The 279420-nt window shown below is 58.5% G+C and overlaps 2 protein-coding genes, 2 long non-coding RNA genes and 1 pseudogene across 10 annotated transcripts; 3 read left to right on the top strand and 2 right to left on the bottom strand.

The window, feature by feature from the left end:
* Positions 1–8699: 8699 nt before the first annotated feature.
* On the bottom strand, positions 8700–9216 carry LOC118668671 (annotated as a pseudogene).
* A 7922-nt stretch (positions 9217–17138) lies between these two features.
* Positions 17139–188395, top strand: ITPR1 (inositol 1,4,5-trisphosphate receptor type 1). Of its 7 annotated transcripts, none has more exons than XM_036333366.1 (62): positions 17139–17344; positions 18125–18199; positions 33115–33222; positions 37419–37489; positions 81398–81513; positions 86761–86847; positions 87434–87592; positions 89151–89249; positions 90216–90299; positions 90527–90673; positions 91914–92009; positions 93416–93460; positions 96378–96532; positions 97320–97419; positions 98351–98511; positions 99217–99358; positions 99948–100106; positions 101817–101989; positions 103221–103340; positions 104571–104765; positions 106351–106602; positions 107255–107396; positions 108240–108393; positions 109217–109404; positions 109882–110020; positions 110837–110891; positions 111671–111836; positions 112079–112249; positions 112640–112702; positions 113351–113488; positions 113870–113995; positions 116458–116658; positions 117139–117390; positions 118163–118288; positions 118957–119085; positions 120279–120399; positions 121293–121477; positions 123639–123787; positions 125061–125172; positions 128152–128184; positions 134941–134976; positions 135984–136034; positions 139929–140061; positions 141844–142034; positions 153013–153193; positions 154333–154586; positions 158249–158449; positions 159090–159200; positions 159809–159904; positions 161589–161726; positions 162484–162588; positions 164195–164387; positions 165059–165181; positions 166521–166696; positions 168456–168620; positions 170201–170396; positions 171805–171897; positions 172952–173091; positions 174030–174195; positions 176613–176773; positions 183770–183931; positions 187163–188395. In XM_036333366.1, the coding sequence occupies exons 3-62, from the start codon at positions 33131–33133 to the stop codon at positions 187247–187249; spliced, it is 8262 nt and encodes a 2753-aa protein (XP_036189259.1). In that variant the 5' UTR covers positions 17139–17344; positions 18125–18199; positions 33115–33130; the 3' UTR covers positions 187250–188395. The 7 variants fall into 7 exon arrangements, with proteins under 7 accessions (XP_036189259.1, XP_036189260.1, XP_036189262.1 ...); XM_036333367.1 differs by having other exon boundaries at positions 135987–136034; XM_036333369.1 differs by lacking the exon at positions 93416–93460.
* Positions 188396–241697: 53302 nt separating this feature from the next.
* Positions 241698–247199, top strand: BHLHE40 (basic helix-loop-helix family member e40). Its single transcript, XM_036333374.1, has 5 exons — positions 241698–242076; positions 242240–242309; positions 242577–242684; positions 243539–243662; positions 244918–247199. Exons 1-5 carry the CDS (start codon positions 241997–241999, stop codon positions 245772–245774), a joined length of 1239 nt encoding a protein of 412 aa, XP_036189267.1. The 5' UTR covers positions 241698–241996; the 3' UTR covers positions 245775–247199.
* A 22108-nt stretch (positions 247200–269307) lies between these two features.
* Positions 269308–270255, bottom strand: LOC118668413. Its single transcript, XR_004971660.1, has 2 exons — positions 269854–270255; positions 269308–269586 (listed from the first exon to the last, which is right to left on the bottom strand). It is a non-coding gene; the product is annotated as an uncharacterized LOC118668413 (long non-coding RNA).
* A 3-nt stretch (positions 270256–270258) lies between these two features.
* On the top strand, positions 270259–275788 carry LOC118668412. The gene is made up of 3 exons (XR_004971659.1): positions 270259–271998; positions 272724–274210; positions 275556–275788. It is a non-coding gene; the product is annotated as an uncharacterized LOC118668412 (long non-coding RNA).
* Positions 275789–279420: the final 3632 nt, after the last annotated feature.

A 279420-nucleotide genomic window follows, 5' to 3' on the forward strand; every position in this document is an offset into this window, starting at 1 on the left:
AATTAAGTGACTTGCCCAAGGTCAAAAATGAGATTTAAACCCGCCGCACTGGGTCTCATAGCTCTCTATGGGGCAGGTACAGCATTTTAGCATTCGATGCTATATCCTCTGTTTCTAGAACAAGGCGAGGTATGTATAAGTGCTCTGTAAATACAGCGGGGCCTAGACTTACGAGTTTAATTCGTTCCGTGACGGAGCCCGTAACTCAAATTACTCTTATGTCAAGTCTTAAAGTGAACGAGTGAGACACGTGATGCCGGGCTGATGTTGTGGCGTTCACTGTGATGTTCGCTGCACCAACTAGCGGTGGGGTATCTGAAGCTGGCTCGTAACCCGAATTTTAGCTCGCAACTCAAAGCAAAAAATCGGCCGAGAGACGGCTCGTATCTTGAAAAACTCGTTAGTTGGGACACTCCTAAGTCAAGGCCCCACTGTATTTGTTGAATGAATGAATGAATGAATGAATGAATGACCGAAAGAATAAAAACCTTCAGACCGTGAAAAGACAATATCTGAACATCAACATTCCTCAGATAACAGTGCTCAGAACATTTATAAGACCCACCCTGAAGGTCAGGGCCTTTGTCCCAGCAGAAGCTTGCTGCCTGGCAGTATGAAGCTCATGCAGACATTTAGGGTGTGACTCCCCCTCCTCATGCCAGGAGGGACTGATCCGTGCAGGGAACAGCATCTCCACCCAAGGGTTTGCGAAGATCCATTTGAATTCAGTCAACAAGTGTTTACTGAGTAGAGTGTTGCGGAGCACGATTCCAGGCACTGAGGGAACAGCAGGGAACAAAACAGATGGAAATTCTAGTCCTTGTGGAAATGACATTTAAAATCTTTTTTAAAATGTGAACTACTTTGAACATTGCTTGGTATCTAGGAATAGCTCAAAATTATTAGTTAGCCTATATAATAAAAGGCTAATATGCAAATGACTGAGTGGTGGAATGACCGGTCACTATGATGCGCACTGACCACCAGGGGGCAGACACTCAATGCAGGAGCTGCCCCCTGGTGGTCAGTGTGCTCCTGCCGCTCAGCCAAAAGCTGGGCTCAGGCTAGAGAGCACAGTGGCATTGGTGGAAGCCTCTCCCGACTCTGTGGCAATGCTAAGGATGTCTGACTGAAGGCTTAGAGCGCCTAAGCCTTCAGCTGGACATCCTCCCCAGGGCTCCTGGACTGTGAGAAGGCAGTTTGCCCCCCCCCCAGTGCACAAATTTCATGCACTGGGCCTCTACTGACTATTATAATTATCAACCTATTTAATATATAAAACGAGCATTCCCATGTATTTTTTTAATAATTGGAAACTTTCCCTTGTGTATTTAGACAGCAAAAGTGGTAAGTCCCGAGCAGCAGCAACCTTTTGCCACGTGCTTCTCTCATGAGGCGTTGGTCAGAGTCCTTGAAGTCACCTGATTGAAAGCCTACTCATTTAGGCTTCTTCGTTTCGCTAGTTTGTGCTGCAGCCAATGAGGGAAACTTATAGGGAGAACTTTTCATTTCACTTTCGTTTGCTTTTTTTCTACTTTTCTTGCTCGGATGGTTTGGTCTTCTCTCCCTCCTTGAAAGTGCCAAGAAAAGGGGCTGGAGGATCCGTGAAGAAAATGCAAGCAAGAAACACGTGCTAAGGACACGCAGAACAGGAGCTGCAGAACACGGAATAGTCCTATTTCCGAAGCGGCGGGGGCGCAGCCAGGAACAGAACCAGAACCCGAGCGTCCGCAGCAGGTGCTCTGGGTCTGCCGCGAGCGCCCTGTGCACTGCCACCTCCCAGGGCCTGTCGTCCCGCACTCGTGGTCCTTCCCCGCCCCTTGTTCGCCTTCCTCGCTGTCTCCTCCATGACTTGTTTTTAGTTCTGCTTCACAGCTTCTGCTCAGTCACAGTCAGTTCCTGTTTCCAGGTCGCTCGTGACCCTGTGGCTCGCACACTCGGGCCCCTCCTCACTCCGCGTTCACGTGCAGTGAACACCCCAGACCCCACTGTTTCCCTTGAGGGTGTCACTACGGGGAAGCCCCGCCCACCCGGCTCTTCTTCTCACGCCCCGCCCCCCACGGGCAGCCTATGGCGTGGCTGCACTTGAGTCCTCTCTGTTCCAATCCGCTGTGATTAGACGTTCAGGCAAAAGAAAAACAAAACAAAACTGGATGCACGTCCACAATGATTGGTGGACCTGCCTGCCAGTCAGCGGGTCAGGGGCGGGGCCCGAAATTGGCATTTCTAACAAGTTCCCAGCTGGCCGCGGACGGCTCCTCTGGACGGGGCACAGGACTGGTAGACGCTCCGCTATTGCCGCCCCTCCGCACCCGTGCTGGGCGGGGCCTGGGTCTCTGAGCAACGCGGGGGGCAGGACCGGCGGCGTGACTGACGTCCCCAGTACAACCTGTACTCTCCCTTCTCCAAACTTTCCAGCCAGTTCTCTTCCTGATGTTCCTGAACCGTGGCGATTGGAGAGAAAGATGAGAAGAAGCCAGAAAGGCACCGAAAGAGATTTAGAGCAAGAAAAAGGTGCTTCCCGCGCCTCTGGAGAGAGAGAGGGGAGAATATCGTAAGAAATCACAGTACTGGTCCTGGCTTCGCGGAGCGTGAGGTCGCAGAAAACGAGGGAGAAGGACGACTCCCCACTTGTTCAGGAACAAGGGGGAGCGTAGCGTACGTCTGTCACACTAGTATATGTGTTTACAGCTCAGGCACGCATGCAAGAGCAGCTTTACTTTTAGGATCCATTCACTTTGGTGAAAGTGAAACGTCAAGATGTTGCCATGAAGGCAGTGCATTAGCAAAGGAGGCTGCCTATGAGACACATCAGCGTCTGCTGATGTTTGGAAGGTACAGGTGTCAGTTACACTTTCAGGCTTCAAACAGCGCTTACCCTATAAAGGAACGCCCAGTCCCTGTAGCCACCCTGGTTCCCCTGGAGTCTGTGGCTTGGCGATCAGGGAGGAAGTAACCCTTTGCTGGGAAGATTAAAGCCTTGCCTGATATGACAGAGTCTGGCGTTAGAGTGAAAGGCCGGGCTTTGGGTCCCAGTGTCTATGGGGGAGACTGTAGGTCTAGTCACTGCGCTTCTCGGAGCCGAGTTTCCTATCTCGCCTACGTAGTAACAGCATTTTACGGAGCTCAGTGAGGTAACTGTAAGAAGGGGAAGAAACGCTGGTTGGTATGATTATGTATCATTTTGACTCTGAGGCGCATGTCCATCCCATTGTATTGTTTCTGAAATCCAGAAGGGGGGCTGTTCCAGGAGTTCAGAGGAATGCCTACTGCCCAGCCCCTGGAGGTCTCGAGGGCCCCTGGGACCCCGGGAATTCGCAGCCCTCCTGAGAGACAGGAAGCACGGTCCCTGCCAGGTAGCCGGAGTTGTGTCCCAGCTAGACCCCGGTTCCCCAACCACAGCCGCAGTGCCTTTGGGCCTACAGAGCTTCTCTAACTCCAGCACCCCTCGGAACGCCCCCGAGGGCGGGTTAAAACACGGCATGCTGGGCCCTGTTCCCTGAATGTCTGGTTCAGTAGACCTGGGGGGCAGCTCAAGAATCGGCCTCTCTAATCTCTCCCAATGATGTCGACGGGGCTGGTCTGCGGCCCTCGGTCCGAGAGCGCGGCACAGTGAGCGAGGGCTGGGGACTCAGGCAGTCTTTGCTGCTCACAAGTGGAAGGATCTCAGGCAACTTCCTTACATTTTAGAATTCTTTGCTTTCTTCATCAATCAAGTATGGTTCCTAAGGCCCTCTCTTAGGGCTGTGACGAGGTTACATAGGATGATCTGTGTATGGCACATAGCACATAATAAAGCCTCCATACCCGGTTTCTAGTATGATGTGTTGTGTTTACCATGACTGCTGATGACTTAGGGCAGGTTACTAAGTGTGACATGTAAGGCCCCGGAGGCGCCTCAGAAACCATCTCCCACACCTGCCCAAACCCCTCCAGGTCTCCCACCCACGGAATAGCATTCCACTTGGCAACTGCAGAGGTCTCCCGGAGGCAGGAGTCTGAACAACACGCTTCCCGCACAAAACAGGGTAAAAAGGAAGCAGAAAGTTTTAAAATCTTTTGAGAAAATGTGGCTCACAATAGAAAGAGGAAACTCATTTGGGTGTGATGCAGTGGCTCTAGAAATGAATAAAAGCAAACTGGGCCAGGAGCAGATTAATTGGAAAATAATTGCAGAAAAGGAAAAGGAACTGTGCCGCTGGGCCCTCTGGGAAATCTGACAAAAGTACTGGTTGGGAGGCTTTCTCCCTCCCGGGTCTGGGATAATTGGTGTTGCAAGAATGTGAAACAATGTAAGTCACCCTGGCGTGCCTCCACTGTCCTGGACCAGGAGTCCTTTCTTTCTCCAGGTCACAGCAACCTCAGGGCGGGCGGCCACTGGGAAGCCAGGACGTTCTGATGATTCCCCATGAGAAAGCCTCTCTGGTGAACTTGGCCATGTGGATGTGACGGGGGTAGAAATAGAATGCTGGGGCCCAGCTAGAATTGCAAGATATATTAATCCTGCTCTGTTAACCATGACTGGTTTGTTCTGATTACAGAAGGCACATTCTAACAGGGCTGGGAGGTGCAGGTGGGACCTGGGAGCTCACCTGGAAATGCAGCCCACCCTCCCCCTCAGGGAGCTGCCTATGGCCATGGAAAGATTAACAACCTGTTGCAGAAACCAGAGCTGCCAGCCCTTTGAAGACCCCCCAGCCTTTGTGTACCCACAGGCCTGTGCAAATCTCCAGCCCCCATTCCCTGTAAACTGCCCATTTGGCCTACCCTTTGCCTCCTTCCCCATGGAACCTCTGTCCTTCTACCCAACATGAGCAGCCGGCGTACGGTGGGGGGCAGAGCAGATGTTTGTGGGTGACCCGCTGCCCTCCCACGCTGCCGGCAGGATGGGAATAAACACTCGTATATGATTCAACCCTGTCTCCGCTGAATTGGCTCAGTAGAGACAGGCAGCCCGGCCCCATTGATTGTCCAGTTACAGATGGGCTAGGCCAGGGGTGGGCAAACTTTTTGACTCGAGGGCCACAATGGGTTCTTAAACTGGACCGGAGGCCGGAACAAAAGCATGGATGGAGTGTTTGTGTGAACTCATATAAATTCAAAGTAAACATCATTACATAAAAGGGTCCGGTCTTTTTTTTTTTTTTAGTTTTATTCATTTCAAATGGGCCGGATCCGGCCCGCGGGCTGTAGTTTGCCCACGGCTGGGCTAGTCAGTAACTCAGTGGACTAACCCACTGTAGTCAGTGGTGGATTTAATATCATTTATTTAGAAATAAGTATGTAATAAAAATATGTAATAAAGGACTTTACCTGTGCCTTCTGTTTCCTTAAAAAAAATCACAGTAACAAAGGGCTGGGTAAGAGAACAGGGAGAGGCTGCTGGGTTAGTTTAGTGGCGGCGGCAGCGTGGGCGACCGGAGGTCCCGGACGATCTCCGGCCTGGGGCAGGCAGGCTGGCCCCACCCCGCAGAGCCTTGGTCGGCTGTGGGCCCGGAAGGACCGTGAATCTCGAGGTGTCCCTTCCCTCAGCTGCAAAGGCAGGCTTGGACCAGATCCCTCGTTTCTGAAATGTTCCCTCTCCAGTAGCCTTTTTCACAACTTCCCTTGCAACAGAAGGGCTGCGTGTCGTAAATAACTCCCTTCGCCAGCTCCCGGAGCGCTGCTCCCGCAGGCAGCACGGTTACACGAACCAGAAAGAGACCGTAGTGTTCCTCTTCACAGCCACCGCCCCTGGAGGCAGACACGCCTCGGCCCCTTTCAGGGAAGTAACCTACTAAGCTAGGAAGTGGCAGGTCCTAGGATCCAAGTCCAGCTTTTCTTTTTTCTTTTAATGGCTTTATTGAGGAACAATTCACAGATCATATAATTCACCCACTTACAGTGTACAATTTCATTTTAGTTTTCAATAATCAGAGATGTTCGGTCATCATCAAAATCCTTCTCAGGACCTCAACCAAGAAATCCCAAACCTTCCAGGGGTCACCCCCACTGCCCCCGGCACCCCGTCCCCGCTGGCCCTGGGCGGACGCCGATCCCTTTCTGTCTCTGTAAAGCTGTCCGTTCTAGACATTTCATGTCAATGGAATCAGAGTCCACATTTCGTTTATCTGCCCATCAGTGGGTGGACACTGGGGCTGTTGCCACTTCCCGCCTATTTTGAATTAGGCTGCTGTAAACATCTGTGCACACGCTTCATGTGGATTCTGTGTGTACGTTTCTCGGGCAGACGGACATCCCCCAGTGCCCAGCACCCACCTGGGAGAGCCTGGGAGCGGGAAAACGCAGGCGCTTCGCTCCGCTGTCTGCAGGCCTGGTGGGCGTCTGAGCACTGGCTGTCCAGCAGGCAGATAACCTACCAGTTAGTACTGGCTCCACCCGATAAAAAGAGTTTTAATGAATACATTTCTCTCCATATATACACTAGAGGCCCAATGCACGAAATTCGTGCAAGAGCAGGCATTCCTTCCCCCAGCTGCCAGCACCGGCTTCCCTCTGGCACCGGGACCAGGCTTCCCTCGCAGCCCCAGCTTCATCCGAAAGGACGTCTGGTCTAATTAGCATATTACACTTTTATTATTATATATTATAATATTATATATTATATACATGGGGCCTTGACTTACGAGTTTAATTCGTTCCACGACTGAGCTCGTAACTCAAATTACTCGTATGTCAAGTCTTAAAGTGAACAAGTGAGACACGTGATGTTGGACTGGTGTTGTGGCATTCACTGTGACGTTTGCTGCGCCAACTAGCGGTGAGGTATCTGAAGCTGGCTCGTAACCAGAATTTTAGCTCGCAACTCAAAGCAAAAAACCGGCCGAGAGACGGCTCGTATCTCAAAAAACTTGTTAGTCGGGACACTCGTAAGTCAAGGCCCCACTGTATATACATGTATATATATATTTCAATAATAAATAATGAGGGCTATTTAGTTTATTTATAGTAACTTCAGGGATCTCCATTATCACTTACCCGTTAGCAGCCCAGATATCAAATGTATATAAAGATGCTAGGAGTATGTTGGCTACATAGGGGTCTGTATAATAAATATGTATTCTGTCCTCCGGGTGCCAGGCACTGGTGGAGGAGCTGGAGGACCTGTGGACTCAAAGAACACAGCTCTGGAAATTACTCTGAAGCCACGCATGCACTCTGCTCTACTTAACTCTGCCAGCTCTCGCTGCCCTGTGCTTTATGGACAGCAACGTTCGCCAAGGGCACGTCTTCTGCAGAGCGCCCCATCCTCTGCGGGAGTTTCCTGTGTTCCCCGAGCAGGCTCCTTCCCCGCGGGGAAGGTAGAAATCCGCGCTTTCTTTCCCTCAGAGGCAGACTCAGAGGCCAGCTCTACTGTCCTCACGTCCCCAAGAACCTTCTACTTCTACTCCATTTTAAGTGAAATAGCGACACACAGTAAGATTCATCATCTACTGGCTGCAATGACTCAACATTGAACTACTCGCTGGTTGAGTTATTCCATAAAACACACGGAAGTGGGGGTTTTTCTTCTTCCTCCTCTTTGTAGTGGATGGACCGACGTGTCCTCAAGGGCCACGCTCGTGCTTCAGAACACTGTTCCAATATAGCGTTACAAGAAGTCTTTTTTCCCTGTTATTTTTAATATCGGTGTCTCTTCCCTCGTGACCGTGCCCTGAAAATAAATTAAGTGGAAGAGAAATGAAGGCTAATTTAATCTGAGAACCTACTTTCTCACACGGATTTGGGGTCAGAATATACACAAGTGAACTTTCCCCAAACCAGGTAAACGTGCTACTTGTTCCGAAGGCCAAGTGATTATTCAGTAACGCACATGTTTCCCACACGTAGCAGCTACTTACCCGAACCAGCTTTTGGAAAGCCCGCCTCTAGTTATTTGTTACGACACGGAAATCTTTTTTTTTTTTTTTTAAATATATTTTATTGATTTTTCACAGAGAGGAAAGGAGAGAGATAGAGAGAGTTAGAAACATCGATGAGAGAGAAACACCAACCAGCTGCCTCCTGCACACTCCCCACTGGGGATGTGCCCACAACCAAGATACATGCCCTTGACCGGAATCGAACCTGGGACCTTTCAGTCCGCAGGCCGACGCTCTATCCACTGAGCCAAACCGGTTACGGCGACACGGAAATCTTTTTGCTGAGCCTTGTTACAACATTTGTTCATTCAGGGATAAAACAGGATATTCAGAAACTTGCTTCTCCTATGAGTGTGATTCTTGTGGAAATAATATTTCCCTTTTAAATATACTGATTTATTTTTAAACTAGAGGCCCAATGCATGAAATTCGTGCAAGGGAAGAGGTGGGGGGGCTCAGCCCAGCCTGCACCTTCTCGCAATCCAGGACCCCTCAGGAGATGTCCAACTGCTAGGTTAGGCTCGATCAGGCCTAAATGGACAGTTGGACATCCCTCTTGCAATCCGGGACCCCTTGCTCCTTATTGCCTGCCTGCTCACTCCTTACTGCTTGGCTCGCCGCTCCTTAGTGCTGCTGCGGAAGTGGGAGAGGCTCCTGCCACCACCACTGCGCTCGCCAGCCGTGATCCCAGCTTCTGGCTGAGCAGCGCTGCAGCTGTGCAAGCACACTGATCACCAGGGGGCAGCTCCTGTGCTGAACATCTGCCCCCTGGTGGTCAGTGGGTGTCATAGCGACCGGTCATTTCGGCCGTTCTGGTCGTTCCATCTTTTTTTTTTTACATAAAAGTTTATAGTTTATTAACCCTCTCATGAAAAATCTGCACAACCATCACAGATAAAGTCACCGAAGAATCTTTACTCCTTCTGTAGTTCAACCTCCAGCTCACTGCAAGACATTTCATTTCTTTTTGCCAGCACCAACGTTGGCCTTTGCAGTGCCCCTGACTTTCTTCATTCTGTTCTTGCGTTCCTTTCTCTGTTTTTGTGAGGTCTTCTTCTTCTCATATAGGCCATGTCTTGCAAGTCTGTGTTTGGGTTCGTTTTTCTCTGCGTAATCCAAGGAATCATAAATCATGCCAAACCCAGTGGTCTTGCCACCACCAAAGTGGGTTCTGAATCCAAACACAAAGATGACATCAGGTGTGGTCTTATACATTTTGGCTAGTTTTTCCCCGGATTTCTGTCTTGGGTCCTGTTGCCTTCCCAGGGTGAAGGGCATCAATGACCATTTGTTTTCGCTGACGTAGCCTGTTGGTCATGAACTTCCTGGTCTGGACAGTTACCGTGTCATTCATGATGAAGGTTGATCTTCAAGCAGCCAGGGAGGAAAAGCTGGTCGTTCCATCTTAACAGTCGTGTATATATATGACAAGAGTACTATATGCCTATTTAACTTTTCCCCAAGGAACACTGATTTTCACAGAAGGACTCATTTGCTCCAGTGGGGTCCACTTTCGTCTGTTTCTCAAGCACTTCAGGTTGGAGTGAGGCTTAGACTGCCTAGAAAATACTAATATGCTTTCTATTTCTGCCTTTTTCTCCTCCTCAGCGGCAACACTGTCACAATGTAAATAAAAGGGCGTGAGGACAGGAACCACGAAGCAGAAGCGATTTCCCTTCTTTGCTAGCTCTTTCTTGGTCAGTGACCAAGGATCGTCCTCATAATGGGAGCCTTCGATGAAGCAGTGTCCCCACGTAAAGCGTCAGGTGCCTGGGTGGTGGGCAAGGACTGAAGGGAGACCAGAGGGCCTGGACAGCACTCTGGCCATGTCTGAGGCCCCAGCTGCTAGGCCTGCAAACGATTTCTAGAGAGAAGAAACAATGAGCGAGGCTGGTGAAAAACCAGCTGAGGAATATAGCCTATGATTGCAAACCTGGTGCATCTGCCCTTTGTTTCCCTCCAAACACCATGCTTGACATTCCTCTGGAAGGAGGTCCAGATGTAGAAAAAGGCCGACAGCAAAAGCCTGCTGCATTCTATTCAGCCTCTGCCATTCCCCCGGTGCCCAACACGGCGCCTGGTAGAGGGTGTAAGTACATCAATTATCCATGTATGCAACCAGCCACTTAGGGAGCCAAGAAAATGGTCCTGTAGCCGGGCTGGCGTGGCTCAGTGGTTGAGCCACGATCTATGAACCAGGAGGTCACAGTTTGATTCCCAGTCAAGGGCACATGCCCAGGTTTTGGGCTTGGTCCCCACTAGGGGGCATGCATGGGGCAGCCTATCAATGATTCTCTCTCATTGGCGTTTCTCTCCTCTTCCCTTCCTCTCTGAAATCAATAAAAATATATATTTTTTAAAAACCTTCCTGCATAGATTCCTCTATCACACCCCCTGCTCCTCCAGCCCCTCTTCCCTGGGCTGACCCTGCAACTGATCTGCTTTGGGAAGGATGGGCCTCCAGCTCGCCATCTGTGTTGAGCTGGGGATGCAGGCTACCCAGAGCCTCCGACTGCAATTAGCGGGAAATACTACTTCAAATCTGGGAACAACGTGATGTGAGGAACAGAGGAAGCAGGTCCTTTGCTTGAGTCTGGACACCCTGATACAACCCGGAAGTGAAAAGGCGGTGCCTCTGCTTGATTGGCAGCTGCATGAAGTAGACCTGGGCGCCTGCTTTCCTGACCAGGTCTACTGATCCTTGGATGCCTTTCCCAGGAGAAGTGGAAGGGAAGCCTGTGAGAATTCTCACATGCTCCACTTCCCTTTCCTCAGAAAGACTTCCCTCTGCCTTGCTGGTTGACCTGAAAAGACCCCCAGGGATATATTGCAACAGTCAGCACGACTCATAACCTGGAGACCCTTGACACAGAAGTTGTGCGGTTATAGTAACTACTGGCTTTGCTTTTTCCCTAGAAAGTTAAATTTGATCTGAGAAGTTGCTTTCTCATACTGATTTGGGGTTAGAATCCTCCCCTCCCCCTCCCTCTCCCCCTCCCCCTCCCCCTCCTCTTCCTCTTTCTACTCCTCCTCCCCCTCCCCCTCCCCCTCCTTCTTCTTCTATCAAGGAAAGCAAACACAATGCAAAGATTTTCTAATAGCAGCTTCTCACCCTACTTCTCAAACCAAGTGAACTTCTCCAAAGCCAGATTTCTAAATAATTTATTGCACTCAACTTTCACCTTCAAGGGCATAAAGTAATTTTCCAACATGCATTCTGAAATGATCATAAAATGGTCACAGAAATATCTATTCATATGGCAAGGTTTTAGACAGTTTTTTTTTTAAATAAAAGCGATAAGTGTGAGTACATACACGTATAACTTTTTGTATTAAATAGGCATGCATTTTTGAGAGTGAGTTCCAGACACAATGAGATTCCACATCTAATCACTTCAGGGCTTGTCTCCTAATGACCAGGGCCTTCTCCTACATCTAACCACAAAGCCATTATCACACCTAAGAAAATTAGTAATTCCACAGTTTTCCTTAGTAGATAGTCTAGATTCAAACTTTCCCAGTTGCTGAAAAATGCCTTCCATAAATTTATATTTTGTTTTTCTTTCAACCCCGGATCCAATCAAGGGTCACATGATGCTTTAGTAGTTATGGTTGCTTTAGTCTTTTTAAATCTAGACAGTCCTCCTGCCCTTTTTTTTCCCCCATGACACTGAATATTGGAAGAGTCTAGGCCAGGGGTGGGCAACCTTTTTGGGAGCATGTGCCAAAACCAGCAAAATCTCTGACTCAAAATTCTTCTGCGTGCTAAGCCTAATTTTTTGAGAACATGTTATGCCTACTTGATATCTCTTAAGGTGTATGTATGTGAAGAACCTTGAAGAAATAATAAAATTCATTCGAGCGACAAAAACACAGTATATGATGATGAAAAATGCATTTATTTTTTAATGTATACATGTACACTGATAGTCCAACAGAAAACTTTATGACTCCGTTTGACATTATCAGTGGGACTTTTGCTGCTGCATCACTGATGACAGAGATTTTACATCAGGTTTCTATTTCGTGACCTTCAGAGATATGCACGAGCTACTACTTTCATCCGTCAGGCTACTCCTATTACGAGATTTAACAAAATGCATCACTGAGAACAAAGATCCACAAGCGTATGTGGATGAAACCAAAACACTGGTCGCATCTAGGAAGGCAGGAGAGTTAAGGCGGAGGCATAGAAATTGCTCTTCCCCTCTCTCGTCAATCCATGTCTATGGTCTTTAAGAGAACTTGTTATGTAAAATTATTTATTTATCTAAGATGCACCTACTCTGAATTTATTTGAAAAATAAAAAAGTTGATATTAAGAAAAAAATTGTAAATGGAAGATTATAAGAGAGGGTTTCGCGTGCCATGTTTGGCACGCGTGCCAGGGGTTGCCCGCCCCTGGTCTAGGCCAAGTGTCTTGGGCTATGTCCCACATTTTGGGTTTGTTTGATTGTGTCCTCAAACACTGCTGGCAAAATCACGTCATACGTGATATTGTGTACATCCTATAGAGTTAGGATGCAATTGTGTCTGATTGTCCCAGTATCACTGTGGGAAGTTTGGTCACTTGGTTAACATGGGAGACCGCTATACTTCTTCATCTTCAAGGTCCATTTTCCCCTTCACAATCAGTGGGTCGTGAGGGGGGTGATTTGGGGACCATATGAGTATCCTGTTCGCATCAACCTTTGGCCCAGGGACTTGGGCATCTATTGATGTCTTTGTTTAAATAAAAATTATTACACTGGGAGCTGCAAATGGTGATGCTTCTAATTTTATCATCTTTCCACATGTGTTAGCCCAATTCTTCTGTGAAGAAGAGCTTTCTGTTTTTCTTCTGACAAACAGATTTCCTTTCATTTCAAACACTAGGATAAGATACAAAGGCCGTGCCCAAGGTTTCCTCAAGTGCCCAGCTCTCACTCCGCTGCAAAGCAATTTCCGATGGGAGTCTCCCAGATGTGAGGCAGGCGATGGGGGCAAAGGGGGGTGTAATGTCTGAGTTGATAACAAACCCCTAGTTCTGCGTGGCTCACAGGAAAAGAATGTGTAAGAAAGTAATAGTGTTCTTGGTTTGCTACATGGCCCTAGGCAACGATCAGAGATGGTGTAGGGGTCACTCCTATATGGCGTACAGTGGTAGTAACTGTTTAATTTTTGTTTTCTTCTGTTGTAGCCACTATGCTGGCTTCCGGACCTTCAATTACGGACAATCTGTGCACGTTCCTTCCGTGGGCAAGGTGACTGACCAGCAGTCTCTTCTAAATCCAGACACAGGATAACGGATATAGCGCCTCTTCGTGCTCCTGCCTTCTCTTAGCCACACAGGACGCCCAGCGCCTCGGCTCAGGGAAGACATCGGACGTTTCCCAGCCCCACACCGAACTGGCCTCGCTCCTGCTCTTGTCCAAATGCCAGTTGCAGGGCTTCCATCTCGGCAGGGCTGCCTGGGGGCTCTGGTTCCTTCCTCTGGCCACCCTCTGGCTCCCACAGTCACCTAGCCAGTCGACGCCAAGCCGCTGCTTCGTATCCAGAGCTGAGCGAGGTGCTACAAAGGGTGCAAGCATTCAGGACCTGCTCCCTGTCTTCAAGAACTTTATCTGCTTGGAGAGATAATATCACAGAAAGATGCCGCTAAAAGGTAACCTAGTCGTCTGGGAGTGTCTGTGAATGAATTTGGGCGTGCGTGTGCGTGCGTGTGTGTGTGTGTGTGTGTGTGTGCTGGGGGGGGGGGCGGGGTTGGTATAAGGAACTCCATGAACTGATGCTAACATTTGCAGTATCTGTGTTGTACTGTGGTTGATGTCCTTGGGTTTGATATGATCCTCAAAAAGGGCTGTGGCTCCATCCCGCCACCGCTACATGCTAATGACCAAGAGGGAAGAGTTGGGGACTGACTCTGCTTAGCGTATCCAAAGCAGCATCATTGCAACATGTGATCAATATAAAAACTGCTAATGAGATAGTTTGCTTTTACTGTCTTGGAAATTCAACATGCATTCTACACCTGTTTCCTATCTCAGAACTAGCTATGTCGTAAGTGCCTAAGTGGCTAGTGTATTGGAGAGCACAGGTCTAGAAAATTTTTCCAGGGGAAAAATAAAATAGAGTGAAGGAGAAGAAACCCACCTTCCTGTACTGGGAATGGGGAGTGAGTTGGGCAGTGGCCTTTCTTTATGACACACTTCATCACCAGTCACACGTCATCACAGAGAAATGAGCAAACCTTCTTTCCAGTGGCCTCATAGCTGCTTGGGCCCGAGACCGGTTGCAAACGTTGAACAGAACCATTCACACACTTGGGTGGAGGAAACGGCCTATGAGGTGAGTGGCCTAGACTTGTGTGCTCAAACATACGTTCATCTCACCTGCCATGTGTGTGACCCACCTACTAAAACACTTTAAAAATGTTTTTATTGATTTTAGAGAGGAAGGGAGGGGGGAGAGAGAGAAACATTGATATAAGAGAGAAAATCAATCAATGTGCCCTGATGGGGAATAGAACTGGCAACCTTCTGGTGCATGGGATGACGCTCAACCAACTGAGCCACACCGGCCAGAGCTTAGCTCACGTTTTTGAACAAACACTTTCCCCATGAATCTAGTAAAATGTGCAGGCAGAGGCTGGGGGCTGCGGGGTGGGGGAGGTAGGGTATCTACTAGCCCGAATCAAGCACGATCCCTGCCTGTGGTTGGGCGGGGTTGGGGGGGGGGAGGCAGTGGCTAAAGCAGTGAAGGGTCCAGCGTCCGCTGCACGTCGAGGAGGAAAATCACCCCACTCAGCTCTCCAACAAGACCAAACTTCCTTCGGAAAACCCACGTTAAAATTCCATCGTGTTTCTGAGTTAGAAACACATGAAATAATTACCCTTAAGTCTTTACCAGTTATGTTAGCATAGACTGACTTGTTGAATTTGAAAAGTAGAGCCAACAATCCTTTAGAAATGTTTTGTTTTCGTTGGGGGCGGGGGATGGAGGTGTGGACCCCTTTGTTGTCTCACACTGGGGGAATTTCTTTATTTTTTAACATAATTTATTGATTTCAGAGATGAAGGGTGAGAGAGAGAAACATCAATGATGAGAATCATTGACAGGCTGCCTCCTGCACACCCCACACTGGGGATCGAGCCTACAACCTGGGCATGTGCCCTGACCGTGGAACCGTGACCTCCTGGTGTAGAGTTTGACGCTCAACCACTGGGCCACACCGGCCGGCCACGATGGGGGAGTTTCTTGATGACGGGGAGAGGCATCGGGCAGAGGCCGGAGAGCCCAGTGACCAGAGATGGTGCAGAAGAGCGGAGGGGCAAAGTGCAGGTTACAGACACAAACTTCGTCCGCTTCAGAGCTGTGCCCATTCCTGGACTGGTATTCAACACGTGTCTGAGCAGATACAGAGCAGATCCATCCCACGCAAATGCTTACATCCGGAAGGCCGTGGGGTAGGGGGTGGTGGTGAAGGTCCAGGGTTCCGGAGTCAGAGAGCCCAGCCCCTGTATGACTTTGGGGGAAGTTGCCTAACCTCTCTGTGCCTCAGTTTCCCATAAGCAAAAAATGATTCCTTAATAGGATTTGATGAGATAATGTAGCCGATACAGGCAGCTGTTAGGATTAACCTTGGCATCTGTCGGGAATAGTGTCTCCCTAATTTATTCCTGAAGTTTACAAGACTGCGGACTGTACACCCAGCAATGCTGGTGGGAAGCAGGCACGTTCACACGGTTTTCTCCTCCGATGGCAAAACTGGGGCAAGGAGATGAGAATGAGTCGCCCAAGGGCTCCGAGGCGGCTCCTAAAAGCGCCGGGATTTCCCCAAAGACCAGGACTTCGTGTACTCAGAGGCGGGAGCGGAATCCAGGCTGCGCCACTTAGCGCCGTCACCCTGGGAAGTCACCTGGTTTCCCTGAGCCCGCGGCTGTGCGGCATCCAACAGGGAGGAAGACTGTGCTTAAAGGTCGCAAAAACTCAGTGACACTGACGCACGAACGTGCATCAGGTCCGGGCTCAGGAACATCAGTGTCCCCGACTATGGTGACGACTGTGGTTGTCAGGGCAGATACTCGTGGCGCAGGCAGGGCCGGCCGGCGACGCTGGGATGGGTCTGGGCTCACCATCACGCCCCAGCGCCTGGCACAGCGCCTGGCACCCAGCAGACAGTCAGGAAACGTTTGTGGAATGAATGCACGCCGTCTGAGGAAGGGGGTGGGGCCGCCGGCTGACTCCTCCGAGCGCAGCCCTCGCCCTCCTTCCCGAAGCCCGAGCCCAGGCCCTTCTTGGCAAAGGGCTGAAACCCACGGGTCCCGGGCGCCCGGCGGAGCCGCGCGAGGGCGCCCCGCCTGGCCGCGCACCGCTGTGGCCGCGCTCCCTCCGAAGCCCTGTTTTTTTTCTTTTTCTGGTTTGCGGTTTACTTATTTAAGCATTTACAGCTCCCGGGGGCACAGGGGCTGCTGGAAGCAGGGTCAGGCTGAGGTCGCGGTCTGCATTTGTTTTGTGCACCCCAATCTCCCCCTCACCCCCACCTACCTCAGCGCTGGCAAGTGACAACACAGCTCCCCTATGTGTGCCCGGGAGGGAGAGTCCCACTCCGCGGGGCGAGAAGGCGCCCGCAGTTCGGTTCACGAAAGTGCCCTCGAGCCGCTAGCCCGTGCCCTCCCCCCTCCCCACCCCCCACCCCCTTTTGAGGGTACCGTCGCTCTCAGACTTCGTTTTCTGTGCAAACCCGAGCTGATTAAATAAAGACAACCTCGCGCCGTTAATCCCTGACCGCAAACACTGGCGTTTCTATGCCCTGGATTTCTGACATTCTTGGCTCGCACGCCCGGCGCGGGGAGGGAGGGTTCCAGGCGGCAAAAACTTCCCAAAGCAGAAACCCGAGCTGCTCCCGTCCCCCGCTCCCAGCGGTACCTGGAAGCACGGGTCGGAGGCCAGCCGGAGGAGGGTCCCCAAAGGGTGGGGGCGCCCTCCAGGGGCGGCTTTGGGTGGCGGGCTCCATACCCGGCCAGCTCCGGGCGAGGACCCAAGTGCGGACCCTGGACACCCCACAGGACGCCCCGCCCCGCCCCGCCCCGCCCCGCCCGCGCATCTATTTAGAGCTCCTCCCGCGGCGCCGGGGATTCTGGGACTTGTAGTCCGTCCCGTCGCCCCAGGGCCTCCGCGACCCCGGCCTCGGACTACATTGCCCAGGGAGCCTCCCGGTCTATATAAGGCTCTGGGGAGCCGCTTCAAAGTGCAGTAACCATGTGGCTGTGCTGCTGAGGCGCTTCCTCGGGCTCGCCGGGTGGGAGGAGAGGAGGAGGAGGAGGTGGAGGAGGAGGAGGCAGAGAGGGTGGAGAGAGAAAGCCACGCCGAGAGGAGGTGTGGGTGTTCCGCTTCCATCCTAACGGAACGAGCTCCCGCTTCGCAGCATGGGATTACCCGGCGGCTGCTGACCCCGCTCCTCGCCCTGCGCCCCAAACCGGCGTGGCTCCCCGGGCAGCAAGGTAGCGGCTGGGACCGGGCCGAGGGCGCGGGGAGTTGGACTGTCCCCAGGACAGCACAAGTTTTTGCGCCGCTCTCTGGGAGTTCTTGGTGGATTTGCAAGCACTTTCAGGCATTTGTGGGTTCTTTGACTGCGGGCCTTTTTTCGGGGGCGGGGGGGAGTGGGTTCATTTGCGGTTAAAAACATTTTGACGCCAGTGACTCGCTTTGAGGGCGACCCGGACTGGGCTGGAATGGCATTCCCCTGCGTTGGAAACTGTTGCAGCAGCTGCAGGAAATAGGTTGTTTTTTTGGGGGGGCGGGTGGTGGTTGTGGGGGTGTCATATGTGAGTCCGCTCAAGGAAACCATCTTTCTCAGAACGTAACCCTCACTCGAGCCGCGCAGTTGGGAGTCGTGCTTGTGTGTGTGTGTGTGTGTGTGGCGGGGGGGGTTATAAAACGGGGAGCCAGGAGGGATGAAGTGTGGACGGAGCCGGTGGGGATGCGGGTTTCTGACCCTCGGCCTCCCCACGGGAAACGAGAGCCGCCAAATACTTCCCTTAGTCCCAGCCCGCGCGGGCCAACTTGGTGGTGCCCAGCCTTGCTGTGGGTCGCACACGAAGTGAGTACCCAGGTTCCCCGGACTCTTCACCCACGTGATCCGACACACCTGCCTGTCAACTGGGGGGCAGAGGGTGTCTCTCCAGGAAGGAGGTTAAAGAAGGTGGAAGGTGGGGATTTGGAGCGTTTCCCTTAGGGATCCAGCGTTGTGGTCTCACGCCGTCTTCCTTCTCAATCCCCAGGAGCTGACTGCTGCGCGCAGGACTCGCACCCCTGGCGGGACACGTTCTGGCAGCGGATTGCCTGACCGGGGTCAGGTGAGTGTGGAAGCCGGGGAAAGCTGCGGGCAATAATGAGTTCTCGGCGCAGCTGCAGCCTGTTTTACGTCCTCTCTAAGGGGCCATGGAGATGGGGAGGGGGAGGAAAAGCCAACTCCATGGTGGCTCAATCTCCGAAACGCGACCTGGCCACTGGGGAGGGCTCCCGGGAGCAGGTGAGACGCAGGGGCCAGTCTGCCCCGAGCTGTTGGCGGGGCTCAGAATGGAAGCAGCCTGCAGCTCAGGAGAGGGGGGCAAAGGCCATCCGGGGAGGGCCATAGCAGGGGCGTCCGTCCACTGGGGGACTGGGAATGGAACTCGCCAGGCAGCGTGCTGATGACTTAAATCCTGAGGGATGCAGTGCCCTTCGGCTGCCAAGACGTGGAAGCAAAAATGAACGGCTTCTCTCGTTCAAAAATAGTCACTTTCTTTTTTTCTTACCGTGAACGTGTGTTTCCTCAGGGTAGGTTGGACTGCAAGAAATGAAAGTGGCGGCCGCCAAATGGAAAGAGGTAGAACTTTAAAAAGGGAAGTTAGTTCTTGAAGCAGAAGGTGGTGGCATCCAGCCCTGGACGCGAACCCCCTCTCTGCATGTCAAGGATCTGAGGGTCCCCGCTGTGAGGTGCCTTGTGGGATAGGAGCCGAGGGCCGCATTTATCTGTAAACAAGCAGCTCCTATATCCCGCCCGCCCCCCCCCCCCCCCCCGAAATGGCCAGGCTGCACTTTAAGAAAGAGGTTTTCACGGGTCCCCATTGCTGCAGATCCAGCCATCACAAGTTTTTCCTTCTGACATTTCAGGAGCGGGGTGAACAACAGGGGAAGGGGCGGGGGTGCTGGGACTTAGTAACTTCTTGAACATTCTAAATATTTAGCTGTTCCCTGGGCTACAATCTTGGGGCTTTTTTCTAATTAGAAAAGAAAAGCCAGACACTTCATTATGGTCGTCCAGGGCTCTTGTTTCCTGCTGATAAGATCCTCGGGGCGCGGGTGGCTCGGAGCATTCGGTGTGAGAGGGCCAGTTCCTTCGGGGAGCGCCAGGGACTGGCCGCTGTGTGGCCACGCCAGCGGCCCGGCCCGGTCCAGCGCGCCTCCGCCCGAGTGCGCCGCGGACCCCGCGAAACCGGCCCAGGCCTTCTCCAGCTGGCTGCCACCTTAATGCCGACACATGAAGGACATGTAGGCGAGGTCCAGGACCGGCTGGCCCAGACACCTGGGGGGTCGGGTACAAGTGAAGAAACGGAGGTGCAGAGAGTGGAGCCACGTGCTCACACAGGTGGGAGCCAGGTGTAACCATCACCTGCAGGCTGGGGCTGTCCTGTGCCCACACGTGCACTCAGTCGGGGGCGGGGAGGGAGAAACTCGGAAACTTGATAAACGTATTGCTGTTGCTGAAATAAGTCTTGCTTATGTCCCACCCAGGGGGAGTGAGCCCGTGTCCCCCGATGGAGGAAGGAGATGGTGTGGCCCCAGGTGTGGGGAGGGCTGAGGGTGGGTATTGGAGGAGGGTGTGTTTGGAAAGCTGAGTGCTGAAAGCCCGGATGAGAGGAAAAAAACCAGACCATGAGGAACGTTGTCTGAGTCCAGCCTCAGGGTCATCTCCTGCCTGAGCTCCACCTTGATCGTCTCCGTCCAGGCCTCTGAGCTGGTGAAAGGAGTCGGGCATGTCCCATCCGAATAGGAAACCTTTTTTTGTTTAAATATATATATTTTTTATTGATTTCAGACGGGAGGTAGAGAGACAGATAGAAACATCAATGATGAGAGAGATGCGCACGCCCCACACTGGGGATCGAGCCCGCAACCCGGGCCTGTGCCCTGACCGGGAATCGAACCGTGAGCTCCTGGCTCATAGGCTGACACTCAGCCACAGAGCCACTCCGGCCGGGACAAAACCTTTTCATATTCCTTGCAGTCTGCTTGGTGGCTGGTTGGGCAGAACCCTTTTTTCTTCCTTTCTTCTGTGCGTGTGTGGAAAGCACAGCCTGCTCCGTGAATAATTCACATCAGAACAAAATCCCCGATCAGGACTGGCTGTCGGGCAGGGAGAGTGCGTCACGCTCTGAATGAACTGCTCCTGGCCTCGCTCGGAGCCCCGGGGACGTTGCTGGAGCTGACAGGGTGCTCCCCGGTTCAGCAAAGTGGTCCCTCTGCAGGGACCTGGCGTCTCCTCTGTTGGGACCGGAGCTGGGTTTGGCTGCTGAGAGAAGTAGGTGAACTCGAGGCACATCTGTTGCCTTTTCCTCAAAATATTCTCAATGGAGGGAGACCAGGGAATGAAAGCGAGACAGAGAGGAAAGAAACTTCTAATCCAATGACTTAACCCAGTACATAACCAGCCGACTTCCAGAGAAAAAAGTGTAATGGCTTTTTTTGATAATTTATAATGATCTCATAGAGGCGGTCTGATTTCCTTACGAACAGCTCTTTTTTTTTTTTTTTAAATTTATTGATTTTTCGCAGAGAGGAAGGGAGAGAGACAGAGAGAGTTAGAAACATTGATGAGAGAGAAACATCGATCAGCTGCCTCCTGCACATCCCCCACCGGGGATGTGCCCGCAACCCAGGCACATGCCCTTGACCGGAATCAAACCCAGGACCTCTCAGTCCGCAGGCCGACGCTCTATCCACTGAGCCAAACCGGTTTCAGCAACAAACAGCTCTTAAAAAGCAAACCAATGTGGTCCGGCCGGTTTGGCTCAGTAGTTAGAGTGTCAGCCCTCTGACCGAAGGGTCTTAGGTTCGATACCTGTCTGGGGCACGTGCCTCAGTTGCAGGCTCGACCCCCAGCCCCAGTCGGCCGAGGGTGCATGCAGGAGGCAAGCAATCAATGTGTCTCTCTCACATCAATGTTTCTCTCTCTCTTTGTCTCTCCCTCTCCCTCCCTTCCACTCTCTAAAAAAAAAATCAATCCATTTGAAAAACATCCTCGGGTGAGGATTAACAACAACAAAAAAGCAAACCAATGTGAAACAACAAACACCTAATAGGAACAACAGGAAAGCAAACCACACAGAGAGAATAAAAGTCGGCCTGGAGTTCGGTTTCTAGGTCAAGCTGCCCCGGGCCCCTCATTAGGAGTCTGGACAAAGCCAGTGTCCCATCTTGTTTGCTGTTGGTTTGATCTTTTAACATAAAACACATGCAACACAGGCTCTTCGGTCCCTGGAAGTGCCTGCGACGTTTTCGTTCACTTCTGCTGTGTTCAGTTGGCACTTTCGGCGAAGTCAAGGAAGGCCTGAAGTCAGAGACGGGACAGAGGCGATTTCGCTCCTTCCTGCCAATTGTCAGAGCGCCTGTGGTTCCGAGGTTAACGCGGATGAGCTGGAAAAAGAACACGGAGCGCGTGACCTACTGAGCTGCATCGCAGAGGCAGCCAGGGTGTCCGGGTTCTTGCCTGAGCTGGACAGAGTTGAGGCACTTGGTGTGACAAATCTATTCAAGAAAGTCTACTACCTGTTAAAGTGGGTACAGTCCAGGTGTTTATTCCATTGAGCGTTTTCTCTGCGCCAGGGTGTGTCCTAAGTGCTGGGGACCCAGCCATGCCAGGCGCGCTCCCTGAACACCTGGGTGGGGGGAGGCGTCCAGCACAGATGAGCAAGCGCTATGGTGGAGCAGGTGTAAGTGCTGTGGAGACGAGAGGCAGAGCAGGGGGAAGGGAAGGCACGTGCAGGCGAGGACGTGGAGCAGTCGGAACCTGTGCACTGTTGGTGGCACGGAGAACGATGCGGCCGCTGTGGAAAACAATATGGGGGCCCCGCAAAACGTTAAACAGAGAAAGACCAGAGGGTCCAGCAATTCCACTCTCGGGGACTTGAGCAGATACTTGTGTACTCATTGTCAGAGCAGCGGTCATGATTCACAATAGCCAAGACGCGGAAGCAGCCCAAGTGCCCACTGGCAGGTGAAGGGATAAGCAAAATGTGGCCTGTAGGTACCGTGGAATACTACTCAGCCTTAACGAGGAAGGACGTTCCCACACATGCTACAATGTGGGTGAATCGTGAGGACATTGTGCTAAGTGAAATCAGCCAGTTACAAAAGGACAAGTATTGTCTAATTTCAGTGGGGTCCTTAGAGCAGGGGAATCCATAGAGACAAAGTAAAGTAGTGGGTGCTGACGGGCGCGGGGAGGTGCTCAGTGGGTAGAGAGTTTCATTTTGGGGAGAGGGAGACATTCTGGAGATGGGTGGTGTGACGGATGGTTGTACAACACCACACGTGGACTCAATGCTACTGAACTGCGTGCTTGGAGATGATTATGAGGGTACATTTTATGTTGTGGGTGTGTGTGCTACCACTGAAAAACCCACCAATAGGTAATGCAACAACAGCAGCAAACACAGGGAAGGGGATAAAGGAGTTCTCAGGTGGGGATCAGGAACCAGAGAGGGGTTCTTTAAAAAAATGTATTTTAATGTTTTTATTGATTTCAGAGAGGAAGGGAGAGAGAGAAACATCAATGATGAGAGAGAATCATTGATTGGCTGCCTCCTGCACGCCCCCTACTGTGATCGAGCCCAAAACCCGGGCATGTGCTCTGACTGGGATTTGAACTGTGACCTCCTGGTTCATAGGTCGACACCAACCACTGAGCAACACCAGCCGGGAAGGGAAGGGCTCTAATGTGGTGCATTGGAGCAGAGAGCTGAAGGAGTGAGCGCTTAACCACGTAGATATCTGGGCAAAAGGATGTTCCAAAGGGCTGGAGCAGCACGTGCAAAGGCCCTGGGGTGGAGCAGATATGACCCATTGGGGGAGGTCCAGGAGGCCAGGGTGGCTGCAGCTGAGGGTGAGGGTGAGGGTGAGGCATGCAGACGGGAGAGAGAGTCAAGGTCAGAGTCTTCAGGGGTCTGCAGATGAGCAGGGATTTACTTTCCCAGGATTTCTAAATGCCCGCAGAGTTCTCAGTCTGGGCCCCAGCATCACCGCACCGTGCCAATCTCTCTGAAGAGACTGGTGAGGATGTCAAGGTCATGTGCCAGGCTGGAACCTGATTGGGGAGTGGGGGGACCCAGATTTCTAGACAGTCTGCTCAAACGCCCGACCTGCCTGACACTGTCGTTCACTGCAGTTGGGAAAGAGTCCTCTGTGATGAATAGGTGAACCTACGGGGATTTGGACAACATTCTAAGGACCGAGTGCTGTTCCTGTGGGTTTATCTTCAGTGCAGCCTTCTGCGCCCTGCAGTCCGTCCAGTGTCTGTCTGTCTGTCTCTCCTTACCTTGAGGAGGACCCCAGCTAGCATCACCCTTCAGGGACTCGATGTTCAAGATACGTGGTTCTTTCTGCCCCTTTCACATGTACACACTTAGAACAAACGCGCGCTTTGTTACTTACTGCGTAAAACGCACATATTCAGCTGTAGAGAAACCTTAGAAAACAGAGAAGCAACCAAACTGGTCCCCCCCAGCCCCGCGGTCCGAGAGGAGGTTCAGCCTCTCTCCCCGCGTGTACATGTCAGAGCTGTGCGTGTGCTTCTACTTCGCGAAAAGGGATGCCTGCCGTGCTTCCTGTGGGTCCCTTGCCTTTTGCTCTGAATCTCGAACGTCTGCGTCTTCGCTTTTCCGGAGGTGGCTCTGCCTTTGCTGGGACCTCATTTGAGGGATGACAGGCCAGATAAGTGTGTCATTCAGGTGCCCTCCCCGTCATAGGAGTCACAGGACCCGGCTTCCTCATTCAGTCTCTACTGTTGTTGTTTTTTAAGAAAAGGAAATGGAAGATAAAGCACTATCAGGTGTTAGCTATCTCACGACAGGGATAAAGCCCAGGGACCGTTCCTCTGAATATAGAATTCCTCACTTGTTCTTCAAAGTAACCTAATGCTGTAAGGAAGGTAGGGCCAGGTGTACTTTTCCGTTTGCACTTAAAAGAAAAACTTTATGCCCAGCCGGGGTGGCTCTGTCGGTTGAGCATCGTCCCAGGCACCTTGAGGGCGCAGGTTCCATTCCCAGTCAGGGCACGTGCTCAGGTGTCGGGCTTGAGCCCCCGGGAGGGGACGTGCATGAGGCAACCAATCTGTGGTTCTTGCTCATCGATGTTTCTCTCTCTCTCCCTCTCCCTTCCTCTCTGTCTCTAAAATCTATAAAAACATTTTTTAAAAGTTAAAAAAACCTTTGCTATGGAACATTTAGAACGTCTGTAACAGAGATCCTGGTATATATGGCAAAGCCTCATTACTCATCACTGCCCTCCATGGTTCATACGTGACCGATCTCGTCTCATCTGCGTTCTCAACTCTCCTCTCGTCTTGGGTGACTTCGAAGCAAGTCCCAGACATACTAGTTCATCTGTATGCTAGGAGGTCTCTGTAGTATTGGAATTCGTTTCTAAAAACATAATCACAATGCTATGACCCACCTCAAGAACACGCAAAACTGCAGTTGGAAAGAAGTTGAGTCTTATCTTTTCACTTCCTTGATCTATATATTTAAAAATACATATAATGTATAATACATATTTCACAGTATGAATTAGGATTCAAATAAGGTCAATATATTACAAATGATTGCTGCCTTTAAAAAAATATACATATTTTTATTGATTTCAGAGAGGAAGGGTGAGAGAGAGAGAGAGAGAGACATCAATGATGAGAGAGAGTCATAGATCTACTGCCTCCTGCACACCCCCTACTGGGGATGGAGCTGGGCATGTGCCCTGACTGGGAATCGAACCGTGACTTTCTGGGTCATAGGTGACGTCATGCTCCAGCACTGAGCCACACTGGCCGGGCACAACCTGTACATTTTAAATGAAAGCTTTCCCAAGAGGCAATTGACACATCCTTGCCTTTAAACAGGAATCCTGAGCCATGTGCTCTAACTCTTCCACTTGGTCTCCGTCTGGGCTAAGGCGCCGAGTGCTCCCAGGTCGGCAGGAAGTCGCCCTTGTTCTCCATCCAGGGTTTTCACACTGCGTGGCACCCTGGAGGAGGTGGTGGCATCGGTTACGTGGCCCTTGGTCAGTGGAATTTTTTAAAAATGGAGTAGAATACAGAGCATCCAAGGATATTGCTTGGCTACTTAAAAAAGAACTGTGTTCATTGCAACAAACCTGCTCATTCATTCTCTCTGTGTCTGACAGCACACACACACACACACACACACACACACATGCACATGCACACACGCACACACAGACATACACGCACGCACAGAACACTGGGTTGTAAGTTTCTGACTGTGGGTTGCAGTCTCAAGTGTAAGAAACAGCGTCCTCCATCTCCGTGACTCCTGTGGTCACCAGACCAGCATCTTGGGCTTCCGCTGCGCCAGAGCCTGCGTGTTTAGGAAGGTCCCGGGGGACGCCTGCACCTGTGGGAGTATGAGAGGACCTGCGGGCAGGTGCTCGCCCTGGGCCTTTTCACCGCTCTCTTGTTTCTATGGTTACCTTGTGTGTTTGTGGCGGGCTCTCACCTGTGAAAACTGACCTTTGTACTTCCCCTGGCATCGCTGTCAGATTCAGTCACCCACCTGGGGGGGGCGGGGGCGCGTTCTGGCAGGACTCTGTGACTTGCTCACGTGTGGGGACCTTTTCATTGGCTGTTCAGATAGAGGTAGAAGGGGGCCAAAAGCTCCCCGTGAAAACTCCGTGGGTTGCGAAGTCACAGATAAACCTGCTGCTGGACACTTGGAGGAAGTTACGTTTGCGAATGTTTAACGACCCGCCGAGTCAGCAGAACCTGACGTTGGACCGTGACGTTCCTCACCAGAAAGTGGCGAACGTGAGAAAAAATATCCCTCGTCTCCAAGTTCCTCGGCATTGATTTGCATTTCAGGAGGCGCTTTATCTGAGAAGCGATTTTGTTTTGCAAAAACAGCTCAGAAGCATCCCGGGCACACGTTTCTGAGCAGAAAAAGCTGATACAACACGCAGACTTCGGACGTTCCTCTGTGGGCCTTGGTGGGCGCGCACCGCGTTCCGCCTCCCTGCCTTTCCCGTCCTGTCCGCCTGCCGGGCTCTTCCCCACCCCGCGCCGCCCTCCTGGCCACGTCCTTCCAGCCCCAGCCCAGGGCTTGCTCTTCTGGGCAGCCTCTCCTGGTACTTGAACATCTTCTGTCGTTGGCAACTTTGTGGCACTTCATATCTGTTTTCCTCATGGGCCTCTTCGTGTTTAACCCACAAGCGTGCCTGGCGCATTGCAAGTGCGCACCAAGTATTTGTCCACTGAGGTCATTTACCCACATGTTTCGTCCGCCTTTGAAGGCTGGAGGCTGCTCCTCTGAAGACTACTCTTTTGCGTCATTCCCCTAATGGTTAAATATTTACTGGACTGGAGTATTGCTTTGAAAAACCCCTTCTGCTGTGGAGAGCCAGGTGGGCCCGTGGAGAATCACGTGGGCCCGTGAAGAACCACGTGGGGCCGTGGAGAGCCAGGTGGCCCCGTGGAGAGCCAGGTGGGCCCGTGTAGGAATGTGTGGATCAGCCCCTTGGATGGCTTTGGACAGGGGTCCTCAAACTACGGCCCGCGGGCCACATGCAAATACAAATATTGTATTTGTTCCCATTTTGTTTTTTTACTTCAAAATAAGATATGTGCAGTGTGCATAGGAATTTGTTCATAGTTTTTTTTAAAAACTATAGTCCAGCCCTCCAACGGTCTGAGGGACAGTGAACTGGCCCCCTGTTTAAAAGTTTGAGGACCCCTGGCTTTGGAGATGTTGCTCTCCAGTGGGCACTGGGTGGGTTGTTAACGAGGGGGCAGGGAGCAGGGAGGGGAGAATTAGGTAGCGAAACAAGGTTGCTCTCAGGTTGTAAATGTGTGGCCAGGCCTGACGGCAGGGTGGGGGTCCCTGCACGGGGGGCCGGCCTCTTGGGTGCAGGCAGAGGTGGGACCCTGTGCGTCTGTACGCTCCTCTGGGGAGCAGGCCGCCGTGGGCCAGGGCCAGTGAGCTGCAGAATAACGAAGGCTCACTGTCTTGGAGATGAAAACAGAGCAAACCTACGTCCCAGAACTGTGGTTCTCATGGGGGCGGGGGGCGCCCTCCAGGGGGACACTGGGCCATATCTGGAGACCTTTCTGTTGTCACAACGGAGGGGAGAGGGTGCTCCTGGCCTCTCGTGGGTAGCGGCCAGGGATGCTGCTGAACCTCCCGCAACACAGGACGTGTCCCCACAGCGAAGAGTGATGCGCCCCCAGATGTCAGGAGCCCCACACCGAGCCAGGCCCTGCTCGCCCAGGGACAGTGACCTAATGGCTGTGCTGGTTTCGCCGCTGTGTTTGTTTGGTTTCTGTGGTTCAGGCCGAGGGCAGAGGGGCATCCTCAGGCGGCCCGACCTGAAGTTCTTAATAAACACCCTGCCTGCCTCCCGGCCCCAGGCACCGGCCTTGCTTTCTGGGGGCCTGTGCTCTAACTCCGGCCGCTAATTGGCTGTGTGGCCTCCAGGAATCACTCAGTTTGTTTTTGTTTTCTTTGCTTTTCTACCTATAAAAGGAGGGGTTTGGGCTAAGGGATCGCTACCCCGCCAACGTCACGTTTCTGACGGCCTGGAGGAGCAGGGGCCACGGAGATCGGAGATCGAGGCAGGAGCGACAGCTTCTCTGAGAAGTAACTGCGGGCGCTGTGCCTGCTTCAGAGATGGGTGACTTGGCGACTGTGACAGGGCCAGCGGGTTTACCTTCTCCTGTGTTTGTCGCTTGGGTCTCTGACGCGCAGCAGCTACGCCAGAGCGGCCCTGCAGGGCACGCAGCCGCCTCCGAGGCCTGCTCACCGGGGAGGCTGCTGGCCGGTCCTCAGGGACTGGCTGGCTGAAAACGAAAGCAGAGTGTGACTTTCTAGGCTCCGAGGAAGTGCCGTTGCAGGAGAATGAATTATCTCTGGACGGGACGCGCTGTGTTCTGTTCTGGGGACGGTCTGATTGGCCGCCGAAGGACACGGAGGCTCCTGGTTACGGTGGGCCGGCCGTGTCCTGCTCAGAACCCTGTGGCTCCTCCTTGCAAATAAAGATGAAATCTTCGAGCCTCTGCTCAGAGGAAGCTCCAGAGTTAACCGTGCGCGTGCCGGGTGGCAGAGCCGGGCCCTGCACGGGGGCGCTCCCTTGGCTGGAAGGGTCAGTGCAGGAGGCAGTGGGCTTTCTGTCCGCATCTCCAGCCACATGACCATATATGTCCCCGGGCCGGGGCTGGTGCTGCCGCGGGGGGCGTGGCCTGGCCTGGCAGGGAGCCTGGGCCAGGGCCGCCGGCTCTTCCTTTTTCTGGGCACACTTGCGTTTTCCCTCCGAAAGGCCTGTGGCTGCCAGGCGCTGCCCACGGGGGGCTGCTGGCCTCAAAGCGAAGTGGTGCCTTTGGTGCTGGTGACGGCTGTGGCCCCGAGGCCTTGCCAGGCTGCCGGGACGGCTCCCTCCGGCTCTCGGCTCTCCGGGCGCTTTTAAGTCTCCACGCCTAGCCCTGTTCTCTTTAAAGGAAGCCTTTTGATGTGATTCTTCTAAAAACCATTTTTTAAAAAAATACATTTTTATTGATTCAGAGAGGAAGGGGGGGGAGAGAGAGAGAGAGACATCAATGATGAGAGAGAATCATGGATCGGCTGCCTCCTGCACGCCCCCTCCTGGGGATGGAACCCGCCACCTGGGCCTGTGCCCTGACTGGGAATCGAACCGTGACCTCCTGGTTCATAGGTCGATGCTCAACCACTGAGCCACGCCGGCCGGGCTTAGAAACCATTTTTAAAGCGGCAGAGATGAAAGCAGCACGGGAAGCCTTTGGCACAAGCCCTCTGTTTGCCAGGCGGTGGAGGTGATGCAGAAACGCCAGGAAAGAGCAGGGAGGCTGCTGGCTTTCCACCGGCCGCAGTTCTCGGCAGAAAGACCTTCCAGGTGCTCTGGGGGCAGAGGGCAAGCTGCCGAGGGGGCCGTGTGGGGTGAGCGGTCATCCCTCCTCATCGCGTGGTGCTTGGGGTTTTCCTGGGAACAGTGAGAGAACGTGCTGCCGGAGTTGGCACTGACCTTGGCCACGTTCGCTGATCGCGCGGACCTGCTGGTTAGGGCTGATCTCACCGGACAATGCAAAGTTCAGTAGCAGCAGTTTATGAGAGCAGAAAATACAGCTGGTTAGCCCTGGCCCGTGTGGATCAGCGGTGAGAGCGTTGGCCTGTGGACTGAAGGGTCCAGGGTTCAATTCCTGGCCAAGGGCACGTACCTGGGTTGCAGGTTCCATCCCCGGCCGTGGTCGGGGTGCGTGTGGGAGGCAACCAATCGATGTGTCTCTCTCACATCCATGTTTCTCTCTCCCCCGCCTCCCACCCTTCCACTCTCTCTAAAAAGCAGTGGGAAAAATATACTTGCGTGAGGATTAAAGAAAAAACAGCAGATTAGATTGGCAACAAACAGTCCCGCTTCCTGTGTGCTAAGTAAGCCCCTTGTTCTCTTTTTCCCATTGCATCTCCCACACCGTTTCACGAGGTAAGCCCTCCTGGTCCCCAGCCTGCAGATAAGGAACCTGAGGCCCCAAGGAGGAAGCATCTTGGTCGAGGTTGTGAACGTCCCATCACACAGGGGAGAAAGGCAGACTTTCACCCGGCTTCTCTCTGACTCCTTCCTCCTCTCCGGCCACCCCGGCCCGGCTGTGTTTCCTGGACTCGGGCCCCTTCCTGCCCCGGGGCCTCTGTACGGGCGGGCGCTCGCCCCGAAGGCTCTTCCGCCGCCCTTTCTGCATGACTGCCTCCACCCCGACTTTCAGGTCTCAGCGCGTTCTCTCTGACCAGCCGGGTGAAGTTGTCACCAGTCACGTCACCCAGTTTTCATTCCCGTCTCGGTATTTCTCGCTATCTGATGCGTCGCGCCCGCTCTGTCTGTTTACTGTCCGTGCGCCGTCACCAGAATACAGGTGCCCTGAGAACAGGAACCTTGACGGAGGAGGGGTGGCCCAGAGTGGGTACTCAATAAATGTGCTGACTGAAAAGGAGGGCTTGGGGTCCGCATCGAGGGGCCCTGTCGAAAGCCCTGGCCGGTCAGTTGTACGTTTTGCATTTTAGTCGTGTTCTAGCCAGTTTCTCATGTTTATACCGTGTGAGACCTACGCACACAGCCAGCGCCAAAGCAAACCTTAAGGAAAGTGTGTAGCAGTATTTTGGGTCTTGGGAGCTCTTTCCATGCTCACCAATTCTTGAGGACCCCAAAGAGCTCTCTCACCCCTCCCCTCTGAAATCAATAAAAATGTTAAAAAATAAAAAAAAGACAATGGTCAAAGGAAAGGTAATTGGGTGCAGAAATGCACGGGAGATTGGTAAGCAGCATCTGAATGGTGCACAGCGGTGGGGGTGGGGGTGAGGGTGGGGGGGGGGGCAGCGTGGCTTAGTCCTTGGTTCCTGACACCAGTGCTTGGCAGGGCCTAGTGGAAGGGCAGTGGCGATGCCCCCATCGCTGACAGTCGGACTCTAGCGCCCAGCCAGGCGGCTTCTTTGTAATGAAACGCAGAAGGCTCCTGCGTGTCAGTGAAAACCCGCGCGCCTGGGTCTCAGGTCCGTCTGCGGGCTCGGCGTCCAGGGAGGCCCTGAGTCCCTGCCTGGCGTCCGCCGGGGAGGACGGCGGTACCTTAGGCGACTTCTCGGTTAATGAAAGGCTGCTAATTTAGTCTTCTTTCAGGAGCTGCTAACTTTTAAATTCTGAATCATGTGTAGGCGAAAGTTGAGCTTTTCTTTTTTTTTTAGAAAAATGAATATAATGCAATTAGTTAAGTGTGTGCGGGAGAAATAGATGGGAAAAATTATAAGTGAGGTTTCTGCCGCAGTCGAAGCTTTTAGCAAAAGAAAAAAAAATCCTAAACTTAACTTGAGCTGCTTAGAACGAAGCAAGCAGACTTCTTGTTCAGTGAGCTGTGCTTTCGCCGTCTTAGCCCCAGTGTGGAAGGGCTTCTCAGTGCTGAATGATCATTCCTTCGAAGAGGCTTCCTCCGCAGGGCCCGGGTGACACTGGAAGAGGGGGGTGGAGCTGGCCAGGCTGTGGGGCCTGTGGATTTGGGGGCCGACAAGCAGTAAGCATAAGCCCTTCATGACTCACACCCTCCTTCCAGACACCGAGAGTGGCCACCTCTCCCGAGGGCCTGGTGCCCTGCGGTCAGGTGACAGGGTGAGGGGAGACCAGGGAGCAGGTCCTAATGCTGTGTCGCGCCTGGACTCCACTGGGACAAAGGCTCATGGGAGGGTGAGCCCGGAAGGAGAGAGGTGGCACCTGGACAAGGCCGGTCCGAGTACACACCTGCCCCCTGCACTCCCCCCCAGCGCACACCTGCCCCCTGCGCTCCCCCCCAGCGCACACCTGCCCCCTGCATTTCCCCCCAGCGCACACCTGCCCCCTGCACTTCCCCCCCAGCGCACACCTGCCCCCTGCACTCCCCCCCAGCGCACACCTGCCCCCTGCACTCCCCCCCACCTGCCCAGTGCACACCTGCCCCATGCACTCCCCCCCACCTGCCCAGTGCACACCTGCCCCCTGCACTCTGACTCCCCAGGGTCCTGGGAGGCCAGAGTGTGGCGTGACTGCTCTGCCCCAGAATTCACTCAGAGCTGCTTCCCCACCACCAGCCCCAGGCATGCGGCTCCCTGCCTTGACACGGCTTTCACACATCAGCACATGGAAGTGGGAAGGGCCCTAATGGCTTTCGTGTCTGCAGCCTCGTGGGTGCTGTCTGCCTTCTGGTGTGAGATGCCCAGTTAGGGTGCGGTGGCCTGGCGACCGACGTGGTGTGCAGAAGGGGCCTGGCCACTGTCCCTGTGAACCTTAGGTGTCTCCCCACCCCCAGAGGCTGGTCTTTGGTCTGAGAGTGTCGCGCTGTGCACACAGGTTCACGCTCCGTGAAGTGCTGTCTCCTGCAGCCTGGGTGGTGCGGGGGCAGATTGCTTGTTCCTTGTCCTTCGTATACGCGTGGACCGGCTTCTGTAAGGGGCGGTGTCCGGGCCTCCCGCTGCCCTGGCTGCGCAATTCTTCCGGGAAGGCAGCTGGGCCCCTGGAAGGCAATTCCAGGAGAGGGGCCCCGGCCATCGGCCATCACAGCTCCTAGCTCTGCTGATGGGGGAGACTGGAGGGCAGACGTGGGGCGAGGCTCCGGGGTCTGGGTTTGCAGGAAAGGTCTGGGGAAGTCCCGGGCCCCTGCGTGTGTCTACACGGCAGGTGGCCGCGGGGACGCCGGGGTCACCTGCAGGCCACAGCAGCGCACCGTCTTCCCACGGAAATGACCTCGTGTTTTCAATGTCAGCTCAGCTTTTTATAACTGGCTCCCACTCCTCAGTCTTTACGGCTGTTTCCATGAGTCAGACTGTGTTTTTGTTGGTGTGTGCGTGTGTGTGCGCGCGTGTGCGTGTGTGTGTGTGTGTGTGTGTGATGATTTCTGGGCTGCAGAGATTTCCTGGAACTTCTGAGCCGTTGCTAGGACTGCCTGAACTCGCCAGGTGCCCTCCGACCCTGGCTCCCCCCGACCTGAGCCGGACTCCTCTGCCCTGCCCGGGGAGAAGGCTGCCCCAGCCTCGTGGTGTCTGTCACCAGGTGTCACCCTCTTGGGCTCACTTTGCTGCTCCAGTACCGAGTCCCCGGCACCGCCAGGCCCAAGTTCTATCCAGGTGTTTCCTCCCGATGCCCGCCCCCGGGGCCCAGGAATATGTTAGTTTCATGAGTCACAGCGCCGGCTCCTGACGGCCGAGGAGTTCTTGGCCAAGGTCCCTGCAGCCTCAGAGTCGCTGTTTGACACGAGGGTCCTCGGGGCGGATCGGACCGGGCGTGGCCGTGTGAGAGGCCGGCGTTATTGTGCTCGGAACGCCCTGCACTTCAGTAACATTCGGGGAAACGTGGCTGCCTGTGGCCTCGCGTGGCCTTGCCTGCCGGCCACGCTGGGGACAGTGGAGCGAAGCTAAGGCAGCTCTCGGGCTTCCCCTCTGCGGAGTCGTCTTTTTCCTTCTCGTAACGGTGCCTACTTTGCTTTGTCTAGGCTTTTCGAGAAAGACATGTCTGACAAGATGTCGAGCTTCCTGCACATCGGGGACATATGCTCCCTGTACGCGGAGGGATCGACAAACGGCTTCATCAGCACGTTGGGGTAAGAGCACCTGACTTCTCCTGTGGCCGCGTCTGTCTCGGGCAGCGGCCTAACGCGGTGGTTTTGCTGCGATGAGGATGCCGCCGTGTTACTCGGCTTTTCAGGGGTCAGCTCAGACTTTGTCATAATCCCCTCCTTCCCGTAGAAGGGGCGTGCTGAGGATGGGGGTGGCATCTGAGGTTCGTGATCACAGACCCAGAGGAGCGCTGTGAGCCTCACAAGAGCCCCGTCGTCGGACGGGGACGTGTGTCGTGGAAGCGAGACCGGAAGTGCTCGGAGCCCATCTTTCTTGGGAGCAGAGCCTCCTACTTGGAGTTGCCGTTGGCGTTTGAAAGTTGCAGACTGCACCCAGCTCTGGAAGCCAGATTGTTGCCCTGTTGTGCTTGCTTCAGCTTCCAGCCAGCTTGGAGCAGCCGACTATGTTCTCGTCCCCTCCCCGTGTCGCGTAGAGGGGGTCGGGCAGCACAGCCCCGGGGCGGGGACAGGAGGCAGAAGCGGGTGCCCAGCTCCAGAAGTCGGGGTGGGCCGCGCTGTCGGTGAGGGGAGCAGTGAGGCCGGGGTGGCATTGCTGGATTTGCCAGGAGCTCGTTGCAAATAAATGGGGGGAAGGAAGCCGACAGCTCCTCCAGGGACCTCCTCCTCCCGGGAGCCAGGCTGTGATGGAAGCCGTGCACGTCGGGAGGGTGTGCAGGCATGGGGGGTGGCGGGGAGGGGGGGGGTCCCCGGCTCACGTTCCCGTCACCTCAGCCTCAAGGAGCAGGTGTTGCAGACACAGAATTGCAGCTCGGTTGGAGCCCGCCCACTGTATGAAAGTTCATTTCCGGGAGTCCCTCGATAAAAGCTCGCCTGTGGCTTTTGGCAAAGAGGCCTCTGTCGCTTGGGGCGCTCTGCCCCCTTTTCCTTTCTGGCCGATTCCTGCCATCTCCCCGTCCCTGCGGGGGACTCTGTCATCCTCCTCATTTTTCAGCAGGAACGGCAGCAGCGCTGATTCCGCGAGTCCGTGGGCGTCCCCAGCAGGGTGCCTGCATCGCTGCACCCACATGGGCCCTGCAGTCCCCAGGCAGCGCTGACAGTGCGCCCTGTCGCTGTCGCTGTCCGTGGAGATGAACCTCTGAGAAGCAGAGAGGATTGGCCACCTGCCCGGGGGTCACAGCGCAAAGAGTCGGGGCTCCAGGACTGCGCTCCTAAGGGTGCCCTGGGGGGGCTGGCTTCCCCGACCGCCCTCCTCGCTCGCTCTCAGCTCACAGCTCTGATCTGGATGCCCTGTTCATCCTCCATCCCATTGTTCCTCCGTGGCCCCAAGTTCTTTAAATGGTGCCCCCCTCTTCCAGCCCCCAGGCTCCCTGCTGGTCAGTGCTGAGTGCTGGGCCCCTCCTCCCCAGCCCTGAAACCATGGGGCCTCCTTCCCCTGAGGCCTCTGCCTTTGGCCAGTGGTTCTCAACCTGCTGGCCCTTTAGATACAGTTCCTCATGGTGTGACCCAACCAGAAAGTTATTTTCGTTGCTACTTCATAACTGTCATGTTGCTACTGTTATGAATCGTCATGTAAATATCTGAGATGCAGGATGGTCTTAGGCGACCCCTGTGAAAGGGTCGTTCGACCGCCAAAGGGGTCGAGACCCACAGGTTGAGAACCGCTGCTCTAGGGTATCTGTGCATAGAATTCCGAGGATGTCGAATTGTTAATGAAGGTTTTCTTCAGAAATTACCAGCAAATGAACGCTAAGCTCCTCCTCCTCCTTGGGGGGGGGGAGGGGCGGTGGTGGCTCCTCTTAACACTTCCCAGAGGCCTCTGTCCTTCCCTGGCCCCCTGCCCGCAACATTCGAGGAAAACGGGGATGAAAATGGATCTGGGAAACTCTGCTTGGCCTTTTCGTTCCCCTCTTAACCCTTTCCCCCTGTGTGGGCCCGGGTGTGGGTGAGGAGGAGCGGCCGCGACTGTGGGACTCGGCTTCCTCCCCGCGGTTCCCCTGCCTCCGAATGGCTCTGTGACTCGCTGAGCTTCAGGGCGCCAGTGAGTGTGGCACGTGCGTGTCAGAGGGGGCCTGAGTCTCCGCGGAGCCGGTTAGAATATGGGGTCCTAGCCCGGGACCCAGCTTCAGTCGGCCAGGTGGCGGGGACTGGGTGAGGGTAGTTTAGAAGCAGAGTCCGATGAGCCTCTCTCCTGAGACCCTGGGACCGGGAGCAGTGAAGTGGCCGAGAGCCATGGACAATCCCTTGGCCTCCCGCCCCCATGGGCCCTTCCTCCCGCCCCTCCCTCCTGGTTTCAGAGCTCCACATGTCACGTGGGATCTGGTGGCCCCGCTGCACTGACCGCGGGGCTCAGGTGGTGCATGGTGTGTCACACCCGGCTCTTGATTTCTGCGTGAAAACCCAGGCCAGGGCCATACTGTCCTCTGGCGGCTGCAGAGACAGCTGTGTTTTGGAGCCAAAGGAGGCAAACCGCTGGCTGCTGGGCTTCTCTGGACCCTGGGGTTCCCATCCATCGCCACTGAGCCCCTGGCATGGGCAGGAGACCGGACTCGCCCTGGGCACCTTCTGGGCTAAGAGCAGGAGCTCCCGCCCTGGCGGCTCCAGCCATTCCTGCCTGGCCCATGGGGATAGGGGAATGGGAGGGCCTGGCCCACGGGGATAGGGAGATGGAAGGGCCTGGCCCACAGGGATAGGGGGATGGGAGGGCCTGGCCCACGGGGACAGGGGGATGGGAGGGCCTGGCCCACAGGGATAGGGGGATGGGAGGGCCTGGCCCACGGGGCTGGAGGGCTGGGAGGGCCTGGCCCACGGGGACAGGGGGATGGGAGGGCCTGGCCCACGGGGATAGGGAGATGGAAGGGCCTGGCCCAGGGGGCTGGGGGGCTGGGAGGGCCTGGCCCACAGGGATAGGGGGATGGGAGGGCCTGGCCCACAGGGATAGGGGGATGGGAGGGCAGAGAGGGCGGAGGGCAGAGAGCACCTGCCACTAAAGGCCAGGGGTGGGGCGGGACCTCGTGGAGAAGAGGGCTCTGAGCAGGGCCTGGAGGGACAGTGGGATGACAGAGTGGAGGGGATTTTGGAGGAAGGAGCCATCAGAGTAAAGGCCGGGGGCTCATGCCACCTGCTTTGGGGTAAGAGGGAGCCCGACGCATGGAAGAGACCCCGGAAAGCTGCAGCCTGTCCGCCGGGAGCCAGCTCTGCGGTCCCCGGGAGGCGAGCCGGGCCTGGTCGCCCGCGGTAGGGACGTGGTTGGACACATCCTTCACCCGGCTCCCGGCCTGGCTCTCTTCACCTGCCCAGACAGACTCTTTAATGAGTGCTCTGAAGGAAGTGCCTGCGTTAGGTTGGTCAGCCAGGGCATTGAATTCGGGGTCCAGACTTCATTGGGGCTGATCCTTATTTCTCATTTTCCCCACTTTGCCCATTAGCCGCTTCCGAACCCTAAAGTCCTTCCTGTTTCCACGCGTTGCGGTTCCCTCCACCTGCAGCACCCCGTCTTCCTCCTCCCGCCGTTCTCTCTCCGGGTTCAGTGGGTGTGACCCCCTGGGCTCAGCTGCTCCCACAGCCTCAGTTAGTTCCCGGGGTACAGCCCGTAGGTTATATTCTCCTTTTGCTTATGGGGCTCCTGCACTTACCCCGAGCTCCCTGAGGGCAGGGGCCGGGCACCAGGTGGCCCCGCAGCCGCCGCTGGCGGAGCACGGGACCCCTGGCAGTGCCTCCCGGCTTGGGCACTGCCTGCTGGGCTTGGATCTGGATGTGGTTAGGAGAAAGGAGCCACGGAAAATGGGCGGGGGCGGCCCTGGCAGAGGCAGGAGCTGGGCTTCCGGGCAGGTTTTGTGCCTGCGGGGGCCCCTCTAGCCCCCGGGGAACCTGGCCGTCTATTTTTGGGCCAGGAATAGCCCTGCCATTTTATTTTTTTAAAATATATTTGTATTGATTTCAGAGGGGAAGGGAGAGGGGGAGAGAGAGAGAGATACAAACATCAATGATGAGAGAGAATCATGGATCGGCTGCCTCCTGCACGCCCCCTCCTGGGGACCGAGCCCACAACCCGGGCGTGCGCCCTGACCAGGAATTGAACCGTGACCTCCTGGTTCCTAGGTGGACACTTAACCACAGAGCCACACCGGTGGGCGTGGCTGTTTGATTTTTGCAGAGCGCTTAGGGTTTTATTTTCTTAGACTTGCCTTGATGTAGCATTTACCTTTTCTTTTGTTTTGCAGGCTGGTCGACGATCGCTGTGTTGTGCAGCCGGAAACTGGAGACCTAAACAATCCGCCCAAGAAGTTCAGAGGTAAGGCGGCCACCTCCCTGGAAAATTCATGAAGCGGCCGCGGTGTGTGTGTTTTTTAAAGCAGTTGGGGGTTTATTTACTTACGTATATTTTTAAAAGTCGGGTTTCCATCCGGAGCCTCTGGACCTCTTGAGTGTGCCTGAGGAAGCCAGGGTCAGGGTGGGGTGGCCAGGCCTCCACCCGCCCTGCGTGCCCATGGGAGGGCGCCGGTCCAGGCTGAGCCCTCACCTGCGTGCGGCTGTCCCCACCAGGCGGCTGCTCCCTATTGGCCACAGGAAGCGTGTGACTGGGGCAGACCTTGCTGCCGGAGGGGGTGGGGGTGGGGGGCTCCGGTGCCCTTCGACCCCCAACCTGGATGCGGGGTTCTGGAGGGACAGGCGGGCGCCCTGCCGGCGCCGGCTCTCCCCCAGGCCTCCTGATCTGGTGTCCTCGGGAGGCGGCTTCACTCGTCCCACGAGGGTGAGAGAGCTGGTGCCGTAGCTGGTAGAAAACATCGCGTCTGTCTTCGCGGTGGTCGTGGAGGCTCGGCTCTGGCTGCGAGGTTTTGATCGGGGAGCGACGTCGGGCAGGTGCTGGGGTCCGGCTGCAGCCTAGTCAGTGACGGAGGGTGGGTACCCCAGCACCAGCTTTTCAAGGCTTCCCGAGTGGCTCAGGGTGGAGGGGTGGGCGGGCTCGGTGCCTGACGAGTGGCCTCAGTCCCACAGGGCGCGCCCCTTTCCGTTTGCACATGATGTCATTTGCACTAGACGTTCCTGTGAGGTGACTTAGAAACTGACGTTTTTGAGTCGAAGCTAAAGAAATTCGGATAAAACAGGAAGCAGGCGTTCAGGGGCAGAGAGGCTGGTGTTGGCTGCGTCCGCGGGCACGAGGCCATCGGCACGTCCGCCCCTGGGGGCTGGCTGGAACAGAGAAGGAGTGACAGGCCGGGTGACAGGGCCCTCCGCTGTCTCCAGCCTCCTCCATGTCTTCGCCCAGAGCCCGTTCGGTCCCGAACGCAGTGGAAGTGAGAGAGTGGAGCTGCCGCTCCTAGTCCTGCCAGCCACAGAGCTCCCCCCGCTCTGAGGAGCAGGCGTGCCTCAGTTTACCTAAAACAGGCTGAGACCGGTGGCCTCGGAGCCATGGTTAGCGCACGGAGCCGCTGTCCACCTTGTGAGGGGACAGGAATCCGCCCCGGCGGAGTCAGGCAGCCTGTCCGGGGTCCCACAGCTGGCGGAGGGTGAGGCATCGCCCGTGACTTTCAGAGCTGCCGGGCCTGAGTCCCACCCCAGGGAGTGTGATCTGGGTGGCCCAGGGCGCCTGTGTGCGGGCCGCTGGGGAGCCGCCTGCCGTCTTTGGGGTGTGCTGCTGCGTCCCTCCTTTTCTTGACAAGTTATTTCCTAAACTGGATTGGGGGCCCTCGCGGCCTGTGTTTAGGAAAATGGGAGCCAGAGGCCTGTTCACGCAAAGCTCCCTGGGGCTCCGACCTGGGTGTGGACTTTTGCAGGCCCCTCCTAACACCTGCTCCCCATTCGCTCGATAACCTCGGCCCCAGGACCAGGCTTCCTGGGGTCCGGTCCGAGTCCCACTCAGTCTTAGCCGTGTGACACATGACTTATTGCCCAGCCTCCCTGACCCTTGGTTTTCTCATCTGTGAAATGGGAGGCTGGCCCCTGGTGAGGGCTCAGTATGCCTGGCTGTTCTTCTCCTTTGTTTCCAGGCCCTGGTACGGAGCCTGGTAGCCCTCGGGCAAGGAGCTGCATGTGACTGCTTAGCGATATGGGAATAACTGTGTGTCGTTTCTCTTTTTGACTTTAGATGCTTTCCTGGGTGGGGGTGTGCCCCTGGGCCCCGGGCGCCTCTGTTGGAGGCCCACTGTTTCCATACACAGACCGGTGACGCGAGGGATGACTTAATTTCTCTGAGGTTCTTTCCTCGCCTGTAAGCTGGAGAGAGCAGCCCCTTCCCTATAGAGGGAACAGGTTGCAGGCAGTACAGGTCAAGAGCCAGAGTGCTTGGTCCATGAGACTTGCCCAGTGACCGGGATAGCTGTTAGTTTTCCTAATAGATGCAGTTGCTTGTTTCTGGTAAAAGCACATTTCTAAGGAATTGCTTTTATTTTTATTTTTTGCAATTCCCTTGGCTGTGTCGCCCGCCCCTCACTGCATGTGCAGAAGAAGGGATTGGCCGCACGCCTGCTTCTCGTCCGCCAAGGCTTCTGCGTCACCGATGCAACTCCGAGTGTTTCTGTCTCGGGGGGAGGAGAAGCGTGGAGGCGCGGAAGGATTCGGGTCCCTGAGTCCTGGGGTTGCGGTGGCACTTTCGGGGTCCCCGGCCTACGGAAGGTGAGGCAGGGTCTCTCTCCTCCCTGATTGGTGTTGGCTTTGCCCAAGTCCTGAAAGAGCAGGGAAGGCAGACATCTGGTCGAAACCAGGAATAGAAACTCTGTGGTTAGTGAATTCCTTTCTCTGTGGGATCTTCCCCCCCCTCCCCCCCCCCCCCCCCCGTCCCCTCTCCTGCCCCTCCCCCCACAGTGACATCTTCTGCGAAGGGAAGAGGGAGCCCTGCAGCCAGTCCCCTTCCTGGTCCCAGGACCCTGCTGCTTTCTTTACTTTTCTTTTTAAAAAATGTCTTCATTGACCTCAGAGAGGAAGGGGGAGAGAGTGAGCGATAGAAATATCAATGATGAGAAAGAATCATCGATCAGCTGCCTCCTGCACGCCCCACACCGGGGATCAAACCTGCAACCCGGGTGTGTGCCCTTGACCAGGAATCGAACCGTGACCTCCTGGTTCATAGGTCGATGCTCAACCCCTGAGCCACGCCGGCCGCTGGCCCCTGCTGTTTCACCCTGACCTCAGGGCTGTGGAGCAGCGACAGGACTGGGGCTCGTGTGGCTCATGCTGCCTACGTGTGGTCCCCTCTTCTGGATCTTGATCGTCTTCCTTCGGTTCAAGGGGCTGACCTTGGCCCCTAATTCTTCCTCTTGTCCCAGGAGCTGCCATATCCATGTCCCCGCGTCAGAGAGGTTTCAGCCTGTGGGAAGGTCTTCGTTCAGGAGAGCAGCTGTTTGAGGGAAACTCAGAGTCTCCGGGGGGAGGGGGGGGGTGCGGTGAGGAGGAAGGGGTGCTGTGATGCGGTCAGGGGTCTCTGTGAACTGGGAAGAGGTGGAGCGTGTTCTAGATAAGTTTCTTCTTTCTCCCCAATCAGCTTGGTTCCCCGCACAGCAATCAGGAAGCGAATGTGAAAATGCATGTGCAGCTCAGGAGGCTTCGAGGCCCTGCTCTGCCCCCCAGCCGCGGCCTCGTGATGGGGCGGGGACGGCCCGAGGCGGTAACCACGGTCCCCTTGCTTTCAAGAGTCTTAGGGCTCTGTGGAGACACAGACCCACATCCCGAATAACAGGAGGCAGCATGAATAAAGCATTTACTTTGTGCAGAGCATGTATGGCTTTTCTCTCTTTACCCACGTCCCCCACCCGCGAGGGGTAGGCATCGTGCCCCATTCTGCAGGCCAGCGTCTCGCCTCAGAGTGACCAGCATCCCTCCACGGACCTCCGGCCCCTCTGTGCTCTTGGCGACGCGGCAGCTTTGTGGGGGGACTCGAAGAAGAAGGGCCTCTTTCTAACCGAGTGAGAGTATTTCAGTGTCGCCCCGCTTCCCTGGTCACCGTCGGCGTGGAGTCAGGCTGAGGCAGGTGCAGGAAAACCGAGACGGGTAGGGGCACCGTCTGACATGAGAGCCAGCGTCCAGCCAGCGTCTGCCACCCGAGGCCCTGAGCCCGGGGGGTGGGGGTGGGGGGGGGGGAGCAGGAGAGTTATTTCCCCTCTCCAGGCCTCAGTGGCCCCGTCGGATAAGTGCAGCTCAGGTAAAATGACTTCCCAACACCCCTTGCAGCTTGGAACTGTGTGCTGGGGCTGGAGACGGCCGGTGTCCATGTCACAGAAAGCCTGGCGCACGGGGCCTTGGCCTCCGGGAGCCCCAGCCCCCCGGGCAGGCTCCTGTGTCTTTGGGCTACAGGCCTTCTCTGTCACGATAAGACGCATGCGTGGGACCAGCCAGGCCTTGCTCGGGGCCAGATGGGGACACAGCCAGGATACTGGGTGGCAAAGGTCCTGTGGACTAGGGTGGCCCTCGCCGGCTCCCTGGCTCAGCTGTCTTCACCGCACTTTGTCTTAATTGTTGCTAAGCAACGTTCTTTTTTTTGTTCTTCTGTAGGCAAAGCATGCAAGGAATGAATTCATATCTCATTTAGTTTTAAATACTCACATGCAACGGGGGTAAGGGGCTAACTTCACATTTTTTGTGTGATTTTGGTTCTAAGTTGTGAAGGGCCTTTGGGGGGGTGGGGGGGGGGGCGGGGCAGCAGGGCTGGGCTTCTGCCGTCTGGAGAAATAAGGCGGAAATACAGCCTGTTTAGGTGCGTGTCCAGCAGGGGCCTCGGGGACTGGAGGTGTGTGTGGGCCGCTGTGCGCCCTGTGGGGAAGTCTCCTGCAACCTGTACTGTGTTCAGAAAATCCTCTCGAATTTAATAAAAAGATTAGTAGGTTTTAAATAACCCTCATTTCAGGTTTACCAGCTTAGCTGTCTCCCACTGACAGACTCTGCTGGGAGGGAACACTCTGTAATTTACATCAGTCCCCGAGGCAGGGATGCTCACAGCGGCTCACAGCGCCGCGGGGATGGTGCCCGAGGCTTGACTGCTGGCGTCCCACGCGCTCCTCGCCCCTCGCTGGCTCTCTGCCCGCGTGCCCGGAGCTTCGAGGTGCATGTCTGCGACGCTGGGCGTGCTGGGCACGGGCATGGGCAGGGGCAGCCGATGCCCTCGGTGTCCGGACAGCTTCCTTGTTGGACACCGAGTCACCCATGGAGTGGAGACCCCAGACCCCGCTTGGTGTCCTTTAACCTGTAACAGCTCATGTGCTAACAGAGAACAGATTTCAGCTCTGGAGGCAGAGGCTGCCTTTAGTGCCACAAAGGCATTGGCGCTGTCATCTGATGGAGTCTCAGCATTGCCCCCGTGGCTTCCTTCACAAGGGCAAGGCTGATGGGGATGGGGGCGGAGGTGAGCAGGGGTCCTGGAGTCATTTTCCTCCTGGGAGGAGCTCCAGGCTTCTCTGATCGCCCCTGCAGCTCTGATGAGGTCGGGTTGAGTCACTTGAGCGTATGAGAACGCGTCCTTTCTTCACAGACGGGGAGATGAGACGTAGGAAGTGTCCGGGGTCCAAGAGCAAATCCGTGTGGAAATTGGGGCTGGGACGTACCCTGGCGTCCCTGCACTGTCCTGGAGGCGGCTGCGTTTGGTCCATAGATTTAAAACAATTGTTTTTGTCCCATCACCCTGTGGAATTAATCCTAACCTGTTTTCCGTAAGTGCAGGTAACAGTGACTACCTTGCATGGTGCTCACATACATGAGTTAATTTAATCGATTTAACTTGTATCGTTTCCTTTATGTTAATTTTTCACCCCCATCGCCACCCGCAAGGCAGCTGCAGTGTGCAGAAGGCTTACCCTCCTTTTATGGGTGGAAAAACTGACCATGAGAGGTTGAGTGTTGGGTCCAAGGTTACAGGGAAGCGCCAGAGTCAGGATTCGAACCCAGACAGTCTGACATCGGCAACCTTCCCTTTCAGATCTGCTCCAGCCTGCCCTTGGGAGGGGGCTGGGCCTGCAGTGTCCCTTTACTGAGCTACTGGGTTCCTTAATCGGTTTCCTCCTCTGTTACCCCCGATGTGGCATTCTGGGACACGTTGTCACAGGTGCAAATGTCTGTAACATGCTGGAGATACACGCTAACTGTCTGCCTGGCAACGTCCAGTGCAGCATGTATCACCCTGTCTTCTGTTTATATAGATTTTGCAGCATCTGGAGGGACCAGGTTTTAGTCTGCGCCCTGGCCTGGTGCTGGCATAAGGCTGCCTTCCCAGCGTGGCCTTGAGGACGGGGGTTGAGCTCCCAGGAGGAGGCACGTCCAGTGGCTACTTCCTCGGGGGCCGTGGCCAGGGGGAGGCACCTCTCTCCGGGGCGGAGGCCGCACGGCTCCCGGAGAAGCAAAGGCTGGGCCTGCGCCACCGGCACTGGTTTGGGGAGGTGTGCGCAGGCGGCCACAGGTGTGGGCAGGAGACCCGTCCCATCAGAGGCTCCACCTGCGTTCCTTTGAGGTCAGGGCAGAAGCGCTCCCGTTCGAGCCGCTGCAGTGATCGAGGGAGAATAAGTTGGGCAATTCTTCCCTCGGCGAGATTTACAAGTTCCTTTTTTCACCTGGAAATTTTCTGGGTCCATGTGAGTTCCAATCTGAGTGCTTCTGAAACTTCTGGGTGTTTTGTGCTAAAATTATACGTGTCTAAAAATGTTATCAGGGATGAGACTCGATCCCTAGGCTCTCAGGGAGTCCCGCTGGCAGATTTCCGAGGCTGAGGTCCCCCTCCCCCCTCCACATTCCCGGAAGCTCGGACTTTCAGGTGAAGGGCCCACATCCGGTTAGTCACGCAGTGCCGTGCCTCTCTCTCTCTCTCTCTCTCTCTCTCTCTCTCTCTCTCTCTCTCTCTCTCTCTCTCTCTCTCTCGGCCTTGGCTTCAGTCTTGTCGACAGAAAATACTGGGGTTTTGTTGCCATAGTTTCAGTGAAAAATTTGACCTTAGCTACAATAACATACAGTTAGGAAGAACCAGCTAATCGGTTTTCTAAAATTAGGTGCTCTAGTACAGGAACCTGGAGGAACAGGGCATTCAATTAAAGATTACGCAGGGTAATGGACGCCCCAGGGAAGGCTGCCCTTGGTCCGAGTCAGGGCCAGGAGGGTCCCGCCGTCCGGCACGGGTCTGTGCGAGCCGGAACTTTCCTGTCTTTTTTGGTTGACGTTAGCATCGCCTTATTGTCAGATGTCAGCAGCGAGTGTGGAAAGCTGACAGAGAGCAAAGCAGGACAGTCCTGTTATTTCCCGGCCGCCCTGGGGCGCAGACCACCCGGTGGGGCGCGAGGGCTTGTTGGTGACCTGGAGGTTGGTGTGGAGACAAGGAGAGGCATCTGAAAAGCTGCTGCTTGTCTGGAATCCGGGTGTTGGAGCAACAAGGTTCTAGACCAGTGATGGCGAACCTTTTGAGCTCGGCGTGTCAGCATTTTGAAAAACCCTAACTTAACTCTGGTGCCGTGTCACATATAGAAATTTTTTGATATTTGCAACCATAGTAAAACAAAGACTTATATTTTTGATATTTATTTTATATATTTAAATGCCATTTAACAAAGAAAAATCAACCAAAAAAATGAGTTCGTGTGTCACCTCTGATACGCGTGTCATAGGTTCGCCATCCCTGCTCTAGACTCTTGTTCCTTTGAAAGCTGAACGTGTGATCAAGGGGCCGGCACCTCCTCCCTCTCTGGTCCCTCAGCCCTGACTCCTGACTCCCGAGCCCAGCTGTGGCTCCTTCCCTCACCTGCATCCCTCGGTCCCTCCATCCCTCGGTCCCTCAGCCCCTGCACACGGATTTGGCCCCGAGTGATGGTCCGTCTGTGGATGATGTAAAACCTTCATCTCCCATCAGTCACTTACGCTCTGAGAACCTCTGCAGTGGCCCCTCGCTATGGCAATGGCTGAAATGTTACCAGGTTGGGTGGAGCTGGGGTACCGTTTCTAGTGCGAGGTGGGGTTCGGGTTTCGCTGTTCCAGGACACACATTCAAGCCCTCGTTGGCGTCCTTGTCTACCTGTGTCATCCCCGGCCGAGGCCGTGCAGAGGTGCGGCGTGCAGCTGTTTGCAGCTGACCGCTGACTGTGAGCGTGGCTTGGGTTCTGCACGCCCATGTCAGCCACAGCCCATACATTTTCTCTCTCCATTTTATTTTCACGATTTTAGCTTTTTTCTCTTTTACCTTAAAACAATGCTTTCTCTTTAAAATATTTTTTTTTTATTGATTTCAGAAAGGAAGGGAGAAGGAGAGAGAGAAAGAAACATCAATGATGAGAGAGAATCGTTGATCAGCTGCCTCCTGCACGCCCCCTACTGGGGATGGAGCCCACAACCCGGGCACATGCCCTGACCCGGAATCGAATGGTGACCTCTTGGCTCATAGGTCAACACTCAACCACAGAGCCACGCCGGCCAGGCCAGCTCTAATATGATTTGAAATGTGGGGTAGATTTAGGAGGATATAAACTTCCCCTTTGGCTTGTTTTCCACCGTTTTGCATGTTTCTGCGTTGGCATCTGAGCGACTGCGTGGAAAGTATGTCCTTGGCAGGCTCTGAGACGGGCTCAGAGGCCCTGGGGTTGCTGCCCGGCTGCTCACACGGTCACCTACCTGGACGGGAGCAGCGGGGCTGCCAGGAGGGCTTTGCAGTCCTATGAGGAGGGACGCATGAGAACCACTTGGAGGATTATTCTCGGAGAAGACATGTTGTTTTTTGATGGTCATTGTTGCCCTCCCCCCTCCCCTCCCCCCCTCCCTCCTCTCTCCTCTCCCCCTCCCTCTCCCTCTCCTTTCTTCCCTCTCTCTCTTAAATCCTCACATGAGGATATTTTTTCCATTGCTTTTCAGAGAGAGTGGAAGGGAGGGAAGGAGGGAGAGAGAGGAGAGAGACATTGATATGAGAGAGATACATCGACTGGTTGCCTCCTGCACGGGCCCCACCTGGGGCGGGAGGGATGGGATGGTGGGGAGGGAACCTGCAACCCAGGTACAAGCCCTTGGCTGGGGATCAAACCCGAGACCCTTTGGTGCTCGGGCCGGCGCTCTGACCATTGAGGACACGGGCCAGGGCTGTGGCCATCTCCTCCATCAGGTCACTGTGCCCAAGTAATTTGAATTCATCTCAATAGCAGTTTAGAGAAGACGCAGTTAGGGAGCGTGCTGAAGCGGCAGCGTGAACGTAAGGCTTCTTCACCCGCAGGCGTTTAGGCCCTGGCATGCGTCAGCGAGGGTCATCAGGTTGCCGGGAGTGAGCAGATATCGCTGGAGGGGGTGGGTGTGTCGGGTTGGTTGGTGAGGTGGTGAGCTCGTAGGGACTTGATTCTGGCCACAGCCTGCGTGAGCTAGCTCCGCTGCAGGTGGGTTTTGTGGGCTCGAGCCATCCTGGCCCTGCGGCTGGGTGCAGGCCGGGGCACCCTCAGCTGGGTGCAGGGCGGGGCACCCTCAGCAGCAGGGCCTGTGTCCAGCTCCGTCCCTTCCTCTCTCCGCGCATCTGCCGCTGCGTGTCCTTGTGCTGCTCTGCGTCAGGGTTTGCTGTGCTCTGAGCTGGAGCCCTGCGGTGCCCTGCTTTGCTGCCCTCGGCGGGGGTGGTGGCTGGACCTGGATTGTCTGTTGCTGTCATGTTCCCTGACGTTCGGCTGCCCAGTGAGTCAGCGGCTCGCCGGGCGCGTTCTTCATGGCCAGGTTAACCGCCGCTCACCGCTCCCACATCTGTTTTCTCCGGTTGGTTTTGTCAGTTGCATTTTTCTAGACGTTCACTTGTGTCATCTGAGGCTTCGAACCTATCGTATCCTCTGCTTTTTTGTTAGTCCCTGAAGTGTCTGGTTTGGTTTGGTTCCTGCGTTGGGTTTAGGAAGGCCCCCCACCCCCATGATGTCCACTGTAATTCCCAGCACCTGTGCACATGTTCCCTTATTTGGCAAAAGGCACGTCACAGGTGTGACAGAGTGAAGGGCCTGGAGGCCAGCCTGTCTGGGATTTGCAGATGTGTCCGATGATGCAATCGCAGGTCCTCACGGGCGGGAGGCGGGAGGCAAGGGGATGGGAGCAACAGGTGGGAGCGATGCAGCCGGGAGCCCAGGAGACCAGGAGCCGGGACAGGCGTCCGGAAGGAATGAGGCCCTGCCTTGGTTGTAGGCTTCGTGCCATCCAGAGAATGGAGTTGTGTTGCTTTAGCCACTGATTCTGGCGATGGTTACAGTATCAACAGGACTACCGTGATGCTATTCCTGGGAATACTTAGTTGTGCATTAAATAAAGAATAAATAGTTCCTTGACATGTTTTTCCGTGTCGTTGGTCTTCAGAGAAACACATCTTGGCTTTATCGATTCTCTCGTGGTTGCTGTTGAAGTCCCTTAATTTCTGCCCTTTCTTCCTCCTCTGCCTGGGATTCGCCCTGCTCTTCCTTTAGGCTCTGACGTCGGGGGATCAGGTGTGAGCCTTCTCCTCTATCTCGTGGGCCTCTCGCTATCCGTTCCCGCTAAGGCAAGCATGTCAAACTCAAAGGCTAACACAGGCCAAATAAACGAGGCATGCGGCCCGTGGGCCGAGGGTTTGACCTGCTTGCTGGGAGGGGTGCTGTCATTGGGCCCACACAGCGTGACGTTTCGTGGTTTTGTTACTGACCTCCGAATGTTTTCTCTCATCCACGATCATTTCTAAAACCTGTGTGTCACCTAGGGGTGTTCTCTGGTTTCCGCTGTGCGGGGGCCGGGGCAGGGGGGGAGTTCCGCGTTCTCTCCTTTTAGAAAGCGTTTGATGCCTGGGTTTTGTGCTGGTCAGATCCCAGGATCAGTATCAGTCCTTTAAAACCGGAAAGTCTTGTTTTGTGGCCTCTCACGTGACCAGCTCCTACACCTGCCCTGCTGGGTTTGCGGGAAGGTGGGTTTCCGGCCTGCTGCGTGTCCTAGTGGGCGTGGGTTTGTTTGGTTTTGGTCAGTTTGACGCTTCAGTTGTTGAAAGACAGCGTTTGCAGTGATGGAGCTGGGCCGCCCGCGTCATGGGGGTGGTAATATAATACATGGACGTCTCGTAGGACGTGTCCCAGGGGAAAAGGGCATTGTACTGCCCGGAAACAATTCTTTAAAGGTTTAAAAACTCCTGTTAGGAAGGTGGACTTGCAGCGTTATCTTGTCGTCTACAAGGTCCTTTCTGTGTGTGTGTGTGTTCAGTTTATGGAGGTCACTCGGGGAAAGGCTAACCGTGTGGAACTGTTTTAACCTCCTGGTGAACTGAACGTTTTATCATGATGTAGGGAACATTTTAACCTGTTTTATGTCTCGAAGCCTGTCTTTTCTGTTATGAATGTACCCGCCCCAGCACTGCTTCAGTTAGTATTTGATAGAACTTTTTTCAAACGATCCGTCCTTAAGTTTTAGACGTGTCTCTCATAAACTGCACACAGCCAGATTTTAAAGACGATTCCAACCATCTGCGGCTATTAATTAGAATGATGGTTTCGGGTATATAGTCTTACTTGTTTTTCTCTTTACTTCAATTTCTTCCTTTCTTACCTTCTTTAAGTTTCACTGAAGGTGTGTTGTGGTTGTTCTCCATTCCATTTTTCTTTTTTATTAGGCTGAGGGTTATACTTCATATTTGTATCGTAGCCGGCACCCCACGTTTCATTGTGCGCACTGGATGAAGCCTAAAGCTAATAATGACTATCATTATTTTCTGCTGTTCTACAAGGACCTTAGAACATTTCAGTTCCCTTCACCTTTCTCGGTATATGCTCTCGGTGTTCATAATGCTAGTGCTTTTTACATTTTTTATTTAAACTTGAATATTAGGTATGATTTTGTTTCATATGGTCACTTTTTTTTTTTACTGACTTACAAATTAGTATTCACTAGACCTTTTATCTGGGATAATTATCTTCCTGCTTCAAGAACACCCTATAGAGCCCTAGTTGATTGGCTCAGTGGATAGAGCATCAGCCTGTGGACTGAAGGGTCCCGGGTTCGATTCCGGTCAAAGGCACATGCCAGGGTGGCAGGCTCGATCCCCAGTAGGGGGTGTGCAGGAGGCAGCTGAACGATTCCTATCATTGATGTTTCTATCTCTCTCTCCCTCTTCCTCTCGGAAATCAATTAAAAAAATCTATCTATCTATCTATCTGAATACCCTATAGAATTTAGAGGGTCTGTTGGTGGTCCCTTCTCTTATTTTGTTTGGAAACGATCATTTTAATTTGTCTGGAAATTTTGTGCTGTAAGAAATGGCAGCACGCACTTGCTACTTTCTGTCCAACTGCAAACTGTCACTTTCTATCTGCCGGCTGGCTGCCAGTAGCTCCTGAAACTTATAATTTTATAGCTTTAACCAGAGAGCGAGATTGGTCTCTGTTGCTTTAATCTTTAAAAATTCCAAGAAAAGGCCCTGGTTGAGTCTGGATGAGGGTTCTTTCTCTGGGTCACTGGATTCTACTTTCTGTTGTTCCTGCTTAAACTTCGTCTACTTAGAAAGGCTGTGCGTCTGTCTTCCGTGTGGGCCGATAAGGGCAGAGGGTTAGGGCAGTGGTAGGCAAACTGCGGCTCGCGAGCCACATGCGGATCTTTGGCCCCTTGAGTGTGGCTCTTCCACAAAATACCGACTTCTGCGCATGGGCCACGAAGTTTCAATCCCACTGTACATGTGCGCCCACACATGGTATTTTGTGGAAGAGCCACACTCAAGGGGCCAAAGAGCCGCATGTGGCTCGCGAGCCACAGTTTGCCGACCACTGGGTTAGGGTGATGCTTACAGCTCAACGCAGTGACCGAGAGTGAGAACTTGGACTGTTCCTCTGTGACTCTCGGCGCTGCGTTCCTTAGCACGTCCTGACAGAGCGCTGAATTCTTGCCCCGTGAAGAGGTGGGGGCAGGTGACAGCACGCAGCCCAGGTCTAGGGGCTGGGGACCCGAGTCCCAGCCTCTGCTTCCTCCCTGACCACAGGCCCGGCTTGTCTTCGTCTGTGATGCGTGTTGATGGGATAAGGAAACACAACAGAACTCTTATTGCGTGTCTGTCCCATCAAGGCCCGGGCCAGGCCCTGCTTGTGTCGCTGTTGTGTTTCTAGTCTCTCGGGTCCCTCTCTGGCTCTGCTGACTTTTTTTATTTATTTTTATTTATTTTTTTTTTACTGTTCATCAGATTATTTATTCACTTGAATTTTAGATTCACTTGTTGATAGATGTGTATTTGTTGTTCATAATTTGTATCTTTACCTTTTTCTTCTTCTTCCTCTTCTTAAAGGATACCTTTCAGCATTTCATATAATACTGGTTTGGTGGTGATGAACTCCTTTAGCTTTTTCTTATCTGTGAAGGTCTTTATCTGGCCTTTACTTCTGAATGATAGCTTTGCTGGATAAAGTAATCTTGGTTGTAGGTTCTTGGTATTCATCACTTTGAATATTTCTTGCCACTCCCTTCTGGCCTGCAAAGTTTCTGTTGAGAAATCAGCTGACAGTCGTATGGGTGTTCCCTTGTAGGTAACTGAGTTTCTTTCTCTTGCTGCTTTTAGGATTCTCTCTTTGTCTTTTGCTCTTGGCATTTTAATTATGATGTGTCTTGGTGTGGTCCTCTTTGGATTCCTTTTGTTTGGGGTTCTCTGCACTTCCTGGACTTGTAAGTCTATTTCTTTCACCAGGTAGGGGAAGTTTTCTGTCATTATTTCTTCAAAGAGGTTTTCAATATCTTGCTCCCTCTCTTCTTCTGGCACCCCTATAATTCGGATGTTGGTACGCTTGAAGCTGTCCCAGAGGCTCCTTACACTATCTTCGTATTTTCGGATTCTTTTTTCATTTTGCTTTTCCAGTGGGGTGTTTTTTGCTTCTTCGTATTTCAAATCTTTGACTTGATTCTTGCAACCCTCTGGTCTGCTGTTGGGAGTCTGTATAATATTCTTTATTTCAGTCAGTGTATGCTTAATTTCTAGTTGGTTCTTTATCACAACATCGAGGGTCTCATTAGATTTCTTGAGGATCTCACTACATTTATCGGCGGTCTCACCAGTCTTTTCGAGGGCCTTGTTAAATTTATCGGCGGCTTCTAGACAGTTCTTTAAAGACCTTAAAAGTGTGGTTTTGAACTCTATATCCAACAGTTTGCTTTCCTCCAGTTCTGTTGTTTGTGTCCTGTTTCTTTGTCTCGGCATTTTTTATGCTTCGCTGTGTTGGTAGAGTGCCTTTCTGTGCTAAGTGTCCCAATTACCTGAGGTAGACACTCTTGGTGCACCCCCTTGTGGGCTTTGTGTACAGTCTTGTTGTAGTTAAGCCTTGATTGTTGTAGTTATCACTGTGAGGAATTGACCTCCAGGCCAATTGTCTGTGAATATCAGCTGTGTCTGCAGTGGGAGAACTTCTGTGCTGGAGACACCCCTCTGGGGCTAGACTTGCTTCGATGGGGTTTTGGTGCTCACTGAGTCTGCCCCCTGAGTGTGTCTTTTATGGTTCCACAGAGCTGCAAACTGGATGGTCCCACTCTGACCTCTGGGCCTCCTGGCTCCTGGATCTCTAGGGAGGTGCTAATCTAGCCTTTGCCTGAGGCTATCCAGCAAAAGTCTCCCTGCAGGGCTTGGGCGAGGCGGGTCCCACAGGATCAACAGGGCAGGGTTAGCAATTATGGCTGCTCTCAGTCTTGCCCTCAGAGGCTCTGCTTCTCAGTGTCCCAGTAATTGCTGCAAGCCCCACGGAGAGAAAGCTGCCCTCGAGTTCCGACCGATGCCAGACAGTCCCGCTTCTCCCATATGAGTCTGGGTCCCTAGAGACTCGCCTGGAACTGGAGCTCAGAGCCTGAGACTCCCTCCCGATTGAAAACGACAACTGCGCCCTCAGCTGCCAGCCCGCTCCGCATGCACTCCGCACCTTAGTATTTTACTTCAGCACTGCGCCTCCTCTGAGTCTCGGTATGCTTTTCTCTTTCCTTCTAGTTGTAGAATTACCACTCAGCCAGCCTTCCTGTGGTTCTGGGTGATGTCCGTTCCGTCTTTTAGTTGTATTTTTGAAGTGGTTGTTCGAGGCAGCAAACTCCGGTGTTTACTTATGCCGCCATCTTCGTTTCTCCTCTCTGCTGACTTTTAATCTCTGTTTGCGGAAAGACTCGGTCTGACACTGTGTTCTTGCATCTCCGTTGTCAGAAACGTAACGACCCCTCAAGTTTATCTCACACGGAGAAACACCGCCTGTGCGTGCCCTTGAACCCTTTGGCTAAGAAGTTATCATGGCATCTAACGCCTCTGTAACGAAAGGCTCTGATATGAGCAATGACAAGGCTGACCCTCAGCGGCCACTGGCATTATTATTATTGTTTCTGGATCCCCTGCCTCTGTCCCCAACGACCGATGACATGGACTTGTCTCTCTTGATGGTGCCCCGGGCCAGTGTGGCTTCTAATGGCTTTTGCATGTTGGGGACAGGCTGGTGTGGTTGTGGTATCACAGACTCTGACTTGGGTTCAAACATTAGCTTTTTCTTTCTTTTTTTTAATAGATATATAAATTTTCATTGATTTTAGAGAGAGGGGAAGAGAGAGGGAGAGAGAGAAACATTGATGCATCGACATGGATTGGCTGCCTCCTGCTCCACCCTCCGCCCCTTGCTGGGGATCCAGCCCACCACCCCAGCGTGTGCCCCAACTGGGAATTGAAGGGCGACCTGTTGGTGCATGGGACGACACTCACCACGGAGACACACCTGCCGGGCCAAGCATTCGCTTTGCCGTTGACTCCACGATAACATCTTTGATGTTACTTGATTACTCAATTACTTGAGCTGTAAACTAATCTCTCTGTTTAAACAGATGGTTTGTGAGCAGCTCCCAAACGCTCATTCGCAACCCCTTCCTGTCCAGTTACACTTGGGGTGTAAGTCACTTACCCACGGCCAGAGGGTTCGCCTCAGGCACCGGTGAGACAGGAGCCCCCCGTTCTGGACAGGAGGCTTACGCAGCGCGAGGTCGCTTTATTTTACAGGAAACGCGCCTTGTCTTCTGGCCCCACTCGGAGGCCCGGTGCGAGCGCGGCTCAGGTGGGCACCTGCCCAGGGCCAACCTCCTACCTCCTCTTGCTCGTGGTGCATTTATAATCGGACACCCCCTGTCAGGGTTAGGGGGGGCACTGAGGAGCACTGGCCAAGAGGCTGATAGAGAACATGCTTTGTTTTCCCATCTGGTGCCTGTCCCGGAGCTGCTCGGGTCTGCCCGTGTCGTGGGTGATGTTAATCCGACCCTCATCAGACCCCAGATGGAAAGACGGGCATCGCTAAGGTTAAATCGCAATGGATTTGCAATGGATTTAAAGGCAACGCAATAGAATTGGGTTAATTAATTGGGAACGATGCCTCTCCGTTGGCGCTTGTCTGCGGTTCTCATCTGCTTGTGCTGCCGTCCACCCCCCCGCCCGCCCTCACCCCCCTGCCCCCGCCCTCCCAACTCCCCCGCTGGGATTGGTTCCATGCGGGGGTTTCCTGTCCCACGACATTTCCCAGCCGCGCCATCCAAGAGCTCGGGAAGCGACGGGTGCGCACGTGCGTGGACCTGGGGGACAGGGAGTCTTTCTGATAGCGGCGCGGTCCTGTGCTTCTCGTCCCCAGGGCCTTTAATTCCGTCTCGGTCCTCCAGCTGCTTAGTATCCCTCACACAGAAAACCAATCCCAGCCCCCGCCCCCCCCCCCCCCCCCCCGCAGCCCGCATGCCTCCACAGGAAACGAAGAATGAACCCTTTGTCCCTGCGACTGGAGTCCTGCCAGGGTCTCTTTCTCTGGTCACCTCAGCCCTTCAAGGTGACGTGAAGGACATTTCAGTGGGGGGTGCGGGGGGGGGGGGGACGAGGTGTCCCAAGTCACACCTTTCATTTCAAGGCTGGACTTTGGGATGAGGGCTCAGTGATCTTTTTGTGGAAAAGACCTTCTCAGGCCCCCGCCTTCTCTGTGCGGCAGAGAATCGGGCTCCGCGCCCGGTTTGCGTGTGGCACTCGCGGATCTGTCAACACGGGCGGACAATCCGGCGTGAGCGCTCCTCCCAGGAGAAGGGACTCTGGACGTGAGGCTGATGCGTACCCTCAGGTTACGGAGAGCTCTTCGCAGGACAGCTTGGCGGGCCCTCTGGGCATCGGTGAGCCCCTGGACTTGCGCATGTTTAGGAGTCAGTGGTTAATAACCGAACGATACCGTGCCAATGGACGGCCTCCGCGTATGAATGTGCGCCATAATAATTTAAACAAGCAGGGCACGTTGCCTCTAAGGAACAGACAAAGGCCCTGACAGGCTATTAGTAATTAACCACCCTCCCCTTGCACCCCCAGTGTCTCAGTCCAGGTCCTAGGTGACTGCGAGGCTCCCCTGGGCCGTTAAAGCCGCGGGAGCTTGACATCATTCTCACACAGAAGAAAACAGAAGGGACCCCACGCTTCTGAAGTCCTGCCGGCTTCACCGAGAAGGAATTCCTTTCTTATTCGTGTCTGTCTTGACGCTGGAGGGGTGCGTGTGTGTGAGTGTGTGTGAGTGTGTGAGTGTGTATGCGTGTGTGTGCGTGCGTGTGTGCGTGTGTAACTTGGGGCACTTTGGTGTCGTCCAACAGATTCCCCCACATGCACTTGACGTGTCCTCCGTGGAAGTGGGCAGGCGCTGCACTTGCCAGCGTGGGGAGGAGCGAGCTCTCGGGGTGCAGACGGGGAACTGCGGGTTTCCTGGGATCCCCCCTCTTGTCTTCTCATCTGGTGCCTCTGACTCTTTCCCCCCCAAACCTGGGAAGCTGAGACGTGGCCGACTGTCAGCATTAATCGTCTCTCTTTCCTTCGGCCATTGCTCGGCGTTTTCTCCCGTGGGGATGATGCTAGCCCGCGCCCCACCCCGTGAGCACCTACGGAAGGAAGGAGGGAGGAGGGCGGGGATGCTCCCATGAACTGAAGGGCCGTGGGTGGTGCTCTCCCTGCCCCCGAGAGAAGCCGGACTTCCTGCTGGGGACAGCCCCTCGGGGCCCTGTTTGCTTGGGAGGACTGTGTTCGTGATGAAATCAGCGTCTGCAGCGTTTCCTGTCCTCCATCTCTCTCCGCGCTGTCACGTTCACCTGTCACGCGTCTGCTAACACCTCGGCCAAGCCAGGAAGAAAGCCGGCCTTAGGGGCCTGACTTCTTGCTGGTAAACATCCCCCAGGACCCTGGCGCCTGGCACACAGTGAATGTTCCTAACCTGGGAGAAGAAAGCAGTTCCCCGAGTGCATACTTAGACCCGGCCCGCGTGGCTCAGTCGCTAAGCGTCGACCTAGGAACCAGGAGGTCAAGGTTGATTCCCAGCCAGGCACAAGCCCAGGTTGTAGGCGCCATCCCCAGTGTGGGGCGTGCAGGAGGCAGCCGACCCACGATTCTCTCTCATGATGGATGTCTCTCTCGCTCTCTCTCTCCCTCCCCCTTCCTCTCTGGGATCAATAAAAAAAAATTTTTAAAAATTAGACCCATACTCCTTAAGTGACGTTGCATCCACGATTCAGTGACACGCTTTCCAACTCGGGCTGTGGCGGTAGAAGGAACGTGGTCTGGGGACCGCAAAGATGCTCCACTAGGACCGGGGCAGGAGAGGCAGTGCGAGTGGCCCACCGCCCGCAGCGTGGAGCACGCGGGGCCCAGCGCTCTGCACGTGTGGAGCACGCGGGGCCCGGCGCTCTGCACGTGTGGAGCACGCGGGGCCCAGCGCTCTGCACGTGTGGAGCACGCGGGGCCCGGCGCTCTGCACGCATGGAGCACACGGGGCCCACCGCCCGCAGCGTGAAGCACGCGGGGCCCACCGCCCGCAGCGTGGAGCACGCGGGGCCCGGCGCTCTGCACGTGTGGAGCACGCGGGGCCCACCGCCCGCAGCGTGGAGCACGCGGGGCCCGGCGCTCTGCACGCGTGGAGCACGCGGGGCCCACCGCCCGCAGCGTGGAGCACGCGGGGCCCGGCGCTCTGCATGCGTGGAGGACAGCGTCACAGCTGTGGCTCCTCACAGCCGAGGTCGAGGCCACGGATGGAGCTGCAGGGACACACCTCGGCCAGGACATGTTTGCTGGTTTCATCCTGGCCTTGGTCTCCATGTGACAACAAAACAAGGAGAAGAAGTGGGTGAGAAGAGAGCAGCTGGGGTCTGGGAGGGACCAGGCAGGGGGATGGGAGCGCATGGGACTCGCCGGCATCACTGTTTTTAGGCGGGAACTCTCACCGCCCCCCAGGGGTGGCGCAGAGGCTGAGATATGACACCATGGGACGATTCGGCAGCGTCTCCCGGGGAAACGCCGTCTGCCGACAGCTCCGGCCGGTGGATCTGCCGGGGACAGATCTCGCGAGGACATCTGGGCTCGCTCGGCGCTGCCAAGAGATGCGGATGCGGCTTATCTTGGGTGTGAGCCACTTCTTAATTACCACATTGAGTTGAAGTTTCAGGGTGGACGCTGGTCACTGCTCGTGAGCAAGGTCCACCCAGAGCGCCCCCTGCCCTGGGCCGGCCAGCCAGCTCCCATTCAGCAAACAGGTCCCAGCGTCGGGCAAGTTTACACAGAGGCTCCCAGTTGGGGCAGAGGACTGCCCGTGCGCACTGCCCCTCTCGGCGTCTGAGGGCTGAGGATGGTTCTAGTGGCATGAACTTACTGAATTGCGATACATATTTATTATTATTTTTAAAATATTATTATTGATTTCAGAGAAGGAGAAAGAGAAACATCTGTGATGAGAGAGAATCATTGATCCCCTGCCTCCTGCACGCCCCCTACTGGGATCGAGCCCACAACCCGGGCATGTGCCCTGAACGGGAATCGAACCGTGACCTCCTGGTTCAGAGGTCGATCTCAACCTCTGAGCCACGCCGGCCGGGCTGAATTGATATTTTTATGCTTGCTGTGCACCAGGCACTGTTGTAGGCGCTGGGGACCTGTGGTGCAGCTTGGCGTGGCGGGGTGAAGGCGGCTGGAGGGCGAGGTGGAGGCGGGAGGGAGAGAGGGGGAGGTGGTCGGTCTCATGCCAGAGGGAGGGGGAGGAGCGTGGGCAGTGAAGGAGCTTGCAGACTGGGGTGCTGGTCCTCGGTCGTGGCCAGGATCCCTGTGGGTGTCCGCAACAGAGAGTGTCTCCCCCAGGGGTCCCTGGCAGATGAGGGGACCACGACCCCAGTTTTAAAACAGCAATCTCTCGTCTTCCTGCGTGTGGGTAGATTTGACGGGTTACATATGTCTGCGAGGGATGGTATAAATACATTTCGGAGGACAATCCAGGGAAAAGGCAAACATGGCAATAAGGAAACTGTTGCTCATCTGCCAATCGATACAGCACGGCTCTGTGAGGACACATGACGCCGACGTGGGCTGCAGTGAGAGGACTCTGTTACCCAGAGCGCAATCTGGGGGGCACTGAGCCCACACAGGCGTCTCCATCTGGCACAGGCCGAGCTTGTCAGACAAAGCCCCCGTGCCCGAGGGTTTCCGGTAAATGCCCAGCGGGCGCGGGCTTCGAGTGCAGGGTTCTTATTTGTAGGAAGTGCCAGCATCCTCTAATCAAATCAGGGTGTTTAGGGGGCCTGCCTCCTGCACGCCCCACACTGGGGATCGAGCCCACAACCCGGGCATGTGCCCTGACCGGGAATCGAACCGTGACCACCGGTTCATAGGTCGACACTCAATTGGGCTCTATTTTTTAAAAAAAATATATATATTTTTTCATTGATTTCAGAGAGGAAGTGATAGAAACATCAATGATGAGAATCATTGATCGGCTGCCTCCTGCACGCCCCCACTGGGGATCAAACCCGCAACCCGGGCATATGCCCTTGACTGGAATCGAACCTGGGACCCTTCAGTCCACAGGCTGACGCTCTAGCCACTGAGCCAAACCAGTTAGGGCATCTATTTTGTTTTTAATGCTTGTTTACTTTCCATGCATGTAAAAGGTTGGAGTTTAGGTCCATGTGGTCACAATATCTTAATATTGTAAAAAAAAATTCTCAATAATGAAAACTGTTACAGTGAAATGTTACGTTGCAACAAGTGGCTTTGCACTTGGGTTGTAGCAGTCCCTGATTTTAGGACAAGCTTGTCTCGTGCTGAGCAGAGATTTTTTTTAAACTGATTGTGTGTGAAAACACAGCTGAATGGGGGAGGCAGTTCTAATTGTAAGGCTGAGGTTGCTTAGGAGAAGGTAGCTGACATGTTTACGTTTCACGAGGACCCGTCTGGGTGGGGCCATTCAATGGGTAGCACAGTGTCCTGGGTCTTACCTGTGCCAGCTGCGTGCAGCCGCGCCAGAGCCCCAGAGTGGTGCCAGTGAGCGGTTCGGGGTTGGATAAACAGCTGGACTTGGCACCCAGCTGGGAACGGCGACCTTTGAAGGGGGTGGCGTTTTCTCTTGCACACAAAGGGAAGCGCCGTGCTGGGCATGGAGGGCAGGGCTGAGCGAGACAGAGCGTCTGCCCCCAGAGCCTGCGTTCCGGTGGGCACGGCAGACACCACGCAGGTGCCCAGCAAACACTAGAGAAGGTGCGTCAGAGAGAAACGCTGTGACAACGGGAATAAGATGACAGGACGCATGTGACTGGGTGGGGTGGGCGGCCAGCTCTAAGCAGGTGGAGAGGGAACCTTCCAGAGAAGGTGAGGGGTGGGTCGATACACGTCTACAAGGAGCTGGCACGTGAGCCTTGGGGTGGGGTGCCAGGCACTGGGAACACAGGGTGGCAGCCGTGATGTGGTCCGTGGAGTGGGAAAATGAGAGGAACCCTAACCCCCCATCTGCGTGGCCTGTGCATTGCTGCTGCAGGGAGTGGTCCAGACCGCGTGAGCAGCGAGCGGGGCCTCTGTGACAGCACACACATGTACATTGATGGGAGCAGCCATTGTGCCGCTTACGGATGCGTCGCTGGGTGACCCTGGTGTGCGCCCTGACTGGGGATTGAGCCCCCGCTTGGCGTGTTGGGATGATGATGCTCTAACCAACGGAGCTGCCTGGCCAGGGCTGGGCTAAGCCCTGGCAGGTGTTACCTTGTTATGTGTCCAGACACCTTCTGGACGCGGTTCTGCAGTCAGCCTGGCTCACCTGGGTGGGGGGGCGCCGGGGGGTGGACAGACTGAGGCTTCCTTCTGTGAGGAGCCTTTGGCCTTGTCCCACATCAGCTCCAGTTTCCACACTATTTTCGTGTGGATTTTAAACTGCTGACCCTGGTGCTCCAGGGGCCGGTCCTTCCACCCACAGCACCTCCAGGTGAAAGTGTCTCACCCTGGGGTCTAACCTTCCAGGCTGCTCCTGCCGTCGGCACCTCCCCTGCCCGGTCACTGCCCTCCCCCCACCCCTGGCCGGTGAGCGCCTCCCCTGGCCTTTATCCTTGAAGGACCTGGAGTCACTGTGGGGCGCGCCTGGGAAGATTAATTAGTTAATATTCGGGAAGCACTTTGAAGATGAGAAGCTCCTGAACTCGAAGTCAAATTAAATCTTGTCTCCTGCTGCCAAGAAGTGAGCAGTGTTTTCTCTCTGGCTGGGACGCAGGAGCGCGTCTGTCCGGGAGCGGGCGGCCTTGGTTATCGCCCGAGGGGCCTGCGAGGCTACCGACTCTCCTTTAGCCCAGACTGGGTTCCGCCGACAGCTGAGCAGGGGGCTCTCTGCTAAGTAGGAATGAGACTGGTATTGAAACAGGCTTTACAGCTTTTTTAAAAGATATTTTTATTGATTTCAGAGAGGAAGGGAGAGGGAGAGAGAGATAGAAACATTAATGATGAGAGAGAATCATTGATCAGCTGCCCACAACCTGGGCATGTGCCCTGATTGGGAATCGAACCGTGACCTCCTGGCTCAACCCCTGAGCCACGCCAGCCGGGCAGGTTTTACATCTTAACGTCCAGGGAACTCAGTGGCGGGCAGCCCCAGAAATTCGGAGGCGAGTGTGAGCATCGTTGAAAGAGTGATTCTGGTGTTGGGCTGGGTGTCGACGCCAGACATGGTCCTGACGCTTCGGGGTGGGGGCGGTCTCTTCCTGGCCTCCCTCCTCGTGGGTCTGAGTGGCACGATGTTGGCCCTGCCCTGACCAGTGCTCGCCCAGTGGCCGGTCCCCGTGAGCCGTGGCACCCTCACGTGAACTCCATCACCCTCATCGGAAGGCCGAGAAGCTGAGTGCACAGGACACATAAGAGGAGGGTGACTTGTATGTATCTGGAAACCAAATGAGGAGCCAAGTTGGAACCCGAGTCTGGGGCTGTGAAAGGCTGAACTTTTCCTTCCCCTGTTGGCTGGGCCTTCCAGGCACCACCCGGGACCACGAGTTTAACAGTCCCTTCTCAAGGCTGTTTCTTCAGTGACCCTGACTTACGCCTGGGCAGTACCTTGGGGCACGGGAGTCGGCTTCCCGGAGCCTGGTGACCTTTCTCCCAGTCCCCCCAACGAGCCAGCCTGGCTGTGGCCTCGGCTGGAACCTCAGCGCTGAGTCACGAGGGAAGGTGAGGAGCAGGTGAGCCGGTTCAGCCAGGTGAGCTCAGGGCTCAGAGCCAGGTCAGAGTTGGGAGCGGAGAGAAAGGGCCAGCAGTGCTTGGCCCAAGAGCGACAGGCAGACAGACACACGCGCACACATGCACACGCACACATGCACACGCACACACACGCACATGCTCACTGCAGAAGTGGAGGTGTTTCCCAAGTTCTTACCCTCCTGGACCCGTGCCCCTGCCTCCCGCCCCCCCGCCTCGTTCCACCTGTCGGACCCGGTGACCCGAGTCTGGGCCGTAGCTCAGTGTTCTTCTGGCACCAGGAGCAGCCACACCCAGTTTGCCTTCTTTTAATTTCTTCCCAGGGGAGCTGGGGCCATCAGGCTCCCTCCTCTGCTCTGCCCCGTCCAGTCCCAGGTTGTCCCCCCCGCCCCCCATTAGCTGCCGGTCTCCTGGCTTGAGAGGTGGCGTTGTGTGCGGTAAGGCTGCCTCGCCTTGAATCTGCTCTGCCACTTGCCGCCTGTATGACTCGGGGGACGTCACTTAGTCTCTTTGCCTCAGTTTTCTCATAAAATGGGTGTATTCATAATACCGACTTGAGAACTGTAAGCGAAGGGAGAAACTCAGCGCCGGGGTGCCTTTGAGAAAATGGTTTCCTTTCCTTTTGTGTGTCATGGAGGCCCCGTGATTCCTCTGCGGCCAGCGCAGGCGACAGCTGCTCACAGAGGTGCTGGAGGGGCATGGACATTCGGGTGTTCGAGCAGGAGGCCTTCGAGCGCCGCGGAATCCTGGAAGCCAGCGTTGAACCTCACCGTGTTCCCACGGAACTCTGGGGTAGCTGTGGCTTCTGAAGACCAGCTGGTGGACGCATTCGGGCGCGTTTCATTCAGTCCTTTCCCCATGGCCGTCCAGAACCCGAGGACAGTTATACTTAGGCCCCAGCAGGGACTTCCTGGGAGAGTTAATCTTTCTAAACTCTTGGCTGACCCAGCACTGGAAGGTACTGGAATTCTTCACTTCAGGAGTCCCAAGTCTAACAGTCGAGGGTCCCATTTCCATTCATTTCCTCTCCTGCCTGTGCAGGTGAGCCCCGGGCATCCTCCCACCTGTACACAGGCTCCTCCCACCTGTGCAGGTGAGCCATGAGGTCCTCCCGCCTGTGCAGGTGAGCCCCGGGGGGGACACTATGCAGGTTCCCCCTCCCACCTAAGGCTTAGTGTTCGCACGTCTGATACAAATCCAGCCACTGAGGGAGAACGACAGGATTTCAAACCTGATCAGGGCTGACGTGCAGTTGTTAGCTGGGCTTCTCTCCCAAGCCTTGTGATATCAAATCAAGTTACAGACGATGGAACAACTAATGTCAGCTTATTAAGGACTTTTGCAGTTCCCATCAAATAGCTCCAGGTCCATAATTCTCATCATCGGTGGCTGGCACTTACGAAAGCTGTGCGGGCTCGTTCGTGTGAAACCATCCCTGAGCCGTGCTGCGGGAATGCATGTACGGTGGCCCTGACCGCGCACGCAGCCCGGTCACCGCTCGCGGGAGGTGAGGATGTGAGGAGAGAAGCGAGGCCTCCTTCTGAAGGGAAGGGCTCTTTCTCAAGTGTGGAGCCTCCTGAGCGCAAACCGTGACTGGGAGCGTCCAGATGCCGGAGTCCCCCAAGCTTCCCACTCTCGCTGGTCTGTGTGTGTGTGTGTGGTCCACACCACCTTACGTCACAGCCGACTCCACAGCAGTGGCTGAGCCAGGCCCTGATCACCTAGGTCAGCGGCTCTCAACCTTCCTAATGCCGGGACCCTTTAATACAGTTCCTCATGTTGTGGTGACCCCCAACCATAAAATTATTTTCGTTGCTACTTCATAACTGTAATTTTGCTACTGTAAACAGTATGTAATTATATATGTGTTTTCCGATGGTCTTAGGCGACCCCTGTGAAAGGGTCGTTCGACCCCCAAAAGGGGTTGCGACCCACAGGTTGAGAACCGCTGACCTAGGTGTTTGCGAAACACCCTCTCTTTGCTCTGTCAGTTCCTTTTTGTCTGCACTGGGCCATTTTTTTTGGGGGGGGAGGGGGCAGGCCTATCCTCACCTATCATGGCCCAGTGGTGGTGACTGCATAGGAAACACCTTCAGCAGACACAGTCATAGTTTTTGTATCAGTTGTACCGTTATCCTTGCTGCACGGAATTGCTGAACTTCAGGGGCACACGCTGTACGCCTGGCTGCTCACGTGTCCGGGGCACTGAGGGCGTTGGGTGTGGGCGAGCCTGGCCTGGCCTGGCCTGGGCTAGGCTACTGGCCGTTGGGTGGGGTGGGCCGGTTCTGGGAGTCCCGGCTGTCCGGCAGGCGGTGGTGGCCCGCAGAGCCGACCCGGCACCAGCCCCAGGGAGCCTGTGCTGGCATCATGTCTGCCGACCACACACGTCACTCAGAGCCAGAGGCCAAGAGGCAGGCAGCCCCGCCACGGCTGCACAGTACTCGGCAAAGGGCAGGGCTGCAGGGCAGGATGGCGCAGTGCACCGCGTAGACTGACATTTAGCGAGCACACAGAGTGTCCTTCGCACCGGCACCTGGAGGTCTCCCTTCTCTAGGATCCCCGGGGACTGTTTCCCGGTGGACAGCAGACGCCCCTCAGGTGGCTCGCAGGCGCCTGTAAACGTAGGCGGGCGAGCTGACGGCATGTCCATGCGGAAAACCAAGAGCAGGCAGGCCTCGCTCAGCCGCGGGGTGGCGACCGGAAGTCCTCTCGTCTTTGAGTCCCCGTGTCCTCTCACTGCTGTTCCTGCTTCTCTCCTGACCCCCTGCAGCCTGTCTCCGCGGAGCAGCCGGAGTGATAGTGTTCGCGCAGAGCCCAGATCTGACCGCTCACTCCGCACAGCGCCTCCTAAGCTCTCCCTGTGCAGGGAGGAGAAAGCGCAGTGTCTCCCGTGGGGGCGGATGTCCCCGTGTTCTCCTGCCACAGCTCCCGTGGCTTCAGACGCACGGCCCTCCGCCTGTGCCTTAAGCACACCGAGGTGGTGCCTGCCACAGGGCCTTTGCACGGGCTGCCCCGCACCCTGGGTGGCTTTATGCGTGGCCGATTGCTTCCTTTACTCCGTCCGTTAAGTCAGGCGTCTGCCCCACTGGGGCCGGTTCAGAGAGGCCCTCCCGCCACCTTCCTGCAAGGCGCTCACGCCCTTCAGCCTCCTGGAGCTCTGGCTTCTCTGACGTCACGCTGTGCACTGTGACTTATCATTGCCTTCCTCCCGCGAGAGAGCGGGAGCACTGAGCCCGACGGCCCGTGGGTCCACGCTGCCTGTCGCTGCTTGAGCCGATGGCGCAGAGACGGGGCTGAATCCCGTGTGAGCGTTTATTCCAATCCTGCCGGCAGCATGTGCGAGCAGCAGGTCAGCCACAGAATCTGCTCTGCAGCCCCGTCCCCCCATAAGCCAGCTGCGTATATGGGGTAGAAGGACAAAGATTACGTGGGAAGTAGGCAGAAGGAATAAGAAGGGGTGTCCTGGTTCGGGCAGTACGTGCTGGGGGTTTGCACAGGGCGGCCATTTCTGGTTTCCACAACAAGGCTGTTAATCGTGCCGTGATAACAGGCAGCTCTGGGATGAGAATGGACCGTGTTCCACGGCCAGCTCCCGTGTGTGCTCCCAGCCGGGTGAGGCCGTGCTTTCTCTCTTCAGAACGAGCAGCCGCGGTTAACGGAGCCGGCTTCGTACTTCTGTCCCTCACAGCACCCGGCTCCATCCCAGCATCTGGGAGGACGCTGGCCACTGCGGAGAGGCTCAGCACATACTTGCTGGACGAGTTAGAGTCCCGTCACGCGTGTGTCTGAGCCGCTGTGGGCGTGGGGCTGGAGCTCGCTGGTGCTCACCTGGTGTCCAGGTGCGGGGACGGCAGAGCAAAAACCTCCGGCGCCTCCTGCCTCCGGCGTCTCTCGCCTCCAGCTGACGCTTCTGCCCCATCTGCCTGCGGTTGTTGGACAGGAGAGCCGGTGGGACAGTCTAGACGCCGTGTCCAGCCTCTGAGGGGCAGACATTCGGGGGGACGGAATGGTTGCCTCTGCCCTCCTGGCCCGGCGCCCCCTCCTGACGAGCCTTGGCTGCCCTTTGTCACCTGCCTCGTTTCCTGTGGCAGCTCGAGGGCACGGCCTCGTGGGCACAGCGGTGGCTGGAAAGGGGTTTTATTATTTTTTATTTTTATTTTAATCCTCACCCAAGGATATTTTCCCATTGATTTTAGAGAGAGTGGAAGAGAGAGGGAAAGACAGAAATATTGATATGAGAGAAACACATCGCCCGGTTGCCTCCTGCACACGTCCTGACCAGGGCCTGGGCCGGGGAGGAGCCTGCAACCGAGGTACATGCCCTTGACTGGAATCGAACCCAGGGCCCTTCGGTCCACAGGCCGACGCTCTATCCACTGAGCCACACCGGCTGGGGCGGGAAATGGGTTTTAAAGCCGAGAGAGTCCTCCTACAGGGACAGGCGGCCTGATGAGCCTGAGTCCCAGATGGACTCTCCGACACCCTCCTTAGGAAAACCCCAGAAAACCCCAAACAACGGGCTTTTCTTCCAGCTCCCTGGGATGTCCCTGGCACTCGCCCACCTGCCGGCCCGCCCCGAGGGGCTCTGGGATTAGCTTGATGTGTAACGGCTTTGTTCTCCCCCAGCGGGTCCGGGATGAAGTTATTCGGACGGAAACCGTGATTCTGAGGGACCTGCACACGCTTGCTGAGCAGAGCGCTTCTGCCTTAAATGGTCTTCCCTGTGCGGGAGCCGGCGGCACCGTCCAGGCTGGGACAGCGTCTCGGCCTGCCGCGCCTCCTTTGGCCTGGAGGTCGGTTCCGGCCTGGCGAGGGTCATAGGGGCAGTGACATTTAAGACAGGCCGTAGGCGCCGGGGCCTGTGGACGGGGAACCAGGTGTATCAGCTACGCGAGACGCGGAGGTGACCGCGCCAGTGTGCGCTGTCTCGTGCGGTGCTGCGTACACAGCGTGTTCACTTTGGACATTCCGCGTCTCTGCTCAGGATCGGATGCTTTCCGGGGGCTGGACACACCTTCTTAAGGAAGCCACCGGCCCTCCTTCCTCCTTGCAGGTCCCTCCTCCCACCCCCCCACCCCCACCCCCACCCCCGTGGGCCAGTTCAAAGGGGAGAGCTCAGCCTCAGATCGGTGCTGGGATGAGGGAGCACAAATAAAAGGGATCAAACTCCTTTTAGTCCGACTGGTCCTGCTCAGTGGTTGAGCATCGGCCTATGAACCAGGAGGTCACCGTTTGATTACTGGTCAGGGCACTGGCTCAGGTTTCAGGCTCAGTCCCCAGTAGGGGGCGTGCAGGAGGCAGCCAGTCAATGATTCTCATCATTGATGTTTCTCTCACTCTCCCTTCCTCTCTGAAATCAATAAAAATACATATATATATATATATTTTTTTACAAAACAACTTCTGTGAAGGGGAGGATGGAGGAAGATCAGAGAGAAGATTTAGGTGGAATTTATCCATCACCCTTTCCTGGCTTCCTCCCTACGCGAGGAGGATTTATTTAAAGGAAACCAGAAGTAGGCAGACTCCAGTGCAGTGGTAGCGTGCTTGGGAGATACAGCATCTCTGCTGAGCAAAGCAAAAGGTGCATGAGAAATCTCGTCGCTCTCCGGCAGCTTGTTGGCGGTCACCCCCCGCCCCAGCCCCCCTCGCTGTGGGCACGGCGGACCCGGTCAGAGTGATCAGAGGTGAAGCCCTCGGCTGTGGGCTGTCCATGGAGGAGTGTTGCTGCTGTGAAATCTGTAGTGTCATCACAGGCTGACGTGACCTCGTGTTGGAGGAGCGTGGTGTTGGTGTTTGCTGGGTGTGTCAGGGGTGGTGGGCAGTGATGGCTAAGCCCACCTTGGAAGTGTCTAAGGCAGTGGTTCTCCACCTTCTGGCCCTTTAAATACAGTTCCTCATGTTGGGACCCAACCATAAAATTATTTTCGTTGCTACTTCATCACTGTAATGTTGCTACTGTGATGAATCGTCATGTAAATATCTGAGATGCAGGATGGTCTTAGGCGACCCCTGTGACAGGGCCGTTCGACCCCCAAAGGGGTTGCGACCCACAGGTTGAGAACCGCTGGTCTAAGGAGACACAACCTGGTTTCATTGTTTCTTTTCATCGTCGGGATTGAGCAGCATTATAACCTGCAGTAATGACCAGGCATTGCAAGGCAGGGGAAAGCGAATTTCTCTGGTTAAATGCATTGAACTCCTAGAAGAATCGATGGGTGGGGAATGGAACTGGTGGGCGGGGGGAGCCCTTCGAGGAGGTAGGACCCAAATCGGTCTTCGGAGAGTGGGCCCCAGACCTGCGGGTGCCTGAGAAATGCCTCGGGAGCGAGTTGCAAATGCCGCTTCCTAGGTGCCGCCCCGGGTTCGGTGGGTCCGGGGGAAGCCTGGCGAGTGTGGGCGGCTCGCAGATGCTGTGAGGAGCGATGGCTGGAAATGATGGTGGGAGGGAGGGGTTGGTGGAAGGCAAGTGCCTGGAAGTGAAGAGTGACAGCGTTCAGTGAGGAGGCAGCTCGCGCCCAAGATAGAAGCAGAGCATTTATTGGGAGCGGGCGGCAGCGTCTCCGGTGGGTCGGGGGGCCCCCGCCCCGGCGCCAGGTCACGTGATGGCCACGGGACCTGTTCCCCCGAGAGCGCTGTGGCTGTGCTTGATGTTGTTATTTGAAGGTGGCTTACGAGCGAGGCGAAGGTTGCGGTGGAAATGTCACTGCAGAGGAATGCGTGGCCCCCCACGGCAGCGCTGAGCTGGCCTGGCAGAGTAGCTTCCTTCCCAGCCTGGCATGTAATGGGGGGAGTCTGGGCGCCCCGCGCCAGGGGCGTAACATGCGAGGGGCCCGCGGAGCCCTGGCTTACAGTGACCCCCAGTGAGTAATCACTCTACTTACTCGTTCGCTCATCAAACATTTATAAGGCACCTAGTGTAGGCTCGGTCCAGGGCTAGGGCCCTGAGATTCTGCTTTAAAAAAAAAAAAAAGATACAGCTCAGTGGTTGAGCGTCAACCTATGAACCATTCCCGGTCAGGGCACAGGCCCGGCACAAGCATCAGCCGATCAATGATTCTTTCTCATCATTGATGTTTCTCTCTCTCCCTCTCCCTTCCTCTCCGATATCAATAAAAAAAGATTTTTAAAAAATGCAGGTTCTGTGGGTCTAGAGTGAGGGCTCAGGTCCTGCGTGTTCAACGAACTCCCAGGGACGCCCAACTGCCTTGGGTGCACCGCCCTGAGGCGCCAGCCCAAAACCAGGGACATTGGTGGGTCTTCGGTTGAGCACAGATCTCCCCGGCATGAGTTTGTTGTTGTTGTTTTTCATCGTGTAATAACAAGGTGCAGAGTAACTACAAGAATGCCTTTGCATGTATGCATAACCCATGGACACACACAGTAGGGTGCTGAAGGCCTGGGGTGGGAGGTTGAGGGGTGCGGGGGGGGCAGGGGCGGGCTGGAGGGGACCAATGGGGGGAAAGGGTACATATGTAATACTTTCACCTATAAAGAACTATTTTAAAAAACTAATAATTTTTAAAAAACTTTGCTATTGAAATTCATCCAGGAATAGAGCTTCATGGTTGCAAACCCTCTCCTTTTTAACCCTATTCGCCTCATTGAAAACATCGTCATTTTGGGTAAAATAAGATTTCTGGAGGCCACCGACCCTCCCCTGATAGCAGACAGACCGGCTGCCAGAGCCACCCACCCGTGGGGAAGGACGGGAAGGACGCGGGGGGCCTGCGGTGGACACTCCTTCCTCTGCTCCTCCCACCCCCGCGCTTAGGTCGGTGCCCACGCCGGCATCTCCCGCCCAGAACGTCTCCAAGGGCAAGGGCATTACCACCTGACGCTCACCCCCCAGCTAGTGCCTGTGAGGCTGCACATTCCGTACGCATCTCGAGATATTGGCCTTTTGACTTCCGGTTCGTTGTTTGTTTATAGAAGCAGAAGGAGAAAAATGATTACTCTCAGATTGCTATCAAGCCTGACACTCTCCGGCTTCGCAAAGGTCATAGGGAACGAATCGAGCTTTCGCGTAGGCATTTCCTCTCTTAGATCGACGTGAAGTTAAAAACTTCATTGCGTAAGACTCCATAGAAAACAGGTTTTCTCTGTCACTTTGAAAAAATACATACATTTTTATTGATTTCAGAGAGGAAGGGAGAGGGAGAGAAGTAGAGACATCAGTGAGGCGAATCATTTGTCAGCCGCCTCCTGCACGCCTCACACTGGGGATGGAGCCCGCAACCCGGGCAGGTGCCCCGACGGGGAATCGAACCGTGACCTCCTGCTTCACAGGTCGATGCTCAACCACTGAGCCATGCTGGCTGGGAGTCACTTGTTTTTTAAGGGTGATTTTTTCCGTCTTTCAAGTGACGGTATCAGAGAATGCCGGAAGAATGCTCGGAGGGGCGAGTTCAGCGCGCTCGCCTTGACTTCTTTCCCTCCGTTGTCTATGGATTTCCAAGCCCGAGTGGGAGATCTCCATGGCTGACAGGGCGTGAATCCAGCGGTTTTCCCAGGTGTGTCTGCCACGGCGCGCTGCGGACCTGGAGATCTGCCCGAGGGAGAAGGGGCCTGTGTCTGAGCTCTGTGGTTCATCTCTCCCGCCCCTAAGGGCCCCGTGTTCACTGACTTCCCAACCAGCATCTGTGCCGGGCACGGGTCGTGCAGGGCGCCCCCCGCGGCCGTAATGAAACCAGGGAACAGGGCAGCCGTGGCCCCCGCGCAGAAGGCTTTTCCCCCTGTGCGTTTTTTTCATCTTACCTGCGTCGCGATAGACCAGCTGAAACAGAGAACGGGAACAGTGCGGTGTCATCGAGAGGGTGGGACCCACGGGGCCAAGGCACCTGTGTTTCTTGTTGGGTTTTTCTTGTGGGTTTTTATCTCGTCATTGGAGGCTCTGCAGTTGTGACCAGAATAAAGCAGTGGGTTGCCCCACGGGGTCCCAGAGTTTGGACCGGTCCGGGTGTTTCATTTGGTTCTGCCCGCCCCGCTGCGTGAGGGTCGCCACGGCCATCGGGACCTGAGCGTTCTGATACAGGGAAACGCCATGGGTGCGGCAACATCGTGACTGGCTCCGGTCAGCTAGCCGTGTGACATCAGGACCAGGACTTCTGCTGTCCGGCCGCCCTGTGCTCCTGAAAGATGTGCTGCTCCCGGGATGGGATGAGATGATGATGTACGTACGTAGGTGGTAGGCAGGACATTGTAAGGTAATGTGACTTAATAGCGAACATCAGGCATTTGCTGAGCTCTGGAAATATTGTTCGTACCCATGCCCAGGTCGCGAGCCCCCAGTGGGGGGTGTGCAAGAGGCAGCTGATCAATGATTCTCTCTCATCATCCCTTCCTCTCTGAAATCAATAAAAATATGTTTTAAGAAAATATCCTAAAGCGGTCATTGTAATACCTGGTCCCCACCGCCTTGCAGAGACAGGTTTCCTTGGTGAGCGGGGCAGGGCAGACCCCCTCCATGGGCAGGCCCTACGCACACCCGCCTCCGCAAGCCTGCCAATCGCAGGTGGGAGGGATCGAGGGGCCGGAGCCAGGCTCGGAGTGTCCCCTTGGGCAGACTCCCCTGCCAGGGGGAACCTCAGGCAGCAGAACGAAGGTTCCCACCTGGTCCCCGCCAGTGTCCGTTGCGTCTGTAAATATTGGGCACCAGTAGGTGCCCAGCAGTGAGCCCCGCTCTGGGCCTCTGAGTCCATGGCCCTTAGGACTTCTCTGTGTTGCCCACGGGACACCAACCAATCCCCACTTCCCACCTCCAAACCCTAACACGGCGGAGACCTAACTACCACCTGTTTCCCAGGAGCTCCCCTGAGGGCCACCTGGCCGTGGCCCCAGCCTGTCCCGAGAGCCCGACCGTGAGAGTGTTTTTGCTGAGGCAGCGGGAGCAGGGGACTGTCGGGTGGCCGTCCGTCTGTCCGTCCGTGTCCTGAGAGGTTCGTGAGCTTCACGTCCAGGAGGACTGCCAGCATGGACGGGACACACCTCCGTGATGCTGCAGGCTCCTGTCTGCAGTGTGGCTCCCGTGGGAGGGCACAGGATTCCCAGGACCGGCGGCTTGCCGTTCCCAGCCTGGAGGCGTATCCGTCGGTCACGTGGACATAATTTCGGTTGCTCGCCGTATTCTATATAAACCCCTTTGGGCACACCAGGCGCGGCGCTGCCGTCTATATCGGGAGCCACCCCTCCCCGGTATTAGCCGCGTCTGGGACAAGCACCGCCCACCCCGTGTGAGCTGTACGCGAAGCAAACATCTATTTTTGCTCTGTGCAGGCTCCACAGGATGAAGTGCTAAAATTACCCCAGAAACCATTTGAGATGCAGAAATGGCTGCAGGGACGGAGTCCTTTCCTGCCCTGGTTGGGACCAAGCAGCATGGGCCGCCACACGGGCCCGACCAGTCCTGTGTGTTCGTTCCGAGGCTCACGGGGTTGGGTGTCGCGGAGACCGGCCGTTTTCCCGCGCACTCCGGCGTCATCTTGCCCACACAAACTCTTAAAGAAACTTAACATAATGTGTACAGGCTTTATTCAGTTGCCCCAAAAGAAACGGTCTGTTTGGGTTTTGAAGACTGAGTTATTTTACAACTTAAAAAAGAGAGAGCCCGCTGACGTGGATCAGTGGTTGAGCATCGACCCATGAACCAGGATGTTGCGGTTTGATTCCCGGTCAAGGCACAGGCCCGGGTTACAATCTCCAGTGCGGGGCGTGCAGGAGGCAGCCGATCAATGATTCCTTCATCATTGATGTTTCTATCTCTCTTTCCCTCTCCCTTCCTCTCTGGAATCAATAAACATATATATATATAAAAGAGAGACAAATGGAAACAGACAGACGGCCGGTCAGAGTAACGAGAAGACATCGCCTCTGCCTCTGAACCCCACGTTTTCGAAGGCGACGTTGTGTCCTGAGCTGCTGCCCTCGTTACCAAGAGTAGGGTCCCGGTGTCAGACCCCGGGCTCTGAGGTGCGGGGAGGTGCCCCTTATTTTTATCATCAGGGAGACACCCTCCCTCCCAGCACGTTAACAAGCTTTCCGACGGAAACACTGGATGGAGCCAGAGGAGTCATTTTAAGGCTGCGTTCCCCCCCGCATCTATAGGAACCCATCCCCCCATCTTCCTGTGTCCAGGGCGAGCCGGTTGGCCACTTCCGGGGTATTTGGGGGTGCCGTGATTCCGCGCCCCTGCCAGCACAAGTGCGCTAGAGCTGGACTCGGTCTCGCTCACCCCTCTGTGCCATTTGTGGGGTCATCTGCGAGCTTCAGGGGAACAGAGAGGCCCGAGGTGGACCGAGCCGGCCACGTCGCATTGGACGGAAGCGGACAGAGGCCTCGCGGTCTGGACCGAAGGGACTGGCAGCGCGTTTCCCCGAGGCCCCGGCCTCGAAGGCCTCCCCTCAGGCTGTGCAGGTTCTCACCCTCTGCTCCGCTGTTCCGTGAGAGACTGGCTCACAGAGACCTGGGTGGCCGGGGCAAGTGAAAGGCTGTGGCCTTCTGTGAAGTTTGTGGGACGTGCGCCCTCCCGCCAGCCGTGTGCCTGTATCCCTGTGGAGGTCCGGGGGCAGGGACAACGCCCAGCCGGACCCTACAGACAAGTTTTCTTTGACCCTAGCCTCGATGTTAGCAATCTTTATTTAAATTCACCTTCGGCCTATCAGTGCCTGATGGCATAAGCAGGGAGGGGGAGGTTTAAAAACCCAGGCCCTCTCCCCTCTGCGGGAGATCCGCTAAAACAGGAGGTTGGGTCTGGAGCAAAACGAAAAAAAAAAAAATGTGTAAAATGCAAGTTGTCTCATAAATATTTTCATTTTGTAAAAAATTGCAAAGTTATTGGGCAGCCTCATCTGTAACTTTGTCTGTGTCATATGTGAACTTGACCCGAGAAAACTGCACACAGAGGTCGATGGTGTTGGGAAAGAAGGAGGGTTTGCGTGGTGGCACCGCCTGCGGCAGCTGGAGGTGCGAGCCGGGCTGGGCTGGGCCGTCCTGGGCGGTCAGAGGCTGGGATCCCCACGCGGCCTCCTGGGACGGAGGAGGCCTCTCTCCTCGTCGTTTCTGCATTTCCCTTCCCGTTCGTTCGCAGCCCACCCGGCGCATCTGCGCTCACGCTGGGTCTCCAGCGGCTGCGTTAGGGGAGATACCCCGCTCCTTCTGGCCTCCTCCTTGGCGCGGAGCTTTCACTTGCCTTATTTGGTGACGCTGTGGCCTTCCTGGTGCCTGGAGAGGCCGGTCACCAGTTTTCAGGATTCTCCCAGTTCATGGGGCTCTGAGCTGGGAGCCGGGGCTCCCTGCAGCTCACGGCTCTGGTTGGACTGGGCGATGGCGGCTCGGTGTGTCCTGAGGATTCTCGGTGCCTCTGGGCTGAGGGCCATGCCTGCCTCCCTGCGAGGTGGTTACCTGGAGCGGCTGTCGCGCAGAGGAACCGTGCTCTGCCCCCAGGGACCCACGGACACGAATGGCCGGTGCTGGCTGCTGTGCCGGCCAGTCCCGGTGGACCCACCCTTCTCGCTTTGCCCAGTACCTCGCCGCCCGATTGCCTGTCCCCCAGATACTGTGTCCGGTTCTGCTTTCTCTACCTCTGTGGGGCTTTTTCCTGGGCTTTTAAGGAATGGCTCACTGGGCTCACGACAGCCCACATCACAGGCTTGAGAGAGCGCTCACGGGTCATCACTCTCGGGAAGCTCCTCTGATGTTGGTTATGGGGAAAGTTACCCCGTTTGTCATGCACGGAGTCACAGAGGCACCGTCTCGGCTCCCGTCACCCCCACCTCCCTCAACCGCGGAGCCGGCGCTCAGCCCGGCCTGCCCTGGCCACGCAGCGAGCTGTTTTAGATCATTAGTGAGTTTGGGAAGAGGTGTGGCTGGTCTCTTGGAGCTTCTAGTTGCTGTTCTGTGTTTTTAGCCTAAAAAGGAAGTTTGTAGACCCCCAGTTCCCAGAAGGAGAGCTTTATGCTTTCTGATAAGAGGCGGGATGCGAAGGGGGAGAGGAAGCCAGGCAGATGGAAGCCAATCCTTCGCTCTCTGCCAAAAGAAGCCTTTTTTTTTTTTTTTTTTGGTTTTTGTTTTCTTTAAGTAGAAGGAAGTTGAATTCATTAGGGGCGCAGAGGGAGGGCCGAAGGAAATGGGTTTCACCTCCCAGAGTGCGGCCACGCAGGGAGAGTCCGGTACTCACTTTCGCTTTCCAGACCCGGCGGTGGGACGTGCGCCTTTCTCCCCTCAGCTCCCTGTCACCGCCAGGCTGCTGACCCTCGTGAAGTCGGGGTGCCAGCACCCTAGGGGTCCCACAAGGCTAAGGAGGAAGCCGGTGAAATTCGGAAGTTACAGGCCAGAGGAGAAACACAAGGGCCGCCCCTGGGTGTCAACCCCCACGATGAAGCCACCACCCCCCCTCGTGCTCTCCCCGCCCCCCACCCACGAGGGCACTGGGCCCCCTGCCCGCGGGCACTCGCCCCCGTGCCACTCCCAGGCCCCGCACTTGTTATGGCACCTGCACGCTTAGGCCAGCCCCGGGCCTGGGTTCCCGTATTCCTGCTTCCTCTTTAGAAAATAATGAGCTGGTTTGAGATGATTCACAGCAACTTGCTAAGTCTGTCCCCAGCCAGCTGCCTACTGCTGGGCTAGGCGTGCACACACAGTTCTGTGTCTGTGCTGGGTACACAGGAATATTTCTTTTTTAAAAAAACATATCTTTATTGATTTCAGAGGGGAAGAGAGAGAGAGAGAGAGAGATCAATGATGAGAGAGAATCATTGATCAGCTGCCTCCTGCGCACCCCACATTGGGGATCGAGCCCATAACCTGAGCCTATGACCTCACTAGGAATGGAACCTTGACCTCCTGGTTCATAGGTTGAGGCTCAACCACTGAGCCACACCGGCCAGGCGCACGGCAATATTTCTGTTCAGCTTCCGTTAGTCCTTCTGCACTGGAGGCCAACCCTGCAGGCCGGAGTCAGTTCCTTGATTCTGCTTCCCACTCGTTCTGCTCCGTGATCCTGACCCCTGATCACTCTGGCACCCATGCCAGGCTGACAGACACGTCTTCCTATTCCTTCCTCACTGTGGGGCTGTGCTGGTCGTAGCCTTGTTTCACTGTTGGGGAAACTGAGGCTGGAAGAATGAAGAAAGCAGCCAGTGAGTAGGAAGACGCTGCCTTGCCCACGGCTCGCGGTGCTGCCTCCAACACTGTTTCTCAGCCGCTAGGCGGCCCAGGTGCAGGGCCGCCGCCGGGTTAGGCTAGGCGCGCCGGGTGTGTCCTGATGTGGCTCTCCATAAGGCCACCCTTTGCCCGGCTCTGGTGCTAGGCTCTCGCGCAACCAACTGCGCTTTTCCCCGACGCAGAGTCACCTGGGAAAATCAAGACAGGAGCGAGCTGCCCCTCCCTGCAGCTGGATGGGCTGTGGGAACAGATCCTCTTACATTTCCCCTGGAGACAGCCGGCCGGCCGCGGGCTGGGCTCTAAGACAGAGTCTCTCAAATGTCGCGACCGGCGGAGCGGAGGTCACGTCAGGGGCGGAGGCTGATGGCTATCTCCCTGCCAGGGTCCAGCCTGCGTCACAGGCCCCGGGTGACGCCAGAGCACAGGTTCACGGCTTCGGTTCACGGCTTCGTCTGGAGAAGCCGGTGCCTGGACTGCGCCTCCCTCCTTTTCAGGTCGTTTAGCGAGGGAACCTCATCGTGGCTGCGGAGTGTGGCTCCCGGCAGCCGCATGGAGGTCGTGGCCTCGGGAGGAAGGGACGAGAGGGAGACGTGGATGGTTGGGAGAGAAGCGGTCTCTTTTGGGAAGGACTTACGGAAGGGCAGGCGCTCCCGATGGGAGCTTAGCGTCTCGTCCTCGGGCGGCTCTGGGTCTGGCTGCAGGCGGGGCCAGGCCTCGGCGGCTGAGCTGCGATGCACGGCCGGGCCGGCGGGTGGAGGAATCGGACAGCACAGGCGGCCTGAGCAAAAGGAGCCCCACACTGAGGTCACTGAGGCGGGCGGGCCGGGGGGGGAGCAGGTCTGAGGTCTGTTCCAGAGCCGCGGGCTGCAGGTCGAATCTGTGTCGCCCGGAGGCAGCTTGGTGCAGAGGCTGCCACATGCCCATCTGCTGGGTCCGGAGCAGAAGCGCGGAGGGAGGGTCTGCTGAGCCTGGCTCGGTGGCCGGCACGCGTGGTGGAGGCTGCATTGGTTTTTTCTTGGTATGAAACCAGGCCCCTAAATGCTCAGCCCCCCGAGTCTTCCGGTTCCATCTGGCATTTGGTGCTGGAGTGGGCCCTGGAGCATCCCGCCCGCTGATCCCCAGGCTTGAATCGAGCTCAAGCTTTTGTCAGAATCATGCAGGAGCTTGAAAAACCGGGTTTCTCGCCCGGCCGCTGTGGCCCAGTGGTTGAGCGTCGACCTGTGAACCAAGAGGTGGCCGGTTTGATTCCCAGTCAGGGCACATGCCTGGGTTGCGGGCTGGATCCCCAGTGGGGGGCGTGTAGGAGGCAGCTGATCAGTGATTCTCCGTCATCATTGATGCTTCTCTCTCTTCCTTTACCTTGTTCTCTGAAATCATACAAACATATTTCAAAAAATTTTAAATGGTTACTTTTATGTGATGTGAACTTCACCTCAATAACGATGGTCAACAATTGATAAAATGCAGAATAAAAACAACAGTCCCGTGTCTGACACCTCAGGCCTCCCCTCCGTCCAGCGGCAACAAGTTAGAATGCCTTAACCTTCTCCTCCGGTCCCGAGCTCTGTGTTTCCAGATGACGCGAGTCTCCTGATGTCTGTGGATTAATCTACTTTAAATGTCACCCGCTGCCTTCCTGTTCCTGTAGGTGAGCTGGGCTTTCGGGCACTCTCCTGCCCCTCCCCCCTCCCATTAGCCTTGCATCACTTTTCTCCTGGCTGAAGTAACATTCCGCCGCCGCAGACTCTCCTGACCGTGTAAACAGGGTGCCCTGCGAGCTGAAGACACGCCAGCGTTTAATATGCAGCTTTCCCCTGGCTTCGCGATGCCCTATCTTTCCTTATTTGCTTAGCTCTTCCGTGGCATTTGCCGAGCCGTCCTTCCCTCTGCAAGTTTCCGCGTGGGGCGGACAGGGCGACCTCCCACTCCTGGCCCTCCCCGCAGGCCGTCCTCGGGCCTGTCGCCCTGTCCCTGCTCCGCGTGGGCAGGGCCGTGCCTTGCACAGTGACACCCGGTTCCTGGGCCCGTCCCGGCTCCGCAGGGCCAGTCAGCTCGCTTCCCCTGGTGCAGACCGTGGGTTCGCTCCTCTCCACCCTCCACCCTCTTCCCATCTTCATGTTTGGCAACTTGGGACCATGGAGTTGAGTTTCATAGAAGATGGAGTTGGGGTTTTGGTTTTCAATTTTCTTTGTGTTGTTTTGGGGGAGGAGGCGGGCAGGAAGGAAGAGGAAAGCTTTCGCCTTCATCCTGCCCGATGGAAACTCTGAATCGAGTTCAAGCTTCTGTCAGCCTCCGAGAGCGCCGTCCCTGGGTTTGGACAGAGCTCCCGGTGGCAGATGGGAGCCGCACTGGATTTGTGATGCTGACTTCCTCCGCTCTCTCCCCCCAGCAGCCTCCTTCCTCTCCCGTCTCCCCCTCACCTCCTGAAATAACTGACTGCTCTGTGGTTGCAGCCCACTAGTCGGTGGACGGCCTACTCAGCATTTCAGCTAGGATGTTTCATGGGCGTTGAGAAGACGCATCGCTAAAGTGAAATTCTCCATTTTCCCTCCTGCCCCCAGTCGGCCCTCCCGCCTTCCCTTCCTTAGCAGCACCACCACCAAAAAGAAATCTCCGCATGGAACCTGAGCCGCAGGGTTCTGTGCTGACAGCCACGGGGCCCCAGCACTCGCTTTGCCCAGGACCCTCCACTCCATCTCCAGGCTTTTGTCCAGGCCCCTCCCGCCACTTCTCCTCCTCCTCCTCCCCCAGCTCCTCCTCCTCCCCCAGCTCCTCCTCCTCCCCCAGCTCCTCCTCCTCCCCCAGCTCCTCCTCCTCCCCCAGCTCCTCCTCCTCCAGCTCCGCTTTCCTGAGGTAGAACCACCGAGTCACTCCTGGAGCCTCAGGGATGATTCATTCAACCAGGTTGACCGGTGTCCCCACCCTCAGGGTCCTTACACTCTCCAGGGATGCGGAGTTCCACTTTCCAGGCATGCTGAGGCCGGTGTGGTCTTCCAGCTGTTCTTTCAGCAGTCTTTGTGCGTGAATGGGGCCACTGTGGAGGGCTCCAAGCACCCCTGTGGCTCTGCCCACCCCTGTGGTTCCACCCACCTGTGGGGCTCCACCCACTTGTGTGGCTCCACCCCCATAGTTCCTCCCACCCAGTGACTCCACCCACCTGATGGCTCCACCCACTCATGTGGCTCCACCCACCTCTGAAGCTCCTCTCACCCCCCTGGTTCTCTGACCTGCACACCAAGGTGCTCATTTTTTTTTTTAAATATATTTTATTGATTTTTTACAGAGAGGAAGGGAGAGGGATAGAGAGTTAGAAACATCGATGAGAGAGAAACCTCGATCAGCTGCCTCCTGCACACTCCCCACTTGGGATGTGCCTGCAACCAAGGTACATGCCCTTGACTGGAATCGAACCCGGGACCCTTGAGTCCACAGGCCGACGCTCTATCCACTGAGCCAAACCGGTCAGGGCAAGGTGCTCATTTCTTAGTTAAACGCATCTACTAAGCAGCGGGCGTTCTCCCTCCTCCGCGTTCTGGGTGCTGCTTAAACCATGAGCATCACTGCCCACAGCCCTCCCACCGCTGACTGACCCCCGCCCTGCTTGGCTGGCATCTCCTGTGCGGGCCCAGCGTGGCTCTGCTGCAGCTTAGGAATGTGCCCAAGTGATTTTTTGAAACCTTCGTCTAGTTTATTCTTCAGGGGCCTAAAATAACACTTGTCATAAGCTGTTCTTTGTGGCATTTCTTTGGAGTGAGATCAAACCACAGTGTGTGTGTGTGTGTGCGCATATATACTCACACACACACACACACACACACACACACACACACACACAGGTAGCCGGCCTGGTCTTCTGCTGAGTCCCTGTGTGTGTGTTTCGGTGCCGAGTGCACATGGGGACCGGGCGGAACTTTCAGTGCGCCCTGCCCCGCCACCCCAGGAGCAGAGGGCCACGTGAGCGGCTGAATTGCAGAATTTCGGAAGGTGACTTTCCCATCACATTTGAATCGCTTAATTTAATTTTCACTTCCAATCAGTTGCTAAGCAACTGGGAAGACAGGATGAAATCAGCAAGGCTAATGCGGTTCTGGCGCGAGTTCGTCACATCTCGTACTTACGGAGCCGGGCGGTTGTAAATACGCTGAGTCCGCTGGGCTGCTCTGTGTCGCCGAGGCGCGCAGTTGGCGTGGGAGTGACAGCAAGGCTGTGGCTGGGCCGACGGCGCTGAGATCCACACTCTGGCCTCGGGTGCCCCTCCCGTCGTCCGGAGTGTTGAGCCGTGTTGGGCCGTGTTGTGTGTTCGGTGGGCTGCCGGACCCGGCCTGGCATCGTGGACCTGGCCTGATGGTTCCCAAGATCCAGCTGAACCAGTTTGGCTTTGAACGTGTGCACGGGCTGTCAGCGTGGGAAGCGTGCGGACAGAAAGCATGGGCCGTTCCACTCTCCGTGCCTTGTTGTTGGTCAGCTCTGGAATTGTTATTCCACTTGGCCCATAAAGGAAGCCCTGTGTCAGATACTAACACTGGTGACTTAAATGTTCTTTTTCTTTTTTTTTTTTTAATTCATTGATTTTAGAGAGAGGAGGAGGGAGGGAGGGAAAGAGAGAGAGAAAGACACCGATGTGCTGTTCCACTTGTTTATGCATTCAGTGGTTGATTCTTGTATGTGCCCTGACCGGGAACTGAACCCATAACCCTGGAGTATTGGGACGATGCTCTAACCAGCTGAGCTACCCGCCAGGGCCCTGGTGACGTAAATGTTTTGAATGCTTTTTAAAGTCATGTGATTATCAAGGAAGTCCCCCTTGCCCAGCCCAGGTGCCACCCTCTGTCCCGCGTCGAAGGCAGGACACCTGACCGGGGTGGCCCGTCTTCTCATGGTTGTGTGTGATGTTCGCAGGGCGGTGGGGAGTTCACAGACATCACACTGGTGGGAATGTCAGCACTCAGTGGCCACGATACAGTAAGTGACCGTGACCTGTGGCTTCCATCCGAGGTGGGAGAGCATCCCGTGTTAAACAGGTTGAAGAGACTGTCTCCCGTGGGCTCAGATAACTACTTGCAGGAGACGGGGTCTCGACAAAGGCCCGTGGGCGTGTGGCTGCCGGTGACCAGGTAGAAATATTTAGTGAAGAAGGAGATTATAGAAAGGGGGCGGGGAAGTGCCTTTTAGTTCTATAATCAAACATTTTCTTTCCTGAACAGTGGCCAGTATGTGTGCAGCACTGAGCTTGGTAAAAACGCGCTCCCGGCTGGAAGAAGGGGCGAGCGGGTTGGGAGGAAAGCCTGGGGTTCGTGCGCCCGACGGCAGACAGAGCTTGTTACCCGAGTTCGCTGTCTGGCTGAGGGGCGAGCCGGGTGCTCGCCTGTTAGGTCCTCAGAGGGAGCTGTGTGAGTGAACAGTAGGAATGTCTGGGGAGGAGGAGACACGTTCTTGACGCTTGTGCTGACCTATATTCAAGGGACAATTTCTTCACAGTCTGGGTGTTCCTTCCACATTCATTCATTTTACTCTACAGGTACTTACCGTTTGAAAAGCCAGTTTGTCAACATGTCAACTTTTCAGGAGTGTCCATTTTAATATTGGTTTTTTTAGAGCAGTTATTTCTAACCTGTCTTTATATGGGCTTATGCCTCTATTAAAATTGACAGATATACTCGTAAACTATGTGTGTTTATATTTGAAAGCTGTATACACATTGCTGGATAGGTAGCATTATCAGTAATAATAAAAGCATAATATGCTAATTAGGCCAGACGACCTTCCGGACAACCTTCCAGACGAAGTTGGGGCTGCAGCCGCGGGATCCAGGCAGCCACAGCAGCTGCAAAGGCCTGCTCTTGCACGAATTTCGTGCATCGGGCCTCCAGTTTACGAATACAGTACATGCATTATAACGACAAGCAGGAAAGGGGGCGTTGATGGAAACGCTTAGAGTGGACAGCGGCGTCGTGTTCTGTGATGGCGATTGCCACGTTCTCATTAGTGCCTCGGCACGCGGTGCTTTAGGTCGGGTTCGTCACTAGAGACAATATTCCCAGTGTTTTGTTTATTGTTTCTGACATCGGGTGGCTCTGCAGCCACCAGTCTGCTGTGCTAGCGTTGCTTCTCTGTAGGGCCGTGTGCAGGGCCACAGGTGCCCGGGGATCCCAGCGGGAGGGTGCCACGGTGAGAGGACATGACGGTCCCAGATCAAGCGCAGATAGTTTCTCTCTGCTCCCCAAGAATCATCTCGTACACACCCCGTAAGAGGCCTCCGCGCCAGCGGGTCCCTCCGCGCCAGCTTCTCTCGTATTTTCACACGTGGTCGGGTGGAGGAGGCGGGGCTTGCGGTGGAGATGCCCGTGTACTGACACGCAGCGGGGTTATGTGCCCTCGCACTTTCCCAGCAGAAGCTGGGGGGCCGCGGTGAGAGCTGGATTTGACCCTGAGCCCCAGCTCTGCCCCCCGCCGGCCTCAGTGTCCTCCCTGGAACCTCACGCAGAGGGGCTGAGACCTGAAGGTCAGAGGGGAGAGTTCAGGCCCGTGCCCGTCGCTGACACTCACGCGCGGTTGAACCGCCTTCCGGGCCTCACGGGGGTGGCTTCCCTGGGCTGGGGCGCGCCTCCCTCAGTGACCGCTTCGTTGTCTGTTCCCTCCTAGACTGCCTGTTCCGGCTCTGCCCCATGAACCGCTACTCCGCGCAGAAGCAGTTCTGGAAGGCGGCCAAGCCCGGCGCCAACAGCACCACGGACGCCGTGCTGCTCAACAAGCTGCACGTAGGTACCGGCGGCGGGCGGGGCGGGCGGGCCCGTGTGCCGCTGCTCGGGCGGCCCGTGCTCTTTGGTGAAGGGGTAGGGGCTGACCCTGAGGACAGCTGGGTCCTGGTCGCCAGCATCCAGTGTTCTAGGCGTGGCGAGGACACCAGGCTGCCCCTCAGGGAGCCATCAGGGTGGGCCACCCAGTCGCCCCACTGCACCTCATTGCAGTCCTGGCATCGCGCCTGTGGGTCCCTGCCGTTCCCTCAAGGCCTCTGAGGGACACCCTGTGCCGGGCCCTCCCTGTGCCCAGGGCCTCCCTGTGCCTGTAACTCCCTGTGCCCGGGTCTCCCTGTGCCCAGGGCCTCCCTGTGCCTGTAACTCCCTGTGTCTGGGACTCCCTGTGCCTGTAACTCCCTGTGTCTGGGACTCCCTGTGCCCGGGTCTCCCTGTGCCCAGGGCCTCCCTGTGCCTGTAACTCCCTGTGCCCGGGGCCTCCCTGTGCCTGTAACTCCCTGTGTCTGGGACTCCCTGTGCCCGGGGACTCACTGCCCAGCCGCATGCGCTCTGCATGCGCTCCGTGTCGGGCTCTGAGCACCACAGGCCCAGCATTCCCCAGTCTTTGCGCTTCGTCTGTCCTGCCTGTAATGTGCTTTGGGCTCTTCCTGGGCTGAGGCCGGAGCCGCCTTCACCTTCGAGGCTCAGTTCAGGACTCACCTGTGCGGACTCTCCCGCCTCCCGCTCGGGGCTGCCTGTGGGCCTCCTGCACCGCCGCGCCCTGCTTACGTCCGTCTCCATCCTTTACAAGTGCTGGCGACGCACCCACTGGGAGTTCAGACACACTCCCCAGCACAGCGCACACGCACACGCACAGCGCGGCTCGGGCGGCTGCTTCCCGCCGTGTGCCGTGACCTGTGACATCTCATCGTCGGCCGCTCCTCCCAGGCTCCCTCCCTCGAGTGACCTGGGAAAACCTGCAGGGCCGCGAGAATGCAATCCCGGAGGTGACCAGGAACTCTGAACTCCTTATTTCAAAAAAAAGCCAGCTTTCTTCTCTACGCGTTTGTGCGTTAGAAGAGGTTTAGGAGGAAACGGACTCAGGGTTACTGATGCGACTTCGGGCCGCGGGGTCCCTGCTTTCCTGCTCACTGGGACTCCTCCGGCGTCTGCCTCCGTGCGGCCCCTCCAGTGTGGTGTTTGCGGCAGCCGCTTGCCGTTGGGCGGGAGGCCGGTCTCCAGGGGGCTTTCGTGTTTATTTTGGTCAACGGCTGTGCAGGACCCCAGTCAGAGGTCAGATTGTTTTAAATGAACACCATTTAAGGACTTCGCTGTCTAGACCCCTTGACTTCCTTCCCACTGGGGCATGGGGCTGCCAACAGCGTCGAAGGAGAATGACCTCTAGTGGCCAGGACGTCCCTCTCTGAGCTCAGTGTCATGTTACACAGCCAGGGCCGGTTGACCTTGAAGAAGGTCCCGGCACAGAGACCTTTCTGGAGTCACCGAATACCGGTTCCCCTGCTTCTGAAGTAGAACAACAGGTGACTGACGGAGTTGACCTTGACGTTGCTCAGGGAACGCGGTGACGTCCGTAGTGACTTGGTGGTGAGACCGCAGTGTAGAGTGCGGTGTCTTTCTCTGAAACTCAAAACAGCCCTCAGCCTGTCGGAGGAGGGGCAAGACCAACACACCCACCTGTGTGTGATTAAAATAAATGTTTTTATTGATTTGAGAGAGAGAGGAAGGGAGAGGGGGAGAGAGATAGAAACATAGATGAGAGAGAAACAAGCTTGGCTGCCTCCTGCACGCCCCCTACTGGGGATTGGCCCCGAAACCCAGGCCTGTGCCCTGACTGAGAATCGAACCATGACCTCTGGTTCATAGGTTGACGCTCAACCACTGAGCCACACCAGCCAGGCAACATGCCTGTGATATTAATTAGCCAAGCCCCAGGCTGGAGGGCAGAACTCGGGATCCTGATAGTTTGGGCCATTCAGGAAAAGAAAATAAAAAAAGGGTGTTATGGCCTCGGGCACCTGCCCAGTCATCTTAGGAGAAACTCCTGGGAATGGAATGGCTCCATCCAAGTTGGGCCCATTGAAACACTTGGTGATGGACGCGGCCAGTTATCCTTCCCAGAGAGAGTACCGGGTGTGGCCCCTCCTTAGAAACCTCGCGTGGGACTCGCCGAGCCAGATCCGGTCCTTTCCACGGGGGTGGGGGCAGCGGCCTCGATCCGTGGGCCCAGGTATGGTTCGTACCATACTTCCTTTGGATCTACCTTTTGCCTCACCTGTTGGACCTAATAGTCCGGTGGATGTTTTTGTCTGAAAGCCCAGTTTGACAGCGCTGTTTGCCCATTGGACCTCCTAAAACGGGGAGGGATAGGTGGGGAGAAGACGTGAATTTGGTTTTGTGGAGGGAGTTTTCTAAGCATTGATGTGTGAGCTCAGATGAACACATACCTTATTTGTGTAAAGGCAAAATGAATTTGGGAGTTTTCTCCTGAAACAGAGCTGGTAGGCAAAGTGAGTTCTTAGAATGTCTGTGAGTTCAGGCAGCGGTGGCTGTATGGAAGCTTGGGCATCGGTAAACCTTTCGGCAGTTTCCGCTGTGATAGCTGCTATTTGAAGAGAACTTGGTAGCTGTTCACCCTCCCATTTGCTGTACTATCTGGTCTATTTCACCTCTGGTTTGTCTTTGCACAGACACCCTCAGACGTTGTTGCTGTGCTTAATTCGTCTTTAACACAGAAAGTATGGCAGCTTGAGGACTCACTGACATTTGTTTCAGCCGTGCCAGGGACTGTTGAGTTGGCACTTTAATACGTCATCTAAACGTGGGTGGGAACTTCACATTTTAGATTCGTGGTTCTTGAACAGGCCACTGGCAATTCCTGAGAGTCAGCGGAATCCGTGAGAATCTCCCCTCATCGGGCCCTTCTCCCATTTACGCCCATGAAGCAGCACCTTACGGTTCTCTAGAGGCGAGTCCTTTCAGGGTGATGTTTGCAGCAGAGAAAGACGATATCATTTGTTGGACATTTAAAAAAATATATATATTTATTGGTTTCAGAGAGGAAAGGAGAGGGAGAGAGAGAGACTTCAGTGATGAAAAAGAATCATTAATCGGCTGCCTCCTGCACACCCCCTACTGGGGGTTGAGCCTGCAACCTGGGCCTATGCCCTGAATCGAACCCTGACCTCCTGGTTCCTAGGTCTGAGCTCAACCACTGAGCCATGCCAGCCGGGCTGCACATACTTTCATTTTACCGAATCTGTTTGTTTTTTCCCCTTTGGCTTTTCCCCTTGAATTTCCCGTTTCTATGAGCTGAGAGCTGCTTAGTAGAGAAACCAATGACTTTCTACAAAGTCTAAGCTCTCCTCCCAGTGGATTCAGTTCCGGCTTCTGTCTTGAGAGCCACCTGAATGTGCGGAGGGCACTTTGGGCACCAGGGAGTGCTGTGTCCACACTGGGCCATTCCTGGATGAGCCTCGGGCCCCGTGGGTCTGTCCTGTAACGGGAACAGCAGGCTGGCTGCTCATCCCTGAGACAGAGGGAGGCCTCTGACCAGCCGGCGTGCGTGTGTGGTGAGCCCGGATCTACTCCCCGCAGGCCCTCGCCTCCTGCGGGCGGTTCTCAGTGGGTCGGATGCTTCCAGCAGCTGATCCTCCTCAAAGGACCTGCTTCCCCACAAACACCTGCATCAGGTGCAGGCGGGGCAGGTGCTGAGTCGGAAGCGGCTGAAAGGCTCCTCACCAGCCACTCCGTCCCCCTCCTGAGTCCCCTCGTTGAGCAGCCCTGAGCGTTAGGGATGCGGGTGTAGTAAAGGGCTGACGTGTGTTGAACGCCGACTGTGTGACTGCAGTGCTTTTTCTCGAACATTCAAACAGCCCTGAGCGGCTGCAGCGCCCCATTTCGTGGAGGAGAACACCGGGGGAGGCCTGGGGAGGTCACGGGACCCAGCCGAGGTGAGAGGTGGCCTGTGGGGCGCCAGGAGCCAGTGCGGAGGGGCCTGGAAACGCACCTGGTGCATCTCACTCTGAGGACAGGGGACCCTGAGGAGGAGCCGCCGGGACCTCCCCGAAGTGCAGGAGTGGGCGCCAGGGTTCCCCTCCGTCGGATCAGCTGCCGAATCCCGTCTCTGTGGTTTTACCCGTTTCGGTTTGGGAGACGGATCTGAATGGCGGTCCCTCGGTGCCTGGGAGGGACCCGGGTCCCGGGAGCACGGTTCTGAAATGCTAGCAGGATGGAGCATCGAACAGGTAAAGGCAGGAAAGATGGCTGTTCAGGTTGGTGGCCCTGGGAGACTGTTCTGGAAGCTCCGTTCAACTTTACCGATTTCCCTAACCTACGGAATTCGTGCTGGTCATCTCTCTCCCCGTCTCGCGTGTGGCGGGATAAATCTGGATTAACCCAAATGTGCCTTGGGGATTATTTCTGCCGCTTAATAGACGTGTGACTTTAAAAAAGGAGCTTCTTAAGCAAAATTTCAAATAGACACAAAAGTAGAGAAAATAGTAGAACAAATCCCTTTTAATACCCATCATCCAGCTGCCTGTGCCACGTCGGCCACATGCTTTCATCTCTCCAGTCTGCCTTCTTTTTAAAACCGGGACACGGATCGTCCCCTCGAGGGAGTGCCGTGACGACGAAGTACATGGTCATCGGTGCCCCGTGATAAGAACTAGCGCTCACGAACGCTGCAGGGAGGCACTGTCTCCCGTGGGGTAGCTTCTGTTTTACCCTCATTTTACAAAAGGGGAAACGGAGGCTCCCGCCTGCTCAGTAACACAGTCCAGGTCACAGAACCAGAGCCAGCAGTTAGACGCAGGTTTATTTCAGCCCAGAGCTTTCAAAGAGGATCTTGTCAGACCCGAAAAGGGTTTTGCAAGTTCCCTTGCCCCCCTCCTCTACTTCCTTTAAAGGTACATAAGCTCAAGAAAATAAAAATACGTCAGCCTATGACCTGAGCTGAGCCTAAGCTGACAGGCCCATGAACCCCTTAAAGAGAAAGATGCACTTTTGAAAAGCCACAAAGGCCAAGGGAGCAACGGCAGAGCGGGTTCCCTGGCCTTGCCCGCGGCTGAGCGGGTTCCCTGGCCTTGCCCGCGGCTGAGCGGGTTCCCGGACCCTGCCCGCGGCTCAGCCGCAGGGGAGCTGGGGATTTGCTCATGTCTGTGGTTCTCGGGCGGACGGGACGCCGGCCCTGTGTCCCGGCGGAGAAACGGCCCAGGCTGCCTCTGTGACCCGTCGTCTTCTCCCCCACAGCACGCGGCCGACCTGGAGAAGAAGCAGAACGAGACGGAGAACAGGAAGCTGCTGGGGACCGTCATCCAGTACGGCAACGTGATCCAGGTGGGTCCGCCGCCCTCCCCGGGCTGGTGGGCACAGTGATGCCTGCGCAGGCCTAGACGCCCCGGGGCTGGACTTGGCGTTGCAGGGGGTCCTGGCCCCGGCAGGCTGCGGGCCGCAGTGGTGCCCTCTGCCTGAGCACCGCCAGCCTTGCCCCAGGCTCTGCTGGGACAGCGCAGTATGTCTCTGGCTCTACTTGTGCTCCTTTGCTCCTGCTGCTTCCCCTAAGCCAGTGGTCGGCAAACTCATGAGTCAGCAGAGCCAAATATCAACAGTACAATGATTGAAATTTCTTTTGAGAGCCAAATTTTTCAAACTTAAACTATATAGGTAGGTACATTGTTATTAACTTAATTAGGGTCCTCCTAAGGCTTAGGAAGAGCCACACTCAAGGGGCCAAAGAGCTGCATGTGGCTCACGAGCCGCAGTTTGCTGACCACGGCCCTAAGTGTTCCCGCCGCGGGCACTTCTGCGGCTCCCGACCTCACAGTGAGCCGGGGGGAGGGTGTTCGAGCCACATTGTATGTGCTGGGAGGAGCGGCAGAACCAGAGGCTCGCCGACACCCACCTTCTTCCCGGCGGGTTTCAGCTCCTGCATCTGAAAAGTAACAAGTACCTGACTGTGAACAAGAGGCTGCCGGCCCTGCTGGAGAAGAATGCCATGCGCGTGACGCTGGACGAGGCGGGGAACGAGGGCTCCTGGTTCTACATCCAGCCCTTCTACAAGCTGCGGTCCATCGGGGACAGTGTGAGTGTGTGTCCCAGCCCGGGGCTGCGGGCCATCCATCGGGGACAGTGTGAGTGTGTGTCCCAGCCCGGGGCTGCAGTCCATCCATCGGGGACAGTGTGAGTGTGTGTCCCAGCCCAGGACTGCGGTCCATCCATCGGGGACAGTGTGAGTGTGTGTCCCAGCCCGGGGCTGCGGTCCATCAGGGACAGTGTGAGTGTGCGTCCCATTCTTGTCGAAATGCTCAGCTGGCCTTAACCTAAAACTGGACTTGGCCATTTTTCAGTATTGCCATTTACGTTTACAAGTTGTGGGCAGTTAAATATGTGGTAGTTTATATGTTTGAGTGTGTGTGTGTGTGTATGTGTGTGTGTTATATACAGTGTGGCAGATACATTCACACCAGCCAGCCCCTCCCAGTTGCTGCAATAAACACTGACCCTCAGCTCGGAACGGAACAAGCCCCTCAGAGCTGCGGTTCCACCGGAGTGGTGGGTTTTGGGGGTCTTCACTTGGTTAGGAAATGTGGTTGTGATGCTCCCAGTGTATCAGATGAAAACAGATGAGCTTTACACCCTAAGAAACCATCATGTCCAAGCACCTTCCCCCTCCGGTCATGAAGACAGGTGCTTGGCTCTGAATTCATTCTTGGCGCGGCCGTAGCCTCCCTGTCCTCAGGCCCGCCTGCTGAGCGGCGCCTCCGTGGGGAAGGCCGGAGGGCGGGAACCGCTGTCCTTGCAGGATCGTGTGCTTATTCCTGGGCCATGAGCCCATTTAGTGCCGTGATGGCGAACCTATGACACGCGTGTCAGAGGTGACACGCGAACTCATTTTTTTGGTTGATTTTTCTTTGTTAAATGGCATTTAAATATATAAAATAAATATCAAAAACATAAGTCTTTGTTTTACTGTGGTTGCAAAGATAAAAAAATTTCTATATATGACACGGCACCAGAGTTAAGTTAGGGTTTTTCAAAATGCTGGCACGCCGAGCTGAAGAGGTTCGCCATCGCTGGTTTAGTGGCTCGCGGCTGTGGTTTTAGAAAGTGGAATAGATGGAAAGGACGGGCTGTGTCACTGTGATGAGGATACGCACTGAGGTGGGGGCACCTCCTGTCCCAGGGAAGTGTGGGTGTCTGTGTGGACCTCCGTGCACATGGACACACACGCAATACGCACATAAGTGCGCGCGCCTGGGTCTTCACGGGAAACGTGCCTCTCCGTGTGGCTCGTCCTCAGAAGAGCACGAGCGTCACGGCTCTCGATGCAGACGACGGCTCTGTTCTCTCAGAGCCAGACCGCCTTCCGCTGCTGTCCCCCTAGAACGCGGCGCGCCGACACCAATATCTGCTGCCGCGGGAAAGGGGTGTGGGCGCTCGGCGGGGCGTCCGTGCTGGTCTCGCTGTTGCTCGGGGACCGGGCAGGGGCTGTGGAGCTCAGAGCCCGGCCTGCCCTGCGAAGGGCTCGGCACAGCCGGCCGGGACGTGCCACCTCCGGGGCGGGCTGAGGACGCCCCGCCCTCCCCCGGCACCCCTGACGGTTTTGTGAAAAGCTGCCCCCCCCCCGCTTCCTTTCCCAGGTGGTCATAGGCGACAAGGTTGTGCTGAACCCCGTCAACGCGGGCCAGCCCCTGCACGCCAGCAGCCACCAGCTGGTGGATAACCCCGGCTGCAACGAGGTGAGGAGGGAAACCGAGGTGCGGCCTGCGGGGGGCGCCCTGCGGGAGCGGGCCCGGGGCCACGGCGTGTCTGTGCTGACAGCAGTGACGTGGGGCACGTGTGGAACCGAGGCCCCGGTCAGGGCCGCCCCGGAGGCTGTGCCGGGCTGCGCAGTGGGTGGGGGTGGGGCTGATCGTCACCCCTGGGCACAGTGAACGGAGCCTATGTCACTGGGGACCGGTTCCCCGTGGGTTAAGCCATAGACGGGACCCCCTGACTGAATGTGCTGGCCAAGGGGCACCGTTTTCTAGTTTGTCTTCTTAAGAGAGTGCCCTTTGCTAATTTCTCAGAGGGACACGCTGTGCCCACAGCAGCCCCGCGGGGCGGTGCTTGCTTTTGGCTGTGCATCTCCTTCCCCTCTAAGCGGGCAGTCACGGGACCCAGGACAGGGACAGCGGTGACATAAATAGCTGTCTAGTGGTTGAGGACACCACTCTCGAGTCAGATAGATGAGGGTTCGAATCCCAAGTCTGCCCCCAGCTCTGTGGCTGCGGGTCCGTCACCCAGACTCCCGGGCATCAGTGTTCCTGTCTCTGAAATGGGTGCGATGGGCGCTCCTGTGTGGAGGGCATGGCTGGGGCCTGGAGGTTCTCACGGGTGTCCCTGTGCCCGCAGACGCTTGTGTGTCGCTGGCGTTTCAGTGCAGACACGGACGCTGTCTTACTGTGCAGTCCGTCCCTTTGTGAGCGCGTTTTCCGGGCCTTTCCTCCCTGGCGGCAGAAGAGGCCTGGAGAAAGGAGGGGCTGTGGTTCCAGGGGAGCAGGAGCCTGGCGCCCGCGGTCCATGGGGCGGGGCGGACACCGTGATTGGTTCACGCGGGCCCTTGACTGCCTGACGCTCCTACCGCACGGCCTGTGACCTTAGGGTGTTGGCCCTCGGGGTCTGGGGCTGGGAGGGGTGTGAGCAGGGAACTGCTTCTCCTCCAGGTCAATTCCGTCAACTGCAACACCAGCTGGAAGGTCGTGCTGTTCATGAAGTGGAGCGACAACAAGGAGGACATACTCAAGGGGGTATGAGCGTGAGGGCACACGGGGGGGGGGGGGGGTGAGGACACACGGGGGGGGGGGAGTGAGGAGACACGGGGTGTGTGAGGGCACACGGGGTGTGTGAGGACACACGGGGCGGGGGGGAGTGTGAGGACACGCCGAGGGGGAGGTGAGGCTGGGCAGCCGGCCGCCTGGGCGCAGCTGTTCTGAAGGTCATGCCCCCCCCGCCCCCCGTGTGCGTGCACCTGCAGGGCGACGTGGTGCGGCTGTTCCATGCCGAGCAGGAGAAGTTCCTCACCTGCGATGAGCACCGGAAGCAGCAGCACGTCTTCCTGCGGACGACCGGCCGGCAGTCGGCCACGTCGGCCACCAGCTCCAAGGCCCTGTGGGAGGTGGAGGTAAGGGGGGCGGGCGGACGTGGGGCTGGTACAGCTCGTCCTAGAGCTTTTGGTGGGAGGCCAGGCGTGTCCCAGCCTCTGCTTAGGGCCGGGTCGGGCACGCGCAGGTGGGCCCTTTGCCGTCTGCACTGAGCGCCCAGCGTGGTGCTCAGTCGCCCCTCTGGCCTCGCGGCATCTGAGCAGCTCCCAGCGCCAGGGGCTCGGATTCCCCTGTCGTCCTTGGCTTGTGGGGCCTCGCCTTACACAGACGCAGCTTGGCATCCAGCCAACGACTCAAGGAGGCTTCGGAGATTTCTGGAGCTTTTTGTCCTGGTGGCTCTGTATCCTGCCTCTCCCCCCACGCCCCCGAATCCCAGCCGCCTCCGTCTCCCTAATTCTAATCTACCTCCTCCACTCAGTGGGCCCGCGCCCTGCCTGGGTCTCCATCCGAGAGGCCCTGCAGGAGGGAGCGGACACGCGGAGACCCCCTTCCCTTTCTCGGAGGCACAGCTCTGCAGCCCGTGTCCAGCAGGGGGCGCCATCCACTCCCGCCTTTCCTCCTGGTTTCTAGTCCGCGGCGAGGCCAGAGGTTTTGTGCAGCATCTTATTGGTTATGGCCCCGACTGCCCGTGACCAGAAGCTGAAGTTCTGTTTACTTATGTTTTTATTATTTTTTTAATCCTCACCAGAGGCTATTTTCCCATTGATTCTTAGAGAGAGTGGAAAGGAGGGGGCAGGGAGGAGAGAGAGAGAGAGAGAGAGAGAGAGACGCATTGATTGGTTGCCTCCCGAATGCGCCCAAACCAGGGCCTGGGATCGAACCTGCAACCCGAGACCCTTCGGTGAGCGGGCGGATGCTCCAGTCACTGAGCAACACGGGCCAGGGTTGAAGTTCTTTTCAATTTTAAGGCCAGCTGGTCCGGCTCTGAGCGCAGGCCCGGGTGGTGTGGAGTTTCAGCACTCGGTTCCATGGATCGACTGCTTTCCCTGCCCTCACAAAATCCCCTTACATTTCCCGAGCCCCCTGTGGGTGAGTTTCAGCATCTTAGCTTATCCTTCATGATGATGAAGCAAACCCTCAAAACCACTGATCTCTTCGCTGCAGCCGCTCCCTGGCCCGGAGTCCCGGGAGATGTGCCGCTAGCGTTTCCGTGTGTCTGGGTGTGTCCGCTGGTCCATGTCTCGGCTGGACTGTGATTTGTGTGCGATGTCCCGGCGTGGCTGACACCTCTCGCACCCTGACCACCTCCCCCTCTCCCAGGTGGTCCAGCACGACCCGTGTCGGGGAGGCGCCGGGTACTGGAACAGCCTCTTCCGGTTCAAGCACCTGGCCACCGGGCACTACTTGGCAGCAGAGGTGAGTGGCAGCGGGGTTTCCTCCTTCCAGGCGGACGCTGCCCCCGTCCGCCCTCACCCGGGCCCTGGGCCACCAAGGGCTTAGGTTGTGCAGACACCTCGCTCCTCGTCCGGCTTCTGTCTCTTTGCCTCCTTTCCCTGCGTACAGACAAGAAAAGGTAACGAACGGTGGTTACACGCCTAGGACTTCACACCAGTTTCCACCAAGATGTGGGGAGAACGTTAGCCAGAAGGCAGTGCCGTCCTGGGGATGTGACGGACAGCGTGGTGACTGCAGGGATAATGCTGCGCTGAATATTTGACGGCTGCTACGAGAGTAGATTAAAAAAAACACACAAAAAAACAAAAACGCTAGTTTGGGTGTAGGACTGTTGTTCCGTTTTGCTCATTCACACCGCTCTCCCCACATCTCCCCCTTCCGCCTGCTCCTGACGGGAATGACCGGGGCACAAGGTCCTGACGCACGGCACGGGGAGCCGGCAGCATGAGGCATGGTTAGCTCCATGAGCACCTGGTTCTCAGAGCATTCCTGGTGTAGGCAGGGCCTCATCTTCTGCTCGCGAGGAGCCAACATCGGAGACATGGCTGGGAAGGGTGTTGGAAGAAGGGCAAGACTCAGTGTCCAAGGGCAAGGGTTTACCTCTTAATTTCTGTGCCAAGTTAAGGAGCCTGCCACCCTCCCGGGTGACAGATGTCGAGTTTCACTCTGATCTGCCGCAACCTGTAGGTTGCATGTTCGCATCAGGGCCCAGGCATACATCAGATGACACCTCGCTGCCCGGGGCCAGCGGAGGGGCTGCTCAGAGATTCTCGGGGAGCCTGGCCCACAGCTGACCGGGGAAGCCCGAATCTCATGCGCCCAGCCCCCTGGGAGCCCGACACGCATACGGACTGGTGGCTTTGAAATATGTGAGCGCTGAGGACCAGACTAAATTCACACGGAGCCTCGGGCGGCTCCCTGGCTCGGCCGTGAGCGGCGGGGCTCACCACGTTCTGAGGCGCGTGTGCCTCCTGGGGCCGCAGACGTCTTACTTCTCAGCACAGTGAGCAGGCTGGTCTGTGACCGGACCAGCTGGTCTGCCGGTGTCTCGGGCTTCTCACGGCTGTTCTGCTAGCGAGTTCATGCTCTGCTGTCCGTGCCCGAGTGCCGGCCGTCGGTGGCGGGAGGTTGTCCGTGCGTGTCCTGCACCTGTGGCGTGTCCTGCACCTGTGGCGTGGCGTGCTCCTGTGACGTGGCGTGCTCCTGTGACGTGTGTCGTTGTGGCATGCTGGTTTCGTGAACAGAGGGAAGGGACGAGTCCTCAGCTGCTGAGTGACGCCCGCAGGCCTTGGCGTCTCCCACGAGTGGGACCGAGCCCGTGAGAAATCGGCGGGTGTTTTAATTTCCCGATGATTCTTTCCCATCAGGTAGACCCTGACTTTGAGGAAGAATGCCTGGAGTTTCAGCCCCCAGTAAGTATGGGCCAGCGCCTCTCTCCTCGCCTGGTAGGGCGAGGCCGCGTGTCCTGACCCCATTGACGGAACTGCCATTGTGGTCGCCGGGGGCTGGGGACGGGGACGCCTCCGGCTGCCTCCGAGGAGGGTCTTGTCTGTGCTTCCCTTGAGGGCAGTCATGCCTCCTGCGTCCTGATTGGTTCACGAGACTGTCCGTCATGATGCTCCTCGCGTGCTTACTCAGAGGGTCTCCACTGTGAGTCGGGGAGTTTCCGATGGCTCTGGGAAGACCCCTAGGCTGCAGAGGTGATGGCCCCTGTAGACGGCGGCCTTTTACAAACAAACGTCCTGTTGCTGTTGACCTTGACCTGTCACTCATTCAGAATTTCCAAGGAGTGCGTGTGCGGGGTGGGCGGTGTCACTTATTCTGTGGAGTTAAAGCCGCCATCTGCGCAGACCCCCTTGTCTGGCCACGGGTTCTCGCTTCTGCAGTCAGGAGTGGACCTTAGGACGTGGGCAGGAATCGTGACGCCGGCTGGACCTTGCTCTGGAGGCGGTTTTGCCCATGAGTCCCGACGCGCATTCCCGGTCTTTGTGCTGCCGTCGAGGGGACAGCGTACGGTCCCCCGGAGGTTACGGGGTGTCGTGCAGCGAGGCCTGATGTGCAGGTGGACCTGGAGTGTGTGACGGAAAGCAAGGCGGTGACAGAGCGTTCAGATAGCGGGCCCAGCGCTCAGACGCTGTGTGACTCGGGACCCCTGCGTTCCCTCTCTGAGCCTCCACTCCCTCGTCTGCAGCTGGGCGAGCGCACTTGCCGTAAGGACCAGGCGCGGGCTGTGTGGACGGAGGGCCTTAGGGAGCTCTCAGGAAACGACCACTTTGTAATCGTTCGCATGTCAGCGCGCCTGTCCTCCAGTCCTGCTGGGGGCTGGCACGTGCGGAGGCGTTAGGGCGGCCCTCACGGTCCGCGTGTGGCCGATGAGGATGCAGACAGCGGTCCTGGCTCGTCCGCGTCTTGGGTCCTCTCCCCTCTGTCTTGCTCCCCAGGTGGCAGTGGGCCGAGTGCAGACCTGGGCGCTGCTCCCGGGGCTCTGGCGTGGGGCTCGCTCTGCACCATGTGGCCGGCAGGCGTTGGCGTTGGCAGGCCCGGCAGCCTTCCCGCTCTCTGGGCTGGGAAACAGGTGGTCACGTCGGGGGAGGAAGCCTCGCATTCTGCTCCCTGCTCCCGTGTTTCCTCACACTGGCCTCAGGCCTGTGCTTCTGTCTGCCTGGGACCTCCCTCTGCTTTGTCACTTGCTCTTGACCTTCTACACTCGGGGCACAGGCTCCATACCAGGGGGAGAAAAAGGACCCCCAAGGCTGGCCTGCCTCTGAGGGCCTTCTGCAGTGTTCCTGTCCTCCCACTAGGGGGCGACCGCCGACCGCACACGGAGAATGAGGCTGCCCCAGCCCGTTCCCAGACACAGGGACTGAACGCCCTGGGTTTTCCTCTGGTCTCTGAAGGGCCCTGTGGCCTGTAGTGCCGCCCGTGTCTTACACCAGAATCGGGTGGGATTTACCCGGAAGGTGGCGCGGGAACTCTGCGGGCGCCACGGCCGATCCAGAGTCCTTCCTCCTGATGGGAGCCTGGCTTTGGGGAGGGACCTCTCAGGTTCCTGCGGGTGGAATTGCGAGTCCTGGGTTTGTTCTCGATTCCCACGTGGCATTGGAGACTTGAGAGAAGCAGGACCCAGCGGTCTGGGGTACAAAAGCAGCATTTTTCTCTTTTGCAGACAGGAGTGGGGGCTGCAGATGGGCTGAGATAGTGGACAGTGGCCCGCAGTCCCCACATCAGCCCAGGGGGCTGTCTCCCAGGCGCTCTCCTCTGCTCTCACACCCCCCCACCCCACCCCCACCCCCTGGAGAGGAGCAGGTGTCCGCCTGAGCAAAGCCAGTTAGGGACAGAAATGCTCCCCGTCGATGCAGGCGCACGTGGACATCCTGCGAGGGCGACATAACCGTTACAAACAAGCCCACGCAGCTCACGGCGCCGAGACCGACCTCGCGCAGCCTCTCGCCGGAGGCGCTGGGCGGGCACCTTCTGAGGCAGGTGGGCTCTGTGCCTAGCTTCTCGGGGACGCTTTCGTCATCGGCCATCGGCCTTCACTGGCCTTTTTCTTCCGTCCCGGCCAGACGCTAACGCAGCCAGAGGCCCTCCCCACTTCGTCGTGGGTGGTCCTCCGTGGCTGACAATTAACGACCATTCTTTCCAGGGTTCGCCTGGCCCTCAGGTGTGTGTCTTGGCCTCCCTGGGGTCACTGCTCACCAACACTCGGCCCAGGTTTCTTTTTTTGTTATATGTTTTTATTGATTTCAGAGAGGAAGGGAAGGGGAGAGAGAGATAAAAACATCAATGATGAGAAAGGATCATTGATCGGCTGCCTCCTGCACGGCCCCTACTGGGGATCGAGCCTGCAACCCGGCATGTACCCTGACTGGGAATCGAACCGTGACCTCCTGGTTCATAGGTCGATGCTCAACCACGGAGCCACGCTGGCCGGGCAGGGTCCAGGTGTCTTTACGTCATTTTCCCTCCTTTCTCTGCGAGGCAGTCTCCCCGCGGTTCACACCAGGGCCTGTCGCCGAGCCCCCGGGACGCGTTTCTCAGGCAGCCGCTCTGCCGGCCGCTGTGCCGGATCGGCCTGCGGGGCCTGGGCCCGCGGCGCTCTGCCCTCAGGCCGGCCGTGACCCCGTGGTCTAAACATCTCCGTTGCAGCCCAGAAGGGAGAGCGGGGCTGTTCTCGGCGTGGAGGTGGCGCCCGTGTTGCGTGACCGTCGTGACGCCGGTGCCTTTCCTGCCGAGGTCACGCTCGCCTCGCCGCTCCCTCTCCCAGGGCCCGGGCGCTGCGGTGAGCAGGGTCTGCACGCAGCGCCCTGACCCCAGGCCTCTCCTCAGGCGGACCCCGACCAGGACGCCTCCCGCAGCCGGCTGCGCAACGCCCAGGAGAAGATGGTGTACTCCCTGGTGTCCGTGCCCGAGGGCAACGACATCTCCTCCATCTTCGAGCTGGACCCCACCACCCTCCGCGGAGGCGACAGCCTGGTCCCCAGGTACGGCTCCCGGGGGCTCTCCCGCGGGCCAGGGCCATCTCTGCGGCCTGGCGGTGCCTTGGAGTCTTTCTGGAAGGTTTCGTACAGGGGTTGGTGAAGGACTGTTCCCACTGCCCATTGAAACGTGGCTGGATTCTGGGGTTTTTTAGCTCGTCATTTGTGAGTTCTTGGTGGCTGGACAAGAAGTGCTCTATTTGGGTCGATGAGCCGAACCTGAAGGCCGCGTCCTCGGTCTTTCCTCTCTCCCTCCTCCCAAAGCCGAGAGATCTGGCGAATTGGATACAAATTTGAGAAGAAATCCTAGAGGAGGGAATGTTTGAAGTTCGCTGAGGGCAGAGCAAATTCTGCTTAGGAGCCAGACCGGTCTTCGGTGGCCACTGGACTAAGTTGAGCTCCGTTTGTTCATGGGAAGGCGTGTGGGTGGACACTGGGAGTGGGTGTGGCGGAGCTCGCGCGTGACGCGGTGGCAGCGTCTTCCCGCTGAGCGCTGACCGTCCGGGCCCAGTGCCTGGCGCCGTGCGTGTCCTAGGGTTTCACCCCCACAGGAGCCCCCGTGGGACCGTGTGCCATTCGCCCTTTTAAAGGTGGAGAAACGGAGGCGCAGGGCGTGTAGGCCACGCCCACAGCAGCGCGTCCCAGCAGAGCCCACATCTGTGTTTAGGCCGAACGGGGTGCTGGGGCCGCTCTGGCTCAGCGCAGCATTGCTGTCGGCTGTGTCGATAGACTGTTCGAGGCCGTGGCTGCAGAGCCTCAGTGTCCCGCCCCACACCCTCCCTTCCTCTCCCAGGAACTCCTACGTGCGGCTCAGACACCTGTGCACCAACACCTGGGTGCACAGCACCAACATCCCCATCGACAAGGAGGAGGAGAAGCCTGTGATGCTGAAGGTGAGTCCGCAGCCCCCCAGCCCCCTTGGCCCTGCTCCCCACGCCCGCTGCCGGGTTCCTAAGGGAGGAAAGGGGCCGGGGTTCTGCTGCTCCGGCAAGAGTGTGGTCACAGGCACAGGAGAGTGTGGTCATGGGCAGCCTGGAGTGTGATGATGGCGCTCTCGCTGAGGGACCGGCTAGCGCGAGCCCCCGGCTTGTGAAATAACCAGAACCTTTCCTCCCGTGGGCTCTGCCCTGAGGGCAAGCATTTGTCCGGTTTCATGTGTGTCTGGATGGTGCTCTGGGGGAATGGCTTGTGCCTTGAGGCACATCAGGTCCCAGCTGACTTTCCCAGTCTTGATTATGTCTTTGTTCCTGTGAACTTAAATGCGCAGGTTTATTTCTAGAAAGATCTCCCATCCTCTTCAGTGTCTCTCCCTGAAGCCCCCCTCTCCCTCTGTGCCTCCTCCAGAACCACAGAGAAGAAATGCACAGACATGGGGGTTTTCTTGTTAAAATTGGAATGCCACATGCACCATTTTGGGGGGACATTCTTGGCATTTTTCCTCTACTTTTATGAACATTTCAGGGTGTAGGAGAGTTGGGAGCGGGGTGCCGGGCCCAGCCCTGTGACATGGGACTTGGAGCCAGGAGTGAGCGTCTTGCCCATTTGCTTTTCCCGTGAACTTATAAGCCGCGTTGGATCCGGGTCTCCCGTGCTCCCTGCAGCACATGAAGCTGTCGGCGAGGGGGCCTCCTTCCCGCCCCCGTCCCCTCAGCACCAGGCTCCAGGGGAGCAATGTAGCGGCCTGGGATGCTGCCTGTCCAGCTGGTTGTGCCTGCAGGCAGCCCCCGCTCTGTGGGTGGCCCGGTGGCCCGTAAACGCAGCGTGTGATGTCGCCCCTCGGGGTCTCGTCCCCGAGGCTGCCGCAGAGACCGCCCTGTGTTGCAGATCGGCACCTCGCCCGTGAAGGAGGACAAGGAGGCGTTCGCCATCGTGCCGGTCTCCCCTGCGGAGGTCCGGGACCTGGACTTCGCCAACGACGCCAGCAAGGTGCTGGGCTCCATCGCGGGGAAGCTGGAGAAGGGCACCATCACGCAGAATGAGAGGAGGTGAGGCCTCCCACGGGCAGACATGGCCTCCCACGGCAGACGCGCCCTCCGCGGCCTCCCGGGGCCTCTCAGGTCCCTTGGGGGAGAGCGTGTGAACGCCACGGGGGAGAGCAGCAGGCCTCAGCCTTGTGGGCGAATCAGCCTGTGGTTTTCAAGACATCGTCTCCTTTGAATTCATTCTCTCTCTTTTTTAAAAAAAGTATATTTTTATTGACTTCAGAGAGGAAGGGAGAGGGAGAGAGAGATAGAAACATCAATGATGAGAGAGAAGCATTGATCGGCTGCCTCCTGCACGCCCCACACTGGGGATGGAGCCTGCAACCCGGGCGTGTGCCCTGACCGGGAATCGAACCGTGACCTCCTGGTTCGTAGGTCAACGCCCAACCCCTGAGCCGCGCCGGCGGGTGCGTTCTCTTTTTTGAAAGTCTCTGAAGTTGAAAAGATCCTATCGCTTTGTCTCCAGCTCCGTCTTGGGAAACGTCAGGGCCTGAGGTTCCTCTGAGATAGTTTGGTGGCTCCTAGTTTGTGAAGGTGACAGTCCTTCCATGGACATGCACGTGTCATCTCTGTGTCACTCTGGTCAGTGACTGGGCGAGGACACTGGGCGGGTGGGCCTGGTCCTCAGGCCTGGACCTCACGGGCAGTGCCCACCGGTTTGCTGACCATCGAGCCCCTCCCCCACCTGACAGCCGCTCTGCCCCCCAGGTCGGTGACCAAGCTGCTCGAAGACTTGGTGTACTTCGTCACCGGGGGGACCAACTCCGGTCAGGACGTGCTGGAGGTGGTCTTCTCCAAGCCCAACCGCGAGCGACAGAAGCTGATGCGGGAGCAGAACATCCTCAAGCAGGTGGGTGAGCCGTGGCCGTGGGGCTGGCGCTGCGAGGAGTCAGGGGGTCGCTGATCGGGGAGGGACAAAGGTGGCTCTACAGCTCCATCAACACTGATGGGAGAGAGACAGAGGCATCCAATCCGTTGCCTTGTGCAGGGCTGGGGATCGACCTGTAACCCAGGTACATGCCCTTGACCGGGAGCCCTGAGAGCGACACTGCAGTGTGCAGGCTGGTGCTCTAACCACTGGACTACACTGGCCGGGGTGGTGTGTTCTTCTGTTTCACTGATGAGAAAGCCAGGTTACCTTGATGGGTGCCGCTGGGAAGGCGTACGGGGTGTGACTTCAGCCTAGATTCCCCAGGCCCCAGTCTGTCCTGGTGACCGCCGCCCTAACGCCACACTTCCCAGGGCTGGAGGTCGGCGGGTCCAGGCGGACTGGACTCGGTGAATCCTGGCCCCTGGGCGGAGGGACGCGGTGTCAGGCCGTGGCTGTGTGTGTGGGGACAGTCTTTCGTGTCGTCCGGCGATGCGGAGTTACCTTGGTTCCAGACGGACGGCTGGCTGACAGGGGACGATGGCGGTGTTTGCTTTCTTCTCGCACACAGATCTTCAAGTTGCTGCAGGCCCCGTTCACAGACTGCGGGGACGGCCCGATGCTGCGGCTGGAGGAGCTGGGCGACCAGCGGCACGCCCCGTTCCGGCACATCTGCCGGCTCTGCTACCGGGTCCTCCGGCACTCGCAGCAGGACTACAGGAAGAACCAGGTGGGGTGCGGGTGACGGGTGACAGGGGTCCCCCAGGGTCCAGGCTCCTGTGAGCTCCAAGGGTCACGTGTACATTTTTTAAATATATATCTTTATTGATTTCAGAGAGTAAGGGAGAGAGAGAAACATCACTGATGAGAGAGAATCCAGCTGCCTCCTGCACATCCCGCACTGGGGAGCAAGCCCACAACCCGGGCATGTGCCCTTGACCAGAATTGAACCTGGGACCCTTCAGTCTGCAGGCCGATGCTCTATCCACTGAGCCACAGCAGCCGGGCGAGCTCACCCTTTCTGACATGGGTGGTGTGTTTGCAGTTCTCATCACGTGGTCCTTTAAGGCTTCGAACGTGATTCCATGTGTTTGTGCTTGAGATGCTGGCCAAGGGGACGAGCCAGGTCCCTGTGGGGCCGAGCTGGGCACTGGAGGGCTTCAGCCTGCTGCTCGGAATGGCACGCAACTTAAAACTTAGGCATTCCTTATGTTCTGAAATTTTCCATGGAATATTTTTGGACCATGGTGCACCCCAGGCCACTGAAACCGCGGAGAGCGGAATCTCAGATCCGGGGGATGCTGGACTGTGGGACGATGCTTTTGTAACCGACTCACAGCTTTCAGTTTTAAGCCTCGACTGCCCTGGGTCTGGCCTTTAAGTTTGAATTCTTCTCTGTTGTTCAAGGTTTTGGTTTGTCATCGTAAAGACAGTGTTGATCTCCAGCAAAGCAAAGCCCAAAGGGTTAGATAAGCCTTGTTAGCAAGAACTTCTAAATGGCTGATGCTGCCTCGCTGTTGTGTAGACGTGAAGCCCCGTGTCCGAGGGCGCCGTGAGCAGCGCCCTGACAGGTGGCCACTGGCGCTGGGTGGCTTCCGGCCCCGCCCGGCGCTGCCGCCACGTCCGGTCGAGAAGGTGTATTCTGCTCTGTCTCCGGCTCCCCATGAGGCGCCTCGGGCCCGTGTGTCCCAGGCAGCGAGCCTGTCCCCGAGGAGGCTGGCCCGCCCCCGGACCGCGTGCCAGATGGCGGTCGCTTGTCCCGAAGGCTCGCTGCTCCCACCCGCAGCCTGTTGGGGGGGGCTGGGAGGCCCCGACCACCGTGTTCGCCCTGAGCACGTTCCAGGATTTTGAACTGAATTTTAAAAAGGGGGAGGCTGGTTTTTATAAATAAAAAATTTAAAAAGTGGGGGTTGGTGGGGGGGCGCTTGAGCTTGGAGCCGGTGCTGCGTCTGTCGGGCCGGAGACGTGTTTGCGTAGAAACTAGCGCTCGGAAGCGGCTTCCTCGAGTGCAAATACCTCCTGGGCTGTGATGTCTGATCCCCAAAGAGGGGTCCTTCCTGCCTTTGAAGGGGTGTTTCCCCTCAGATAACACAGTGGGGGCCGTTGGACTAGAAACCCCGTCTTCCTCGGCGCAGAGCCCCGGGGCCCGTTAAACCCCCTTGAGTCAGGGGTAAAACCAGAGCTGAAGCACAGCGCTTGACCTTTTAGAAAAATAAGTGTCGACATTGACATTTATGCCGTGCCCTTGAGAAGAGGCCCTTCTCAATTCGGGGGGGAGCAGAGGGGGCACTTTGCTGAATTCCGTCTGCGGGGCAGGTTGAGGGAAACCGGCCGAGGGAGTGAGCTGCCGGGCGCGCCCCTGGGGCCGGCGTCCCCACGCGGGATGCTGCGGCCGTTCTCTCGGCTCCGTGCCCCTCGCTGACCGCCCCCCCCCTCCTAGGAGTACATCGCCAAGCAGTTCGGCTTCATGCAGAAGCAGATCGGCTACGACGTGCTGGCGGAGGACACCATCACCGCCCTGCTGCACAACAACCGCAAGCTGCTGGAGAAGCACATCACGGCGGCCGAGATCGACACCTTCGTCAGCCTCGTGCGGAAGAACCGGGAGCCCAGGTGCGGCCGGGCCGCGGGGCGTGTGCGGGGCGTGTGCGGGAGGTGTGGGCCCACGGTGGTCGCGGGCGGTGCCTGCCATTCCCTTCTTCGGGGCCGGGGTCCAGCGCACCCGGCTGCGTCGTGGGGAGAACGTGGTGCTGGGAGGCGGCCTGGCAGCCAGCGGGGGCCCTGGCCGCCCTTCGAGCTGGAAGGTCTTCTGCTGACGGGGCGGGGGCGGGGGTGGGGGACTGTGGAAACTCCATGGGGATGGAAACTCGATGGGGACGGTGCACGAAGTACCGGCCGGAGTCCGTGCTCAGCAGTGACCTGCTGGCCTGTCAGTCACCCGTTAGCGCCCGGTTGCCAGTCCGAGCCCCTCCCCAGTCGCACCAGCAGAGTCTTTGGCGAGCTCGGCTGCCCCTTGAGTGTTTCTAGCTGCATCTTGTCCCTGTGGAATCCCGTCTCCTCGCACTGCTCTCCCCTCCCCACCCTCGTCCCTCCTCTCCCTCCGGTGAGACCCACTCACCAGCGACGTGGGAGAGTGTGCAGGGTGGGCGTCACACCCGGGCCCCCCGCACAGCTGAGCGTGTTGTTGAAGAATGACTCCTCCCGCCCATAAGAATAACAGTTTTTAAAAATATTTTTATTGATTTCAGAGAGGAAGGGAGAGGGAGAGGGAGAGAGAGAAACATCAAAGATGAGAGAGAATCATTGATCGGCTGCCTACTGCATGCCCCACACTGGGGATTGAGCCTGCAACCCGGGCACGTGCCCTGACAGGGAATCGAACCGTGACCTCCTGGTTCATAGGTCAATGCTCAGCCACTGAGCCATGCCAGTTGGGCAAAACACTAACATTTTACGGAGCATTCTCCTGGGCCAGGGAGTGAGCCAGTCACACATTGCACACGCGTTACCACATTGAATCACCCTCTGAGCTCCCACGTTACACTTTTCTGTGGACGGGGAAACCGAGGCACCGAGAGGCGAAGTAATGTCCCTGGTGACGGTAAAACCGGGACGGAGCGAATAAGAATCACGCTGGGGGTGCGCTCAGTGCCTCGTCCCCACACCCCGGGGACCACTCTCCCCTCCGTCCTCCTCTCTGGTGGCGCCATGGGCACTGGCATCCAGACCTGAGATCTCACCTCTTCGGCCACCGTGCGTCTGACCTGTCCCCCGAGAGAGTCGGGCTCCCCGAGCCGCACCCCGCTCCGTGCACAGGACACGCTTGCCGCTCTCTCTCCCGCAGGTTCTTAGACTACCTGTCCGACCTGTGTGTGTCCATGAACAAGTCCATCCCGGTGACCCAGGAGCTCATCTGCAAAGCGGTGCTCAACCCAACCAACGCCGACATCCTGATCGAGACCAAGTATGTGGGGAGGCGGAGGCCACTTGTGGGGAGGGGGGGCCTGCGCGTGCGGTCAGGAGAGCTGAACCCCCAATGCTGCAGACTGGTGTGCAGTGGGCCAGCCTGTGGAAGCCGAGACCTGCACGGCTAGGGTTCAGGACCTGGAGAAGGGCTGCGCACAAATGAAGAGACTATACAAGAAACATGAATTTGGAAATCATGGGGGGCCAGGCAGTCTTTCTCTAGCGGAAAGGCTTCACTGGTGCCCAGGCCCTGCTAGCTCTTTATTTAATTTTAGATACACATCTTGCCCTAGGTCAGGCAGGCAATCTGATAGCAGACAGACTATCTTAAAGGTCGGTAAATATTAGTCAAGATTTACTTTGAGACTATTAGGTAAGGAAATTGCTTGAGCCACCATTGTCTGGACAGAACAATCGGTGCATCACTTTAGCCCTTGCCAAAGCTCAAGGTCCATCAGCCTTCTGGGTTCCCTGTTTGCACTCTCATAGTAGTGTAGCCAGTGGATGGCTTCCAGCACCAGCCCACTGGGCACGGGGTGGCGCTTCACACGCCGCTTTCACAGTAACGCGAGCTCACCCGGGGGCATTCGACACAGGCCTGGTTTAATCTTAAGCGTTGGAAGTCCTCGGCGTACAATCACCCGTTTTAAATGTCAGAGGAGGCGGCAGTTCGGTGTCGATAGAAATCCGTGTCGGGAAAGGTGTCTAAGTGACCACTGTTCACAAAGGGCTCAGTGGTCCAGAGGCGTTGGGTTAACAGCAGCCGCTCACTGTTGGGAAGGAGAACTCTAGGGCCAGTAATGTGGACAAGTTGTGTGTTAAATCCCAAAACTAAGTTACACCCAGAATCAGTGATTTTTGTTTGTTTGCTGCTCATGCATAACTTAATGTTGGGTTTGGGCGAATGCCGGGCTTGCCAACCTTGGCATTTTCCTGTTGAGGCTGAATAATTACTGTGGGGTCGGTCCGTGCATGTGGGGTGTTAGCATCCCTGCCTCCCCCTCCTTTACGTCAAACGAAAGGTCTCAGGCATCGCAGATCACCTGGCTGGCAGCCACTGGGGTCAAGTATGTGCAGAAACTAGTGTTTGGCCCTTTGTGGTTCTGCCACGGGGGGAGGAGATGCTTTCTGGGTTGTCACGTGAAGCCCCGAGCCACGGCCTCACTGAGGTCGGTGGGAGGTTGGCGAGGTTCCCCACTGACGCCTGCCCTGCCCGTTCCTTCCCCAGGCTGGTCCTTTCCCGCTTTGAGTTCGAAGGGGTGTCCTCGGGGGAGAGCGCGCTGGAGGCGGGCGAGGACGAGGAGGAGGTGTGGCTGTTCTGGAGGGACAGCAGCAAGGAGACCCGCAGCAAGAGTGTGCGGGAGCTGGCGCAGGACGCCAAGGAGGGCCAGAAGGAGGACCGCGACGTGCTCAGCTACTACCGGTGAGCGCTGGCGCGGGGCGGAGGCGGCCGTCGGCGCTGTTGGTGGTCGCTCCGGGCATCACAGGTGCCCTCCGGGCGTCCAGCACCAAGACGATGCAGTTGAGACATTGAGAGGTTTCAGCCACACCTGCACGGTCATTGGTACCTGGGTGTGGCCGGGTCAGAAGACGGACAGAGTGGCGTCACCAGGGCAGGTCCTCCGTGACCAGCCTGGCACATGCCTTTCGTAGCAGCGAAGAGGCCCACTGCCGGGGTTCAAATCCCCGCCTCTCTACTCACTCACTTTTTGACTTTGGTCAAACTATAGATCTCTCTGTGCCCCAATAGCTCCCTTAAAAAATGTTTTATTGACTTTAGAGAGAGCGGAAGGGAGAGATAGAAACATCAATGAGAAAGAAACATGGATCGGCTGCCTCCTGCATGCCCCCTGCTGGGGATCGAGCCCACAACCCAGGCATGTGCCCTGACCAGGAATCACACCCACAGTCCTCAGCAGAGAGAGCGGGGAACTGTGTGTGCGTGTGCATGTGTGTGTGTGCGTGCGTGTGTGTGTCTGTACACAGACGTCTATTTCTCTGTCTATACGAGCATCTGATAAGAGCCACGAGTCCCCGTCGGTGCTTAGGTTCCATCTCAGCACCGTGGGGTTGTCCCAGCCGCCCCCTTCCCAGAGCCTTCGCCCCCTTGTCCGACGGGGAGACACCTGGCGGCGTCCGGGCTTCACCTGTGGCTCAGTCGGCACCTCCGTCACCTCCTCCAACGCAGCGTCTCCTGCGTCCCGGCGCTCAGGCCACCTCAAGGGAAGGGCAGGGACAGGAAAAGAGGGAAGAAAACCAAGAAACGCTTTTGAAAAGAAAGGGAAGGAACGATGCTGAAGCAAGTGGAACTGGCAGTGTCCGGGCTCGGCGACGGCCCGTCGCCTGGATCCGCCACCAGTCGGAGCCTGTGTTTGCCCCGCGGAAGCCTGTGGCTTTCCTCCTTCACGTTACACGTGTGTTCATTCTTCTAACGGTGACGAGCCTTCTCCAGGACTGAGAAACGGTGCCTGGCGGTCACGTTCGGGAGTTAACAGGCCACTGGAGACCGGATGAGGAAGGAAGCACAGGCATGTTGAGGGGCCCCCGTATTTCACACCACGTTTCGATGTGTGAGAGTCAGAGAGGAGCCTTCCATGAGGCCCTGAAGGCCGTGGAACGTTGCTAATGAGACTCACACGGGCGATGTCGTCAACTTTTCCTACGTGGTCTCTGACCTACGGAACGAAAACACAGCTGCCGAAGTAGACAACCATTTTCAGCCTGACACCTCCCACCCATTTGTTTTATAAAATAAACATGGAATCAGGTGGTCACGCCATCCCTCCAGCTGAGCAGGGGCACGTGTGACAGCCAGCCTGGCTTCCCTGCCCCTTCCCCCGCGAGGTCCAGGGCCGGACTCTAGTGTACGGAGCAGGTTAGGGGTGTGGACGTGTGAGTCCCCAGGCCACACGTCGCTGCTGTGAAACCCGGGGCCACCGGCTGTCCTGCATGTACCCCGCTCATCAGTGATCTCGGGCGTGAGCTCCATGTCGTGTCCTTCCCTCCAGGTACCAGCTGAACCTCTTCGCCAGGATGTGTCTGGACCGCCAGTACCTGGCCATCAACGAGATCTCCGGCCAGCTGGACGTGGACCTCATCCTGCGCTGCATGTCGGACGAGAACCTGCCCTATGACCTGAGGGCCTCCTTCTGCCGCCTCATGCTCCACATGCACGTGGACCGAGACCCGCAGGAGCAGGTCACGCCCGTGAAGTACGCCCGCCTCTGGTCCGAGATCCCATCGGAGATCGCCATTGACGAGTGAGTGGCCTCTCTGCCTTGTCCCCGCCCCTCTGCTCCTAGTCCCCGCCCCTCTCTGCCTTGTCCCCGCCCCTCTGCACCTTGTACCCACCCCTCTCTGCCCAGTCCCTGCCCCTCTGTGCCTTGTCCCCGCCCCTCTGCACCTTGTACCCACCCCTCTCTGCCCAGTCCCTGCCCCTCTGTGCCTTGTCCCAGTCCCTCTCTACCTTGTCCCACCCCCTTCACTTTGTCCTCATCCTGACCGGCGGCCCCCTTCAGCCCCATGTTCATGCTGTCCGTGTGACAAACCGCGTGTGGTCCCATTGAGTCTGGTCAACCACAGACAACAGATGAAGTTACTTTTTCTAAGCTTAACATAAAATGGAGGGCAAAGATGATTTCTTCAAGAATTTAAAGATGGCACGATTCCATTTTTATATCCTGCTCATCTCTCTTATTCAACAAATAACTGTGTCCACTGGCCGCAGTAGGGGTCTATCAGTGGAACCGGGACCCTGCCTGCCCGCTAGTGGGGAAAGAGGAAGGACTGAGATGGAGTCTGGTGACAGGGGCTCCGGGGAATAAAGCGGGAAAGGAGGGGGTGTGGGGGCACTCAGCGGCGGGCGGCCTCCCTGGGCGGAGCTGAAACCCTCTCCCCCCCCACCCCCTCCAGCTATGACAGCAACGGGGCCTCCAAAGATGAAATTAAGGAGCGGTTCGCGCAGACCATGGAGTTTGTGGAGGAGTACCTCCGAGATGTGGTGTGCCAGAGGTTCCCTTTCTCGGATAAGGAGAAGAACAAGCTGACGTTCGAGGTAACGCGCCTGCTCCTCCTCGGCCGTCTCTCTGTGGGGGAGAGGAGATGTTTCAGATTTTCACCGCGATACTCGGGTTTTGTCATGAAAAGGGTTCGGCTCAGTTTGGTTCCCGAATAAGGTGGGTGCCAGCCCCTGGCTGCCGGTGGCCTTGCTCCCAGGAGAAACGCGCAGGTGACCTGAAGCGTGCGGGATGGGAGACCTGAGGACTCCGTACATCACCTTGTCTATATATATAAAAGCCTAATATGCAAAGTGGCCCCTCAGGAGTTTGATCGCTCTCTATGATGTGCGCTGACCACCAGAGGGCGGCGTGGAACAAAGGAAGGCCCCAGCCGGCAGCTGCTAGGGACCCTACCTGTGCACTAATTTTGTGCACTAGGCTCTAGTTAAAGATGACAAGGCAGAGCATCGTGCTGGGTCTGTCGCAGGGACTCCTCCCAGGACATAACCCGTGTCCCCAGGGGTCAGCGTGCTTCTCTGAGACGCGTGGCCTTTTGAGGAGTTGTGTCTGCGAGGTTACACGGCTGCAGCCCGTGTCCTCGTCGCGTGAGACTCGCTCACCCGGGGTTTTCTTAGGGGATCTGCGCAGACCAACCGATGAGGTCCACGTTCACGAACTAGTTCTCAAAGCAGAGCAGTGGCTTGGCAGGTTTTTGCTTCTTATATCTTCTTCCTAATGAAACAAAATGAAATTTGATCAGAATTGTAAGCCAGACGAATGTCTCGGCATAAGGCAGGCAGGCCTCGGGCATTGACGAGCTGGTCGGTGTAAAGTGGAGCCGAAGGACGCAGTGTGTTTAATGCCACCTTCCCCTCTCTCTCTCTCTTTGAATACGACAGGTTGTGAACTTAGCGAGGAATCTCATCTACTTTGGTTTCTACAACTTCTCTGACCTTCTGCGATTGACCAAAATCCTCCTGGCCATCCTGGACTGCGTGCACGTGACCACCATCTTCCCCATCAGCAAGATGGCGAAGGGAGAAGAGAACAAAGGTGGGGGCAGGGCGGGGCCCTGAGCAGGAGTGGCCGCCCGGCTCCAGGGCAGCCTTCACCCTGGTGTCCTGTCCTTGCTTTTTAAAAAAATATTTTTAAAATACATTTTTATTGATTTCAGAGAGGAAGGGAGAAGGAGAGAGAGAGATAGGAACATCAGTGATGAGAGAGAATCATGGATCGGCTGCCTCCTGCACGCCCCACACTGGGGATCGAGCCCACAACCTGGGCACATGCTCTGACCGGGGATTGAACTGTGACCTGCTGTTCATGGGTTGATGCTCAGCCACTGAGCCACGCCGGCCAGGCCTGTCTTGTCCTTTCTTTTCGACTTTTCACTGCGAACATTTCAAATATAAAGAGAGAATAGTGCTTTAGACACCCAGAGACCCACAGCTTACAGTCAGAGATGACTCACATTTTTATGTATTTCCTTTGTATTTTATGAGTCCTGTGTATCCTGCTGAACCATTTGAAGGGAGGTGGCCAGTAGAATGTGGCGGGTGGATTAGTGCACAGAATGCTCCCGTGGGGGTTTCAGACCACCTGTGTCCCTGCTCCCGGGAGCCCCTGGCGTTTGATGGGCATTCACCTTCACAGGTCCCCGGGGTCTGAGAATGTCCCGGAACAGAGGCGTGTTAAACGGCGTGTCTAAGGGAGCCCGTGGCCCATGCCAGACCCCTCGGAGCGCTCTGTAGGGGCGTTGCCATGACTGACGTCTGTCCCAGCCCCCCTGGGCAGTCACGTGATGCAGTCCAACCCGGGGCTGGGGAGCTGAGGACCCAGGACGGGGTCACGACCCAGGTCTATCCGGCCCCTCCAGGCAGCAACGTGATGCGGTCCATCCACGGGGTCGGGGAGCTGATGACCCAGGTGGTGCTGCGAGGAGGGGGCTTCTTGCCCGTGACCCCCATGGCCACCGCCCCCGAAGGCAACGTGAAGCAGGCGGAACCAGAGAAGGAGGACATCATGGTCATGGACACCAAGCTGAAGATCATCGAGATCCTGCAGGTAGCCCTCTGCCCGAGGTGCAGGGCTGCGTGGGCGGCAGCCCCCTCTGGGGGGCAGGGGGGCTGCCTTCGGGGAAGGGGATGGCGGTAAACGCCCGGCTCAGCCTCAGGTGGCACTTAGGGGCCAGCCCTTCATCCCTCTCGGGTCATCCTCCCCCTCCCCCCATGTGCCCGTGTCCCTCCAGGGTCACGTTCTGTACCTGCTGACGCCGGTGATGCTGGTGGAGGCGGGGAGGGGGACTTACAGGCCGGTTGCTAAGTCAGCTGCCGGGAGCTGAAATCTGCACTAAGCTGAGGGGCTGCCCCCACCAGCCCGAGGCTGCAGGGACCTGAAACCCACGCCAGACGGTCGGTGGCTCGGTGCTCACGGTGACCAGTGCTGTGGCCCGCAGGCCCCGCGCGCCCAGCGGCCTGGCGACCGGTGGCAGGTGGCACGCCCCTGTGACCTCTCTGTCTCCATTTCCGCTTGAACCTGCAGTTTATCTTGAATGTGAGGCTGGACTACAGGATCTCCTGCCTCCTGTGCATATTTAAGCGCGAGTTCGACGAGAGCAATTCCCAGACGTCGGAGGCGTCCTCGGGCAGCAGCGGCCAGGAGGCGCCCGGCAGCGTGCCCGGTGAGTGCGTCCGGGTCGGCGCCCCGATCCATTCAGGGCGTCATAGGAAGCGGGGAAGGCGAGCATGTTTGGGGGATCATGGTCTTTTTTTTGTTGTTTTTTTGTTTTTTGTTTTCTTTTAATTGTTTTATTGCTTAAAGTCTTACAAAGGGTATTACATATGTCTCCTTTTTTCCCGCCCTTGACAATCCCCTGGCCTCCCCTACCCCCCAGTGTCTTATGTCCATTGGTTATGCTTATATGCATGCATACAAGTCCTTCGGTTGATCTCTTACCCGGATCATGGTCTTTTGGACGAGAGCCTGGGTTCTTGGGGGCAGGGGGATGTTTGAAGGAGCCCAGAGCCTCCTGGGATGGGGCTCATTGCCTTCCATCCTGGGGGCCTGGGTCCGAGACGGCTGAGGGTTCCAGTGTGTGGTTACATGAAATGTCAAGTAAAAACCAAACAAAAAACTCCCCAAGAAAACTTACCGCCCACCAGCAACTTTTCCCGCCAACGATCGTCCTTCCCGCCCAGGAAATGGTGGGGAAGGGTCAGGGCGAGGTGGTGGCAGAAATCACCCCCTGTCCAGGCCGGAGCCCCTCGGCAGGAGGGCGACCCTGAGGGGTCACGGGGAGGGGGTCCTGCCGTGCCTAGAAAACCGGCCGAAGTGGGGGGCCCTGCACGGTGTGCCCGGGCCGAGCAGGCCCAGCCTCTGGTGGAAAGCTCTAGAAGACGCGAGGTTGACCGTGGGCAGGAGGGGCCAGGCTCGGGGAGGTGGGCCGCAGCCCGTGCTCAGACCGGCTGCGTCTGAGGGCCGTTCCCTGGCGTTGCAGGCGCTCTGGACTTTGAACACATTGAGGAGCAAGCGGAGGGCATCTTCGGAGGAAGGCGAGTACCTCCAGTCCCTGCGTGAGGTGGTCCTGGGGCGGGGGGAGGTCCTCTCACCGGCTCTCACGGCCCTTCCTCCCCGTGTGCTGGGAGAGCCCGGTCTCTGGTTGAGGTTGTTTTGCTGATCTCTTTGTACTTCTATTAAAAAAAAAAGATTGTCAGGTTTTAGAAGTATGTTTTTATTGATTTTTAGAGAGAGAGGGAGAGAAATGTCAATGATGAGAGAGAATCATGGACCAGCTGCCTCCTGCACGCCCCCTACTGGGGATCGAGCCCATAGTCTGGGCTTGTGACCTTAGCGGGAATCAAACCTGTGACCTCCTGGTTCCTGGGTTACAGCTCAACCACTAAACCATGCAGGCTGGGCCCTCTTTGTAATTCTTAGTACTCAGGCCAGAACGATCTTAGCTGGCTTGGGCGGGGGGTGGGGAGGGTCCTGCCTACAACTGAGAGGATTTGAGGAGGTGACCCCAAATACACACACTACAAGATTTATGGAAATGGTGGGAAATAATCGAAAGAAAAAGGGGCTCACCCCAGGCGTACACTTCTGTGCTGTCCTCACACTCACAACGTAGTTGAAGATGAAACGGTTATTGTGTCCAAGGAGCTAGTTAAAAGTCAGGTCAGGTGGGGTAGACCAGGTGCTGGGAACCCAAGTGGTGGGGTGTCTAGGCCCGTTGTGGGGAGGGCCAGGGGGCGGGGTGTCTGGGCCCGTGGTGCAGGGTAGCCAGGGCATCTGTGGCTCAGTTGCCGCTTCCCTCCCACGTACCCTGCAGTGAGGAGAACACCCCGCTGGACCTGGACGACCATGGCGGCAGGACCTTCCTCCGGGTCCTGCTGCACCTGACGATGCACGACTACCCGCCCCTGGTGTCGGGGGCCCTGCAGCTGCTCTTCCGGCACTTCAGCCAGCGGCAGGAGGTGCTGCAGGCCTTCAAGCAGGTAGTCGGGCGCCCTGCACGCGTGTGTCTGTGTGTGTGCACATGCATGTACTGCATGTGTGAAGTATGATATATGTGTGTACATGTGTTTTACTGTGAGCGCATGCATGTGTGAATTATGGTGCATGCATGAGTGTGTGCACCGGTGTTTGTGTATTGTGTGCGTGCATGTGTATGCATTCATGTGTGTACATGTGCATGTGTGTGATCCGCTGTTGCCACTAATGGGTTGCATCTGTCCAGGTTCAACTGCTGGTTACCAGTCAGGACGTGGACAACTACAAGCAGATCAAGCAGGACCTGGACCAGCTGAGGTCCATCGTGGAGAAGTCCGAGCTCTGGGTGTACAAGGGGCAGGGCCCCGACGAGGCCATGGACGGCGCGTCTGGGGAAAACGAACACAAGAAGGCGGAGGTGGGTGGAGCCCCGTAGCGCCCCAGACAGAGGTGGACGGGCCCCTGGAAGCAGGCCCCCTCCTCTGGCGGCAGGCGGAAGTGCAGACTGTGGGCTGCCCTAGGAAACAGGTGCAGACAGCTGAGCCCCCAGTCACCCGTCTCCTGGGACCCAGTGCAGGAGCCCAGGTTTTCCTTCCAAACCTCGGGTCAGGGCCACTCTCCCCGCTGTGTGGCCGCCACCTCCCACGTCAGCGAAGTGATGACAGGCAGGGGGAGTGCGGGCGGCGAATGACGGGCCGGAGCCCAGCAGGACGGACGGGGAGACGCTGCAGCCCCCGTAGGCGCGCTGGCTCTGCGAACACGCAGGCGCCAAGGTTGCTGGAAGCACTCACGCTCCCTCTGGCCCTAGGAGGGGAGCAAGGCCCCGAAGCACGAGAGCACCAGCAGCTACAACTACCGGGTCGTCAAGGAGGTGAGTGCCAGTCCCAGGGCAGGGCGTGCAGGAGGCGGCCGGTCAGTGATCCTCTCTCCTCATTGATGTTTCCCTCTCCCTCTCCCTCTCCCTTCCTCTCTGAAATCAATAAAAATATATATTTAAAAATGCACACATGTATAAAAAAGAGAGAGAGAGCCCTCTGAGCTGCCCCCCGCTCTGGAAGCCGACGTCCCCTGGTGATTCTGGGAGGACCCGTCCTCAGCCAAAGTAGCTTCAGTTTGATGCCACCCACAGGGGCACCGCCTGGTGGAGGCGTCCCCCCCGGTGAGGTTTCTAATGTATTGGGATCCCTTCGGCCTCCCTGTCCTCCGCCCCTTTCCCTCCACCCCTGCAGTCCAGTTTTCTGAGGCTCATTTCTATTTAAATTGTCTCCAGCTTCATTGAGGTAAAAATGACCAACTTGTAATATCCTTAACACGCACAACACGATGAAGCGATAGAGGGACGTGGTGAATGATGCCCATGTCACTCACCTAGTCAGCTCCTTTGGGGTGAGGGGTGCGGGGTGAGGATGCTTTTAAGATCTTGGTCTCAGCAAATCATAGGCGAGCAGCACCGGGTCCGGCCGTGGCCACCGCGCCGCGCACAGCCCTGGGAACTGAGCCGCCGCCTCCGTCTCCCCAGATCCTGATCCGGCTCAGCAGGCTGTGCGTGCAGGAGGGCGCGTCCGTGCGCAAGAGCCGGAAGCAGCAGCAGCGGCTGCTCAGGAACATGAGCGCCCACGCCGTGGTGCTGGAGCTGCTGCAGATCCCCTACGAGAAGGTCAGCCGGGCCCTAGCCCTCCACCCGTCCTCACAGGGTCCCCTCCCCCACACCCGTCCTCACAGGGGCTGGCCTGGCTGCAAACGGACCTGGAGGCCTTCTCTCCATGGCCCCTCTAGGCTGGCCTTTCCCCATTGAAATCTTTGCTTCTGCCCGAGGCTAGTGGGAGAATGTGGGCGGGGCTGGCCGCTCTCCGGGGCAAGCAGGGCAGCAGCTAGGGTCTCACAGGGCGGCCCCAGTGCTGCCTCCAGAGCCCAGGGGCGTCGGTGGCAGGCGTGGCCTGGGCCCTGGCCTGAGATGAGGGCTGTCTGTGCACAAGACCTCCCTCGTCCACTGCGCAGCCTGAGTTCAGCCTGTTTCCCCCCCCCCCCCCCCCTACAGGCCGAGGACACCAAGATGCAGGAGATCATGCGGCTGGCGCACGAGTTCCTGCAGAACTTCTGTGCAGGCAACCAGCAGAACCAGGCCCTGCTGCACAAGCACATAAACCTGTTCCTCAACCCGGGGGTGAGACGGCGGCTGCGGCGGGAGGCGGGCCGGGGGCGGCTGTGCTTCGTTGTGTGGCCGCTGAGACTCAGACCACCAATGCAACACTCATTTCCGGGGAACATTGTGATCTGCTCTCACGGGGACATAAATCTCTCCATCTTTGTGAGGAGAGGGAAGGGGAAGGAGGGGGGGGGGGGCGAGGTGAGATGTGTTCATATATATTTTTTAATGTATTTTTATTGATTTCAGACAGGAAGGGAGAGCGAGAGAAACATCAATGATGAGAGAGAATCAGTGATTGGCTGCCTCCTGCACACCCACTGCTGGGGACCAAGCCCACAACCCGGGCATGTGCCCTGATCAGGAATTGAACCATGACCTCCTGGCTCATAGGTCAACACTCAACCCCTGAGCCACACGGGCCAGGCCAGATATTTTAATAATATCCCTCATCTCACCTCACTTTGGCCACAGAGGTGCCGCCTCTCTCCAGCCCGCCCTCCCAAGGCAGCACAAGTTGTCTGCGTTCTTACAAATGCAGAATAACTCACCTGCAGCATAGCTACGTAACAGTTCAGCTGGTGAAATATGTTTTTAAAATGTATCAAATACGTATTTTTCCATTTTTAAAGAAAAATGGGTGCACTCTACACGTGGTTTTGCATTTTTCTCTTTCACTTAAGACACCATGGCTGTGTTTGCAAGTCAGAGTTACATGTTTTCCTCATTCCATTTGGTGGCTACACGGCACCCCATTGAATGGCTGTGAGCCATCCTAAAACCGTTCTCATGGTGACGGAGAGTTAGGCAGTGCCTAGCTGTTGGTTTTGCAAGCAGCATCACAAAGGACATCCCTGTATGTGCACACGCAGAGGCACACCTGTGCGCACACACATGCACACAGTCACTTATCAGCACCCTAGAGCTCTGCAGGGAAAGGATTCCTGGTTGAAGGGCAATACTCCCTCTTTGTCATGTTCAGAAAAAGAAAAGGCAAAAGGTAAGAAGTTGAGAGCCCCTAGACCTCTCCCCAAACAACACTCAGTAACTCAGTAGTAAGCCTGGGTAAAAAGAGAATAAAGCTGGAAGACAACATGCAAGCATCTTCATGACTGTGTGGATGTGCAGTTTCTTACGCAGTCTGCTGAAAGCTCTAATCGTAAAAGAAGTCATTGACAAATGGGCCTCTTCAAGAATGTCTGTTTAGTACGTGACACCACCAGGAGCATCTGAGGCAAGCCAGGAGCCAGAGGAGACACTGCAATGCGCACGTCCAGGAAAGAATTCATGTCCAGAATGTGTAACAAACTCAGAAAAGTCAATGAGGAAGAAAACAGACAACCCCCCTTTAAAATGAGCAAAACCCGTTAAAACGAGCCCCTCGTAGCAGAGACATCCACGCAGCCGGTGAATATGACCGGGCGCTCCCACGGGTGGGTCTTCAGAGAAATGCAAATGAAGAAAGATCGGACTGCAATGAGAAAGACGGGCAAGGCCGAGTGTTAAGAGGGATCTGGAACAGCCATAACACAGCACGTGAATTGCTGACATCTTCTGGAAGCTGTTTGGACGCGTCTCCTACAGCCACACATATTTAAACCCTGCACCCCAGCAATTCCGCTCGTGGGCCTAAACCCCACAGCAATGCACACATTGAATTTCCCGGAAGACACGTTCGAGAGTGTTCCGAGCAGCCCTGCTCATAACGTGTAGTGAGGACAGTGTCACGACTCATCATTAAAACCGGACACTTCCCCCCGTGCCCACCAGCAATGGAATAAATAACTACATTGTGACAGTGAATTGGCCATAGCAGTGACAGGAGACAGACCAGCATGGATGACAACATCACAAATGTAATCTGGAACAAAAGAAGCCAGAAGGACAAGAATGCATGAGGGTCAGGAACAGGCCAAACAGCCTGGCAGGCGTGGCTCAGTGGTTGAGCATTGACCTATGAACCAGGAGGTCACCAGGAGGTCACCAGGAGGTCCTGGTCAGGGCACACGCCCAGTTGCAGGCTCCATCCCCAGTGTGGGACGTGCAGGAGGCAATCGATCAATGATTCTCATCATTGATGTTTCTCTCTCTCTCCCCCTCTCCCTCTCCCACTCTGAAATCCATAAAAATATATTTTAAAAAAGAAAAAAGAACAGGCTAAATGAAGCTATGGTTGTAGAAGTCCAAATCGTGGTGAAATTGGGGGGGCAGGGCATCCCTTAGGGGCTATTCCCTTTCTGGTCGGGGCGCTGGTGTCCCTTGGTGACCCCTGCAGCCGAGCACGCCTGACTTTGGCTCTCAGCTTTAGCTCTCGGCGTGCTCCTGATGGCTGAAAGGTTTAGGAGGGAGGACGGCGGTGCAGGAGCGGGACTGGAGAGAGACCTTCGAGGGGCAGGCGGTCCCTGTGTGGGCGGACTCTGCTTGTGCCTGCGTGCACTCTGCCCGCCACTGACGCCCCCTCCCGCGCCCTCCCCTGCCAGATCCTGGAGGCGGTGACCATGCAGCACATCTTCATGAACAACTTCCAGCTCTGCAGCGAGATCAACGAGCGGGTGGTCCAGCACTTCGTGCACTGCATCGAGACGCACGGCCGCAACGTGCAGTACATCAAGTTCCTGCAGACCATCGTCAAGGCCGAAGGGAAGTTCATCAAGAAGTGCCAGGACATGGTCATGGCCGAGGTGACCGCCGCGCCCCTGCCTCTCCTGTGGTCCCTAGAACGTTAAGTTAGTTAATCTTGTACTTGGAACTGGACCCTCTCCTGGAGCCATGTGAAGGCACAAAAGTAATTGCTCATGTGCGTGTGCGCCCGTGTGTGTGCGCCCGTGTGTGTGTGCGTGCGTGCTCTCACATTGTGAACTTAAACTGCAGACATAGGCAAGAGTCCAATCTGATTTTTTAAAAGATTTTTTTAGAGAGAAAGGAAGAAAGGGAGAGAGAGAGACTTTGATGTGAGAATCATCGATCAGCCACCTCCTGCCCACCCCACATGGCGATGGAGCCCACAGCTTGGACATGGGCCCTGCCCGGGAATCGAACCGTGACCTCTTGGCTCATAGGGCGACGCTCACCCACGGAGCCACGCGGCCGGGCGAGAAGAGAGGTGTTTTTCATGCCGCCCGCCCCTGCGCCCGTGACGCGAACGCCCTGTGTCCCTGCAGCTGGTGAACTCCGGCGAGGACGTGCTCGTGTTCTACAACGACCGGGCCTCCTTCCAGACGCTGATCCAGATGATGCGGTCGGAGCGGGACCGCATGGACGAGAACAGCCCGCTCATGTACCACATCCACCTGGTGGAGCTGCTGGCCGTGTGCACCGAGGGCAAGAACGTCTACACCGAGATCAAGTGCAACTCCCTGCTGCCGCTGGACGACATCGTGCGCGTGGTGACCCACGAGGACTGCATCCCCGAGGTGAGCGGCCTCCACGCGGCGCCAGGGGCTGGCCCGGGGCCTCGCGGTCTCGGGGGCCGGCCGCTCATTCGCTGTGAGGCTTCCGTGGGCTGAAACGGCGTTTGCTCGAGTGCTGATTCGGGGCCAAAGGAACAAGGAACATGGGGGAGCTTGAGACGCGGAGACCCTGTGGTGCTTCCGCTCTGAGGGGCCAGTCACGCAGCCTGTGAGCCGAGAGGGTTGGATCCGAAGGAACGTCTCAGAAATGCATTGGGAGTGGGTTAAGGTTCGGTTCCTATGGACGTAAGCCTGACCCTGTATGTTTATCCTGTGAAAGGAACGGTTGTGTTACAAAAACAATGAGCAACAGATTATAAAATAGGAATAGCCCTGGCCGGTGTTGCTCAGTGGTTAGAGTGTCGGCCTGGAAGGATCTCAGGTTTGATTCCCAGCCCCAGGTGGGGTGTGAGTGGGAGGCAGCCAATCCATGTGTCCTTCTCCAATCAATGTCTCTCTCTCTCTTCCCGTCACCGCCCCCTTCCTTTCCCCCCTTCCAGTCTCTCTAAAAATCTATGATAAAATGTCCTCAGATGAGGATCCACAACATTATTCTCTTCCAAACTCTCTGTGTTTTTAAATTTCCTAAATGTGAATTTTTCAATATAAAAAAACCAAGGGAATAACATCTGGCGGGGAAATGGGATGTGTCCGGGTCATTCCCACTGTTAAGATGGGACAGCAATCAAGTCCCCGGGCGCCGAGTGGCCGTTCACAAAAGCCTGTGTCCATCCAGGTCAAGATCGCCTACATCAACTTCCTGAACCACTGCTACGTGGACACCGAGGTGGAGATGAAGGAGATCTACACCAGCAACCACATGTGGAAGCTGTTCGAGAATTTCCTCGTGGACATCTGCAGGGTGAGCTTCCTGGCGCCGGGGCGGCCGAGCTAATGTGCACGAGTGTGTGTGTCCGTGTGCGTGTGTGTGCGTGCGCACATGTGAGTGTGTGTGTGTGTGTGTCTGTCCGTCCCTGTCCCTGTCCAGGCAAGCCTGTTTAGATAAGGAAAACAGTCTCACGATGTCCACCCACTAATTCGTGGCACCAGGAGGCAGACGTGGCTGTTCTGTGTTCAGACGTCTCGTCTCCCCCTTTTACTCTTGGCCGGGACTAGGTTTTACTGGCCAGGCTGCAGGGACGGCCAGTCATTTCCGGTTCTGGTTCCACCCTGGGTGGGGTGATGTGAAGGGACCCCCGGGACGGAGTAGATCGGATTATAGGTTTCCTTGCCCTTGACAACACGTCTCTCCTCGGCCCTCCCTGACCTGGAGCGTTGATGTCACAGGCGTGTGTGCATTTCACCTCGGGTTCCTGGCCCTTGGATCCCGCAGGCTGGGAGCCAGACTGGAATCGAGGCCTCCCGTTCCTTTAAATCAGGGTCAGGGCTCGGAGTTTCCTACCACGGCCCTCCCTCAGGGAGAGACCCTGACCTGCAGGCCTGCCCTGCGTGTGAGGGGGGCAGGAGCGGCCAGGGCTGTGTGCAGGCCTGCGTGGGCGCGTGTGTCTAAGGCGTGCGGCCGTCCCACAGGCTTGCAACAACACGAGTGACCGGCGGCACGCGGACTCCATCCTGGAGAAGTACGTGACCGAGATCGTCATGAGCATCGTGACCACGTTCTTCAGCTCCCCCTTCTCCGACCAGAGCACCACGCTGCAGGTAGGGGGAGGGGCTGCAGGCGGGGGGAGGGGCTGGAGGTAGGGGGAGGGGCTGGAGGTAGGAGGGAGGGGCTGCAGGTGGGGGGAGGGGCTGCAGGTAGGGGGAGGGGCTGGAGGTGGGAGGGGCTGCAGGTGGGGGAAGGGACTGCAGGAGGAGGGACTGCAGGTACGGAGGGGGGCGGGAGGGGGGCGGGTGAGGGGGGGGCATTGATGGGCCTGAGCAGGGGATGCTGGGGGTGGCGCTGGGGGAGGAGCTGCGGGAGGTGCAGGGTGGCGTCTGCACCGCGGTGATGCCACCGCCTTTCCTTGGGAGAGCAGCTGTGTGGGAGCCTGTTTCCAGGCTTCAGGTCCGCGTGTGTCAGAAATGGTTGGGCAGCATCGAGTCGGTGCCCTGCCCTGAAACGCTCGGCCGGCGACACTGGAGTCCGGGTCCTCGCGGGCAGCCCTCCCACCCGGGCGGGCGGGCTGGGAACCAGGTGCACGGCCAGGTCCACACTGGAGTCCGGGTCCTCGCCGGCACCCCTCCCTCCCCGGCGGGCGGGCTGGGAACCAGGTGCACGGCCAGGTCCACACTGGAGTCCGGGTCCTCGCCGGCACCCCTCCCTCCCCGGCGGGCGGGCTGGGAACCAGGTGCACGGCCAGGTCCACACTGGAGTCCGGGTCCTCGCCGGCACCCCTCCCTCCCCGGCGGGCGGGCTGGGAACCAGGTGCACGGCCAGGTCCACACTGGAGTCCGGGTCCTCGCCGGCACCCCTCCCTCCCCGGCGGGCGGGCTGGGAACCAGGTGCACGGCCAGGTCCGCACGTCCCCCCGGCGGGCGGGGCTGGGGAACCAGGTGCACGGCCAGGTCCACACTGGAGTCCGGGTCCTCGCCGGCACCCCTCCCTCCCCGGCGGGCGGGCTGGGAACCAGGTGCACGGCCAGGTCCACACTGGAGTCCGGGTCCTCGCCGGCACCCCTCCCTCCCCGGCGGGCGGGCTGGGAACCAGGTGCACGGCCAGGTCCACACTGGAGTCCGGGTCCTCGCCGGCACCCCTCCCTCCCCGGCGGGCGGGCTGGGAACCAGGTGCACGGCCAGGTCCGCACTGGAGTCCGGGTCCTCGCCGGCACCCCTCCCTCCCCGGCGGGCGGGCTGGGAACCAGGTGCACGGCCAGGTCCGTTTCCACGACAAGCCCCACGCCTCTCCCCTCCAGACCCGCCAGCCGGTGTTCGTGCAGCTGCTGCAGGGCGTGTTCCGCGTCTACCACTGCAACTGGCTGGCGCCCGGCCAGAAGGCCGCGGTGGAGGGCTGCATCCGCGTGCTCTCCGACGTGGGTAAGCCGCGGCGGGCCCCACGTCTGACTGTGAGGGAAGCCCCCGCTGCCCGTCTTCTCGGCGGCTCCGCACGGAGCTCGGCCGGAGCGAGGCCCCTGTTCCTAATCCGCCGTCACCGTCCAGGCCGCAGCTCCCAGAGCCAGAAGCCGTCTCTCCCCGAGAAACACGGGCTTGGAGAATGAGCTTCCCTGTTCGGCGGTGCGGCTCTCGGCACATCCAGTGCCGTGCGCTTACCCAGGGCCTGGGAGGTCCCTCACAGGAACTCACTGGTGGCCACGTAGCCCGTGGAAACGAGATGCCCCAGGAGCGCTTTTCGGGAGCAGGGTGCCCTGTCCCTTTAGCCTCTCGGGGGTGAGCGGGAAAACAGTGCATCGGCCAAACGAGTGTCCTGTCTTGATAATTCTCACAATATTGGGGCTGAAACCCATTGCACTTGGACTTCCCGAACTGTGTGGCCTCAGCATTTTTTAAAAATGTCTTCATTGTTGAAAGTATTACAGACGTCCCGTTTACCCATTGACCCTTCTAGCCCGCCCCGCCCCCTGCCTCAGCCTTGACCACACTGTGTGCCCAGGGTTATGCATCTATGCGTTCAAGGCCTTCAGTTGATCTCTTCCCTCCCACCCCCCAGAGCATTTAACACCCTCAGAGCTGCCCCCCCAACTCACTCACGTTGGGAGCCTCCCCGCAGGGTGGCAGCCCGCTGAGCTCCCATTCACACTGGGTGTCCGCGAGCTGGCGCGTGTGCACACAGAGCTTCTGCGGCAGGGGGGGGTGGGGGGGTGGGGTGGGGGGGTGATGTGGCCACGGAGCCTCTGCAGGGGCGAGGGCGGTCCGTCCGTCTCGGGCGTCTCCCGCGAAGGCTGCAGGCTCACGCATCGCCTTCTCCGCAGCCAAGAGCCGGGCCATCGCCATCCCCGTGGACCTGGACAGCCAGGTGAACAACCTCTTCCTCAAGTCCCACAACATCGTGCAGAAGACGGCCCTGAACTGGCGGCTGTCCGCCCGCAACGCGGCGCGCCGGGACTCGGTGCTGGCCGCCTCCAGGGACTACCGCAACATCATCGAGAGGCTGCAGGTACTGCCGGCGGGGGCGGCCCGCACCCAGCCGTGCTTCTGGAGCCAGAGAAAGGCCCAGGCGGGCGGAGGGGCAGGCGGTGCCCTGAGCGCAGTCAGAGGCCCAGGGACAGACGGGCGACCAGGAGGGGAGCTGCCGGCGAGGGGAGAGATCCCCACAGTCGCGGTCTTTAAAGGCTACTTGTAGGTTTGCAGGTTTCTTTCCGAAGCCTGGGGACCATGCGCCTCTGAGGAGGGAATATTATGCGTGTTCTTAGAGAGTAAAATGAAACTCAGAAGGGCAGGTGCTGCTTGTTAGAAAGACGTGGCCAGGGGCTAACGGGTCCTCAGCGTCTACTGAGTTCTTGTCTGAGTCCCTGGCGTTAGGAGACTGCCCGGGACAGCGGAGGTGGCCGGGAAGGTAGGACAGTCACTCGCAGGCCCAACGCTTGTGTGATTAACCCCATGCAGACACCCCTCGCTTAACCCTGGCCCCCTCCCTGCCATCGCTTCTCCGTCTTTGTCTGTCGGTCTCCCCGATTGTCGAATGTCATACATTGGACGATACCGTGCGAATCGGCTGCCGTGTCGGGTCCAGACCTGGCAAAGAGGCCGGGTTTCACGGGCACGGTGTCGAAGCGCCATCCAGTCCCATCCGTGCTGTCGACGAGCGGAGGTTTGTGAGTTTGCACCAGCACCGATGGGATCGGAGGAGAGGAAGTCGGGTGCTTTCCAGGAGGAACCTCCCCAGGAAACCGATGAAACCCTCAGAGGATTTGCAACAGTGACCCTCTTTTTTTGACCGTGCGGGGAAAGTTGATAGGAATTAAGGAATGTTGCAATCCCATTGGGGAAATTCCTGCCCCCCACCCGCAAGAATTAGTTTGATTCATTCATGCATTCTAAATACTATGGAGTGATTATAAATGTTGTCAAACATAAGATAAAGTTACATCCACGTATTTTAGATTTAGTTTCTGGGCAAAAGACCCATCGATTTTTCATTGACCACGACCCATGAAATTTGGGCCCCAGTTGGGGCGAACGCAAGGTCAGTGGCATTTCCCATGTGAGTCTCCTTGGTTCTCTGGCTCCTCCTGTGTTACCCAGCATGCCGTGTTCTGCCCGGCCCGTCTGAGCCAGGACGGCTGTAGCGAGGGTCTCGTCACCCAGCCATCGGGCCGGCGGCAGCATCTTTGGGAGATAATTTCTCCTGTGTTTCCTGCCATTTGCCTTTAGACGGTGTTTGTTGTGTTGGTTTTGCTGCTCTTTCAACTTCTCTCTGTTTTCCTCTCCTGCAGCTGTGTGTGTTGCATTTGAAGACCATCATGCTATCAGGGTACATGTATTTAGCATGTTGATACCGCATGTTCATTCATTTGTGTTCTCATTTCTGTATGACTTTTTAGTCCATGAGTAATTCATGCTCATTGAAAGTAATTGGACAGGACTCCATGCCAATACAGAGAAGAAAATCAGCAGCTCCCGTAACCCCACCACCAAGGCCACTGTGATGTCTTTTTAAAAAAAATATTTATTATTATTTTTTTAATCCTCACCCGAGGGTATTTTTCCATTGAATTTTAGGGAGAGTGGAAGAGAGAGGGAGAGACAGAGAGAAACATCGATGTGAGAGAAACACATTGTTTGGTTGCCTCCTGCATGTGCCCCAACCAGGGCCTGGGCTGGGGAGGAGCCTGCAGCCGAGGTACGTGCCCTGGACCAGAATTGATCCCGGGACCCTTCGGTTCACAGGCCGACGCTCTACCCACTGAGCCACACCAGCCAGGGCCCATGATGTCTGAATAGTGGGTGGTGCGTACCCTTTAGAGCTGACGTTTATAAAAGTTGGATCGTAGAGTCCACACCCCCGTGTGACCCTTTGTCGCGCTCACATCGTAGACGTCGTCCCACGTGGTCGGTCGAACGTATTTCGCGTCCAGTTTTAACATCGGTGGGACGGTCCCGCGAGGAGCGTAGAGCCCGTCTGGAAAGGAGGCGGGTGGGAGTGGGCCTGTGTGTGCTTTGCCTCCTGCCCCGGGGCTGATGCGTCAGGTAACCGTAGGGCAGCGGCGAATGGCGTGTGTCGGTCCCTCTAACCCGGCGAGTCTCTGGGCGGTTGGAGGTGAGTCGTGTGCGCTCGCCCTCCCGCCCCGCCCGCTCACCGCGCTGCTCCCCCCCAGGACATCGTCTCAGCGCTGGAGGACCGGCTGCGGCCGCTGGTGCAGGCCGAGCTGTCGGTGCTGGTGGACGTGCTGCACCGGCCGGAGCTGCTCTTCCCGGAGAACACGGACGCCCGGAGGAAGTGCGAGAGCGGGGGCTTCATCTGCAAGTGAGCGGCCCTCCCCGGGGGTCGGGGGTCAGTCTCGGGGCCCGGGGACCAGACCCAGCAGTGGCTGCCGAGGAAGGAAATGCTGGCCTGGTTTTCGGCTTTGCTGAGCGCAAGGTCACGGTCCTGCCCCACCGTCCCAGTGTGTGGGTTCACTGTGGTTTGGGCAAGGATGTCTCCCTTTTTTCTTCTTCTTCTTTTTTTTTTTTTTTGTAATCCTCATTGGATTTTTTTCCAATTATTTTGATTTTTAGAGTGGAAAGGAGAGAGAGAGACAGAGAGAGAGAGAAACATCGATATGAGAGACACACTGATGGTTACCTCCCGCACGCCTGCAATTGAGCTACGTGCCCTTGACCGGAATCGAACCCAGGACCCTTCAGTCCGAGGGCCGACGTTCTATCCACTGAGCCAAAGCGGCCAGGGTGAGAATGCCTCCTTCTAACTGCAGGCCCCGTTCATTTGTCTTCCACTCAGCAAGGACTGACAGTGCCCCCTGTGGGCTGCGACATGGACCAAAAAAGGTCTCCCCCCTCCTGCCCTCAAAACTCTCCAGGCCTGTGGGGCCTCACAGCCTTCCTAAAACTTTGTCGTTTCTTTGTGCTGTGGAGCCATCAGCTAAGACAAAGAGCTGTCCCCGGCCAGACACCGAGGTCTGCCGTTTGCTGAACTTGACCGTGGGCTGGGCCCTGGAGTTTGCCTTTCTGAGTCTTCCCAAGGACAAGGGGACGTGTGCTGGCCCAGCCATTGTCGTCATGAGGTCTTGGGCTCTGCTGGCGTATTTTAGCCACGTGACTGGCAACCCCCAGTGGACAGATGGGGGGACCGCTCCTCTTTTCTCTGTGATAGGGGTCCTCAGAGTACGGCCCGCGGGCCACATGCAAATGCAAATATAGTATTTGTTCCCGTTTTGTTATTTTACTTCAAAATAAGATATGTGCAGTGTGCATAGGAATTTGTTCATAGTGTTTTTTTAAACTATAGTCCGGCCCTCCAACGGTCTGAGGGACAGTGAACGGGCCCCCTGTTTAAAAAGTTTGAGGACCCCTGCAGTCTGTGAGGTCAGTCTCTGGGGTGTGGCCGCTCCTGCCCAGAGGGTGTGTTTGCTGTCACCGGCCAGCAGGTGGCACCATTGAGACGCCGTCGCTGGCTGTTCGCAGGGAGCCCTTGGTCAGTGTTTGCTCATGAACCCAGGAGTCCCCGTAAGTGGCCGGGAACTGTGTTTTGTTACTGGAAGGTCCTTGCAGGGATGTAACGTGTGCCCTTCCCCCCCCAGGCTGATAAAACACACCAAACAGCTGCTGGAGGAGAACGAGGAGAAGCTGTGCATTAAGGTCCTGCAGACGCTGCGGGAGATGATGACCAAGGACCGCGGCTACGGCGAGAAGGTACCGCCTCGCGTCCCACCTTAGAGCCAGGCGTCGCTGGGAAGCCCAGCCGGAGGGTTAGAGAGCCGCCCCGTTCAGGCGCGGTGACGTGACCGAGAGGTTCGCTGTTTTTAAAGCCGCATCTCCGGCCCCTGGAGCAGCTGAAAGACGAGACTGACTCCTTTCAAAGCAGAAAAATTAGTTCTCGCCCAGAGGCCGCTGGTCACATAAGTTGTTGTTGAGAAATGGTGATGAGATTTCCCATCTCTTTACATTCCCAGTGCGGACTGCCAATGTGGTTTCTGCCTCAGGAGGCGAGGTGCTGGCTGCGGCTCTGCTCTGAGCCCGCTGTGCTCACCTGCCTCCTGCGGGATGCTGCACGGTCCTCCCGCGTTAACAAACTCCCCCCGTTCTGCCTGGAACCCAGGCAGGCAAACGTGTCACCGTTTCTACTGGAGGTGGTGACACGGGCAGGCCTGGGTATGACAGTGTGCACGGGAGCGAGGGTGTGCGGGGAGAGGGTGTGTGGGGAGAGGGTGTGTGGAGAACGTTCCCATCGCCCCTCCCCCCAGGCCTGGGCCTGCGTTGAGATGACAGCAGTTTTCATTCAAAGGTGATGACGTTCAGGAACTGTCCCCTGGTGACAGCCAGGTGGGGCGAGCAGCACAGGCTGCAGGCGTCTGGCTGTCTCACCTGGCAGTCAGTCCCGTCATTACCGCGGGATCCTTTGAAGAAGAAATAAAACTGAACAGCAGCGCCCCTTCCTCTGCCCCTTCCTCCACCGCCCCAGACCAGGAGGCCCTTCGCTGTCACCGCGCGTTTGAAGTGTGTCCCTCAGAAGAGGAGTGAGTGCTGACTAGGACATAAGCTTCTGAGCTCAGTGGGAGTTTGGGGAGAAGCCAGCCAGGAAAGCGTTAGTGAATGCGCAGAATAGGTGCAAAGAGCAGTGCCAGGCAGGAATGAGGAGGAGAGGCCTGGAGCGGGGGTGACAGCCGGGGTGCCGCAGGCAGGAAGGAGGAGAGGCTGCAGATACAGCGGCCAGGAGAGGGGGGGACAGCCGGGGTGCCGCAGGCAGGAAGGAGGAGAGGCTGCAGATACAGCGGCCAGGAGCCGGGGGACAGCCCGGGGTGCCCCAGGCAGGTAAAGAGGAACCACCTGTTCCACCAGGGCTTTATTTATTTTTCTTAAAGAGGCCTGTAAAAACTAAAGTATGATTCTAGTGGCACAGACTCCCTCTCCATCACACAGCAGAGGCCACCGAGGAGCCTAAATGAGCTGTGAATATACTTGCACGTTGGGGCATAAAACTGGATTTTAAAAATCTAGAATATCTGCTCCTTTTGTGACCAAGGTCCTTAGAGTAAGCGGGGGTCCCAGCTCCCGAGGCTGCTCCAGTTGGGGTTGCGCTTCCTTGTCCCCTGGAGGGAGAGGCGTGGGGAGCTGGGGAGCCGTGGCTGGCGGGTGAGTCCGCCAGGGTGCCTGGGGCCACTCCTCGCTGCCCCCTGGTGCCCCCTGGGAGCACGTGGGCACAAGGCCCTGAGGGGCTGTGGCCCTCCCTGTTACAGAGCTCCTCAAGGTGCCCGCCGGGGCCGTGAAGGGGATGGGGGGGAGCACCCATGAGAGTCGGGATCCCAGAGAGCTCCGGAGGCACCCGCTCAGGCCTCTGCCAGCAGGAGGAGGAGTCAGGCCACCAGGTAGAGAGAGGCTGGAGGCAGGTGACAGCTCTGTCCAGTCTCGTGCATCCCTCCCATGAAAGAGTGCAATGGAGGACCTTCTAGAAACCTGTGTGAGTCTCTAAAAACAGTCGATAAAAACATATTTAAAAACACGCACACACACAACTTCCCACAGCCACACGTCTCTGACGTAGACTCAGACGCGGTCCCTGACTCCTAGGGGATCCTCACCCCCCACCCCCACCCCTGCAGGGAAGGGGCGTGGCTTTCCTGTGTGCTGGCTCCTCCCCGGCGGCCGCAGGGCGTTCATTAAGCTGCTGTTAGGTTACTGGGCAGAGTTTTGGAAAGAAACTCCGAGGCCAAGAGTGAATGTAAAAGGATCTCTGGGGATTGATTTAAGCCCCAGGTTCCCTCTGAGCGGGGGTAGCGATTCCATTACTGCAGAGCCATGACCTCGGGTAACATTGGGGTTTGCCTTTCACGCAGACCGTCAGCCCCTGGCGGTCACCCGCTGCTTTTCTCTCTGAAGAAGCCAGTGTGTATATGTGAGCGTTTCAGGCGCCACGATTTCAGCAGCAGCTAAACTTGCTAAATGTTAGCGCAGCCTAATAATAACCCTCAGGTCCCCCCTCTGTCCTGCAACGGGCAGCGTGTGAGCAGCTCTTGGTCTTTCTCGGACTCGACGCCAATGGATGGTTACTAATATCGCTCGAGTTGGCACGCACCGTCTCCGGCCGAGTGTTTTCTTGAATTACGTGCAGCCCCGGGACTTAGGGGCGTCCAGTCCCCCCTTGAACAATGCAGGCTCGAGCTGCGAGGGCCCACGCACATGCCCATTTGCCTCCGCTCGAACCCGCCTTGTGCGAGGCTCAACCGTGTGAGTCTGTTGCTTGGTGAAGTGGAAGCCAATCCGGATTCACCCCAACTGGGTCTGGACCGCAGCCCCCCGCTCCAGGATGGCAAATGAGTGGGAAGAAAGCCTTCCCTCCTGAGCTGAGTGGGTCTGACCCCCGCCTTCACCCTGCCCTTTCCCGCCCTCTTCCCCAAGCCCGTGGGTCTCGGCGGGGACAGAGCCCTTGCCCTCAGCGATGGGCAGTGCCACGTCCACGCAGACCTGGAAAGGCGGGTTCCGGGCCCTCGGTCACGTGACCGAGGGTTGCTGCCTGCCCCGGGGGCAGCCTCCTGGGAGGCGCAGAGGCGTCCAGGGTGCCCTCTGACACGCTTCGCTCTGCAGCGCTCAGACCCGCTGGCCGCGGTCTCACGCCCCTGCTGGCTCTGCCTGTCCTAACGTTTCCTCCTCTTCTCTCCCTCTTCTCTTTTCCAGCTCATTTCCATTGATGAACTGGAGAACGCCGAGGTCTAATTTCCTTGTTTTTCCATGTCGTGCTGCTGTTCCCCGTGCCCTGTGGCCTGTCCCGTCTCTGTCGCCTCGTGTCTGCCTGTGTATGTGCGGTGGGAACGAGTCTCGGTGCTCTGTGTCCGCGGTGTTAGCCTTGCCGTGCGCGGGCGGGCCATTTGTCCCTGGGGGTCCTGTCTGAGTCTCGCTAGGGGTGCTCCCCACTGAGATGAGTCCGTCCCTGCCTGGGGTGTCCCCTGCACTTGGGGTGGCGCTGCCAGCAGCCTGTCCGGAGCTCGCAGAGCTTGTCTCCATGCCGAGCATCAGACGCGGAGGCCGGTGCCTGCGTGGGCACAGTTTGTGTTTCTGAAAACCAGTGCCCTCTTGGTCTCCATGTTGGAAAGGGCTGAGTTGCGCGGGGGTGGGGGGGGGGTGGGGTGTCACACTTAATTTTGCCAGAGAGCGAACCCCAGGTGCCCCTGGGCCTCCCCGGCTGCACCACGGGCCTGCGGTGGGTCAGGGGTGCCGGCGCCCGCGGCCTGGGGTCCAGGAAGGCGCTGCCCTGTGACCAGGAGGTTGTTGGGTTGCCTGGTGCCTGGCGGGTTCGCCCTGGAGCCCCGCGATGAGCAGCCCTTCTGTCTGGGAGTTGGGGGCCGCTGGCGCATTTTCTGTTTTGTGAATGCCTGTCGGTTTCTCGCCATGCGCTAGGACGAGCTTTGTAGGTGGTGGTAGAAAGGGTCCATTGGGGATTCACGGATATCGTGGGGGGAGTTTATTGTGCTGGAACCGAGCACACGGGAAGAACGTTTTGACTTTCAAAAAGTCACTTTTTGGTCCGCTCCCTCCGATGTTCCCGCCGCCCCCTGGTGGGCCGGAAGGCCTCCTCCCGGGGGTGGGATGTGTGGCTCGCTCTGCAGTCCACCGGCCGCGTTTCAGAAACGCGCAGGGCTGCTTCGAGACCCGACCGCCTGAGGGGAGTTTGCATCGCAGATGTGAGCACCAAACGCGACCTGAGGCTTCTGACCTCAGGACTGGAGCTCAGAGAGGCTCAGCGCTGGTCTCAGGTCACAGCTAAATGGCGCTAAACCAGGACCAGTACTCAGGCTTCCAGACACAGACTTTCCCTTCGGTGAGCCCCCGGGGAGGGGCCCCACCCTCCGGACGCGCAGGAGCCGAGAAACGCAGAAGGCCGGGCAGCGCGCGGCTTCAGGAACCACGGTAACAGCTTGCTTTCTGCCGCTTCCTGTGTCGCCCTCCTTCCCGGGTCCTGCACCAGAAATCCTCCCACATCCAATGCTGCCTCTGCATGCGGCCCCCAGTGCACCCTCGCCTCCAGCTCTCGTCGGAAATGCCTCGCTGATGTGGATTTTCCCTCTGAAGATGGAGGGGGAGGCTCTATTCGCTTCAGTACACGTTGCCGGGAAAGGCCGGCCGCCCTGGTCGGAGCCGGGGGAGTTGTTAATCTGCTGCTTTGCACGGAGTGAGCTGCGATGTGTTTGCTGCTCAGGATCTAAAGCGGGGCCTGGGGTGCCGCCCCCTTGGGGAGCGCCCGCCCCTGGGAGCAGGTGTGTTTATAATTGTCGCCAGGAAACAGAGCCCTGTCTGTTTATGAAGGACGACTCCTGGCAGCGCCTTGGGTTCTTTGAAAAATTCCCCGAGGAAGCAACTGCGGAGCCCTCTCCCTTGTTGCCCCTGGCAACCCTCCCAGCCCGGACACTGTCCCCAGGCCCGGCCGCCTTTGTCCCAAGGGCTGTTCTGGAAACTCCCGCTCCTGCGGTGTGCTGGGGAGGCCGCCACCGCCTGGGGCTCAGCACAAGCTCAGTGCGGTTCCCGCTGGTGGTGGGGGGGGGGGGCAGGCCTCCGCAGAAACTGCCCACCAGCCCCTGACCTAGGGCGGCACCTCGTGACCTGTGACCCCTGTGGGGAAGGCCACGGCCCTGGGTGCAAAGCCGGGGCGCCTGGGGGAGAGGTGCGCGGGCGAGTGGAGGGTCCCTGCGCGGAAGGGCCTGGTGTGGGGCCTGCCAGCTCTTCCAGGACAAACCTCCCTGGGAACCAGGAGAGGAGGTCCCCTTCCTTTCTGTCTTCAGCAAAAAAAGAGGGGGGTCTCCATCCTCACCTCCTGGTTTTGCCATCTCCTTGGGGAGCTTGGGAGGGTGCAGGGGAGGGCGGGGGCGGAAACCGCGGGCATTGATGTCCTGCTCACGGGCGGACAGCTTGCTGCATCGTGCCAACGTATCCACACGAATCAAGACTCAGAGCATTTTCATCAGCCCAGAGAGGCCCGCCTTCCCGCTCGGGGCTGTGCCGGGCAGCGGTGGTGCTGAAGACGTCCTGGACGCGACCGATACTCGAAGTCTGTTCCACTCCGGACGCGGCGCGGGGGGCCTGGAGGGAGGGGCGCCCTAACCCAGTGTCGGCTCTGGGGCTCCTGGTTTCCTGGGGAGACGGCCAGTGGTGCAGATCAGTGTTGGATGCGAGCCCCCCGCCCTGAGGAGCAGCGTGGGAGGGAGAAGGGGGGTACCCAGAGCATGTCGTCGGGGACTTGGAGCAGGGAGCTCCGGAGGTGGCGCGGGCCACTCTAAACTGCAGCGCTGCTCTGACTGAAGGACGGCCTCGGGGAGGCGCACCAACCCCGAGCACAAGCCGCCGCGGCCCACGCGTGTGTCTGGGAGAAGGACGTGTCCCGGCTTGTGCGGTGGCCCTGGACCGGCTGCCCTTGCGTGCATTTGAGGGGAGGTCCCGCTTCATCGCCGTCCTGGGACCGAGAACTCGCCCGGGCCCCTGGAGCCGGCCAGCGCCTCCGCCTTCCTGCCCCACCACAGAGAAGCTGGCTGCAGCCCCGCGCGGAGGGCTGGGTCCCGCGTGGAGGGTGGCAGCTCATCCTGTGCCCCAGCTTCTCCCGGGAGCCCCTGGGCGCTGTAACGTTCCGGTGGAGAGAGGCACGGCGTTCCTCGGGGCGCCGGCAGGGGGCGCGCTCGTGCCGCCGAGGCCCGCGGCGCTGTCCTACTTTCCCAGGCTGCGCAGGGCTGGCTGGGCACCTGCCAGCATCCAGGCGGCAGTTACATAAGCGCGTCTTTTTCCTGGAATTTAGGCTCAGGCTGATGTGTGACCTTCAGCGCGATGGCCAATAGACGCAGCGGGCTGTTTACTGCTAGGCTCTGGCGGCAGGGGCGAGGGCAGGGCCTGGGAGTCTCTCTCTCTCTGTCTCTCTCTCTCACTCTCGCGCTAGATTATTCCATAATGATGGAGGTTGTGTAACTGAGTCAAGTGAGAACACGTGGGGTTTTATTTAAGTGAATCTGCGTTCTCGTGGACTTGCTCTGGGCAGTGTAGGGGAAGCGACGTCACTTGCCTGCTGAGTTTGTTTCTAAAACAAATGTCCGTGTAAAGGGACTGAGCCAGCGGGTGGGGGGTGAGCGCGGTTCTGCGGACAAGCGAGGTCACTGCGTTTCAGCTCCGTTTTTCTCGCAGGGCTCTGTGCTGTCGGCAGGGCGTGGGCCTTCCGAGCCCAGCCCCGGGTTTCCAGCCCCTTTGGGCTCGTCTGCTCCCCGCTCTGCGTGCTGAATGGGGAGCAGGGGCTGGAGATGGACCAGGGTTAGAGATGAGAAGTCCCCTTTGACGTGCCGAAGACTGGGCCGTAAGGCAGACGGCACTGCCCTTCTGGGGGGAGGGTCCGTGGTGGGAGAGCTTATTTTGAGGGAACGTTCCAGGAGCCCAGAGGTGGTAGAGGAATGCGTGTTGAAAACAAAGGGTGTTTAGTGTCTGTGCTGGCCAGTGGCACACATGGATGGAGGGACAGACGGATGGGTTGAAGGGTAGATGGACAGGTGGGTGAAGGGAGGGAGGAGCAGTAGGTGGGTGGATAGGTTGATATTGGGTGGATGGATGGATGATAGATGGATAGGTGGGTGGATGGAAGGATAGAAGGATGGGTGGATGGATGTTTGGAAGGAAGGATGGAGGAATGGATGAATAGATAGATGGATAGATAGATGATAGATGGATTGGTAAACGGGTGGATGGACATGTGTTTGCCCATTGGTCAATCAGTCTGTCCATCTATGGATGGGTGGGTGGATGCAGGGATGGGTGGTGGGTGGATAGCTATGAGTGGTTGCTGTTACCATACACCAGAAATGGTAACACCAGGGAATCCGTGGCCTCCATATCTAAGAGTGAGACAAAGTATACTCTCCTTCATTTACAGCAGAAACTCATCTCTCCGTAAAACGCTGAGCACATCATGTGTTGAAAGTGAGCGCTTTGGTGACTTACATGCTGCTCAGGGACCATAGCCCTGATGCCCAGCGGCCTCCCCGGAAAGGACACGGGGTTCTGTGACTTGAGGCTCATTCTGAGTTTCTGTTTCAAAGCCAGCCGTGTGAAATCTGGGTTTCCTATTGCATTGAGTTTTCTATTGTCTAAAAGCATCGGGAAGACTTGAGATCAAAGACAAGCTGTGAAGTGGCCATAGAGGGCAATCGTTGGTTTCCAAGTTCAAAGCCAGGCAACATCCGATCGATCGTTGCCAGCCACCTTATGGAGGGCTCAGCACCCGGGGGTGGGCCTGAGGTGGGAGGAGGCGACGCGCTCCCCCTCAGTGTGTGGTCACGGAGAAGGACCTTGCATGTGAAAAAAAATTAACTTTGATAATAAAAGTGTGCTGAGAAAGTCACTCCATCCATTTACTAAACATCCTCTCTTGCTTTGGGGATTACGTGCTGTGTTTATGTAGCTGTTGTCTGATGTGACGTAGCTAATTGAGATGATTATATTTTTCGAAATTGCGACTTGCTGCCATAAAGTGACATTCCCCTCAAGGAAACAGGGCAGAAGTCCTCGTCGGAGGCAGCATTGGGAAAGGCTGTTGGTGGTGGTGGTGGTGGTTGCGTGTGGGGTTTTTTTTGCCAAATTATATGCCAGGTGTGCTTGCCTTTCCCCTGCCTGCAAGCGTTGTGTGTCTGAGTGGGTCACAGTGAGAGAACTTGCCTGTTAGGAGTTATGAAATGAAGTTTACTGACAATACAGCAGGCATTATGCAATGTTTTAGCAGGAAGGAGCCTGATGAATATCTCCTTGAGCCAGGCCAGGGGGCAGGAGCCCAGAGCGTGGGGCGGCTCGAGGTGGCATGGAGAGCCCAGGGCCACAGGAGGGCCGGTCACGTGACCCCCTGGTGTCCAGGGCCCCTGGTGTCTCCCTTCTGCCCCGTGAGTGGACAGCGTGAAGCAGTCCTCCCGCTTAGAGAGTGACCCTGAAGCTGCACACCGCCATCCTTGTCTCCGAATCCTCCGTGAGACGTTCAAGGAAGAAAGATAATTCAGCCCCGGCCGGTGCTGCTCAGTGGGTAGAACGTCCGCCTGCGGACTGAAGGGTCTCAGGTTCGATTCCCATCAAGGGCACATGCCAGGGTCGTGGACTGGATCCCCAGTGTGGGGCGAGCAAGAGGCAGCCAGTCAATGATTCTCTCTCATCATGGATGTTTCTATCTCCCTCTTCCTTTCCCTTCCTCTCTGAAATCAATAAAAACATTTTTTCGCACCTTGGGGTCGACCACCAAATGGGTGGTTGAGCTGCACTGACAGCCCCGAGTCTCACAGCTGGTGCCCAGCTTCTAACCCCTGCCCCGGCCCCAGAGGTGCCCTGTCGCTGGAGCACCTCGAAGGAGACCAAGGTCCCTCCCTCACAGCCTGAGCCGTGGCCTCTTTGCAGGGCCCCACCTGCCTGGTTCAAGAGCCCTGATGGGGCCCAGCATCCCATGGGGCCTCAGCTCCTGGCCCAGCCGCCGGCTCTGCCTCCACAGGGGCGTGGCCTTTCCTCCAGCCCCGCCTCCTTTTGGCCCCGCCCACCTCCTCCAGGACCCAGGTTTCCCTGGGGCACCCTCTCCTCTCGCACTCTCTCTCCCTCCCTCCCTCTCTCTCTCAGTTTAGAAAGACTGAAATGGAGGGGGTGTCAGCATGGTCTGCAGGAGTGGGGCCAGGACCCGAGTTCAGGGGGTTCTGAGGGGGCGCTGGGGGTAGCCCTGCCCACAGCAGCCTTTCTCCCCAGAGATGTCGCAGGGGAGCCGGTCCTCAGCCTCCGAGACAGGCACAGGGGTGCGGACAGGACATGGGCATGCCTGCACCCAGGGGAGGCCCCGTCAGGGAGTGGGGGTGACCGCGCCAGGCCCTGGGGGGGCTGCCCGAGCTCCTTCTGTCAGCACCACCCGCCTCCTGCCCAAGCCTCTGTGGTGTGCACTCTGTCTTCCTCTCTGTGGATGAACCTTTTCTAAAATAAATATATAATGTTTTAATTAACTTAAGAGAGAAAGGGAGAGAGCGATAGAAACATCAATAATGATGGCGAGAATCAGGGATCAGCTGCGTCCTGCACGCCCCTGACTGGGGATCGAGCCCACAACCCGGGCCTGTGCCCCGACCTGGAATGGAACTGTGACCTGTTCCTAGGTCGACGCTCCGCCCTGAGCCACTAAAGACGTTTCCTTCTGGTGGTGGGACTCTGCTTTGTTTCCCTGTTTTACACGCTTCCCGTCTCAGGGTCTCAGGCCGGGACGCCCAGGGCAGCAGGATCAGGGCCCTGTAACACGGAGAGGGTCTCCCCTCAACGGCGCCCCCTGGTGGGCACAGGCCCCTCGCTGTGACCTTGCCGCTGTGCGTGCCCTTCAGTGTCCGTCTCGGTGTCTCTGTGACCCCGTGTCTCTGTGGCCCCGTGTCTCTGTGGCCCCGTGTCTCTGTGGCCCGGCGCGCGCCCTCACTAACCTGCTCTCTCCTCCCTGACCAGCTGCCGCAGGCCCCGGACCCCGAGAGCTCCACAGAGGTGTGTGCGCCCCTCCCCGCCCTGTGTCTGCGGGCTGGCAGCACGGGGGCTCCTCTGTTGTCCTGAGTGTCTGTGTTGTCATGGAGACGTGTGTGTCTGTCCGGACAGGAGCGGGAGTGTGGGGGGGACAGTCTATGGCCTGGCCGGGAACTGGGGTGGCTCTCGGGGTAGGAAAAGGTCCCAGGGGCTGGGGCTACACCCGAGGCCGCTGCAGGGACGGGGGAGGCCCGAAGGCCCGCACCCAGCACTGCAGGCTTCACTGCTCCCTTGGGACCTGGGACGCAGCCCTGTCCGGCCATGAAACAGGCTCTGGGTCCCGGGCAGGGAGGATGCGCACCCCGAGTCTGGGCCTGAAGGGGCTGCGCGTAGAGCCAGGTCTCGGGTGCTCTCGGCCCTGGCGCCGACCACACTCGCTAAGGGAGGGGCTGGACTCAGGGCGCCCAGAGCCACAGAGGAGCTTGGGGGGCATGTGGTCCAGGCTCCCAATCTGCTGCCAGGAAACCTCCCGAAACCCCAAGTGAGAGCGGGAGCGGGGGGGCCACATGCCGCTTCCTAACCAGCAGCGTCTCGTAGTCTCATCGGCTCTTGCTCGCCGTCGATGAAAATGCGGGCGCTGGTGGGCCGGGGAGAGCCACGCTCCATGTCCGTGTCTGCTGGCGTGTCCCGTGGATGTTCTCACGCATGCGCCATGCGCGGGTGCATGTCTGAGCCGCGGGACCTGCCGGTTGCGTTTGCGTCATGCACAGATACATAATGTAGAACTTCATTTCATCAGCTTTGCAAAAGAAAGTGTTGGCCAAACATCCGTGTGTCGCTCGTTTTCCACGTGGCAGGGTGGGTGCCGGGCGAGGCGCTGTCCCGCCTGCCGGGCGCTCATGCCCATCGGGGGAGAGTGTCCTCTGTGTGCCTCTGGGCTCTGTGAGCGCCCGGGTGCCCGGGGCTGGGGGCCGATGCCCAAGACCCCGCGGCTCCCGCCTGCACTTAAGACGGGATTTCTGCGTGTTTAGCAGGAGGCCGAGCCGAGTCCGCCCCTGAGGCAACTGGAGGACCATAAACGGGTACGTAGGGGTGCTGGGGGTCGGGGCTCCCTCAGCCACACGGCGACGTAGAGGCCGCGTTTCCGGTGGGCGTTGTTGAGGCAGGACTCGGTCAGGCCCCATCACAGCCACTTCCATGTGAGGCTCCCCCGCACCCACCCGGGCCCCCGGCAGGGACCCTGTCAGCTGTCCAGGTCCGCTCTCCTTTCTGCGGCGGCTTCTACGTGGCTGCAGTCTGTGCATCCCTTTCCCTGTGAGTAACTGATGGTCCTTATGGAGAGTTTATCATTAAGACAGAAGTGTTCCCTGTGGCCCCGCCCAGCTGCAGAGGGCCGAGAGGGGCTGTGTCCTCCCTGCCCGGGTGCGGGGGCCCAGCAGGCACTCCCACCATCTCGGGGTGATTCCTGCACGGCTTTCGGGCCCTGCTTTTGTGCACATCATCCTCCAGCGGAGCATTTTCTCTGAGAGTCTTAGGAAGTCGGCAGCTGCCTGAAGTTCCACAAACTCTCACGTGGCTTGTCATTGTTTCCCTGTGACGGGAACGACGAGTGAGTGTTACCTCCAGGTGGGCGAGGCTCCTGGAGAGGGGTTGCCGGGCCAAGGGGGGGGTGCTCCCTGCAGGCGCTGACTGGGATCTGGGCCAGCCGTTCCCCTGCCCGGGCCTCAGTTTCCGCTTCTGTGGAATGGGCGTGATCAGTCTCCATCCCTTTGGGCAGTCTGTGGACTGTGCCCACCACACGCTCAGCAGGGCCGTGATGAGGGACGTTCACTGGTGTTCGCTGGTGTCGCCTTGCAAGCGGAGATGCCTCGGTGGTTTTGTGGACAACAGGCGTAGGAAGAGGAGCTGATTCTCAACCGCGTGCTGGCGCAGGTGGGAAAGGCCCACCGCTCATGCGAGACCCGGGTCTTGCCTGAAGCACAGGGTTTTCAGTGGCTGGCGCCTGAGAAGCCGAAGGTCACCGCCACCCCCTCCCCACCCCCCCACCCCCACCTGGAACGTCAGTTCTCCACCCGGCTCCTTAGCCACAGGTTTCAGTGACAGACGCGGAGCTGGTCTGAGCCTGGCTGCGGGGGCAGCTTGGCTTCCCGGCCCACGTCACTGTTTTCACAGGACACTCTCAGGGTGAAGGGCATGCCCCCCTTCTCTCCGTCTTATGCAATGTGTGCGGAGCTTCTTACCGGAGTTTGCACACGGCAGGTGTGAACTGCTGGGGAGACTAGCATTCTTTCCTCTTCCTTCACCATCAGTCACCGGGTCGGGTCACGTGGCGAACCTCACAGCTGAAGAGGGGACGTCAGCGGGTGGCCATTGTTCTGCCTCCTCCGCCAGGGTCCTGGGCGGGCGCCCGGGACGGCTTCGTGCTGGGGAGTCGGCGTGTCCTGGGGACAGGCAGCTTTGCTCAGCAGACCTCCTTTGTCCCCGTGGGTCCCCACCGGCTTCTCCTCGAACCCACGTTTCCACACTAGGACTCGCACGGCCTCCGGTCATGCCACCCCCTTCCTTCCTCTGTCCCCTTCTACCTCAAAGCCTCCATCCTTTTCCTTTCAGAAAAGGGACGCATCTCACTTGGCTTTTCAAAAACAAATCCCACGTGTCCTCCGGTTTCCGTGCAGCTTGTTTGTTCATTTGTTTATTTATGGAGAGAAGGGGAGAAAATTCGATCCCAAGGCCTCCCATGAAGAGGAGGGAAATAAACATTTGGGGGGTGGGCTGTGCCTAGGTGGGCTTTTTCCCATGATGAGCACGTGTCACATTATCTTATGGGGAAAAGCGTCCGGGTTCGTGCCCCAGTTGCTATGGTAACTGCGAGGGTTTCTCTGCGGAAGGAAGGGCAGCGTGGCGAGGGGAGGCCCCTGTGACCGCAGGTCCCTGCGTGACTTGGGTCTGGCCCTCGGGCTGCCGCTCCTGGAGCGCGAGCTCCCAGGCCCCGGGCGCGCGTTCTCTTTCTGCCTCCGCTTCCTTCAGGCCACACTGACCTCGGTCTCACCAGTGACCACGGCACCACCCGGAGCAGAAAGTCTGACCTGTGCCGCGGGCCTCCGGGGAGTGGGTGGGGCGGCCCTGCCTGCGACCCCGGTTCCAGCCCAGCCATCACCTCTCGACGGGGCCCCGGGGGTCCAGTTAGAGGCTGGGCTGCTTTGCCGCCCTCCCTCCTCGAGTGGGAGCTCCGGGTCTGTGTCCGGTAGGGGCGCCCCCAGGTCGCCAGGGTCATCGTGGCGGCAGCCTCTGCCCTCCCTGTGTCCGGCTCCGTGGCCTCGGCCATCCCAGCGCCATCCTCTTGAGTCAGCCCGCTCAGTGGCGGAGTGGCTGCAGGTTCACACGGGCCCCGGAGGCCTGGACACCAGCCGACTGAATCTTTACACCACACGTGGCTTTCGAAGCCACTGAGACACGTTGCACCAACGGCAGTTCCTTTAGGCGGGGCCTGGGAACGGCGCGGAGGCCTCCCTGGGGAGCGCTCTCGGAACTTTGAATTTGCCGTTGGTTGGGTAGGAAATGAGTTTCGTCAGCGCATGAAAGCGGCTACAGTGAGAGGCATCTGTGGGTGGAAGGGAGAGAGGAAAATCGGGCTTGTTTTTATTCCCTGAACTTTCATTTAAAAAGCAATTGTGCCCCCTTCCCGCTTCCGCCCTCTTTCTCTCCTGGGCACCCCTCCCGTTGTCCCAGAGTCTTTGACCAGCATCTTGCAGGGACAAAGGAGAAGCCCCCTGGGACCTTTCCCAGGGCCCCTGGCCTGCCCACCTCCCTCAGGGGAACCCCTCTCCTGTCAGCTCCTCCTACCCTCACTCCGCCCCCATCTCATTTTGCAAACACCTCCAGACCTATTCTGGGAGCTTGTTCGCAAATCCTTTAAGTTCTGCTGAGTCAGGTTACAGCTGCAGGTCTTGGTGGAGCTGGGAGCGACCTGCTATGTGTCAGCACCTCCCTCCCTCTGCTGGACTCCCCACCTGCCCGCTGAGGTCCCCGGGGACGCCCCACCCCTCACTCTGTCCTTGGAAGGAGTCTCTCGGCAATCCATCCGTGCAGCCTTTGGCCTTTAGAAACTTCCAGACTGGGAGGCGGTCTGGTGTCGCTAAGCGAGATGGCGCTGGTCGCAGCGCCCGGGAGTAGAGGACACGCCCGAGTTTCATGTTTTTCGGGGGGCGTTGGGGAACGGTTACGACAGCCCTCTCCCAGCGTCCTTTGCTGTTGACATTAATGATTTTTTATTATGGGAACGTCCCGGTGTATGTGAGAGACAGAGGAGTGATAGACCTTCTTTCGGGTCAGCTTCGACAGCTCGGCGCGTGCCCACTCTGGTCACACCCCTCCCCGTTCGCGCCCCCCCCCCCCCCCGCCTTGATGTCATCTCTTCCGTGATGCTTCTTTTTGACGGACGTCTGGTGTCAGCCACTCATTTATTTCCTGTTGCATAGCTTTCCGTCACCGCTTGGCCCAGGGACGGTTTCTGTGAGAAAGGCTCGCGTTCAGCCTGTTATTCCATCAGACTCTGACTCGATGCCGTCCTGTTTCCCTGGGGTCTTGGGAGGGAGCCCTGGGCCCAGGGTTAGATCCTCTGTGGACGGTGACCTGCAATATTTCCATTGTGTCTGATTGGCTGACCCCCAGGGGACTTTTGGGTTAATGTTTGTTAGCACTCACTGCCCTTCAAGATGCATGTTCTGTTTATTACGGGGGGGGGGGACCCTCAGCGAGTGAATATTCTAGATTGCTCCTTTCTTTATGCTCTGGTTTCCCGAGAAACGACGGAAGGAGCTAGGCGCGGAGTTGCCCAGTGCTGTCATTAATCATTTATCTGCTCGCCTCGCGAAACCGTGCCAGTCTCACCCCAGCCCCCCTGCGCGTTTTGCCGGTGAGTCGCTCGGTTACGCATTAAATCCAGAAGCTGATTTCGTTATCCTGTTTGAATTCAGGGTGAGGCGCTCAGGCAAATTTTGGTCAACCGTTACTATGGCAACGTCAGACCTTCGGGAAGAAGAGAGAGCCTCACCAGCTTCGGCAACGGCCCGCTGTCGCCCGGAGGACCCAGCAAGCCCGGGGGCGGAGGTAGGCTGTGGCGTGCTGGCGGCCGCGCGTGCGAGCGGCCTGGGGCACCGCGGGCCGCCTGGCGGGGACACGCTGACCGGCGACTTCGGGGTGCGAGTGGATCTCTGAGCAGCTTGTCATTGTCTTTGACCTGCCATCAAATGGGTGTCTCAGGACATTGACCTGCTCTCCCACGAGGGGGCGCCCTCGGTGACGTTTGAATGACGGGGAACTTGATTTTATGGCATGTTTTCTTGTGGTCATGAGGACGCATGTTTTCCCCTAAAATGACGGTGCCGTTTGCCGTGAGGACGGCGAAGCCCCCACATCTTGCCCGGCGACTTAGCGCCAAGGGCTCCCGGGCATTTTGCATCCCATACCTGGTGTTCTCCTCCAGGTTGCCAGCACGGGGCAGGTACGGTCACGTCCCGCTGGGCAGAGGGAATGGTTGTGGTCGGTGACGGGTCTGTGGCTTGAACCCGGTGTATCTAATTCGAATGCCCGTGCCCTCTGCCTTCCCGAGCCTTTACGGGAGTGGACCCCCAAAACCCGTGTGCAGAAACCAGCACAGATCCTTCAGTGCTCCCCAGCGCTGGCGGCTCAGCTCCAGGCAAAGGAATGTTTCATAAACCCTGAGCTCAGCTATGGGTGTTGGTCTGGCTTTGGGGGGCCAGGAGCTCGGGGCTCGGAGCACAGATGTGGGCAGCCCAAGTCCCTGTCAAGTAGCGATTCCTGGGGGGGCCTCTCTCTGAGGGACCCAGACATTTTCCCAGCAGCTTCTGGGAGGGACCTGGGTTCCCCCCAGATGAAGCCCCGTGGCGGGTCTGCTCAGTTCACGGCCCAGCGCTCGGTGGAGCCGGCCCGTCCTCCCCACACGGGTCCTGAACTTTTCACCCGGAAGTTCCCAGCCGTCCTCAAGCACAGTTTCCCCCCACAGCATCTCAAAACAGTTTCTCGTTACCCTCCATGGGAAGGCCTTTCCACAATAGGGGGGGCCCTGGGGAGGCCCCGGGGGAGGCGGGGCGTCAGGGACAGAGTCTGCCTCCTAGAAGTGCAGGGCGGAGACGAGCAGCTGCCTGCACAAGAGACGAGGGTCTCGGCGGCCAGAGCAGGAGGAGGTGGCATCTGAATCAAGTTCTCTGTTTTTCTGAAATTGATGGGCCGTTTTACCACGGACAGCGTCTCCGTTTTTGCCACTGACAGTGCAAGGAAAGTTCTCAAACGGACACTTTCCAAACGCAGGCCCTGCTCCCTGAAGGCGTGAGCCTCTGAAGGTCCCCGAGGACGGGAGCTTCGTTGGTTTTGCTCCCGCCCCGCCCCCAGCTCCTGGCTCCACACCAAGCACTCAGTACATCGTTGCCGAGTGAATGAATGAATGAATGAATGAACGGATAGGTTTTGTGAGAGGGTGAGCTTGGGCCAGGATGCGTTTGTTGGAAAGAGGGCCGAAGGGGTCGCGATGGGCTGTGCGTTCTCAGGAGTGTTCTAAGGAGGGTTTGAGCTTGGTCCACCTCATAAACTCAAAGCAGGGCTTCGTGGTTCTGCCCGAGCCATTGCCTGCTACGTCTGGGCTGCAAAAGCCCTGCCCTCTGCGCCTCACCTGCCGGGTTCAGGTACCATCTCCGCAAGGACAGGTGGGCATCCGCGGACAAGCGACTTCACCTCTGCGCTCGGCAGCTCCGGGTATTAGAACGGCTGAGGGGAAACCATCGACGCGTGGACCGTGAAGTGTTGGCACAGCGTGATGCCCAGCGGCCGTCCGCTGCTCCGATGTGTCGGTAAGAACCATGTTCCTCTTCCCAGGGGGCAGCTCCGGGTCCAGCTCCATTAGCCGCGGCGAGATGAGCCTGGCCGAGGTCCAGTGCCACCTGGACAAGGAGGGGGCCTCCAACCTGGTCATCGACCTCATCATGAACGCGTCCAGCGACCGCGTGTTCCACGAGAGCATCCTCCTGGCCATCGCCCTTCTGGAAGGAGGCAACACCACCATCCAGGTAGGGAGGCGGGTGGCCTCGGGCGTGGCCGTGGTGTGGCCTTGGGCGTGGCCATGGGCTTGTGTGTGGCTGCCGTTGGTGGGCGTGGCTGCCGGCTTGTCCTCCCTGCCGAGCCCAGGAGCACCTGTGCTGGGAGCCACATACCCCCGTGGTGTGGAGACTCGCGTGTGAGCAGCAGCTGGTCTTGGAGCAGGGTCGTCCTGGGAGAGGAACTCCGACACTTTGCTGTGGTCGCTGTCGGCACTCAGACTGGTTCCAGAACAGGAGCTCCGTTCGCAAACGGATGACACGCTGAGTGTGTGCAGAGGGAGCTGCCGACCTGGGCAGAGTTGGGTCCTAGACGCACAGTTTCCATCACGGTCACGGGTCCCATCACACGGTGACCAAGGAGAATAGACTGTGCCAGCTCCTCAGAGCCCGGTTCCCACTGGGGTGCTTCACGGCACCCACGGTGCACCCCAGTGAGAACATGGGGCGGAAAAGACCCAGAACCTGGGGGACGGGGGAGGGACAGGGTAGCGAGAACGGAGACCAGCCCTCCCTGCGCGAGGCCGTGCCGGGGCCGATGGTGGATGTGAGGGTCGGCGAGCAGATGCGGGGATGAGAGGTGGGAGGCCCCGCTGGCTCTCCAGGCCTCGAGGAGTCTGGCCAAGCAGCCGCGTGAAGGGACCGGGACACGTGGGGCGGGCTGGCGGGGCGGGCGCTGGCGGGGGCGAGGGCTGGCGCTGGCTGGCGTGGTGCAGCACTTCACAGTGTACCCTGCCGGGGTGGCACCGCACACAGAAGCTGTTTTTCCTTCAAGTTCTTTATCTTGTAAAGTAATTATGAATATTAGTTTCATGTTTTCACACATTTATTACTCATGCGCTCAGACTCCAGATGAAATGCCACGGCTGAGCTCCAGCGCGCAGCCCCCGGGGAGGGGGTGCGTTTCCTCTCCAGGGAGCGTGTGCGCATCGGTGGGCGGGCCTGGGCGCCCTGCCAGGACCAGGACCACGAGGGGCCTGGCGCCGAGGATACGCTCCCTCCCCCTCCTGCGACCCGCGGCTCGGAGGGGAGAAGCTAACCCTGACCCATCGCCTCCCTAGACCTGTGCTTCCAGGAAAATGTGTTCTGGCCGAGTTGGCGTTGGGTCCTCTTGGCTCCGGGCTCGTCTCTCTCCCGAGAAAATGACGCAGAGCCGGCCGGCCGAGGCCAGTTAAGGACAGGCTCCCGCAGCCCCGGGGCCGAGTGAAAGCTCCGTCCTGCTGGCCTCGTTCGGAGAAGCCGGTCACAGTCGCGAAGGACCAGCTGGGTCGGCGAGCGTTGAGGCTGCGCGGGGCCATCAGCGCCGCCGTCCGGCCGGGGTCCGCCCAGGCGGGCAGTGCCAGCCTCACTTCCTGCTCCGCGGCCGCGGTCAGCGGGCTTCCCCACATCCGCGTCTCAGACGCTCGTCCGGGAGCGGGACGCGCTGTCGTCCTGAAAAGCGAACTCGGACGCCTTTGCGGTCGTTCAGTCAGAACTCAGACGTGGTTCCCAAACGTGAGTTCCGTTCGCACGTGGGTGAGATGCTGCGCGCGCACCGGGCAGACGCCCCGGGCGGGGGCAGGGTGGAGACCCCGCGAACGTTTGTCTAAAGTAGATGCAGTTTCACCCGCGCTCACAGAGGGTCCCGTCACCAGGACCCAAAGGGAGCCCAGACCGTGCGAGCCCCTTGGAGTTCACGTTTACATCTCAGACACCGCGGTTGCTGCGGACCAGACCTCTCTCTGCCTTTCACCTGGAAACTTCGAGGAAAGCAGGCCGCTTTGAGCTGCCCGGGAAAGCCGGCTGGGTCAGCAGGCCTCCGCCGGTGCTGCAGGTGCCAGTGCTGCAGATGCCGGGGGAGGGGGCTGTCCTCCCTGTTCGGATGGCGTGGGAGAATCCAGCCCTGTCCGAGGAGGGGCTCGCTGGGGCCCTGGCCTTCTGTTCTGGACGTCACTGCCCGGACCCGAGGGCGCAGTGAATAGGAACCCAAAGCTAAGACGTGCAGCCTTGCTGGGCGCCTTCTCCTGAAACCTGTCCTCCGTCACCTCATCCCCTGAAACTTGGAAATGCCTAGACGCCGAATTGGCATGGGGCCTCCTGGGGACAGTGTCCCCAAATCTTCCAGCATCCTCTGTCCCCGCCCTGCCTCCTCTGAGGTGGTACATCCAGTGTTGCCTCCATTCCCATCCCCCTGGGGCCCCTCCAAGCGGCTCCCCTCCATGCAGAGCCCTCTGCTCTGACCAAGGAGCTGGCCCAGCGCCCTCGGGTGCCCAGGGGTGGCTTAGAGCCTCCTGTGCTGTTTCTCCCACTGGGGTGCCACCCCCTCCCGCCGCCCCCAGAAGAAACCTTCCCTTCCTGTGCCGTGTTTGGCAGCAAGTGGGAAGCTACCAAATAACATTTGCTTCTGAATTACCGTTTGGCACAGACAGGGCTCGGGGAGCTGCCCGGCCGGCACTCGCGTATCCACATACCCGTCTGAGCCCTCGCCTGGTCCCTTCCTCCCGATGTCTGCCCCCAGCGCCTGCAGAGGCCTCTCCCCCCTCTTCCCTGCGGGGCCAGACTGTCCGTGGGGCAGGGGAGGGTCCGTGCACGCTGGGCACTTGAGAGTTGGGGTTTCTCTCACGAGTACAGCTGCTTGGGGATGTGTGTACTGAGGTGACCACAGAGGCCCTCACAGCATGGCCGGGGACTCAAGACGAGCTGTTCTGGACTGATGGCTTCCGGCTGCAGGAGCCAGAGCCTGCTCCGTGTCAGATGGCTGCCCACGGCCGTCCCGGGCCAAGTCTGGCCTCCAGACACACCCAGCAGGGCTGTCTGAGCAGCACGTACGCAGCTCGACTTGGCAAAGGTGCGGGTGCTCCGTCAGGCACTCAGGCTCCCTGGGGAGAGGCGGGGAGGGGGGCGACCACTGGCCCTCGCTCCACACGCCTGGTCTGCAGGTCGGCCTAGGACTTTGACTGAGGGCCCACGTGAGACGGACATCGCCCACCCCTGCAGAAGGCACCCCTGGGCGGGGGAGGGGCAGGTCTGCCTGGGACCCCGTGGGCAGAAGGGCCGCTGGGCTTCCCTTTTCTGGCAGCTGAGAGCCTTCCGGAGGAAGACCAGCCTCTGACAGCCCCCCCTTGCCATCCCCCCCGCCCCGGAGGAGGGAAGGCTGGAGTGGGAGCGAGTTACGTAAAAGGGTGTTGTTTCTGGCAGGGCGGTCGGGGATGAGTCAGGCCTGCGTGGTGTTTTCTGACCTCGGGTCTCATCCGTGTGGGAATGCGCCGAGCGCAGCCAGCGGAGGAGTCAGACCCGCGTGGGAGCTGGAGCCACTGGCAAGGGAGCCAGGGAGGCAGGTGGCCCGGCCCCAGCGCCACCCCCGCCTCCAGGGGCTGCTCCGTCCAAGGCTGAGGCCTGAGGGTCTGCACAGGACTGAGCTGCTGGCCTGGGGTCGGGCCCAGGCTGGAGGGGAGGCAGCCTGGAAGGGAGGCGATGCCCCGGGGAGGGCGTGGCCTCCGGGCTGGAAACACCTGCATCGGATCCCAGCTGTGCCCCGCCAGCCGGGCGACCGTGGGCTGCCTCGGACAGCCTGCCACTCAGTCCTCGCCCCTAAAACGAGGGTGGGGAGCACAGCCCTCCTTCCCGCAGGGTCCGGGGCGTGAACCAGTCACGTGGGCAACGTGCCCAGCCCGCAGACGCTGCAGAAACGGAAGCTGGGTTTGTGCAGGGAGGGAGGCCCGGGTTCGAGCCCGGCCTCCGCCCCGTCCCTCCTCAGGCACAGTCCCTGCCCTCCGGCCTGGCTCCTGCCGAGGTGCCCGCCCACCTCACGGGTTCCGGGACGCGGACACGGGACTCACAGAAGTGTCTCGTGCAGCGTCGAGGTCACAGTCCTTAAGATGGGGTGGTGTCTTGTATTAATAAAACGTCATTATTTAAGAGAGGGCTTCATTTTACTAGATGTGTTTCTGCCAAAAGTCTGACGTCTGCAGTTTTGCTTCCGTGTGGTGGCTGTGGCCCAGCGGGCTGGGGGCTCTGGTTCTCTGTTCACACGCGATGCCCCCAAGTCCGGGACACGGTTCTGAGATGCAGGGCTGGCGACCGCAGGGCCTTGGTGCGGTCCGTCCACGGACGGGCCCTCTGCGCACGGCGGTCTCTCTCCGGCTCCCAGTGCTGCCGACCGCCTCTCTCCTTCCTTCCCTCCCTCTTTCTTTCTTTTTCCTTAATCCTCATTCGAGGATGTGTTTCCCATGGATTTCTTTATTTCAAAGAAAGGAAGGGGGCGAGCAAGAGGGAAACATCGATGTGAGAGAGAAACATTGATCCGTTGCCTTCCATTCACACCCTGACCAGGGATCGAACCCACAACCTGGTGTGTGCCCTGACCAGGGGTCTCCGGGGATGAACCCCCACCCGGCGGTGGGCGGGGTGGCACTCAGCCAACTGGGCCACTGCCAGGGCTCCTTTCTTTTTGTCCAGATAATTCCTTGGGCCAGTGCCCCGTCCCCTTCCCCTCCGGCCCCAGGAAGCCGGTGTATCGTTGGACAAGGGTCTTTTACGATTATTGGTCTAAATTGGGTTTTGAGGCGGAGACTCAGCACTCAGAAGCCATTTGACCATCCTCAGGGACCCGGGCCCTGAGTGGCTCCCCTGAGGGGGAGGTGACAGGTCCCGGCTCCGCCCGCCGGCCGTGCTGCCACTCCAAGTGACAGACAGCTGGCCCCGGACCACGGTGGCCCTCGGGCACTGGCCTTGCTTCAGCCGCCCCGTGCCCACCTCCCCCTGGCGCCGCGGGTGCTGCGGGCAGGTCTGTCTCATTGGGAGGGGCAGGAGGGCTTGCCGCCTGGGCGTCCGGTGAATTTTAAACGTAGACGTAGGAGCCCCACGGAAGCACGTTCCCTTTCATGTAACGGATGGGTTTTCCTCCGATTCTATGGCCTTTTCAGGAGTAGCTTCCTTTGCTCAGAGGTGACCTTGTCCCTGACACAGACGGGCTCCTGCTGGGTCACGCATCGCTGAGTTTTCCAGAATCTGCATTGCAAACCCCTGCACCGTTTCCGGGAGGGTGCGTGTGCATGTGCGTGTGTGCGCCTGTGTGCATGTGTGTGTGCATGTGCATGCGTATGTGTGTGCGTGCATGTGTGTGCGTGCGTGTGCGTGCGCGCGTATGTGCGAGTGTGTGCATGTGTGCGCGTGTGTGCATGTGTGTGTGCGTGTGTGTGTTGTACGCCTGTCTTGTGTTTACAAGAGGAAGCACCCGTTTGGGTTTGTTTTCACACCGAAGCCGGAGCGCTGAGGGAACATGGTGTGTTCACGCCCCCTCGGTGTCAGCTGCCGAGCGGAGGCTGTACACTGTCTCCGACAGCTTTCCGAGTAGATTTCCACCCTGGTTACCTGGCAACGGTGCCTCCGGCGCATGATGCAATGGCCCCGCCGATGGATCCGCAGGGTCCCATGGAGAGGACGAGTAGGAGAGGCCGAGGCACGGGCTGGCGGGGCTCAGTCCAGAGAGGCTGGGGCGCCAGGAGACTGACCGGACGGGGCTCCACGGGCTCTGGTCCCGCTGGGTGTGTGCGTTGCTGTGTTGGCCACCCACCCGGTGAGAGAGGGAGCCCCACAGCGGGAGGTCACGGCATCCCGCGCTGGGGTCGTGCTCTGAGCTGTTTTGACCCAGCAGAGTCTGGTTTAGCTGCTGTGATGTATTTTTTAATATGTTTTTATTGATTTCAGAGAGGAAGGGAGAGGGAGAGAGAGATAGAAACTTCAGTGATGAGAGAATCATGGATTGGCTGCCTCCTGCACGCCCCACACTGGGGATGGAGCCCGCAACCCAGGCGTGTGCCCTGACTGGGAATCGAACCTGGGACCCCTTCAGTCTACAGCTGAGGCTCTATCCATTCAGCCAACCCAGCGGTGAGGGCGAGAGTAGGTTATTTTAGACCCGAGGAGGACTTGACCCTGAAGGTTCCCGACGGCTGTCACCCTGAGTGCCGGGTGCCCTTGGCTCAGGAGCCTGCACCCTGCACTTCACACCCTCAGATGCGGCCGGGGAAGCGCCTCGGAGGAAAACAAGGTCATACGCGTCTGGGGTAGGCACAGGCGTCAACAAAGAGCCGTTACATAACTTCTATTTATATCTCCCTGCTCGGTGTCGGCAGCAGGCGGGCAGGCGGGCGGGCGAGCGGGCGACGCCGGAGGGACTTAATGAGCTCGCGCTCCGCTCACCTTCCTGCGCTGGTAGGAGCCAGCTTGTGCTCAGGGACGTCAGCGAAGAATCCGGCTGCGGGTGGGCGGCCGGGGTAGGTGGACGGCCCGTTGCCATGGCGCCTCTAGCGAGCTCACCCCCTTCCCGGCTCCTTCCTTCCCCTTCTCTTCTCTCTGAATCTGTGAGCGTCCTTGTTCCTCACACCTACTCTGGGTTCTTGGACCTGTCACCGGAAGCAGTGACGTCCCTCCTTCCCCTCGAAGAGCCTGTGTTGTGTGGCTCCGGGACATCGGAGGAGTTTGGGCGAAGGTGTACCTTCCCGGCCTCCCCTCCCAGCCTCCATCACTTCCTGGGAGTCTCTAACCTCCCCCCCCAGACACGGACTCCTCTCCACGCAGCGCCCACAGCAGGTGGATCCCGTTGCCAGTGGGGCCCACGGTGGCTGTGCCCCAGAAAAGTGCCAACCAGCGTGGCTCAGTGGGTGAGCGTCGACCTATGAACCAGGAGGTCACAGTTCGATTCCTGGTCAGGGCACATGCCCGGGTTGCGGGCTCGATCCCTAGTAGGGGGTGTGCAGGAGGCAGCCGATCCATGATTCTCTCTCATCCTTGATGTTTCTCTCTCTCTCTCTCCCCCCCCCCTTTCCTCTCTGAAATCAATAAAAATGTATTTTTAAAAAAGAAAGAGAAGTGCTGTTGTGCCCCCACGCACCGCCCTGGCGCCTGTGCCCTGCGTGGGGGTAGGGGCGGCTCGTCTAGCCCAGGAGGAGATGGAGCCCCACGCCGACGAGGGGGGTGTGCGCCCCCAGGCAGAGCTCCCGGCGCTGGGCAGCGGTGTCACCTGACGGCTGCAGGTTGGCATGGCTCGGCCTGGGTTTTTGAAGAAGTGGCTGCTCCGTCCAGTTCTCGGCAGGAACTGGAACTGCCCTTCCGGGAATCGCCGTGGCAGCCCGACCGCACCCCTCCCCGCACGAGCCCTCGAGGAGGGAGGTGACAAGGACATGTTCTTAGAGAAGAAACAGTCGTTCCGTGAGGATGGGCTTTCAAAAAACCACACGCACATCCCGGGCCCCACGCCTGCCGTGCCGGGGGTTGTGCAGTTCTTCAAGCAGAAGCCTGTGGGGCGATCGCAGGCTCCGACTTCCCCTTCACTGCGCGCGACACCTGCTTAAATGCCCGGTTCCAGACGAGCCGTGGCTTCTCTCGCCCTCTGAGGAACTGGGGGACTTTTCCTGGGGACGCTGCCAGCGCATCACAGTGAGACCGTGTTCCCACTAGAAACTGCCAGCCGCTCCAGTCCCAGCCTGGGGGCATCGCGGGCGCCTGGGCACCGGCTCAGAGCCCGGCCTCGGACCCTGACGGGTGGGCACAGCCAGCTGGGCGCTCTGCCACTTCGGAGGGAGCCTGTGCCCACGCTCGCGCGTCCTCTGAGCTCCCGGGCGGAGTGTCAGGCGGGACCCTGGGCTAGAGTTACACCCCAGCTGCCGGGGGAGGCGGCTGAGGTTTGGGGAATTCCTTCAGGGCTCGTGGCGTCCATTCAGACAGCAGGTCTTTGCTGAGCCCCTGCTGGGGGCCAGGCGCCAGTGAATTGGCTGCGATGCCGTCGGGGGTGGGACCCATATGGGCCCTGCCCTCCAGGAGCTTACGGTCTGGCCGGCGAGATGGATGCTAAACCCGTTACCCATGAAATAAACAGCAAATTGGGAGGAGGGGATGGGGACCCCGCTCAGGGAGGTCAGGAGGGCTCCCCAGGGAGGTGCCATTCAAGCTAAGCCCTCACCGTGGGAGGAGACGGCTGCGTGGAGGGTGGAGGGTGGAGGGCGGAGGGGTTGGCATGGGCCTGTGTGCTGGGAGCTGGAGGCGGCCAGCGTGGTCCTAGTGTAGCAGCTGGGGGCGGGGCGGGGGAGCGGGGGGGGGGGGGCGGGGGGGGGATGGCTGGGCCCAGGCAGGTGTGTCCTCGGGTGGGAGGCTGGAGCAGGTGACCACGGCCCCTGCCAGCCCCGAGTCAGTGCTTCCAGAGGCACCAGGTTGGCTCAGGCTTCACCGGCTTGGGGACCGTGACTGACGCCAAAGCCGTCACAGTTCATCGAGCGGCACGTCCACAGCGGACACTGCGAAGTCCCACCCGCACCCGCCGCCCATCCACGGGCGCCTGTCTGCACGCCCCCACCCCCCTGCTCCCCCCCACCCCCGCCACTGTCAGGCCCCCATGCTCTCTGCAGCCGAGGGCTCCCTGCCAGCCAGAAGGGGAGGGGCTGCAGGGATGGGAGAGCGACAGCCCAGAGTGGGGCCCTCGGGGTCCAGGCGGCCGGGGCCCCACAGGCGGCCGGGCTGAGCAGAGGACGCGGGCGGCGGGGCCCTCCATCGGGAAGGCGCCCGCCGGGCTGCCAGCTGGCTGTCCGTCAGCGTGTCCTTGCCCCCGGCCGGCCAGGGCGTCCTTATTTTCCTTTGGATTTTACGGTCGAGTGGATGTGTTGCAGTTTGTTTGTGTTGTTTTTCCACGGAGGCTTTTATTTGCACGTCTGCATTCCATCCCCAGGAAAAGAACCCCAGGCCTTTCCCTCCTGTGTGTGTGTTCGTCTCGCTCTTCATGGCCCACGATGCCCGAGGGGCCGTCTCGGGGACGTGCTCCCCGCACCCCCACGCCACTCCCTCGGGGCTCATGGGGGGGCGGGGGGCTCGCTGAGAAGGCCCGTGTCCCCTGTCCTGGCGCAGGTGGCGGCTCCGCCCTCCTGGGCCGTAGCTCCCAGCTCCTGGAGCAGAGCAGGAGGTTTGCCTCTGCCCCTTTGGTCGTGACGTCATCCCGGACAGCAATGTGCCTCGAGTGTGTGGGCACAGTGTGGTCCGATTTGACAGGTGGTTATACCTGTCGAGTTCTTTCTCTGTGGCTGTGCAGCAGCACCGGGAGCGGGTGGGCGGCAGAGGCGGGAACAAGAAGATGAAGGAGGCGGCGAGGGGGACAGAGGTCAGGACGTGCCTGTGGCAGGTGGGACGGGCATGTGCCAAGGAGCATGTGGCATGTCGGCCACTAGGACCACGGGGGCTGCAGGGTCAGGCAAATTGGGGGGGAGAGGCAGAGGCGTTGGGGGGCTTTGAGAGCCTGGAGAGGCCGTTTTTCCTGGGATTGCAAGCCAGGGCCCCTTCCGTGGGAAGCACCTTCCTCCCGAGGGAGGGTGTGGAGCTGGCGGAGCCCCCACGGGGAGAGCAAGCGTGCGGCTGGGAGCTCTGCTTTGTTCTCCGGGAAGCGGCCGTATTGTGTTTCTATGTAAATCGCTCACAACAGTGCAGTGTTTGCAAAGGGGTAAGGCGCAAGCGAACACGCGTCAGTGGAGCCGAGGCACCCACCGTGCTGGGCTTCTGTAGGAACAGTTGCGCCGTGGCTTGCGGCGGGTCCAAACACAAACACGCGTATCCGGCAGGAAGCGGCCCCTGATGTTGAACGTCTCTGTCCCCACACCCTCACCTGTCCTCCCAGGCCTGCCCTGGGCGCCCCTCTTCCCTGAGGGTTCCAGGGCCACTCCCCCCAGCGTCACCCTCGCCAGCTCTGTCACCCTCGTCACGACGTTTCTCTGGGTGGAGGGGGAGGAACAGCGTCACCTTCGTCACCCCGCCCCCCCCCAACCCCAGGCCAAGAATACAGCTCTGTGGAGCTGCTGGGACTGTTGACTCACCCATGTCTGTCTTACCTGGGGACATGTCACCCTGACCTGGTATGGAGGCAGCCTACAGGGACAGGTAGCACGTCTTACTCGTCTGCATGTGCCCACAGGGCTGTGCAAAGAGGAGGGGCACATGGAAGTCCTTAAACCAGTGACTGGCCCTGCAGTAATCACCAAAAATAGATGTTAGCCCTGGCCGGTTTGGCTCAGTGGTTGGAGCGTCGGCACAAGGATCAAAGGGTTGCAAGTTCAATTCCAATCAAGGGCACGTACCTTGGGTGCAGGCTGGATCCCCAGCCCAGGGTCAGGCACATGCAGGAGGCAACCAATCAATGTTTCTCTCCCCCCCCCCCCCCCACACACACACACACTCTCTCAAAATCATTGGAGAAATATCCTCGGGTGAGGATTAACACTCACACAAATACCTTTTATAGGGTGTCTCAAAATTCACGCAAGATTTGAATTTTGCGTGAGCATTAACAACAACAACAACAAAATATAAAAGCCTAATTTTACTTGGTTTATTGAATCAGATTCTAATATCTATTGACCTTTGATGTCAATCCCTTCAATGTGATAAGCATTACCAAGTACCAACGATGGCCCAGGAGCAGGGACAAGGAAGACCCATGAAGACCACGGCTTTGCGTCTGTGCCAGCAAAGCCATGGAGGCCATTTACCCGATGTGCTATTCCATACATAACCCTATACTGTGTACTTTATGAATCAATTAAAAATTTACAATTTTTAATTATAAACTTGTGTTTTCTATCAAAATTACTTCTTGCGTGAATTTTGGGACACCCTATATTTCCCCTGTTAGTGGCGTGGTTCCATGTTGTGTGCAGGGGGCTGTTCACGGTTGGCTGAGATCTGCCCACCACACCTTACTTAGCGTGGTCCCCTCTCCCACGTGACCACTCCAGCAAAGACACCCGGCTCTGCGGAAAACCTCGGGCCGAGGATCTGGACAGCCAGAGAGCACCGAGCGGTGTTTAGCCTCGGTCCCGCTCGGACCACGTGGAGGTCGCGTGGCTGGCGCGGATCTCCGTGAGGTTCTGGTGTCTCGAGTGGGATTCACTAACGGCCGTCTCGGTGTTGAGAATGTGCGGGTTTCCCTTGGCAGCACTCCTTCTTCTGCCGGCTGACGGAAGACAAGAAGTCGGAGAGATTCTTCAAGGTCTTCTACGACCGCATGAAGGTGGCCCAGCAGGAAATCAAGGCCACGGTGACGGTGAACACGAGCGACTTGGGAAACAAAAAGAAAGACGAGGAGACGGACCGGGACGCCCCTTCCCGGAAGAAAGGTAAATGCCCCCCCCAGCCCCCCGCCTCCCCGTAGCTCTCCGTCAGCCGGTCTGTGCAGCTCGAGGACGGCCCTCCTTCCCTGTCGTTCTCTCGCGGCTTCGAGACTCCAGGCCGTAGGCGGGCTGGGCTTTCAGAAGCAGAAGGCGAAGCCAGCGACGACGTAGTTCTTCCCGCGCGACCCGAACGGAATTCCTGCCGCTTTGGGAGGCTCTTCTTGTGTAACAAACCCACAGACGTTCTTCTGGGTCAGACTCCAGGTTTTATTGGCGGGAAACCCATTAATAATCCCTTTCTGTAACTTTCCATTTCACGTTCGGGAAGGTGGAGGACAGTTGAGGAAGATGCACCTTTAGGACCAGGCGCACCATCTCTCGCAGGCGACTCCCCCTTGTTTTCTGAGTTACCTGCGTGTTTCGGAAGCGTTTTGTCCATCCCCTCCGTTAAAGGAAAGTAACACCTGGGAGAGGGGGGACCCCGGTGTTGAGCCGATGGCCGTGAGCAGGTTAGCGAGCCCCTCGGGCCTTGCTTTTCGGGTCGTGACTGGGTTCGCAGCCACAGACATTGGCCTCTGGGGGCTTGTTGCGGTCGGGCGGCGCCGTGCGTTGCGGGATGTTCAGCGGCGGATCTGGCCTCTACCCAGATGCCGGCAGCCCACCCCACCCCCAACCGCAATGTCTCTCGATGCTGCAAACTGTCCCCCTGCTGGGACGAGGGCAAGGTCACCTCCATGATCACCGCTGGTCTAGAACGGGGAGAGAGAGGAAAAGGACGGCTCCGTCCCCTGACTGCTCCTGGGACCAGGCACCATTCAGTCCTTCACACGTGTCACTTGTCAGAACCCCAGTCAACCTGTAGAATGGGTAAAATTGTCCCCTTTTACAGATGAGGAAACTGAGGCCGAGGCCTAGATCCGGAGCCTGACAGCCTGTAGTCAGGCCGTCCTCTCACACGCGCAAGCGTGGATGAGGTCGGAGCACGAGCGGGCTGGCACGCCCGGCTCCGTTCCCATCCTTCCTGGGGGCGAGAGAAGGCGGGCTCCTTGGTGGGTTTGGCCACTGTGAGGACCCGGGGGTCCGAGGGCTGCGTCCTGGGTGTCCTGGGCGTGTGCAGCGCTGATGGGCTCCCGTTTGCCTCGCAGCCAAAGAGCCCTCGACGCAGATCACGGAGGAAGCCCGTGACCAGCTCCTGGAGGCCTCGGCCGCCACCAGGAAGGCCTTCACCGCCTTCCGGAGAGAGGCCGACCCCGACGACCACTACCAGTCCGGGGAGGGTGCGCAGGCCGCGGCCGACAAGCCCAAGGACGAGCTGGAGATGAGCGCGGTCATCACCATCATGCAGCCCATCCTGCGCTTCCTGCAGCTGCTGTGTGAGAACCACAACCGGGACCTGCAGGTGAGGCCGGGGGCGGGGCCCCGGGGCGGGTGAGGCCTGGGCCCTGCAGGTGAGGCCGGGGGCGGGGCCCCGGGGCGGGTGAGGCCTGGGCCCTGCAGGTGAGGCCGGGGGCAGGGGCCCATGGGCGGGTGAGGCCTGGGCCCTGCAGGTGAGGCCCAGAGGGAGGGGGTCCCAGGGGCGGGTGAGGCCTGGGCCCTGCAGGTGAGGCCGGAGGCAGGGGCCCAGGGGTGGGTGAGACCTGGGCCCTGCAGGTGACATTGGGGAGGCCGGGGTGGAAAGGCCTGGGGGCAGGTGAGGCCCAGGGACATGGCCGCATGGCACGCCGGACATTCAGCTCCTGCCCCCCAGCCAGGGTCCTTGCTGGGAGGGTTCTGTGTCTGGATGGTGACATGGTCTGTCTGTCTCCCCACCATCTCCCCTGGGACAGGGAGCGTCCCTCGCCCTTGCTCTCTGCACAGTTAAGTGTGTGTATCTGGGACCTGCCTGTGTTCGGCTAATAGGTGCAGAGGAGGCACGTGGGTGGGTGGGTGGCCGGATGGATGGGTGGAGAACATACCAGACTTACAAAGCCTGCTGCTTAGAAAGCCCTGTTTGCTGGGTGAGTACGTGAGTGAGTGGGGGTCCGGAATTTGCCCAGATCAGTGCTCAGCAGCATCGGTTGAACCGATCATTGCAGAAGTCCTTTGTTCCCTCTTCTGCTGTCGTGCGGATGGTCGCGGTGGCCCAGGCACCTAGCACGCCCGGCGCTGTGTCGCCTCTGCTGTGACACTCCTCTCTGGAGGAGGGGCTGAGTTCGGGGACACGGGCGGGCGTGCGGAGCTGGGCCTCAGACCCAAGCCGTCCGCCGGCAGGGCCTGAGCGCTCCCTCGCGCTGTCCCCACCAGCAAAGGCTCCTGGGAAGGCCATGGAGGGCCCCGGGGCGCCCCTGCTCCTGCTGACAGCACTCACCAGCCTCAGTGGTGCCCCGGGTGCTGCTGGCTCCCGGGAAACAGCCCTGTCCGCCCAAAAGGGGTGAGGATGGGCAGGAAAAGGAGCTGGACGGCTCCTCCTGAAGTAGCCAGGTGGGCGGTGGCGCCTGTGTTCTTAGGTAAGGAGTGCGTGGACAGGAAGTAAGCCCTGTGCAGACAGCACAGGGTGGGCCCTTGGAAAGCAGCCACCTTAGCACAGCCCACCTGCCCCAGGTAGTTCGCGCCCCCGCCCCCTCAGGCCTGAACGGTGGCTCCGGGTTTGGTCTCGTTCGGAAGCAGAGCGTGAGGCGCTGAGGTCCAGGGGTTTGGGGCGGGGGCGGGGGGGGAGTTTGATGATGAGTCAAGCATTCAGCTTGGGTGCCAGCTTTTAACGTGGGCCTTTACCAACATTCTAATTGTTCAAGGAATGAGTGCATGAGTATATTCTGGCTGTAAAGGTTCAGACGAAAGCAAGTATTGAGTTAGAAGGAACTGTCCCTCTCCCCGTTCCTGCCCCTCCACCCAGAGAAACGTCGGGGGCGTGGGCTGTGGCCTGCAGGCCGCCTCCGGCGTGTTTGGATGGAGCGTTGGGTACACGTTCATCTCTGCCTTCGGGTTTTGACTTAAGTATATCCTAGAGGTCTTTCCGTCCGGCCCACGTGGCCCTGCATCGGGTCTCTATTTGTCCCTAAGCGAGGTGGATACATTGGAGCTGCTCCCAGCTGCAGGCACTCGGGTTGCTTCCGGTCCTTCCCTGTGACCAGAGGGAAGTGTGATCACAGGGTCAGCGGTTGCATTCACCTTATCTCTTGATTGTGCCTCTTTGTAGCACCCATTTCCTGCAGTAAGCACACGGAACTTTCATAGCTTCGAGCAAAGGAATACTTGTGGTTCATGTTTGCTTCTCTCTTAGAGGAGATTAATGGAATCTCTGACAAAAATCTCTTCATCGAAACAGGGAAACAGGCCGCTGCAGCAGGCGGTTGGACGTGGCTCGCGTTACTGTGTTGAGGAATTTCAGTGTCTCTCGCTAACACTAGACTCACTAGTCTACCTGCAGAACGCACTGGGCACCCGCTCACCAGCACATACACTCCACACACACACACACTCACACACACACTCACACACTCACACACACACACACGCACACACGCACACTCTCACACACACACACACTCACACTCTCACACACACACTCGCACTCTCACACACTCACACACACACTCACACACACACTCACACACACACACTCTCACATTCACACACACTCACACACACACACTCTCTCTCACATTCACACACACACACACACTCTCTCACATTCACACACACTCACACACACACACTCACACACTCACACACACACACACCACTCACACACCACCACACACACACAACACTCTCACATTCACACACACACACACTCTCACATTCACACACACACACACACTCTCACACACACACTCTCACACTCTCACACTCTCACACACACACTCACACACACTCTCACATTCACACACACTCACTCACACACACACACACTCTCACACTCTCACACACACACACACTCACACACACACACACACTCTCACATTCACACACACACACACACTCTCACACACACACTCTCACACTCTCACACTCTCACACACACACTCACACACACTCTCACATTCACACACACTCACTCACACACACACACACTCTCACACTCTCACACTCTCACACACACTCTCACACACACTCTCACATTCACACACACTCACACACACACACTCACATACACACACACACTCTCACACTCTCTCACATTCACACACACACACTCACACACACACTTACACACACACTCACACACTCACACACTCACACACACACTCACACACACACACACTCTCTCACATTCACACACTCACACACTCACACACACTCTCACACACACACTCTCACACACTCACACACACACACACTCTCACACACTCACACACACACACACTCACACACACGCACACACTCACACTCACACACACTCACACTCACCCCCTTTATCAGTGGACGCCCCACACAGACCCCCAGGTCCCTGCAGGGCTCTGGGCACTCGGCACTCAGACCCCACCTTCATCTTTTCTGAAAACGTCAGATGCTGTGAGCTCAGCACCTGGTGAGAGGGCGGGTGGGCTGGAGTGGAAAGAGGAAAACGGGAACTCGGCAAGGCCGCGGGGGTCTCAGGTGGGTGGTCGGAGACGAGCCCTCCCTTGCTGCATCCCCTGTGAAGTCACCCTAGGGAGCCGGCCACCGCGTCGATGGTCATGGCCACAGACCATGTCCACGGCTGACCACCCTCGGGCTGACCCTTCAGTTCCCCGGGCGCTGTGTGTCTCTGCGTAACTGTTCCTACGTCCAGGGCACTGACCCATCCGATTCTGTTAGAACAGCAGGGTGAGCCAGCCGGCGGGGCTCAGTGGTCGAGCCTCGACCTAGGAACCAGGAGGCCACGGTTCGATTCCCTGTTAGAGCACAGGCCCGAGCTGCGGGCTCGATCCCCAGTGCGGGGCGTGCAGGAGGCAGCGATCCGTGATTCTCTCTCATCATGGATGTCTCTCTCTTCCTCTCTGAAATCAATAAAAAAATTAAAAAACAAAAACTGCGGGTGAGTGACCTTCTCCCTCTTCTCCCGCCCGTGCCCCGCGGCCTGGCTGCTGCCGCTCGCAGAACTTCCTCCGCTGCCAGAACAACAAGACCAACTACAACCTGGTGTGCGAGACGCTGCAGTTCCTGGACTGCATCTGCGGCAGCACCACGGGCGGCCTGGGGCTGCTCGGCCTCTACATCAACGAGCGGAACGTGGCGCTCATCAACCAGACGCTGGAGAGCCTCACCGAGTACTGCCAGGGGCCCTGCCACGAGAACCAGGTGCGTCCCTGCGGGAGGGAGGGGCCGGGGGAGGGCCGGTCATCCCCCGGTGTTGTTGGGAGGACTCAGAAGCCACAGGGCGCCCGCCCGCCCGCCCAGCCCAGGGAGGCGTTGGACTTGAGGCCGCCGCCAGCAGTGAGGAGCAGGCTCACCTGTCACAGGTGTGGGCAGGCCCTCGCGGGGCGGGGCTTGGCTCCGCTCAAAGGCCCCGCTCTGACCTGACTGGGGGCAGATGCTCCAGGGGGAGTTAACCTGAGACCGGGAGGCGGGCCTGTTTTCAAAGCTGTGCCGCACCCAGAACGTGGCTCCTTAGTGGCAGGAGGGCTGAGCCCGGCTGGAGCGAGCGCCTGGCCCTGCAGGAGGCAGCCTGGAGGTCACGCGGGGACACGGGCGGTTCAGGCTTTGACCCCACCAGCATTCCCAGGAGAGGGGGACCATCAGCTTTGACCTTTTGACCTTGGCCTCTTGGGGAAGTAGATTTTTGGACCAACCGCTAGCTTCCTGAGAGCAGCCGCTGCTTGTCGATGGCGTCGCGTGCGTGCATGTGTGCGCACATGTGCATGCTGTGCCTGTGTGCATGTGCGTGCCTGTGTGTGCATGCTGTGCCTGTGTGTGCATGTGCGTGTCTGTGTTTCCTCAGAACTGCATCGCCACCCACGAGTCCAACGGCATCGACATCATCACGGCCCTGATCCTGAACGACATCAACCCGCTGGGGAAGAAGCGGATGGACCTGGTGCTGGAGCTGAAGGCAAGTGGCTGAGCACAGGGCAGGCACCCAGGATCGGGGGCCAGGGTGTGGCCTCCGCGGGTGGCCCGGTCACCGTGGTGACGCTGACGTGAGAGGCGGTGCTTCTGCACTAGATGCAGGGCCCGCGTGGCACGGGCTGCAGGCGGAGCTGCCATCCTCCGCTTCCCAAGAAGGCCCTCGGCCGGCGGGTGGCCGGGCTGACGAGCAGTACTGCTGACCGTGCAGACCCACCAGCAGGGAGCCCCTCTGTTCCGGCGTGGCCTGCAGTGCCCCTTGCCCGGCCGGCGAGGCTGACGGCACCTCTGTGCCCACACGCCCTGAGGCGCGGGGGCTGGACCGCAGCTGCCCCTGACCCCTGTCCCTGGGAGGGCACCACGTTTAAATGTCCACTTTCCGCTAGAATCATACCAGGTGACGCTGGGGAGAAACGATGCCCAAGCAAATGTGTGTCTTGGACCCCCCCGGCGGTGCAGATGTGTCCGGCACGGGGGGTGCTGCCCGCCTGGAGCGGGTGCTGTTTCACGTGCTGGCCCGGCGCTGCCTGGGGGACGCGTCCGTCACAGCCCCGGGCCCGCGCAGCCGCCCATGCCCGCCTCTGTCTCCCGCAGAACAACGCCTCCAAGCTGCTGCTGGCCATCATGGAGAGCAGGCACGACAGCGAGAACGCCGAGCGCATCCTCTACAACATGCGGCCCAAGGAGCTGGTGAGCGGCCGGGGCCGGCGCGGCCGGGGCTCCTGGGGGGCCAGGTCAGGGGGTGGGGGCGCAGCTCAGGCCGCGTCCCAACGAGGGGGAGGATGACGGCACCTCGCGGCCGCCGTCTGAGACGAGAGGGACCGTGCGGCACTGCAGCTTCCTCGCTCCTCCCCTCCTCGCGGCCACCTGGGGCCCCTGTCCCCAGCTCGGACGCGCGGCTCCTCTCGCTGCCGACGGCCTGGCGACAGGAGCGTCCTGGCGCGAGCATTTGGTGGTGGCGGTGCTGCCGAGGGCGGTGCTCACGGTGGGCTGTGACTCCAGCTCGGAGCGGGCGCTGGCCCGGTGAGAGCGGCCCCCGGACGGGATGTGGCTGAGCACCGGCTCTCTGGACTTTTCCCACGAGATGAAGTGTGACCGACGGCCTGGCCGAGGCACCAGCACTTCCCTGCGGGGGGCCCGCGTGCACGCTGGCCGGGCTGCGGTCCCTCGCGTCTTCCTGTGAATGGCGCTCTTCCGTCTCGGGCCGGGGAGTGTCCCTCCTTGGCTCATGTAACAGCTTATGCAACTGGGGGCGGGGGGAGTTTGTCACTCTCGAGTGGGGACAAGTGCCTGCAGAGACCCCTTCCACTCCCCTGAACCAAGAGCACCCCCCCTCGTCTTGGGGACCTCACAGCCAGGGCTAGGGTGCCACCGGTGCCCAGGTCGCCCCCTTGTGGGTGAGTGACACCCTTTGGGCTGCGGGAGGAGTCGCAGGCTTTCTGGAACAAACCCACATAGCAGGGAAGCTCTGATGTCCAGAACGTGTGTGGGTGTGGGTGTGTGCAAGTGGGGGGTGTGCACGTATGTGGACGTGTGTGCTCTGGACCCCACACCCTATGCAGCTCGTTTGTGCAGTTTGGTATCAGAGAGAACGGGTGGGAAAGTGAGCAACCTGTCGGACTGGTGTCGGCACAGCCTGGGCCCCGCGGGCTGGCCTGCCCCCTGTCGGGCAGGTGGGGCCGGTGGGGCAGGAGGCAGGTGCAGGGACCCTCTGGGAAGTGAGCTCTCAGCTGAGACGGGCCACACGTGCGGTTCCGCGGTCACGGGGTCCAGGTCATACGGCAGCCCCGGCCTCTCCGCGTCTGTTTCCCCGAGTACACGGCTCCGTGGACAGCCGAGCAGTGTGTGTGAGCCCGACATTCCCTGAAACGTCAGGGGACTCAGCTCGGAGCTCGCACGCAGCGGGTGCCGGGAGGGTCCCTGAGACTGGGCTGTGGGGGCGGGAAACGGAGGTCGAAGAACCAGCTTCCTCACTGTCCCTACAAGCCCGGGTTTCCTGTGTTTCCTGAAATGGCACAGGTGGGGGCGGGCGGGGGGCGGTGAGAACTGGCCGGAGGAAACGGGGAAATGGGGAAAGGCTGGCTCTATCCTCGCCTGTGCCGTGTTGATTATGGGAGTCACTTTGGGAGCCATTGTCCCTTCTGGAGGAGAGGGCCTGAGCACACGAGGGTCTCCTGGTCTGGGCAGGCGCAGAGGCGAGCATTTCCGTGTCGGTGGGAGCGGGGTCATGGCCTGTGGCCGCGTGGAGACGAGTCCGAGGCGTGTCCCCGCCTCATGGGAAGGTGCTGAGCCGGCGAGAGGGGGCTGCCCCGGGGGTGCTGCCAATGGAGGCCCCGGAGCCCTTACGGAGTCTTGTCCCGGGTCCTCCCTGCAGGTGGAGGTGATCAAGAAGGCCTACCTGCAGGGGGAGGGGGAGGAGGAACCGGAGGAGGGAGAGAACGAGGAGAATGGCGAGGACGGAGCGGCCTCCCCCCGGATCGTGGGCCACAACATCTACATCTTAGCTCACCAGGTGCGCCCCCCCCCCCCCCCCCCCCCCGCTGCCGGGACCTCGCCGCGTGCCCCTCCCTCCTTCCTGGCGTCACCCAGTTGTGCTGGCTCTGTCCATGCCGGGGGTTCCCGGGCGCTAAGGGCCGCCTGGCCGAGTGCTGAGTTCCAGGACGCTTCCCCTCCCACGGTGCTGGGGTCACGTCCCTGGAAACCCCCCTCTCCCCTCCCCCCATTTCTAACAGCCGCCGTGCTGGGCAGGGACGCGGAGATGGGTGATGACGGGGCTGGAGACACATGAAACAAGGGTCAGGGTCTGAGCTGCCTCACGCCCGGCTGCTGCCTTCATGGCCGGAGCCTCCGGGGCCAGCCCGTGCTGTGCCTTCTCTCTGTTTGCCTGGGGGGTCACCTCCACCCGGCACCCAAGCGCCCGTGTCGTCATCCTCTTCCCAAGTAACTGGGCTCTGGGGAGCTTCCTCTTTCAGGAGGCCCGGTGCCTGCCCCGCAGGTGTGGCCGCGTGGCTGGGCTGAGGGCCTGTTTCCTGCCGGCTCTCCCCCCCGCCCCCGCCACCAAAGGTCAGGAATTAGATATAAACGGTGACGGTGCTGGGCCGAGGTCGCTAGCCCCTGCCCTCAGCTCCTCCATTGGTGCGTTTGGCCACCGAGAGGGTGTCCGCCCTCTGGACGGAGGCCTGGGCTGTACAGGACCCCGTCTCGCCGCTCCCCGAGAGGGCGGGAGCGTGGCCTGGCGCGGGGACACCACCGTCCGCCCTGTGTTGCAGCTGGCGCGGCACAACAAGGAGCTGCAGAGCATGCTGAAGCCGGGGGGCCAGGTGGACGGGGATGAGGCCCTGGAGTTCTACGCCAAGCACACGGCCCAGATCGAGGTAACGCGGCAGCACCTGCCGGACACGCCCGCACTCGGTGCCGAACGTCCGGCGAGGGCCTAGGCGGCCCGATCTGCTGGGGGCTCCAGAGGAGGGGGCGCTGTCCCCACGGGAGGAGGGGGCGCCCGTGGCGAGCTCTGACCAGGCCCCCGGGACGAGCAGGAGGCAGGACGAGCAGGTCCGGCAGGGGACCCGCTGCAGCACAGCATGTGGTCAGGAGGCTCCCCCGAGGCAGTGACGCCCGAGCCCGACCTTAAGGAAAACGGGACTGACAGGGGCGGAGACCAGCAGGGAGCGCTCGGCAGATGGGGGTGACGCCGGGCGAGGGTGCGGGGCCAGCCCCGCAGAGCCCTGTCAGGTCTCGAGAAGCGTGGACTGTGCCGCAGACAGTGAGGACCTCGGGGGGCTGCGCACACAGGAGTGGCGGTCACTGTGATCGGACACTCACAGACTCACTCGCCCTCCATGAGCTGGACGGGCTCGTCCACTGCAGACGGGACCTGAGACAGCAGAGAGCGGCCTGGCCTCGCCGTGGGGCGGAGCTGTCACCCAGGCGGCAGCCCCAGGGCCTCGGTGCCCTGTGTGTCGGTCCCTGAGCCCCGTGTGCACCTTTGTGCCCTGGGGGGCCAGCTCCGGGCGGGCTCTAGCCACCAACCCCCACCCTTCAGTTCAGTGAGGTCGGCTTAGGACAGAATCAGGGCCATGCAAAGCTTCCGGAACCTGATCTCCAGCTCGACTTGAGCACCGGGGGTCTGAAGACCGTGTCCCCCAGAACCTCCCGCCAGGGCTGAGAGCCAGTGGAGGGTGTGGCCGGCCTCACCCGACTCCTCCGGACTCTGCAGGGACGCAGACACACAGGCCAGGCCCCCCTTGTACGCCCCCCCCCCTTTAAATCTCTGCCCCCAGGTGTGACTCACACCGTGTCTTAGGGTTCGAACAGCCCTGACCTCACTGCCTCCTCTCTGGGGGCTGAGCCGGTCTGGGCAGCTGGAGAGAGCCTGTGAGGTGTCCACCTGGGGCCCAGCAACGCGAGTGTAGGAACAGGGAGCGCTGCCCCGGCGCGCCCGTTTTAGGTCTGTGACACCGAGGTGGGACAGCACTGGATAACCCGGCGATGGCCCTTTAAGGCTCCTGTCCGGGAAACGTAACCCGAGTTCGCCGGGTGAGGAAGGACCGCGGGCCGGACGCTGCCCGTTACGCCAGCCGCCAGCCGGGCGCTGCTCAGCACGGGGCGGCAAAGCTAAGCCCGGGTCCCGCGGCTGCACCAGCCACGTGGGCGCCTGCCGCTCGGGGCCACGCGGGACCCGGGGCCCTGCTTGTGGATGGACAGACGCACAGACAGCCCGGCCTGGAGCCCCGTGGCCGTGTGCACGAAGCAGGTTCAATAAGTTAGTGAAACTGGTCTGAGGTCAGGAGCACACGGGCCGGACTCACCCGGCCCGGTTTACGCGGATCGGAGACACGCCGGCCTGGGGGTGGGTGGTCAGAGACGCCTCGCCGGGTCTGTATCGCTCGCCGCCTTGAATACGGCGCCAGGGCCCGTGGGGGGGCCAGAGAGGGGGTCAGAGGCGGCTGCTCACGCTCCCCCACCCCCACCCCGCCCCAGATCGTCCGGCTGGACCGCACCATGGAGCAGATCGTCTTCCCGGTGCCCAGCATCTGCGAGTTCCTCACCAAGGAGTCCAAGCTGCGCATCTACTACACCACCGAGCGCGACGAGCAGGGCAGCAAGATCAACGACTTCTTCCTGCGCTCAGAGGACCTCTTCAACGAGATGAACTGGCAGAAGAAGCTGCGAGGTGGGTCCAGGCGGCGCAGGCGGCGGGCGGGCGGGCTCCCGGCGGGGCGCAGGGGGGGCGCACAGTGGGCGCGAGTGACTCCCGGGGGGGGGAACAGCTGGTATGATCGCGACGCCCCCACTGCTGTGAGCGTGGGATGCGGGGGTACCCCCTCACCTGCATCTCCGCAGCCCAGCCCGTGCTGTACGGGTGCCTGTAAGGTGGGGTGCAGGGGTGGACCCTCACTGCCCGCCCCCCGCAGCCCAGCCCGTGCTGTACGGGTGCCTGTAAGGTGGGGTGCGGGGTGGACACTCACTGCCCGCCCCCCGCAGCCCAGCCCGTGCTGTACGGGTGCCTGTAAGGTGGGGTGCGGGGTGGACGCTCACTGCCCGCCCCCCGCAGCCCAGCCCGTGCTGTACGGGTGCCTGTAAGGTGGGGTGCGGGGTGGACACTCACTGCCCGCCCCCCGCAGCCCAGCCCGTGCTGTACGGGTGCCTGTAAGGTGGGGTGCGGGGTGGACACTCACTGCCCGCCCCCCGCAGCCCAGCCCGTGCTGTACGGGTGCCTGTAAGGTGGGGTGCGGGGTGGACGCTCACCTGCCTGCCCCCCGCATCCCTGCAGCCCAGCCCGTGCTGTATGGGTGCCTGTAAAGTGGGGTGCGGGGTGGACGCTCACCTGCCCGCCCCCCGCAGCCCAGCCCGTGCTGTACTGGTGCGCCCGCAACATGTCCTTCTGGAGCAGCATCTCCTTCAACCTGGCTGTGCTCATGAACCTGCTGGTGGCCTTCTTCTACCCGTTCCGCGGCGCCCGGGGAGGTACCTGCCTTCGCGTTCAGGGCGACCCCGGGAAGAGCGGCGGGCGGCCGCGGCCTGCACCTCGGCTCCGACCCCTGGGCGTACCCAGGCAGCACGTGGGGTCGCAGGGCCCCCCTCAGACAGGACGAGGCGGCCCCTTTCCCACGGGTTTGGGTGGCAGTCCCTGCCCGTGCTCATGGACAGGAAGGGCGGGCACGCGGCGCACCCGTGAGAAAGCTTAGCCGCCTCCCGTGTCTGTGGGCAAACCGTCAGAGAAGGCGAGACGCTGAGCCCGAGCCACAGCTCGTGAGGGCAGAGCGGGAAGGCAGGTCCCCCACGCCTGCTCCCGGAGCGGATGGAGGCCGGCGGCCTTCGTCCCGGGCCTCTCGCTTGCGGCCGAAGGGGACGCAGGATGTGGCGGCGTTGGAAACGGCTCCTCGTGAGCGTGCGGGGCTGTATTTTTAGCCGCGTCGGCTCACGTTATGTAACCAAGCCGGCCCGTGGGACTCTAAATAGCACAGCAGCAGGGGAGACAGCCGGGTCCGCGCAGGGGTGGTCGGATTGTAGCAGACGCTGGCGATGTGGACGGTGCCTCCCTCCCCTCCCCCCCCGAAGACCCTGATGCAGGGGGGGACCTGCACTCCCCCCGTGCGCCTCCCATAGAAATTAGACATTTAGGGTTCCCGTCGCCTTCCCTTGTGAAGTGTGACGCAATCTGACTGGCTTTTATTTCTTTTTTGTTGTTAATCCTCACCTGAGGATACTTTTCCATTGATTTTTTTTAGAGAGAGAGGAACAGAGGGGAGAGAAACATCGATGTGAGGGAGACATATCGACTGGTTGCCTCCCATATGCACCCTGACCAAGGCCGGGGATCAAGCCTGCAACCGAGGTATATGCCTTTGATCAGAATCGAACCTGGGACCCTTCGGTCCACAGGTTGACGCTCTGTCCACTGAGCCACACCAGCCAGGGCTGTCTTATTTCTTGAACAAGCATATGAGGGCGCCTGTAGGGTGCCACGCGAGCACTAGAAAAGCTGTCCCGTGTGGGTGCCCAGGGGACAGAAGCTGAGAGAGCAGCACGGGGTTCCTGGGGAGACGGTGGGGCTGCTTCCCAAGGGGTGACATCCGAGCTAAGATCTAAGGGGACCGGGACGGGGGCTGGTCTCCCAGGGGAAGGAACACGTGTGAAGGTGTGGAGGGCAGACATGGGTGGGAGGGTTCTGTCCGGGCTGGGAATTGGAGACGGGCGCTGGGACCATAGGCCGGAGAGGTGGCGGGAGAAGGTACGGTTGAGCCCACGCTGCCTGTCCCTGCGCTCGCCGCGAGCTCTGCTCCGTGACCCGCCTGTCTTGCAGGGACGCTGGAGCCGCACTGGTCGGGGCTGCTGTGGACGGCCATGCTCGTCTCGCTGGCCATCGTCATCGCGCTCCCCAAACCCCACGGCATCCGGGCGCTGATCGCGTCCACGATTCTGCGGCTCATCTTCTCCGTGGGGCTGCAGCCCACGCTGTTCCTCCTGGGCGCTTTCAACGTGAGTCCGGGCCCTCGCCGCCCCTGCTCTGTGGACGTGCGCCTGTGCACGCCTTCCCTCTGGTCCCGGGACCTCGGCCTGTGCCTGCGGTGCAGGAAGGCAGCGTCGGGTCGGCTGGTAAAACCGCGGGCGCCGGCGGGGATAAGGGGGGCCTCTCGGTCCGGGTGGCGGCCCGGCGATCGTGCTCAGGGACTGGCCCTCCCGGCAGTCCGGCACGAAGGGCGGTGCCGCTGAGGTGTCAGTTAGTCTTGCCGATCTGGTCACAGGTTTGCTGGGACTGGAGCTTCCAGCCAGTCAGCCCAGCGATCGAATATGAACACAGCATCCCACTCTGTGAGGCCACGCGGAGCAGGAGAGGCGAGAGGGCAGCCACACACAGGGCGCGGGGAGCAAGGTTGCGAGAGCATCGAGATTTCCAAGTCTGTGGTGACATTTGGGATTGCTGTCTCCATACAACTGACGTGTGGAAGCCAACGGCATGATGGGAGAACCTTAGGAGGCAGAGGCGGAGGCGGAGGCGGCTGGTGTGAGGTGGAAGATGGGCTGGAGGGTTCCAGGCAAAAGGAGGAGAGTTGGCATGGGAGGCACCGCCTTCCAGAGGTTTCCGCCCGAGCGTGTAAGGAAGCTGAGGTCACTGGCAAAGATGGGCGTGAGATGGCAAAGCAGGCGCTGGAGTAATTCCGCGCCCCAGTAGCTGTCCCCGAGGGGCATGCGGTGCCTGCAGCAGGGCCTGCGGAGAGGGAGCCGCGTCAAGCTCACGGCTCAGGCGAGGCGGCAAGGAAGGTGTGTCTGGGCGCGTGGAGAGGCGTGTGACATGCAGGACCTGGCCCCGCACGGGTGACCACCTGTCCCCACACGGGTGACACGGCACCGAATGCCAGGATCAGGCCCTCGGGCCTCATCCTGGGTCAGCATTTTCAGAGGCTGCTCCGGGTGAACCCTCTCAGGTGGGAAAGGGTCGGCGGTCAAGTCCACGTGGGAAACGCTGGGAGGGCTTTCCCTGCAGAATTCCTCGGCCTTCCCATGCCGGCCTGGAGGTTCCCAGAGGCTCCAGGGGCGGCAGGACAGACTTCTCTCAGGGTCAAGGCCAGGGCAAGGCACAGGGTTGTCTTTGCCGCCGTCCCAGGAAAGACCCAGGTGTCCCTGGCCCCATCCGGTCCTTGCCTGTCGCTGGGCCAGCTGTTGCTGCCGGGGTGCAGTCCTCTGATTGGCCGATGGAGCCCCCCGCCCCCAGACCTCCAGGGCCGACACTGGTTCAGGGCTGCACCCCCAAAGGAAAAGGAAGAATTATTCCCAGAAGAGGAGGCAGGGGATAGAACACATCCCAAAGTCCCTTCCTTTTCTTTCCCCAAGAAAAGGTCCACCTTCCCCGTGAAATTGGGAGCGAGGGGGAAGCAGGAACTGCCTCGTTCTTACTAAACTTCACTCTGTCCTGCCTCTGACGCGACAGTTTCAGAAAGCTTTCCATCTGCCGGTCGCAGGGCTGTCTGACTGTCCCGTAAGGGTGTCGGAGATGATTCATTTTGAGCGTCGTCATTTCGGTCTGTGCTCATGTCGGGTTTTGTGGCATTCCAGTGCCACTTGGTCACCGTGGCCCCGCAGTCATTTGACGACCACGTCGCTTGGGATGTGCCTGAAAAGCAAAGTCACGAAATGACTTCGACCCGCAGGGCAGTTCCCGTGGATTTGGGGGCACTCGGTGCAAAGGGGGGGGGAGGGCACAGTCGTGCTTAAGTGCCTGCCCCTCTCGTGCCCCCAGGTCTGCAACAAGATCATCTTCCTGATGAGCTTCGTGGGCAACTGCGGCACGTTCACGCGGGGCTACCGCGCCATGGTGCTGGACGTGGAGTTCCTCTACCACCTGCTCTACCTGCTCATCTGCGCTCTCGGGCTCTTCGTGCACGAGTTCTTCTACAGCCTGCTGGTGAGCCCGCGGGCGCCCCGTGCGAACCAGAGGGTCCGGGCCCCTCACCCCTGGCCCCTCCTGTTGGTTTTAGCCCTCACCCGAGGGTATTTTCCCCATGGCTTTTAAAGGAAGAGAGAGAGGGACAGAAATTGACATGAGAGAGACGCATCAATAGGTTGCCTCCCGCACATGCCCTGACTGGGGCCAGGGATTGAACCTGCAACCCAGGTACGTGCCCTTGACTGGGAATCAAACCCTCGACCCTTCGGTCTGGGGGGGGTGTGGGGGGGCGGGGAGAGACGGGTGCTCTAACCACTGAGCATACTGGCCAGGACACAGATCCGTCCTTTCGATTGTGATTGCTGTGCCTGCTCTAACGAGGTAGTGCCTCTGTGCGCAGTGTTGGCGGGATCTGGGAAGGAGCCCACCCCCCCCACGGAGGGGCAGGTCAGCCCACAGGAGCCCAGGGAGGAGGGCCGGTCACACTGACGTAGCAGATCCGCCTTTTACTTTTCATAACAGACGGTGCCCGCAACCCGGATCAGGAGGTGTTGCCTCTGTGTTCCTTTATTTCTTTTTTTAAAATATGTTGTTATTGATTTTTAGAGAGGAAGGGAGAGGGGGAGAGAGAGAGAGAGAAACATCAATGATGAGAGAGAATCACCGATCGGCTGCCTCCTGCACGCCTCCTACTGGGGATCGAGCCCGCAAACCGGGCCTGTGCCCCGACCGGGAATCGAACCGTGACCTCCTGGTTCCTGGGTCGCCGCTCAGCCACGGAGCCGGCCGGCCGGGCTCTTGATTCCTCGGACTCAGCCAGCACTTGCCAAGGAGGATGTTTCTGATCCCGTCCTCTCCTCAGAGGCCCGGGGTGGTCGTCAGCGGCATGAACGGGTTCAGGTTGCCGTGTGTGACGGTTAATGTGTCTGTAAACATGCGTGTGCGTGTGTGACTTTTCCCAAACGTCATGAGACGAAATAGCCTGTCCGGTTGCCGTGGGTGGGTAGTGAGTGGGGTGACGTGTGAGGTATTGCTCTTCTCTGTGCTTTCCTGTGGTTTTGACGTGTTCTCCACGGGACACGGGCAACTTCCTGTGGGAGAACCTTTTCCTTCGTGAAGCCGGGCTTGTCTGTGCTTTAAAGTCAGAAGAGCGGTGGGTGGGGAGGGAAAGGTCACCTGTCTCCTCCGTGGCCGGGGCTGGCGTCCGAAGCGGCTCTCACTTGCTGGGTAACCTTTGACCCACATCGACCTTGCCTTCTGTACCTCCTGGCTCTTCCTCGCTTCCTTTTAAGTGCCCACTTGCCCCGGTGCCCCCCCAGCCCCCCGCCCAGGCCCAGTCTCACTGGTGCAGCCTGTGCTCTGCGCCCAGCACCTCGAGGCTGAACGTGCCCCTGGCACCGCTGTTGTTTCCCGCCTCCCTTCTCTGGTTATCTCCCCCGTTGCCACCGTCTCGCCCTTCACTGTGGAGACGGGCAGGTGAGAAGAGCAGGGTAACCACATGACGCTTCTGAGCTGCCCGAGGGCGAGTCCTGTCCGTTGGTGTGCGTCCCATCGGGGGCGCCCCACAAGCACCCCATCGTCTCCTGTTTGTCTTGCAGCTCTTTGACCTGGTGTACAGAGAGGAGACCCTGCTCAACGTCATCAAGAGCGTCACCCGCAACGGGCGCTCCATCATCCTGACGGCGGTGCTGGCGCTGATCCTGGTCTACCTCTTCTCCATCGTGGGCTACCTCTTCTTCAAGGCCGACTTCCTGCTGGAGGTGGACCCGCTGCCCAACGACACCGCCCTCCCAGGTGCGCTGGGTCCGCGGATGGAGGGCGCTCCCCGATGGTCCCCGACCAGGGGCACGGCGCCCTGAGCCGCGCGGTGTCTCCCTGACACCCAGGGCGGGAACCTGGAACACAGGCTTGGTTCTCATCGTATCCGAGGCGCAGTGTGGCCTCTCGGGGGCGCAGGGGGCGTGCCCAGAGCCTGCACCGAGCTCACTCATGACGATCCCGTCTGCCAGTGGCACAGCTTTTCCCTGAAAGACTGACGTGACCTCTCGGAGACAGGCGTGCGCGTCCCTGACGGAGGAAGCCGCTTCCAGGACTGTCTCCTCTGCGGCGCACGTGGGGACAGGCGTGCACGGAGGGGTGCTCACTGCGGACCGGAACCGGGAGCCTCTGAGCGCCGGGCGTGTGCATGAGTGGCAGTCACCCCTGGGGCGGCGGCGGGCCCTGCAGGTGCCATGCACCCTTCACGGACGTGGTGGGAGGTGGCGCAATAGCTACAGGAGGTCAGGCATGCTTTTTGTTTTTTTAATCCTCACCCGAGGATATTTTTTTCCATGGATTTTTTTTTTGAGAGAGTGGAATGGAGGGAGGATGGGAGGAGAGAAACATTGATGTGAGAGAGACACATCGATTGGTTGTCTCCCACAGCCGCCCCAGCTGGGGCCGGGGACCAAACCTGCAACCAAGGTCCGTGCCTTGGCCGGGAATGGACAGTGCTCTAACCACTGAGCAAGCCGGCCAGGGCCAGGCATGCTTTTCGTAAATTAAAAGTCCACATTTCTTGAAATATGGACGGCGATACTCCAGCTGCTAGCGGTGGCTCCTTCTGGGACGTTCTTGCTTTTACCACGGGCTTGTGTTATTTTCATTCATGGCGAGGAGAGAGGAGAGGTCCAGCTCTGAGAATGAAAAAAAAAGCTTACGTACCTGGGTGGCACCAGGGGCTCTCTGCCCTGCATGCAAACCGTGGACACACTCAGGGAGATGCCACCCGTCGGCATCCGGTCGCCAGGCGCCCGCGACGGGGAACCAGGCTGGGTGGGTGAGACGGAGCCGGGCGGCCTGTCCCCCGCCCGGTGCTGCGGCCACTGCAGCCTCCAGGTGGACACAGAACGGCGTTTCCTCCGACCCGCGGGGTCTGAGCCTCTCGGGTCCCACCTGGGTTTTCGCCGGTGCCGCTGCCAGGCCCGGTGCCGACTCGGTGTGAGCCTGGCAGGGTCTGCGCGGCCAGCTGTGCGCGTCAGTCTCGGCCGTTGGCCTTTCCGGGGAGAGAGGTGCTGCTGCCGTGCGGATCCCCAGCAGCCTCCGCCCCCGCCCCGGTCACCAAGCAGACGTGCCAGGGCATCTCCGCCTTGAGCGTGCCGGCAGGACTGTGGGGTGGCGTCTGCCCCGAGGCTATGCATCACAGTGTCCTTCTCTCTCCCAGAGGCCGGTGAGAGCTTGGCCAGCGAGTTCCTGTTCTCGGACGTGTGCCGGGTGGGGGCTGGGAGGAACTGCTCCACTCCTGCACCCCAGGAAGGTAGGACCCCGTAGCCTGCAGCCCCGCGTTAGTGCCAGGCCCCTCTGGAGGCCCAGACGTGAGGCCGGTGGCCACCCAGAAAGGCTGGGGGAGCCGAGGGAGACAGGGAAGAGAAGGCTCTGTGGGAAGAAAGGCCGGCTTCATGGACTCAGCCAGGACTTCTTGGGGGCCCACTGTCTGCCAGGGGCCGTTGTATTCTAAGCTACAGCGACATGGGTGGGGGGGTGGCAGGCGGGCAGGTGGGGGTCACCTGAGAGCTGCTGAATGCTGGGAGTAAGGATGGAACACGGAAGATAGGCACCCAGCCTCATAGTGCAGTGGGAGTATCACCAGGAAGTGACAGCTAAACCAAAACAGCGGACTATCCGGCAAAGGCGGAGGGGCGGGCATTCTGTTAGAGGGAGCAGCCTGTCTGAAGGCTTGGAGTAGAATACAGCAGGTTTAGGGAGATATGGTTTATGAGGAAGAAGAATAGCAAGAAATGAAGCCGGCCAGGTTGGCAAAGGGTCAGATCACGAAAGGTCTTACATGTCAGGCTAGGGAGGTTACATTTCATCCAACGGATGACTGGAAGTTGTTGAAAGGGGAGTGATATGATGAGATGTGTGTTTCAGCAAGGCCCTTCTCTCTGCAACTGGGGAAAAGAATGAAGGTAGAAAAGTCACTGCTTTTTTCCTCCAAAAAGCAGTGGACAGCCTCCAGCATAAAGCGGTTTAATCAGAGGAGCCGCTCTAGCATGCTGCCAGGTGTAGCCCCTACAACACCGCAGTGAGGAGCCTGGTGGCCTTGCCCCCAGCTGCGAGGGGAGAGGCTGTGGCTCAGGGTAGGAGCAGCTTCTCTGAGGTCAGACGCCTGCTCAGCGCTGGGCTGGCGTTTACCCCTGAGAAGGACGGGGCGTGTTTAGATTCCGAGGTGGGCGGGCAGGTCTGGCCTGGCTGGAGAAGTGAGCAGGGGGCAGTGGTGAAAACAGAAGTGCCCGGACTTCAGCCTTTCAGAAGGAGGCGTGTGGCGCTCGGGCCTTCATTTCCTTCTCTCGCTCTGTCTGCGTTCGCAGCGCTGCTCCCGGCCGAGGAGCCGGAGCAGGACAAGGAGCACACGTGCGAGACCCTGCTGATGTGCATCGTCACCGTGCTGAGCCACGGGCTGCGGAGTGGCGGCGGCGTGGGCGACGTGCTCAGGAAGCCGTCCAAAGAGGTGGCTGCGTCCCCAGAGGACCGGGGGGGGGGGGGGGGGGGGCGGGGCGGGGCTGGAGCACAGACAGAAGCCGCGCAGGCAGCCTGGGAGCGGGGACGCATGGACGGGCAGGGCCGGCTCCTGGGGGCACCTTCTCTCTCCATCGGCCACGCTGACACCGTGCGAGGGGCTGGTCCCCAGTCACACTGGAGTGACCATTTCCTCGGGTTGGGCCTGGCCACCTGGACACGTTTCCACAACCCCCAAGCTCCCAGGAAGCTCCCTGCCCACGCGGTCCCAGGGCACTCAGAGAATTCACAATTTATTGATTTTATTTATTTTTTTAAAATATATTTTTATTGATTTCAGTGAGGAAGGGAAAGGGAGAGAGAGATAGAAACATCAATAATGAGAGAGAATCATTGATGAGCTGCTTTCTGCACTCCCCTTACTGGGAATTGAGCCACAAGCTGGGCATGTGCCCTTGACCAGAATTGAACCCGGGACCCTTCGGTCCACAGGCCGACTCTCTATCCACTGAGCCACACCGGCTAAAGCACACAACTTACACAGGGTATGAAAAGAGATGCAATGGTGGCCTTTTTAAAATATATTTTTATTGATTTCAGAGAAAAAGGGAGAGAGGGAGAGAGAGAGAAACATCAATCACGAGAGAGATTCATTGAGCAGCTGCCTCCTGCACGTCCCACCCTGGGGACTGAGCCCTGACCGGGACTCGAACAGTGACCTCCTGGTTCATAGGTCAGCGCTCAGCCAAGTGGTGGCCTCCTTAACGCTTGACATCCTGTTTAAGTTCTGCTCCAGGAGGTTGCTGGGTGATGTGGGGGTCAGGGTGCCCCCTGGTGTTGAGAGGGGACGTCCGCCCTGGTGCATGGAGCCCTCCCGCTGCCCGGACCGTGGGGCGGAGGTGGGGCCCGCTGACCGAGCCCTCCTTCCAGGAGCCCCTGTTCGCCGCCCGCGTCATCTACGACCTGCTCTTCTTCTTCATGGTCATCATCATCGTGCTGAACCTCATCTTCGGGGTCATCATCGACACCTTCGCCGACCTGAGGAGCGAGAAGCAGAAGAAAGAGGAGATCCTCAAGACGACGTGCTTCATCTGCGGTGAGCGCGGCTCCGGGGCGCTGCCGGCCTCTGCCTGGGCCGAGCGGCGGGGAGGACTTGAAATGCCTGCATCTCGGGGTCTTGTCTCTGGGGTGCCCCTCGGCCCTGAGATTAGGATGGAGCCCGTGCCCAGCTCCAGGCTGCAGGAGGTCACTGTGATGGCGTTGGGCCTCTGAGCCCCGTGCCGGGAGCTCAGTGCCCAGAGCTCAGAGCCGAGAGCTCAGTGCTGGGAGCTCAGTGCCCAGAGCTCAGAGCCGGGAGCTCAGTGCCCAGAGCTCAGTGCCCAGAGCTCAGAGCCGGGAGCTCAGTGCCCAGAGCTCAGAGCCGGGAGCTCAGTGCTGGGAGCTCAGTGCCCAGAGCTCAGAGCCAGGAGCTCAGTGCTGGGAGCTCAGTGCCCAGAGCTCAGTGCCCAGAGCTCAGAGCCGGGAGCTCAGTGCTGGGAGCTCAGTGCCCAGAGCTCAGTGCCCAGAGCTCAGAGCCGGGCGCTCAGTGCCGGGAGCTCAGAGCCGGGAGCTCAGTGCTGGGAGCTCAGTGCCCAGAGCTCAGAGCCAGGAGCTCAGTGCTGGGAGCTCAGTGCCCAGAGCTCAGTGCCCAGAGCTCAGAGCCGGGAGCTCAGTGCTGGGAGCTCAGTGCCCAGAGCTCAGAGCCGGGCGCTCAGTGCTGGGAGCTCAGTGCCGGGAGCTCAGAGCCGGGCGCTCAGTGCCGGGCGCTCAGTGCCGGGAGCTCAGTGCCGGGAGCTCAGTGCCGGGAGCTCAGAGCCGGGCGCTCAGTGCCGGGAGCTCAGTGCCGGGAGCTCAGAGCCGGGCGCTCAGTGCCGGGAGCTCAGTGCCGGGAGCTCAGAGCCGGGCGCTCAGTGCCGGGAGCTCAGTGCCGGGAGCTCAGAGCCGGGCGCTCAGTGCCGGGAGCTCAGAGCCGGGAGCTCAGTGCCGGGCGCTCAGTGCCGGGCGCTCAGTGCCCGGAGCTCAGAGCCGGGCGCTCAGTGCCGGGAGCTCAGAGCCGGGAGCTCAGTGCCGGAAGCTCAGTGCCGGGAGCTCAGAGCCGGGCGCTCAGTGCCGGGAGCTCAGTGCCGGGAGCTCAGTGCCGGGAGCTCAGAGCCGGGCGCTCAGTGCCGGGAGCTCAGAGCCGGGAGCTCAGAGCCGGGAGCTCAGAGCCGGGCGCTCAGTGCCCAGAGCTCAGAGCCGGGAGCTCAGTGCCGGGCGCTCAGTGCCGGGAGCTCAGTGCCGGGAGCTCAGTGCCGGGCGCTCAGTGCCAGGAGCTCAATGCCGGGCGCTCAGAGCCGGGCACTCAGTGCCGGGCGCTCAATGCCGGGAGCTCAGTGCCCAGAGGTCAGAGCCCGGGCGCGGAGTCAGACCGGCTCTGAGCGAGCTCCCGCCTCGACCTGCACGTCCTCGCTGTAGTCAGTCGCATATCTGAGCCGAGTGGCTCCCTGTGACCTGGGTGAGGTGACATGAACCCCTCCACCTCAGGGTGGCACTCGGAGGAGCTGGCTCAGGTGCCACCCAGGCCAGGACCACGCGGTGCGGGTGACAGTAGTGAAGGTCCCCGGGGAAAGGCACGTGGGCACCAAAGCCATCTCGGTGGCTGCAAGACGTCCATGGAACTAATGTAACCATGTGGGACCAGGACGTCCATGGCACTAACGTAACCATGTGGCACCATGACGTCCATGGAACTAACGTAACCATGTGGGACCAGGACGTCCATGGCACTGACGTAACCATGTGGGACCAGGACGTCCATGGAACTAACGTAACCATGCGGGACCAGGACGTCCATGGAACTAACTACTCGTGCAGGACCCAGGAGCTGAGGGTTGTTCGTAACACAGTTACTAAACACTGTATACATTTCCTACTGGTCAGCCCCAAAATGAGCATTTTTCCACTTAAACACTTAAAGATGTTGCTTCCTTTAAAATAGTTTAATGCATTTTCTTTGACATAATTTCCAGAATTACAGAAATGTCATAAGAAAAATACAAAGAATTTCCATACACTGGGCCCTGGCCGGGCTGCTCAGTTGGTTAGAGCATCATCCACACCAAGGTTGCAGGTTCGATCCCTATAGAGACGGGTGTGGAGCCCAGCCCTCCTGTGGACAGACAGGCCGACAGGGCCCAGGAGCCCAGCCCTCCTGTGGACAGACAGGCCGACAGGGCCCAGGAGCCCAGCCCTCCTGTGGACAGACAGGCCGACAGGGCCCAGGAGCCCAGCCCTCCTGTGGACAGACAGGCCGACAGGGCCCAGGAGCCCAGCCCTCCTGTGGACAGACAGGTCGACAGGGCCCAGGAGCCCAGCCCTCCTGGGGACAGACAGGCCGACAGGGCCCAGGAGCCCAGCCCTCCTGTGGACAGACAGGCCGACAGGGCCCAGGAGCCCAGCCTGGGCTGCTCACGGGCCGCCTCCCGCCCTCTGCAGGCTTGGAAAGGGACAAGTTTGACAACAAGACGGTCACCTTCGAGGAGCACATCAAGGAGGAGCACAACATGTGGCACTACCTGTGCTTCATCGTCCTGGTGAAGGTGAAGGACTCCACGGAGTACACGGGCCCCGAGAGCTACGTGGCCGAGATGATCCAGGTGAGCAGCCCGGGTCCACGCAGAACGCGGCCTCTGCATCCACCAGCCCTCGCCCTGGACGAGGCCTGGGCTCTGGCCTTTGTTGTCCTCTGCGGTGACCTTCGGAAGCAGCAGTGGGCGGTGCGTCCCCACTTAAAGGAGGACACACTGAGGCTCGGGGAGATGAGTGCAGCCACGTGACGGCGGGGCTTTAATGAGGGGCCACCTCTGCGCTCGGCCTCCTTCCCGATCACGGGTGTTTTTGTTTATTTTCTTTCTTTTGTGTTTTTTGCCTTAAATAAGAGCTGGTCTCTGAGAGGTGCCTTTCGAAAGTGATCGCCCAGCGTAGTCCAGCGTGGTTGGCTCCTGTGTTTGGACCAGCCCAGTCCTCCTGGGGGACCCAGCCCAGCCCTCCTGGGGGACCACATGGTGGAGGGACCGAGTCCCCAGTTAACCTCTGGCTGTTAGGGAGCCAGGCTGCCGTGTCCCGAAGGGGACGCCTCCGTAGGCCTGAGCGCTGTTCTCAGGCAGGGCGCGTGGAGGCACCACGCGGGTCCCAGGCAGTTGTCCTTGGTGGCCATGGCGGGGGGGGGGGGGGGGGGGGGTGCACATTAAAGGGGAAAGACAGTTCCCCAGAACCACGGCCAGACTTGGGCATCCACGCCCAGGTGACTCATCGCACGGGCGTAGCTCCCTGCGGATCAGGCACTGAGCTCCCATCCATCATCCTGCAGCCTGGTGCTGGCTGTTTCTCACGCCCCGGTAGACAGCGCTCTCACCCCCTCCCTCCCTCCTTCTCTCTCTCCCTCCTACCCCACCCCCACACACACACAGCTCCCTCCCTCCTTCTCCCTCTCCCTCTCCCTCCTACCCACCCGCCCCACACACAGCTCCCTCCTTCTCCCTCTCCCTCCTACCCACCCCACACACACAGCTCCCTCCCTCCTTCTCCCTCTCCCTCCTACCTCACTGCCCCCCACACACAGCTCCCTCCCTCCCTCATTCTCCCTCTCCCTCCTACCCCACCCACCCCACACACAGCTCCCTCCTTCTCCCTCTCCCTCCTACCCCCCCCCCACACACACACACAGCTCCCTCCCAGGATCCCCATGTGCTCCCTCCTGTGTTTGTCACCTGCCCACGGCAGAACCAAGTTGTCAGGGACAGGGAAGCAAAGTGGCAGTGGCCCAGGCCACAGGTCCTGGCGCAGCCCCCAGGTGCTCTGGGGGATAGTGGGGTGCCCTGGGGGGTAGTGGGGTGCTCTAGGGGATAGCGGGATGCTCTGGGGGTAGCAGGGTGCCCTGGGGGGTAGCGGGGTGCTCTTGGGGGTAGCAGGGTGCCCTGGGGGGTAGCGGGATGCTCTTGGGGGTAGGGGGTAGCGGGGTGCCCTGGGGGGTAACAGGGTGTTCTGGGGGGTAGCAGGGTGCCCTGGGGGGGTAGCAGGGTGCCCTGGGAGATAGTGGGGTGCCCTGGGGGGTAGTGGGGTGCTCTGGGGGGTAGCGGGGTGCTCTGGGGGTAGTGGGGTGCTTTCCTTCACACGGGGGAGTCAGGAGCCCGCACGCCTGGAAAAAGCTGTGCTGAGACCCCTGTCAGTTCGAGTCAGAAAAGCCCTTTTGCCTGAAAACAGCTCCTGGTACATTTTCCGGGCAAATCGGTCCCATCAGCAGGTCCTGCCCTGCACAGCCCCGAGGAGCTGTGAGAAGCTTCCAGCAGCGGCCTGGCCCCGCCTGCTATCCGTGTTTGATAAGACGGAAGCACAGCCAGGAAACTGTGCTAACGAGGGCAAAGGTCAGAATGGGAACCCAGACCAGCGTGTCACGGCCTCTGTTTCGCGGGGAGCCGGCTGGGTCTTGCACCTTTGACCCCAGCGAGCGAGAGCCTGGCGCTGCCAGGTCTGCAGGCGGCACTTTCCAAAGCGGCCGCCCCCGAGGCCCCGGGGAGGCTGGGCGGCTCGGGGCCCCCTGCAGACCCAGAGCTCCTCGGGTCACAGATGACAGCGAGGCCGGCAGGCGGGGAGGGCGGCGGGGGCAGCGGGAGGAGCGTGAACATAAGAGCTCACTCGCTGCGGGAGGCCCAGCAGACAGGGCCTGGGTGTGCACCAGCCCCTCCCTCTCCTATCACCGTCTGCTTCACCGGGCAGGCAGCGGCTGTGATGCGGGGCAGGGACCCTCTGATGGGCGGGCAGGTGGCCGGTGACGGTGATGACCGGCTGGGCTTTATCCTGGAACCCCAGGGGCTGCCTCTTGAGTTCCCGGGAGAGAGAAGTCGCCTGGCGGTGCTCCTCGGGCCTCCTGCCCACCTGGGCGGCTCCCCCCTCGCCCTGTCCTCAGGGCCCCTCAAGCCCTCGCTGTGGGTGAGGACACAGCCCTCTGCCCTCTGACACGACTCCCAGAATGCACCAGGGCAGGGTTCAAGGACACGGGCGAGGGGGGTGAGGAGGGACTTGGCGGGTGCCGGTGGCTGGAAGCAGCGGCCCGCCCCGCCCCGTGCACTGGAGAGAACTCCCGCCAGGCTCCGCACACTCTGCCCTGGGGCCCCTCGCACTTCCCAGGGGCCTCCCTCTGTGGTCCCTCCGCCCGCACCTCCCGCTCCTGCCTCTGAGTGACCCCAGTCCGACCAGGAGGGCGGCTGGCGTGTCACAGAGTCTCCCAGGAGCCGACCCGGAGGCAGGGCAGGCGTCAGCGGCTCCCAGGTGGTCCCTGGGCCGTGCACAATATGACGTCGGGAAGGCGGGGCTCACAGCCAGACATCTCCCCCCTGAGCCTGTCCAAGGCCTGACCTCGGCCCGCCTCCTGCTCCTTCCCGAGTGCAGACCCCACGCCCTGGCCCCACCGAGGCTCCTCGGCCTCCACACCGTTGTGGCCTCTTTGCTCCAACTGGCCCTGTGCCGCTGGGGTGTGGCCCGCGAGCGGGACAGACTGCCGTCCCTGGGCCCTGCGGGAGTCCGGTTACTGAGTCCACGCGGGACGCTGGAGCCTGTCTCGGGCTGGGAGGACGGCGGAAGATGCGGGTGTAGGTGGAGCCCTGGGTCTCGGACGGGCACACACGGGGACAGGCTCTCAGTTCTATTCTGCGGAGCCAGCGAGCGAGCACAGCCTCTCCCCTGGAGCCCCGTCCACGGGGCAGCTTCCGCGTGGGGGCGCGTGGGCTAAGCAGGTCTGTGGCGGGGGCAGGGCTGCGGTGTGGGAGGCAACCAGTCTCTCTCACGTCGATGTTTCTCTCCCCATCCTCCCTCTCCTTCCTCCCTTTCACTCCAAAAATCAATGTAAAAAATATACTCAGGTAAGGATTTTTAAAAGGCAGGCAGGCAGGCAGGCATGGGGAAACTAAAGTCGCCAAAACGCCACTGAACTCTGGGAACTGGGGGGGCCGAGGGGGGGGTCTTAGCTGAGACGCCGGGCAGGGAGGTTGCCTAACAAGGGCTGAGCCAGCTGAGGAGGGCAGGTTGGGCCGACTGGTCTCGATCAGGCATCTCCATCGGACCGGCCCGCCCTCGTGCTGCTGCGGTCGCCAGCCCCGCCTGCCTCTCCTCTGTGCCCTCCTGCGTCCTCCCCTGGGGGGGCACCTGGGACCCAGCCGTGCTGCTCAGCGGTCAGCGCTGCCTTCTCGCAGCCCCTGGGCCAGGAACCCGCCACCTGGGCCCCGAGTGGCTCTGCAGCTGCTTCTCGGAGGGGTTGCATCAGCGCCGGGTGCGGCCCTCCCTGCTGGCCAGCGACCTCCTGCTTGGGATCATCCGGAACAGCCAGGAACTGGCCTGGGGCGACCGCCGCCCTCCCGGCAGCTGGAGGTTACGTAACGTGGCTGCGGGGAATGTCCTTCCTGCCCACGAGCCGCCGCCAGCCACGGGAGCAGCTGCGCTGGAGAAAGTGTCTGGAGCCGCGCCCGAGGGCGGACGGAGCTGCCCGGACGGTGCGGCCGCAGGCCAACGCCCAGCCGCTCTGCCACCGGGGCTGCGGCGCTGGCTTCCTGCCTGGCAGGGCGCTTGCCTCCGGGCCCTTCCTCACAGCCACGGGCCCAGGAGGCAGAGCCGGGGGGCACCCTCCACAAGCAGGAGGGGCCGGGACTCCAGTCCTTCCTGCTGACACCGTCGTCAGGGCTGCCATGGAAACGCACCCGCGACCTGCGGGGATCACGGGTGGGTTTGGGGCCGGCCAACAAGTTCCAGGGGTGGGGTCCTCTTTTCATTACTGGACTGTTTTACAGCAGTTTTAGGTTCACAGACAGACGCGCAGAAAGTGCGGCCTCCCATGCTCCCTCCCCGCCGGTTCCGCTAGTGACCTTTTGTGTCCCTGCGGCCGCATATTTGTTACAACAGATGAGGCCGCTAGACGCTCTGTGACGGGCTGAGCCAGGGTTCACCTTCAGGCTCACTCCGGGCTGTAACGACAGGCTCGGCACCGCCGCTGGGGCGGACACAGGTCACGGAGGAGAGGAAGGTGGGGCCGGCCCACGAGGGATCCCCTCCTCCCGCCGCCCCGGACACCCTCTGTGCCCGGCCTCGTCACACCCCCACCCATCTTCTTCCCATGTCCGGGGTCGGGACTGGTTCGGTGCGGTGGCTTTCGCTGAAATGCGTGGCCGACACTATGAAGGGCGGTGCCGAGCCCCTGCCCGCACGCGTGTCCGGTCACCGTTTCTCACCGGAGCGGCGGAGGCTGCTCTGTGCTGTGGTCTCGGGAGAGGGGGCTGAAGGGGACGCCTCTGCCGCGGAGACAGCCGCACTCACACCAGGCAGGAGGCCGGTCCTCGCGTCCTCGCGCCCCCTGTTGGGAGCCAAGGAGGCCCAGCCTCTGTCCTGGTCCCCCGCCCTCCCGGCCCGCCCTCACCTCGGCACCGGGAAGCCCCCTTTGTCACCCGCTGGGGGAGATGGGCAGTCGGTCGCCATCTGAGTTGCAAGGACAGCCTTGCCCACTGGGTCTTCCCAGGGGCCCTCTCCACGGCAGGGAGCCCGCAGCCCACCCTCCCAGCACCTCTCTCCACGGCACCTGTCACCCTCAAGCTCTGTCCCAGAGTCTGGCTGTAGAAGAACAGGAGGTTCAGCACTCTGTGCGTTGTTTACGTGGTAAACAGAGCTGCACCTGAGACCCATCTCCCGGTGGCTCTCACCGCCGCCTCTTAGAACAGCCCCGCAGGGAGCCTGGGAGAGGACACGCTTCCCAGAATGATGAGCCCTTCACACACAATCCAGCTCCCTCTCCCCTCCCCCTCCCTCCGCCTCTCTCCTTCCCTTCCTCTCTCTCTCTTTCACACACACACCCTCCCTCACTCTCCCCCCCCCCCCCACCTCCCCTTTCCAGTCAAGGACAAGCCGAGAGGTTGTGCCGCCCCCGCGTCTGAGGCCTCGGCGTTGGCTCTGTGGGGACTTTTCCAGCTTTACCTAGAAGAGAGCTCACCAGAGCTTAGCGCTGTGGTCAGCCAGCTTCCGGCTGTGGCTGCGGTGCCTTGTGCTCTGACACAGGAAGCGGCTGTGCCGGGAACCGCTGGCCGGACTACAGGCCGGGCAGACGGTGCCTAATGACATTGGTATGCGCGGTGCCACAGCCAGGAGGCCGGGGATGCACTGGGGCGGCCAGACCCGGCGACACATGCTCGGGGGACCCAGAGCCGCCCGGCCCCACCCTCGACCACACACACACCCTGGGATGAGTTCACGTATAAGCAGTTTCTTGGTTGAACATGACTTTCCCAAAAAATGCAGCCGAAGCCAAGACCAGACGGCTTTGATGTTGAACAGACGTAAAGGCGGGATTCTGCCGATGGTCACAGGCCCCGGGCTCTGGCTGCTGGGGCCGTGGGCGCGGGCGGCTGGTGGTTAGCCGAGACAAGCGGGCGTGTGCCGTCCGAGCTGGGGAGAGAGCGAGCGGGTGCGGTGGTCTCTGCCTTGCACTCGGCACAGGGGGGGCTCCACACGGTCCCTCGAGACTAGGACTCCGTGCAGAGGGGCTCTGGGGTTAGAGGGGCTCTGGGCCACGTGGAACTGAGGCAGTTTGGCCAGAATTGCTCGTTTTCCTTTTAAAATACGTTTTTATTGATTTCAGAGAAGAAGGGGCGGGGGGAGAGAGAAACATCAGTGATGAGAGAGATCATTGATCGGCTGCCGCCCGCATGCCTCCCCACTGGGGATTGAACCTACAACCCAGATACGTGCCCTTGACCGGAATCAAACCCGGGACCCTTCAGTCCACTGGCTGACGGTCTATCCACTGAGACACACCGGCCAGGGCCAGAATTGCTCCTTGATTCCAACTCCCAAGTGCTGCTGGGGGTTTGAGATCTGACTTACAGCCCCGGGGACCCACCCAGGGCCTCAGGTTGGGAACCGCCCGCAGGGCAGGAGCCGGCGGTGCCCGCAGTTGGGCTGTGTGTGTGGTTAGGGGTGAGGCTTCCCAGCTCTGCATTAGGTATTAAGGTTGGAAGCAGGCAAAGGGGGACCTCGATGGTCGCCGCCGGGCAGACCTGCCTGTGCTGGAGGAATGGGGATGGTCCGCGGTCTGTGTCTAGGACGGGGCAGGGGCCCGACATGGCCTGCAGCAAGGGTGACATTTCTCTGAGATCTTGGGTTTTCTCTCTAAAACCTGAGTGTCAGTTGGGGAGATGAGAAGGCCCGGGTGGTGGCGTGACGGCTGCGCGACAGCGAGTGCACAGGTGCCACTGGGCGGGCAGCTGAGCGGAAGGTGGTCGGTTCCGGGGGGTGTTTCACCACAACGTTAAACTCAACGCTCATCAGCCCTGTGGTCTGCAAAGATTGGGTTCCCAGGGCAGCGCTCATACTTGCAGATCGGGAACCTGTTTCAAAGCCGACTTTCCCCACGTTTAACTTTAAGGAATTCTAGGAATCGAGAGAGTTCCGTTTATTCAATTAAGAGGGTACTCGGGACGTGGTTTTTAAAACGACCCGCATCCGCCCGTTGTGCGGCACCGAGCGGGCCTCGCGCGAGGGGGCCAGGCCCCGGTGCTCCGCGGCCCCCCGGCCTCGCCTCCCCGCGGTGACCCCCCTCTCTGCCCACGCGATTCCAGGAGAGAAACCTCGACTGGTTCCCCCGGATGAGAGCCATGTCCCTGGTCAGCAGCGACTCGGAGGGCGAGCAGAACGAGCTGCGGAACCTGCAGGAGAAGCTCGAGTCCACCATGAAGCTCGTCTCCAACCTCTCGGGCCAGCTGTCCGAGCTCAAGGACCAGGTAAGGGAGGGGGGCTGCCTGTGCGCACGCGTGTCCACGCACCCACACGCATGTACACACACCACGCACACACACACCACGCACATACACAGCACACACACAAATGTGACGAGGGACTCCGTGCCCTCCCATCTCCTCGCTCCTCACCCAGGACACTACGTGCAGCCCCAGGGGTAGGTCTGGGCTGCATTTAAGCCACCGTTCTGGTTCCCTAGTTGGCCAGGCCCCTGCTGAGTGGCTGCAGGTTCAGGCATGGGCCAGGCCCGAGGAGGGACAGTGGGCCGATGGGCATGCCTGTCGCTGCTGTCCCAGGACTCAGGTCTGCAGACGGTGCCCAGCTCTCGGCCCGGATCGGCGCTTTGCCCCCGAGTGGGGGAGGGTGGGCTCTCCGGCGCCTGAGTCTGCACTGGGCCCTGGTGTGTCGCCCGGCCCTCACCTCCCTGCAAGGCGGCCCCAGAGGCTGCAGGTGGGCGCTCCGGTCTCGGCTGGGTTTTGGGCGCTGCCTGTGCTTTTGTTTTCATGTGTTCTGTCTTTCATGGTTGAAGGACAGGGCTGTGCTCTGATTGCCTTTCACGGTTGACTGTTTAAATTCTTGGTCCTTTTTCTGAAAAGAGCCGTAAGGTTTCAGAACTGCCATCGTGCACCCAAACACGGAGGCCAACATGGCCATTTGGCACAGCTGAGCGAGCACAGCGGGCACCTGTCAGATCCGGGAGGGGGGCCCCTGGTGGGTGGCGTTAGCGTCTGTGGGGCGGGAACTGGGTGGTCCCGCCCTTTCTGAGCTGCTGTTGGGAAGGCGGCCGTTGGAGGTCTCCCCCGAAGGCCTCCCCTGCGAGTGAATTGGAAATTGAACTATTTTTGCACTGGCTGGTGTGGCTCAGTGGATAGAGCATCAGCCTGCAGGCTGAAGGGTCCCGGGTACGATTCTGGTCAAGGGCACGTACCTCGGTTGCAGGCTCCTCCCTGGCCTGGGCTCCCATGGGAGGCAACCATCAATGTGTCTCTCTCGTATCAATGTTTCTCTCTCTCTTTCTCCTTGTGGCTCCCTTCCTTCCACTCTCTCTAGCAACAGGAAAAGTATCCTCGCATAATGATTAAGCGAAAGTAAACCGATCAATTAATATTTTTTAATAAAGAAATTAAACTGGTTTTTTCTCAGAAGATAATCAGGCCACAAAGAAACAGGAGACCAGCGGCCTCTGGTCAGGGGCTCGATCAGGCGCCGTCTGCTTCCGTTTAAAGTGCCCGGGCTGGCGTTTCAGCACAGCTGCTCTTCATTGGGGAAAACTGCTGCTTTCAGGAGGCATCAGAGGACAGGTTTTGTTACATAGCAGACTTTTAACGCAGAGGAGGGGAGCGCCCGGCCCGGGCCACACAAGGCCCTCGAAAGCGTGTGGCCTGGCCCTGCCCGGCACGAGGGCGAGTGAGTGAAATGTCTGACCAAGCAGAGCAGGCTGGTTTTTAGCGGATGATCTGTGTGGCCTGAGAATGATGTTATAGACACGCACGTGGCCCTGGGAGAGGAAGGCCCCCCACTACCCCCCTGCCCCCCGGTTCAGTGCATGTATCTGAGAATCGACTTCGCAAGAAGAGCTGAGTTTCATGGACCTCGGTGCCTGACGCTCACGTTGTTCGGCGTAGAGAGCCCCGCGTTGCCACCAGGGCTGCCGGCTCCTGGCCACGGTGCGGGCCCTGCCCCCCGAAGGGAAAATTCCCAACTGAGACACACAACCCACCGACGACTAGCGAGCAAGGACCTGTGGCTTATTGTTAAAGGGCCATGAAAGAAGGCCATTCACTGGCCAGAGGGCTGGAGACGCAGAAGTGGCCTCATCACTTAGCTATTTTTCCGGATCTGGTCCAGAACCCAGCGTAACAGACAAGGGCAGCGCCGGGGTAGCCGTGTTGGCTTAAATCCCTACTGTTGCCGACGGGGGCTGTTTACAGGGCCAGAAGGTTGGGAAGCATGTGCTATCCCGAGTGCTACGCAGCGATGCCGCTCGCCTGCCCGTGGGATGCGGGCACTGAGTGTGATCTCGTGCACCGTTCACCCCGCGGGGTGTTGGCTGCCTCGCCTCACACTGGTGTGCAGAGCAAACCACCCCCCGCCCTCGGCAACAGTAACGATTTAAACCAAGACAGCCGCCCTGTTCCCCCCACACCCCCACCCCCGTGGGGAGGGCACTGTCCTGACACTTCCCTTCGCCTCGCTCACCTGGGGAGCCTTCGGGGCCTGGGGGCGTCCTGCGTGTCCCTTACGAAAGCTGTGTGGGAAGCGCCGTTTCGGAAACGCTGACTCCTGGGAAAACGTCTGCTAAATCATAAGGCGTTTCCCAGGGGCCGAGGAATAGGACTCCGATTTGAAAACCATGTTTTCTGTAAGGGCCCCGCTTTGTTTCCTCGGGATATTTTGTACCAAAAACTAGTCCAAGCAAAAACCAAGGTTTAAGCGTCGACCACATGACAGCCAGACACTGTCCTGAGACGTGCACACGCACCCTCCCGCTCCCGAGAGGAATCGCCCTGTGCGGCGGGAGAAACTGAGGCAACATCAGACCATAGGAAGCAGGTCTGATGCCAAAGCCCGTTCCTGTCCCTGCTCCGCCCGACTTCCTCGGACTTGAGGAAGCGGAGGCCACGTTAGCTAACGAGCAGGTCACAGGCCTCCTGTCTTCATGGACTTAGGCGCCCGCATCCAATCCAGGGCTGGGACCAACGGGCCTGAGACCCATGTCCGCTAATGCAGAGAATGAAGTCTGTCCCGAAACCCCGGGCGGACCCAGACACCACCCACGGGAGAGCCGGGGGGGGGGGGGGGGGGGCGGGCGGTGCTAGGACTGCCTCTGGCTCTGCTGGGGAGCAGGACCCGGCTGGCCGGCCGGCCGGCGACAGGCTCTGCTGTTCGCTGGGCAGGAAGCGCCCGCCTCCCGGGGAGTCTGGACGCCACTGGGAAGGGGTCTGGGAAGCGGCGAGCGCCCGGCCTTCCTGGTCTGTCGTTTCTTGGTGACAGGGCCACCGGCGACGCCCTGAGTGCCCCGCGCACGGCTGGGCCCCAGAATTCCCCACCTGCCGGCGGGCTCTTTCTGAAGCCGCCTGCGTGTGAGAGATACAGTCTGTGTAGAAAGTGGGTTTCAGTACAAACCATAACCACAGAGGTAAACCTACGGTTCGCCGTAGGCGCTGACGCACAGGAAGTGTCTGGGCTGATGAGGAAACTTTCTGACTTTCCAGATGACAGAACAGAGGAAGCAGAAGCAGCGGATCGGCCTCCTGGGACACCCTCCGCACATGAACGCCAACCCCCAGCAGCCCGCGTGAGCGCCGGGGCGGCTCGCCTCCCATCGCCGGCGTGGGGGCGGCGGTCCCCTGGCCCCGCGGCTCCGGCTGCGTCTGTAAATACTCCGTTTATACTGGATGTACATGATCGCTACTCGAGGTTGGATGTACGTATTGTAATTAGAGTTGGCGCGGTGACCTTTCATTTGTGCCAAAATATATTAAAAATGCCTTTTTTTGGAAAGGACTACAGAAAGCACCTGATTTGCACTTGAACCAGAGCATAGGTTTAAAGCTATAGGACATGTATTTTGTATTTAAATCTAGAATAGCCAGTATTTATGTTTTTTATAAACTGTGCAATACGGTTACGCGATCACAGTGACTCTGTACCCCCCCAGCGTCCCGGAGGGAGCCCGCGTCTTAGGAGCCCGCGTGTTCATATTATGTGACAAATGTCTAACGATGCTGCTGCCAAAATGTAGTGCCGGGGCGCGCAGGCCCGGGGGCCGTGCCACGGAGGCTCCTGTGGGGACACCGTGGCCGTCACTGGTGGCACGGCGCCCCAAGCCTCCCGAGCGGCAAGTCCGCCTTCGTTTTAAGGAGCAACTTCAGCTTCAAAGGTCCTTTTAAGCTTCCAAATGGCTCGTTTAAACTATTTCTCTGCCTAAGAGCTACACTAGAGGCTCAGACGTTAGCTCGTGAAGTTACTAGACTTTCTTAAAGGGGTCCGTGCATCCCGCTGGCCAGTCGATGTCCGCTCCTGGCGGATGTTGGCGTCGCGCTACAAAACACGCCATCGGTGGCCCCTAGGTTATCCGGTCCCCACGGCAGGCGGCCTTTCCCTTGTCTGAGCCTGCGTGCGGCGGGGGCCGCGCGGTGTCTCCATGCAGCCCGCAGAGCCGCGGGGGCTCGTCCCGTGAGCGCTCCGCGTGAGCACGGACACGTGGTTCTTGTGGGAGAGCCGCGTTTGGTTTCTTTCTGTCACGTGATTCTCCTGCGGGTGACGGAGAGTGAGAGGAGACGTTAGCTCTGTTGCTGAGTTTTGTACCTGGATCTCATTTTACAAGAGACTCTTCTGCAAAAAAAAAAAAAAGTTTTAAAAATGTGTTGACAGCAGAGGTCCAGCGAGTGACGCCTGTAAATGCCTGTGTGAGGATCAGTATTTAATAAACGATGCAGACCATGGAGCGGCGGCTGGTGGCTTCCTGCGGCGCGGGGCGGGGCGGGGCAGCGGCTGCAGTGATGGTTTGGGGCCGGTTTAAAGCACAGCCGGTTGGGGACCAGGTGAGTCCAGAGCCACTTACCCGCCTGTCCGTGCAGACGCTGCGGGGAGCGCAGTGACCGCCGCCGGGCGCCCAGGCCCTCACACGCCTGGACCTCGACGTGGCTGTCCTTCCTGGCCGCGGCCAGGGTCCTGCGAGCCCAAGGGTCTTACAAAGCTCCCGCCCCCTCCAAGGGGGGACCTGCCCCTCGTGCAGGCCGGGCTGGGTCCTGGGGCTCTCCTCACCGTCCCCCTGGGCTTTGGGAAATACTGCCATTTCATCTTTAAACACTGAGTCGGTGTCCTTGGTCCGTTACCCGAGGTCCGAGGTCCAGGCGGTTCTCACTCGGCTGTTCTTCTGGAAACGACGGCTGACCCGCTGCCGGGAGGCTGCCCTGCCGCCCGGTGTGGACGCCGCGGGCGTAAACATACAGCGGGCGCTGGTGTGAATGTGGGCGCTGCCGCGGCTCGGCCTCTGCAGCCGCCACACACAGCTTGCTTTCTGTGCCGGGGACTCACCCAGGTCTTCCCAGGGAGCTACGGAGTCTGCTCATCGGGAACCGGGGTAGGGCCCTGACCCCTGCCGCTGTGGGCACAGACCACGCGTGCGGCCGGCTCCCCACACCGCAGCAGGGCGAGCCCAGCCCTTTGCTGGCGGAGGGCACTGCCTCTGTGGGCTGACCATGCAGCGCCTGGTCACCCAGGGAGGCCGGGGCAGTGGAGGCCGGGGCAGTGAGGCGAGGCCCGCGGTTACTTTAAGGCGAATCATGAGACGTGCACCTGACCACTGCGGAGACAGGAATTCAGAAAGATGAATTACAAAAGGGGCACCTGCACACAGAAGCAAGGTTGGGTTTTGCTGAAATAATCCTTTTACAGATTTTAAAAAACAAAACGTGCTTGAAAGAAGGCTTAAGTGCTAGGTGACAGTGAGAGTCAGCTTTAAGACAGGGATCGGAACAGAGGACTCCTGACAGCTCTGGAGACCAGCTCTGTCGCCGGCCACCAAGCAGAGAGAAACATGGGTGTTAAGGCCGAGGAACTGGCCCGGCCCGCCTCCGAATGAGCGCCTCCTGCTCGCTCCTCCCGCCCAGCGAATGGCCGCAGCGCCTCCCAGGCTCCCGGGTCCTCCGCCCAGCCCTGCGGCCACCCTGCCTGGCCTGGCGCTTCCAGCCCTTTCCTCAGGGGCTCGGCCCCTGAAAGTACTGGCTGTGAAGACTCTGTCAGGACCAAACACCGACAGAGAAAAGCTCCTAAAATCTGTTTCACAAGCAAACCTCATGCAAACACCTCTGGTGCCCCTGCGTTTGTGAAAGCGGAGCTCCCCCGCGCGGAGGTGGCGCCCTCCCCGCGGAAACCCGCGGAGATGCTGGTGGGCAGGCCCGCTCCCTCTTCCTTCTGCGCATCACTTGTTAGCAAGCGCCTCGAAGGCTGGAAATCCCCATGAAGATTTCGATTTTACAGAAAGTACCCAAAATTCCACCACTTTTGCATCACAAAGGGCTTGTTAGTTTTGAGTAAAATGCTGTGTGGTTTTTGTGGGTGGCTGCCGCTCAGGACCGCGGGCCTCCCCGGGTATCGGCAGGGCCGCTGTGATGACGAGTGCGAACTGAGCCGATGGCGACTGTCCCAGCAAACATTCCCCGGGAGCTGCGTGCTGAGCAACCCCCACCTGCAGGCTCGCTGGGGCGCAGCTGGCGGTCAGGTGAGCACCAAGCCCGCCCGTGAGGAGCCAAAGGCAGGTCCAGACTCGGGACCTCCAGCTGCTCGCATTTCCAACTCCTCTGATAAAACAGATCCTAGCTCGCCGGGTCTTACATTTAAAAACACAAGAGCCGGCCGGGGTGGCTCAGGGGCTGAGCGTCGACCTACGAACCAGGAGCTCACGGTTCGATTCCCGGTCAGGACACATGCCCGGGGTTGCGGGCTCCATCCCTAGGGCGTGCAGGAGGCAGCCGATCCATGATTCTCTCTCATGGATGCTTCTATCTCTCTCTCTCCCTCTCCCTTCCTCTCGGAAATCAATACAAATATATTTAAAAAATAAAAATAAAAGCAAAACATGACCAGAGGAGAAGCTGGCGATGCTGAGAACGCGGTAAGGTCACGAAAGCATGTGAAAGAGAATCCCAACACCTCGCGGGGGAACTGCGAGCCGCCCCCCCCCCCCCCCCCCCCCCCCCCGCCGGAGAGAAGCGAGGTCCCCCCACCACAGAGGAAGCCTGCGGGGCGGGAGGAAACCCCCGGGCGAGTTCTGAGCAACAGCGAGCCCCACAACAGAAAGTGCGTGCGCGCAGGAGCCGCGCGTGGAAACTCTGGGCCAGCGTTTCTGTCGCTGCCCCACAAGGGTGGCGGGTCCCCCCTGCAAAGAACGAAACTCGCGACGATCCAGGAACCTAACCTGCGAGCTGTTGAGTCCCCTCCCACGTGCCGGTCGGCGGTGGCGGCCCACACGGTCCTGTGGCCACTGTCCAAGTCCTCTGGGCGAAAACAAGTTCCGTGAGAAACTGGAACGAGGTTTGGGTGCAAAGTGTTCGTCTCCTGTGGGCCCACGGGGCAGCCTGGAGGACTGGGGAGACCTGTGTCCTTTCTTTTTCCCTAAATATGTTTTTATTGACTTTTAGAGGGAGAGAGAGAGAGAAGCATGGATGAGAGCGAGACATCCATCGGCTGCCTCCCGCGCGCCCCACACTGGGGGTCAAGCCCACAGCCGGGCAAGTGCCCTGACCGGGAATCAAACCGGCGGCCCCGCCGCGCATGGGGCCGCCCTCGGCCAACTGAGCCACATCAGGGCCCTGACTGGAGCAGGGTCCCCGTCCCTGTCACTATCCCCCCACCCGAGAGAGCTCGTGCGGAAAGGCGATCCGTGTCACGGGTCTGGCTACACCCCACGCGTGTTACTTCCCGTTCCTCTGCATCACGGCCGTTCCTTTTTCTCACGCCCGTCCACCGCCCTGCAGACCCTGCGTGACCAGCGCTGCTTTCTGTTCCTGCCCCGGGGCCGGGTTCCCGCTGTGGGACCCGAAGTCCCTGTGCCTTCAGGGGCACCGGGGTCATGCTAAATGGATCCCTAACGTCCGAAAACCGGCTCGCGGCTTCCATGTACTTGTTCTCACACTTGTGACCGGGGCTGACCTCAAAGGTGACTTCTGTTTTGTTTTTTTGTTATTTTTATTTTTTGTTAATCCTCAACCGAGGGTATTTTTCCATTGATTTTGAGAGAGAGTAGAAGGGAGGGGGAGAGACAGAGAGAGGGACATCTACATGAGACAGACATCAACTGGCTGCCTCCTGCACACGCCCTGACGGGCAACAGTGGCCGGGGTCACGCCTGCAACCCAGGTGCGTGCCCTTGACCAGAATCAAACCTGCTTCCCTTAGTCCATAGGCCGATGCTCTATCCACTGCACCAACCGGCCAGGGCTGACTTCTGTCTAAAACGTGTCATGGAAAGACGTTTTTTCTTGGGGATGAGGATGGGGAGCTACCATTAGGCAGACGCTGCCTGGTCCTAACCTGGACTCTTCCGTTCAACATCCTGTGCACGCGCCGCCCACGGCTCACAAGTCGCCGGCCTGAAGCCCGGGTTCTCCATCGCTTCAAGGACTCTCAGGGGGTGCTCACCGCTGCCTGATGTTCCTTTCAATCAATCCTGACAGCAGCCCAGTGCTCGTCTGCCCTCCGTCCACTCGGCATCTCCCCTGGTGTGGACACGGCCCCTCTACCCTGTCTCCGAGCACCCGGCGTCTCCCCTGGTGTGGACACGGCCCCTCTACCGTCTCCGAGCACCCGGCGTCTCCCCTGGTGTGGACACGGCCCCTCTACCGTCCCCAAGCACACGGCGTCTCCCCTGGTGTGGACACGGCCCCTCTACCGTCCCCAAGCACACGGCGTCTCCCCTGGTGTGGACACGGCCCCTCTACCGTCCCCGAGCACACGCGGCGTTTCTGCAGGCGCTGTGGAGAGCGCCGCTCACAGGCCAGGACCACACCCAGCAGGAGGCCATGAAAGTGCAGATGAGACCTCACGCTCCTGCCCGCTTCCCTGCCCCGGAGACCACTCTCCTCCAGCCTCACCCAGGGCCTCCCTCCTCCCCCCACCCCCAACCCCACCCCCACCACGAAATACAAGCTTCCCATCAGCTTCAAGCACATCCTGAAAATCAGAGTCTTTATCGTGCAGAGCGAGTTCAGCCCCCAGGACCTAACCACTCCCACCTAGACCGGCCCCTGACCAAACCAAAAGAGAAGAGAGTCCGGCTCAGGGCAGCCGCCTTCCCAGCAGCTCTGCTCTCCCCGACGCCCCCTCGCAGGGGAAGCCTCCATCTAGGAGGCGACTGGTGGCCAGACCAGAAGTCAGACCTGGGCGGCCAAGGCCAACCGCGGGCCCACACGGCACCACCCTCTGCACGCCGTCCGTCCCTCGTCCCTCCCGGCGCCAGGTGCCAGGTGCCAGGCTGCCCGCGAGGGGCCGGGGGCCTCCACTCGGCCCTGCCCACCTGGCAGGAGCATCTGCCGCCAGGGAGAGCGCTGAGAGACGCAGAGGGAAGTGGGCACCTCCGGGCGGCACCGCTCACCTCAGTCCCTGCCAAGGAAAGGGGCTGCGTGCACTTTGGGGGGGAAGCCTCGCAGGCCCTCCCTTACTCTGGGGGGGTCTGAGCCAGCGAATCGGGGTCTTTCCTAAGGAAGGAGTAGCCAGCAGTGGCCCAAACGGAGGTGCACACAGAACAAGTGGCCGTTTGGTCCTGTAACTAACCGTCACCACAAGGCCTCCGGCCGCAGCAGCCCCGCTTCCCCACCCCAGCCCTCCTCCCCGTCCCCTGCAGCCCAGGGGCCCCAATCTCTCTCCCTCCTTTCAAGTCGTACAGCAGCTAAAGATGACAATCCCCGTGAAAGCATCACTTCAACCTCTCGAGCGCCTCCTCCCCGCGCTGTCTGCACCCCGCCCTCGGCTGACAGGCGGGAGGGCACCCCCTCTGCGCCCATGAAGGAGCCTTGGCCATCTCAGCTCTTCCCCCCCCTCCCCGCCCCCAAGAGACCGAGCCCCGCTTGGGTGATTTAAGGAGAGCCTGGCCATGGGGATAAATCATTATGATTCGTCTGCATAGGAGCAGAGACAACGTGGAGGAATCTGAAAAGCATGATGTTCACACCGAAGTCAGATTCAAGAGGCTGCGTGAACTGTCACTCCGTGGACGTGGCAACCTGGACGAGGCGAACGTGGGGCCAGAAACCCGATCAGAGACGGAGACAAGGGTCCGGAAGGGGGGTTATTACAAAGGGACACGGGAGATGTTGGCGATGGAAACATGTCAGTGGTTACCTGACTTTAGCAGGTTCTCAGACTTCATAGAACTGTAACCTAAAAAGGGGAAATTTCACTACATGCAAATTAGACTTCAGTAAACTTGACCTAAACTTTAAAAAAAGAGAGAGAGGAAGAAAGGGCCAGACCCCAGATGTTGCGTTTTAACCTGCAACCAGGGGATGCTGACCTGCCGACGCGCCTTTCTGCTTCCCTGCACTCTGGGGCCTGGGATTCATCTATCGGAGCGCGTGGGAGGTTAGGCAAACTGCCCGTGGGGAGTGAGGTGGGGAGAGCAGAGAGCCTGGGGCGGCGGGGGGGGGGGGGGGGGTAGGATTCTGAAAAGCTTGTGTTTCAGAACTTGCAAACGGCCCAGCCCTGAGGTCTATTGGTGCCTCACAACCAAACACGCGGGGGCCTGAGACACACGCAGGCGCCTCCCACCCTTCCGCTCTTCTGCCTCGGAAGCGGGCTGGCCGGGCTGGGAGGAGACCCAGGGAGGGTCCCGTCTTGGCCTCTGTCAGTGGCTGGAGGGTCTGCTCCCGCCCCAAGACCAGAAACGTCACGCTGACCGATGCTTCTGCCGCCCTCATCCCCTTAGCGGGACCCTGGGGACTCCATCAGTCCCATCACAAAGTCCGTAACATGATCACATCGGCGGCATTCCCGCTGCACGGAAGGGGGCAGAGTCACAGGGTCGGGCATGAGGACAGGGCCGCCGTCCAGAGGCCACTCATCTGCCTGCCACAGATGCCCACGCAGACCCGAGGCCGACGGGTGGGCACAAGACGAGCAAAACAAGCCACCTGCTTCCACACGCAGCTGCCCTGAATACACTCGGGAAAGTCGGCCTCTTACCCAAACAGGCCGCGGGCGTGACCCTACAACCTCACAGCCTGTCCCGTCAGACCTTGACCTTCATCGCTGATACTCGTGAACAACCAGAAAGAACTCTAAGAAAACGTGTGTTTGCTGTTTTAGACAAACACAAATACACACGTCTTATTTCCCTTGTGAGAACAACACTTTAAAATCAGGACCAGGCGAAGTCCAAAACAAAACAAAAGCGACCATAACCTTCCCAACCAGATAATCCTTGTTGATTAAAAAAAGCCAGTGCACACGTGTGAGATTAGAAAACTCCAGGAACGCGCCAGGCACAGCTCTTCCCTGGTGACCTGTCCGGTCAGATTCTTCGCTCGCTTTCTTTTATTAATGAATTTTAAGAGTTTCGTTTTTTATAATCCAGTTGCCAGTTTTTTATCAAATACACATTTTGCAAATATTTATATCCTGGTCTGTGGCTTATTTTTTTCATTTTCTTAGCGGAGCTTTGCAAAGACCAAACGTGTTTAATTTCTATGAAACTCAGTTTATCATTTTTTTCCTTTTGTGGTTCATGTGTTTTGTGTCCTAAGAAATCTTTGCCTAACGGAAGTCCCAAAGCTTTCCTCCTGTTTTCTTCTGTGCTCCTACGCAAGGGTGGAAATGTGCCATAGCCACTGCACAGAAATGACTCCCCCTGGTTAAAACTGACATGGGAGACCTGAGACTGTAAAACTCTAAGAAAACCCACGGGGAAACGCTGCAAGAGCAACGATTCCTGCAACATGACTCCAGAGGACAAGCAACAATAGCAAAAAATAGGCGAGTTGGGACTACGGCAGGCTGAAAAGCTTTCCCTCAATAGCGTGAAAAGGCAACCCATGGAAAGAGGACCTATTTGCAAATTGATACGGGGCTCCCAGCCAGAATACGCAAGGCACCCCCACTATCCAACAGCAAAGCACAACCTCGTTAAAAATGGCCCAGAGCCCTGGCTGGTGTGGCTCAGTGGATAGAGCATCAGACTGTGGACTGGAGGGTCCCGGGTTCGATTCTGGTCAAGGGCACATGTCTGGGTTGAGGGCTCGATCTCCAGGGGGGGGGGGGGGGGGGCGGGGGGACCTTGCAGGAGGCAGCCGATCAATGATTCTCATCACTGATGTTTCTCTTTCTCTCTCCCTCTCTGAAATCAATAAAAAAATATTTTTTTAAAAAAAATGGCCGAGAGATTTGAATAGGCACTTCTCCAAAGAAGAGATACCAATGGCCAGCAGCTAGAGGAAAAGGTGCTCAGCGTCACTAAACATCAGGGGGAGGTAAGTCAAACCGCAACGAGATACCACTCACACCGGCTGGGTGGCTGTTCGTAAGAAAACAGAAAACTCCAGGTGCCGAGGCTGTGGAGGGCCGGAGCCGCTGTGCCCTGTGGGTGGGGATGCCACGTGGTGCAGCCACTGTGGTGAACAGTAAGGAAGTGCCTTAAAAAATTAAAACTATCGCGACCACCTGACCCAGCAATCCCATTTCTGGGTATTTATTTTAAAAAAATTGAAATCGGGATCTCAGGGAGGCAGCTGCACTCCCGTGTTCCCCGCAGCACATCCACCGCAGCCAAGACGTAGAAACAACCTGAATGTGCAGGACAGAGGTGGATGGAGACGCCGTGGCACGGCCACGCCGGGGAGCAATGCAGCCGTGAGCAGGAGGAGAGCGTGTCCTCCGTCCACGCCGGGGAGCAATGCAGCCATGAGCAGGAGGAGAGCGTGTCCTCCGTCCACGCCGGGGAGCATACGCAGCCGTGAGCAGGAGGAGAGCGTGTCCTCCGTCCACGCCGGGGAGCATACGCAGCCGTGAGCAGGAAGGAGAGCGTGTCCTCCGTCCACGCCGGGGAGCATACGCAGCCGTGAGCAGGAAGGAGAGCGTGTCCTCCGTCCACGCCGGGGAGCATACGGAGCCGTGAGCAGGAAGGAGAGCGTGTCCTCCGTCCACGCCGGGGAGCATACGCAGCCGTGAGCAGGAGGAGAGCGTGTCCTCCGTCCACGCCGGGGAGCAATGCAGCCGTGAGCAGGAGGAGAAGCGTGTCCTCCGTCCACGCCGGGGAGCATACGCAGCCGTGAGCAGGAGGAGAGCGTGTCCTCCGTCCACGCCGGGGAGCATACGCAGCCGTGAGCAGGAAGGAGAGCGTGTCCTCCGTCCACGCCGGGGAGCATACGCAGCCGTGAGCAGGAGGAGAGCGTGTCCTCCGTCCACGCCGGGGAGCATACGCAGCCGTGAGCAGGAAGGAGAGCGTGTCCTCCGTCCACGCCGGGGAGGCATACTCAGCGTAGCAGGAAGGCGAGCGTGTCCCCGTCCACGCGGGGACATACGGAGCCGTGAGCAGGAGGAGAGCGTGTCCTCCGTCCACGCCGGGAGAGCATACGGAGCCGTGAGCAGGAGTGAGAGCGTGTCCTCCGTCCACGCGGGAGCATCGCAGCCGTGAGCAGGGAGAGCTGTCCCTCGTCCACGCGGGGAGCAATGCAGCCGTGAGCAGGAGGGAGAGCGTGTCCTCCGTCCACGCGGGAGCATGCAGCCGTGAGCAGGAGGGAGAGCGTGTCTCCGTCCACGCCGGGAGCATACGCAGCCGTGAGCAGGAGGAGAGCGTGTCCTCCGTCCACGCCGGGGAGCATACGCAGCCGTGAGCAGGAGGAGAGCGTGTCCTCCGTCCACGCCGGGGAGCATACGCAGCCGTGAGCAGGAGGAGAGCGTGTCCTCCGCTACAAAATGGATGGAACTTGAGCTCATTGTGCTACATGGAACAAGCCAGTCCCCGGAGGTTCGATATCGCACGATTCCGCCTTCATGACTCATCGCACGCAGTCAGGGTCGTCAGAGCAGAAGGACGGTTCGTTCCACTGAGGCACGAACACAGGTTAACGCGTCCAGCTCTGAAGTCTAAGCCCCTTGCTCAAAAATGCTCATCGCCTAACAGCAATTTGATGAGCAGATTTTAAGTACTTGAGATGTGTTTCAATTTTTGACCCCTTTACTGAACTCATAAGATTTCGTGATTTCATTGGAAACAAAGAAAAAATAAATAAAACGTTAACGGAAACTAGTGTTCCTCAGTGAAACACTGTAAATATCCGGGATTTCGGTCAGCTTGCCTCTTAAAAGGCGTAACCTTCCAGGGCGGTTCTTCTCTCTCAAAAAAGGGAGAGACGATGTCAGAGGAAGACGTCCAGGCGACACGGCCCCATCCCGCGTCCGATGCGGCGAAGTGAACAGATGGACACAGGTGACGTGTAAGCGGAACCGGCTGAGCGACGGCTGCCGGGGCGTCTGCAGCCGCTCTGCAGGCGCGGTTAAATGCTGTGCAACTGCAGCTGTGAGCGAGACCACGGGCAACTAGCTCTTTCAAGCCCGTTTCAGGAAACTGGAACATGGGCAGGTCAACAACTGTTTAAAATACTGAAATGAAAAAGTCCAACCACGGAGCTGCTCTTACGCTTCCGGTGACATTATTTTTTAATAATTATTCACAGAAAACACCCACCAAATGGCCACCTTTTCCAACAAGGAGCTACGTGGGGACAGACCACTGGCCCCGGCACACACCGGCCAGCCTCCGGGGGCCGGGGGCACGCAGCCCCGGGCACGTCCCTGAGACGCACGGTGTCGCACACACTGTGCGGTCACGGGAGGTTGACACAGAGCCGGTCACATCCTGGCGAAGCGTGTTGTGTGAACACCGGCCCATAAACAGAAACCGCCGCTGAGCAACATCATGGGTTTATCCCTGATCCTGTGCCAGCAGCAGGTTCTTTCCAGAACCAACAGCAGGGCGGTTTACTCAACACGCTGCAGAAGCCAGGGCGCGTCACCCTCCCCTAAATAATATCACAGACGGGTTTTCCCTGAACTCCTGCAGCAACAGGCTCTCAAAGTGGTTCCTGGCAGAAAGAGGTGAGGTGAAGGTCAAAAGGCATGTCTGCAACAACCAATAAGTCACAGCTTTTCCGGACCACCCTCGCAACCATGCAGGCTGGGGTACCATTGAGACCAAAAAATAAATAAAAATAAAAGAGAGGTGATGCAGCACAGAACACGAGTGTTTCAAGCTCTCAACACGGGGCCATGGCGGCCGTCGAAGATCACCTGGTCTCGCCAGCGCCCCTCCTAAGTGCCGACACTTTCGTGCCAAGTTACGCCAGGACACTCCCTGGCCGCCCCCGATGCAGGTCCGCCGCCGTCCCGTCTCCATCATCACAACGAATTCAGAAAAAGAGCAATGACACGCTTCCCGTCACCTTTCCGAAACACAGCGACTCGCCCGGCCGGGAAGTTAGGACCCCGAGGCCTGGAGGGCGGGGACACACGGGAGTGTGTGCATTCAGCAGGAGCGGCCGCCCGCCGGCCCCCTGGCGAGCCGCAGAGCAGAAAGGACCTCTGTCCTCGGGCACCTGGCCCTGTCTGTGTCCACACCCCCCACAGCCTGGAGGCTCTGAAACCAGCACCTGTACCCCCAAGCCCGGCCCCGAAGCCGGTGACCAGGGCTATGAGCCCACCTGGCGCCAGGCAGGAGGCTGGGCACCCACACCCCCTTCTAGGCCCAGGCTCCCACCGACGGGGGCCAAGCCACCAGGGGGCCCCGGGGGAGCCCTGGCACCAAACCATCCTGGCATCTGGGTCTTGCGCGGGGCCAGGGGACAAGGGCGTGCGGGGTGCTCACATACTCACTAGGCAGGGCGTGTTGTGACATGCACGCGTCCCTCCTTGGCCACTCCGGCGGAGTGGGGAAACTGAGGCCTGGGCTCCGTGACCCCAGAGGTCACAGCCAGAGGTCACGGAGCCCCTAGCGGTGGAGACGGGCCTGGAAGGCTTGTCTTTGCGATTCTCCACGTGGTACTAGTACCAGTGCCTCTGCAGGCCGGCCCGGCCAGAGGGTCCCCCGCCCTGGGCTCCTCCCCGCCCCCCACCTTGGACTCCCCACCCTCCACCCCCCCGCCCTGGGGCCCCGCTGCCCTGGGGCCTGGGCAGGGACGCTTCCCTCCCGGAACGTTTTCCCGGCAGCAGCCTGGTCGCCAGGGGAAACCGGCGGCCCGCCCCGGGCCCCGCCCGCCGCCAGCTGCAGGGCACCACGCCAGGCTCGGCCGCCTGTTCCCAGGCGCTCCCTCCTCCGCCTTCACCCCGGTGCCACCTCCGCCCTCTCCCGGCCCCGTGTGCGCCTGCGCCTGGCCCCGGAGCCCCGGCCGACCGCTCACGTGGGCCGCCGCACCGCCGCCGCCAATGGTGAGGCGGGGCCTCGCGCTCGCCACGCCCCCTAGGTGCCCCGCCCCCTCGAGGGACCTTCGCCTCGCGCATGCGCCTCCCGGTCCGGCTGACAGCCGAGGGCTCCTGCGGGCCGCGTGCTGTGTGCACGTGCGCGGTCGGCCCCGCGGGGTCTGCACCTGCGGGAGGCGGCGGAGCCCGGGAGCTCTGTCCAGGGCAGGGGTTCTCAGCCTCGGCTGCACATTAGAATCACCTGGGAAGCTTTTTAAAATCCTGATTTCTGGGCCTCATCCTCCGGAAATTCTGTTTCTTTGTGATGGGGTGAGGCCACAACATTCGTAACAGAGAAACAGAATTTCCGGAGGATGAGGCCCAGAAGTCAGGATTTTAAAAAGATTCCCAGGTGATTCTAATGTGCAGCCGAGGCTGAGAAGCACTGATCTGGTGGGAAGGCGGGTGGTGCCTCGGGCTGCACACACTGCCCTTCTGTTCTTGTCAGAGGCGAATGAGAAAACTGCGCCAGATTTTCCCACTTTATGGCTAAATGCACCTCAGTGATCAGGAGACCAGCAGGGCCTGGGGAGGGCGGGGCTGCGCGTGGCGGGATCGCTGGAGCTCTGCCTGCGGGCGGGGTCTCCCACCTCCCAGCAGGGGAGCAGGTCTCACCTGGGGGCGCGCCCCTGGCCGGCGGCCTGCGCCGGAGGCTACAGGGCGCTGAACGCTCAGAGACACAGTGTCTTCCATTAACCCAGTCGCAGCAAGGCCTGTGCCGCCTTCTCGTGGATCGAGCCATGAAGAAAAGGTAGGGCCGTATCTAGGCTGCGTTGCTCTATTCAAAACCCGAAATTGGTACCTTGGTCGTCTGTATTCGTTTGCGGTGGGTCCCTCCACGAAGCCACGTGTCCCCCGAGAGCGGGGAGCGTTTTGTCGCTTGTTTATGACACTCCTGGGAAGGTGTCGCGCCGGCCTGGGATTAGACGGGGCGTCCCTGATGCAGGGCTTTGCGGAGCGAGTGTCCCTCGGCTGTGCATTGGGCAGCAGATGGCTGTGCTTGATGGTGGGTTCCCGGGGACGGTTTTTTAGGTGGACCCCTGGATGCCAATACCACGGGAACATGGCCCCGGATCTGCTACTCAACCCCCACATTTCATGTTCTTGTTACTATAGAATTGTTGCTACGGGTGTTTTTCCTTCTACTCTTGGCGGGGGTCAGTTTTACTGAAGATTATTGTCAGAAGGCCAGAAGGATAGGAGAAGGATTAAGGAACAATGAGAATTGAACAACTAAAAAATATTTTACAGTCAGACCTCGGAGACGAGCAATAAATCAAGTGCTAATCTTTTTGCTGGTGGAGGGTTTGCTGGTGGAGGGTCTTGCCTTCGATTTGTGAAATTCACACCTGTGAACAGCGGTAAAGCCGGGCGCAATTAAAACGAGGTGAGAGCCCGGCCGGCGTGCTCAGTGTTTGAGCGCCAACCGGTGAGCCAGGAGGTCATAGTTTGATTCCCAGTCTGAGCACAGGCCCGGGTTTCAGGCTCCATCCCCAGCGGGAGGCGTGCAAGAGGCAGCGGATCCATGATTCTCTCTCATCACTGATGTTTCTCTCTCTCTCTCCCTCTCCCTTCCTCTATGAAATCATTAAAACTATATTTTAAACAAACAAATGAGGTGTGCCTGCACTGCCCTGAGACCTTCACTTTGGGGTTCCGTTTGCCACGGTCTCCCCAAAGATTATAGAACTCAGTGACTGCTCACGGGTGGATCCACATCTTTCTCCGTCACTTTCTAAAGAATATCGTTCCTGCCTTTGGTCCGTGCGACCTAAGTTGGAGTCTTGTCCGAATGGAAGCGCGGGCGGAGGTGTGGGAGGCAGTGGCGGGCGTGACGGGAAGGGGCGGGAGGAGGTGCGGGCTGGGGAGAGAACAGCCAGAGCCTAGATCAGGGGTGGGCAAACTTTTTGACTCGAGGGCCACATGGGTTCTTAAACTGGACCGGGGGGCCGGATCAAAAGCATGCATGGAGTGTTTGTGTGAACTAATATAAATTCAAAGTAAACATCATTACATAAAAGGGTACAGTCTTTTTTTTTTTTTTTTAGTTTTATTCATTTCAAACGGGCCGGATCCGGCCGCGGGCCATAGTTTGCCCACGGCTGGCTTAGAGAAAGAATGAATGGAGCCAGCAAGCAAGTGGCTGAGCTTATGGCCAACGAATGACCTCCTTGACCCTGAGGACTCACGTGTTGCTCGTGGTGACCAAAAGCCATGACCGTGTCCTCGTTGGAGGAGCCCTGAGAATTCCAGCAGTCAAGTAGGAAGGACACGGGCAGGGCTTGGTAGGTGGGTGCCAGGAAGGTGACCTGGGACCCCGTAGATCTCCACGCACGTTGTTTCGGCGTCTCCACCCCACCCCCAAGTGGGAAATGCGAGGCCTGCGAAGGAGCAGGTGGGGAGCCCAGGGGCCTGAGGACAGAACATGCCAGAGGCCGAGCTCCTAGGAGGCTGATGAGGGAGGGAGCAAGCCAGCCCTCAGCTGCTCGTGGAACACAGGCTCTCAGCACCCAGCAGCGAACAAGTGGATCGTTCACTCGTCGTGCCTCTGTCCACAGTCTCCCCAGCCCCACCTTCCAGGCTCACGCAGGTTCTGCCTCGGTGGGAGGCGGGCGGGAGCTAGGCAGGACCTCGGAGCTCACGGTGAAGCATTCCTCGGTGACTTGGCCGGCACGACGCAGCTCGTTAGGGACAGAGGCAGGGTCAGTGCCACGGCCTCCCTCTTGGGGGCCGTCGCTCTTCCCGTGTGTCTCCACACCGGCCGCCATCCTTCCACGCTGTGCGCATGCCCTGCCGTCCACCAAGACGTGAGGCTCTTGTCCGTCCCCTTGGCTTGGTTGGTGACTGACCAGTGGGTGCAGGGGACGCGGCGTGCTGGACTCTGAGCTCCGCTTTCAGAGGTCTGGCAGCCCCCTCGTCCCCCTCTGGGGAGCCAGCCGCCATCTTTAATGAGGCCTGGGCCAGACCAGAGTGCTGCGGTGGGGCCCGATGGGGGAGGGTGGGGAACAGCAGACATGTGAGGGGGCCCTGCTGGCCCCCACCGAAGCCCACGGGGCAGAGCTGCCCAGCCGACCTCTACCCCACTTCCCAACCCAGAGACCCACGGGCAGCAGCCGGTGAAGCCCTGCCCCCACCCCCCTCTGTTAATACTGACTTGACCATCACAATTAAGAAATCAGGAGACTACGGATAGGTTTTAGAAGCCTTTTATTTAACATTTTTTATTGATTGATTTTAGAGCGAGGAAGAGAAACATCGATTTGTTGTTCCACTTATTTACGTATCCATTGGCTGCTGCTTGCGTGTGCCCTGACCGGGGATTGAACCCAAAACCTTGGGGTATTGGTACAACTCTCTAACCAACTGAGCTACCCGGCCAGGGCCTCAGAAGTCTTTCTTTATGGAACCTTAAAAACCAACATTCCCACGTGTGTCAACAGCTCTTAGCATGACAGCGTGGTTTTCTGCTCTAAATTAGCGCGGACACTAACTCTGTCATTCGAATCACAGTTCATTAACTTGCTGATCAGCCAACCCCGAGAGGGGCAGAGTCGGTCATGCTTGGCATTTAACTGGAACAAAGTTTCCCCCCAAGCTTAGCGCTCGCCTTGTCCGATGCTGCATTTCAGACCACGGAAAACTCAGTGGCTCCAGACAACACGGCTTGCGTGGCTCCCCGTCGTGCAGTCTGGGCAGGGCTCCCAGGGGACAGCGGTCTCTGCGCCACTCGGCACCGCCAGGGCTGGCACGACGCCTGCCCCTGGGGTCCCTCCAGCCTGGGGGCCTCAGGCGGGTTCGCACGCTACCCTGTCGGCTCCGGGACACTAGAACACAGTCCCCCAAAAGGGGTCCCAGCAGAGAAGCTGCGTCACTCTGCAAGGCTGAGCTACGATGCGACGGCACCCTGCCCTGGCGGGGGGGGGGGGGGGGGGGGGAGCAGCCGGAGGGCCAGGTCGGTGCCGCCATATCTGGAAGACACAGCCCCACGCGCCCCAGCATCCAAACTCCGCATCTGAAGTTCACGCGACGGATAAAATCTCGAGAAACTCATTCCAGGAGCTGTGATATGGAAACAGCAGCAGCAGCGAACGTTACTAATTGCAACACCTCGGACAGCCGTGTTCCTTATCGACGACGTGGCGGAGGGCGACCGCGTCTCTCCCTCTCCCCGGGGATTCGGCTGTGAACTGGGCAGCGCGGAAATGAATGGTCCCCTGTTATTGCTGTTCTGCACCCCTCCCCACCTCCTTAAAAAATAGGCCCACTGCTTGCGGTTGAGACAAGTAGGGCATTCATAGCAGCGTGGAGACCGTCTGACTATGATCTGGCTCGGGCAACCGCATACTCGAAAGAAAATTTGTTTCGTATGCTCGGCAGCAAGCCTCGGGTGCATACTAATGCCTTGCATCTCTGCATGCGCACGCACGCACCACACACGCCACCCGCCACCGGCCCCTCTCCCTCAGGCCTTCCAGCCTCAGCCCAGCTCACCTGGGATTGTTTTTTGTGTGTTTTTTTTTTAAACCTGGCAAGGCCACATCAACAGTACGTGATGCCTGTCTAACTGTTGCCTGGCAACGCCCGAAAGCTCAGGACCGGAAGGAAAGTGGGAACCTCCTGCAGTCCTGATAGGAATCACGCTGTGCCCAAGACTTAATTAGCCAAATTGAAGTCCGTGGTGAGCAGCAAAGTTAACCTTTCTCCGATGGCAGAAACGTGTCCCAGGCCACGTACCAATTAGAGAGCTGCGATACATCTGCAGCGTTTTGTAGTTGTTTTGAAACTGTTACGAGTAAAAGATAAATATCCAGTAAAAATTCGCCATATAGCCCTGGCCGGCGCTCAGTGGTTAGCGTGCAGCCCATGGACCCAAGGTTTGTGTGTTCCTTTCCCGGTCAAGGGCACGTACCCTGGTTGCGGGTTCCCCAGCCTGGTTGGGGCAAGTTGGGAGGCAGCCAATTGGTGTGTCTCACACCAGTGTTTCTCTCTCTCTCTCTCTCCCTCCTCCCTCCCTTCTACTCTCTCTAGAAATCGATGGAAAAAATATCCTCCGGTGAGGATTAACAACAACAAAAATTTGCCATATATTCCTTGCAGATTTCCGTGCCTGTGCTAACTCCTTCTCTAGCTGCGCTCTGGCCTCTACACCTAGCTTTTCCCGCCTATCTTCCTAAACCAGGGGTCCTCAAACTTTTTAAACAGGGGGCCAGTTCACTGTCCCTCAGACCGTTGGCGGGCCGGACTATAGTTTAAAAAAAAACTATGAACAAATTCCTATGCACACTGCACATATCTTATTTTGAAGTAAAAAAACAAAACGGGAACAAATACAATATTTGTATTTGCCTGTGGCCCGCGGACCGTAGTTTGAGGACCCCTGTCCTAAACTGTTTCAGCCTTATCCGAAGATATGATTTCATAGCTATTTAACGTCGGTTCCAGGCCAGCTCTGTAGACCCCGCTTTGAAGTCTACCCCCCAGCTGCACGACCAAAAACTTCAGTGCGCGTCAAGTAGTTGCATTTCAAATTGTCTTCTCCACCACGCGCCAGGGATTCTGCTGGTCAGCTGACTCCTAGCACTTGCCGCCCGGGAACGAAGTGCATCTGATATTCCGTGAACAGAACCTTCCCTGACCACGCGGGCCGTCACCCTCCTGGGGAATTTTCATTTCCGTGTCAAACCCAGCAGTCCAAGGAGATTTCTGCAAGCCGCACGGCAGCACAGTGAGGAGGGAGGCTGTCCTTAGCCGAAACATCTCACCAGTTCCGTTCATTGTCAGACCAAATAAATCTGTTTTTAAAAGCGTTTGTTAGGACAAAGCAAAGGGGGTGGCCTTCCAGCGAACGGGGACGTGTCCTGTGGAGAGGTCGCTGTCACCCAAAGAACCCTAATTGCGAAGGAAAAACTCGGGGCGCGTCTTAGTCACAGCAGAGGAGGCGCACGGCTTCTCGGGTCGTTTCAAAGAAGAGCCCAGTCAGAGGAAGCTGCCGATCGGCACATCTGGCCAAATAAGGCCAGGCCAGCCGGCAGCGCGGCCCTGCCCCTGCCCCTGCGCCCGCCCCTGCCCCTGCCCCTGCGCCCGGCCACAGTCACCAAGGAAGCGGGGTTCTGAAAGTAGCGACACACTCACAGGGATTCTCAGAAAAGCCCTTTCCATTGCGAAGTGAGAAAGTTACTGAAATTGACCTCATGTATGTGCAGCCTCTCCCCCCCCCCCCCCCCTGGCGGCGAGGGAAGCTCTGAGTCGGCCTGTCAGCTTGCAGCTCAGGTTGACTTGAGGCCATCAGCTTGGTGACTCTGCAGAATTTCCTACAGTGGCCGATGGCTGGGCCTCTCTCAGCCCCACAGGAGCGGTTCAGCAGGTGTTTCAGGTTCCCTGGGGGCGGGGGGGGGGCTCCACCCTAGAGAGAGGCCCCCGACCCCACCCCGGGGCCCTTTCCAGCCCTGGCGTTGAGGCTGCGGCGGAAGCTGCGTTTGGGAGCTAAAGGATCGCCTGTCGCTTCACCTCATCTCTCCGAGCACGCTCCCCGTGGCCCCCGGGAAGATGATCCCTTTGCTGGACTTCCTCACAAGGCAGTTGGGGCGCGGCGAGCGTCAGAAACTAAGTGACGTGACGGCTCCTTTCCCACGATCGCACTGTCTTAGCGCCGCATGCCTCGCTCCGCCAAACCCTCGGATCACGGGCAGAGCCCAGGTGAGGGAGGGAGGGCCTCGCCTCGCCTGCCCAGCCCCGGCAAGGCAGGGCTTGAGCTGTCTGGCTTCCAGCTGCTGAGCGATGCCTCCGCCAATAGAAATCACGCAAACAACCATGAAATGGTGAAATGATACGTCAGCTGTCACCACCCTTACAACTTCCTCGCTCTGGACCTTTTGTTGAAGGCTGCAGTGTGTGTGTGTGTGTGTGTGTGTGAATCTCTAAATATCTTTTTTTGTAAGTTTCCATTTTTGCTGATTTAGGGGGCATGATGTTTTTATTCAGGGTTTTCCATGGTAGTAACATAGGATCCGTGTAGAAAGTCTGCAAAATATAGCAAGTCAAAACTAAAAGCCTGGCTGGTGTGGCACAGGGGTTGAGCGTTCATCTCTGAACCAGGAGGTCCTGGTTCGATTCCCCGTCGGGGCCCATGCCTGGGTCGCAGGCTCCATTCCCCGTAGGGGGCGTGTGCAGGAGGCCGCCGATCCATGATCCTCTCTCCTCCTTGATGTGTCTAGCTCTCTCTCCCTCTCCCTTCCTCTCTGAAGTCAGGAAAAACATATTTTGAAAGACGAAGCCGCCTGTGCGCGCCCCTCCGAGAGTAAACCATGGGCAGCCGCCGCCTGCTCCCCTGCCCCCTCTCACGCACGCCTGCCCCGGTGATGTTCTGAAACCTGCAGGCCCGGTCTTCCCCAGAACCCTGCCATGACAAGGACACGGCCGGCCCGGCCGCTGCTGTTTCTAACCTTTAAATATTTTTTTAAAGTGACAAAGCCAGCCTGCCATCGATGCGTCTTCGGCTCTGAGTGACCTCGCCTGCGGGCCCCGAGGCCCAGCCAAGCCGCTCTCCCAGCTCCGGCCGCTGGGCGCCTGAGCCTAGAAAGCACCTTCCCGAGAAGCAAGGCGTCCCGGGCGTGCGGGCGGCCGCTGGGGCGGGGCCTCCACTGGAAATAGGCTCTGTTCCCTCCATGTCAGCTTCTGCACAGGGAGCGCTGGTGTGAACAAGGCTTCATTTCTCCTTCTGTAGAACTTTCGGAAAAGTAAGCAGTGAGTGCCAGCGTTGGTAACAGGACAAACCCGTATTTAAAATAAAAAAGTTAAACGTGCCATCGCCTAAGGAGCCTGAACGCAGAAACAGAATGGGAACGTTTCTAAGAATTGAAATGCATAAGAATATGTATTTTTTTAAAAGTTCAGAAATTGATCCAAATAAGGGATAAAAATGGTATCACCAAACAGCATGGAAATATGGACAATTCCATACTTGATACTGAGACGAGAGGGTTGGCGTTTTGGGGGGAAACTCATAGCTTAAACCGGAACAAACTCCAAACGGATAAAAAAGAAAAAAACGGCCAGATAAACGTGGAAGCTGCTGGCGCCTAGGGGGGAACGCGCGGCTCACTCCTGCCGGCCGCGGGTGTGGGTCCTCCCAGCCACAAGGCGAGGCGAGCCCGACGCCATCGCAGAAAATGTTGGTAAATACAACTCCATAAAAATAAAGCCGCTGCGGCAAAAGGCGCCGGGAGCCGGGCGAAAGCAAATGAGAAGATGAGATAAAAATATTTGCAACTCATATGACTAATGAAGAGCCTTTTCAAACTGAGAGAAAAAAGGGTGAGCAGTGCAACAGAGACCCACACAACAAAATCTAAAACCCTGATAGCAAGCGGCAGAAAACAAACGTTCTGCTGTGTGGCTGGGGGGAACGTCAATTAGTACAGCGCTTAGCCTGACCGGCGTGGCTCAGTGGTTCAGCATCAACGTCTGAACCAGGCGCTCACGGTTCGATTCCTGATTGGGGCACATGCCAGGGTTGTGGGCTCGATCCCCAGTGGGGGGCGGGCAACAGGAAGCTGATCGATGATTCTCTCTCATCATTGATGCTCCTATCCCTCTCTCTCCCTTCCTCTCTCTAAAATCAAAACATTTAAAAATAATAATTTTTTTAAATATTTTTTTAATTGATTTCAGAGAGGAAGGGAGCGGGAGAGAGAGAGAGATAGAAACAGCAATGATGAGAGAGAATCATTGATCGGCCACCACCTGCACACCCCCTCGTGGGGATTGAGCCCACAATCCAGGTGCATGCCCTTGGCCGGAATCGAACCTGGGACCCTTCAGTCTGCAGGCTGACACTCTATCCACTGAGCCACACACACAAAAAAAATTGCCACAAAAACTTGTATTCTTATTTATAATGATGGATTTACAAATATGAAGATAATGAGTGCATAGTCCACTCTTTGGAGGAATAATAAATCACTATGATAAATACAAAAAAAATAAAAAATAGTAACGCACTTTTACAAATATGTCTTGCACCAATAACCCTGACAGCGGGTACTTCCTGCACTTTTCTAAGAAGACCAGCGAGAGCGGTGAGGCGCTGCCCGCGCCCAGGCGGGGCAGGGACCGCAGCTCGCCTCCCGCAGGCCGTGGTTTCCGCAGGGCCAGCCTGGACGGCAAAAGTATCGCCGAGCGTGCCCACGGCAAGGAGGCTTTCCACTCGAAACGGTTCCGTTTTCCTTGGGTTGCTAGGAAGACAGTTTCTTCAACCTGATACGATAACAGATTTTTTCCCAACGCAACCACGTATTTATCTTACGTTTCGCACAAGATGTACCTGTGGTGCATCCAGACTTTCCGGGCCCGTCACGCAGCGTCTCAGTCTGCGCGGCGGCAGGATCGCCCAGAACTGCCAAGCGGAGTGACCTCCCGGGCGCCCGCCCGCCCGCGGCGGCCCTGGCAGGTCAGCATGCGCAGCCCGCGGGCAGGAGCGGCTCCCACCAGCTGCCCCGGGAAGTACGTGGCTTCTGCTGTTGTGTTGTTACAAACTGCCCACGCCGTGCATGGCCCCATCGTGAACAGTACACGGCCCAGACCGCCTCTGGTGGCCGTCTGTTGGATGGAACTCTTTAATAAGCAGCTGGTTATGATCCTAAGGCTGACTAGGGAAAGAAACAAGTACCTATTTTTACAGATTTTTTTTCTTTTTTTTTTTTTAATTCTTTTTTTCGGATTTTTTTTCCACTTAAAAAAAATGCATATCAAAGAAAAACTTCTCAACACTTGTCAGATCCCTGTGAACGCTCCGTATCACTGGGCTGCGCCGGCGCCAGGAGGAGCGGGAGGCCAAATCCCACTCTTCCACCCAAGCCGCGATGAGCACCCGACCCCCCCCACACACACACACACATATGCACATACACACACACACACACATACACACACACACATACACATACACACACATACACACACCCACATACACATACACACATACATACACATACACACACATACATACACATACATATACACACATACATACACACATACACACACATACACACACCCACACACACACACATACACACACATATACACACACCCACATACACACACACATACACATACACACACCCACACACACACATACACACATACACACACATATACACACACCCACATACACACACACATACACACACCCACACACACACACATACACACATACACACACATATACACACACCCACATACACACACACATACACACATACACACACACACATACACACATACACACACATATACACACACCCACATACACACACACATACACATACACACACATACACATACACACACAGCACACAGTGAGCCTTTTAGCAAGAACTGAAGAATGGACAGAACTCCCCGGACTTCTCTGCCCAGTAGCCAAGGTTGGATTTCCGTAGTCACCCTCGCGGTTTCAATGCCCCCCCTCTGGCTGGCTGCTCGCAGCACAAAACCGAGGGGAATGTTTCCAAGCATCTCATTGTGACCTCCGTGCAGCCCAGCGAGAGGAACTCACCGCCCCTCGGGCACAGACGCTGCGCCCAGGCTTCCTCATCTCACACCCGCCCGCAGGGCCGCAAGAAAGGGGTCCCACAGGGACCCAGAGTAAGTTCAACTAACACCGCGTAGAGATGCCTTGTTCATTAGTGGGGTGCCTTGTTCATCATCGGGGTGCCCTGGAACCGTTAGGGGATCGTTTAGAGCCACCGTAAGAGCAGGCGCTTCCTACAGAACCCAGCACGCTGCTGGCCCCTCACGACTTTGATCTGCGAGGATCCGGGTCACTGAAGAGGCCACCTCCGAACCCACAGGCGTAGCTGCTCGCATAGGAAAGCGAGGGTCCGTCTGTGAAGCAGCCAACGGAATCAGGAGAGTGTGGGATGTGTGCTGCGTGGTGTTGCCTAGCAACATGGCTGGGGCACAGGAACCACAGGGAGGGTGGCATTCACACCCACGGGGAAGCCGTGTTATTCATAAACACGGCCACGCACACGCACACGCCTCTGACACCTCGGGAAGGATGCTGTACACAGTCACAGCAGAACCGTCCTCGGGGCGCCGCGGGACCAGCACGCCAGGCGACCCGTCACCCCCGCGCCTCTGTCTGTGTGACTATCTGTCACTTAAAGGGGGAAATACGCCCGCTCAGGGGCTTGACCACAGCCTCGCAGACACCAGGACTGTCGATAGAGGCCGCACCCGCGCTCTTAGGACAGATACGTCAATGTGTAAACTGCAGGGAGAGGGGCTTAATGCATAGAAGCCACTTTGACTCTTCCCGCATCCCCCTTGTGGAATATGGAGGTGTTTGCCGTGCGTTTTCATAAAAGCCACACGTGGTGGCCACGGTCGTGACCACCCAAGTCAGACGCTCGGTTGCAAACCCTGGCCCTGTCCTTCGCCTCGTTACTTAGTGTTGCTGCACCTGCCTCTCCTCGCCTGTGCATCGGGAATAAGTCACCGTTAACGGGAGGGGTGACATTATGGGGCCCGTGGGAGGGACAGAGACACAAAGGCCTCTGGCCTGCTCTCAGTCACCCAGAGGCGGCCAGTGACCCCCGCCCTGTGATTTGGGGGCGTGAGGACTGTCTGGGTGTCAGGAAGAGGAGATGGGCGCCTCAGGCCCCCTCCCTGCCTGAGCGAGAGGTGAGGGGTCACCCCGCCCTTTCCTCTCCCGGCTTCTTCCACAGTCAGAGGGCCAGCGGCCACCCCAGCTCTGCGACTGAGACCCAGGACCCTACCGGGGCCACTCCCCGAAGGGCAGGCAACCCCCAGGTCAGCAGCTCCAGGGCCCTCCCCGAGTGCCGCCCTCCTTCCCCCAGCCCTATCCTCTCAGGTTGCAAAGCTGGGCGTCCTCTCAACGGTCGCCCCCTTTCTTCTTTCCAGCTGGCCTTGAGCGTGACCTTGGACGCTCCAGGTCTGGTAGCGCTGTGATTTTCTGGGCGCACATCGCCTCCCCAGGCTGTGTGGAGGGGGCTGGCGGGGGGGTGAGGAGGGGGGCATGAGCCATCTCCTCTGCCTGAGCTGGGAACCCCAGTTCCCAGCAGGTGCCTCCCTGGAGACCCCGTGAGAGAGAATGGGCACCGCTGAGCTGCCGCCTCCCTGGGGAGAGGTGAGCGATTAGCAGGGCGCCCCGGGCAGCAATGAATGAAAACGAAGTGTGTGCCCCCGGGGACATGCGACACCCAGTGATTTGTGGTAACCAGGGAATTACATGGGCTCTATTTTAAGATGAAAATGTGAATCAGGAAACAACTTGTGTTTTTATTTTATTTTGGGGTTTTTTTTAATTATATTTTTATTAATTTCAGAGAGGAAGGGAGAGGGAGAGACAGAAACATCAATGACAAGAGAGTATCATAGATGGGCCGCCTCCTGCACGCCCCCCACTGGGGATCGAGTCCGCAACCCGGGCCTGTGCCCTGACCAGGAATTGAACCGTGACCTCCTGGTTCAGAGGTCAACGCTCAAATACTGAGCCACGCCAGCCAGGCAGAAAACAACTTTTATTTATTTTTTTAAAATATATTTTATTGATTTTTTTTTTTTTTACAGAGAGGAAGGGAGAGATAGCTAGAAACATCGATGAGAGAGAAACACTGATCAGCTGCCTCCTGCACACTCCCCACTGGGGATGTGCCCGCAACCAAGGTACATGCCCTTGACCGGTATCGAATCTGGGACCCTTGCGTCCGCAGGCCGACGCTCTATCCACTGAGCCAAACCGGTTAGGGCAGGAAACAACTTTTAAAAGATATTTTAATTTATGCCTAATACCCTTTTTCTTCTATGAAGTTGGACATATTTTTTTCCGAACTGTTTTGAACAGATTTAAGTTACCAGGCCCATGGTCGCATATTATGGTCTAGAAAATTCCATCCATCGAGATGAGAATAATTTTATTTTTTGGCTTTTAACAGCCCTTGAGACAACAGTAAGAAGACTAATGGAAGAAAGATCCCATTTGTATTTGCAGAAAAAAGATTAAATTCCTAGGAATAAACTGAAGAAGCAAAGAGCTTATTTGAAGACAACTTATCTTTAAGCTGCCGAGGGTCAAAAAGAAGAGTCGAACAAATGAAAGGATATCCATGTTTTCAGTTTAAAAAAACAGCAACAACACTCTAACCCGCCCCCAGGAACTCAGTGGGTGAGCGTCGAACTATGAACCAGGAGGTCGTGGTTCAGTTCCCCGTCAGGGCACACGCTGGGGGTTGCAGGCTCGATCCCCGGTTGAGTGTGTACAGGAGGCAGCCGACCAATGTTTTGCTCCCACATTGATGTTTCCCTCTCTCCCTCTCCCTCCCTCTCTTTCTAAAAGTCAATTTTTAAAATGCTTTTTTAAAAAAAGCTCCATTACCAAACCAGATGTGGTTTTCACCTACCCCCTTGGGAAAGAGAACGCCAAATTCGCTGTGGGAGAGAGCGTGGCCAAGCAGACACTGTACTGATGAAAGTGTAAGCTGGTGCAGCACCGTCGCGGGCCGTTCGGCAGCGCACATCCGAGTTGTGCACGGCCGGTGTGGCTCAGTGGTGGAGCATCGACCTAGGCACCCGCAGGTCACTGGCTCGATTCCTGGTCAGGGCACATGCCTAGGTTGTGGCTTGATCCCCAGTGCGGGGCGTGCAGGAGGCAGCAGATCAATGTTGATGTTTCTCCCTCATCGATGTTTCTGTCTCTCCCTCTCCTTTCCTTTCTCTCTCAAATCAATAAAAACATTTTTTTAAAAAATAAGAAAGGCCACATGGCCGGCATCGCGTCCCGGCGTCTCCTCCCTAGGATCCCATTAGGAAGAAAAGCCCCCTTTCTCCGACCCAGGCGCCCCTGACACACGCGCGCCCTCCCCCGCCCGGGCCTGAGCGCGGCTCACCTCTGTGCTTCCCAAGCCCCGAGGACCCACGGCAGCGGATGGTGGGCCACGGACCCGGGGAGTCGGAGCACCGAGGAGTCGGGGCCGGGAGACCACGTGAGCAGGCAGGGCTGAGCGCAGCTCCTCGCCCTGGGCCATCACACCAGCCCGCAGACCTGCTCGGAGCTCGCTGAGGAGGATGATGGCGGGTGAGTCAGCGCCAGCCCGGCCCCGGGCCGGTCACCCTGGGGGCCTGTGGTTCAGAGCTGCTGTCCTCCCAACACGCAGCAATTGCAACGTGAACCGCTCGTGGGTCTCCCTCCTGCTCGGCCAACTGTGAAGTAAAGATTTCCGGAAGAAGGAAAGGAACGGGGATGGAGGGGAGGAGGGAGAGGAGGAGGGGGCAGAGAGACAAGGATAAAAAGGGCCAGCGCTCTCAGAGGCCCCTGGGAAATACCTCACACCCCCTTTCCGGAGCTCAGTGGACCATGTGTTTGTGCACCGAGGTCTGGGTCTGCTCCCGTGCGGTGCGGGCCTGTCCCAGGGGTCATGCTTCAACTTTCTTTAAAAAATAAAATAAAAAAGTTTTTATTGATTTTTAGAGAGAGAATACGGGAGAGGAAGAGAGAGAGATAGAAACCCCAATGATGACAGAGAATCATGATCGGCTGCCTCCTGCACGCCCCCCACGGGGGATCGAGCCCCCCACCCGGGCCTGTGCCCTGAGCGGGAATGGAACCGTGACCTCCTGGCTCACAGGTCGATGCTCAACCACTGAGCCACACCAGCCCAGTGTCAACTTTCTTTAGAAACCTGAGCGCCTCCCTCAGCGGCCCAGGGCCGATGGCAGCTGCCAGCTCCAGGCCTCTCTCTGCCGGGCCCGGCCACGGCCCCGCCACGGCCCCTCCGAGGACAGAGCAGGCCGCCTGAAGGCGAAGGGCAGCACGTGGGGAGCACACGGGGACCTGCAGGACGCGTCAGCCGTGGGGGCGCAGCTACTGCCGCGGACGTGGCCTCGCCTGCGGTTCAGTCCCCTCTCCACCGCTGAACCGCAGTGCGTCCCGGCGGGAATCCGGGCGCCCAGACCTCCCGGGGCTGCAGCGAGAGCCCTCCGCTCCCGTCGTCCTTGGTCAGGTGTCTGTCCTGCACAGCGCCAGGCCCTTAGGAGCAGTCAACAGCCACCTATTTTAATTCTGAGAAGCCCCATTCTTCCCCCTAAACCCTTGAAAGAGACCCCCCTGCCCCTCGGTTCCCAGGAGCACTGACCTAGAGCGCGCGCTGCACACCGTTCCCCCTCGTCACCCTCCTGTGAGGCGGCTTCCGTCTGCTCTCCCCATTTTATTGCCCAGGAAACTGAGGGCCTGGAGTGCGTGGCGGCGGGACAAGCCCTGAGTCAGGCAGGGCTGGCTGTTCCGGCCTCGCCTCCCTGAACCGCCATAAAATAGCCGCCTGAGAATCCCGCAGAGCATCGTCGGCTCCGGGGACGTGGCAACTGTATCTACTCATGTTACTCATTGACTTGCAGCCAAAAGCCATTCATTTATTAGACCCTCCGCCTAACAGGAACTATTCCCTTAATTTCTCGCTGGTTATCATCAAACACTTCCTTGTCACCCGGCGAGAGGGCCGTTCCAGCAGCCCCCAAAGTCAAAGCTCCCTGCCCCGGCCTCCCCTCCTCTCCCCCCTCCCCCCGACCCCCCACCCGGGAGGTCCCCCTCCAGTCACCCAGGGACTGCTGCCAGTGGATCACCCCCTCCCTGCAGAGCACACCCCTGCTTCCTCCCGACCCCTCCCCCTCCTCCCTCCACCACCCTGTCCTTCGAAATCTCTTATCTTCAAGGTTCATGAGAATCTCCTCCCCCTGCGCCCCACCTCCCTCTCTCTCCCTTTGAAGCGCTTATCTGGCACCATCTCCTGCAGGTCGGGCGACTCCCTGAGGCCCCTGCCCTCCTTGGAGGCCATCAGCTACTTTGGTGTTTGGTCACGTCTCCAGGATCCCAGAGGAAAGACAGGGAGGTGGATAAGCTGTTCCTGCAAAGGCTGGTGTGTGTGCTTGTATTGATTTCAGAGCGGAAGGGAGAAGGAGAGGGGGGGAGAGAGAGAAACATCAATGATGAGAGGGAATCATGGACCGGCTGCCTCCCGCACGCCCCCTCCTGGGGGTCGAGCCCGCAACCCGGCCGGTCTGCAAAGGCTGGTTTAGTGAATGTCTGGCTTTGGCAGCCAGGAGCAGTCCCTGCGGCCCCGTTGCTGTCTCTGGGTCAACCTTTACAAATATAAAAGCCACCCCGACCTCCCAGGTCAGCTGGGGCCTCGGCGTGTCCTCGGGCCCCCGTCTGCCGGAGACGTCCTATGACGGTCACCATGGTCTTGAATGATGTTGGAAACCACTTGTATATCTGCAGGGATGCTGGCGTGATTGAGGGCGTTTGTGCGAGTGTAGGAATAGCAGCATTGGTGACGGGGGTGCTTTCTTCCGGTTCCTAGTGCTGCAAAAGGTCAGTTGGGGCACAGCGCCAAATATAGGGTGTCCCCCCCAAAAGGCACCCACACTTTAACAGCTGATGACTCCCTTATTTCACGCCTGTCCAGGGTCAATAAACCCTGTGCAGAGTGTGGCGAAGGCCCGGGGTTGGTGGAGGGGCTGGTGTGGGAAGGAGGTGGCTCCTAGGGGGGTGGGGGGAAGGGGACATTGTAATACTTTCAACACTAAAGATGAAAAATAAAATAAACCCTGTGCATTTTTAGACTCTACACTTTTTGTCCTTAGACGATAACTTACCTTCTGTAGGACCCGTATATTTATCTTGTTTTAAAAATCCGAACAGTTAAACGCGGGGGGGGGGGGGGGGATCAGCATGCGGGCTGCGTCCCTCTGGGTCACTGCGGGGCCAAATTCCACCGGACGAGGCTCCTCCCGCCGCGTGCGTGGCGCTCCGGGAAGTGGGTCATAAAACCAGCTCCACGGCTGATAGGAGTGTTTTTTCAAGGTGTTGCAAGACCTTGCGTCTGTTCCGTCAATGATTGTTCTGAAGCAGGATCCTGGACAAGTTAATATTTACGAGGCTGAACCTCGAGGAAGAAGGACAGAGAAATGGGCCCTCGGGTCTCGCTGACCCGGGGGCTGGTGGCCGAGCGACAGGCCCTCGCTGTTCGGTCGTTTCCTGCATCGCGCTTGGCGGCGGCGGCGGCTGACGGTGGCGGTGCAGACCCTGGTCTCCGCATCAGCCGCTGTTGGGTTTCATATCCGTTCAGCAGAGGAGCCTGGGGAGCCTGTCGGGAATCCATCCCCGCCTGGATTCCGAGGGGACCCCCCTGGAGCAGCGGGGACTGGTGTTGCTGACCCTTTGCCAGGCTGTGGTTTAAGAAACTCTGCAGGTGACGTTGTCTTAAAGATGTCACCGCGGGCCCGGCCAGCGTGGCTCAGTGGTTGAGCGTCCATCTATGAACCCGGAGGTTATGGTTCGATTCCCGGTCAGGGCACAGGCCAGGGCTGCGGGCTCGATCCCCAGTGTGGGGCGTGCAGGAGGCAGCCGATCCATGATTCTCTCTCATCATGGATGTTTCTCTCCCTCCCTCCCTCTCTGAAATCAGTAAAATACATCCATTTTTTTTATATCACCTCTGAACTTGAGTGACATACGACTGTGTTGGAAGCACCTGGTGGTTCCATGGGCCTGTGAGGTCCGGCCGTCTGGGGGAGCCGAGTGCACTGTCGCGGGCAGCTGCCCGTGCACGGGGAAGGTGGGGGGGGGCGGTGGTGAGCACCTCGACAGCGTGAGTCCAGCAGCTGGACCCCTCCCTTTGGACGGGGAAGCCCTCGTGTTTCAAACAGAAAGTTCTGCTTCGCTCGGCGACCATGAAAGGAAGCAGGAAACGGCAAGGAGGAAGTTATACAATTTTCTTGCAAAAGTGCTCTTCGAAATTCGAGCCGCTGAACACACACTGAGGCTCTATAGCAGGGGTGGGCAACCTTTTTGTGAGTGCGTGCCAAAACCAGCAAAACCTCTGACTCAAAATTCTTCTGTGTGCCAATCCTAATTTTTTGAGAACGTGTTATGCCTACTTGATATCTCTTAAGGTGTACGCATGTGAAGAACCTTGAAGAAATAATAAAATTCATTCGAGCGACAAAAACACAGTCTATGATGATGAAAAATACATTTATTTTTTAATGTATACATGTTATGTAAAATTATTATCTAAGATGCACCTACACCAAATTTATCTGAAAAATTTAAAAAGTCGATATGAAGAAAAAAATTTCAAATGGAAGATTATAAGAGAGGGTTTCGCGTGCCAGCAAAAGTTACTGGCGTGCCATGTTTGGCACGCATGCCAGGGGTTGCCCACCCCTGCTCTCTAGCCTGAGATAGTAGAGGGTTTGGTGGAAAACAACCTTGTCCTGTGAAAGCCTGTCTGAGCCGCAGTAAACTTTACAAACATCTTTGTCCCAATAAAAGACAGTGGGCTTTCTAAAAAGCTGACTCTGAGCAACTACAACAACAAAAACACAGCGGGCTTTCGTGCTAGAAAGAGTCACAACTTTAAAACTGTGTCATTTGATGTCGACGTCCGTCTTCTAGTCAAAGAATGCCGTTTCCTGTGCCGACGCCGGCCCACGGAGATGGACGAGGCCACACGCTGACGGTGCACGGAATTGATCTACTTCCTAGACTTTGGACGAGGCCGGTGTCGAAACCGTGTGAGCAAACAGCGCTGGTGTGTGTTTGTCCGTGCGTTTGGGAAGTAGGTGAGAGGAAGCGGCCGGCCGCGGCGCCCCCTTCTGCGGCTGCATGTGCCTGCGCTCGGCCCAGCCGGCGGAATCCCGGGACGCTGCCACTCCTGAGGCCAAGTCCGCCCGTGTTGGCAAATCTCCGGGAGTGGTCGCTGGCCCCCGCTTGGCTGTTCCTTCTCTGTTATCCCTGGGATCGCATCTTGGACCCCTGTCAGCTGGCGGTGGCTGAATGGGACAGTGACAGGCCCGGCTGGCGTGGCGCAGGGGTTGAGCATTGACCTCTGAACCGGGAGGTCATGGTTTGATCCCCGTCGGGGCACACGCCTGGGTTGCTGGCTTGATCCCCAGTGTGGGATGTGCAGGAGGCAGCTGATCAGTGACTCTCTCTCATCATTGATGTTTCTCTCTCTCTCTCCCTCTCCCTTCCTCTCTGAAATCAATTTTTAAAAATGTATTTAAAAACAACAACATGACCCTTGCGACCATCAGAGGCGGTTCCCTAAGTGCTCGCGTATAGGAGGCGCTGGCGCTCCCGCAGCACACCCTGTGCCTCAGAACACGGGCCAACCCTTCTCCGGGGTCCCCCTTTCGCCGCCCTTCGTCAGGCGCTCGCTCTCGCCGACTGCCGCGGGGCTGCGCAGAGCGCCAGCTTTTTTATTTGTGAGTTTATGGCAACATATGGACGAGAAAGAGATGAGAATCCATAGAACACATCCCGGCAGATCCGTGTTATAGACTCACAGTTTGTTTTCCTAAACTGTATGGTTCCACAAAAATAACAGGAGGATTTGGAACCGGAGATTCACTTGAAAGGTAGAGAGAATTTCAGCGGCTTCTGCCCCGCACGTCCTCCCGTCCTACGGCACAGAGACCAGCAGAGAACAGGCAGGCGGAACCACTGCTGCCCTCGCAGCCCACGCCCAGGGAAGCCAGGGACTCCTCTGGAGACCTCCCGAGTCCACAGCACAGACAGACAATGCGCTCTTCATGCTCCGGGCTCAGCATTATCCAGGGACAAGGGAGCTGATTTCTGAAGCGGCCGTTCAGGCAGCTTTGAAGACGGTGGAATCTGGGCTGGCGAGGCAAACAAGCCAAACCGCAGATCAAAGCGAGAGAAGAAAACGGTGACTGAAATAAAGGCGATGCTCTGTTCCTGCAACGTCACACTCCAGCCTGTGTCCGTGAGTCCATGCATTTCCTTTGAAAGGTTCTGGTCATTTCCCTCCAGTTGTCAGAGAAACCAGAGAGTTTCCAACAGTCTGTAGAGGGCGAGGGCAGGTCCTGGTGTGAAGACACGAGGAAGGCGGAGGGTGGCTCCCACGTGGTGACGACGCAGTGCCTGGGGACAGAGCTAAGCCAGCCGCCCGCCTGCGCTGCCCATCGCTGCCCGCTGGGTGCCTCTTACCCTCACCCCGTGCACGCCTGCCGCCCTCCTGTTTCACAACCTCCTGTCAGCAAGGAGCAGGGTGTGGATACAGCACCCCTGTCGGGAGGGAGGCCTGGGGAGGAGACACTCCCAAGGGATGGGACACCGATCAGGGCCTTCCTAAAAGCCCACAACCCCACCCCACCCCACCCCCGCCCCGGCCTCATTCCCTACACAGCGCTGCTCATAAACACCATGTGCAGCCACGCAGACCCTCCTCCCGCAGGTGCGCTAACTCACTGGTCTCCCGACGAGCCCAGCGCAGAAGGCCGTTGACTAGTGAGGACACAGGCTCGGCTGAGGAGTGAGCCGGGGAGCGGGCTCTGGGGGCCGGAGGACCGTCCGCTCGGACCGGAGGGAACGAGGACGCCCGCTGGGACCAGCCGAGGCGGAGCGGGCGGCGGCCTGGGGCAGTGCTCGCCAGGGCAGCAGGCCGCCAAGTGGCTTCCGTGGGAGTGGACGTGGACTTCGGGTTGGAGTGTCTGCACTTCGCTGGGGGTGGGTGACTGCTGACCGGCCTCCCCGGGAAGTGAAGCCGCCACTCCACGGGGCTCGGCGGGGGAGCCGGGGGGTGTCTGAAGAGTGAAGAGTCAGAGTCGGGGTGCAATGTGGGGCTCTCACTCGAATGGCTCCGTAGGCGCTCAGGACATGGCTGCACAGACGCCAAGCTCGCGCCCGCCCCCACCCTCCCTCCAGCCCAGGCTGCGGGGAGCGGCCAGCTGCCAGCCACCCGGGCGCAGAGGTGGGCTCTGCTCTGGCTCCTGGGGCCCAGTCTGTTTAACGTTTCCTTTTCTTCCTCCTTTCTGGCCACTAAGTGAGACCTTTGGACATATCTGTCGGGCAGTTTACGGTACTTCCTTATCCAGGATTTTTTTTTTTTTCCTTTTCCTTCCCCCGGCTCACTCCCCTTGGTGTTTAGTCCTGGACAGAGCGCCTACCTGTCACACTGCTTCAAGCCCGTGTGGAACGAGGCAGACACACACGGGAAGTACACACAGCGCGTTGAGATGGCAGATCACACAATGTCAGAGTCCTTTGGGCTAAAGCAGTGGCTCTCAACCTTTTTAAAATCCTGATTTCTGGGCCTCATCCTCCGGAAATTCTGTTTCTTTGCTACTAATGTTGTGGCCCCACCCCATCACAAAGAAACAGAATTTCTGGAGTATGAGGCCCAGAAATCAGGATTTTAAAGATTCCTGGTGAGTCTAATGTGCAGCCAGGGTTGAGAACCACTGGGCTAAAGAGACATCGCTGGGGAGGTGTTTATCCTGGAGGCTCCTCGCAACGCCTCCAGCATTCACGTCACAGGGCTCACGGACTCGGGCGATGGGAGGCGGGCTGGGGAGAGCGCCGAACAAGGGCCCGACGTGCGGGCGGCTGTGATCTGAAGGCACGTCCACAGGCGTGACTTCCCCTTCCCGGAACTTCGCAGTCATCCTTGGAGCACTTTTTTTCTTTCTTTAGCTAAAGAGCAACACCTGGAACCTGTGTTTAAAATGGGCTTCGTTTGGACACTGTTCCTACTGCTCTCCCTCGGCATGTTCCATGTCTGACCCCACGTGGGGCATCGTTTTCGGAGAGACGGTGGAAAGCGATGTGCGTCAGTAGCTCCGGGAGACGGTTGTTGACTGAGTCCAGCAGATTTGGTGGCTGTGCTCAGGGTCGTTCTGCATCTCCCTCCTGGAGGCCGCACGGTTCTCAGGGAGGGGGGCCGCCTGGCCGCCTGGCCTCACACGCCTGAGGACATCGCCAGGAGCAGCCCGGATCCTGAGCCCAGGGGCGAGCAGCAGCTCCCGATGGCAGGGCCGGGCTGGGGGATTCCTTCGCCCTCCGCTCTCACCGCCAGCAGCCCTTCTGACCCCGGTCGCACCCCAGCAGGCGCGCAGGGCTGAGCGGCGAGGAGATGAGGCTCAGGGGTGGAATCTGGTTAGGGCTTTAAAGCAGTGGTTCTCAACCTGCTGGCCCTTTAAATACAGTTCCTCATGGTGTGGCCCAACCATAAAATTATTTTCGTTGCTACTTCATCACTGTAATGTCGCTACTGTGATGAATCGTCACGTAAATATCTGAGATGCAGGATGGTCTTAGGCGACCCCCGTGAAAGGGTCGTTCGACCGCCAAAGGGGTCGCGACCCACAGGTTGAGAACCACTGCCTTAGAACCCTTCAGTTGGAACACCTGAGCCAGGACACAGTTCAGCTGCAGAGCTGCGTTTCATCGCGATGTTAGCAGGAGCCATTTCCACGGGGATCCCTGCCTCACCGAATACGAGGAAGGATGGAGAGAAGAGCATCTCTTGGCCCATCTGGTGTGGCTCAGCGGTTGAGCCTCGACCTATGAACCAGGAGATCACGGTTCAGTTCCTGATCAGGGCCCAGGCCTGGGTTTTGGGCTTAATCCGAAGTCAGGGGCATGCAGGAGGCAGCCGATCCATGATTCTCTCTCATCGTTGATGTCTCTCTCTCTCCCTTCCTCTCTGAAATCAATAAAAATATTTTCAAGAAAGAAAGAAACGCATCCCTTAGTGCCAATGATGCAGACACCAGGCTGAACACACTGTTGGTCTGACCCGTTTGGGGCGGAGTTGGGCTTGTGGAAAACGTATCGTCCAAGCTTGGCAAAAGCCGCCGATTGGCAGCTGGGGGTCAGGGCCTGGTGGGGGTGCCTGGCTGTGGGCGGGGCGCTTAGCAACGGGGCTGCCCAGGGGCCCCCGCCGCAGCGTAAGGCCACGGTCTTATTTAAAAACAAAACACTCCACATTTCCTGTTACGAGCTCCCTAGATCCCCGTGAAACGCAAAGGCACTGTCTTCCTCACCCGTCTTCCGGGCTGACTTTGGAAATACCATCTTCCTGTCCCACTTCCTACCTTCAGAGAAGAAACCGTGCCAGGCAACAGAAAGCGCCCGGTGGGAATCCGCGAAAGCCGGGTCCTCGGCCTCGCCCGGCTCAGGGCGTGAGGACACGCGAGTCACCTCGCTCAGGGCCTGGCTGTGCACAGGAAACCTAGGGGTTTTCCTGCCTGCGCCTGGCGCCCTCTCCTACCTCACAGTCTGTGATTCATTCCCATCGTGGGCTTCTCCTACTTGCTGTTTGCTGTTGGTTCTGTGCCGGCGCCTCATTCTTGGCTTCAGTTCCAATCGCAACACTTGTGTCGTTGCACTTGATGGTGACCAGCCGCCCCAGCCCATCCCCGTGAACCTAACATCACGGTTAACGTTGTCGCAAGTGTTCTAGCTATCAGCTCTTACCGGCTGTTTCAGAGAGAGGGAAGCCAGCCCAAATCGCCTTAAACAATGCAAACCATCTGCCGACTCAGGGACCGGAATCAAGTCACAGTGCAGTTCCGGGGGAGGCCTGTCAGGGTCCTCCGCCCATTTCTCTGTGATTTTTGTCGACTCGATACCAGCCCTGGTTCACAACGTCTGTCCTCAAATAGCAAGAGACGGCGGTGGGTCTGGGCCTCCAAGAAGAACACCCCACTCTGTTCTCCGCGGGAGGGCCGGTTCCCTAGGCCCTCAGGAAGCTCTCATTGGCCCAAGCTGGGGCACCCCGTCCTTCCTGAGCCAACTCCTGTGGCCCTCAGAGGGCTCTTTCAGGCTTGGACCTGCGTGTGTCTGCATCCATCACGGGTCAGGGGTGGGGCTACCAACACAGGCCTAGGCCCGTCAGAGCCCTCCCCGGGGACCGCAGCCCAGACCCTGACCTACATCACGGCTTCCTATGGCGCAGGAGAGGACGCTGGGGAGTCAGTCTGATCGTTCCGTTCTGTGCTGCCTGGTCGCCTCGAAGAGCCTGGTGATGGTGTGGAAGTGAATCTCAGGTGATGGTGAACACATAGACCCAGCCTGGCTGCTGTGGCTTAATGGTTGAGCATCGACCCAGGAACCAAGAGGTCCCTGGTTCGATTCCCAATCAGGGCACATGCCCAGCTTGTGGGCTTGATCCCCAGTAGGGGGCGGGCAGGAGGCCGCCGGATGGATGATGTTTCTATCTCATCGATGTTTCTATCTATCTCTTTCTCCCTTCCTCTCTATCAATAATAAAGTAAAACAAAAACATGGATCCAAACACGTTCCCCTTCCCTCTCTCCTCTCTCCTGTTCTCGCAGAGGCTGCTGCTCGTGTGCCCTAACTCGCCCCCCGGTTTATATTCCACCCTCTTATTTTTAGCCGTAGTTTTCCTTCGTCTGCTGATAACCAAATATTTCCTGACTTATACGTTTCTGAATATGCATGTTCTCTAAATGTGAACATGAGCCGACTTGCAAATCTCGCACTTGCATTTGGAGTGTGGTTGGCAGGACTCCGAGAAAATGGGAAAATGTACGACAGCAGAGGGTTTGTTTTCCTCAAAGCAGAACCAACTCCTTTGATTTCCATGGTGTTGATCCTCCTAACTTACTTCCAAGTAAGTTCACACTCGGAGATACTTGAACGTATGAATTTTGTGGGGGGGGGGGGGGGGGACACAATTCAACCTATCGGACTGGGACAAAGTAACCTAGGCACCCACTGATGGTCTTGGGTGATGGAAAGTAAAAGGAAACGACAAAAATAAAATAAAATGAAACATAAGAATAAGAACAAAACAAAAGTCCACTCATCAAATGGATTAGAAAACTGTGGTACATCTACACGATGGAATGCTATGCTGCTGTAAAAAGGAAGGAACTCTTACCATTTGCAACGGCATGGATGGAACTGGAGAGCATTATGCTGAGTGAAATAAGCCAGTCAATGAAGGAAAAACACCACATGATCTCACTCATTCATGGGTAATAGAGACCATTATAAACTTATGAACAATAATAGATACAGAGGCAGAGCAGCCTCAAACAGATTGTCAAACTGCAGCGGGAAGGCCGGGGAGGGGTGGGGGGCAGGAGGTAGGGGGGTAAGAGATCAACCAAAGGACTTGTATGCATGCATATAAGCATAACCAATGGACATAAGACACTGGGGGATAGGGGAGGCTAGGGGACTGTCAAGGGCGGGGGGAAAAAATGGACACATATGTAATACCCTTTGTAATGCTTTAAGCAATTTTAAAAAAAAAAAAAAAAGGTCCACTCATCAAAACGAGTGCCTGGGTTCACGGGAATGCTCACGGAGCACCGCCATGCAGGAGGCGTTCCCCACCCACGGGATTCGCGGAAATGGAAGAGAGCAGTGAAAGCCCACCCCGGGCATCGCATCACTGTGACCCCGGGTTGTCCGCTAAGGGAGATGGAGTGAACCCACGGAATCACGGCCATCGGAGTGACAGGGACTGTACGACCCTCCCCAGTCCCGAGCCCAGAGGAGCTGGAGCTCAGAGCAGGGCCCGAGGGAAGGTCACATGGTGAGTCAGTGGCAGGTTAGAGACAGAAACGTTGGTCCCTGGTTTTGATTTCTAACGCAATGACCTTCCATGGACCCCGGGGTGAGGCGCTGACCAGGCCCGACCCTCCCAAGTTGCAGGACACCGTCCTCTCTGGGCACCCATTTGCCTGGGGAACAGCCATTAACAGTTCAGGGAACAGAAATAACGCCAACCCCACATCCTGCTTGGAAAAACTGCAGGTAATTTCCCGATAGCCGTGCAATTAGAAGAATTTCATTGGGAAAGATTAAATAATTATGAGGTGTGTTTTTCATGGCTTTCGATACGTCAGTTCCCTCTAAAGTAGAGAGATGCGGAGTCTTTCAAAATATCACCGGCACAGATAAAGCCGGCGCGTCAGCGGTGCCGGCACAGGCCTCCCCCTTCTGCCCAGGGGGTGGTCTCCGCGCGGTCCGGGGGGCGGGCGCCTTCTATCTCCCAGGCGGCAGAGCGGATCGGACTTTACCCAAGCTCCCGAGGAGGCCCGTTTGCGTAGCAAGTCCGCACGTCCCGTGTGCGGTGCAATGACTCTTAGTAACGGTATCGAGGGGAGCGACCATCATCGAAAACCAGGTGAAGGTGCTTCCATCTCCCCCAGCAGGATCCCTCCTGCCCTGGGCGGGCGGTCCTGTTCCCGGCGCTCACCTCAGGCCACCACGAGCCCAGCTTCCGTCTCTGCACGTGCCTTTCTGGATGCTTCTCGTCCGTGCGTGACGGCTCGCTTGTGTGTGGCTCCTCTCACTCAGCGCCGTGCTCCGGAGGCCCAGCCGCACTGCAGCATGAGTCAGCGCCTTGTTCCTTTGCGGGGCTGGACGGGTTCTGTGGCGGACGTGCACGTCGTGTCGGTGTATTTAGGTTGTTCCCTGCTCGGGGCTGCCATGGATAAAGCCTCTGCGAGCACCCGTGTGCCAGTCTTTGTGGGGACACGGTCTCGTGTCTCTGGGGCAGACACCGGGAGCAGAATTGCTGGCCGTTGGGTAGTTTGTGTGTGTGTGTGACTTTTTGAGAAATTGCCAGATTCCTTCCCAAAGGAGGAAAGCGATGTGGCTGATGTGTGAGAGCAGGAAGATCAGTTGCTCAGAGCCAGCCGCTCCTTCCTACACCCCCCACCCCACCCCCTGCACCCCCAGCCCGTACTTCCCAGGGCTCGGCCTGGACCACAGGGGTAAGGAGAAGGCTCAGGGACAGGACCCTGGAGTCACTGCCATCGCCCTCCTGGGGCGGAAAGACATCTCCCTGTCGAGGGAGACTTTCTAAGCAAAGCCCTAATCGCACACAAAACGTGAAGGGGCAGGAAACGATCCCCAAGGAGGCCGCCGGCTCCCAGCGACTGTTTGGGGGGGACGGAGCATCTGTCTGGGAGGATAAGCGTTCTGGGGTGGGTGGCGGGAGGTCACACGCGTGGCGAATACGCCCAGTGGCACTGAACTGGACACTGCGGCAGGTGCTTTTATGTGTCTTTCACCACAACTTGCTTTAAGGCAGAGAACAGCACCTGGTCACGTCCTTCCTGCGCGTGAGCCCTTCTTCCCATCCGCTCAGAACAGAACCCCGATTTCTGAGTGAGGCCCACAGAGTCTGCACGGTCTGGCTCGGCCCTCCTCCCACCCACCTGTGCCTCGGTCTCGCTTGGTCACTTCGCGGGGGCCACTCTGGCCTCCCTGTCCCTTGAACATTGAGCCTTTGTTCCCACTGGCCCCCCTGTCCGAGAGGGGGGCCCCGTTTCTCCTGGAAGACGGTCCTTCAAGTCTCCACTCAGATTCACCTTCAGGCAGCCTCCCACGTCCCTCCGTCCCTCCATCCCTCCGTCCCTCCGTCCCTCTGTCGGCTCTGCGTCCCCGACTGCCTCACGGTTTCACGCGGCCTTCCCCACGGAGTCCTCCTCGGTTCCCTGATACTCTCACCCCAGCCCCAGCCGGCTGCCCGGTGCCCGGCGAGCCTTGGATAAACACGTATGAAACACGACAAATACATGAAAGGACCTTTCAAGTGTCAAGGAATGAGACTTAATTGCGTCTTTAACGACGCTGAGCTGGTGTTTGAACATTCGTTTTGAAGTTGTCTTTCTAATAAAAAAATAATAGCTCTCATTGGCCCGGTGAGTTTCACATTAATGACTTTTACAAGACTCTTTCCCACATAGAGTGTGATGTGGGAAGAGATGACCCAGGGAGGCCGGTTCCCTTGTGTCACTTATTATTTTTAAATGCCCCTCAGAAGAGCGAGGCACAAAAGGTTAAGATGTTTCTTAAGCTCCTTTGCACACGAATTATAAAAAAACGAAGATCATGGAAAAAGGACTCACACACCCTTCTGACTAAACATTTTCCAGAGCAAAACGAGTTCCTTTGCTAAACGTCGAAAGAATGAAGGAAGGCTAACCTCTAAAATTATACCTGGGAGTGGACACAGCCCTTCCTGAGAAAAATGGAAGAAAACGGAACTCACGTCTTAGAATTCCGTGATGTAGATGGAGCTTGACCTCGCACATTCTGGTCAATTCACGATTTGTAACAAAAGTGGCGATTTCAGAACTACCTGTCTCCATGGCACCCGGAGTGGAAGCTGCAAAATGGGAGCAATTCCCTGACATTCCCACTCTCTGTCCTCAGCGAATTGCAGTCCCAACCACCTGGCACCAGGTGAAACCTCCCTTCCCACATCCAGTCCTTCAAGCCGCCAACACAGGCAGGAAATCTGAGCCACTAAACCAGCGGTTCTCAACCTGGGGGTCGAACGACCCTTTCACAGGATTCGCCTAAGACCATTGACAAATACATATATAATTACATATTGTTTTTGTGATTAATCACTATGCTTTGATTATGTTCAATTTGTAGCAATGAAAATACATCCTGCCTATCAGATATTTACATGATGATTCATAACAGTAGCAACATGACAGTGATGAAGTAGCGACGAAAATAATTTGATGGTTGGGGGTCACCACAATGTGAGGAACTGTGTTAAAGGGTCGCGGCGTTAGGAAGGTTGGGAACCACTGCACCAAACCATAAGGACGTGTAATGAAACCCAAGGCTTTAGGGGCGGCACAGGCTGTCCACGACCTCCCGTGTCCACAGTGGCCTCTGAGAGAGAAGCCTTCAGCAGAAGGCGCGTCCCGGCCTCAGGGGTGACCGAGCGGAGCAGGAGGAGGCCGGGGCCTCGGCCGACGGGGAGCGCAGAGCCCCAGGTGCACGTGCTGACGTCTAGCTTTTGTGATCACTCACTGTGCTGTGTGTACGTTTGAAATGCCCTCCAGGGGCAGGGTCTCCATTAGTCTTGCTCGCTGGCGTACCCCCTGCGCCTAGAACAGCGCCGGGCACCTAGCAGGCTCCCTGCACAGTCGCCGAACGACAAATGGCACCTAAGCCCGAATCCTGAGGAACTCGGCATCGTCAGGCCGGAGCGGGTGGAACCGCAACACAACCAGGAAGACGGCAGGAAAGAAGTCAGCATGTTAGATCAGAAAGGAGCGGGCGGAAAAACATAACGGAAGTAGAGAACCAGGTAATAATCACCATGACGGTTCCTTGGGGTGGAGGGAACACCAGCTACTTAATCAAAAAGACCAAGAAAAAGGCATGAATATACCAAACCAGGTAAGGGGGACCCGGCTCCATGGCCTCTAAATACCAGCCCTCTGGGAGAAAGAGCCAGGCTCCTGGGAGAAATGGCCGATCCCAGGGCCTCGGCGTCCGGGTCGGGTCGGTCGGTCGGTCGGTCCGGGCCGGGTCGGTCGGTCCGGGCTCCGGGCGGGGCAGCCTCTCCCAGGCAGTCAGGGCGCTTGCAGGAGTGGGCGTGGCTGCCTGAAAGGGACAAAGGGGCCAGCGTGGCGGCACCTTCACTGGCCAGAACTCAGACAATTGGAGCATCAAAATCAATCAAAACAGGATGGATTGTGACACACTGATTTTTTGATTTTTTATTAATTTTTTTAAATGTTATCATGCCACCTTTAATATGTTTTTATTGATTTCATTGAGAGGAGGGAGAGGGAGAGAGAGATAGAAACACCAAGTGATAAGAGAGAATCATGGATCGGCTGCCTCCTGCACGCCCCCCACTGGGGATCCAGCCCACAACCTGGGCTTTGCTCTGACCAGAAATCAAACCATGACCTCCTGGTTCATAGATCAGCGCCACACCAGCCAGGCAACATATTGATTTTTTTAAAAATATATTTTATTGATTTTTCACAGAGAGGAAGGGAGAGGGATAGAGAATCAGAAACATCGATGAGAGAGAAACATCGATCAGCTGCCTCCTGCACACCCCCTACTGGCGATGTGCCCGCAACCAAGGTACATGCCCTTGACCAGAATCGAACCTGGGACCCTTCAGTCCGCAGGCCGACGCTCTATCCACTGAGCCAAACCGGTCAGGGCAACATATTGATTTTTTAAAAATCCACAAATCCATACTGGTACTAAAAATAAAAAATTAATGTTGGGCAGAGGGCAAGCTTTTTTAAAAACCGAGTAACGCCAACTAATTAATATAGAAGAAATGAGAGAAGTAGAAAAATCGCCACCTGGCAATCTCCAGAGTAATAACATGCAGACAAAAGTCCCCGCGTGGGGAAGGTTGATGGAAAACGGGGTGGTCACACGGTCGGACGGGAATCACTTGTTAATTGCCCAGGGACGTGCGCTGTGTACTTACTAAGTAATTGCACGGTGATGCGGGCAGGCACCATATCCGCCAAGTGATCAAAATGAACATGGCCACTAACTGGTCGCGGCGATCTCAGGGGACCCGGAGCCAGGCGCCAGCAAGTGCACCGTATTCCGTCCAAAAGTGTCGGCTCTGCCCGTAATTAAGGGGCCTTTGGCTCCTGGCGCCTGGGCTCCACATTATCAACAGCCTGGAAGACAAAAGGGGCGACTAACGAAGGAGGACAGCTGGGTGTCGTGCCTCCCTGGGTGCCATGCGTCAGGCGGGGAAACATGATTTGAGACCCGGGGGGAGATGTGACCATGGCCCACATGTTAGGTAAGATGATTGCATCGCTGTCAGACTTCTTGAGTGTGATCATTGTCGTGGTCATGTAGGGGAATGTCTTCGTTCTTTGGAGATTTGCTTATAAAAAGCTTAAGTATTTAGGGCTGAATCATGCCTACAACTCTTAAGTGATTTAGGAGGGAAAAGGAAATATTTATGGTGTGTGTGTGTGGTGTGTGTGTATGTGTATGTGTGTGTGGAGTGTGTGAGTGTGGTGTGTGTATGTGTGTGTGAGAGTTTGTGAGTGTGTGTGTGAGAGTGTGTGTGAGAGTTTGTGTGTGTGTGTGTGAGTGTAAGAGCGTGAGTATAAGAGTTTGTGAGTGTGTTTGTGAGTGTGTGAGTGTGATGTGAGTGTGGTGTTGTGTGTTTGAGTGTGATGTGAGTGTGGTGTGAGTGTGGTGTGAGTGTGTTTGTGAGTGTGGTGTGTGTTTGTGAGTGTGGTGTGAGTGTGGTGTGAGTGTGTTTGTGAGTGTGGTGTGAGTGTGTTTGTGAGTGTGGTGTGAGTGTGGTGTGAGTGTGGTGTGAGTGTGTTGTGAGTGTGGTGTGAGTGTGGTGTGAGTGTGGTGTGAGTGTGGTGTGAGTGTGGTGTGAGTGTGTTGTGAGTGTGGTTGTGAGTGTGGTGTGGTGTGTTGTGAGTGTGGTGTGAGTGTGGTGTGAGTGTGTTTGTGAGTGTGGGTGAGTGTGTTGTGAGTGGTGGTGTGAGTGTGGTGTGAGTGTGTTTGTGAGTGTGGTGTGAGTGTGGTGTGAGTGTGTTTGTGAGTGTGTTTGTGAGTGTGGTGTGAGTGTGTTGTGAGTGTGGTGTGAGTGTGTTGTGAGTGTGGTGTGAGTGTGTGAGTGTGATGTGAGTAAGGTGTGAGTGTGTTTGTGAGTGTGGTGTGAGTGTGGTGTGAGTGTGTTGTGAGTGTGGTGTGGTGTTGTGAGTGTGGTGTGAGTGTGGTGTGAGTGTGGTGTGAGTGTGGTGTGAGTGTGGTGTGAGTGTGTTTGTGAGTGTGGTGTGAGTGTGGTGTGAGTGTGTGTGAGTGTGGTGTGAGTGTGGTGTGAGTGTGGTGTGAGTGTGGTGTGAGTGTGGTGTGAGTGTGTTTGTGAGTGTGGTGTGAGTGTGTGAGTGTGTTTGTGAGTGTGGTGTGAGTGTGGTGTGAGTGTGTTGTGAGTGTGGTGTGAGTGTGTGTGTGTGTGTGTGTGTGTGTGTAGTGTGTGAGGCCTGACCAGGGCTCGGCCTGCATGCATTCACCCCAACCTTCCTAAACTCTGTTCTGAGCGAGGAGAGAATGTTGACGGGGGCATATAAAGCTCTGAGTGACCTAATCAAATCAGAGTGCCATGTCTGGTCACATTGGGGACAAAAAGCACAGCGATTGCAGTCGGAATAACTGTCGTTCATCGGCCACTGGCTACTTGCCAGGGAACAGGATAGCTGCTTCTCGCACATTCGCTTGGAACCCTCGCAAGAACCCCACTCGAGGAGTCCTGTTACCCTGGCCTCACAGACGGGGAAGTGGCGCGTAGAGGTGTTCATATAACCTTTCATTTGAGCGCGTTGTGAACGCGTGTCTGCGGTGAGCCTCAGTGGCTGTTACAGCGCAGGGTGCATCCATTGAGTTGTAAGATCACCCCTCCACTATCATCAGTTTGGCAAATACTTAGTGAGCATCTCTGTGGGCACGGTTCCTGCTGGGTGTCACCGGAAAGACTGAAAAATATCAGATACCCTCTCCTCACTAAGGACAGCCCTTTGGTCCAGTCTGGGAGGGCCAGCGTTTCCCTGGTCACACCACCTGCTTGTCTGCAACTGTGTGTGGGGTGCTGCCAGGTGCTCTCAGCACCGTAGCGAGAGCCTGCCTCGGCGACGGGCTTGCTTAGTTGGCCCCATGCTGGTGACGGCCTTGCCACCTGGACGGGGCTAGGTGTCTTGGTTCAGAGGGCCTCCCTGCAGGCCAAACGTGAATCGAGGAAACTGAGTTATCAGCCAACAACACTCTGCGGTATCGATGGTGGTTGGCTGAGTGTAACTCATAACAAGTGCCCAGGTGCCAACCAACACCTAGGGGCTACTATTAACGAACCTGCGGCCCCCCAGTGTCATCTGGGCCCCCACCACCATCTCTCTGCGTCCGCACCCTTCAGTCCTGACCCTCAAATCACACTGGTCTTATACACAGTCCTCGCTCATGCCGAGCCCCTTCCCACCTCCAGGCCTTTGCCCCTGAGGCCCCCTTGCCCATGGCCCTTCCAGCGAATCTCTGATGGCGGCGACTCTCGTTCCTTAGGTCTCAGATGCTCCGTCATCAGCAGGGCTGGTGGCCTCCTCATCTTTCACCCATTATCCTCTCTCTTGGTGCCTCGTTCAATTCCTTCTGGGCAGTCATCATGCTCAGAAACTGACTGTATGTTTCCTCCTGGCTGGTCTGTTTCCCGCCTCCAGGACGGAGGTAACATTTGTGTTTCCAGCACCACAGAAAGGCACTTGCTGGGAATAGCGTGTGTCCCCCTAAGGCTCACGTGTGGAGCCCTCACCGCAATGTATGTGATGGTACTGGAGGTGGGTCCTTGGACAGTAATTAGCGTTAGATGAAGTCCTGAGGGTGGGGCTCTCACGGTGGGATTAGTGCCCTTGTAAGAAGAGATACTGGAGAGCAAACTCGCTCTTTCTTCCTCTCTTATTTCTCTCCCTCCCTCCCTCTCCCCCTCTCCATGTGAGGACACAGGGAAGGCAGTTGTCTGCAAGCCGGAAGATTGCTCTCTCCAAAACCCACCATGCTTGCCCCTGATCTTGGAGAGCCAACCTCCAGGACTGGGAGAATGTAACTGTCTCTTACTGAAGCCGCCCCAGGGACTAAGACAGCATCCACTAAATCTCTGTTGAATGAGCAAAGATATAACCTCCCATGTACAATCAGGAGCAGTTACATTTCATAACCTGAATGGTCCTGGTGTTTTTTTCACGTGTCTGTTGGCCAGGGCTTCATCCTGTATTTGTCAGGCCATCGTGACATGGAGCTTCATTACACACACCTTGCCCATGCTTCTGTTCTTCTGCTCTCACAAATCCCTATCACCGCTGAACGTTATTGGGAGATGCATCCAGGCGAAGTCCATGTGCACAGCTGGCTCTCAGATCAGATGTCTGAACTAATCAAGTTTATCCAGCAGACGGTGTTCATTTTATTTTATTACTGGAGGCCCGGTGCACAAAATTCTTGCACTGGGGGGTGGGGCGGTTCCTCAGCCCACCTTGCCCCCTCTCACAGTCCGGGAGCCCTCAGGGGATATCCTACTGATGACAGGAGGCAATCTGGCTGATCAGGGTTAATTTTCATACTCACTCCTGATCGGCTGGTGGGTGTTGCAGAGGGATGGTCAATTTGGATCTTTCTCTTTTATTTTTTTTAAACATATTTTATTGATTTTTTTACAGAGAGGAAGGGAGAGGGATAGAGAGAGTCAGAAACATTGATGAGAGAGAAACATCGATCACTCCTGCACACTCCCCACTGGGTATGTGCCCGCAACCAAGGTACATGCCCTTGACCGGAATCGAACCTGGGACCTTTGAGTCCGCAGGCCGACGCTCTATCTACTGAGCCAAACTGGTTAGGGCGCATATTTCTCTTTTATTAGTGTCGATTGTAAATGCTGGACAAGCCCTGGCTAAGGCGCTCAGTGGTTAGAGCCCTGGACTATACATGGAAGGGTCATGGGTTCAATTCCCAGCCCCGGTCAGGGCACATGCAGGAGGCAAACAATGAAGTGTCTTTCTCACGTCAAAGGCAGAAGGAGGGAGCATTTGCAATCACTGGTGATAAGCAGAACTCAGCTGCAATGTGAACAGACTTATGGTAGCTGCCTGTGGGCGGAGGAGGCAGGGCCACAGGTGCGCCTTCATCTACCTCCTGAACTTGCTCCTGAGTCCTCACAGGGGAGAGGTCACCACAGGTGGGCAGGGAGAAGAGGCACTGGGCTTCCCCAGGGCATAGGGAGCTGCTAAGGCCCACGAGAGGTGAAGGGCCGGGAGAGATCTCCAGGGTGCAGGAAGCTGGGGTAGAGGGCGGAGAGACATGGAAAAGCCATCAGTGGGGCACAGAGCAGGAAGGCCTCCCACGGTTCGCAAACCTGTCAGCTCAGTTTTGAAGTCCAGGCAGATCTCAAGAATCTCAGCGATGCTCAGACCCAGGCTCCGCTGAGGGGAAAGTCTTAACCCCCTTCAACACATCTGAGAGCAGTGGCGACCGGAACCAGAGAAGAAAGCAACAGCAGAGCCAGATCCAGGCCAATCACAGGTCCCACCGGCTCAGCCTCTCACGGGGGAGGGGCTCGCTCTTTGGGGAGATAAATATTATTTGCTTTGTACCCTACTTTTCTTTGCTACATAATAGTCAGCAAGCAATAAGAGAATTCAAGACCTAGGGGAACGCAAGAAAATTCTGTCTCGTGGTTCATGTAGAAAAGAAGCAGTAGACGCAGACCCAGAGGTAGGCTAGCAGTTGAAATTATCGACGTGGGATACAAAATACCTATGATACGAAAATGTTAACAAGATCTCATGGAAAGCAAGGCAGCAGGCATGGAGAGATGGGGGATTTCAGCAGCGTAATTGAAACTAGAAAAAAGAACCATTTGGAGATGGCAGAAATGGAAAAACAGTATTGAGAATAAATTCATTAGATGACTCAACAGCAGAGGAAACTGTGCATCTGACAGGGTTTGGGCTAATTTTAAACAGCCCAACACACATGTAAATGCTGTCCCAGAAATAAGAGAAGAGGGACAACATGGCGGAAGAAGTTGTTGCAGCTTTACCAAAACTGATGAAAAATATCAACTCACAGAACCAAGACGCTCAGCACACCCGAAGCAGGAGGACTACAGAGAAAACAGACCTAAACAAAGCAAAGCCAAACTGCTGAGAAGCAGTGGTAAGAGCTAAATCTGAAAAGCAGTGGGAGGGGGGTAACAAGGCACAAATAGAAGGAATTTATGATACAAATGAGAGGTGACTTTTCACGGGCATCACTAGGGGCCAGAAGACAACAGGCCCTCTTCAAAGTGATTACAGAAAAGCACTGCCCAATCGGACTTCCAAAATGACGATGAAATAAAGACCTTTCCAGACAGACAAAAGGGCGGGGGGCTTCACCTCCAGCAAACCAACACTACACGGAGAGCTGACGGAAGTATCTCTGCAGAAAGGACCCCAGAAGGAAACTCGGATCCGCAGGAGGACGTGAAGAGCAGCAGCAGCAGCAGCAGCAGCAGCAGCAGCAGGCAGGTGGGTTGATGTCAAAGACCTTTCACAGTGACATATCTCCCCCTATACCTATCTCTCTGTGGATGACATTTTAAAAGACTGTTGACTGTTTAAAGCAACCCCCACATATTATATATATATATGAAGAAATAAAATGTAGGGAAAGAGCACAAAGGCGGAGGGGGGATAGATAGAATGATATTGTCGCGAGGTTCTGACACGCCTGTAAAGTTGTATACTAGTGTTTTTTTAGATACTAAAAAGGGTAGCCTGAGATGACTCAAAGATACACAGCATACTCTCTAGAGCAGAGACTCTTATGTGTGGTCCCCAGACACACATCAGCAGCAGCATCCGAGCTTTCAGAGAGGAAGGGACATGGAGAGAGAGAGAAAGGTCAATGATGAGAGAGAATCATGGACCCGCTGCCTCCTGCAGGCCCCCCACTGAGGACCGAGCCTGCAACCCGGGCATGTGCCCTGACTGGGAATCAAACCGTGACCTCCTGGTTCATAGGTCGATGCTCAACCACTGAGCCACACCAGCCAGGCTGAGATGCTCATCTGTTTAGCCCGATCACAGATCTGTATTAATAAAACCTTCACCTTGTTTCTCATGCATGTTAGGTTTAAGGACCACTGCCCCGTGACCACCACCAGAATACACCACCACGAAGTAGAACTCAAAACGGGAGATAAAATGAAATGATGAAAAATTGCAATACACCCACAAGAAGGCAGGAAAGTAGGAGCAGAAAGAAAGCATGAATGGGGTGAGTAGAAAATAAATACCGAGATGGGAGATTTAAACCCAGCCATATTAATAATTACCTCAACTGTAAATATAGTAGCCGTCCCATAAAAAGCTAGAGATTGTCGGGCTCACATAAAAGCAAGATACAACAATATGCTTTTTACAAATATACAATTCTCTTATAAAGACACAGGCTGAAAGCCCAAGAGTAGAAAAAAATTAGTATGCCAACACCAAGTATAAAAAAGCAAATGTGGTCATGTTAATCTCAAAGTAGACTTTAGAATAGTATCAATCCTAAATGTGTATGAAGCCAAGAATAGAGTTCCAAAATGCATGAAGCAAAAACGGACAGAAATGGACCAAATCTACCCTCATCGTTGGAGAGCTGTACAGACTCCTGTGTCAGTAACAGCAGGACAGAGAGACCAAACAATCAGTAGAGAGAGACATTCGATAGAGCTGTCGACCAACTTGACCCAGTTGATTTCATACCACATGGTAGAATCCACATCGGACATTTATCAAGATAGGCTATATTCTGGGCAATAAAAAATGTCTGGCCCGACCGGCATGACTCAGTGGTTGAGCATTGACCTATGACTCAGGAGGTCACGGTTTGATTCCCGGTCAGGGCACAGGCCTGGGTTGTGGGCTTGATCCCCAGTGGGGGGCCTGCAGGACGCAGCCACTCAGTGATTCTGTCTCATCATTGAGGTATCTTTCCCTCTTCCTTCCTCTCTGAAATCAATAAAAATAGTTATTTTTAAATGTCTTAATAAATGTCAAAAAAATTAAAACCTACAGAGCGCATCTTCTGACCTAATATTAATAGACTAGGAATCAACCATAGAAAGATACCTGGCATAGCACACCTGTTTGGACAGATGAACGAAAAAATAGTGGCAGCACCAAAGGCTGGCAGGGACACAGAGAAAGCAGGTCTCTCACACATGGCGATTGGGAGCACCAAAGGGCGCAGCTGCTCTGGCTAATAACTGGCCGGTTTCTTTGAAAAACTAAACCTGCGTTACTGTGGGGCCCAGGAATTATACTCCCGGGCAACTATCCTGGAGAAGAAAACGTATGTCCACACAAAACACATGTGCTCTTATGTTCACAGTAGATTTATTTCTAGCAAAAGAGGGGAACAGCTCAACTGTCCTTCAGTGGGTACATGGCTAAACCCACGATAGCCCATCTCTATCATGGAAGAATATTACTCATAAGAAGAAAGAAACTTGCTATTGAGGCACAACCACATGGATGGATCGCAAGAGATTATGCTGAGCAGGGAAAAAAAAAATCAGTCTCAAAGGTTACTTACTCTAAGCTTCCACTTATATAACATTCTTTAGATGATAACATCCTAGAAGCCGAGAACAGAGAGGTTGGCTGGCATCGGGGTGGGGGAGGGAGAGCGGGTGTGACTAGGAAGGTGTAGCATGGACGGACTGCAGAGCGAGCGGACAGTTCTGCATCTTGATTGTGGTGGCGGTTACATTAATCCACACAGGTCATAAAACTGCACAGGATTATGCAATACCCACGCCGGTGAGTTCCTGCACAGCTAGTGGACTCTGAAAGCCGTCTGTGAACTGTGCCAGGGCCGATGCCCTTGTTTCAATCGTGTGTGTGAGTTCTGCCCGGTGTCACCACCGAGGAAAACCGGGCGAAGGACTCGGGGAACTTCTCTGTATTATTTTTGGAACTTTCTGTGACTGTACAATTTTTTCAAAAGGAAAGGGGTTAAGAAAAATGTGCAAATATTTGGAAATGAAACAACACTCCTCTAAAAACCCTTGATTCAAAGAAAAATCGCAAAGGCTATTAGAACATATTTGGACCTGAACGACACAAAAGCAAAAACAAAAAATCAAATATTGTGGAATATTGTGGAAATGCTGTGAAAACAGTGCTTGGGAGGGAAAAAAATTAGCTTTCAACACTTATAACAGAGGAGAGGTTTGAAATCAATGATAGCGCCTCGCATCACCAGAGACTAGAAAAAGCAGAGCAAGTTAAATCCAAAATCACTAGACGGGTAACACAGGACCAGCGACATCCTCTGAGTCTGTCAACAAAACCTCTCATAAGTTAAGGGGTTAAAAAAAATTGGAGGTACATAAACATGACCTCTGAGCAAGAAGGGTGCGGGTTATGTGCGGGGCTTAACAGGAGCCCTGAGTGTCCGTTTCCCCGAACGCTGAGCCCCACTGGGGCTAGGAGAGACGCGCCTGTCCTCCCCTCCCCGCGTACAAAATCTGCTCTCTCCGCGCTTAGAAGAGACGGAACAGAGAGGGTCCGGAAGTGTCGGGTGCCCAGCACACTGCGCGCACTCCATCGCACACCTCTGGAGGGAGCGCTCGCCCTCTGCACTGGGAGGGGCGCCCCCTGCAGTTGCGCGGTGCACAGCCAGGCAGTCACGGCACAGTGACCAACAGCACACGCCCAGGAGCCCACCTGGGGTCTGTTTCCAATCCTAAGGCCCAGGCCTCTAGCTGAGGGCAGGTTATTTCCCCTCCCTGTGCCTCCATTTCCCCTCTTTTTTTTTCTTTAAATCCTTACCCGAGGATATTTTTCCATTGATTTCTAGAGAGAGTGGAAGAGAGAGGGAAAGGCAGAGAGAAACATCGATGTGAGAGAAACACATCCATTGCATGCACCCCGACCAGGGCCCGGGCCAGGGGAGGAGCCTGCAATCGAGGCACATGCCCTTGATCAGCCACATCAGCTGGACTGTTAATATTTTCAATTACAGGTCAGGTAAGGGCAAGAAGTATTGAAAACTCTAACCAATTCTAAGAAGCGGAAGTGGAGAAGTCTGGGTTCATACCAGTCTTGCAGACGTGGGCGGGCCGGCGTGTGTGGCTCAGTGGTTGAGCATTGACCTATGAACCAGGTCACCGTTCCATTCCCGTTGGGGGCACATGCCCCGAGTTGTGGGCTTGATCCCCAGTGGGGTGTGCAGGAGGCAGCTGATCCATAATTCTCTCTCATCATTGATGTTTCTCTCTCTCCCCCTCTTCCTTCCACTCTGAAAGCAATTAAAAAAAAGAAGAAGAATAAATGCATAAGAAGAAAGCACAGACCAGGGCAGGCCACATGGCCTCCGGACCTGGGGCTCTGCTCCCAGCCATGGCTGAGATGGCAGAAGCCAGAGGTCTCTTCCGGGAGGGAGGGAGGCCAGAGCCACCGCTGCAGCCCCAGTGAGGTCAGCCAGTCAGCAGTTAGAAAAGCAGGCATTTCTCACACTTGCTAATGAGCTTGACGCTTGTGAAACATCAACAGGAAGTGGGAGCTCTCCAAAGCGCCCCGGAGGAAATCCACTCCCAGTGTGGTCAGCACACGGAGCAGGTCTCCAGGCTGTCAAGGTCACTGCCAAGTCTGATCACTCACACACACTCACACTCACTCACACACACACACTCACACACACACACTAACACATACACACACACACTCACTAACACACACACACACTCACACACACACTCACACACACACACACTCACACACACACTCACACACACACACTAACACATACACACACACACACACACACACACTCACACACACACACACACACACTCACACACACACTCACTCACAAGCTTGACCCCCTTGCTCAGCCTCTCCCGCAGCCAGGGCTCCGGGCCGGGTGGGGGGCAGGGGCTGGCCCGGCGCTGGGAAAGGCTGACAGTCATCTCTCCACCCGGGCGGGCGGGCGGGCGGGCGGGCGGCGGGGCAGCGCCGAGGTCAGTGAAATCCCCGCCGGCCCGGTTTTAGTCATGAATTTCCACCGGCCCCTCCCCTCCCGGCTTCGGCCGGGGCCTGGCAGCCGCTTCCCCGCTCCCGGCCGTGGAGAAGGTCACCGCGCCCGGACCTCTCCGGGGAGGCGGCGGGGCCTGGGCACGTGGAGGCCTCGCTGCCCCGGCTTCTCCCCCTCCTCCTTCCCCAGGCACCTCCGTTCGTAGGAAATAAAACTAAAAACAAAACCACAAAACCGCAAAAAAAAAAATTTTTTTTTTAAACCTTATGTTTTTTTCCCTGCGGCCAGTGCAGCCGGTGGCCCCGATATAACTTCCCAGGCTCCTTCCCCTGCCCACCGGCCCTCCCGGAGGTTCCCGTAACGCGGGCAGAATCGCGCTTATGTCCCCCGTGCCCCTCCAGCGGGCACCGAGTGGGGGCTCGGGACGCGCGGGGAGGGAACGAGCGCCACGCTCACGGCCACGGGCGCGGACTCCCCGCCCGCTCCGCGCAGCCCGCACACAGCGCCGCCCAGCCCCCCGCGGGCGCGGGGACGGCCGACCCGGTCTGGGTCCCGGGCGGCGCGGCGGCCTGAGCCCGGCCACGTGAAGCGTCCCGCCCCGGCCGCTGCGGGGCAGGCGTCGCCGCCGGTTGTGTAACGCAGCAGCCGGAGGGGAGGCGACCCGGACGCCGCGCTCGGGGGGGGCGGGGGGGCGCGGGAGGGAGGGAACGCGGGCGCCGCTGCCTCGGTGCTAGACTACGGGGTGGGGGTGGGGGCACCCGGGGGGCGCGCACGTGGTTGCCCGCGCCCCGTAGGCAGTGCCCGCGGGCGGAGCTCGGGGGAGCGGGGGCGCCGCGCACACCCTCGGCGGTCAGGTGCGCGCAGCGTGCTCGCCGGCGGCCTCGGCTGCCCCTGCGCTTGGCCGCCAGCCCGCTTCCCATGGGGTGACATCCGCCCCGCCCCTCGGCCCCTCCCGCGGCGGGCGATTCCTGGACGCTGGGCAGCGGGGTGGGGGCAGGGAAGCCGGGACGGGAAGAAACCGCGGCCTCTGGGGAAGGCAGGGGGCCCGGCGACTCCCTCCGCTGCGCGCGGGCTCCTGCGAGCGGCGGGCGGGGCGGGAGGAAGCGGGCTGGGCCGAGGAGCGAGGGGATATTCCTCTCCCGCCTTGAGTCAGACGCTGGCGGATCCGTCCTCCCCCGTCCCTCCCGGGAGACGGGAACTTACTTCATTTCCCTGGGGCAGGTTCGCCCACGTTACCACCCACCCCCTGGCTCCCCTTCCAGCCTCGGCGCCCCCCCACACCCCCCCCCCCCGCTGGGCAGGACCCAAGCTGCGCTGCCACCCCCTCTTCGGGGAAAGGCAGCCGCACCGCAGACACCTGGGGGCCCGGCCGGGGTGGGGGTGGGGGCCCCTCGCAGCCGCAAGAGCGTTGTCCAACACGTGAGGCTCATGTGATGAAGCCGGGGGAGGGCGGGCCGGGCGCTCCTTCCCTCCCCGGCAGCGGCCAGACGTGCCTGGAGTCACAGGGTAGAACACGTAGCTCCAACCCACCCACTCGCTCCCATTTAACCCAGCCCGCAGCCGCTCCATTACTCCGCGGCTCCCCCGCCCTCGCTGCCCCCCCGCGCTCCTCGCGCCTCCCCGCCCGCCCCACTTCTCATTCACTTGGCTCGCGCGGCGCAGAAGGCGCAGGGAGCACACACCGCCAGGCTGTGCGCAGCGCCGGAGCCAGCGGCCGCCGAGACCCCGTGCACGCCCCCAGCTGAAGCGAGCAACACCTCGCGGCCGCCGCTCCCCGCAGCCCGGCGCATTTCGGGGAGCTCGTCCCCAGAGGAAGCCCAGCCGAGAGGCTCCGAGGCGCCTCCAGGACTGCCCTCCCCCGGCGCTCGCCTGCAGACAGGAGCGCACAGTGGCCCCGGCTCGCCGTGCCATGGAGCGGATCCCCAGCGCGCAGCCGCCCCCCTCCTGCCTGCCCAAGGCACCGGGACTGGAGCCCGGGGACCTACCGGGGTAAGTGGGCACCCCTGGCCCCTCGGAGCCTCCACTCCAGCCCTACGTGCCGCACCGCTCTCGGCTCGGAGCAGTTCCGGGCGCACCCGGGGGTCCTTGCCCGCCAGGCTGTGCAGCCCGGGCGCACGCAAACTCACCACCCTCCTGGCCCCTCTCCCTGCAGGATGGATTTCGCCCAAATGTACCAAGTGTACAAGTCGAGGCGGGGAATAAAGCGGAGCGAAGACAGCAAGGTAAGATCCCCCTCGCCCCGGGGAGCCGCACGCAGCCCCAGCACGCGCTGAGTTTCCAAGAAAAGTTTTCTCACTCGGAGGCTGGAGGGGGGTCTGCCAGGTGCCGGCGCGGCGTCTCCCCCGAGCAGCGTGGAGGAGAAGGGGCAGGAGCGGGTGGCTCTGGGTGTGACTGCCGCGCTGCCCCGACTCTTCCCGAGCCGCCGGGTGGGGAGGAGAGGGCTGCTCGCCCGGCCTCCGGCGCCCACCGCCTCCCCGTGCGCCTTGCAGGAGACCTACAAACTGCCGCACCGGCTCATCGAGAAAAAGAGACGCGACCGGATTAACGAGTGCATCGCCCAGCTGAAGGACCTCCTGCCCGAACACCTCAAACTTACAGTAAGTGAGAAGCTGGCCGCGCTCCCAGCCGGCTCCCCGCCTGCAGGGCGGGGGTCACTCGCCGCCTGCAGGCCCCGCGGGGAACTGCAGAGCCGAGGGCTGGGTCCTGGACGGGCGCCTCTGTTTGGGGGTACCCTTGCCCAGGGCTGGGGTTTCCGGGTAGCCTCATGCCAATGAGTGAGAACCGCTCGGACTTCTCCAAGTTGGCGCCAACCCCAGCCCGCCTTCCCCTCCGTGAGTTTTAGACTTTCCCTTCTGGGGGCGGATGTTCAGGGTTCCCGAGTTTTCTGAGCTGAGTGAACGACCAACACGCAGGTTTTATTTACCTGCTTTTTTTTTTTTAATAAGAGGACCCGTTTTGATGTGATTTTCATGTCCTGTCCTTTCTTGGCAGTAGCCAGTAGCTTACCAGCGTGGCAGCCTTTGGTTGGGGAAAGGGGAAAATAGTATTTGGGGAGGAAGCAGAAGCCGGGTGAGCTGGGCGTTAGGAGAGGGGGTCCTGGAAAGCCTCTTGCCGCCAGGGACGGCATTGCCTCCGGGATGACAGGCAGCAGAGGAACGTTAGCCTGGTCGGGAGGGAGGTCGCCCGGCCGCAGCTGCTGGAGAAACGGACCTGCCAGCGCCTTTGCCTCAGGTTGCGGCTGCTTCCAGGCGCCTCCAGGGACAGGGGCACTCGTCTTCCTATTCTGTCACCAGGCGTATATATTTCCTTAATCTGTGCCTTTAAAATTAAACTCAGCCAACCAGGAAAGCCCCCCCCCCGCCCCCGCCCTGCCCTAGACGTTTCTCATTGCTAACGAGTGTCCCAGAGGCAGGCCCTGTGAGCGGGCTGCTGACGCAGGCTCTTTCTGCAGACGCTGGGGCACCTGGAGAAGGCCGTGGTGCTTGAACTCACCTTGAAGCACGTGAAAGCCCTGACGAACCTAATTGACCAGCAGCAGCAGAAGATCCTGGCCCTGCAGAGCGGGCTGCAAGCCGGTGAGTGCCCGTGCCTGGCCCGCATCTCCGGCGGCGTGGGGGCCGGCGGGGGCCGGGGAAGGGGGGGCTCCAGCACAGACAGGGCCGCGGGCCCAGCGCCTGCTCTTAGGAACATTCCTGCCCCGCACGGCGCGAGCACGTTCCCGCTGGGGGAGGTGCCGGGTCAGCGTTCTCAGAGGTCGGGCTTTTCGAGTGGGCACGCCGCTGTGCCACCTGGCAGGGCGGCCTGGGGGTCAGATGGTCACTGGCTCCTGGGCATTTTGGCTTCGGAGTTTATGAGTTCCGGGAGTTTCCCCCTTCCTCGTAAAATGCAAAGGTCCCTGGAATTCGCATGTGGGCGTTCACAGTCATTCCTTGGAGAAGGCGGCGCGGGCATGCCCCCGTGTTTTCCTGGGTCTCTGCTTCCTCGTGGCTCGGTGTGTGGCATGGCCCTGGCAGGGTGACAGCAGGAGTTTTTCCTGCATTTCATGTGGTTCCCTGAATAGCCACTAGGTATCTCGGCGAGTTGCGCAACCTAACGAAACTCCTGGCGTTTCATCACCCGGCGCTACTCGCCTCCCAGAGAATCACACTCACCCTCACCTTCCAACCTTCCCTATGCTATTCAGCCGGCTGGCCGGCGGGTGGGGGGGGGGGGGAGTCCTGCCCACTCCCTCATCCCATCCTTCTCCGCCCTCCTGCCAGGTGCCTCCCTGGAAACAGATACTCAAACCTGATTTCTTGAGGCTTGTGGATCGAATACATGGCAAAGGCTTGAAAGAGCCTGTCTGTTTATAGATGGCAGTGTGACTGTCGTGGGAATATGTCACTGCAAATTAGGTTACTTGAGGTGGCATCATTCCTTCATTCTTTCATTCCATGGCCATCTGGCCTCTGTCCGTCTTCCTGCGGTGACGCCGAGGTTGTGACCACGGACTCTTTGGGTTAGAAACACGCTCGGCTCCCATGGCTGGGTCCCTTGTCCTGAGAAGTCAGGGACCACCTACACATTCCACCAGGGGGACGCTGGCCCGCCTGTTATGACGGTCTGGTTCTCTGATGGATCTTATGCAGCCATTACACCCATGTCGTTTCGATTTGATTCCTTACATGTTTCAGGGCAGCCCGCATCTTCTCTGGCCGTGTTCCTTCTGGAGTTAGGAACACAGATGCCCGCGCGTGTTCGCAAACAGGGGAGCACCTGGCCTCGGGGGGCTGGTGTCCGGGTGAACCCCGGGGCCTTCTGAAATGCCTTCCTTCCTCCGTGTCCACCCAGGTGAGCTGTCGGGGAGGAACACCGAGGCGGGGCAGGAGATGTTCTGCTCGGGCTTCCAGACCTGCGCCCGGGAGGTGCTGCAGTACCTGGCCGCGCACGAGCACACGCGCGACCTGAAGTCCTCGCAGCTCGTCGCCCACCTGCACCGCGTGGTCTCGGAGCTGCTGCAGGGCGGCGCCTCCCGGAAGGTGTCGGACCCGGCGCCCAAGGCCGCGGACTTCAAGGAGAAACCCAGCGCCCTGGCCAAAGGCTCCGAGGGCCCCGGCAAGAACTGCGTGCCCGTCATCCAGCGGACTTTCGCCCACTCGAGTGGGGAGCAGAGTGGCAGCGACACTGACACAGACAGCGGCTACGGAGGCGAGTCTGAGAAGGGCGACGTGCGCGGGGAGCAGCCGTACCTCAAAGGTGACCACGGACGCAGGTTCGCTGCCGGAGAACGGATCGGGGCCATTAAGCAAGAATCCGAAGAACCCCCCACGAAAAAGAGCAGGATGCAGCTCTCAGACGACGAAGGCCGCTTCCCCGGCAGCGACCTGATCGGCTCCCCGTTCCTGGGCCCGCACCCACACCAGCCCCCCTTTTGCCTGCCCTTCTATGTGATCCCGCCGTCAGCCACCGCCTACCTGCCCATGCTGGAGAAGTGCTGGTACCCCACGTCCGTGCCCCTGCTCTACTCAGGCCTCAACGCCTCCGCCGCAGCCCTCTCCAGCTTCATGAACCCGGACAAGATCTCGGGCCCCTTGCTCATGCCCCAGAGACTCCCTTCTCCCTTGCCATCGCACCCGGCCCTCGACTCCTCCGCCCTGCTCCAAGCCCTGAAGCAGATCCCCCCTTTAAACCTGGAAACCAAAGACTGAACTCTGTAGGGATCCTGCTGCTTCGCTTCCCATCCTCCCTTTCAAAAAAAAAAAAAGTGTGTTTGTGTGAGCGCAGGGCGACTGTTCCAGGGTGTGTGCCAGGTCGTCCGAGGCAGGGAGAGAAGAGCTGGGGGTGGGCGTGTGGGCTGTGTGTTGGTTTAGGACCTTGGGCCCCTTTGGGGCGCCATGAAGGATGGCCTGCCGCCAGCAGACTTGGGGGTTGTCGCAGGACCTCTGGGCTCGTCCCCACCCAGAGAATAACCTCTGGCTACCAGTCAGCTGGGTTTTCAAAAGCTTCCGAGGCTGGGTCTGTGAGTCAGTCTCCACTCTGGGATCGGGCCAGTGGCTTCGAGAAAAAGGTACTTTCAAAAGAGGGCTTTCCAACGCGCAGTTCCCAGCCGGCTCCCCTGACCCCGCCCGCCTCCCTCGCACCCTGGCCGTGACTCACCACGCAGGGAGAGGGCGGCCAGGCCCAGCTTTCCGCTAAGTGGCGAGATGGCCCACGGGGCCTCGCACGATCACGATCGTGGTCTGGGGAGATTTCCGCAGGCCCGCTCCCCACCCTGCCTCTGCGGCAGGGAGAGCGCAGTTCCCTCCCCGGCTTTCGGGGTGATGGGTTGGCTGAGGAACTGAAAGGGCCTCAGACAAGCCCAGCTGCAGGGCTGTGGGCGCGGTCCCCGGGGGCCTCGGGCACCTGTTTCCAGGTCTCGCTGTCCAGGGAGCCACGCCAGGGTCTGAGAGATGCAGACGCCTAAGTTCCCAGCGCCCCAAAGTGCATCAGGCTGCCTAACACCGCGCTACCTTCCACCAGCCAAGACTCAGTTTTCGGTTCTGGCCTAAAGCTCCTTGTAACCAAGCTTAGCTTCCTGAAGGCCTGCCTGAGCCTTTCACAAGACCCTTTCCGTAGCCTAATGCCTCCCTGCCCCACCCCCCACCCCCACGCACACGCACACACGCACCACCAGGGCACGTGGAGTCTCCTTCCGAGAAGGTTTCAAACCTCTTGGTCCAGGGGACCTGTCCCGGACTTGTCCAGCCAGGCCCGCACCAGCCCTGCATTTTCCAAATGCACGACGCTTGGCCGCCGACCGTGTTCTCACTCTTTCTTTCCCTGTTTTTATTTTGGTGTCAAGCCGTTGCCTTTATTTGTAAAACGGTTATAAATATATATTATATAACTCTATTGAAGAGGAGACTTTCAGGTGTTTATTTGTATAGCTACTTGGTCTGCACCTCGAGGACGATGAATGTACTCCTGTTGCTGGAGAGAGGGCTGCGTCTCTTCTGCTCGGGGGAGCGGTACAGTGTTTATATTTCGGAGCCTTCCTGAAGGTGTGAGGCTGTAAATATTTTTATCGATGAGCCGATGTTGAGTGGCTGTTTTAAAGGACTGAATAAAATCGCGCTCTTCCCGTGGAAGGGAAAGACGGTGTCTTGCATTTCTTAGAAGAACTCGATGGCGAGGTGTGGCTGCCCCCTGCCCTCTCCTGGTCTGAAGGCGGAGACTAGTTAGGTGACTAGTTAACCGCCGTGCCCTGCCGTTCGGCTTCACCCAGCCTTGTCTCCAGACACAAGGGGCCTAGTCAATGTCAGAGGCAAATATTTGCTGAAGTTTGGGGTTTTGTTTTTTAACTAACCTTTGCTAGAGGTTTATCATCACCTCATACTTCCTTCCACGGTTAAGCAAAAAAGGGCATCTCCCACCCCACGCCCCCTCCCCGGCCACCTTCCTTAGGACTTGGCAGAAAATCAAAGAATGGAACCGGGACCTCGGTGTCTGGGGAGCGTGGAGGAGGGCGGGCCGCGGGGGGAAGGTTTCGTACGTTCTGCGGCAGTGGTCACTGGCGCTGGGGTAGCCGGGGCCGCCTGAATGTTTCGAGTCCAGCAAGGTCTGATGGATTTGCCATATCCTGCCTTACCGCCGCTGAAGGCAACATCCCATCATTATTTTCTACATCCTTCCTGCGCTTCCTCTCCAGGGGCGTGTGTGTGAGCGCGAATGACTATCGCTGTTCCTTCATCAAGTGCTCTTTTGAAAAGGAAAACGTTCCCTGGGAAAAGAGGTGGGAAACGGCCGGGCCCAATGTCCGTGCCTCCCCCGTCACCCTCCCAGAGGCGTCCGATGCCTCAGATGCCAGTGCCTGGCTGGCCACGCTCCCGCACACCCCCGCCCCCTGCCCCCGTCCCGTCCTCCAGCCCTCCCTTGTCTGGGTTCCGGGCAGGGAACCTATGGCCCCAGGCCCCTGGGTAGCAGTCACCAGGCAGAGGCACCCCCTGCCACCATGAGTGTTGGCTCTAAGTGTCACCTTCCTGTCTCCTGTGAGCCAGCAGGCAACACGAGCGTGGCCTGGCTTGTGTGGGTCACAGCAGCGGGGTCTGAAGGCACAGGTGTCCCCAGACAGCTCGGTGCCTGGGCAGGAGCCCCGGCCAGGAGGTGGGAGGTGAACGGTGGGTGTCTGTCACGCCCGTGGCCACATGCCTGCCTTGGACTCGTAGCGTGAGGGTTCTGAGTGTCAGGTAGCAGACACATGGCAACCTGTCAGGCCTCCTCCTCCCGGCACCTGGGGGCCTGATCCGCCCCCGAGTTCCTCCATGAATCGCTAGGCCTTTTTATTTTGTATGTTTTAGGTAAAGACCTGAACAAGTCAGGTTTATCCTGGGGATGGAGCTCAGGGCGGAAACCAAGACCACACTCGTTCTGCATGCCCCCCTCTCCTGGGCCATGACTCAAGGGCTTGCTGTGGGGACAGAAGGAAGTGGTTGGAGCGACCTGCATTACAAAAAGTTTTGCGGGTTCAACACATAGTCAGCGGAGAAGCCCCCCCCCCCGGCGCCTGCCCGTCACACGCCCCTGAAGCGGCAGCTGTAGTCCCTCTGCCTCCTCCTGCTTCTGTTTGCCCTTGACCTTCCTCCAGCCGAGCTGAGCGGGTTCCAAGTGTCTCCAAGGGAGGTGGGGACAAAGAGGACCTCTGTTGGAAAAGGGGTGTGTGCGTGTGAGGGGGTGAAGCTCTGGTTTGGGGCCCAGGAGAGGTGGGGGGGGGCGAAGGGAGTGGGAGGCGGCGAGGGAGCCCAGGCTGGGGCTCTGGCCGCGTTCAGACAGGGCGTGCTCTCCGCCCGCCGGGATGGTCTCACCCAGCGCTGACCTGCCTCGCCTGTTGACACAACTTCACGTTTCCGACTGCAGCCTTTCATGTGCGGCCCGCGGCTAAATGCGGCTGCCGGTTCCTGGAAGCAGACGTGCCTGGCATCGCGTCAGCAGAAACCTGATCCCCGGGGAAGCTGGGCACGGCTGCGGGATCGCTGGGCCCCCAGAATAGGGCCTGGCAGCGGCACCGGCAGCACCCGCTCGCACCCAGCAGGGGGGAATCCGGGCGCTCACCCCCCCCCCCCCCCCCCCGGCCCGCAAGGCAGGGGCGGGGCAGGGAACTGGATTTAGGCAGGGCCTGAGACAAGGGCCTAATGAACTAGAAACTAGCAGCTTCCCACGGTCATTGCTCATTACTGAAGCCTGACAGCCCAGCAGTATACCCTGAGAGGTGCTCACTATTGTAATTCACAAATAAAAGCAGGCTCAGAGAGGGCAGGGCGTGTGCCCAACGGCACACAGCTTTCGAATCACTGGACCATGAATGGGATGGTGAGTGTGTTGGACTGTAGCTCTCCTTAGTGAGATGCAAGTAAAGGCTTCCACAGAATCCGGCTGTTAATGATAATAATAATAAATAATAATACAAATACCGAGACAACCGCTACCACGACTAACAGCAAACACAGCGGCAGCACTTACTCCCTGCCAAGCACGTGTCACAGCCCTGCACATAGTCACTTACTCTCCACAGCCGCTCACGAGGCGATGGAATCCGTGTTCCCCTGGCATCCGGTCACACAGCCCCAGCCCCGCACTGGAGTGGAAACCTGGGTGCTTTGGCTCCAGAGTCTATATGCCCAGCTCCAGAGCCGCACTGCCCTTGTCACCAAAGAGCCGTCGAAGTCGCACTAAGAATAGTAAAAGCAGCGACGGGCACAAGGGTCGCTGCCGTGTTTGAACGCGTTGCCTCTGCCGGGCGCCGGTAGGACCTTCCGTGGATGCGCTGTGCTTCCCCCCAGCAGCTGTGAAGGGCGAATGTTCGTTCACAAGCGCATTTTCCGGATGAGAAAGCGGGAGGCCAGCGAGGGGGGCGCCTCCCCCGAGGCCACATGCGTGGGAAGGACGGTGCCCCCGCTTCCAAGCTGAGCTGTGGCGATGCCGGGCTCGGACGGGCGTGATCTCATTTAATCCTCCCAGTAGCCCCTGGGTGCACCGAAGAGGCCAAAGCTCGGAGTGAAATTCTTTGCCCAACTCCTTTTTTTAAAATCTTTTCATTGATTTCAGAGAGAAAGGGAGAGGGAGAGAGAGAAACATCAAAGATGAGAGAGAATCATGGATCAGCTGCCTCCTGCACTGCGCCCCTACTGGGGACTGAGCTCAAAACCCGCGCACGTGCCCTTAACCAGAATCGACCCTTCAGTCCACAGGCCGACGCTTTATCCACTGAGCCACACCAGCCAGGGCTGACCAACTCTTTATTTGCTTCCTTACAAATACCACCCCAGGGTCAAAAGATGGGCCCTTTCTCCCGCTCAAGAACTAACAGGGCAGGACTATCCCAGCAGGAGGCGGGGGGGGGGGGGGCGGGGGGAGCGGGTGCTGCAGGGTTACTGTGCTGAGAATGAGAATCTGGTTGGTGGAAATTCCATGTCAAAGTCGGGGGGGAGGCACTGCTCTTCTCATCTCCTAGGGTTAGGAGAGGCGGGGAGGGGCCTGGGGCAGCCGCTACACGAGGACCTGGGATGGGCAGTTCTCAGGGAGGGGCACCCAAGGAGAGAGGGGGAGGCGGGGAGGGGGGTGGGAGATGGAGACTGAGTTTCAGGCGTCCCCCTGGAAGGGAACCTGGGCGGGTGAGTGGGGACCCCAGGCCTGCAGCCCCGGTGCTCCCCCAGCCCACCCGCCCCGGCCCAGCCTCCGCTCTGGCAGGCCCCCGCTCGCTCTGGCGGGTGAGGGCCACGCAGGCGGCCGGCACGGGGAGCAGGGCCGGCATCTCAGGGCGGAGCTTGACGCGCGGCCAGCTCTCTCCTGGGCCCGGCTCCCCCCGCGAGGCTCCCAGAGACCGCGTGTGTCGAGTTCCCAAGTGGTTTCATATCAATACTGTGTCCACCGGATCGGCGTGTTCTCCGGAGACCAGAGGTCCCTGCGCCACGTGGGGGGGGGTGGGGGGGGCGGGCTTCTCACCGCCTCTGAGCGGCTTCCTCTCGCTCTGTCCTGGGCATTGCCGGGGTTTGAACAGCAGGCCCGTGGCTACAAACCATCGCAGGCGTGCGGGACGGCGCCCAACGGCAGCCCCCACCCCGGGCACGGCCGTCACCTTACCCGCCTCTGTCCCGGTCCCAGAGGGAGGCTGAGGCCACTCAGAGCCCCCACCCGCACCCGTTTATCCCAGGCCATCTGTTTGGCCCGAGGACCGTGGAACATGAGCCGGGAGAAGCCTCTCCCATTGGCCGAGGAAGCCGCCGGCACCGCCATCCAGTCTTGTGATGGGACTGGATGTGGGCCCAGGGGTTCCTTCCACTACCAACGGCCCCTCCCTCCCTGGAGGCATCTGAGCAGACACCCAGGTGGGGTGTCAGGCGGAGTCACCTGAGGCTGCGGCCACCGCGATGGGACCGCAGCCTGCGCTACACCTGTCCCCGGCCTGCGCCCCACCCTCCGCCGCCTGGGAGAGGGCGCGCTTATTGTTGGGAGAATGGAGGCATTTTTGGAACCTCCTTACGGATGGTGTACGGAGGCAGAAGTTACACCAGCGGTTCTCAACCTGTGGGTCGCAACCCCTTTGGGGATCGAACGACCCTTTCACAGGGGTCGCCTAAGACCATCGGAAAGCACATATATAATTACGTATTGTTTTTGTGATTAATCACTATGCTTTCATTATGTTCAATTTGTCACAATGAAATTGGGGGTCACCACAACATGAGGAACTGTATTAATGGGTCGCGGCATTAGGAAGGTTGAGAACCACTGAGTTATGCAAATGGAGAAGATGAAGGAAACAGTCCATTTCCGGGGGGGGGGGAGGGCGGGGATTGTGTGTTTTGTAAAGCTTTTATTAAAATATCTTATTATTTGTATCTTTTTTTTTAACTACAAAAGGACACAGGAACAATAAGAAGAAAAACAGCCGTATTTAAAAATGGGCAGAGGGTCTGAACAGACATTTCTCTCAAGAAGATCCACTAGAGGCCGAGACTCACGTGGAGATGCTCAACCGCATTAGTCATCAGATGCAAATGGAGCCGCAGGGAGGCGCCGCTTCCCGCCCACGGGACGGCTGCCACGAAGAAAATCAAACCGGAAAAGAAGCGTGGACGCGCCCGGGAGATCTGGGACCCTCAGGAGCGGCCGGTGGGAACGGAAGGGGCTCGGTTGCTGTGGAGACGGTGTGGCGGTGCCTCAGAAAGTTCAACCGCATCCCCGGTCACCCTGCAGCCCCACTCCCAGGGACCCCAGCGAGCACAGGGACACGCGTGCTCGCCACAGCCCCGTGGTCACGGATGAAACAGCCAACATGTTCACCTGCAGATGAACAGAAAAGCAAAATGGGCCCTCTCTGGACAAGAGGCTAAACAGAAACGAGGGCCCGGCTGGCGTGGCCCAGTGGCTGAGCGTTGACCTGTGAACCAGGAGGTCACGGTTCGACTCCTGGTCAGGGCGCATGCCCGGTTTCGGGCTCCATCCCAGTGTGGGGCGTGCAGGAGGCAGCCGGTCCATGACTCTCTCCTCACTGATGTTCTCTCTTCCTCTCTGAAATCAATAAAAAATGCGTTTGTTAAAATAAAAACACAGAGAGATGGTGTACGGGCGCGTGCTTCCACAGGGATGAACCTCAACAACGTGATGCTCAATAGAAGCCAGACGCACAGTCACACTCCCAGCGCTGGGGTTGCTGGGTCGGCAGCGTGGGCACCTGTCTTCCCAACGGCTGTCGCCTGACTGCTGGCCACCGGGCTGTGCTGGTTCCCATTCCTTAGCAATCCAGGAGGGCTGCCTGGCTGGGAGGCAGTTTGCAAGACACGTCGGAAGTCTTGGAGCACGTGCATCGTAGAGCCAGGAGTCCACCTCCAGGCGTCATCCTGAGGGGGTTATTGATCGGGTTTGCAACGGTGAAGTGAACTCCAAGGATGGTCAGCTCTGTGCCGCTCTTAGTAAAGAAATAAAAAAATAAATGAAAGTCAGAAAAATGGCCTCGAAGAGCCGGTTGAGTAGGTTATGGTATGCGTAAGTGCCGGAATGCCCAATAGTCCCGATCATGTGGGGAAAGGATGTTCATTACTTATTTATTTACTGTTGAGGGGGAGAAGGGAGGTCACAAAGCATCGTTCAGAACGATGCTACTTTTTAAATAAAGAATAACGGGGCCTCCGCCCCAGTCGCCTCTCCTGTAAAATGAGTTCAGTGATAGCAGCTCACGGGGTTGTCATGGGGATGAATGGGTTAAAGTGTCCCGGATGCTGAGACCAGGGTCCCGCACAGAGGAAGCGGTGTGGCAGGCTTGGCTAAGATCGTGTCGTCATCATCGTCATCGTTGTTGTTGTTATTATTATTAATGATATTATACTTGCACAATGCAACACCGTTTTAACCGTCTAAGCAGGACGTTTCCTGAAAGAACTGGCGAATCTAGGTTCTGCTGTGTGACCTTGGCAGCATTCCTGCACTTTCCCGAGACTCCGTTTCCTCCCCCAGGAGATGGGGTCTGAGTGACCTGGTGGAGACTGTGTGAGGAGGGACAGGAAAAGCTGTCTGTGGAGCCAGTGGCACCCAGGCCAGTCAGGGCCATGCAGGTGCGCGAGCACTTGTTGAATAAATGAATGAAAAGCGGAGTGGCCCCAGGGCTTATTCTCGCTAGAGTGTAAATGACTGATGTGCCCTTCCTTCCTAAGAGAGGTCTTGCAGGGGGTAAAGGGAGAAGCTGGAAGCGATCTAGTATGTATGCCAGACTCTGCTGAGGGCTGTGCTAGGCACCCTGCATACATCATCTTGTGAAATCTCCACGTGACACACAGCGAAATTGAGACTCGGGGAGATCGAGTGACTTCCCTGAGGCCACACAGCAAGCAGATGGCACAGCCAGCACTCAAACCGACGTGTGACTTAAAGTCTTGCTGAAGAGCCCGGATGCCAACCTGGACAACCTGTGAGGAGGCACGAGGGTCCAGGGAGTCCGTGGAGACGAACTCCGTGTTCTGTGGCCGGTGCTGAGTTACCCATCGGGCAGACGCCGTGCCCAGGGCCCTAGGAAAGCAGGCCCCGCTCCCTTCCACCCCCTCAAACAGAAAATCAAGACCTTATGGGTTTCCCTCCATCTATTTTAAGTTTAGCGTTGTTTTCTGTTTGCATTTCGGAGGGGGAGAGAGACCAGAACATTCCTGCCTTTTCCCCTCACCCCCCCCACCCCACCCCGGCCTGTCTAGACCGCCCCAGCCCCTGCTGTGCCAGGCCCCACGGGAGTCCGGGAGTCCCAGGGGACCGAGGGCAGGGCCCCCCCAGCAGGCACCGCCCCCCGGCTCCCTGCAGGGCTCCCTGCCCTGACCCGCTCTCACAGACCAGCCTCAGACAAGGCGCTCACTGTCCAGGCGTGTTCCCAGCCACCGCGCCGGCCGGCCCGGGCCTGCGGCAATGACTCAGCCTTCACTGGGGAAAACGCCGTGACTGGCCTGCAAGTCACTTTTTCCAGCTGGGCCTCGCCGTGGGCCGGGTGTCGAGAGGCCTGCTCTTCACCCTTTGACGCTCGCTGCCCATAAGGCCGGGGGGGGCGGGGGGGCGGAGGCCTGGGAAGTGTGGGGGCTGGAATTCCGGGGGGCAGGTTGATTTGCTTCAGTTGAGTCAGAAGAAGAGGCCTGGATGCATCTACCTGGTCGCCCAGCCTCTCCCTGGAAAGGACCCACCACAAAGTTTCAATCTGCATCCTCTCCACACGCTGCGAGGGGGGGGGGGCGCGGAGGCCCCATCAGGCCGTGCTATGACCTCTCACAGGCCGGCAGGCACAGCGCCTGGAGCCTGGAGCCTGGGGCACACTTGGCCCCCTGCCAACCAGAGTGAGTTCCCTGAAAGGCAATGCTCCCTGGGGCGCTGCTACCTTCCGTGAACCTGCCCCCGCCCCCGCCCCCCAGCTCGATGCCTGGGGTCCGGTTTCAGCCGTTCACTTTACGTTCCTGACTCCCCTCCGCCGCCCCTGTCCCCGAGGTTGGCAGAGCCTTCCCTGCACAGGGAGCCTCCTAGTGCTGGGTGGGAGGGAGAGGTGGCGACCATTAGTCAAAGGCTGGTGAGGGCGGGGGTGCCCTGGGTGGGGTGGCCCTGGGTGGGGTGCTCTGGGCGGGGTGGCCCTGGACGGGGTGCTCTGGGTGGGGTGGCCCTGGGTGGACCCTGCAGCACTTTCTCTGCAGCAAACCCCGGCCTCTGGGCTCTGGGCTCTGGCTTAGAACTCAGCTCCGTCTCTGATGAGCTGTCTCCCCATCAGTGGCTCATTGGTCAGGCAGCGAGGACACGATACACAGGACAGTCCCAGGCCTGTCCTCGTGCAGCGGGGAGCCTGGGGGGCACAGGTGCTCAGCAGATAATCACCCATGTGGCAACCACAGCAAGCATGGGGGTGGGCAGGGGGGCCGGGTGCGGCCTGGGGGGTGCCCGGATGGCTGGCCGCAGATGGGGAGGAGCAGGAGCAGTTACCTGGTTGGGTTGGGGAAGGGTGAGGATGATGTGTGTCCTGAGTTGAACTCTAGGCCCCCCAAAAAAGAAGCTGAAGCCCTAACACCCCAATACCTCTGAGTGTGACCTTATTTGGAAATAGAGGCCCTGGGGGGATGGCCTCATTCACAGGACCGGGGTCCTTATCAGAAGGGGGGTTTGCACCGAGAGTGCACCCAGGGAAAGGCCACGTGAGTTCGGAGGCAGAGGTCCCAGGGGGGCACCCGTATCCGTGAGCCAGACGCAGGCCCAGCTCCTGGAGCGGAAAAGGCCCGGACCCAGGCTCCCGGAGGCCTCCAGGAACCAACCTGCCGACGCCTGCATCTCAGACCCGAGACCCGCGTTACTGTCCTTTAAGTCCCCTGTCTGTGGTCCTTCGTGACGGTAACCCCAGCAAGCAAACAGAGTTCCAGACGGAACCGCAAGTGGGAAAGGCGCGGAGGGCGGGTCTGAGAAACAAGGCTGGAATGCAGTCTGGTCCCTTTATCTCTAGTGAGAGGGAAGTGGGCCGGTGCGGGCGCCCCGGGCCACAATAAATATAATAAAAATAATAACCACCATGAAGATGCAGCAAATGGATGAGATGAGCCTGGGAGGCAGGAAGTGCCTGGGCTGCTGGAGATGAGGCCTGGAGCCTGTCTCCCTGGGAGAGTCGTCGGAAACCACGGGCAGGGACCCTAGCCTAACTCCGGGACCGCGGGCAGATGCTGTAGGTCTCGTACCCGAGTTTTTCCATCTCTTTATTTATTTTTAAAATTGATTTCAGAGAGCAAGGGAGAGAGAGAGAGAAACATCAGTGATGAGAGAGAATCATGGATCGGCTGCCTTCTGCACACCCACTCCTGGGAATCTAGCCCACAGCCAGGACATGTGCCCTGATTGGGAATCAAACCGTGACCTCCTGGTTCATAGGTCGATGCTCAACCACTGAGCCACGCCGGCCGGGCTAGTTCTTCCATCTCTTACCGTAACTGGGATGTTCCATGACCTCAGGACTGGTGTGCCGGATGGGACCATCCTGTGTGTGATGTGCAGGGGGAGAGGGAAAAGAAGAATGAAAATAGCATTGGACATCATTTCTGTGCTCACAGAACTTGCATCTGTGTGGGGCCATGACATTCATTCCTGCTAAGTCCTAAGAGTGGGAAGAGGACGGGGCAGGCATTCTCAGGGGCTGGAGTGGGGCCCTCCCTCCTGGGGTCCTAGTACCTAAGTAGGCCCCCTAGTGCCCCCTGCCCCCAGCTGATTGATCCAGAGAATAAACACATGACCCAAAATGGACCAATTAGAACCTTTCCCTGGATTTTTGGGCTTGGATCTAGAGAAGAAAATTCAGTTCCTCTCTGAGAAGTGTGTGGAGTCTGCCCTGTGAGTTCCGGAAGGCAGGCATTACCTTTTATCCCGAAAAGCCCAGTACTAGCTACATACACAGAGTCGGGCATAAGTTAGATGCTCAATGTGCGTTTGCTGGAAAAGAATAAGAGCAGCATCTTATTTAGTGAGTGCTTGCTATGTGCGGGCACTCTCCTAAATGTGCTGTGGGCATGCATTTAGCCGACTGCCACCCAGCTTTATGAGGCTGGTCCGGTTGTGCCCATTTTAGAGATCAGAGGGCTGAGGCAGGGAGGGGAGATGGGTAACTTACCTGAGCTTCCCAGGTGGTGTCAGGGTGACCTCCAGCTGTCTGGCTCCCGTGTGCATTCATAACCACTGGGCTATACGGCCTATTTTTGATTGAATGAACGAACGAATGCATACCAGGTAGCTACAGACACACGTGCTGAAGGAGAGCAGGCTGTGGAGAAGAGCAGATGGGGAGGAGACCCATGAGGTAGTGAGGCCTGGGAAATTTACACTCCAGAAAATTCTGCAAAGAGGACTATAAAGGAGCCTTCAACTTGGGTAGGACTTTTGTTTTTTGTTTGTTTGTAAATATATTTTTATTGATTTCTGAGAGGAAGGAAGAGAGAGAGAGAGAGAGAAACATCAATGATGAGTGAGAATCATGGATCAGCTGCCTCCTGCACGCCCCACACTGGGGATGGAGCTCACAACCAGGGTATATGCCCTGACCGGGAATCGAACTGTGACCTCCTGGTTTATGGGTCGGTCCTCAAGCCCTGAGCCATGCCAGCCGGGCTTGGGAGGACTTTTGAATCTCAGAGAGAGATGGACACTTAGGCCTGGACTCTGCTTGTTGTCAGATCAGCATAGTAACTGCTTTCACGCACGGAGAGCGTTGTCTGTGTCCCACACCTGCCTCCTCCCTCATCTGAATCGGCCCTTCAGCGTCTGAGACCCTGTGTCCTGGCCCCGCCCTGCTGTCCACAGGAAGGTCAGCCTCGTCCGTCTTCTTTTCAAAGCTACAGACTCTCCCCTTGATAATGACCAGTTTCTAAGGCCAACGCCCCGAGGCCCGAGGGACCCAGGACTCCGGCCTGTGAGCTGGCTGAGACCCAGGCCTGGGCCAGCTGCGCTGGGTGGACAGGCCTCCGCGGGGCTGGAGCGCCCGGGGCGGTCACTCTATCTGCTGGCTGCCGTTGCCGGGGGACTAGATTTCACCCACTATCTGCGCCTCCGATCTCCGGAGCACCCGCTTCACCCCGGGGAGGGAGCGGGCTGCTTGTTAGCTTTGAGGCCGGGCCAACCACAAGACAAGAAAAGGCACATCCCAACTTCAAAGGGCGGCGGAGGACCCGGAGGCGGGGCAGAGCTGGCACCCCCATGAGACCCCGCTGCAGCGGGATCAAGCCGCACCAGGCACACGGGGCGCTGGCCTGCGGGCCTGCCGCTGGGGGCAGGGGAGTCTAAGTTGCCATGAGCAGATTTAACAGGAATTTATTTTCCGTATGGCCTCATCTTTCAGGAGAACAACCTCTGGGGTCTTTGGAGGGAAATCCAGGAATTAAAGTCCTTTTGAAGAAAAATGGTCTTTTTAAAAAAAAAATGCATCCTGGCTCTTAGACACATGAGAATTTTAATAACTTTGGAGCATTTTCTTTTTTTAAAAATATATTTTATTGATTTTTTACAGGGAGGGAGAGGGATAGAGAGTTTTAAACATAGATGAGAGCGAAACATCGATCAGCTGCCTCCTGCACACTCCCTACTGGGGATGTGCCCGCAACCAAGGTATATGCCCTTGACCAGAATCGAACATGGGACCCTTCAGTCCTCAGGCTGACGCTCTATCCACTGAGCCAAACCAGTTAGGGCAGCATCTTCTTTTTTTAAATATATTTTTATTGATTTCAGAGAGGAAGGGAGAGGGAGAGAGAGAAACATCCATGAAGAGAGAGAATCAGGGATCAGCTGCCTCCTGCATGCTAATGATCGAGCCCGCAACCCGGGCCTGTGCCCTGACCAGGAATCGAACCGTGACCTCCTGGTTCATAGGTCAATGCTCAACCACTGAGCCACACCGGCCGGGCTGGAGCTTCTTCTCTGTTCCTAGAACCGTGCGGAGCACGTTATGTGCATGACCTCGGGACACCCTGAGTTAGAGAGAGTGACCCCTGATGAAGGACACGGGGGAAACTGAGGCTTCGGCACTTTGTCAAGGTCACGGCTAATAAGCAGCAGATGCAGGAGTCAAACGCCGGCCCGACAGCAAAGTCCTTGCTGTTAACACAACCGAGGCACACGCTCCATGGAGCCGCTCCTCCGTCCGCTTCCTAAGCACCTACTGTGTGCCGGGCACTGCTTTGGACGCTGGGATACGGCAGGGCGTAAAGAAACAGGCAAAAACGCCTGCCCTCTCGGAGCGCGTTGTAGCAACGAAAGCCGCAGCGTGAACAGGTGGAGCGCCCGCCGTGTTCACAGACGAAGCAGCGGCCGCAGGTGCTCCCTGTCGTCGGTTCCACCCCCACTTGGCTCCTCCGCGGTCTGCTGTTCAGCGAATGCTCCTTGAAAGCCCACCAGGTGGGGCGCTGGGCCCGGGGTTACTGGATGGAGGTGGCCCCTGCCCAGGCGGGATTTCCTCTCGTCAGCCTGTGTCTTCCCACCGGCGGCTGCGGCTCCGGCAACGTGCGGAATTGATTTGGGAGGGGCAGCTGTCCCTCAGGCGACCTGAGGCGAGGGGCCAGGCCGCGGGGTGGGGTCCTGAGGCCCTTTCCGTCCCTCCCGGGCGTGACCCCGGCCCAGGCGTGTTCCCCTGACGTGGCCCCGGCCCAGGCGTGTTCCCCTGACGTGGCCCCGGCCCAGGCGTGTTCCCCGCACGTGGCCCCGGCCCAGGCGTGTTTCCCGGACGTGACCCCCGGCCCAGGTGTGTTCCCCAGACATGACCCCCGGCCCAGGCGTGTTCCCCGGCCGTGGCCCCGGCCCAGGCGTGTTCCCCGCACGTGGCCCCGGCCCAGGCGTGTTCCCCGCACGTGGCCCCGGCCCAGGCGTGTTCCCCGCACGTGGCCCCGGCCCAGGCGTGTTCAAGGAAGAACTAGGCTGGAGGTCCGCGCCTCCAGGTCTTCACGGGCCGAGGGACTTGGAGCCGGTCCGGTCCGGAAGGCACTCGATGGGCGGCGGATTTGCAACCTGCGATGAATTCGCCCGGGAAAGGGCCGTGAGCGTTGCAGGATCTGAGGCCTGGGCGTGGCGCCTCCCAGTGTCTGGGACCCCGAAGCTTCGAGGCTCCTGTAAGCTGCCCCTCAAGGAGGCTCCGGCCACGGCCACGGCCAGGCTCCCCTCCGGCCTGGAGGCTTTTCACGGACAGACTCCCCCCACGGAGTCCGGGGGCGAGGGTTACGCTCCCACCTGCAACTGCTGACAGGTACCTGTGTCCCTGAAAAAACCCACTAACATTTGTGGGCGCAGCACGTCCCGGCTCAGTGGGTGGGATCCCCGGGGTCTGCCCTCCGGGAAGAGAATTCCCAGGAGAAGCTTCTCAGACCCCGGCAGAGGCCCACCCCACCCCGGGCAGGGGTGTCGTCTGCTTTGCCTTCTGCTGGGTCCCCAGTGCCTGGAACAGCACCGACACACAGTAGGCACGCGGGTAACTATATGCTAGTGCTGTTCTGGGCGGGGGTCTCCTCTCCCTGAGCCCGGAGACCGCCCCGAAGGACCCCCCTCCATCAGCCCACCGGGGGGCGGAGACCCTCTGCGGACGACCGCCTCCAGGCAGGGCCGTGCGCGCGCAGGGGAACAGGAAAGGTTTATCTGGATAACCATCGCGGTGACCCGGGGCTCCCCGCAGCCCCTCCCGCGGGCCCTGCCTGCTTCCTGGAAGACCCGACCCAGTTCTCTGAGGAGAGATTTCATCACTGGCTCCAGGCAAGACCGGACGGTAAGTCATGTCAGACCTGGGGTGGCTGGCGGGTCAGGGAGACGCCGGAGCCGTCACCGCGGAGGCTGAAGGAGCCTTGTCCTTCTATTTGGCACACAGCGGCCGGGTCCTGCCTGGTGTGGGGGCCCCGAGACAAAAATGCAAATGATGGTGACTCAAAGAATTTTCAAAGTCACCGTCTTCTATCATATACAATCTATATTCTTTTTTTAAATATATTTTTATTGATTTTAGAGAGGAAGGGAGAGGGAGGGAGAGAGAGAAACATCAGTGATAAGAGAGAATCACTGATTGGCTGCCTCCTGCACACCCCACACTGGGGACCGAGCCCGCAACCCGGGCCTGTGCCCTGACTGAGAATCAAACTGTGACCTCCTGGTTCATAGGTCAACGCTCAACCACTGAGCCACGCCGGCCGGGCAAATGTTACGTATTTCAAAACAGCCATCGCTGGGCCTACAACGAAGCCTGGGGCCTCCAAAGCTCAGGTCCTGCGTGGCTGCCCGGCCGCCGGCCCGGAGCTGCTCTGCAATGACCCCACGACCGGGCCTGGCCAGCTCTCAGCTGACACTCCTCGCCCAGGTCCCGTCACCCACAGCCTGGGCGCGGGCAGGTGTGCGTCCACCGCGCAGGTGAGGGACTGAGGCTCCGAGAGGGGACTGGAAGACACACGGTCCTGTGGTCACGGGATGAGGGGAGGGTTTGAAGCCGGGTCAGGTGCTGCTGACTCTAACGCGGCGGAGGGAGCGGCCTGGGGAGCAGAGCCCTGGGTGTGCGAGGCGGCTCCCTCCTTAGGGCTGACCTCCCCTCGCCCGCCCTGGGCGTTCTCCTGTTGCTCAGTGGGAAACCACAGGCCCCAGGGCCCCTGGGCTGGGACATGGGAGTGGCTCTGCCTGTCCTGTGACGGGGAGGGTGGAGGGGCCAGGGCAGGAGCCCCTGAGCACGCCCAGCTCCGAGGCAGGGCTGAGACCTGGGCCAAAGGGGCGGAGCCCGGGCCGGGCCTGGAGGCTGCACTTCCCAGACTGAAGTTCAGCCTCTGCCACCGGCAGCTCCTGGCATCCCGTCCCTGCCCTGGGCCTGGAGGCAGCTGGGACCCAGGGACGGGCCCCTCCTCCCACACCCCTCCTTGGGCCTCCCGGAAACCAGGTTTATTCCCACCCCAGGGCCTTTGCTCTCACTGTGGGTCCTGCTGGGAACAGCCTTTCCCAGGCTCCTTCTCCCCCTCCAACCCTAGTTCCAACGTCACCTCGGAAAACAGGGCTCTGCTTAGCATCCTTTCTAGAACACACCGTACTCACCGCTGCCGTCAGGCTTGCCAATCGGCCCTGACCTCCCTCATCGATTTAGCTCGTTTGTCCACAGTCGGACTCGCTTCACTGGGACGGACACAAAACAACCCTGAGAGCAGGGCCCACGCTCAGGCTCCGTCCCCAACGCCGTACTCGGCCACCATATGGCGGGGGCTCAATACACAGTTATGGACAAATAGGCAGCTGTACGACATCGGGAAAAGAGTGTGTGCTCTTTGAGCCTCGGTTTCCCCATCTGTCAAATGGGGTTAATACCTATTTAAGATTCATCTTCGCATGGGTGTGTGGGTTAAAATAAGGCTGCCATCCACTGAGGGCTTCCTGTGTGCCAGGCACTGTACTAGATCCCCAAACCCGGTATCTAGAAAGTGCTTGATAACTTTTTTTAAAATATATTTTTATTGATTTCAGAGAGAGGAAGGGAGAGGGAGAGAGAGATAGAGACATCAGTGATGAGAGAGAATCGCTGATCAGCTGCCTCCTGCACGCCCCCTGCTGGGTGGGGATCAAGCTGGCAACCCGGGCATGTGCCCTTGACGAGGAATCAAACCGTGACCTCTTGGCTCTTAGATGGACGCTCAACCACTGAGCCACCCTGGCCGGGCTGGATAACTATTAGCCACAACGATGACTTGTATTACTGTCACTACGTCTACTAAAACTTCATCGGTCGGGGTCCCCCAAGAGGCACCATGGCACCTCCAGGCCAGGAGGCACTCTGGGCCGGAAGCAGGCACAGCCCGTGGGAAGGGCAGCGGCTGTGACAATCCAAGGCTCCCTTCCCCGGATTCCTCCCGGCCTCCTGCCGCGCCCGTCCTCCTCCACCCTCTGAGCCCCGCCCTCCCAACCACACTCTAAGAATAAGCCCCACGCCCTGCGTGCCTTGGGTGTCACCGTTTCCTGCCTCTCTGGTCACGGCTGCGGGCTCCGAGGGATTTTCCAGCTCAGGGCCAGGCTGCGGGGCCGGGGCCGCATGACCTCGGAGCTGTGATGTCGGCCCAGAGGCAGAAAAACCCCAGGCGGCCTGGGCAGGGGAGCCGGCCGTCTCTCGGACTTCGCCCCCGGCCCGCCCCGGCTGGCGGTGGCCTGCTGACGGCACAGGCTGTCCTGGCTCTCGGCCAAGGGCCTCCAGCTTGGCTGGGCCCAGAACAAGAAATACCACTTCGTGTCTGAAAAATCCGTGGCCAGGCTGGATCCGGAGCGGTTCCAGTTCAGGGACCTGCCCCGCCCCCCCTCGCCCCCCACCCCCCTCGAGAAAGGCCGGTGTCCTCTGCCTTCCCTTCCCCTCAGACAGCCCCGGGGACGCTCCGTGTCCTGCGCTGACCCCGGCAGCCTCGGGGACACCCTCGCAGTCGGATACCGTCCCCGGAGGGCTGTGTCCCCGCCTCGGCCCTCGCCCTAATCCCCCTCCGATCTCTCCCCGCTCCCGCCGCACCTGTCGAGGGGGCTGGCTTCCAGGCGGCCTGGCGCTGACTCACCATGACGCTGAGCCACGTCCAGGCCTCCTCTGCGCCTGGGTGGCCCCCCTGTAAGATGAGGCCCAAAGGGTCCCTTTTAGCTCTGACACTGTGGGACTCAACGTGTAGAGGTGCAAGCACAGGTCCCTACTGAGGCCCTGCCCCCACCCGCCCCTGCCACCAGGACCGGGTGGCGTCACACACGGCCGGGCCTGCCCCTTGGCAGCTGTGCCGGGGACTGGTCTCTGGGGCGGACAGAGGGCACGATGTTTGGAGGACGACGAAGGCGCAGTGCCCACCAGTGTCCCTGCCACCTGCAGGTCTGCAGGGGAGGAAGCCGTTCGGGTTCAGAAGGGAACAGGAGGCCGAGAGAGAAAAGCGGCTGGAGAACGAGGCGTTCGGCCGCGTCTGCAGCCTCCCCTGTGGGCACTGCGCCCTCCTCCGTGAAACGGAGGCCAGGAACTCCGAGGTCAAGTGCAGGAGGCAGGGTTCTCGGCGAGGGCTGTCGGTCCGAGATCCCTGCTCCCCGAAGCCGTGGCCCCTGAGCGCAGGCGCCGGTGGGTGGTTGGCTGCCCACGGTGCTGGCTGGCTTGGCGGGGCTGAGAGGCCCGGCTGCAGTCCCTCAGCTCGTCCCCGGCCGTGGGCAGCCATGGCGCTGCTGCTGCTGCTGCTAACACAGAGAGACTCTCCAAATGTCCTAGCGGGCGACCCTGGGCCGCATCTGGGCCCCAAGTCCACCCCCAAACCACAGTGCGGCCGCAGGAAGCCCGGCCCGCCGCCCGCAGCCCGCAGCCCGCACGGGGCGGCAGAGGGGGCCGTGTTCTCTCGGAGGCGGAGGTCGAAGGGCCCCGTGTCCAGGAGGGCAGCGCCAGGGCGGCCGCAGTGGCCGCCTCCTCCAGGCGACCCCAAAGTGCTTTCCGCTGGGGCCGGGGGGAAGGGCGGGGGGAGGGGAGCACACGGCTGCTGCCCTCCGTGGGGCCTTGCCAAGGCCGATTTCCTGCTCCTAAATTCATTCCTTTCTAAATGTGAAATTTAAATTCATTTTTAAGTGACCACGGACAGTTTCAAACATACTCACAGTGGGAGAGCGCAGCATTAAGAACCTCACAGCCGCCCGGCCGGCGTGGCTCAGTGGTTGAGCATCGGCCGATGAACCAGGAGGTCCAGTTCCCGGTCAGGGCACAGGCCCGGGTTGTGGGCTCCATCCCCAGGGGGGGCATGCAGGAGGCAGCCGGTCCATGATTCTCTCTCATCACTGATGTTTCTCTGAAATCAGTAAAAATATATTTAAGAAGAAGAGAGTCCTACCCAATACCTCATTTTAAGAATGATCCATTTATGGACAATTTTATTTTATTTCTGCTCCTGCCCCCAAACTGGATACATTTAAATCAAATTCCAGACAATCCACGGTGTCACTGGTAAATGTTTTGATTGGTTACTTCCTTTTTAAAATGCAACTAATCCATTCCAAGGGGGAGATGTTTTTAATTAAAAAAAAAAAAAAAGAAACAAAATTACCCATAATGCAATCACCCAGTGTTGGTTTGAACAGAGTGGCTCTGTGGAAAGGAGTCACCCCGATTGGGTGCGATGTCCTCTGTTGGGTGACCCTGAGCCAGGGGCCTCTCGGAGCCTCGAGGTCGGGGTTTGAGGAGGAGGGAGAGGGTCGCCGTTGGCTCCACGGAGCACCCGGCCGGTCCTGAGGCCTAGGACGCGCTCGGCCTCGGAGCTGAGCCGGAGCGCAGAAGGCTCCGGAAGGGAGCGGCCGCGTGGGAGGGACGGACACTTGTTTGCTGTGGGGTTTGGGACCTCAGCTCCCCGGCCGCCTGCGCTGCCTCCGGAAGCTGAGCTCAGGGCCGGGCTGTTGACTAACGTTCACATTTGATCGGAGTGACTTTTGCCTTCGAATTCCACACACGCCCTTTGCTCTGGCGGGAAAGGAAGAGCAAGGACTGAAAGGCAGATGCGGCCTGGGCATGTCCACTTTACAGATGGGAAAACTGAGGCCAGCGAGGGGAGCCACTGGGACGCAGAGCTGGCCAATGGCAGGGCTGGGGCCAGGGGCCAGGGGCCAGCCCTGTGAACTGGACAGGCTGACAGCGTGGGAAACACCAGCTCAAACACTTCCCACCCCCGACCCCTCGCCGCCGGTGCTGGTCCGAAAGCCTCGAAGAGGGCCATGGGTGGGGCGAGCACCGCTTCGAAGGGTCGGGGCCTTAAGGTTTCTCCCCAGAGACTTGTGGACGTCAAGCTCGCAGGGACCCCTGTCCAGAGAGAGAGGGAGGTCATGGCCGAGGTGTCTGGCCAAATGCAAACGACTTCCCTCCCTGTTCTCACGAACTGAATCCGATAAAGGGCTTCCTTCCTCTTTCTCGCCGGCTTTCACCCCTGTGCCCCGCCACCAGCCCCTCCTGTCACACTATCCTCCGCCCCTCCACCCTCTGGCCGCCGGACCTGACCTTGCCCGGGAGTCGGGGGCCACTGGACTCTGCTCAGGTTGGTGCTTGGTGGGCGGGTTCCTTCTCGTCTTTCTGACGCGGATGGGGTCGTGTTTCACTTCTCCTGGCGGGGGGGGGGGGGGGGGGGGGGGTAGCCACCGTCACCGTATTTCTGGCAGCTGCGGGGGCCCTGGGGCCGAGGTGTCTCGTTCTGGTTCTGCCACCAGACCCGCCCCTCCAGCTGGCCACTCCGGTTTCCTTTCACGCCCGCCCGGGGAGAGGCGTCTGCCGCTCAGGGTGGGGCGGAGGGAACCGTGATCCTGGCTCATGGGAACTGAGCACCTACTGTGTGCTGGGCCAGCGCAGGCTGGGTCTCATGGAAACCTCACGTAGGAAAACGAGCTCAGGGAGAGGAGGTGCTGGCCCAGGATCGCCCCAGAGCGGCGGGCGGGCAGGTGGGAGCATGGAGCTCTCCACCAGGTCACCTCACCGACTTCCTAAAGTGGCGCCTGGGCTGGCGGGTGGGGCTCAGCAAGTTGGGTGTGCCCGTGCAACCAAAGCCTGCTGGTTCGATACCGGTCAGGGCACAGGCCCGGCTTCCGGGCTGCGTCCCCAGTGCGGGGCGTGCAGGAGGCAGCCGATTGACTTGCTCTCACATTGATGTTTCTCTTTCTCCCCCTCCCTTGCTCTCTCTCTAAAAATCAATAAAAAATCTAGCCCGGCCGGCGTGGCTCAGTGGTTGAACATCGACCTATGAACCAGGAGGTCACGGTTCCATTCCCAGTCGGGGCACATGCCTGGGTTGCGGGCTTGATCCCCAGTGTGGGGCATGCAGGAGGCAGCCGATCCATGATGCTCTCTCACCTTTGATGTTCCTATCTCTCTCTCCCTCTCCCTTTCTCTCTGAAATCAATAAAAATATAAAAAAGAGCCCTGGCCGGTTTGGCTCAGTGGATAGAGCGTCGGCCTGCGGACTCAAGGGTCCCAGGTTCGGTTCCGGTCAAGGGCATGTACCTTGGTTGCGGGCACATACTCAGTAGGGGGTGTGCAGGAGGCGGCTGATCGATGTTTCTCTCTCATCGATGTTTCTGACTCTCTATCCCTCTCCCTTCCTCTCTGTAAAAAATCAATAAAATATATTTTTAAAAAATTAAAAAATGTATATATAAAAGAAAAGTAAATTTTAAAAATTAAAAATGTTAATTAAAAAAAGAATAGTAACACCCGTATGACACCCCTGGAACTGCCAGGAACAGAAGCTGCGGACTCATCGAATCGGACCATGTCCCCCCATTCGCACCTCTGCCGTGTGTGAGTGACAGCTGCAGGCTGGAGGCCCGATATCTTGCTTCTCCGAGGGGGGGCCTCAGTCTGTATTTTGCTGGCGGGATCCCACTGTGCTGATGAGGGGCAGGGTCACAGCGGGCGGGGCAGAGAGGGCGTGAGCGCCTGCGAGCAGCTAGCCCGCTCCCCGTGACTGGTTACTGCGCCGAGTCCAGCAGCCCGCTCGCCCGGCGCTGGGGGTGCCGCGGGCCACAGGGCGGCCACCCTCCAGGCTCCCGGGCGCAGGGGGTGGGCGGGAAGCTGGCGCGTCTTCCAGCCGGGCCGCCCACTCCCGGGCCGGCGGTTCCTCTGCGAGGTGGACACTGAAACGGCGCGCGGCAGCCAGGCCCCCCGACTGCCAGGCGGACGGGAGCAGGCCCCGGAGCTCCACCTGTGGCCACAGGCTGTGGCGGCGCCTCCCAGGCCCCGGCCGCCTGGCTCTCCTGAAGCCGCCGGCAGCCGCCACGCCCTGGGCACAGGGAGAGGCCCTGTGGGTCTGGGGGGCTGGGTGGGGGGCTGGGTGGGGCCCCGGCTCACCGCCACCGACAGCTCTGTCTGAACGCTTCCCCTCCGCACGTGGGAACACGCCTCTGGAAACCAGGTGAAAAGAGGGCGGAGCCCAGCCTGGGGTTTGCACCTGGGCAGCCGCCTCTGCGTGGGCTCCCCCTCCTCCCCCTCCCCCTCCTCCTCCTCCCTCCTCACCCCTCCCCCTCCCCCCTCTCCTCCTCCCCCCTCCCCCTCCTCCTCCTCCCCTCCTCCCTCCCCCTCCTCCTCCTTCCTTCCCTCCTCCTCCTCCTCTCCTCCCTCCCCCTCCTCCTCCTCCTCCCCTCCCCCTCCCCTCCCTCCCCTCCTACCCCTCTCCCTCCCCCTCCTTCTCCTCCTCCCTCCCTCCCACTCCTCCTCCTCCCCTCCTCCTCCTCCTCCTTTTTTCCTCCTCCTCCCCTCCCCCCTCCTCCTCCTCCTCCTCCTCCTCCTCCTCCCTCCCCCTCCTCCTCCTCCTCCTCCTCCCTCCCCCTCCTCCTCCTCCTCCTCCCTCCCCCTCCTCCTCCTCCTCCTCCTTCCTCAGCGGGGCTTCCTCATTCCATCAACCCTGCAGGCAGTGCCTGAGCCTGAGCTGCTGAGGGCTCACTTCAGGTGTTGAAAAGCCGGCCACCCCTTTCTCCCTCTCCCACCTCTCTCCCCCTCTCCCCCTCTTTCAACAACTCCGTGAGTCCCAGTGACTCCTGGTAATTTCCCTTCATTCAAAATGCTCCCCTCCCTGCAGAACACGTGGGTTTCGTGGGCTTTGAGCACACACAGGAGAGGGACTGTTTGGCGGAAGGTGTACTCATGTCCTTCTCTCGCCAAACAGACGGACACACAGCTCCCCCCGCTCCCCCATCCAGTCTCCTCTCCGCAGGCCTGTCTGCTGAAAGGCACCCACCGCCCGGGCTCTGTGGGGGGGAGTGCTCCCCACGTGTGGAGGGGGGTGCCTGGCTGGTGGGGTCTCTGCACGCCCCACCACTGAGTTATGAAAGCTCTCTTCCCCACACAGGTGTTTGTTTAGTCGTGGTTGGTAAGAAGGCACGAGGCAGGAGGGAGAGAGGAGGAGGGAGAGGAAGAGAAGAAAAAGGAGAGAAGAGAGAGTCCAACAAGACAGGGCACGAGAAATGCAGAGACAGACACGCGAGAAGGAGAAGAAGACTCGGAGGAGGGACAGGAAGCCCGGCCAGTGCTGCTCAGTGGTTGAGTGTCGACCTATGAACCAGGAGGTCACGGTTCGATCCCCAGTCAGGGCTCCATCCCCAGTGGGTGGGGGGGGGGGGGGCGTGCAGGAGGCAGCCGATCAATGATTCTCTCTCATCATTGATGTTTCTCTCTCTCTCCCTCTCCCTTCCTCTCTGAAAGCAATAAAAATTTTTAAAAAATAATTTTTAAAAAAACAGAGAAAGAAAGAGAGAGCGTGCCAGGACGGTTAATATTTATTGAGCATTTATTGTCAGGAAGGGGGGATGCCCAAGACCCGCCCTCTCCTCAGGGGTGTGTGCGCTGCAGCTGGGGGCTGTGATGACCCCAACGGAGCAGATAGGCTTGGAGGTCAGCCTATTCGAGGGACGGAGGGTGTGAGCTGCCACGCTGGGCGGGGCCTGCAGTCAGGTGCCTGCCTGCCTGCCTGGAGGTGGTGCTCCGGCAGGTGCGGGTGGGAGTGGTGGCTGGTGCCGCAGCTCCTGATTTTCCAGGAACACCTGGAAAGCCAGGTTTGTATGTGAAGTCATCCTATTGTGTCAACGGCCTTTATTTTGTAGGTGTTTTTCATAGACTTGATTTCTTAGGGTATCATTCTATTTCCACAAGTTCCACATCCTATTCAAATGCCTCCCAGGCGCCCTGTAGCCGCACAGCAGCCTGCGGTTTGGGCCGGCCGGCGGTCCCCGGTCCATGTCCAACCTCCTGCCCAGAGGAAGTGACAGGCTGTTGAGGGTGCAAGACAAATAAATAGATAGTTACCACACCTGTGATAAGGGTGATGCCAGACGTGAGTCTCCGGTGAGTCAGCACCAGAGGAGGGGCGGCTCCCGCAGCTGGCAGGTGCGAATCAGGGAAGGCTTCTTGGAGGAGGGTGACCACGGAGCCGATTCCTGGGAGGTGAGTGGGAACAGGTTCCAGAAAGACCCTAATGAGGGCGGGGACTTCTCTTGTTGCCTTCCAGGTGTTGGACAGGCTGATAACAGCCCTACACCCATCTTGTTGAGCCAGCATTATTATTCTGGTTTCTAAGCAGAGGAGACTGAACCCGGCCGGCGTGGCTCAGGGGTTGAGCATGGACCTATGAACCAGGAGGTCTCCGTTCGACTCCTGGTCAGGGCACAGGCCCGGATTGCGGGCTTGGTCCCCAGTGTGGGGTGTGCAGGAGGCAGCCGATCCATGATTCTCTCTCATCATTGGTGTTTCTACCTCTCCCTTCCTCTCCAAAATCAATAAGAACATTTTTTTTTAAGCTGTATCTTTAAAACAAGAAGAAGAGGAGGAAACAGACACAGAGAGGGTGAGGGGCTTGTCCGAGGACACACAGCCCACACGCAGCTCCGCTGTAGAAAGCTCCATGGAAGAGCCGCAGGCCGTGTCCGGAGGCCGCGGGCACACTGGCAGGACTGCAGGCGGCGCGGTGCAGCTGACCCTCGTGACAAGGAGTGAGGTTGGGGGTCAAGAGGCAAGAGGGTGGCAGGAGAAAAACTAGGCCCTGCTGGGAGCCAGTCTTTTCCTGCAGGAAAGAGAGAGAGAGAGAGAGAGAGAGAGAGGCCCTGAGGCTCAGAGGTCATGCAACCCCTGCTCCTCTCCTCGCCCCACTCTATAGGAGAGGACACGGAGGACATGGAGGCCCAGACGTCCCTCACTTCCCCAGGTCACACAGCGGGGGGGCAGGGGGCAGGGCTGCCAAACCCAGACTCGGGGAGGAAGCCACCCCAGGGAGTGCCGGGCGCAGGGAGCAGGCCCAGGTCCAGGCTCCTCGGAAGGTGCAAGGGTTTTCTACACCAGAGCCGTGAGTCCGCCGCCTCCTTCCCTCGCACACCCTGGGGGACCCACCTGGTTCCGGCCTCCCCCTCCCCACCCACCAGAAGGCTGTTCCTTAGAAACCCGGCCGGGCTCCCGAACCTGGGCTTCCGCAGGGCCGGGCCGTGAGGGGAGGCAGCGGGTGGGCCGGAGCCACGGGAGGTAAATAAAGTCACTGGCCAGCAAGGCGGCCGCTGGGCGGGGCGGAGGCCAGACCCTCGGTGGGCCGGTTCCCAGCCCTGCGCCCGGCAGTGCCCGAGCGGCTGGGCCGGGTTCTGGGCCGCGGCCCGGGCTGCAGCCAAGACACGAGGCTGCCTTGCCCCGGCCTGTCCCGGGCGGAGCTGCCTCTCGCCTGGCTCCGCGGCCCCCGCTGGGGCCTGTTCGGATCTGCACGGAGGACCCACGCCGCCCGGCTGGCTCGGTGGAGAGACACTCGCTGTGCCCACCCCATCCCGGGCCCTGGGCTGGGAGCCACGGGCAGGCGACCCCTGGTCTCCTGGGGCTCAGGTGCCAGCGGGGATGGTCCCAGACCAGCATTCTGCCACCTGGGCACGACCCTGGGGCTGGGTCCCTCTCGGCTGCGAGGGGCTGTCTTCTGCGTCTTGAATGCTTAGCGGCACCTCGGGCAGCAGCGCCCTGGACATGACCTCCCGCGATGCCTCCAGACCTCACCTCGTGCCCCCGGCCCCCGTGGGCCAGAGCTCTGCGAGGGACACGCCCTGCCGGCCTCCCGCTCAGCTGTCCGGCCCTGGGACTCAGCAGTAAAAAGATGCAGGGGAGAGACATTCACTCTCAAACGCAGTTTATTTCACCCAGGACAGCCACAGCACGGTCACATCCACATGTGATGCACACAGAAGGTTGTCACAGAGATTGTACATCGTCTCCTCCCGCTACGTGTTCGGAACCCGTGGCCTCTCAGACTCGGCACAGCCGTGGGGCGGCCACCGCGGAGGACCCAGCTCCTCGGGACAGCAGAAGCGGGAGCCTGGCCGGCCAGTGGGTCCCCGCGGGCAGCACCGCATCGCCCGGGGACCGTCAGAAATGTGGGCTCAGGCGCCTCCCAGCCCTGCTGGTTCGGAATCTGCGCTTTAACGGCCTCCCAGGTAACCGGGGGCGCGAGAAGGCCTGGGCAGGGCAAGGGGGTCCCGGCCCAGGTGCCAGGCCCTTCAGGGGTGACTGCAGTCGGTACGATGAGATGCTGGCTCAGTTCGCAGACGCTGCGTCTTTCCATCAGCGAGCCTGGCCCTCAGTTTGCCCATCCGCAGGATGGGGTGATGAAGGCTCCTTCTCCGGGTTGGGTGGAACTCAGTGCAAGCTCCGGGTGCACCGTCCCCTCTGCCCAGCCTCCTGAGGACGGGTGAATGGGAGGCAGCTTCTGCTTCCAGGGAAGCCGCCCGGGAGGGGAGACCCCAACCCCACGGCAGGCCCGGAGGTGGGACCCGTGGAGCAGCCTGGGTGGGGCCCTCACTGCAGGCAGGTGGGTGCGGGCACGGCGCTCACACATGCCCAGGAGCTGGCACAGGGCGTGTGTGCGGAGGGCGGCAAGGCGCGGCCACCTGAGTGTCTGTCCCCCAGGCCAGAGCACCATGACATGGGCATCAAGGAGCGCTTCCAGCCCCCCTCCCCCGTCCTTCCTCAGGAAGCCCCTCCTCGGTCTCCCCCTGCGGCTGCGGGCCAGCCCCACCCCCACCCCCAGCCCCAGCCCAGCCCTGATCGATCAATCGATCAATCGGGGGGAACCTCAGGCATTTCCAGTTACAGCTCCTCCAAAGTCAAGGTGCTGATCTCACCCCCGCCCCCAGGAGGCCTCACTTCCTTTCCCTTTCAGCTGCCTCACGGCTCCCCAGGCGGCCGGAGGGAGGGGTGACGGAGAGGTCAGGAGGGGGCCGAGCCTGAACCTGCTGAGAGGGGGTGAGCAGCCCCCCAGCCACAGTGGGGTTCAGGTGAAACCAACGGTGCTCCGTGCAGGCAGGCATGGGGGAAGGGGGGATGGAGGCAGGGGGGATGGGTCAGGCAGGGATGGGTGCCTGGCCCAGAAGCCTCAGGGAGGGTGAATCCCGTTCTCCTGCAGCCCCTTCCTGGGGAACAGCCAGAGTGGGGGAGACACCGGTATTTATGAGGGTGAACACAGCCCTGGGGAGGTCAGAGGCCGTGGGCTGAGGACTGCTTCCTGTGCAGTGACCCTGGGTAGGTCACTGAGTCCCTCCGCCCTCAGCGGCCTCCCCTAAGCCGGTCACTGCAGCTAAAAGCCCTCGCAGAGCTGTCCAGTCAGCACGGTGACCGCAGTGCCGCGTCGCTCACACCCAGCACCTGGCCCTGTTCGCACGCAGCGCGAGCAGAGCCGGGTCCACTCGGACCGGCTGAGGCCCAGCGCCCACCCTCCCCACCTTCCCCCCAGGCTGACTCACAGACAAACCAGCTCCCGCCTCCTGACCCGCAGCCCTCCCTCCCACAGGCTCGCATTTCTGCGCAGGGAGTGGACACCTATTGCTTTTTGCCTCCCAGCAACCCTCCCCTTTCATCCTTGGAAACAGCATTTCTTTCCCAGCCCGTGCGGTATTTCTGTTAGAAAGAAGATTTCTCTCAGGTGAGGTGCTTATGCTGCTAGAATGTGGGCCCAGAGCTACTGGGAAGATTCTCGCCACCCCTACCACACCCCCATCGTGCGCCTACGAAGGCAGAGCTGAGAACCAGAGAACAGCAGATCCCTAACACTATTGCTTGGGCACCTGGATACAGCCATGCCTGAAGCAGGCCCCTGCCTGTCTTTCCCCCTCTCGCTGATTTAAATCCCATTTCTGTCCCTTGCAACCAAGAGTACCTGGTTGACTAATGCAAGGCTCGTGTACCTTAGACCAGACCAGACTGACTCAACAGTATAGAGACGGAAGAGGAAAAAGGCAAAACAAACAAATAAAAAACTTTCTCTTTCTTGCGCTTTCATCTTCTGGAGACGGTGCCTCGGTTAATGGTTGCTGAATGAGTGTGCAAACACGTTCAGGGGAGCCCTGCCCATGGCCACTTACTAATCACCAGGTTACCTGGGTAAACATTAGGGCGCTTGGTGCCAACCAGAGCTGTCCACGTGAAACCTGTGTCAGTGCCACGAAAATACGCCCCACGCCGTTTCCGGCGGCCCCGCGAGAACTTGCCAGAGCTGTGAACGCCCAGCAAGGCTGCATGTCTGTCTCGGCGCTGGGGACGTGTGCTGGCCGTTGCCTCCTGCAGAGCAGGAGCCATTCAGCAAATATTTACCGCCGGCTTCCGGGTGCCACTCTCTTGGGGTGTCTGAACCAGGACCGGCAAGACCCGCAGGTCTGTCCCACCATGTCCCAGATAGCTAGCATTCCAGCGGACGGGAGGCGAGCCCCCCCGCCCCCCCCCCCGCCCTTCCCAGGGCTGCGGACCCTACCCTGGCAGCCCGGGGTCCCGACCCCAGCGCCGGCTTCGGTCCCCTGAGGCCTCAGGAGCCCATCTGCTGGGATGTCGAGTCACTGAGTCATGAAGAGGAATGTCTCCCACTGAACATCGCACCAAAGCTGCTAGACTTGCAGCTCAGCCGGCGGCGGGTGACCCGGCTGCCCCGGGAGGGGGAGGTGCGGGAGGCGGGAGCTGCTCTGTGCAGACGGTCACCCCACCATGACCTCACCTGCCAAGTCGGTGACTCACTCCCTCTTTCCCTCCCGCCAGATCTTGCTCATGTGGAATACCTGAGGGGAATGCCAGCCCGAGCCCTTAGTGAAGGAAAGCTGGCGATGAGCTATTTTTAAAGCCTGACGCTTTCTTGCTTTCGGTGGGAGGCAGCACCCCTGATGTGGGGCTATGGTAAAGCTGCTCCCGCCAATCAACCCGGGAAAATCCCCCAGGAGCAGGAAACGCTGAATGAGGAGGGAGCGAGCTAAGGCCGTGTTCTCTTTATTTACTTTTTAATATATTTTTAAGTATATTCTTATTGATTTCAGAGAGAAAGGGAAAGGGAGAGAGAGAGAGAAACATCCGTGATGACAGAGAATCATGGGTCGGCTGCCTCCTGCACGCCCCCCACTGGGGATGGACCCTGCAACCCGGGCCTGTGCCCTGACCGGGAATGGAACCATGACCTCCTGGTTCATAGGTCGACGCTCAGCCACGGAGCCACGCCGGCCGGGCTCTGTTTATTTTTTAAACTTTTCTCATTTTGGTGAAATATACAAGCAATTAAATGTGTCATGTCTACCATCACTGAGTGTACCATGCAGTGGCTCGAGGACAGTCACAGCGATGCACAACCACCACCACCACCACCACCTCCAGGCCTTGTTCACCACCCCGAGCAGAAACTCCCCATTAAACACGGCTCCCCACTTCCTCCCCTGCCCCACCCCTGGGACCTCTGTGCTACTTCCTGTCTCTACAGAGTTGTCTCTCCGAGGTCCCTCATATACGCGGACTCAGACAAAACGCATCCTTTTGTGACTTGGCTGACCTCACCTAGCAGGTCTTCAAGTCCCGGCCATGTGGTGGCAGGTGTCAGGGTGCCCTACCTTTCTGAGGCTGATCATTCATCTGTCCATTCTCCGGCTGACGGGCGTTTGGCTCAGTGCCCCCTTGGGCTGCAGTGGGCGGTGGGCTTTTGTCCTTACAGACCTTTCATTTTCTTTGGCCGTTGTCTTCCCTGCAGTTTCTCGGAGTTCGCCTATGCGTTGGGACCGAGGTGGCCAGTTCCTACTACTTACTTCTCCGGAGTGTAGAGAAGATGGCATTAGAGCCTGGGGAGGGAAGTGCTTTTTAACGTTGAAATGTCCTGTAAAAAAACATGTTCTGTCCTGGCCAGCTGGCTCAGTGGATAGAGTGTCAGCCTACGGACTGAAGGGTCCCAGGTTCGATTCCCGGTCAAGGGCACATGCCCGGGTTGAGGGCTGGATCCCCAGTGTGGGGCGTGCAAGAGGCAGCCGATCTGTGATTCTCTCTCATCATAGATGTTTCTCTCTCTCCCCCTCTCCCTTCCTCTCTGAAATCAATAAAAATATGTATTTTTAAAGAAAACAAGCGTCACTTCACTGGAAGGGGGTGCAGCCAGCCAGCCTCCTGCAGAGAATCATGAGCAAGTGCCCCGGGGACAGATAAGGAGAAGGGAAAGAACACCTCCGGGCTAAACCCACCCGCGGGCACTGCTGCCTTCCAGCGGCGGCCGGCCGAGCGCACGGCGAGGCCTCTGAGACCTGGACCCCGCACCCAGGTCCCCGAGGCAGGGCCCCCGCAGGGCGCCCTCGGGGGAGGCTCTGGACCACAGCCAGTGTGAGTGGGCTGAGCACCGGGTCACTCCCGCGGGCAGGCTGACCTCCCCAAGGCTGCCGGGATGCTGTCGTCTCCATGGCAACAGAGGTGAAGCCGGAGGCGCCGCCAGAGTGCTGTCACCCTGCGGCACCAAAAGCCCCCGCCCCCGCGCAGCCCGGTCCCCGCGGGGGATTCTTCTGGGAAGACGGTGACGTCGCCGGGCCCAGGTCACCCGGGCCGACCAGGCGGCAGGGCGGGCGCCCCCGGGAGGAGCCGCAGCTCCGGGGCGGGTCCTCCCCGAAAGGCCGCCGGAGGGGGGAAATGTGCCTTTGCCCAAACCACTTCCCTCTGCTCTCCCAGCCCCCGACCACATCTGGGCCATCGTGAAGGGCCGTTGGCCCAGGTCGCCCGAGACACCGCCCCGATCACGAGGAAACCTGGTGTCTGGGGGGAAGGGGGGCGCGAAGGGCCTCGGTGGCTGGGGCCCAGCCAGGCTGGTCTCCGTCGCCCTCTGCTGGACAGACGGCGGCGTTGCTCTGAAGCTCCCGCCGGGAAACTCCCGGGTGTTGCGGGGTGTGGCGGGACGCGCGCGCGGGGTGCGCCTGTCTTCATAGAACCGACCGGGCGACCGGCTCCCGAGGCGGGGGACCTGCCCTGGCCCCGCAGCTGCTCCGGGACCGCGGGCGGAGGTGGCGTTGACACCCTCGTTGCCCGATCTCCGCGCAGTTGAAAGCGAGCTTCTTCGCACATCGCCCGGTTCTCACGGTGGCCCCGACCCTGACCCTCCCAGGGGCTCGCACAGTCCAAACCATTTCCCAACGGCCTCAGGGGAGCCGGGCCTTCCCCGCAGCGTCTCTCCCCGCTGTGCGGTGGAGTTTTCCAAAGGGCGCGGAGCGGGGTGTTGCAGCCGACGAGCCCAGAAGCAGAGGGGAGTCGCCCGCCGGGTCAGGCAGGGCCCCGAGAGCAAGAAGGCAAAGCCATGCGCTCTGCCCAGCGGTTCTTCCTGGGAGGAAGCACAGCTACTTTCATAAATTACGCGCTCACGTGGGCTGTTCAGAGGTCGATGCTCAACCACTGAGCCACACCGGCCGGGCCAATACTTTTCAAGTTTCCAATCTGGCAAATTCTAATAGGTGTAACCCACATAAGCAAGCTCTTTGGGGTCCCCAACATCTTGAAGAGCGTCAATGGTCCTGAGACCAAGCCTTTGAGAGCAGGGCCTCTGTGGACAGACCCTCTTCCTCGTCACTGTCATATCCCTTTCTTTTTCTTACCCCACAGGCCTTTTCACTAAAGAAACTAACTTGTTTTATCAATCCATCAATCACCCGGGGATCCTGATAAGATACAGGTTTGAGAGAGTCGGCCTGCGGACTGAAGGGTCCCGGGTTCGATTCCGGTCAGGGGCATGTGCCTTGGTTGCGGGCACATCCCCAGTGGGTGGCGTGCAGTAGGCAGCTGATCGATGTTTCTCTCTCATCGATGTTTCTAACTCTCTATTCCTCTCCCTTCCTCTCTATAAAAGGTCAATTAAAAAAAAAAGATACAGGTTTGGATTCGGTGGGCGGGGCCGAGGGCCGCATTGAACAAGTCCCAGGTGGGCGCCTCCGCTGGCCCCGAGGCCGCACTTGGAGAACCGCTGCTCCGGCGCGCTCGGGCCTGCCCGGCGGGCTTGCCACGGCCCCTCGGTGAGAACCGGGTGGGTGTCAGTGTCAGCAGGGAGAGAGAGTTTACACAGGCAGGGCCGGCTCCTCTGGCCGGGGCTGAGGCCCCGTGGGAGACAGGGAGGGAGGGTAGGCTCCTTTGCACACGGGAGAGATCAGAAAAGCAGGCGTGGGCCCGAGGAGGACGTGGGGGTGCCTCTGAAAATCTGCACGGCGCCCCGAACAGTAGACTAAAGAGCGAGTGCCCCCGTGAGCACCAAGCCAGACCGGACGTGGCAGAGGCTGCGTCCAGGCGGGACTGTGCGGCTTCTGCTCCGACCCTGCCGTCAGAGCCAGCCTCCAATCTCCAAGCACAGGGTCCAGGGTTAAATCCTGAAGGCTGAGTCGTCCTGAAAAAACCCGTTCCTGTGAGGGGGGCGGGGGGTTCTATACGGCCATGGAGCATGTGTGCACTGGGGCGAGAAATGCTTAAAACCAAGCTGACTGCCTGCGTCCAGGTGGCAGCCTCACTGACATCCGTGGAAAAAGGAGTCTGCAGGCCGGGTCTTTCCACTCGCCGGAGGGAAGGAAGGAGGCTGACGCAAAGCCTCGGCCGGGCGGGTTCTGCCGCCAGGGCAGGGGTCACCGGCAGAAGCTTCCAGAGGCCGGTGAGTCACGCCGGGATCTAGTGGGTTCCAGGGAAGAGCAGCGGGACCTGGCGGTTCTGGGAAGAGGAGCCGCCTTGCCCGGCTGACGGGCAGCCCTGGGCCCCCCGTGTGTTGCCACCACGCATCATTGAGGACCCTGGTGTCCGATCTTCCCAATTTTTTGGAGAGAAGCCTGAGTTCAGGGTTTTATGTGAAATGTATCCCTTTCTTTTCAATGTCAGGAAGAAAATAAAATTAAACACACAACCACGCCAACGTGTTGTGTTGGGCCAAGCAGAGCACATCCTCCAGGCTCTGAGCCGAAGGAACAGGTGGGAGCCAGGCGACAGGCCTTCCTGGCTGAGCTCCCAGGGGCCGCACCTGAGCGGGAGAGGCGGGGCTACAGTGGAAGGGCTGTGAGACTTCGGCTTTTCTGTGGGAAAGGGGCCGCTCAGAGGGTGGGGGCCTGGGAAACAGGAGTAGAAAATGTGAGGGAGAGAAAGGGAGACGTGTGTGTGTGTGTGTGTGTGTGTGTTATATACCAGTATATTTTTTTAAATTGATTTCAGAGAGGAAGGGAGAGGGAAAGAGAGAGATAGAAAATCAATGATGAGAGAGAATCACTGATCGGCTGCCTCCTGCACGCCCCCTGCGGGGGATCGAGCCTGCAACCCGGGCATGTGCCCTTGACTGGAATCGAACCTGGGACCCTTGGGTCCGCAGGCTGGCGCTCTATCCACTGAGCAACACCAGCCAGGGCTGTTTTTTGTGTTTGGTTTAAGCCACGGTCCTGGATGACCTTTTGGGGCCTCTTTCAACTTTGGGGCTGGAAGCTGCTGATTCAGAACTGCGTGTGACCCTGACACATACAGTTTGTCACAGCCCTGAGGGCTGCAAGCCTCAAAGCTCCTCTCGACTTGACAAAGCAGGCAGTCAGTGATCTGAGAAGCTGGAGGGCTATTGAGGTGGTGCACCACAG

This window comes from Myotis myotis, unplaced genomic scaffold (assembly GCF_014108235.1).
Source record: "Myotis myotis isolate mMyoMyo1 unplaced genomic scaffold, mMyoMyo1.p scaffold_m19_p_13, whole genome shotgun sequence".
In the NCBI taxonomy this organism is placed as follows: domain Eukaryota; kingdom Metazoa; phylum Chordata; class Mammalia; order Chiroptera; family Vespertilionidae; genus Myotis; species Myotis myotis.

Excerpts from the sequence above, each read along its gene's own strand:
- BHLHE40 (XM_036333374.1), top strand. The coding sequence starts at position 241,997 with ATGGAGCGGATCCCCAGCGCGCAGCCGCCCCCCTCCTGCCTGCCCAAG. Across the intron at positions 242,077-242,239 it reads GAGCCCGGGGACCTACCGGG|GATGGATTTCGCCCAAATGT; the intron begins GTAAGTGGGCAC and ends CTCTCCCTGCAG. Across the intron at positions 242,685-243,538 it reads CCGAACACCTCAAACTTACA|ACGCTGGGGCACCTGGAGAA; the intron begins GTAAGTGAGAAG and ends CTCTTTCTGCAG.
- ITPR1 (XM_036333366.1), top strand. The coding sequence starts at position 33,131 with ATGTCTGACAAGATGTCGAGCTTCCTGCACATCGGGGACATATGCTCC. Across the intron at positions 142,035-153,012 it reads GAGGCAACACCACCATCCAG|CACTCCTTCTTCTGCCGGCT; the intron begins GTAGGGAGGCGG and ends TTCCCTTGGCAG. Across the intron at positions 176,774-183,769 it reads ACGTGGCCGAGATGATCCAG|GAGAGAAACCTCGACTGGTT; the intron begins GTGAGCAGCCCG and ends ACGCGATTCCAG.